The 258,884-nt window shown below is 50.7% G+C and overlaps 2 protein-coding genes, 2 long non-coding RNA genes and 1 pseudogene across 9 annotated transcripts; 3 read left to right on the top strand and 2 right to left on the bottom strand.

The window, feature by feature from the left end:
• Window positions 1-9,472: 9,472 nt before the first annotated feature.
• ECE1 (endothelin converting enzyme 1) lies at window positions 9,473-124,278 on the bottom strand. Of its 3 annotated transcripts, none has more exons than XM_086715931.1 (19): window positions 123,819-124,278; window positions 70,475-70,561; window positions 61,678-61,819; window positions 56,647-56,859; window positions 41,733-41,854; window positions 39,843-39,989; window positions 38,684-38,749; window positions 37,458-37,649; window positions 31,367-31,509; window positions 29,993-30,107; window positions 25,371-25,481; window positions 23,984-24,082; window positions 23,412-23,489; window positions 21,788-21,891; window positions 17,722-17,832; window positions 16,974-17,041; window positions 15,964-16,154; window positions 12,704-12,799; window positions 9,473-12,044 (listed from the first exon to the last, which is right to left on the bottom strand). In XM_086715931.1, exons 1-19 carry the CDS (start codon window positions 123,819-123,821, stop codon window positions 11,868-11,870), a joined length of 2,265 nt encoding a protein of 754 aa, XP_086572057.1. In that variant the 5' UTR covers window positions 123,822-124,278; the 3' UTR covers window positions 9,473-11,867. The 3 variants fall into 3 exon arrangements, with proteins under 3 accessions (XP_086572057.1, XP_086572058.1, XP_086572056.1); XM_086715932.1 differs by lacking the exon at window positions 123,819-124,278 and adding an exon at window positions 73,315-73,447; XM_086715930.1 differs by lacking the exon at window positions 123,819-124,278 and adding an exon at window positions 70,788-70,929.
• Window positions 45,679-51,115, top strand: LOC147577830 (uncharacterized). Its single transcript, XR_015254528.1, has 2 exons — window positions 45,679-45,786; window positions 50,905-51,115. It is a non-coding gene; the product is annotated as an uncharacterized LOC147577830 (long non-coding RNA).
• Window positions 124,279-124,583: 305 nt separating the features above from the next.
• Window positions 124,584-128,143, top strand: LOC147577831 (uncharacterized). Its single transcript, XR_015254529.1, has 2 exons — window positions 124,584-125,167; window positions 126,096-128,143. It is a non-coding gene; the product is annotated as an uncharacterized LOC147577831 (long non-coding RNA).
• A 53,127-nt stretch (window positions 128,144-181,270) lies between these two features.
• ALPL (alkaline phosphatase, biomineralization associated) lies at window positions 181,271-247,524 on the top strand. Of its 4 annotated transcripts, none has more exons than XM_086715983.1 (12): window positions 181,271-181,395; window positions 227,990-228,154; window positions 232,015-232,134; window positions 232,464-232,579; window positions 233,725-233,899; window positions 234,670-234,845; window positions 238,503-238,646; window positions 240,595-240,664; window positions 243,004-243,138; window positions 245,074-245,265; window positions 245,711-245,830; window positions 246,559-247,524. In XM_086715983.1, the coding sequence occupies exons 2-12, from the start codon at window positions 228,094-228,096 to the stop codon at window positions 246,822-246,824; spliced, it is 1,575 nt and encodes a 524-aa protein (XP_086572109.1). In that variant the 5' UTR covers window positions 181,271-181,395; window positions 227,990-228,093; the 3' UTR covers window positions 246,825-247,524. The 4 variants fall into 4 exon arrangements, with proteins under 4 accessions (XP_086572109.1, XP_086572110.1, XP_086572107.1 ...); XM_086715984.1 differs by lacking the exon at window positions 181,271-181,395 and adding an exon at window positions 189,547-189,701; XM_086715981.1 differs by lacking the exon at window positions 181,271-181,395 and adding an exon at window positions 216,491-216,600.
• On the bottom strand, window positions 198,076-198,328 carry LOC112848696 (ATP synthase F(0) complex subunit k, mitochondrial pseudogene; annotated as a pseudogene).
• Window positions 247,525-258,884: the final 11,360 nt, after the last annotated feature.

Here is a 258,884-nt window from a genome sequence, read left to right on the forward strand (position 1 = left end):
GTGAAGGATACGCGATGGATAAATAGAAGAAAGGAAGGGAGGGACGGGAGGGAGATCAGAGCAGCCTGGAATCTCAGGGCTAAAAGGCCTCCCGCTGAGTATCCAATCTAATCCAACCTGCTGTTTTCTTCTCTTGGGCAAACTGATGCTCAGAAAAGGGAAGGAATCTTGCTGAAAGCCACTTACTCCAGCCCCGTTCCTGGAGAATCAAGTAAGCAGTTACGGGACTGTGAATCCAGTTTCTAGCTCAATTATAAGCGTATGTTGAGCAATTATTATGTGCCAGCAACTCTACGAAGACTTAGCACAGTTTGCAACTGTGCAAGGGATGTACTAGTCTACCCATTTTAACAGAGATGGAAACTGGGGCTCCAGGAGATGAAGTCACTCGGCCAAGGTAGCGTGGCTACCTTGTGGTTGGAGTGGGAATTGACCCCAGATGGCGGTGGCTCAAACACCAGGTTCTGAGCCCCTACATTACACAGCCTGTCTCTGAATTCAGGGTCTGGGCCAAACCGGGGAGCAAAACAGGAAGTAGTGGCAAAAATTCTGTCCTTTCTTGCAGATTTGGAGGCTCTCGGGGAGGTGAAGGAACTTGCCTAAGTCAGGGAGCTGTGGGGAAGGGGCTAGAACTCACATTTTGGGGCTCCCAGTCCAGGTTTCCTTCAATTTACTCACTGCTTTTTCACAAAACACCCCCAGGACTGAAGGCTAGCTCCTGTTAGCCCCAGAGTCAGCCATCTAACTGGGTAAAGAGAAGGGTTCACCTCTGGCTATGGCGGCCCCAGTCCCAGGACAGAGTCGGGAGAGGCGGACCCAGGTCTGACTCCAAGCGTCTCTTTAGGGTTTTCCGCCCTCTGGTGGTCATATGTTGAAATTAGCAAGAAACCCCTAGCTTGAACTCCCTAGCAAACTCCCTCTGTAGAACGATTTTTCCTTCCAGGTGCTGGAAGGAAATGGAAATGGTACACAGGGTCCAGGTCCAGGCTCTCCGCTGCCCTGGATGTGCCATGTTCCTCTTTTTTTCTCTGCTTCCTGATTGGTCTCCCTGATTCCGCTCTGGCCTTCACACAATCCATTCTCCGCACAATCAGCAAAAACGCTTTTAAAAACCCAAAATTGATCATGCAACTCCCCTGTTTATACTCTCCAGTAGTTCCCATTGCTCTTAGGATAAAGCCCGATCCCCATTATGGCTGGAAGGACGCAGCCCAATGGCCAGGCTGTCCCTCTCTCTCTCTCTCTCTCTCTCTCTCTCTCTCTCTCTGCAGTGTTTGCATCCCTGATCTCCAGCCTCACTTGCTTACATATGTTCAAGCTTTTTCCTCTTTAATTGAATTCTTACAAATCTCAAAACCCATTTTGCAGGTGAAGGAAATGAGCCTCACAGTGGTTACTCAGCTTCTCCCAGGTGACAGGGATTTACTGCTGGGAGCCAAGATTAAACCCAGGCAGTTGGAGCTGGGGCTGACCTTTTCAGTTTGCAGCTTCTCTTCCCGCCATTGTCCCCATCCTACTCCCAAGCTTGACCTCCCCACCTTCCATCCCAGTCGTCTCTGCCTCTCCGCCTTTGCACAGGTGAGGAAGCAGAGATCCCGGCATCAGTCACCCTGTGTGTGTGTTTGCTGCTCTCCCCTTAAGCGCCCTTACATCACCATTACCTCACGGGAGCTGTGTGAGGTGGGCATCATCAGCCCCATTTCACAGGTGCAGAAACAGAGAAGTGATTTCCTTCAAATACACAGTATTTCAAATACACAATATTAGGCAAGTATGAAAGTAGAGGACCCCTGGGAGTTGCAGCCAAAACATGAGTTAGCACCCACCCCATCAGGCCTGGAGAAGGAGGGGGGTAGCTGCAGCTTCAGGGAAGGGGGTAAATCTCAGCCTCACCGGGACCCTTCCCCTCTATAGAACAAAAGTCTTAGGCTGCTAGGGACAGGCAGCAAACCCTTAACCCCAGGGCTCATGTGAAGGCCTGCTGCAGTAGGTGGGGGGAGGGAGGGAAAGGCAGGAAACCATCCTGTACCAGGATCCTACACCTATGCTATTACAGGATCACTGGGGAAGCCTCAGCCCTAAGACCAGGAATGCAGAGTTTGCCTAAGACTGAGGCTACACCAGGACAACAGACCATCCCCCTTCCCCCAGGCTAGTAAGCATCAGGTAATACACAACAGCAACCCAAGTGATGCGTGGAAAGCCCAGGGGTGGGGCAGGAGTGCTAATAAAAATCCCTCCAGCAGCCTAGCCCCCATCCTTTTTTTTTCTTTTCTTTTAAGTAAGCTCTCTGCCCAACAGTGGAGCTTGAACTTGTAACCTTGAGCTCAAGAGTCACATGTTCTACCTACTAAGCCAGCCAGGCGCCCCACTAACCCTATCCTAAGCCTGAGGTGATGCTAGAAGAATTGGAAGCCAGTGGAGCAATGAAGGTGACCATAGCAACAAGAAAGTCCAAACCAGCTCAACCTTTGACTAAACTGACTTAAGCTTCTATACTAATTGTCTAGCAGAAGATGTATTGCCCATTTAATGCAATAGCCATTAATTCTATTTAATTTAGTGTCTACTATCCTAACACAAAATGTCATTCAGTCAAAAATCATAACACACTAAAGAGCGAGGAAAAAACCATCCACCGTCAATAGACAAAGGAATCAACCAAGCCAGACTCAGAAATGATTCAGTTGTTGAAACAATTAGACAAAGGCTTAAAATTTTTTTTTCAATTTTTAAAATGTTTTATTTTTATTTTTGAGAGAGACAGCTTGAGCAGGGAAGGGGCAGAGAGAGGGGGACAGCAGTAAACCCAATGTGGGGCTCGAACCCATGAACTACGAGATCATGACCTGAGCTGAAGTCAGATAGATGCTCAACCACCTGAGCCACCCAGGTGTCCCTTTAAATTAAAAAAAAAAATTGGGGGGGGGGTAATATTTATTTATTTTTAAGAGAGAGAAAGAGCATGAGTGGAGGAGGAGCAGAGAGAGGGAGACACAGAATCCGAAGCAGACTTTCAGGCTCTGAGCTGTCAGCACATAGCCCGATGCAGGGCTCGAACCCATGAACTAAGAGATCATGCCCTGAGCCAAAGCCAGACGCTTAACCGACCAAGCCACCCAGGTGCCCCTAAAGATTTTCTTTTCAAGTAATCTCTACATCCAACATAGGGCTTGAACTCACAACACTGAGATCAAGAGTCATAAACTCCACTGATTGAGCCACCTGGACACCTGATGAGCTGATAGTTTTGAGTGGAGCCCAGAACATAAGAAGGCTCCTCTGCAACAGGTCTTAGGCTGTTTGGGCCGTGTGATCCAGCAGGTCCCACGGAGCTTTGAGTATTACTGGCAGATAGAAATGGTAGGTGCTTACAGCTGAATCCTAGCACAGACCCTTCGGATTTTGGAACTCAGCCCTTCCAACTTGAGTGGATATCTACACTTTTTTTGAGAAACAACTTTTGGCTTGCAACTGGGCACATGACCATGGGCCTCCACGTTACCACACAATCTGAGCTGCTCATCATGGATTGGGTATTGTCTGATCCCCCAAGCCAGAAAAGTGGGCGGTACACTCATTATCAAATTGGGCTTGTGTATTTGACACTGGGCTTGAGGAAAGCCCCGAAGATACAAGTAATTGTATGAGGAAGTGGCCCGAATACCCACAACCCTTACTCCCACTACATTACCTTCTCTCTCCAAGCCCACCCTTATGGCCTTCTGGAGTGCTGTTACAAGTTGGCTTTTGTCTTAGGTAGAGAGGATTGATGTGTCATTCCGTGCATAGATCTCCATCACTGTTGTATCTTCGTTGTGAAACGTGGCTTTTAGCATTACAACGTGTCTCTCTTTGTCTCACTAAATGTTTTATTTTGGTTGAATTCTGGTATCAGGGTTGCAGACCCTGCTTTCTTGCTTCCATTTGTCTCATAAATCTGTGCCCATCCCTTCACTCTTCCCTGTTTCTCTGTGTTTTGGTTGTGTCTCTTGTATAAACCATAGAACTGAGTTTTGCTTTTGAGTCTTTTTTTTTTTTTTTTTTTTTTTTTTTTTTTTGTAAGTCAGCTCTACGCCCAACGTGGGGCTTGAACTCAGGACCCTGAGATCAAGAGTTGTATGCTCCACTGATGGAGCCAGCCAGGTGCCCCTTTATGAGCCAATTTTAAAATAATTTTCAGGGGCGCCTGGCTGGCTCTGTTGTTAGAGCATTGGACTCCTGATCTCTGGGTTGTGAGTTCAGGTCCCATGTTGGGTGTACAGATTACTTAAAAATAAAATCTTTAAAACTAATAATAACAATTTTAATAAGTGAGTCAAGCCCATTCAGTTACTATTTTTTTAAGTTTTATTTATTTACGTACTCTACACCCAACATGGGGCTTGAACTCGTAACTCCAAAATCAAGAGTCACCTGCTCCACCAACTGAGCCAGCCAGGCGCCCCAAGTTTCTGTATTTGATTTAAGGTGTTTTCCCATATCTCCACCTGCTTGAGGATATTTAATTCAGTCTAGAGTATCATGTTACAGTTTTCTTTAGATTTTTTTTTTATTTTGGGAAGATAATTTTTATCAGTTTGAAATGCTCTGAATTTGTATTTCTTTTCTTTTTTCTTTTTTCTAAGACATTTTTTTTTTAAAAAAAGTAATCTCTACACCCAACATGGGGCTCAAACTTACAACCTTGAGATCAAGAGTCACATGCTCTATCGACTGAGCCAGCGAGGTGCCCCTATTTGTATCTTTTTAAAGATGGCTGTGCTTACCCAAAGTTATAAACACATCCTGCTATATTTTATCTAATACTTTTATGATTATATAAAAGCATATGCAGCTTAGGTTTCTAGTACATGTAGAATTTATTGCTGTGACGGTGTGTGAGAGTTGTGTGAGGGAAGTGAGGTCTAGATTCATTTTTTCCCAAGTGGATGTCCTAACATCCACTTGTTAGATGGCTCACCATTTCTCAGCTGATTTAAAGGGCTTCCTTTATCCTATACTAATACCCACATATACAGAGAATTGTTTCTGGCTCTCCCCAAAATTCCAGTCATTCCATTCCTCTATCTGTACACACCAGCAGTACACTTTATTATTTACTATAAGTTTATAACAGATACTGACAGGCCAGCTCCCTCATTGTTCTTTTTCAAAATGGTCTTGGCCATTGCACATTTTCTCCTCCGTGTGAGTTGGCTTATCACGTGCCATGAAAAATGATCTTGGAGTTTTGGTTGAGAGAATACTGAAATTATAGATTAACTTGTGGGAACGTCGACACCTTGCATTCCAGTGAACCTTTCCATTCATGACCAGGGTGTTCCCCTGTGTTTAATTCAGGTCTTCTTACATGTTCTTCAGTAAAAAGTCTTACAGTTTTCTCCATAAAGGCCTGGCCCATTTCAAATTGGGTTTATAATTGTCCTAGATTCCTTAAATTTTAGTGTCTTCTTCAGTCCCTCTGATGGGGTTTTGGGGTGGTGGTGGGGGGGTTCAGAGCTGACAGCCAAGAAGGAATCCTTGAAGATGTCTTTGGTGCAAAAAGGTGATTTTATTAAAGCACGGGGACAGGACCCGTGGGCAGAAAGAGCTGCATTGGGGTTATGAACAATGACTGATTATATACCTTCAGGTGGGGAGGGGTTTAAGGACAGCATAAGTCTCTAAGGAATTTTGGAAGCAAGGTTTCCAGGACCTTAAGGGGCTAGCTGTTGTTAGGAAAACATCATTTATTACTGTTTAGTAAAACCTCAGTCATGAGACCCTTCAGATATATATCAGGGGCCACATGCTTAGAGTATAATTGCCAACATATACTTGGGGACTAAAGATAAAGGGAGTTTGCAAAGGAATTTTTATGTGTTTAGGGACACTCACAGAATCCTGGGGCAGGATAATGTTAAGCCAAGATTCCCTTTTGCCCCTAGCAAGGTGTCATCATCGAGGCAACTGAGCTCCTAGAGGGAGGTCACTCTGCCTGTTTCAGGACTCTTCAGTGGGCTGTAGGCAGTAAGGGAATTTAATTTTTCATTTGCCTTTGTTTCCCATATCACCGTGGCAAGCGCCTAAACCCCCTTCCCTCTTGATGAGGGTGATATGAGGCCTCCAAGAAATGGCGTCTATAGATTTCTGGAGAATAGATTATGGATAAGATTGCCTTTTTCTTGCAGTTTACTAAGTTATCTGTAAACTGAAGGAGACTCCTGTCCTGCATGACTGTGATCTCTATCAGTCAACCATCTGCTTTCTTTCCTTTCCCCTGTTCTGGGGCAGCCAGGAGTATCTGAGGAATATCACACATATCTCACCTTGGGGGGAGGGGTGTTGTTAGCCTGTACTTTGCCCTCAGCTTGCCTTATGCTCCCTCATTACCTCCCTTCTGCAGTTCTTCAGCCCTCCCAGAGGGCCCCTGCTGAGCCTCTTTGCTCACACAATTACTCACGGCTAGAAGTCCCATAGTTTCAACTTGCTTTCTAGTGGCACCTGGTAAGTTTTTCATCTTTTCAACTGTAGGATAAACCCCTGTAGGGTCAGGCTGGGGTTTTAATTCCTGCTTGGGGGTGGGGGCTTGCACTGAGCTGAGAGGTAAGACCAGCTGCTACAAGGAAGGAAGGGGAGGAGCAAGGGGCCCCAGGGCTCAGAGGAGGAGAGAGGGAAGGGCCTATTCACTGGGTCACTGGGAAAAGGGGAGGAGCAGGAAGACAGCCCTCTGCAGGGAAAAATGGCATCTCTCTTTGGCACCTCAGTGTGTGTGCCTGTGTGTGTGTGTGTGTGTGTGTGTGTGTGTGTGGTCCCCAGGCCATCATTATTCCTTAGGAGCCTCTATTTTCCCAGGCAGCTCCTTGCCAGCAGCCTGAGTTCAGAACTCAGCTCTGCCCCCATTCCCCTCTGATCTGGGTGCTAAAGCACCTGTCTTAGGAAATTGCTGTAAGCATTCAAGGAGAGGATGTGCAAGGACACGGCACACGGCTTGATTCGCAGTAGGCACACATGTGGAAGCTTTAAGAAAAAATGCATATGTTCATTCATTCATTCATTCATTGGCAAGGGTGTATGGAGGACATTCGAATCTGAGGGACAGGCAGGGAAGGACAGGGGCTATTGAAGGTGCAGAAAGGAGGCTCAAGGTGGCAAGGGGGAGCTCTGGCGGGGGCAATTTGGGCAGAGCCCAGGTCCTAGGGCAAGTAAATGCAGTGAAGGGGAGTGATGTGATCTTTAAATAGGTTGCTCTCCTAAAGACAGTTGGAGGGGATAAGGCTGAGCTGTCCAGATGAGAGACACTGGGTTATGTATAAGCTCATGTACGCGTGGGGCAGGCACACACCTAGTGTGAATGTTGTGAGGGGTTCAAAGTGTATCACTGTCTCTCAAGCATCCGCACATCTCCCCAGTATTTGTGGGTCACATCAAAGAGAAGGCAGAGAAAAATGTCCATTTTACAGCTAGAGAAATAGAGTCTAAGACAAATGACTTATTCCTTTTTTTTTTTTTTTTTTCAACGTTCATTTATTTTTGGGACAGAGAGAGACAGAGCATGAACGGGGGAGGGGCAGAGAGAGAGGGAGACACAGAATCGGAAACAGGCTCCAGGCTCTGAGCCATCAGCCCAGAGCCCGACGCGGGGCTCGAACTCACGGACCGCGAGATCGTGACCTGGCTGAAGTCGGACGCTTAACCGACTGCGCCACCCAGGCGCCCCTGACTTATTCCTTTTAAAGCAAGTCAGGTTGAGGGGTTTTGCCCCTTGAATAGGTGCTTGCTCAGGTCATCGCTCTGTCCAGTTCAAAGTACGAGCACCAATTCTCCCCCTTCAGAATTGAAGGCTCAGCTGAAGTCTCTGCTCTCCAGCAAGTTTTCCCTAGTCACCCCAGCCCACTGGGCTTATTTCCTCTGGCATTAGTGTGTTGTGGGATGGCTCCCTTAATGATATATTATTTATGACTATTTGTCCGTTCAGCCATTCTTCCATTCATGCACTTATCCATCCATCCATCCATCCATCCATCCACCTACCCACCTATCCATATACCTATCTATGCATCCATCCATCACCCATTTCCCAACCATCCACCCACCCACCCACCCATTCCCCCATCCATCCATCCATCCATCCATCCATCCATCCACTTATCCATCCATCCACTTATCCACCCATCCACCTACCCACCCATACATCTACCTACCTACCCATCCATCCATCACCCATTCCCCTACCCACCCATCCATCCATCCATTCTCCTATCCATCCATCCACCCACCCACTCCTCCATCCATCCATCCATCCATCCATCATCTACCTGTGCACCCATCAATCCACTCACCCACATACTTACCCAACAGTCACCGAGCCCTACTCCATCACTGGTCTGTGTCAGGCACTGGGCTGCTGGAGATGGTACAGACACCTTCACAGCCTAGAGAACTGGAACCTCTGTGTTATGAGTTGAGTTGTGTCCCCTCAAATTTGTACGTTGAAGTTGTAACCCTCAGTTCCTCAGAATATGATCTTATAGGATCACTGCAGATGTAATTAGTTAAAATGAGGTTATCAGGGTGGGCCCTGATCTAATATGACTGGTGTCCTTATAAAAAGGGGGGGGGGGAGATTCAGACACATACCAGACGTGCACACAGGGAGAACACCATGTAAAGACGAAGGCAGAGATTGGTGATGCTTCTATAAGCCAAGGAGTGCCAAAGATGGCCAGCAAATTGCCAGAAGCTAGGCAAGAGGCCTGGAAGATTCTTCCTCCCATTCTTCAGAAGGATCAACTTTGTTGACCCCTTGATCTTGCACTCTAGCCTCCAGAACTGTGAGACAATAGATTTTTGTTGCAATAAGCCACCAAGTTTGTGGTACTCTGTTACGGCAGGCCCTGGCACTAATACATTCTGGTAGGAGAGTGAAGCCTGTGTGATCCTACCTGATCTGGACTGGAGCTCAGGAAGGGCTTCCTAGAAGAAGTTATGCTGAGCTGGGCATTGAAGGATGAGTAGGAGTGTATCAGGCAGAGAAGTCAGAGAACATTCTAGGGAGAAGGAAGAATGTATGCAAAACTCAGGAAGAGGCATGAGTATATGTCAGACACTTTTCCTTGAACTTCCCTGATTTCATCTACTGTCTGCCCTGCCAAGCATCTGAGGCCTGGAAACCCACTGCCGATACCCTTTGCTCCAAGATAACAGAAAATTCAATTTTTCTAGGATGCCCCTTGGGCACAGTGGGGACATGCATCATTGTCACTAGCAGGGAGTGCTCACATGATCATATTGATGGAGGAAGGACAGCCAGATGGGCACAGGCACTGAGTAACCTTCTGGCACTTGTCAGGGTCCAAGTCCTCTGCTCTGGGGAGGGGTGCAGCTGGCCCCCATGCACATGCGACAGTGGGCAGCTCTGTGCTGGCCAGGAGCCCTCCCATAGCCTCCAAGCACTGTCCTCGGAGGCCACACACTCAGTCACATGGCGCTCGGTACAAGTCGTTTATTTCAGTTACAATAGTGCCACACCGAAACTACAGTAGCACAAAACGTAAGAATACAAAAAATAGATTCCCAGCCCCAAACCCCACATCCAAGTAGCCGCAGAGAAGCCAGACCTATGGCTCCCGGGCCTCAGGGGAGGGGTCTCTCACGGGGCAGCTGTCCACCTCCTCAGCCTTGTTTTCAGCTCGGCAGGGACAGTGGGGGTGATCCCTTTGCTTCTGTCCCTGCTGGGCCTGAGCCCTCCTCCCCCTTGGCCCCTGCCTATTCCCAGGACACCCTGAAGAAATGAATGTAGTCTACATTCCCTCTGGCTGGACCCTCAGCCCTGGGACCCTTGCTTCTGGTTGGGAGGTCCCAGCCCAAGGTGAGGACAGACACCCCTGAGGACTGTGACCGCCCACGGGGAAGGCGGGAAGGCAGGACGAGGTGGGTAGAGGAGGTACCTGGAGGGCACTAGGGCTGGGAAATCCAAACTCTGTGTGGAAGCCCCCAACTCTAGCTCCTTCTCTGGCTCCTGACCTACGTCTCTGAAAAGTGACCAGGACTGCTGCTTGCGGGGACCAGGGGCCTCATCTGGACCCCACCCCACCTCAGTGCCGAGGCTGATCTGGCTGGCCCTCTTGGGCAGGGAGGATTCTAACTTCCAGGGCGAGGTGACGGGGCACGACCAGGCCGTGGGCTGCCGAGAAGGGAGAGCCAGGGTGAGCACTGGCTGCTCTGGCCTCAGTCACAGGTGCCTGCTTCCCCCAGAGAGAGCTCCTGCACCACAGTTTCAAGGAGGGAAGCCACTCCTGGTTCCCTGACCCCACAGGCTAGACTGATCACATTGGGGGAACCTTTTCCTCAGTCTGCCTTGGCTGAAAACATCTCCAGATGAGGAGTCCCTCTAGTTACAAGTATCGTCTCGATTCAACCCAAGGGGCTGAGGGTGGGATGGGGCTCAGGGCAAGTTCAGGAGTCCTTCAGATTCCTGACCTTGGTGCCACTGCCCTGTAGGCTAGAGCTCCCAGGGCGCCGTGAGGGGCAGCTCTGTGGGCACTGGGAGTAGGGGGTATGGCCTTGCATTATAGTCAGGACACTTGAAGGCTTCACTGAGGAAGCAAAGGGGCACCTGGTAGGGGGTTGTCTCCTTGGGGTAGAGCCTGGGCTGCAGCCTCATATAAGGCACTAGAGATGGAGGGAGGGCAGGCGGGGCTGCATGTGGTCCCTGGAGCCAAGCCCAGGCCAGGGGTGCAGGACGGAGCTCAGAGGGAGGATCTGGGCCCTGTGGGACAGGAGAGCGGTCTTCTCTTTTGTCCTTCCTCTGCAGAAACGGGTCAGCAAGGCAGACCCTGGAGTGGCCGGGCTGGGAGGGCTGCTGTAGACAGGGAACCAGACCCTGGGACACACATGCAGCGGCCAGAAGAGGGACAGAGAGGGGCTATCTACGGCACGGCAGAGAGGATCTGATGGAGGGCCAGGTCTTGCAGGCCTTCTGCTGTCCAGGCCCAGGGCATCAGGGTGCCCCAGGATGGGTTTGAAGGCCATGACCTGGCCTCATCCTGCTGCAGCCATCAATTCCCTGCTGCAACTTTGGGGATCAGACCGTCCTAGTTGGGGTTCCCACTGTTGGACTCTGGGGACAGAGGCAGGCAAGCTGCGAGGGGCGGTGCCCATGAGCTGGCCTCTGCCCCTTCCTGGCCTCCACACCTCTCCTCTCTACACCCTGCGACTGCAAAACCAGGTGACAGAGGCTGAAACTGTAAATGCCAAGGGATGGGCAGCTCTCTACTTGGGGACGTGCTCAGTGGCTGGGGATGACTGCTTCAGGCGACCTCACGGCGAGTGAGGAGGAGAGGGGTAAATCAGTGGGGCTTCCCTTATCCACAGGTTATTTAGAAAAACAGAATATAATAAATATACCAATCCTTTCATTAAAAAAAAAAAAAAAAGTGTTTTAAACTCATTATTTCCCTGAACATTTCCAGTGTATTCCACAATGTTTAAAAAATAGTTTCCCCAAAAATATATCTTTAAAGCATTTGACACAGTGGCATTTCTGGTGCTTCTGGCTCCGGATGTGGGCGGGGGGTTGCGTCCACTGCCCTTGTCAGCGTGGGGCCCAGGCCTGGTGAGCAACCAGCCTGATACCCAAATGCCCACTGGAGTTGACGCACATGTGCCTGGGATGCCAGGGTCTTCACAGGGGATCAAATCTCGGATTGTGTTGAGAACCCACATCGTAGGCTCAGTTCTGGCTGAAAACCCTCCAGTGCGGGGTAGGGGGGCCCTGGGTGGCCAGGGGGGCGGGGCAGTGCCCTGGACGCTGGATGGAGAGATGGCCTTGTTGGCCCCACCTGGGGGCTCATCCTCTGTCTCGGCTCGAGGTGCTCCCACCCTCACCAGACTTCGCACTTGTGATGAGGGTTCATGGGCGAGCCAGGGGGGCAGTGGAAGTGTTCTGAGAACTCCTTGGAGTTGGAGACGGAGCCAATGACCCGGAAGCGGGAGGGGCTGTGAGGATCGGTGATGAGGCCTTCGTGGGAGCTCTCGGGCGTGCGGACAGAGCACCAGACCTTTGTGAAGCAACAAAGGAGAAGCTGGGTCACTATGGGGCCCTGAGGCTGCCAGACTGCCCCCATTCACGGCAGTAGGGGGATGGGCCCCCGCCTGGTTCTGAGAGCCTGGGGAGTCAGCTGGGGCTGCCGAGTGTGTGGGGAAGAGACGCTGGGCTGGGATGTCCCCCATCCCAGCATCCTCTACTGCAGTTACCTGGGTCTGTCCTGGGCCTCTGCATTAGATTTCATCTGAACAAAGGGTTCTGCCCTAAAACCAGTCTGAAAACCTTGAACTGAGTCCACATCACTCACCTCCTGGGCAGAACAAAAAACTGTTTATGGCTCTGGGCACCAACAGAAGACTATACATTAATGCCAACTCAAGGGACATCCTGGGGCATTTTGAGTTTAGGAAACTTCTAGAACCCCTGAACCAGGAGGCCCTTAGCACTTACCTGTCCTCTCATCTACCTGATACTGGAGACCTTTTAATGGCATTCACTGGATTTCTCTAATGGCAGGAAGCTCACCTTACAAACTGGATGCCCGATGGACGGGCCAATGAACTAGGAGGTTATCAATTGAGGGGAACTTGCCTTTTGGCTCTCAGAGCTCTTGGAGCTTCAAGATGGCAGAATGTGCCTGCGTTTGGCGTTTTTTTCCTCTAACAAACTCACCTGTGCAAAGCCCAGGAAGAAGAGCTGGTTATTGGTGAGGCCCAGGGTGGGCAATGTCTGCTCAGCCCCGTTCTTCTCCACCCAGTTCTGGTAGGCCTGGGAGCAGAGAAAACAAAGCTCAGCGGCTCCCTCGACACAGGAGCAAACAGGGCGACAATGGAGGGCCAGTGCGGGAGATCCCGGGAAGCTCTACCCTGCTGGGGCGGGGACTCACACTGCGGAGTCTGGGCCTCGGCTCAGGCTAGAGGAGTGATCTTCACCCGCACCCATCCTGAAGGGGAGCGCCGTTCAACCCTAGGCTTAGATACCACCGACACGCCCACAGCTCTCAAGTGCCTCCTTCCAGCTCCAGCCTCTTCCCTGACTTGTTTATTCAACTGCTTCAGCTGGATTTCCACGATGCATCCCAGAGCTAACATGGCACAGCAGAATGAGAGGTTGTACACGCACACGCACACGCACGCGCATACACCTTCCCACCACAGTAAATGGTACCACCAACCGCCTAGTTACTCAGACTCCAGCCCCAGAGTTCTTTGAGCTTCTCTTTTTTTCTTTCTTCCTTTTGTTTTTTTTAAAGATTTTATTTTGGGGGCGCCTGGGTGGCTCCGTTGGTTGAGCATTCAACTCTTGATTTCAGCTCAAGTCACGATCTCACATTTCGTAGGACCGAGCCCCACGTCGGGCTCTGTGCTGACAGCATGGAACCTGCTTGGGATTCTTTCTCTCTCCCTCTCTTTCTGTGCTTCCCCTGCTCTCTCTCCCTCTCTCTCTCAGAATAAATAAATACATAATTTAAAAAAGATTTTATTAAAAAAATTTTTAATATTTATTCTTGAGAGAGAGACAGAGAGACAGAGCATGAGTGGGGGGAGGAGCAGAGAGAGAGGGAGACACAGACTCGGAAGGAGGCTCCAGGCTCTGAGCTGTCAGCACAGAGTCCAATGCGGGGCTCAAACTCACAAACTGCAAGATTATGACCTGAGCGAAAGTCGGACGCTTAACCGACTGAGCCAGGTGCCCCAGATTTTATCGTTAAGTAATCTCTACATTCAATGTGGGGCTCGAACTCACAACCCCGAGATCAAGTGTCACACACTCTTCTGACCGAGGGAGCCAGGCCTCCCGAGCTTCTCTTTCAATCATCCAAACAATCCAAATCTGACGACTTCTTACCCTTGTCATGGCTTTATCCCTTCTCTTGCCGGATAATCTCACAACAGCTTTCTAACTAGACTCCTTGCCTCGAGCTGGTCCAATTCCAATCCCCTCCTGACACAGCATCTTAAGCCATCCTCATAAAGCGGGGGTTGGCAAACTTTCCCGTGAAGTAAATAGCTTCAGTTTTGGAGGCCAAAGGGTCTAGTTGAAAGTACTCAGTTCTGGCGTTGTCAGTGTGAAAGCAGCTGCAGACAACGTGGAAGTGAACGGGCCTGGCTGTGTCCCCCTAAATTTTTTATTTACAAAAACAGGCTGAAAGCTGGATTTGGCCCACAGGGTGTAGGTTTGCTGACCCTTGTTTTAAAGGATAAACTAGATCGTGTCATTGTTCTTTTTAAAAATCGTGCGGGGGCGCCTGGGTGGCGCGGTCGGTTAAGCGTCCGACTTCAGCTCAGGTCACGATCTCGCGGTCCGTGAGTTCGAGCCCCGCGTCGGGCTCTGGGCTGACGGCTCAGAGCCTGGAGCCTGTTTCCGATTCTGTGTCTCCCTCTCTCTGTGCCCCTCCCCCGTTCACGCTCTGTCTCTCTCTGTCTCAAAAATAAATAAACGTTAAAAAAAAATTAAAAAAAAAAAAAAAAATCATGCGGCAGCTCCCATTGTACAGAACAAAACCCAAGCTCCTTAAGCCGTTGACCCAGACCTGGTGAGCTCTGGTCCCGATCACTCCTCCAACATCCCCTCCCTCCGCTCCACCCCTGCCTGTCTTCCTGTCTTTGACCACGCCGGGCTGTGTCCATTTGCACGTACTATTCTATTCCAGCTTTCCCTGCCTCTTCCTCGTCATTCAAGGTCTCAATTCCAATGTCATCCCCTCCAGAAGGCCTACCCTGACCACCCTCCCCCCTTATTTTTCACTACCTTGCCCTATTTTATATTCTTCATCTTATCAGTACTTGAAATTATCTTATTTGTTTACTTGTGTATTGGCTTTCTTCCCCCTCCCCTGCCCCACAAAATTGTGAGTTTTGTGAGAGCACGATTCCTGTCTGTCTTGGCACAAAATCTCCAGTGCCTAAGGCAGCCCATGGTGGGCAGAAGGTTTTCAGTACATTTTCACTGACTCCTGGACTTCAGGCAGGTTGCTGAGTGTTTCTGGGCTCAGTTTCCTCACCTGCAAAATGGGGGCTGTACTACCTAATGGTAAAACTGTGGGGGTACTGAGCAGAGTCTGGCACATAATAAGGCCTCAATAAATGGCACCTCATTTATTTATTTCTGCTCTTACTGTCACGGCGAGAAGGAGGCTCTGTATTGCTCTTTTGAGAGACATCTCCTTCTCTTCTCGTGGCCTCTGCTCTCTCTCCCTTCCAGTTCAGCTGACCTTTCGGAGTGTCACTCTGTGCCCAACTTTCTTTTTAAAAAAATTTTTTTAAACATTTATTTACTTTTGAGAGACAGAGAGAGACAGAGCGAAGCAGGAGAGGGGCAGAGATAGAGGGAGACACAGAATCTGAAGCAGGCTTCAGACTCCAAGCTGTCAGCTCAGAGCCCGACGTGGGGCTCAAACCCAGGAACTGCGAGATCATGACCTGAGCTGAAGTCGGACTCTTAACCGACTGAGCCACCCATATGCCCCTATCTGTATCAACGTTCTGCCACGCCAGCGATGTAGGGAGTAGGTGTTCACAGTCAAGCACACTGGGGCTCGAGGAGGCTAAGTGACTTACTCCAGAGCCAGGACTTGAACCCGGAACTGGCTCCATGACGGTGTCCCTTCCCTCCCCTTCCCTCCCGGGTCCACTGCTGTCTGAATTAGTGGTGGCTTTCCTGGAAAAGGTCGTCAGGTAGGTCCAGCCTAAGCCCTCTCCTATGTCTCCTAGTTGGGCCAGACTTAAGGCTGGAAAGCCCTCTGTGTGCCACGCTCTGCACTAGGGACTTCCACAAGCTTCTCCATCAGTTCTCGCCCATTTTGCAGACGGGGAAACAGCTCATGGAGTGGCTACAGTTTGCCCAAGCTGGTCTCTAATGACCCTTTACTGAGGAGACACCTGCACAGACCCAGACTTGGGCCGGGGCATGTGCGGGGGGTGAGCGCTTACCCGATAGGCCGCCTTGAGGCCCCCGTTGTCGGCGATGTTCTCCCCGAGGGTGTGCCGGCCGTTCACTGGCTCCCCGTTCACACTGTAGTTGCTGTACTGGCCGACCATGCACTCGGTCTGCTGCTTGAAAGCCTCCACGGACGAGTTCTTCCACCAGGGCCGAAGGTTCCCATCCTTGTCGTACTCTCGTCCTGTGGGTTCAGAAGGGAGCTTCAGGTCAAGGGGAAGGAGAGGCAGAGCTGGCACGCGTAGCTGCTAACGGAGCCTCTCCTCCCAGTGAGAAATGGCTCCACCCACCCACCTCCCTTCTACCCACCAGCACTGGGGAGATGGTGCCGGTCTGGGGGCCAGAGAAGCTGGGAGGATGAGCCAGGCGGGCTGGGTGGCAGGTGGCGGTGAGAGAATGGAGGAACGGGATGCAGGCCAAGGGTCAGCTTGTCCACAATTTCAGTGGAGCAGGAGTCATTGTCAAGGCTGGCGAAGAGCCTTGTTCCCTGAGCCCAGGAAGGGGTAAATGGAGTCAGCAGCACTGGGGTCACAGACAGGCCCCGGCCTCTAAAGTCCCGCCTCTTCCTTTTTGGCCTTGGAATCCCCAAGGCAGGAGGGAATGAGAATTCTGGACATTTTCTGATGAGGAGGCGAATGACTTCAACTCCTCTGCTGGCAGTGGGGCCAGAGAAGTCTCTGGAGTGGAGGAGAAATTGTGCTCCCTGAGGACTACTAACACCTACTCCTGAGTATGGGACACCTTCCAGGAACCCCCTGTGTCTGACACAGTCCCCACAATCACCCCATGAGGTCGGAATTGCCATGCCCGCTTCACAGACAAGGACGAGGAGGCCTGGAGAATGACAGGATTTGTTAAAGTTCATTCAGATGATGGGAGGCAGGGCCAGGACTGAACCCAGATCCATCTGCCTCCAGACTGTTGGAAGCGACGAGAGCAGAGCAGAAGCACTGGGGCCAGGAGTCAATGTGCCCGGTCTGAAGGGGGCCCCAGGGAGTCGTACCTTGATCATCAAAAGCATGAGTCAGCTCGTGGCCCACGACAACACCAATGCCACCAAAGTTTAAGGCCCTGGAGGGGAGGAAACAAGAGCGAGGGTGATGTCACAAGGGGACATGGCTTCCTGTATCTGGAGAAACAGCAGGGTCCTGTGGAGCTCTGCAGGGACATGGCTGCAGCTTGAACTTCCAGCCAGTCCGAGGCCACTGAGAGGCTGGGCAAGCGGGCTGTGGTCAGCCTGTGCCCAATGGGTGCCAAGCATTGTATGTGATGCTCCACAGAACGGCACTGTCCTCTTTGGTCCCCTCAAAAGGGTTCGGCATTAATGACCGATCTATGAATGAGCAACCACTTGGAATGGCTTGATCACATTGTCCACGGGCCACACAGTGAGCAAAGAGCAGACCTGGGATTCAAACTCAGGGCCCCATACCTTGTCTGTGTGAGACAGGGCCCTCACCCCTCCACCTCCCCGGCCGTGATGGCTCTAAGATACCATTGGAGGGGCATTCCCCTAGATGGAGCTCCTGACTCCATGACATGCCCCCAAATCCCCACTCTGCAAGGGCTTCTGGATCCTGGAGACCCCTGGAGGGAAGCACGGGGCGGGGTGGGGGGGGAGTGGATGTCCCAAGCTCCCCGGGCCAGTGGGACAAAGAGCACTCAGTGTGGCTGTGGGCCACAGGGCTGGGCCGGGCGTCCACTGAGGGGCAGGGGAAGGAGACGGGACGGGAGCACCCCAAGCATCCTACTTGGGTGAGGAGCGGGTGTAGAATGGCGCCTGCAGGATGCCGGCAGGAAACACGATCTCATTCTTGGTGGGCGAGTAGTAGGCGTTCACCATGGGCGGAGTCATGCTCCACCTGCAAGGACACACAGGTGGGGTCAGCCAGTCTGGAGGATATCAGGAGCCTTAACCCCGGCCCCAAGTGCACACAAGTACAAGGACATCCTTAGCATCACTGTTTTGGAGGGAAAAACCAGAAAAACCCCAAGTGTCTGCAGACAAGGGATTGGTGAAATCCGATGTCACACACACGGAGGAACAGTGAGCCTCTTACAAAGAGAGACAGGCCACGGCTGGGGGCCTGGGTGGCTCAGTCAGTTAAGTATCCAACTTCGGCTCGGATCATGATCTCACAGTCTGTAAGTTCAAGCCCTGTGTCGGGCTTTGTGCTGACAGCTCAGAGCCTGGAGCCTGCTTCGGATTCTGTCTCCCTCTCTCTCTGCCTCTCCCCTGCTCATGCTCTCAAAAACAAACATTAAAATTAAAAAAGAAAGGAAGGAAGGAAGGAAGGAAGGAAGGAAGGAAGGAAGGCAGGCCACTGCTGCAAAGCAGCTCTGAAAGTTTGGTCTGTGGACACTGGGAGGGGCCCTCAATTCCCTTGGGGGGGTGGTCTGCAAGGTCAAAACTATTTTCATGATAATGTTAAATCGTTATTTGCCTTTGTGACATGTTGACATTTGCAACAGTGGGTAAAGTTGCTGGAGCCTAAGTGTGACTCAAGACAGGGGCACCAGCTGCTCCAGTGGTCACCGTGCTCCTCACCAGGAAAAAAAGCCCCATTCCATTTGGGAACATTTTTCTTTCTTCCTTGCTCCTCTCTCTCTCTCCCTCTCTCTTTCTTTCTTTCAAGTTTATTTACTTATTTTGGGTGGGTGGGGAGGCAGAGAGGCAGAGAGAGAGAGAGAGAGAGAGAGATTGATTGAGAATCCCAAGCAGGCTCCACACTGTGAGTGCAGAGCCCAATGGGGGCTCGAACTCACGAACTGTGAGATCATGATCCGAGCTGAAATCAAGAGTCAATGGCTTAACTGAACTGAGCCATGCAGACGCCCCATTTAGGAACATCTTTTTTTCTTTTTTTAAATATTTACTTATTTTTGAGAGACAGAGAGGGAGAGAGAGAGAGCGCAAGCAGGGAAGGGGCAGAGAGAGAGAGGGAGACACAGTATTCAAAGCAGGCTCCAGGCTCTGAGCTGTCCACACAGAGCCTGATGCAGGGCTCAAACCCACGAACTGTGAGATCATGACCTGAGCTGAAGCCAGATGCTTAACTGACTGAGCCACCCAGGTGCCCCCCAGAGCATGCAACTCTTGATCTATGGGTTATGAGCTTGCTTACAAAAACAGAGCTTGGGTATAGAGCTTACTTACAAAAATAAAACCTAAAAAACTAAAAAAAAAAAAAAAAAAAAATTAAGTTTATTGATTTATTTTGAGAGAGAGAAATTGTGAGTTGGGGAGGGGCAGAGAGAGAGAGAGAGAGAGAGAGAGAGAAAGAGAGAGAGAGAATCCCAAGCAGGCTCCACACGATGAGCACGGAGCCTGATGAGGGGCCTGAATTCATGAACCGTTGAGATCATGACCTGATTCGAAGTCAGATGCTTAACCGATTGAGCCATCCAGGCGCCGCAGAATTTTTTAAAAATTAAAAAGAAACTTTGAAGTTTCAAGCAAAATTAATTACTTAATTAGTAAAATTACAAGAACTTGTATTAGTCCCTCCAAACTCGACAGCTTCCCAATACTTAAAGACTTTTCTCAGGAGGTCAACAGTGATATGAACAAATGTGGATTTGGGGGGAAGGTATGTAAAAGTCAGCGGGGCCATTGTTTCCCAAATGACCGATGTGTGATGTGACAAATTAGGGCTGGCTAAAAGATCCATTCAAAGTGCAAGACAGACTGATGGGTGTCAGTGTAACAGAGTAGGAAAAGTTCATGACTATGGGTTCAGGTTCCACAGTGCGATTAACCTTTAACAAATTATTACTTGCTGAGTTTTGGTGTAGTATCGACAAAGAGTGTGCACAAGTATCAGAAAGGACTACTAAAGCATTCTTGCCTTTCCCAGTTTCGTGTCTGCATGAAGCTAGGTTTTCTTTATATATTTCAAAACAAGATATTGCAATAGATTGAACACAGCGTCAGATAAAGAATCTAGCTGTCTTTTATTTAGCCAGATATCAAAGAAATAGGCAAAAAGTAAAATAATACCTTTTTCTCACTAAATATTTTGTAAGAAAATAGTTCCTTTTAATAACATTTATAATAAATTGATATAATCGCCATATAAAAATGACTCTTTGGGGTCCAATAATTTTTCAAGAGTGTAGAAGTGGGGCAGAGTGCCTGGCTGGTTCAGTGGGTGGAGCGTGCAACTCTTGATCTTGGGGTTGTGAGTTCAAGCCCTATGTTGGGTGCACAATTAGTTAAAAAAATAAAACCTAAAAAAAAATTTAAAAACAAAGAATGTAGAAGGGAACCTAGTGGTAGAAACATCTGTCCACTTGATAATTTTTCTGGTATTGGGGGGGGAAGTTCAGTAAGGAGTGGAGTGCTGGGGTGCCTGAGTCAGTTGGTTGTGTCCAACTCTTGGTTTCAGCTCAGGTCATGATCTGACGGTTTGTGAGTTCGAGTCCTGCATCAGGCTCTGTGCTGACAATGTGGAGTCGGCTTGGGATTCACTCTCTCCCTCCCTCTCTGCCCTCCCCCACTGAGGCGCTCTCTCTCTCTCTCTCTCAAAATAAATAAACTTAAAAAAAAAAAAGGAGCAGAGTGAGACAGGAAGGACGTTTTCTCCAAGAGCTTAGACAGTTCACTCTGTCTCCTCCAGGTAAGCGCCACAGAGATGTGTTGGTGGGTAACTGAAGCCATGGAAAGATACTGGGAAATTGAAAATTCATATTTTTTAAAAACACATGGTTACATGAACGGGCAGGAGGCAGAATTTAAATGACAAATTTTAAGTTAAATTAAAGACTTCAGATAAATTCGGAACCTTGTGGCAGTATCTGTGCCATAGTCTGGAGACAGAGGAAACAGAGATGTTCAAACCTCGGTTGGCCACGAGGGGGCACCAGAGGCAAAGAGAAGCTGCTTCCACCTTGGTTAAGATTTATTCTGCAAAATGTTTTCGGCGTGGAGGGAGCTTATTTTGAGAACTAGAGCTGCGTTGACAACAGAAGATTTTTCCAAGGAGACTGCTCAAAAAATGACAGATGCCAGAGCTCATTCCAGATTATTTTAAGGTTTGAGGTCCAGGCGAAAGCTGTATTTAAAAAAACTTCCCCAGGAGGGGCGCCTGGGTGGCTCAGTGGGTTGAACGTCCAACTCTTGGTTTCGGCTCAGGTTATGATCTCACAGTTCGTGAGTTAGAATACCATATTGGGCTCTCTGCTGTCAGCGCAGAGTCCCTTTGGGATCCTCTGTCTCCCTCTCTCTCTGCCCCTTCCACGTGCGTATGCGTAGTCTCCCTCTCACAAATAAACATAAAAAAAAAAAAAAACCTTCCTCAGGAAAACACACACACATACACACACACACACACACAACTTCCCCAGAGGGTCCTGATATGCAGTGAGGTTTGGGAACCACAGCTGTTGGGGGCCCGTCTGGAATCCTCCCTAACCGAGGGCCTCCTCTGGGCCAGACACTCCTGCGAAGTTCTCACACTTGACTGTCCATGGGCTCCTCCCATCTTATCTGCAGATAACAAGGCAAAGGCTCTAAACACTGAAGCTGTGGAACCAGGACGTGAGGCCGGGCCACTCAAGTCTAGAGGCCACTACTCTGCCAACAGGCTGGGCACCGGGGGCACACAGACCTGGGCCAGTCCCAGCTCCTGGCTGGGCACACTTCCTTGGTCCCTGGTCTCTGCATCTGAAAAGTGGGAAAACCACGGTACCCACTCCTCAGATGGCACTCAGGAGAGTCACGGTGGGCACGTGGTGCATGTGCGACAAAGGCAAGCTCAGCCCACAGCACCCTGTGTTCTGGGAGCTACTTCCTCCCAGCAAGGCCCAGGGACTCACTGGTCTCTGTTGGGAGCTTTCCTGAGCTGGTCAGCAGTGACCCTCCAAGAGAAGTTGAAAAACCGCATGGCATTCTCGAAGTAGAGGTCCGGAACTGCCGTGTACTGGACAAGAGGAAGCGAAATTACAAGATCAGAGCGTACCCAGGCCAGGAGGCCCCCCGGCTCCTCGAAAGGCAAACCCCTTCTTCTAAAACTGAGGAAGCTGAGACCCCACGAGGTTAAGGGATGGGTCCACAGGTCAGAGGATGGAATGGAGGGCTCGGGACTGCAGGCTTGGTGGCTTCCTGCCTTGGCCCTGACCCTGCTGGGGCCCGGCACCCTCCCCTCTCCCTTTCGAGGACACGGTAAGAACTTCACCAGGACCGCTCGATACCAAGCAGTATCACGGCCTGCAGCAGCGCCTGGGCCTTAGGCAGGAAATCCCTCCAGTGCTGTCCAATCCATGATGAGGGACATGTTCTATGCCCGCGTTATCCCGTATGGTAGATACCAGCCACATGTGGCTACTGAGCATTTCAAACGTGGCTAGTGTGACTTTTACATTTAATTAAATTTTAATGTATTTAGATTTTAATTAATTAAACAGTAGTGGCTTGTAGCTACCACTCTGGATAGCACATGAATCAAGCCGGGATCTGTCTCTGACATGTCAGGGTACAGGCATCACTGCACATTTTCCTTAGCACTCAGCCCAGCCTTTCAGCTCTTTTCAGGGGGCAAGGTTCTCCCTCAGATCGGCTCCAGGGCTTTCTGGCTTCTCGTCAGGGCTCTGGAAAGATGCTGGGGCCCTGGGGACAGGACTCTGATCCTGTGGGCTGTCCGCAAGAGCCTCTGGATCCTGTATTGTGACACCCTGGGGCATCTTAAATTATTCTGAAGGAAACACGCTGCAGAATGAGTCAGTCCCATATTCTCAGAAGTAGTTTTAATATTCTTGGGTTTTAAATAGAGCCATGATGAGAGGTTATTATAATTGCAAAAATGCCTGAATTCACAAATTTCAATCACAAAAAGATATAAAACTATCTTTCAGGGCAGAAATACAATCCATTTAAAGGAATGACCTGCCAAAAGTTCCAACTCCCAGGAATATATCAAGCACCCCTGTTGCCTCATTTAAGCTTAAATGTGCATTTGGGATTCATGCTTCCTCTTTCCCATTAGCATTTAAGGTCCAAATGAGGTCCAGGTTTTTCTGGGAAGGTGGGGGAGGCCCCTGGGGAGAGGAGGCAACTTGGGGGCCTGGGAAGGAAAAGGTGGTATGAGGGGCTCCCTGATATTTTAGGGGCATCAATTCTGTCTGTGCCTTCCAGGGTCTGCTCACCTCCATGATTCCCACTCATCCAATGGAGCTGCCCATGAAATGGAGTGTCTGGCAGGGCACGTGGCACCATTTGGCACGGAGGGCTGGGCACTGACTGACAGAGGCTCGGGGGAGGCGGGCCCAGGAGGGGAGGAGCAGAGAACCCATCCCCACACCTCCCACCACCGCATCTTGAGATGTCCTGACAGTCAAGGTGCCTCCAGCATCCCACCTGGACCCAGCCTGCCTCTGCTCGTCCCCAACTGCGGACCTCCAGGGGCATCTGGGAACGCAAGGGGGCAGGGTGGGAGCCACTCACGTCATTGAACACTTTGTCGAGCTCCTTGGGGTCCATGATGAAGTTGGGGTAGCCTATCATGTTGTAGATTGCGTCTGCCTAGACAGGAGAGATACGGCGGACACTGAGCGCTCAGCAGGGCTGGCTGGCCTCGGGCTCTGGACCAAAGGGACACGGGCAGGTCCTCCTGCTTGGGGTTTCCACATCTCTTTCTGGAAAGGTTCCTCTCTTGCCCGACTTCTACTTACCCTTTGGCCCTCTGCTTAAATGTCACGTCTCGAGGGAAGCCTCTGCTGGCTGTCCCCCGCTGGATTCTATCAAGTCCCTCCCTCTTCGTTAGACATGTCACATCTCCCTGCATTTTTCTCTCACGTGCTCAACACGGTCGGTTTTTACCCAGTTATTAATGCAATCATGTGGTCAAGGCTGTCCCTCCATCCTGCTGGACTGTTCAGCCCCTGAGGGCAGGACAGCATCCACGCCGGGCTTACTAGCTGGGACTGGTCTCCCTTCACGCACCCTCCTCCGTCCGTGGCTGTGGCCCCACGGGCGGGAAGCCTCAGCCATCCCTTCAGGCACCGGGCCAGCCTCACCTTCTCCTTGGCTGATCTCCGAGTGTCCTCATCCATCCACTTCAGTGTGTTCAGGCTTTCCTCAAATGCCTTCTTGATCTCTAGGATTATCTCGCTGGCCTGAGGAGAGAGAAGCTGACCAGTGAGGGCTGGGCACTGGACAGACACCCCAGGCAGAAGGGAGGCCCCGGGCCAGAGTCGAAACTCAGATCACAGCTCAAAACCTCAGGCTGTGAGTGCTGGGCGAAGAAGGGAGCCCCAGCCACTTCCCCAACCTTGTTCCTCAGAACACTGAAGTCCTGCAGGACAAGACTGGACCTCCATAAACAGAGCTCCATGGCCAAATATGCGTAGGACAAGCTTTGGGGAAGCTGGAAAAGTCTCTCCTCTGCAGGACTTTTCAGAACCTTTGGCGTATAACATGCACTGTGGTTCTTCTGGAGAGTGTAAAAGTCTTATTAGTCTTTCTCAGACTTACTGGCCCACAGGATTTCTTTACTGATGGAATGGGTTTTAAAATCTACAGAACCCGAGTTCTGAGAAGCAGTCTCAGCAATGCTGTGCTCAGGCTGGAGATGACCAGCTTCTCTTGAGGGCGATAATGTCACAGGCAGACCCGGAGGCCAAAGATGCTAGAGCGGGGGGAGGAAGTCGTGCAGCAGAAAGAGCAGAGGGGCTGACGGCTGACAGAACTAGACGAAGATTCTGTATCAGCTGCTCACAGGCGAGTCGAGTCGCCTAAGGAATGGGAGTCTCCCTTTGCTAACATCTGACTGCAGATAATATCTACATAATTAAAATCAGGAACAAAAACTGTAACAATAACATAATAATAATAATAATATAATAGCTATCACTCACTGAGCCCTTGTTTTGTGTGCGGTATTTCATTTTGTCTCCCACTTCCAAGTGGGATGGACAGCCCCACTTCCAAGTTAACGGTGAAGGGAGAAAAACTGTCCCAAGTCACCCCACCAGGAGGTGATGGATCCAGGATCTGGACTGGGGCCTGGCTGTCTTCACACACTTAGCCATGATGTTCCTCTGTGTGTCCAGAACAAACCCGTCACCCACAGGGTAAGAAAAATGTCACCCTCCAGGCCAGAGCTGCTCTGCCAACACCAGCTCGTTGGGCCCCTCATTCCCCTTGGAGGTAGAGGCAGAGATGGCGGGAATGGCCTTGTGGGGTTAAAGGGCAATACAGCTACAGTGCCTGCCACTCAATTATAGAGCTATCCCAAATAACTCCTGGCATTCAAGGCTTCAGAAAACAGGAACTTTGAGTTAAGGCTGGAGCCCTGGCCCGGAGTAGGAAAGGTCCAGAGCAGACAGAAGTGTGGGCTGTCAGGTTCACGAAGGGCTAGTGCAGGTGCGATGTCACAGCCTGCGTGCAAGACGAGGTACTCACTATGCTCTTGCTGTCCTCCGCAAAGGTCGCTTTGACAAACATAGGGCCCAGGGCGAAGCCCAAGTTGTTCTCTGTGTCGCTCACGCAGAACTTCCACCGGGGAAGACAGGTCTGGAAACACAAGGGACAGGGGTTACTTGGTCCTGTCCTTCTTCCCAACCCTTGTCCGTCCAGGAGGCAGCAGCGGCTGGGGCTGCTTCTTCCAGAACCTCCAGGAGACCTTTTCTGACGCAGTGGAAGTTATTTTAGGCACTAGATCAAGAGGCCACAGAATATTCCTCATTGCTGCCATCTATGATTTCCTGAATGCCAGGCTCTGTGTACAGCATGTCATAAATGGTATCTTAAGGAGCCATCAGAACGAACCTGGAAGGCAGGGATGTGGGCCTTGACAGATGAGGAAACAGACACAGAAACTCTGCAAGGGGAAGTCACCGGTCCAGGGTCCCACAGCGAGCGAGGGGTGTTACAGTGACAGAACTCTGACATGCCTGATCGCACGCCCCACCCCCCACCTGTACCTCGCCCTGCCCCCTGGGGGAGGCTAAGAATCCTGGTGGCAAAGACTTGAGAAATTACTGCGTCTATTCTTGTGCAACAGGAAAACCTTCCGAGAAGGCCAGACCCAACCCCATTTTCTTTTTTAATGTTTGTTTATTTTTTGAGAGAGAGACAGAGTATGAGTGGGGGAGAGGCAGAGAGAGAGGGAGACACAGAATCCAAAGCAGCTCCAGGCTCTGAGCTGTCAGCACAGAGCCAGATGCGGGGCTCAAGCCCACGAACTGTGAGATCATGACCTGACCCGAAGGTGGACGCTTAACTGGCTGGGCCACCCAGACGCTCCAGGACCCAACCCCATTTAAAGCCTCCTAGAGGAAGGACCAGCACAGTGATGCTGCAGAACGCAGATGCCTTGGTAGCCTGTGGTCTTGCCCACAAGCCTGCCAGCCCACCAGCCCACCAGCCCCCAGGGCACCTATGGGGAGCTGGAAATGGGTGGCCTTAGGCCGTAGCCCCACAGAGCTCAGGGGAAGCACACCCACGCTGGTTCGAGCCCCGCTTGCTCTCCTGCCCCACCAGCCTGCTGGCTGTGCATGGTCCCCGTGATCATGAGTGGTGGCCCTGCTCACCCTGCTCGTGTAAATCCCTTGTGTGGCCTCCTGACCCTGAAGAACAGGTGGTAACAACCACCAGGCTTGGGGCAGCCTGCTTCATGATAGTTTTCCAACTGAAAACAAGCAAATGCCCACCAACAGGCAGATGGATAAACAAAATGTGGTATTTTTATACAACACCACACTACTTGGCAACCGGAAGGAGTGTGACACACAATATGGATGCATTTCACAGCCATTAGCTGAGCAAAAGCAGCCAGACATGAAAGAGCCCACAGTGTGCAATTCCACCCACACCTGTCCACACCCACTTGGGGGACTGAAGGCACCTTCTGTTCCAAGGACACTGGATAAGTGGGTGACAGGAATGTTCTCTATCTCGATTGGGGTGCTGGTTACATGGGCGACTTCATTTGTCAAAACTCGCTACACTGTGTACTTCGTGTACCCCGTTCATTTTACGGTACGTAAATTCTACCTTAAAGAAATTTCTTCCAGGAAAGAAGGAAGAAGGGGAGGAAGTAAAAGGCATCTCAGCCTTCCACAAGTTGTGTGGCCCAAGTTCTTTTAAGCTTTCCCACCCATGTGTCCATTTAGATGCTGTGCCCTCCCACAGCTGGACATGGCTGTGCCCAGATCTGGCCGAGGCCACCCACGCAGAAGGTCAGGACTGGGGGGGAGGGAGACTCGAACTCCCAGGCTCCGTGGGGGCCCTAGGCCCTGATGGCTGAGTCAGGGGCTGAGTCTTACTGCCTTCTCAGGAGAGCTTTTGCATAAACCCATTCATTCATTCGCTCACTCATTCATTCACATGCCCAGTGCTCTCTGGGCAGTTCTTTTGCACCCTGAGAGCACTAGGTGCTTGGAACCTAGAGGCGAATCAGCCGTGAGCTCTGCCTTCAAGGGGCTCAATAGAAACGCCCAGAGCACCCAGGGGGAGAGTCAGACACATAATAACAGCAACAATGGCAGCAAGACTAGTGTGTGCCAGCTGAGTGTTTATCGGGTGTGGGCCACAGCTCATATAATCCTCATAATAACCCCACGAGGCAGGTTCTGTGCTCCTCTTTGCAGATAAAGTGCAGGGTGTGGAGTGCTTTAGCCTTTAGGACAGACTTTGTGGGAACACCTTTGTGTAATCCCAGACGGTGCCCTGGTCAGTAGGGCAGGGCAGGGATTAAGTATTCCTTTTTACATTTGGGAAGACTGAGTCTTCTGCTCCAATGAAGTGATTTGCCCAAGGCTGTATGGTTAGAAGAAGCATTTCAAACACAGATCTTCTGACCAAAGTTCTGGGCTGTTTCCGTATACCATGCATGGGGCATATCGTGACCCTGGCTCACAGCCTCCCACCTCTAGGGGCTCCCAGTTGCCCTGGCTTCTGGCAAAGCCTTTCTGGGCTCCACCAGCTCTTAGCATCCCACTGATTAGAGCAGCACTCTGCACTCTGAGACTCGCCCAGGGAAGCTCTCCCTGTGTATCTATGTATCTATCTACCTACCTACCTGCCTACCTACCTATCATGGTAAAATACACAGAAGATTTACCATTCCAGCTGCTTTAAGTGTATAGGTCAGTGGTGCTAAGCATATTCACATTGCTGTGCAACCAATCTCCAGAACTTTTCATCTTGCAAATGTGAAACTTCACACCCATTGAACAACTACCCATTGAACAACTCCCCATGCCCACCTCCCTGCCCCCAGCCCCTGGCAACCACCAGGAAGCTCAATTTTGACTTCTGGCTTCTGCAGAGCAGAGGCTGAGTGGAGCAGAGTTCGGGTGGGGGCTGTGGAATCAACTGTGCTAGGTTTGAGAACCCACTCGCCACTAATGAGCTGTGTGACTTTGAATCGTCCTTTCCCCTCATGGAGCCTCAGTTTCTTTATCTATAAAATGGGCTGATGATAATAGTTCCGAACACACAGAGCTGTTATAGGAACTTGGTGACATAATGCCTACAAAAGGCAACATCTAGTAATGATGTCTTTTATTATGATGATGATCATCGTTAGCATTAGCGAGTGGCTGAAAGTGCCAAGATGTCGCCGTCATCCAGAGCTGGGTTTGAATTGGAGTTTGGCTGCCTCCTTGCTGGGTGACTTGGGAAACCCTTCACCACCTAGAGCCTGTTTCCTCATCTGTACCCAGTGGGTAAGCAATGATGCAGGTACATGATCCCCACACAGAGGCATCTCTGTAACTACCATCCCCAGTCCTGGTCAGACCCTTCCTGAATAAAGTCCCGTGGGAAGCCAAGTGCTCCAGGGGACAGAGTCCATGTCTCGTCATGTCTGTGACCCAGGGCTCACCCAGGGCCGGTCCAAGGTAGGTACAGGTGGAGCAAGAAGGCGGGTCAGCTGAGCAAAGCAGCCAATCCTTCCCCTGGTCCTTCTCTGCAGGGCCACGTGGCTCTCATGGCTGAGGTCCTTTGGTGCCCTCAGAGGCCCCTCTTGTCAGGAGCAGGGCCTGTTCCCAGCCACCCTCTCCTTCCGTCCCCTTCCTGCCAGAGGTGGGTATATATGGGGAGGGTAAAGAAAAGGAGAACTCTTCCCAGGATGAACTCTAGGACCGGAGGCCAGCACCCACATCCCACCATTCTCTGCCAGCCCTTATCCGGCTCTGTCTACTACACTGGACTCTAGGAAGGGCCATGGGGCAGGGCGGCCGGAGCCAGTTCTGCTCGTCCCCTAGGGTCTTGCTAGCTGCTGTCCTGGGTGGCTGCACTGGGTAAGCTTAGCACCTCGCCCTCTATTGGTCTATGGCTGGGGCACCTCCCTGGGGCCATGACTTGGTGTGCGTCCCATCAGCACATATGAGGACCTCACGATGTGGGCTCTTGGGGCACAGATGCCACCTCACTTGTCTCTGTGTTCCCACAAGGGACTCATGTCCTATGAATACATGTCTGTGGGCTACATGAATGAGAGGGTGACCTCCTTGGGGAAAAAGTGGAAGTGTCTGGGAAACTTCCCACCTAGGGTGGGGCCCTGAGAAGGGGGGGAGTGAGGGTCCTGGAGCCCTGGGACCTCTGGAAGAATGGGCCCTCGGGGCCAGGGAGCACGACAGCAGTGAACACATGTGCGGACTTACCATGAACCAGGTGCTGCACCGAGTGTTTTATGTTTATGGAGAAGCAGCAGTATTACTGGAGGTCCCCTGTATAAAATGGGGATGATGATCACACCCACCTCATAGGGATATTAAGATCACTGGAGTTACAGGAAAGCGTTTATTATCACCAGCATCGAGAAGGAGTTGGAAGGAAGAAAACAGAAGCCACCTTTTGCCGTAAAGTAGCTAACTCTCTAAGATTCCTCTTTACCCTTTAAGATTGGATGTAATCATCTCCTTCTGGAAGCTTCTGTCCATCCCCAACTAGCTTAGATCCTCCCTCATGAGTTCCATGGCCCTAGAGGACACTAAGGTCACAAGAGCCTCCAACCCAGGGCCTGGCACACAGTAGGTACTCAGCACGTGCACAGGAATGCAGTCACAGAGGCTCACCTTCTTGGTCCCATACATGACTTCCATGAACTTCTCGTCGGCGTCCTGAAAGCGCTGATCAAGGAAGGAACTTGTCTTCTGCACCAGGTTCCAGATCATGTAGTTGTTGAGCAGGCTGGGGCAAGAGATCAGACCGCTCAGAAGGGTCCAGAGCTGAGAGCATCACAGCACTTCCCCCACTGACCTTTAGGGGGCGCTCAGAACCGGCCTTCGGCTAGCAGGCTCTTTCCCCGACCTGCCCCAGTCTGGCAGGTTACTGCTCACTTACTGGGAATGTCAGCTCTTCAAGGCAGAGCCTGGGTCCTCTTTTGAAAACCCCTCAGTGCCTAGGGAGGTGATTTGTACATCACACGTCCTCAATACACGCTTGTTGCATAGCTGCTTTTTGTCTGGAAGCCGTGGAAGAGCAGCATGGAGATGCCCCCTGGATGCTGTGTACTGCTGGGCTGGAGCAGGGAGGAGGCTGCCATGTCCCCAGCTTGGAGATGTCCTGGCCAGAGGACCAGCGTCAGGAAAGGGGCCTTAAGAATAGGAGGGGCAGGAAAGGAAGCCCTGGCCAGCTCCTCCATGGTCTGCGTGAAAGAGCTCACTGCCCCCTCCCTCAGGGCACAGAGAATCCTCTGTGGCTGTTGTCACCTTTGCAAAGAAGCCACCTTGGTACAAAGAGATGTTCACAACAGTGAGCATCTAGCCTCAAACTGGAACCAACCTAAATGTCTGACAATAGGGGAAGGGTTGAGTAAATAATCATATGTATACTTGGTGGAATACTGTGCAGCCGTGAAGAATGAGGTCCACAGAGAGTGCGGGATAACATGGGGAAAATGCTCTCGACAAAGGTCAAGAGAAAAGCAGATTACACATGTGGTCACAACAATGGGGAAAAAAGGAACCATGTATTAGAAAATTCACCTCTCTCTCCCTCACACACGTGCGCACACACACACCCCATAGAATCAACAGCAGTGTTTGGGTAAGTTTAAGTTTTTTCTATTTTTTCTGTAGTTTTCAAAAACCTCTCCAAAAAATCTTTAAAATGAAAAAAAATCAGAAGTATTAGCTACAAATATGAGCGAACATTCACCGAGCCCCATTCCAAGTCATACTCTCACCCGGTTCTGGGATCCCTACCAGGTAGGTGCTGTTTCCAGCCCCATTTTATGATGGGGAGCATGAACCAGGAGAGGGCGAGAAACTTGCCCAAGGGTACAGAGCTGGTGGGGGGAGGGGCTGGGATTTGAAGGGCTGCCTCTCCTCAGGGCCCACGCTCCTGAGTCAGTCTGTCACCCGCTGGCCACACCTATCTGGCGGGAGAAGAGGACAGCAGCAGCAGCGGGAGGGTGTGACCCCAAGGGCTGCCTGGCCGTCCCTTACCATTTGTCCGTGTTGTTGATGAGGGTGGAGACCTGCCCCAGGTACTCCTTGTCGTAGACAACAACAGGCTCGGACTCATTGATCTCCACGGGGTAGAAGATGGTGTTGAGAAAGGGCAGCCAGTTGATGGCTGGCGCCAAGGCCTGGAAGGGAAGAGACCGTGTGACTCTGGCTGGGCTGTTTCTCCTCCACGCCCAAGGCTCCAGGGTGCTCTTCCGAGGAAGGCGGCACCATGCCTCCGAAGAGCTGGGCACGGACAGCGCCCTGTGCAGATGTCGAACTGAGGTCTCTGGCTTTTGTCAGAGATGCTCTCGACAGAATTCTAAGGAGCCAAACACCAACTTCAACTTGAAACGGAGCTGGGACGGAATAAAGGGGACACAGTGACAGCAGCAGTAGCTACCATTCTGCAAGCCCCTCCTGTGCCAGGTACCACTGCAAACGACTCACACGTCTTCTCTCAGCGGGACCTCATGAGAGGCCTCGGTGGGAGGCGCCACTGTCCCCAGTGTATGGATGAAGAAACTGAGCCCAGACGGGCCTATAACGGAAAGCTGTGTAGCGTCCAGAGCCAAACCGCCTGGGTTCGTATTCCAGCTCTCTTACTTACTAGCTGTGTAACCTTGAGTAAGTGGATGAACCACTCTGTGCCTCGGGGTCTCGTCTGAAAAGGGATCTCCTCATCATAACAGAACTCACGCCATGGGGTTAGTGTAAGGATTAAACAGGTTAATGCTGTCTGTTCCATTCAACATGCACTTCCATAATACCAATTACTAGGTGATTAGGCTATACGACCGGTAAATTCGAGAATGATAGCAGTATAATGTGCAAATGCTTCGGGCCACAGGTGATTTTTCCTGGGCACGGGATCTGAAAAAATAAGCTTAGACTGACAACCTCCAGCAAGAAAGGAAAAGTCCCCCGCTCTGCTGATGCACAGGAGGCTGGCTGGTCAGCTCTATTTTATGATCATTTATTTTTTATTATTTATTTTTATTTTTTAGAGAGAGAGAGAGAGAGAGAGAGAGAGAGAGAGAGTGCATGAGCTGGGGAGAGAGGCCAGGGGGTGGGAGAGAGAGAGAGAGAGAGAGAATGAGAGAGAGAGAGAGACAATCCTAAGCAGGCTCCACCCTCAGCACAGAGCCCGACACGGGCCTCCACCTTGCAACCCTGGGATCATGACCTGAACCTAAACCAGGAGTCAGATGCTTGACCAACTGAGCCACCCAGGTGCCCGTAAGATCATTTAAAACGACGGCCGATGCCAGAGCTCCCTCTGCACTCCGGCTTCGAGTAACTCCCAGCTTCGAGCAGGTAGCCTGCTCTCAGCCCGCCTAGCGGCAGCAGCCCCACTGCACAGAGCCCATCTGCCTGCACGGTCTCTGTGTCCACAACAGCCTTCCTCCACTGCCCGCCAGGCAGCCTCCAGGCGTGCTGAGCTCTCTCCAGGTTCCAGTTATTGTTTTGGTTACAAACTTGCACAACTTCTGGGTTTAACTGTGGTCAAATACACAAACATAAAGTTTACCATCGAAACCATTTTTAAGCATGCAGTTCAGCGACATTAAGTACCGTCACCGTCCATCTCCAGATTCCATGTTGCAAAACTGAAACTCTGCACCTATTAAACAAGAATCCCCCCTAGTTCCCTCCCTACTGGGCCCCCAGTAACCATTATTCTACTTTTTGTCTCTATGAATTTGGCGGCTCCTGCTACCTCGTGTAAGTGGAACCATACAGTATTTGTCTCTGTGACTGGTTTGTTTCACTTAGCGTGATGTCTTTCAAGTGGCACAACTTTTGAATCTAATTGGAGTTGTTTATACAATTAATGAGAGCTTCATAAACTGCAGGGCCCTGGAACTCTCTAAGTCCTATTTCTCCCACACGACCTGTTGTTCTTACTTTTTCGCCCTGTAATTTTACAAGATGCAAACATATACTGTGTTATATGATATGTGTCAGTCACAGAGAATGGTAGCCAGCACTTAACAAGCACTCAATCGATATTAACTATCGTAATCATTCTCAAGGTCTCCCAAGCGTGGGCCTGGGCTTGAAGGATTATAAATTCTATTCTCTGTTCCCTTGCAAAAGGGCAGAACTGAAGACAAAGGCTGCAAGAGACACATTACAATCGGCCTTCATATGGTAAGATCGATCAATAATGTACAATGTAAAATCAATCTACAACATCAGATGAACCTATAACCTGTTGGTAACTACCTACGATACCCTCAGTGAGAAAGCAGTCGTAAAGCCCTCCCCTTAACAGATGCCGACTTTGCAGATGAGCTAAGGTGACCTTTCTGAGTTCACGTAGTTAGCTAGTGACTGTGCAGGTCTAAACTCTAGGCTCCCTCGTCTCTCTGGTTTCAAAGGGCAACTCAGCTCTTGGGGAATAAGGACCTCCGAGGACAGAAGAGGTCAGCTCCCACAGGCAGCGGTGTGCCAGCTCTTGGGGGGGCAGGGAGGCGATTCGTAGTGGCATCAGGACCTACCGCAAACTACCTGTGGTGGTTTTTGTCAGAGATGCTCTAGACAGGATTCCAAAGAGGCGTGCCCGGCGGGCTCCCGCACATCCCTGCCCACCCGACTCCAAGAGGAGACATGGATCAGAGTCCTCACCATGAACTTGTTCTGGGACCTCAAGCCGTTCTGTAGCTTTTCTCTAAAATGGGCCCCCCCCAACACAAATATAAATACAAATAAAATGGGGACAACATTCTGCACCCCCCCGCCCACCTCACCGTGGTTGGCTGCTCTGTACCTTGTGGGGATGGCCTGCTCTTTAAACCTGAGCTGCCTTTCCCCCTAGCTTGTCCATTAACTCTTTCTCTCTGGCAAGAATCCCCTAGGCAGGTAACCTCTGGGGCTTCTCTTTAACAATTTCTGTGGCTGCAAAACTGGGAGGTGTCCAGGTGAGACGGTCAAATAGGGCTCAACGCTTAGAGACACCTGCCTGCATGATCTGTTGGCAAAGACGCCTGGGAAATTCACCAGGTTTACAAAATGTCATGGTTTACACAATGAACGAGAGCTTCACAAACTGCAGGCGACTGGAACATTCTAATCAGGGTACAGACATCAGGTGGTGATAAATCCCTGTGCACTTGACACACGCCTGTTTCGTCAGGGAGAGCAGGTGTTCCATGCAGGCAAATTCCCATAACCCCAGATAAGGTGTGTGTTGAACAGAATTTTCACATTTTCAATCTTGCTTTAGTGAACGCCTAACTTAAACATGTGTGCCTAGATCTGTCTCCATAGAGATGGCTGTTTTAACTGACTGGGACATTCCACTTGTGACTCAAATCCTTTGGGGCACACCAGTCAGCTCTATTTTCCAAACCTGCAGCCAAAGAGTACTGCTGGTCACCAACCAGCCAGCTCAAGTAGGCTTGCAAAATAAGAGAGAAAAGGAAGATGCTATCAAACATGATCTCAGCTGGAGAATTTAGAGCAGAGGACAGGACTCATGCTCAAACAACTTTTTCTTGTTTTTAATTTTTAAGTTTATTTATTTTGAGAGAGACAGAGAGAGAGAGAGAGAGAGCGAGAGCGAGCAGGGGAGGGGCAGAGAGAGGGAGAGAGACAGAATCCCAAGAAGGCTTCATGCTTTTAGCGCAGAGCCCGGTGCGGGGCTCAAATTCATGCAACTGTGAGATCACAACCTGAGCTGAAACCAAGAGTCGGACGCTTAACCAACTGAGCCACCCAGGCACCCCTCAAACAACTTCTGATATGGAAGGTCTTAGAAAGGAATGAGAAGGGCCTCAGGCCCCCAGAGAAGGAACAGAAGGATGTCTGATTTGTGGCTCTGAATTCAGACTCTGATGGGGGCTGGCCTGGAACCACTCTATTCTGGTGGGGTTAGCCTGGACACATACTGTGAAGGCTGGCACACCTTTCCCTGAGTCACCTGGGGTATAGGAAGAAAACCAAATTTCCAGCTACCAGGGAATAGCAAGGCCTTCTCTGTCCAAGGCTGGAATAAATCAAATTGGTTTAGTGTTAGAGACGTGGGCTGGCATCATCAACAACAAAGGAATGACACGAATGACGATTACTACAGTACATTTGAATTGTGCACATGAGCTTACAAAATGAAATCTCATCCTTTGTCTCATCTCATCCTCTTAAGCCCTGTGGGCAGGCCAGGAAGAGATTCTTTTGGAGGATACTAGGTTTCAGGGGTCCAGGACTTAATTTTTAAATGCTAGACATAATTTTTTAATATGCACACATGCCCTGTTCCCCTGGGAGACACTCCAGAGTTTTCAACTTGTTCTCAAAGAACTCTGTGACTAAAGAACCAGTGCACCTTATGGGGACAGGGGCTGCCTCTCATTTGTCTCTTGTGTTCTGGAATAAAGCAGGTGTGAATGAGTGAGGAAGGAAACAAAGGCTCACGTGGGGGTCTTGTGACTTGCCCAAGGTCACACAGCTCCTAGTGGGGCTGGGCCAGAGCAGTCTTCTGACTCCAAGCCCAGGGCCTGTACCTCTGCTAAAGTCCTGCCCTACCTGGAGGGCTCTGCAGCAGCGGGGGAGGAAAAGCCTTTCCTGTCTTGCTCGAAGATCAGAGCAAAAGCAATGTTATAAGGTGCCCTGGGGTAGAGCCCGGAAGCCACGCTGGGGCAGATGTGCTCAGGGCTACTGTGTCTCCTCTGCTTCCCTGGAGGTGGTCGGTTGGCATTATGGCCACCGTGGGGGGCTGGGCTGCTGCTGGGGCCCTTCTTGCGTTGAGAAGTGGACAGCTGGAGCAAACCAAATCACACTGCACAGACAGCATCTCCGTTGACCTCCGGGCCTCAGAGTGGCAACACGGTGCCAGATGGTCCCCAACACAGGCTGCTGATGTCTGTAACAACCCACGCACACCACTCACCCCGATGCCAGCTCCTCCGGGGACCCGAAGGGCAGCTGGCACCCAGAAGAGACTCTCTCACCTTCATCCCAGCTTTGCCTGGGCTGTATCTCCACCTGGGACATCCTCTCCCACACATCCCACTCATCTTCCCTGACTTCCCCCTACTCGGGTCCTAGTGCCCTCCTTCTTTCACCCAGAGCACTCAGCAGTCTGGGACTGCTTCCTGGTTGGTGTTCCTCTCTACCCTGGAAGTACCTCCAGAGCAAGGCCCTGACGGTGGCCCTATACCTGTCAGAGCAAGGAATGGAGGGTGAAAAAGGGTAGGGACCGAGGTGTTCTTTCTGAAAGGAGAGCGCATGAGCCAACTCCAATGGGTGGGCGGGACCTGGCTGGTCAAGGTAGACAAGGAGGGAGGAGACATCTCGGTAGAACCCCTACACAGTGGCCTAGTCACCCTCCCCAGCGGAGAAGCAGGCCTCACTGAGCCTTCCTAGGCAATGGCAGGAAACAGGAAGACTGGCCAAGGCCACCTTGCTGATTCCTCTGCGACCCTGGGGACCTGGGATAAAGCCAGACGCCAACACACAGTGAACTGGGAAAACGGAACTGGCAGTCAACTCACCACCTGCAAGCCTCAAGGAGCCACCAGGGGGCAGCCTTCAGCAGAGGGGCCACTTGCTTTCCAATGGGTTACACCCGGTAACAGAGAGAAACCCCCTCTCACCTCCAGGAGGTTGCCAGGGATCGTGGTCAAGAACAGAGATGCCATGAGCCACGCGTGAGTCCAATGTCCAGCTCCCCTGGCACTTAGGGAGCCTCAGGGCCTTGAACATGTCACTTAACCTCCTGGCTTGGAAAAGGGAGAAGTGACTACAGAACCCACCTCTCAGGTCTATTGTTTGCTGTATATACACCAGGCTCGATGTGACTGGGGCTTGAGCATGGAAATGCCCAATCAGTGTGAGCTATTATCGTCATGACCACAGAGCCTCCCCAGGTAAATGCTGTTGTTACAGAAAAGCTATGTGGCCTTCAGCAGATAACTTAGCCTCTCTGAGCCTCAGTTTTCCCATCTGTGAACTGGGGCGACAACCATCCTTGCTCCTTAGGGTTGTTCTGGGGACCTGATGAAGTGGGTATAAAAGCTCCAGCCCAGCACCCTACGTCCTGAAGCCCTGCGCCTGCCCCGGGCTCCACGTCAACCGGAGCTCACGTTACCTGCAGTTCGGCAGCTGTCACTTTGTGGTAGATGAGCTCCTCGTCCCGGCGCTTCTCCTGGGGGATGGTGATGTTGGCCAGTGCCGTCTCAAAGTCCAGAATCTGTTGCATCTGGGGCCGGATGGTGGCCTCGTCCCCTCCACCCAGCAGCTTCCCCAGCTGGACCATGTAGTTCAGGTATCCCGTCAGCACCTGTGGGCCCAGCACCCGCAGTCTGTCAGTCGTGTCACCTGCTGCACGCTGGACACGGGTGGCGGGTGGGGCAGGGCCAGCCCAGTGCGGGAAGTCCGCAGACCGGCTGCCCACGGAACTCGGCACGAAGCCCTCAGGTGCTCGAGTGGGTGGGGGTCCCTGCTGTTCCCCACCCACACTCCCGCTCGGACGCCCATCATGGGAAAGCTACCCACAGACCAACCTTCAGTTCTTACAACACGCTTTTTCTGAGCTGCCCTCCTCTACCATGTCCCCAGATCCGAATTAGGTTCCCGTGTTTGACTTTCTCAGCTCACCCTTGAGCTATCACAATTTGTCATTATGCCTCCAACTGGGTGGTTAGTTCATTAACGTCTGCCTCCCCTGCTAGACTCTAAGCGGGGACCATGACTGTCTCAGTCCCCACTCTCCCCCCAGCATCAGGCACTTGGTAGGTGCACGCCCAATACAAGTGGGCAGGATGAATGGAGACACGATGAACCACAGACGAGGTTTCTCTGGGACATCATGAGAGGCATGGATTTTGGAGTTAGTAGGTCTGGATGTGAATCTCAGCCTCACCCCTATGTGACCTTGGGCGGGTCACTTAGCATCTCTGGGCCTTGTTCTCTCCTCTATAAAAGGCAAGGTAAAAATAATACCCACATGGCAGATGAGGTGAATGAAGTTCAGAGACGTTCTGTATCTGTGGGGTTACTGGGGGGGCGGGGGGAAGAGGTGAGTATATAAGAGGCTTAGCACCCACAGATGGCCATGGCCATTACTGCTGTCTTACTCTACAGTGGGGACAAAAGACACCTGTCCATCCCCTGCCTATTGTGCCCACGATGCCTGAATGGGAAACAGCTAGTCTGTTTCTGCCAGGGTCTATCTATCATCCATCAGATAACTGATTCCTCAGTGCAACTCCAGCTTCAAAGACCCACACAGGTGTGATGCGGAGGGGACACTGAGAGGGTAAAACGTCACAGGGTGTGGGCTGGGAGCCACTCTCTCTGAAGAAGCACACTCACCTTCTCGTTTTCAGTTTTGTTCAGGTAATAGTCCCTTGAGGGTAAGCCCAGGCCAGACTGGTCCACCTGGAGAGAAAGGCAGGAGTGACAGGGGGTCTCCTGTCGCACATACACACCGCCTGCTGTGGGGACAGCTGGCACATGGCAACACAGGACCGGCCTGGGTCCCAGCCAGAGCAGGAGCTGGTAGCGGAGGACCCCTCTGGGGTGGGGCCAGCCGGCGTGGGAACAGACACATGTCTGGCTGCATAGCTGCCCGGACACGGGGATTCTGGGCCCTTCCGAAGGGCTAGAGCCACCCTCCCTCTAAACACCTCTGAGGCTTGGCATGGCACTTCTACTTAATTAAACACTTCCCAAGACAGTGCAGTGGTTAAGACCCCTGTAGCCTTAGTCAAGTCACTGAACCTTTCTGGTCCTTAGGTTCTTCGCATGGAAAATAGGGGAAATAATGACTAGCCCTCAGAGCTGGAATGAGGACTCAAAGGAGAGAGCCAAGGGAGGACGTGCTGAGGGTCTGGCAGGTAGGGGAGGGTCAGTTCCTGACAGCAACTCTCGGAGCCTAGAGGAGGTGTTGTTACAATTCGTTTGATTGGGAAGGAAACTGCAGCTCAGAGCGGTTGAAGCACTTGCCCGAGGTCACATGCTGAGTGAGAGGCAGAACTGGATGGGAACTCGGCCTTCACGGCCCCCAGCCCGGGCTCCTCGCTTCCTCATCTGAGGGTGGGCAGATCAGGGCCGGGGCTTCCCTGGGGGTGCCGATACAAAGTTCAGGGCAGGCTCCGGCAGGAAGAGAGGGACTCCAAGCCATTCCAAGCAGAGCCACAAAGGGCGGAGGCTGAGGTGAGGGAACCGGGAGGGGGCTTTAGCTGTGTCCAGGAGTTGGCATCACTCTGGGGGCCCACGGTGACCGATCAGAACCCCGGAGACCCGTCTGTGCTGCACTGACCCCACCTACCCGAGGACGGCAGCCTGCTCTTTCGTGACTTGTTGTTGACAAAAATCTCACGGTTCAGAGTCTCCAGAAATAATCCAGGCCCAGAAACCAGAGGCCTGTCGCCCAGGGCAAGTCTGCCCTTACTCCGGCGCTTGCAAAACTCAGAACAGGTTAAATGCAAAACATGCCCATTCATCTTCCTGGGGACCCAGGCCAGCTCACCTGGATCACGTTGCTGTTGGAATTCTTGGAGTCGGCACTGACGTAGACAGAGAAGAAGGGAGACGTGCGGTAGTGGGAGGTGACCACCTGCAGGGTGTCCTGGAAGTTGTCCTTGTCCCAGGGACCTGTGATGTTCCAGCCCCCTAGCTGCGGGCAGAGAGAGGGAAGGGGGAGGTGAACAGGTGGCAGGAGACCCGGGTGTGAATTCTGCTCCTGCCACGGACTTGCTCTGTGACCCGGAGCAGTCATCTGACCTCTCTGAGCCTCAAGAGCAAATGAAAGGGATGGTCTTCGTCGAGTGTGTCTGACCAGCAACAGGAGATGCTGGGTGGAACGAGATTTGCCCTAAATGAGCGAGCAATGAATCCACGTGGCAGCTGCTCTCTTGGGGATGGGGATGGAAAGGAGACTTCTCCCACACCCTGTTCACTTTTTGAATACTGACTCATGTGGATTCAGTTGTGCACAAAATTCAATTGTGCCTACGGAAAAAAAAAGTCTCCGTATTTTTAAAAAGGTTGATAAAGCCATGGTCTCTAGTGTCTCTCAGAGCTTGGACTCTTTTTTTTTTTTTTTTTTAAGTTTACTTGTTTGTTTGTTTGTTTATTTATTTACTTATTTAGAGCATGAGAGAGAGGATCCCAGGTAGGCTCCACACTGTCAGTGCAGAGCCCGACGCAGGGCTCAAACTCATGAACCGTGAGACCATGACCTGAGCCGAGGTCAGATGCCTAACCGACTGAGCCACCCAGGTGCCCCTGGGAGTTTTGTTTTCAAGTAGGCTCTATACCCAACACAGGGCTCAAACTCACGACCCCGAGATCAAGAGTCGCATGCTCTACCAACTGAGCCATCCAGGTGCCCCGGAGATGGGATTTTGTAATCTCCTCGGTGTCTCTGGCTTGGCACACACTGGCATGTGGGACCAGTGCCAGAGGGGAGGACTGTCTGGTCTCCGGTGTCCACAGCTCCCCATCCTGCTGCAATGACTTCTCAGAGCCAAGCCAGGAGGCAGGGCCCTGAGGGAGAATGAGACAGCTGGGAAACATCCATGGCCACCCTCTGTGGGTGTCAGGCAGCCTAGCCAGTCATAGGCAGCCCCTGCAGAGTCCATCCAAGGCTGACTGGGAGGTGCCCAGCAAGAAAGAGTCCTCCCCTGTGAGAGAATGGGAGGCCTGGGGTAACTGGGGCCCTCCTCATGGGGGAGGAGAGGGTTCTTCTTCTTCTTTTTTTTTTTTAAAGAGAGACAAAGACAGTGGGGAGAGGGGCAGAGGGAGAGAATCTTAAGCAGGTTTCACGCTCAGCACGGAGCTGACAAGGCTTGAGCCCACTACCTGGGATCAGGACCCGAGCGGAAATCAAGAGTCAGACGCTCAACCAACTGAGCCACCCAGGTGCCCTGGGGCGGGGGGGAGGGGGTTCTGCTTCAGATCTGAGACTTTCAGTTGGTCCTTCTGGAACATACCCCTCTTCACAAAAACACACCCTCTGCGGAAAGGGAATCAACAAGGTAGAGAAATGCTTTTTCTATAAATACGGCCCCCATCCCACACACAGATGCAGAGAGGCATACATACGTGTGGCACACATCCACAACAGGTGCTGACGCGTACCCTGACACAAATACAGATATTCCCACCCACAGAGACGCATGCGTACACATGAGCACGTGCACACACACACACACACACACACACACACACTCACACACACACACACACTCAGACACACTCAGCCCCGACAGGTTCTACAGTCCAGCTGGGTGTGGTGGTTGGAGACGTGAGGTTGCCAGGCCCCAGTGGTACCTGAGAGCTGGGGTGGCAGCCAGAGGGGCGGAGGCAGGTGGCTCAGGCTGGAAGAGATCCATGAGAGCCTGCTCCAAGAACTCACCTTCTCAATCAGCTCCATCAGGGGCTTGGCCTTAAGCTCCTCGATCCTGGTTTCATTCATACATGCACGGTAGTATACTTGGGCCTTCCTTTCTGCCTCGCTCACACTGGCTGTGGAATTTTCTGGAATGACAAGAGATAGCAGTTTGCAACACGCCCTCAGTTGCTCAGTGGGTAGCACTGAGGGAGTCCTTCTCAGAGCCTCGGTGTTCTCAGCTATAAAAAGACCTAGGACTTCTCCCTGTCAGGTAGCCACAAAGACTCAGTCACAGCGGGTATATGACTGCCCCTGGGCAGATCCTGGGAAATGAGGTGCTTCCTAATTTTTGCTGAGTGCAAATAAGAAAAGCATACCATGTGTCTCCCTGTCTGCCAGGCAGGTTCGCAGACATGTCCCTAGGCTGGCAGCATGGGCCACCCAGGACACCCTGCTTTCCCTGCTGGCTAACACGTGGCCCAGACACCCCCGCCTGGTGTGTGGGACAGAGGCCTGTCTTGGTTTTCAGCCCAGATGACTTCTCTTAGGATAAAGCCTGGAGCTGAATGGAAGCTTCCAAGGCCTCATTCCCTAGGAGTTTCCTTCTCCCTTTCTCCCCTGAGGGTCCAGGCTGTTCATCAGATTTACAGTTCACACAGAGTGCTTTTGCCGTGTCTCTTCCTAACTCAACAGTCAGCACCTCTATCCTTACACCAGGACGCCTGGGAGACCTTGGTCCCCCTCTCCCTGTCCTCAGTGTCCCGGTCCAGGAGCCGCCTGCTGAGGGCCACACTCCTGTACGTGCACCAGCACAGGGCAGGGCCCTGTTTATACCCAGGGAAGGTGACCACATCCTGCTGTTCAGGTCGTGAAGGACCTACTACCTGCCAGAGCTCCCATGCCTGAGCCTTCATCTCAGAGCCCTGCTCCAGATAACGCCTGGGTCCCTGACCCCCTCAATTCTGTCTGTCCACTTTGCTGCCTCCCTGGGGAACCCCTTCCTCACTGCTCCACAGTCACCTTTCCTCATTTCTTTTTTTTTTTTAATGTTTATTTATTTTTGAGACAGAGAGAGAGCATGAATGGGGGAGGGCCAGAGAGATAGGGAGACACAGAATCCAAAGCAGGCTCCAGGCTCCGAGCTGTCAGCACAGAGCCCAACGCGGGGCTCGAACTCACGGATCACGGGATCATGACCTGAGCTGAAGTTGGACGCTCAACGACAGAGCCACCCAGGCGCCCCGTACCTTTCCTCATTTCAAATTCACTTCTCCTGGACCCAGAAACTCCTTCTCTTGCTTCCTTCAAAGATTCCCCCAAACCCCACCTCCTCCATGAAGACTTTTCTGGCAGAACCTTATCCACTCATCCACTAAATAGATGCTAGATGCTCACTCTGTGCTAGGTACTGCACAAGCTTCGGGGACACAAAAGACAATGTCCCCATCCCAGTGCTTCTTCCTTTCTAGTATGATGACACAGATAACAGACAAGAAAACACACGAAGAAAAACGTCCCCCTGGCCCTCCTGTATGGGACACTGTCAAAATCCTACACTCTTCAAGGCCTCTCCCAGAGGCCATCTTTCCTATGGAGCCTCTCCGGAGACGTTCTTTCGTGAAGGCCCCAACATGGAGCACCTATTGAGTGCCAGGCACTGGGCTTGGCTCCAGTTTTACAGACATGAATAAGACCCAGGTAGTCTCTGCCTCCAGGGAGTTCATGGTCTAGTAGTGAACACAGCCAAGCAAAGAAATGACCGGGAGACACGGAGGTGCTTTGGTTAATGCAAATGGCTATGGAGCCCAAAGAAAATTCACACCCTTTGGTGGGGTGAGGTGGGGTCAGGGGGACTCTAGCTCTAAGCCAGTTCTTTTATTTATTTTTTATTAAAAATGTTTTTTAGGGGCACCTGGGTGGCTCAGTCGGTTAAGCGTCCAACTTCAGCTCAGGTCATGATCTCACGGTTTGTGATTTTGAGCCCCACGTCAGGCTCTGTGCTGACAGCTCGGAGCCTGGAGCCTGCTTCGGATCCTGTGTCTCCTCTCTCTGCCCCTCCCCAACTTGTGCTCTGTCTCTCAAAAAATCAATAAGTGTAAAAAACAATAAAAAACTATTAAAAAAAATGTTTTTTAGTAGGCTCTACACCCACTGTGGGGCTCGAACTGACAACCCCTAGATCAGGTGTTGTATGCTCCACGGACTAAGCCAGCCAGGCTCCCTGAGCTGGTTCTTTTAAAGGTAAGAAGTTATTCACCAGGTAGAAATGAGGGGAAAGAGCCTTGGGTTTGGACGAAATTGGAGAGTTTGGGGAAACACGAGAGGCGCACAAGGGCATGCTATCTAGAGAAAAGGTATCCATTTGGAGTGGCCTGTGGTGCAAGGGGCACCCGTCAGCTCCTGACTTGACTTTCAGCGTGGGTCACTTTAGCTCTCCCAGCCCTGTTGCAAAAGCCCACCTGCCCTCCCCCCAATTCTTACCATAACCAGCACCACGGTTTTCTCTGGTCAGAGAGCATCAACCCCCATCTTGCTGAAGTCGGGGTGATGGCCCTGAAGAGGGCATGGGACCAGCCTGAGCTAGTCTGAAGGGAGATGCAGAGACAGAACCCTGAGAGAGACAGTGGTCCAGGGGCCTGAGTGACGAGGGGCTGTGGAGGGTCCACACAGCCCTGGAAGCCACAGCCTGCCATGCCGCTGAAGCCTAGAAACACCTGCGCGTCCCTATTCCCTTCTGGGGCACGAAAGGAAGCCTTCCAGAGGGGAGGGCAGAAATGGGGAGAGCTGGACCTCTCCCTGCTCCTCAGACTCAGGAAGCAGAACTTCAGGGAAAGCAAAAGGGGGGTTTCCAACCCCCCCCCCCCAGAAGCCTTGTTTCTATGACAATGCCTCCCAGCAGCTGGGCTGTTAGAAGGGAAAGCAAAAGAATCATCATTGCTTGCCAGAGCCCGAAAGTAGCGTCTCATCTTCCATATGTGGCTCTGGCCGTGACCCTGAAATGCCAGGGTCGGTGATGGGGGAGTGTGCTCTGTGTACTCTGGCCAATGAGAGGGCCTGGCATCTCCCTCCCCTGCTGCACCAAGGCCACTGAGATAAGAGGCCCAGAGAAAGGCTCCGGAGGAACAGCCTGGCTGTGCTCATTCTAGAGAGTTCCAGGTGCCCATCTTTCTCTGCATTATCGCTAGGCGGTCAGAATGTGTCCTTCAGGCACACACACCCTCCCGCTCTCCTTCGCTGAGAGGCTGCCCCTAATGAGTTCAAACTTCCTTCCTCTGAGCTCCACACCCTGGATCTCACATTCACTTGTTTTTTCACAAATGTTTATTGAGTTCCTATGGTTTGGTGGCTGCCGGACTCAGGGGAGAGTGCAGCAGACCATGCGGATACGCGTCTGTCCACAGAAGGCCTGTAGGCTGGTAGGTGAGACAGCAATGAGATGATCACAAAGCATCTGACTGCACGGAGGGCAAACGCTATGAGGACAGGAGGCCCTGAGAAAGGACGGCGGGGGAGGCCCCAGGGAACCCCTTGCCTGAACTCTGGGCTGAAGGCTGAGCTCAATGTGGCGGGGACACGGGGGCCTGTGCTTGGGCTGCTTCACCCACTAGTTTGTCCTACTTGTCCGTTTCCTCGCCTGAACTCAGAGGAGGGCACAGAGTAGCCCCCAGCAGTATTTGCTGGGAGAACGGAGCCCAGTGTCTGTCTGATGAGGAAGGATGCCATCTCTGGGCGCCGAGAGGGCGATGAGGTCAATGCCTGATGGAGACTGGCACGGGCAGGAAATGAGGCAGGTGTGGCAGGAAGGGCCAGGGGCACAGGCCTCACCAGGAATCGGCATTCACATCCCCTGTATTCCCACAGTGACACGGGCTGGGGCAGGAGCTCTGGGAGAAGGTCCAGCTCCTCCATGGCTCCCCCTGCCTCCCTCTGGTTCATGGAGCCCACTGGGACAACCCTGAGCACCCTCTCCCCTCTCCTCTCTTTCATCCTCTCCCGTGGGGCATCTATGACCTGGAAGGCACTGGGGAAACAGAGGTGAAGCAAGACGGCCAGGTGGCAGGCCACTGCAACAGACGAGGTAAGCGATGGTGCGGGCTTGGGCTGGGGCGACAGCAGAGAAGGGGCGAGAAGCAGTTGGAGTATGAGAGAAAGAGGAGTCTCAGATGCCACTGCATTTCCTTGACCTGAGCAAGGGGTCGAGGGATGGGGAGGGGGATAAGCAGTTCGGTTTCCAACATTTTTAGCTGGAGACGGTCTAGTAGACGCTGAGGTGGAACCCCGGGTGTGGACTTTATAGAGCTAGTGTCTTGAATGACTCTGAGTTCAAATATACTCTGGAGCACACAAATCCCTTAAAACTGCCTATAAGACCCTATGTCGTGCATTCTCAACAGGGACAATACTGCCCCCGAAGGGGGAGAGAATTAGCTCTTAGGGAGCAGAAATATCTTACGCTTTCACGTGTACATATAGTACGTAAACTGTAGGTAGTAGTATCTCTTCTATTCTTACTGGACTTCATGGACGAAATGGATAAATTCTTAGAAATACACAGCCTACCAAGACTGAATCATGATGAAACAGAAAATCTGAACAGACCAATTACTGGTAAGGAGATTGAATCGGTAATCAAAAACCTCTCAACAAACAAAAGTCTAGGACCAGACAGCTTCACCGGTGAGTTCTACCAAACATTCAACAAAGAATTAAGGGACCAATCTTTCTCAAACTTGCCCAAAAGACAGAAGAGATGACTCTTCCAAACTTACTTCACAAGGCCAGCATTACCCTGATACCCAAACTGAAGATGCCCCAAGAAAAGAAAATTATAGGCCAACATTCCTGATGAACATAGACGCAAAAATCCTCAACAAAATATGAGCAAACAGAATTCAATAAAACATTAAAAGGATCATACACCACAAGCAAGTCGCATTTATTCCAGGGATGCAAGGATGGTTCAATGTCCACAATGAAGGATAAAAATTGTATCATCTCAACAGATGCAGAAAAAGCATTTGACAAAATTCAATATCCATTTATGATAAAAACTGTCAACAAAGTATAGAGGGAATGTGCCTCCATGTAATAAAGGCCCACAGCTAACCTCATACCCACTGGTGAAAGCTTTTCCTCTGAGATCAGGTAAAGACTAGGATGCCCACTCTTGCCACTTCTATTCAACATAGCACTGAAAGCTGTAGTCAGAACAATTAGCTAAGAAAAAGAAATAAAAGGCATCTGAATTGGAAAGGAAGAAATACTTAAATCTATCAAGTTAAACACAAGTTATAAATCTTTTCCTCTGTGAATATGGTGAATGAGAGAATAAATGTCTTTTAATTTTGAAAAAAAAAGGGAATGGAAGAAGTAACACTGTTGCTATAATGCAGAGAACGTGATATTACATACAGAAAACCCTAAAGACTCCATCAAAAACCTGTCAGAACCAATAAACAAATCCAATAAAGTTGCAAGATACAACATCAATGCGCAAAAGTCTGTTATATTTCTTTTTTTCTTTTAAGTTTATTAGAGAGAGAGAGAGTGCAAGTGGAGGAGGGGCAGAGAGAGACAGGGAGACAGAGAATCCCAAGCAGGCACTGCATTATTAGTGCAGAGCCTGATTCAGGGCTCAAACTCATGAAGCATGAGATCATGACCTGAGCCAAAATCATCAGACGCTTAACCGAATGAGCTGCCCAGGTGTCCCTGTTGTATTTCTATACTACACTGATAATGAACTATCAAAAAGAGAAATTAAGAAAACAGTCCCATTTACAATTACATCAAAAAGAATAAAATATATAGGAATAAATTTAACCAAGAAGTTGAAAGAGCTGTATATTGAAAACAACAAGATATTGGTGAAAGAAATTGGAGAAGACGCTTAAATGGAAAGATATTCTGTGTTTATAGACTGGAAGAATTAATACTGTTATGCTGTCCATACTACCAGAAGCAATGTACAGATTCAATGCAATCCTTATCAGAATTGCAACGGCATTTTTTACAGAGACAGAACAAATAATCCTAAAATCTATATGGAACCATGAAAGACCCTGAATACCCAAAGTAATCTTTTTTTTTTTTTTTAAAGTAGGCTCCACATGGGGCTTGAAATCATGACCCTGAGATCAAGACCTGAGCTGAGATCAAGCGTTGGATGCTTAACCGACTGAGCCACCCAGGCTCCCCGAGAGTAATCTTAAGAAAGGAGAAAAAAGCTGGAGGCATCATGCTTCCTGATTTCCCTGATTAATGAAGACAGTATGGGCACAGCAGAGGAAACCATCCACAAAATGAAAAAGGCAACCTACTAAATGGGAGGAAATATGTACAAATCACACATCTGATAAGGGGCTTATATCCAAAATATATAAAAAACTCATACAATTCAACAGCAAAAAAAAAATTATTATCTTATTAAAAAATGGGCAGAAGAGGGGTGGCTGGGTGGCTCGGTTTGCTGAGCATCACACTCTTGGTTTTGGCTCACGGTTCATGATCTCACAGTCCGTGGGTTCGAGTCCTGTGTCAGGCTCTGTGCCTGGGATTCCCTCTCTCTCTCTGCCCCTCCCCTACTCATTTTCTTTCTCTCTCTCTCTCAAAAATAAATACATTTTAAAAAATGGACAGGAGACATAAATAGACATTATTCCAAAGAAGACATACAGATGGCCGACAGACACATGAAAAGGTGTTCAACATGACTCATCATCAGGAAATGCAAACCAAAACCACAAGGAGAGACCACCTCATACCTGTCAGAATGACTAGTATCGAAAAGACAAATAACAAGTATTGGTGAGGACGTGGAGAAAAGGAAACCCTCATGCACCGTTGGTGGGAATATAAATTGGTGCAGCCGCTGTGGAAAACAGTATGGAGGTTCCTCAAAAAATTAAAAATAGAACTACCCTATAATCCAGCGATTCTACTTCTGGATATGTACCCTAAGTCAGCAAAAACACTACCTCAAAAACATATGCACCCCACGTTCACTGCAGCATTATTTACAATAGTCAAGATATTGAGACAACCTAAGTGCCCACTGATGGATGAATGGATAAACAAAATGTGGTATACACACACATACACACACACACCAGGAATATTATTCATTCATAACAAAGAAGGAAATCTTGCCATTTGTGATGACATGGATGAAACTCAAGGATATTATGCTAAGTGAAGGAAGTTAGACAAAGACAAATTAAAAAAATATATTACATATAATATATATTTTAAAAACCAAGCTCGTAGATCTAGAGAACAGATAAGTGGTTGTCAGAGTTGGTGGGTGGGGTGATGGGAGAAATGCATGAGCTGTTTTAGTTTATCTCTTTAAAGAAATTGAACTAAAAAAAATAAAGCAGAAAAAATATTAAAAAAATTTTTTTGACATTTATTCATTTTTGAGAGACAGAGACAGAGCACAAGCAGGGGAGGGGCAGAGAGGAGAGACCCAGAATCCAAAGCAGGCTCCAGGCTCCAAGCTGTCAGCACAGAGCCCTACATGGGGCTCAAACTCACGAACTGTGAGATCATGACCTGAGCTGAAGTCGGACGCTTCCGGCAGAAAAAAACCTTTTAGGGAGGGGGCAATTGATGAAAAAAGGTTGAGAAACACTGCCCTTGATGGGGGTCTCCACCCCCTGGTCTGTCTCCAGCCCCTCTCCCTCTTGCTCCCAGATCCCTGCCCCAGGACCACTGTGCTCACTGTCCTGCCTGGAATAATCTTCTCCTCACATCCACATGGTCCATTCTCTCATGATTAATTCAAGTTTCGGTTCAAATGTCCCTATTCTGAAAGCCCATCCCTCCTTGACTGGTGTAGTGACAGTGGCCTCTTACCTTCATGGCCCTGCATCCTACGTGATTGGTTTCAAAGCCCTAATGCTTCACAACATTCCTTATTTACTTGTTTATTTGTTTACTGTTTACTGTCTTCCTTGCTGCAACATAAGTTCCATAAGAAAGGGCTGTCTTATTCCTTACACAATCCCTGCACCTAGTGATGTCTGGCACACAGCTGGTGTATAACATATTAACTGCTGAACAAAGGAATGAATGATGGAATATTCTGGGAGCTCTGCAAAGAAAGGTACCGATCACAACAGCCTGAGGGAGGAGGCTTTGGTTCAGAGTGAAATGAGCCACATTTAGTTTTCTCATGAGGAAAACCTTGGACTCCTCAGAGACATCCCTGCTTGCGCTTACTTTCCAGAAGAAGGTTCCATGGGAGCAGCCTAGCTGCTCAAAAGTATAGCTCCCAGGATGGAGATGGAGGCCATGTTTGAATATGGCGGCACTTCCAGGGCCCCCACGGTATGAAAATCATTTGGCAGCCCAGGGCCAGACAACAGGCCTCCCAATTGCCTGGGTACTTCCTTCCAGGGACCCTGAGTTCCAGAAACTCTGTCAGTCACTTCCCCAAAGTCTCAAAGAGGAAAGACAGCACACCATTTAATCGGCCCACTTCTTCCTCTGTAAGTTTTTATTGGAACACCCTCTCCCACACTGCTCCCAGGGAGGAAACTGATCTCCAGCAGCTGGGTGGGCTGCAGAGATGGGGGTTCCTGGGAATTCTGTGGTTCTGTGGTCCCTGTGCTGCAGAAAGACCATCTGGCCAGGAGCATGTGGGACTCCACATCAGGGCAAGATCTGCACTTGTTTTAGATAAAACCACAGACTCGGTTCAGGCCGTCACAGGCCCCCATCCTGTGAGCAGAAGTGGGGGAGCAGATAAACGAAGCATCTTTTTCTGCAGAAGAACAATAGTAAATGATGAGACCATTACCACGACTGGTATCTACTGCAGGCCAAGTCCTGGCCGAGCTCTACTCATCACCACGCTGACAGCCTGAGGTGATACTATCCCCCATTTCACGGGGAAAGAGAGTGAGGCCCAGGGGGAGGAAGGAACTTTTGTCTAGGGAGGCAAAGCTTATATGCGATGCGTTGGCATTTGAACCCAAGCATTCTTAAGCCATCCTGAGAAAACGAACTGCTTCCTCTCTGTGTGGGTGTGGCTGTGAGTGTGCATCTGGTCCTAACAGTTTCCACCAACGGGTGTTGTTACTATCACGCCCAATTTATAGGCAAGAGGTTGAGTAATGTGCCTGAGGTTCCACAAGCGAGTGGCTGAGGTCAGGGACGTGAGCTCTCTCTGCGTACCTTTCCTTTCCTCCAGGTTGGCAGCACCGAAGCAGTCCAGCCAACCTGGAGAAGCCCTGGACACCCACTCCTGTCCTCAGAACGTGAAAGACGGGCACGCTGCTGCAGATGGAGAGTGTGTTGGACACAGCTTGTCCACAGAGTTTCCAATACGCATGGGAAGATGCAACAAAGCTAGACAGCAGCTACCGGGAAAACGAACCAAAATAAAAGTGCAAGACATATCACAGGGCGACACGATTAACTGCCAAGTCACTGACATGGACAAATTTAATACTGATGGAATGATTCTGTCTCTATTTCTCAGGCAGACTGGCGCTGGGGTAGAAAGAAGGGAGACCACAAATTCCTTGTGGAGTATGGGTTGCTCAAATTATTACAAAAACCAGGCATTAATTTTGCATGCATTAATCTTATAAAATACGGTAAATATGACAGGCACATAGAGCACAATTGTAGCTCAAACTCAGAGAGGCCCTTTGGTAGCCACAGAAGGCCTGGCGGAGGAAGCAGGTTTTTGTTTTTTGTTTTTAAATGTTTTTATTTATTTTTGAGACAGAGAGAGACAGAGCATGAGCAGGGGAGGAGCAGAGAGAGAGGGAGACACAGACCGGGAAGCAGGCTCCAGGCTCTGAGCTGTTAGCACAGAGCCTGACGCGGGGCTCGAACTCACGGACCGTGAGATCATGTTCTGAGCCGAAGTTGGACGCCCAACCGACTGAGCTACCCGGGCGCCCTGGAGGAAGCAGGTTTGAGAAAAGTCCTGTAGGATTGGAAGGGGTGAGGCAGGTAGTCCATACGGCAGAATAATCTGCGTTAAGAGCACAAGCTGGAAAGCCTGGGGCAAGGCCCAGCCTAAGGGCGAGAGGTCTAGCTGCATCCTTCCCCTGATGAAGGGAGGCCATGCTCTTGCCTCCCCAAGGCCTACGAGGACAGCCCAAGCCGGCAACTTGGGTGGGTGGCAGAGTGTCTCTTGGGTGAGGCACCTCTGTCCCATGAAGCTGAGGTCAGCCCTCCCAGCCTGTGAGCTGCAAGGACATGTCACAGTGGCATCTGGCAGACTTCAGTCCACCTGCTACAGGTCTGCCTGGATATCCTCTGGGGGGGCCAGAGTGAATTCACTGTTCGGAGAAAGGAGTGGCTCGCCCAAGGTCAGCCTGGTCAGCTGACACAATACTCACCAGCACTCTGAATGCTCCTTCTCCTTCCAGAGGAGCCTGCCCTAGGCCAGCTTGGCCAGCCTGGGCACCCCCTGCACACTCCACTCCCCATCAGCTCCGGCCCCGCTCCTGAGGCCAGCTGGCTGACCCCTATGTCCTGCAGAAGCTGAAACCAGTCTGGCCTTGAGCCCAGGAATGCACTGGCCCATGTTATGCACTGGCCCATGTTTCCGCATTTTTTGTCACCCACTCACCTGCCTCCTGCCCCTTCGGGGGTTTCCAGGTGTCAAAATCCCAGATATCAAGGCCCACAGGTGAGGGGCCACTTCCAGACTAATTCCCAAGAGTGAGCCTGGCAGGAAGGGGACTCTAGGATATTCCTTCTGGTCATAAGCTTCTGTTCAGGAGGATTTGGGGGTGACCTCACCTGCTGTGTTCATCAGGCTTGGGCCAGGTCCCACCTAGACTGGAGAGCTTAATCAAGCTGCCACTGGGAAAAAGGAGGTTGGTGAATCGTGCTTCTAGGCTGCTCTGTGGCCTCTGCATGGTGAATCTGACTCAGGGGTGTCAGTAGAAAAAGAGTGCAAGTTTGAGGCCCCACAGCTCCGGGGCTAAATCTCACTACTTCCTAGGTATTTGTGAGTCTCATCTGTACAGTGGGTATATACATCCACAGCTTAAATAAAATAATACAAGTAAACAACCTAGCATGGTCATGGATATGCCTTGTACCTCTTTCCCTAATAACTAGGTCCACATCAGTGCCTCTAAAAGAAATAAAATAAGCAATAATGAGGTTTTCTTCAGCCACCGCACTAATCCTTACAACATTGCCATCAATGCTCTGAGTCAGTTCCCACCTTACAGACGAGGAGCCCAGTAGCTTCTCTGTGGTCGCACGGCTTGTCAGGGAGAGGTCTGGGCTGGCGCTCACTCAGGACACCGAGAAGGTGGTGCTGCTTTGGCGAGCACTTACTAGGTGCCAAGCTCTGTGCTAAGCACGCTGACCTAGCACATATAAGCCCATACTCATGGTAACCTTGGGTTAGATGGCATCATTACCCCCATTTTAGAGATAACGAAACTAAGCCGGAGAGGAGGCGGGTCACTTGTCCAAGGCCACACGAGTGATAAGCTAGCGTGTCAAGGCTGCCTGACTTCAAAACCCTGCAGTCTGGCCTCCTGATCCTACCAGACCCCGGCCGCAGGGTCAGGGGCTTGAACGCATGGTTCTGGCTGTTCCGTACCCAGCACAGCACAGCTCTCCACCTGCACCTTGACTCTCAGGGATAGGATGGATGTTAAGGCCAGAGCATGGGACTAGAGCCCACTCCTCATGGCCCCTGCCAGCTGGGGGGAGGGTCGGGGGATGGGGGATGGGGCATGGACTCAGTCCTGGCAAAGACCCAAGGTCCTCCTGATAAGGACTGGCAGGAGCATAGGCCGTGGCCACACAGGAGGGCCAGTCCTGGGCCTACACTGGAAAGTTAGAAGGCCTCTCTGCCTGTCTTCTCCGTCTCCTCTCGGTGCTAACTGCTCCCCAGGGCTGGAGCCCGTCTCCATCCAGGACCAGCAATGTATCCTCAGCAAAGTCCCTTAATGTCTCTGAACCTGTTTTCTTATCTATAAAAAGGGAACAAGAGTTCCTAAGTCCCAGGGAGGCTGTGAGGATGAAGAAGGCAATGGATATAAAGAACCTGGTACAGGGGCGCCTGGGTGGCTCAGTTGGTTAAGCGTCCCACTTCAGCTCAGGTCACGATCTCACAGTCTGTGAGTTCGAGCCCCGCGTCGGGCTCTGTGCTGATAGCTCAGAGCCAGGAGTCTGCTTCAGATTCTGTGTCTCCCTCTCTCTCTGCCCCTTCCCTGCTCATGCTCTGTCTCTGTCTCAAAAATAAATAAAAACATTAAAAAAAAAATTAAAAAAAAAAAAAGGACCTGGTACACAGCATGGCAAGCAGCAGACACTCAAACATCAGTTTCCTTCTCTCCTTCCTTCAGACCCTCAATGCCCCGCACTGCCAGCAAGATGGGCGGGAGTCATAGCCGCCCCTTATATCTGAAGGAGGTGGGGTGAGACGGTGGGGGGAAGGACACCTGGCCCCGATTCAGGCAAGTCCCAGCCATGCCACCTACTAGTCTGTCCTGTGGATGCCTCTGGACTTTAGTTTCCTCATCTATCAAGTGGGGTGAATGATACCTTCCCCGTTCCTACCTACAGGATCGAATAAGGCGACATCTACAAAAAGAGCTCTGTAAACTGTAAAGGACTGTGCAAAGGTCGAAGGTGAATCATAACTACAACACTAACATACACAGCAGCCGCCCCACTATGCCCGGCCTAGGCAATGAGCTTTATTTTTTTTTAGTTATATTTATTTATTTAGAGAGACTGCGTGTGGGTGTGAGAGTGGGGGAGGGGCAGAGAGAAAGGGAAAGAGAAAATCCCAAGCAGGCTCCGTGCTGTCGGCGGAGAGCCTGATGATGTGGGGCTCCCTCCCACAAACCACGAGATCATGAGCTGAGCCGAGATCAAGAGTCAGACGCTTAACCGACTGACACCCAGGTGCCCTGGCAACGCACTTTAAATACATTTTTCCCACTTTATTTTTGTAACCTGGAGGAGGCACGGTTCCCATTATACTGATGAGAGGAGAAGCCCTGAGAGAGAGGCCATGTCACTGACCTGGGATCACAGAATAAGTGGCAGAGGCAGGATTTGAACCCAGGTCCTGGTGACTAACGGAGAGGCCCTAGGCCATCTTGTTTCCTACTTGGACTATTCTCCTGCATTGGTTGTTGGTCTGTGCCAAGCCCTTGGCTGTCTTTAGGTGCTAGAGAAGGGACATCCTGAATTCTAATCTGGCTACCATAGACATATTTGCCTCTTAAGCAAATATGAACTTCTAGTTCTGAACTCAAAGGCGGTGTCCCCTTTCAGAGATACCTAGACAGCATATAGAGGGCGGGGGCTCTGCTGTCCCTGGCATACTGAGTTCCTTCAGCCCCACCTCCACACACTACCCTGCTCTGATCCTCAGGGAGACAAACTGCAAGTTGGACTGCAGAGGGGGCTGCCGAGGGGGGCCTGCCCAGGAGCCACAGCGGGCCAAGGAGACATGGTGGGTGGGCCTCACCCAGCAGCAAGGGCACTTCCTTCCACCCCCGGGGGCTGGCATAGGAAAGAAACGATAGGTCGCCTTAACCTGGTCTGCTTATTTTCACCATCATCAAAAAGGCACAATTGCCTGAGATTCGTAATTGTCAAGTTAGAATTTTTTCCTGTCTCATAGAAAGGTTTCTGTCCCCTTTGGGGTCTCTTCTTATATTTTACCTACTTTTGAGTACCTTGAAGGTATTTTTAAAAACTTAGTAAGTATCTGTTGAATCGGTGAATCTAGATTCTGTCACTGATGGCTTTTCATGATCTAGCCTCTCCCAGCACCCAGGACGGGGCTGGGTCAGCAGGAGAGGGATGGCAAAGGTCTCAGCTGCAGAGGGGTTCAAGTCAGGATCTATGTCGTGGTGGGTGTTGCGAATTCACGTGGGAGACGACCCCAATGGGCAGGTGTTAATTCAACAAACATTATCCAGGGTTAACCCTGCAAACAAGACGGGCGTGGGGCTCTAACCTAAGGATGAAACCACCAACACCAAGGTCAACTAGAGGTGTCCGAGGCCCAACAAGGTGCAAAGAGGAGAACTTCAGTTAGACGGTTATCGTGCAAACCCCACCACCACGAGGCCAAGGGACGGCCCTGCCTGCAATGCATAAACTCTCAGTTAAACTGTTCTAACTTTCATCTGCTCACAACCTTAAAGTCTGACCAAGTGTGTTCACCTTGGTTCCCTTGGCTCACAACTTTCAAAGCTCACAGCCAATTCCGGTCCAAACTAAGCCACAGCTTAAAGCCACAAAAGCAAGGGCCACAGCTACCAGTCCTCGCGAACCTACTATGCGCCGCACATACTGCACGAACCCTTTACACGTGTGCTGTATAGTTCTCAAAACTCCGAAGTTTGGGTATTATTAGCCCCATTAAAAAAAAATTTCTTTTGGGGGCACTTGGGTGGCTCAGTCAGGTAAGCACCGAGTCTTGATTTCAGCTCACAGTCATGAGATGAAGCCCCGCGTCCATGCTTAGGACTCTCTCTCTCTCTCTCTCTCAAAATAAAGAAATATTAAAAGAAATTCTTTTAGTTAAAGTATAGTCAACACACCATGTTACATTAGTCCCAGGTGTACAACACAGTGATTCGACAAGCCTACACACCGTGCTGTGTTCACGGCAAGAGGAGCTACTGTCTGTCCCCACACAAGGCTATTATGGTACCACTGACTACGTTCCCTGTGCTGTACCTTTCATCCCTCTGTATTAGCCCCGTTTTTATAGATGAAGGGACTGAGGCTCAGAGACAAGTAACTTACTCTGGACCACACAATGAGTGACGGGGCAGACATTTTAACCCGGCTTCATCGACTCCAAAGCCTCTGGTCTTCCCTTCCATCAAGCTCTTGCTCTAACCAGGCCTGGCCAGGTAGGTCCAGCCGACGGCTTCCCTCTGCAGCCCACGCACTGGCCTCCCTGCTGGGTGCTTACCGAGGAGGTGCTTGATGATGGCTTGGTTGTGTTCCCAGAGGTTGCTAAAAGTCCCCCAGCGTGAGTGGCCGTCAGGCACGGGGTTGGCTTTGATCCAGCCGCCACAGGCGTAGGTGAAGAAGTCCTGGCAGGGGTCCACCGTGGGGTCCATAGAACTCAAGATGGAGCTGGTCACAGAGACGCAGGCCTCACTTAGGCACACTGAGGGGGTTCCTGGCAGGGGTCAAGGATAAGAGGGCAGTGAAGGGCAGGGAGAAGGCTGTGGGAATATAGCGCAGGTGGCCTGGGGTGCCATGGCCCACCCCAGCCTTGACCAACTGGATTTGGAGCTGGATGGTCACTAGACTTCTAGAGACAAGTGATTTCAGTAGATTAACAATTTCCTGGCTTATAAAATAAGACTTTTTTTTAGCTCCCTTTTTAAAATGCTTTCTGCGGCTCGAAAAGTACCCAGAACAGAGGTGTTTCTCTTAATCAGTCCTTCCTTTCATAAATATTCATTGATTTTTTTATTATTCCCGGATGCTCAACAAGTTGATTCACTCATTCATGCAATCATTTATTCAACAAAATAATTACTGAGTTTCTTCCAGGGTCTTATTGAGTATGGTGTGACAGTGTGTGCGCAGGTGTGTGTGTGTGTGTGTGTGTGTGTGTGTGTGTGCATGTGCATGTGTGTGGTGAAGGATATAAAAGGCATAGTCTTTCCTTCAAGAGCTAATAATTTATCTGGGGATACAGACATTATACAAGAAAAGTTAAATCACGACAGGAGGAGAAATGTCTGTCATTTATTCTATAAACATAAACTGAGTATATTTGGTCCGTGACAACTGGGTGATACAGACAATATGGTGCCAGGACTTAAGATGAAGGAGAGCCTATTAGGAACAGAAAAAACTATGACAAATCTTTCCCACTGAGTACAAGGTGGGAGATTATCTCATTGACTCTCAAAGAAACAAAAACAAAACAAACCTAAGAGACCATTTTGCTCAAGGCCATTTTTATATACGAGGAAACTGAGGCACAGAGAAGTTAAGTACCTTGTTCAATAGCCAAAGTACCCCATCCTTTCTCTGTTCTGTCTCCTATAGGCCTGGAGGGGTGCTATCCCAGCAATGACAGGAGGCATCTGCCAGGTGCCTCCCTAAGGAGGGGTGGTAACCGGTGCAGGTGGGCCATGGGGAGGGCCACCAGATACTGTAAGTGCCCCCAGTGAATCAGCTGCCTCTGACCCGGCTCTCCTAGGACATGGGGCAGAGGCAGTGAGGGCTCATCGAAGGTCAGAGGCAAGAAGAGGGGCCGGACCCCTGCCTCAGCATTGGTCAGAGGGCTCCAGCAGAGGAACTAAACTGGGCAGCCTTAGCAGCCAGAGATCCAGCCTCATGACTAAGAACACAGGCCCAGCTGGATCATTCGTTGACATGCCACACGGGCAACAAGAGGGACTTTACACACGTGTGTTATCTCATTCAGGCCTCACTGCAGACAGGAGATACGGCTGTGACGCCCGGTTCAAAGAGAAGGAAACTGTGTGAATGAATGGAACGCGGTCATCCGGCTGAGGGGGAGAACCGAGGCTGAACCAGCTCTGTTCTGCTGCAGCAACTCCAAGGCCAGGTTCTCAGTTTTCCCTCACCGCCTCTTTGCCGGTCACATCAGGTCTGGGGCGGCCCTTCTCTCAAGTTCAGCATCCCTACCACACAGGGAGGAGTGTGGCAGGGCCGGGGCTGGAGGCTCTGAGACCTGGGTTAAATCCCAGCTTTCTGATTCTGGCTGAGACTTGTGCAGGTGACCTCATCTCCCTGAACCTCAGTTTCTCCACCTAGAAGCGAGGAAGCACAGTGGACCTGACTTCACTGTGATGATGGCCGCCTTCGTGGCTGGGCCCGATGTTCCCAGCCCAACCTTCAGAGAGCAGGAAAGGATACAGAGTCTGGCACCAGCCTGGCTGGGGTGGCCTGTGGGCTTTTTAATATCCGATGACAGTCACCAAGTCTGGTAGGGCTCACAGGAGCCACACGATAGCATAAAAATCAAGGTAACCTTATTGTGAGGTAATTACTTGTTTGGAGAGAACTATGCAACAATTACAAATTACCAGCACGTCAGGCAGGAAAACAGAGAAAGGAAGCGGCAGGAATATGGTGCCATTTAACTGTCTCTAGGTGAGACCATCTCAGTTCCAAGTCGCACGGCCCACTCCCCACGAAGGAAAATACATTTCCTAGAATCTTTAGGGTGGGTGGGGGAAGGGGAAGAGCGTTTCTGCGTAGTTTGAAAAAGCCTATTCACTATTATGATAGAACTTCATATTCGGGAAAGGAAAAGAATACCTATTGTTTTTATACAACAAACTACAGGAAGTGAAGCCTGACAAAATCTTGGCTTGTGGGAATGCCCAGAAGACAGATTGCAAGATGGTGATTCTTGGGGAACAAGACATGTCAGAATCTGCATGCCAGCGTGCGTGGGAGAGACGGTGGGGGGCGGGGGGTGGGGAGATCCCGGATGAATGGTTTTTGGGGTTATCATGAGAGGACTTGGGTTTAAACACAAAAGAAGAAACCAGTCTCCAGGAGTTACTCTGAGAGGCCTGAGTTCTTCACGAAAGCACCCAGTCTGCTAGGTACCAAGCTAGTGCTTAAGCAACAATCATTGGTTGTTTACCTGCTTAATGGTTTGTATATCTTTTCTCGCTATTCCTGACCCAGCGGGGGCTTAACACGTATTTGATCAATTAATTGTTTCCAGGCCCCCCCCACCATCTAACATCACGGTCAACACTTTCAAGGCTTCAGCTGTTGAGGAAAACCTTCCCAGACCCTCATTCTTTGCTGGGCCCCTTGGCTGGCTGCCTGGCTGTCCGCTCTCTGAGCACAGACTACGCTGTGTCATGACTGTCTCCCTGTCTCCCTCCCCAGCTGGAACGTGAGCTTGAGGGTAGGGCCAGCACCTTACTCACGTTCACATCGCCTTTGTTCGGCACGGTACTTGGTACCTAACAGCTGTCCGACATGTGTTTGTTGAATGAATGAATGAGTGAATGAAATGAGCTTTGTCCAGGACTTGGTCACCACCTGCAGAGGCGGAAAATATTTCTTCCTTTGAGGATGTGTGCGATCAGTCGAGAAAGCAGGAACAGCCCCAGATCTAGTTCACAGACACACCTGTCTGGGCAGTGCTGGGCCTCAACACCGAGTAAGACACTTAAGAATATTTTCTGGGAGAATTGGTGTGTGTTGTTGCCACTGTTTGTAAAGCACCTGCAAGTTTCTGGAAAGCGGGGTGCAGGGTGAGGGTAGACAAATATGTATGTAAGGGCCCAGACATAACTTTGAGATGGTCTTTCAGAATCATCAGAGAATGTGCTTCGACTAGCCTGATGTTTGCTCAGGTGTGGCCAATGCCAGCACCTGCTGACAGGCATGAGGTTACTGTCAATATCTGGGGTGGCCACTGCTTTCCCTGGTCGAGGCAGCCAATGAAGACACATCAGTTGGCTCAGGGCTCATGAGATCCCCCATCCAGGCCCACCTGGGGGGAGAGGTCCTTTCATCCCGGTCCAGACTGGGGACCCCCTCCTGCGGTCCTCAGGGGGCCCTGATACAGGCCGAAGCAAGACTGCTCCCTGTGGGCCCCACCTGGGATCCAGCCCTTGGTGGCTCCCTTCTAGTTTCTGGGAACTCCTGGGGCACTCTCAGAGAGCCTGATCGAGGGGGCTGAAAGGATGACTCGGATGAGGTCCTGCCCTCTCTCCAGGCCCTCAAACTCCTTCCCCCTCCTAGTCTAACATGGCCAGCCATGCAGGCTAGCAACTTCACAGTGGGGAAGGCCCAGAGAAGCCTGGAGTGAATGCTCCCAGATCCCATGAGGGGTCATAATCTCTCTGACGGGATGAGTAATCAGGTGACCAAGTAGGTGGGGTTGGACCCCGAGCAAAGCCCCCAGAGGCTGCTCAGATGGACCATCTGCCATCGGAAAGCTAGATGTTGGGGCATAAGGGTGTGAGAGACCCTGGAATCGGCAGGACTCCCATCCTTGTTTCTTATCTTGACTCCACCCTTTCCAGTTCCATAAGTGCTTACTGAGCATCAACTCTACATGAAGTACTTGACTAGATCCTCTCAGCCAAACACAGACGGCCAGCCTCAAACCTGACAGCAGGATCAGAGGGGCCCGATCATGCCGCTAAACAAGGTACGATACAGAAATGTGATAATAATGTGTACAAATGAAGTACACAGAGGGCGGCTGGGCCGTGACAGGACAGCTGTTCTGAGGGTTCTAACACGCACTGGGGTGCACCCCAATCACAAAGGCAGGTGGGGCGTGCCAGCCTCCAGTTGAAATCCGGCTGCCCTAGTCACTTCTGCACCAGCCATGTAACCTTGAGCAAGTCACTTTGTCTCACTGCCTCAGTTTCCTCAGGTGTAAAACGGGGCCCAAAGTAACCACACCTCAAAGGCTTGCTGTGAGGAGGAAATGAGATTATGTGTGTGAAGAAGAGGTGGGGTGTTGGGTCCACGGAAAGTATTAAGTAAACGGAAGCTATTGTTGCTATTTTGTTGGAACTAAGGATGATGGACAGTGCCAGACTGTGCATCTAATCAGCCCACATCCTAACAATAACAGCACTCAGAGCTCAGGTTAAAGAAGTCCTAATAGGCACCAGGTATGTGATAGACATTATCTCTAATCCTCAGAGCCAGCCCCAAATTGGACACCATTTTCCCCATTCACAGTAGAGAGGACACAGGCTCTGGGAGACTAAGTGACTTGTCCAAGGCCACACAGATGATGAACGGCTGGGCCAGTGTTTGGACTCACGTCCAAAACCTTTACACTACCCACGCTGTCCACCTCCCGTGTCTCAGTCCATCTCAGCACCGAGCCACCCAGACCCACTCTCTCCTTGGCCTTGAAGGCCAGTCCCGGCTTGAGCAGGGAAGCCCTCTTGCACAAGTGGCTGGACAGAGCCGAAGGCAGGAGTGAGTCAAGCCCACATCGAAACCCAGAGGCACCTACTTGTCTGGTATTGAATGCCCAGGGCTGCCAAGCAGGCCACCAGTCCGGCCGCCAGAAGTGCCACCAGCACCACCAGTCGCTTCTCCATCTGGGTCCGAGCAGCCCAGCATCTCTGGCCACTCCGGGGGCTGCGGAAGTTCACCTGCAGGGAAGGAGGCAGGAGGGGCGGGGAGGACGTGAGCCTGGGCCTCCCCCTCCCCAGGAGCAAGGGGCTCCTCAGCAGGCCTGGGCCCCGGGGAGCCATCAGGGCTGCCCTTGGCCTCAGGGGTGGTCCGGTTCCCACGGAATCAGTCCTAATCCAGGAAAGGAACAGCCACCCTGCTCAGCAGCTCGGATTAGCTCCTAAATGCTAGAGTCAAGCCGCTCAACCCAGCCGGACTTGTGTTTTTTGTGTTACCCGATACGGGTCGAAGAAAAAAAAAAAGAAGAGCTCTTCCCTGTTTCTCCAGCAAGGAGTTCAAAAAAGAACAGGATGTTTGGACTTGGCATCCAGTGAGCGTCCAGCTGGGCTCTTCTCAGAGCCCCCGCACCGGCAGGCCAGGATGACATAAGCACAGCTCGCACTTCCCAGGAGTGTGGACATCCTTAGCTCATTGCTCCGAGTCCCGTGAGGGCTGTGTTATTAGTTCTCCTTTACAGATGAGGAAACCGAAGTTCAGAGAGGGTGAGACCCCTGCCTCTCATCACACAGCTAAATGGGGAGAGATGGGGTTTGAACCCACGTCTGTTGATTCCAGAGCCCACCAGGGGATCAGGGACTCGAGTCTGGGAGGTGTCAGGGGAGATGCAACGGAGAGATAGCTCCACTGAGGCAGGCCCTCAAAGGGAGGAAAAAATGTCCCCGGCCTAACGATCTAGCTAAACAGGAAGGGAGGCACAATGAGAGGAAGTGGAGGGCGTGGCAGGGCCCTTAGGGCTGAGGAGAGACAAACTGGCCAACAGCACTCAGATCCCTCAGCCCAGGCCTTCACACCCCAGACCAGCTCGGGGGAGCCCCCCCCTCCATTCCAAGAGGTGCTTCCTGCAAAAGCCAGGGCCACAGGACAGGAGGCGTCCCCCAAAGGTGGGGCTCGGCTTAGTGACACGGCGGTGTGCCAACAGCTGAGCACCGGCTCAGGGCCATGTTGGAAATGCTGGGAGGAAGATAGACTCCCTCGCTTTCAGCTGCTCACAGTCCAGCAGGAAGGCAGATACAGAAACAGACTAGGGTGGGAAGGGGTGGGGGTGGGGGCGTCCAGTCAGGGAAGGCTTCCTGGAGATGCAGACGCTTGTGCTGGGTGTTGAGGAATAAGTAGGACTGGCTGGCTGATGGGGAAAGAATGGAGAGAGGGGGCAAGGCCTAGATCCTAAGGGGCACTACAAGCCCATTTAAAGAACGAAGACATCTTCTGGAGGGCTGGAATGACATGACTGGAGTTGCCCTTTGGAAACACCAAGGTGGAGGGAGTGAGGCTTGCTGGGGTGTGGGCACGCAGGCGGGGAGACCTGTAGTTGCCGGCGGGGGGGTGGGGGCGACGGGTGGGGACCTGCCAGGGGAGATGAGGAGACTCAGATTCTGACCTGCAAGTGCCTCCCTAAAAGCTCAGGGGGTGGCTGTCCCCGGGAGCCAAGTCACAGCCCTCAGGGAGCCTCACACTGGCACTTGGGGGTCTGAGGTTGGTCACCTTAGGGAAAGGCACCACGCGGCCTCATGCTCATCCCGGGTATTTTCTGGGCAGGAAATGACTGGGAACTGCTACACCAGAGAAAGGGGAACACAAGGACTTTATGTGGAGGACAAAAAAAAAATTATGTTCTGAAACCAACAAAAGGAACTTGGGGCCTAGTCATATTTCCGAGGAGGGCCAGGCGGCTCCCGATACCGAAACAGCTGTGTCAGGTGGAGGGAAGGGTGCCACCTCCTGAAACCCCTTTCTCAAGAATGGTTTCAAAAATGTGAGAAACGAGAGACGCCCGGGTGGCTCAGTCGGTTACACGTCCGACCTCGGTTCGGGTCATGATCTCGCGGTTTGTGGGTTCAAGCCCCGAGTCGGGCTCTGCGCTGACAGCTCGGAGCCTGGAGCCTGCTTCGGATTCTGTGTCTCCTTCTCTCTCTGTTCCTCCCCTGCTCTCTCTCTCTCTCTCTCTCTCAAAAATAAATACAGATTAAAAAAGATATTTAAAAAAAAATGTGAGAAACGAAGATTCTGACCAGGCTCCTGCTGTGAAGTGAAAACTGTGGGTCGGGAGGGCCTGGTGCAGTCAGCCTGGGACGCTGCTAAACGTGTTCCCAGCACTGGAAGGCTTATAAAGTGCTTTCTCCTCAGCATCAATTCTCGCACTGACTTTTCACCCCTCCTGCCACACTGGCCCTGGCCCGTCTCACCGTCTGCCTCCACCTGAGGCTTCTCAGCCTCCCGTACCATGGCCCAGCTCATGGGGCGAGGGGGTGAAAGGCAAAGAAGCAGGGAGGCCTTGGTTTAAGATGCACCCCTCTGCCTGGTGCCGGCTCTCGGAAGCCAGGGAGCACAGCCATCAGGCCTGGGGGAGCGGGCCGACTTACCATCTGCAGGGAGAGCAACACCTTGGTGTGAGGAATATGGTGAAAGGGAGGGAAGGAGGCAAGGAAGGGAGGGAAGAAGATGAAAGGAACAGAGAGAAGGAGAGAAGAGTCACAAAAGTAGCCAACACTTGAGTTCTTTCCCTGTGCCTGGCTTCGTGCTGATTCTGTTTGGTTGCTGGATGAGGCTACTCTCTTTTCACAGCATCCTTAAGAGAAGGTACTATAGTAGCAGCTCCAGAAGAAACACAGGAAGTAGGGGAGGAGAGAGAACCGTGAAAGAAACCTCTCTGTCTCCAGAACCCGCAGCCTCAGCCCCACGGCCGTACTGCCCCCGAGGAACATCAATAGAGCCGAGCCTCATTGTTTAGCATCAAGCAAACAGATGGTGCTCGATGCAAAAGTGAATCAAAATTAAGTCCGAATTAAATTATGAATGCAGTTCCAGGAAGAAATGGCAAACAGGAGTTGAAAATAGGATTTTTAACCTTTGTCATGTTCTTCGCTCAACTCACACTGAACTAGCTGAGGGCCTGCTGGTTTCTTGACAAGCCTCGTCTCTGAGGGCAGAAGGAATCCAGAGACACCCCTCTGGGGCAGAAGTCCCCCGGAGGCACCGCGCCCAGATCCAGGGGCCTCTCCAGGAGAAGCCGTCCAATTCCTGGAGCGGTGGACAGGGCCAGGCTGCGAGGCCCTTCTCTCTGAGCCCTGTGGTCCTCGCCCTGCCTCCTTCAGAACATCCAGCAAGTTGAGGTCACAGCAAGGGGAGGACACAAGCGGTTTCTCACATTCCTTTTGGAAATGAGGGCACGGAGCCGGTCTGCAGCGACTCGGAGGCTGGGGGGATTTGAGTCAGGCAGCCCACTCCGTCTCGGGAGAGGTGACTGGGAGTGGCCATCAGCCAAGGAGCAGAGCTGCCAAAGCCTGGAAGATGGTGCTGAAAATTACTTTAAATGCTCAGCTCATGGGTGGGCTTAATATCCTATTTATTGTCACGGTGAGGCAGAGAGAGAAAACCGAAGGAAAAGGATGCCTTCAAAAGAGACAGGTGGAGAGGGAGACAGAGGAGGAAGGAGACAGGCAAAGCCAGAGAAACAGAGAGAGAGAGAGAGAAAGAGATTGAGCTGTCCAGCCTAGGGGTTCCCAGGGTTTCCACAGCCAAGGGAACAAAGCCCTAATGAGGGATAAATATTCGGTTACAGAAGGGAGTGCTTGGCTCACCTAGGCTTACAGCAAGAACAAGTTCTGCAGGCAAGGACGGGACCTGACTGCCTGGGGCCCAGGAGACAAGCCAGCAGGAGAAGGGGAGGGGAGTGGGGCAAAGCCTGGTTTTCAGAGGAAGCAGGGGGTCAGGAAAAGAGGCAGAGGTTCTTCCTGAGCCACTGCCAGGTCCCCCAGCGACCTGGGCTGTGCAGAGAGGCAAACAGGAGTCAGTCCGGCCAAGGGTTTGGCAGGGAGCCCATCCCCGCTGCAGCCCAAGAGCCTGGCCACCCCACGAGGGCTGGCAGGGTGACCGGACTGCCTGCTTCCAGCCAGCCTCTCAGAGCAGACAGACCATGACCAGTGAAGTTTTTATATAGAGGACTTCCAGCTGAGGCCATGGAGGCCAGCCCAGAGCAAAACATAATGTCTTCTTGTCCTCCCACCTCTTCCCTGAGCCCTACCTGTCCCCTGCCTTCGTGCCAGACTCTCTTCCAATGACTGATAGTAGCTTATCAGTAGCACCCCGCAGTACCTGCTGTGGGGTGGAGGGCTCCTTCCATCTAGACAGGAACCAAAGTCTAGTTTTTAGGAGAAGCACGTTTCCAGCTCTCTTTTCTTCCCGGAAGGAACACCCAGCTACCAAAGGTGTGAGAAAAGGGGGGCGTCAAAGGTCCGCCTCGACTTTATCAAGACCCCTGCATGTATGTGTGTCTGTGTCGCTGGGCAGTCTCTGAACCTCCATCTCCTATCTTTAAAATGAGGAAGCCAGATGAGGTTCCAGGTCTGACCATCTCAAATTCTAGAAGAACTTGAAAGCCAGGAGTGTAAGGCCCAAATGGGGAGATGAGCCGAAATGACCTGCTGGTGAGCACAGAGGTCTTTATAAAGTACTGAGCGGGCTTGTGCCTGAAATCGCCCTCGAAGGACAGGCCTGTGTGTGGCAGGGAGAGAAAAACGAGAAAACCACCATTAAGAATTAAATACCTCAGCTTTCTCTTCTCTTGAAACAATTGATTTTTTACGAGCAACAGGATGGGTTTCACAGGCTTTGATAACAGTCACGGCCACCGGCTCTCCAGTTTAGGCTGCAGGTATCACTTTAGCTATTTCCCTTTGAGTCACTGAAATGGTGTGTGCTGGGCTGCTGGGGAGGCCAGGCAGCCGGCCCGAGCAGAGCAGAGGCTCCAGAGAGCAGGGTGGTTACCTTCAGGGCATCACTGAGATCTCACACCTGGTGAGTCACGACAATTCCGATAGCAACCCAGTCCATTTTCTGAGCACTATGCAAAATGCTTTCACTTACACTGCCTCATTCTAATCTTTGCAACAACTGTTGATAAATAATATTAACCCCATTTGACAAAAACAAAACAAAAAAAAAAAAAAAAACAAAAGCTGTTTCCATGAGTTGCTTTTAGGTCTCACAGCCCATAAGAGGCAAAGCTGAGGATCTGTCCTGGGGCCTATCCGGCTTTAAATTCGGCACTCAGTGGATCACAATTCACTGAGGCCTAAATGTGAGACAAAGGAAAAGAAAGACAGGTAGAACGGGGGTCCAGCTAAATTCAGTATTTGGTCAGCATATTCAGTGATGAAGGGGTCAAGTTTCATTCAAGGTTTTCATTTGTTAGTATTGGTATAGATTACTTTGGTATTCTAGAATAATGGGCTTCAAAGTTTCGAAAAATCAAGTAGCTTATTTTTATAGCTGCCCATCAAAGAGGGAGAGTTGGGGGTGGGGGGACAGGGGCCATTTTTTAAATCTTAAACTTGAAGGAGCCGTTGCATCTTTAGTCTCAGGGCATAGGAAATCATCCGAAAGGCTAAAGGGTGGTCGGTCGCCTGCAATGTTAAAGTTACCAGGCTTATCTTCCAACCTTACCAGATTGAGTAAATATATTTTTACCTACTGGTACCATGAGGCATTTTAGTTTTCAATGGCAGCATGTTTTGGAAGTTTTTAAACAACATAGAAAAATACTTATGAAGTGTCATTAAAAAAGCACAGTACAACATCGTGTACTCAGAGTGAGCTCAATTATGTTTAAAAATATATGCATGCAAATGTGGAAAACTAGAAGTAGTTATCTCCAAATGCTGGAATTACTGTTTCTTTTTAAGTCATATACATACATATATATATATATATATATATATATATATATATATGTATATATTATGTTAGACTATTTGTTTTTAAGACAAATACAAATACTATTATACAAAGACTATTACTGTTTCTTTTTAAGTCATATATATATATATATATATATATATATAAGCAGAAAATCTTAAAAACAAATAGTCTAACATATTATATATATATGTATATATATATATGTTAGACTATATATATAATATATAACATATATATATATATATAACATATATATAATATCTAACATAATATATAATATGTTAGACTATTTGTTTTTAAGATTTTCTGCTTAAGTAATCTCTATACCCGGTGTGGGACTTGAACTCACAGCCCTGACATCAAGAGTTGCATGCGGGGCGCCTGGGTGGCGCAGTCGGTTAAGCGTCCGACTTCAGCCAGGTCACGATCTCGCGGTCCGTGAGTTTGAGCCCCGCGTCAGGCTCTGGGCTGATGGCTCGGAGCCTGGAGCCTGTTTCCGATTCTGTGTCTCCCTCTCTCTGCCCCTCCCCCGTTCATGCTCTGTCTCTCTCTGTCCCAAAAATAAAAAAAAAAAAAAAAAAAAAAAAAAAAAAAAACGTTGAAAAGAAAACAGTTGCATGCTCCACCAACTGAGCCAGCCAGGCACCCCTACACTTGAATTTTGTTTGTTTGTTTGTTTTTTACAAATAAGCATGTAAAGTTTTTATATTGGGATGGGGGAAAACCCTAATGATTAAAAACAAAATTAATAGAGAACTCTGCTTTGTAAGTTGATCAAGTTCTTGATTCAAACATTGGCTAGTTCATACTTGCCTTGGGGAAGTCAAGGGGGTTCAAGAGAAGCCGGGTTGGGTACCCAAAGAAATGCCCCAAGTCCTTTCAACATTTTTGGCTTTTCCTGTATAAAAAGTAGACAATGTGCCCAGTTTGGCAGATTGGTGTAGGGACGGCAACACTGTACTCCATCCCACATGACAGCTCTATGACCACAGGAATGTCCCCAACCTCCACGAGACTCAGCTTCATCATCTGTAACATAGCCATGGGGCCCTTACCTCATATGTCATAAAAACAACAATAATCCTAGCAGGCCCCATAATAGGAATTACATTTACTTTGTCCAAATCCCATTTTACAGTTTCGTGATTAAGCAGCTCAGCCAAGACCATGAAACCCGGGACCCCAGCTTCCACTCTGCTAGGCAGCCTCGGGCAGATGAACATACTCTGTGACATGAAAAAGGCTCTACCTGTGGGGGCTACCTGTCCTAGTATGGTGATGACAACGCCACATATTATTTTGTGGTGAATTGTGAAATGTGTTTGTGCTGATATATTTAGAACCTTCTGGGCAATATGAGACTGAAAAGGTTGCTGATTAGATTCTGTTTTGATTTGTGAAGGGAAAAGTGCCTGCCACAGAAATTTAATTTCCTGCTGGATTTAGCCTCTCAAGAAGGGTCCCAGGGAAGAGGTTTTAGACAGACTGAGTTGATTTCTCACTCCCAGATTTCTAGCTCTTAGTGACTTAAGGCGAGTTGTATCCCCATTCAGAACCTGTTTCCTCATCTGTAAGTGGGAACAGTAATCCCCACATGTAGGTGGTCCTGAAAGTGAAGTGGGATGATGTAGGTAAGGGTGCCATATTCTAGCGGGCAGACCACTTGGAATCATGAGTTGGGATCTCCCTGGGCCTACTTAATTAACTGTAGGAAGGACTCCATCAATGCTGTTTCCCTTTATTGGTATTATTATTATTTTTTAAATCTTGAACATTATTATTATTTTTAAAAATTGTTAACATTTATTCATTTTTGAGAGACAGAGAGAGAGTATGAATGGGGAAAGGACAGAAAGAGGGAGACAGACTTCAGGCTCTGAGCTGTCAGCACAGAACCCAACGTGGGGCTCTAACTCAAGGACTGCAAGATCATGACCTGAGCTGAAGTCGAACGCTTAACCAGCTGAGCCACCTAGGCACCCCATTCCAACTTCTAAGAGGTGTGAGTTTGCATGCACCCTAAGTTTGCCCCTGGGTGAATTGTGATTTGGTAGCAGCTCAATGCGTGGCCCCAACACGCTCCCCAATTCCTCCCTTGGTTAACCTGGCAGAAATCCTCGGACTGAGATGCCCTGCTCCTCTCTGCGAGCTGGCTTCCTAGGAGTCGGATCAAGGTCCCCCTGGGTGTCCCTGACACTTCCAACTCGTTCCCATCCACCCGCCTGGGTCCAAACCTCACCGGGGCTGAGGTCCTGTTCAACACTACCCCAGCTCAGCCCTGCAGGGAGAGAAGAGCAGCCACAAGGTAGGGAGGTGGTGGGCAGGTTTGAGTCCCACAGGGGCAGACTGTGGGGAGGGGAGAAACTGGGTTTCGTGAGTGGGCTGCAAAGGGGAGGAAAGAGGAGGTAGAAGATGGGCTCCTCCCTGCAGGAAACGCAGGAAGTGAAGAATGGGGTCATGCCGACCAGAGAGGGTGACTAACCATCCTGGTTTGCGCAGGACTGAGGGGTTTCCAGGGACACAGGGCTTTCTGAGCCAAACCTGGGACAGTTTTAAACTCTGCCATTATTGGACTATGTGACCCTGGGCAAGTTCCTCGGCACTCGGGGGCTGCCTTTTGTGTGAAAGGTAATCGGTCCAGTTCAGTTCCATAGGGTGCTTCAACTCTGCCAAGGGGTGGAAGTCTCACTAGCAGGTGGCAGGAGGATTTAGGGGCAGCCAGGGCTGGGGAGGAGACACGGGTGGAGGGAGCCCAGCACCTCCGGACCACTTCTGCCCCAGAAAGTCCTCTTCCCCACGGAGCCCAGAGCTGCCAGGTTGGCACGGCCCCCTCCCGGGCTGGCAGGGATGGGGGCGGGGGCGACAGCAGCGCGCATGACCGGCTGCCTTGGGGGCTCGCAGCGGGCCAGGGCTCCTACCTGCAGGCCGTTCGGGTACACTTCGCCCTCGGACAGCGAGTCGACCAGGTCCTCCTCGTCCAGCGTGGCCCGCTTGTAGGTCGACATCTGCAAAGCCAAGTGCAGCACGGACTCCCTCAGCGCCTCCATGGCTCTCGCACGAATGGGGAGAATGGGGAAGCGGCCCGGCGCCACCGCGCGCCCCGCCCCGGCCGGCCGGGACACCGAGACCGGCCCAAGGACCGGCCTGCGGCGGGGGAGGGGGGTCCCGCCTCCCTCCGCCCCCTCCCCGCCCCCCTCCCCCCCATCCCGCTTATGCAACGCCGCGCCTCACCCCCAGCACCCACAGCGCCCGCAGCGCCCGCAGCGCTGCGGCCATCCGCTCCGCATCCTGCGCCCCGCGACGCTCGGTCCCCACCGCCAGGGAGCCCGGGCGACAGGCTGGCCGGGGCGGGCCGGGCTGCGGGGGCCCGGACGGCAACACGACACCTTGGTGGGCGGGGCCCGATCCGCGCGCGGTTCCCGGTTCCCTCCCTGGCCCCGCGGGGTGACCCGGGGTAGGTGGAGGTCCCCCACCGCCACCCCCTAGCAGGCAGGAAGAGGTCTCGGGGCAGCCCCTCCTCCTAGGAAACCTCAACTCTCCCTTCAGTAAAGTGGGTGGCGGATACGGGAGTCAAGTATGAGGAAAATGCCCCAAATTTGGATCACGACTGTCAACAGAGAGGTTCCACCCACCAGTGGCCCTTAGGTGCCTCAAGTAAGTCTCCCCATCAGAGATAGAAAGACGAGGGGGGGTGGGGGGAGGGAAAGAGGGGGAATAAAAAAGACAGGTGTCTCCCCTCTCATTTCCCCCTTCCTCTAGCTCAGGGGCCTTATAAGCCAGAGAATTTCAGAAAACTCCAGACTTTGGAAGTCACCAGGAAGGTGACCCAGCCACCCCTCCCTCCACCTTCCCTGTCAGCAGTCCAGAGACTCAAGCAGGTGCTCCCTCCCCAGTCCCTGTGACCTGGGCTGGAAAAGTGGGCTCTCTCGGGTGTGGGTGCACTCAGGTAGGGACTCCAGGGGCTCCGTGCCTCCCATCTCAGAGAAGTCTAGCCGGCAAGTTTCCCAAAGGACCCTCCACTCCCAGTGAGACCTGGAGTCCCCTGCATTTGTCCATTTTTCAGCTTTCCACAATGCACGTCTGTTGATTCCCATTATTTGGTTCTCACAGCCACACATATGTGCACAGAATCTGGGTGGCTGGGTGGCTCAGTTGGTAAGCGTCCGACTTCGGCTCAGGTCACGATCTCGCGGTTCATGAGTTCAAGCCCTGTGTCGGGCTCTGTGCTGACAGCTCGGAGCCTGGAGCCTGCTTCGGATTCTGTGTCTCCCTCTCTCTCTCTGCTCCCCACCCCCAACGCCCTCCCTCCCTGCTCATGTTCTGTCTCTCTCTCTCTCTCTCTCTCTCAAAAATGAATAAACATTAAAAAAAATTAAAAGGAAATTCTGATCTCGCTATGCCCTTGTTTGAAACTCTGCAAGGGCAGTCCCTTTACCAGTCCCCCACGGCCCCCGGGGCCACCCCTGACCCTCGTCTCATGCTGCTCCCCACCTCACTCACTAGGCCCCAACTTCTTTGGCCTTCACGCAGTTCCTCAGATTCTCAAGTTTCTCTCCTCTCCCAAGATCTTTACGGCTGCTGTTCCCTCTATCTGGAACATTCTTTACTCATCTCTACTCCTCCCATGACCAGTCCCTGCTTCAGACCTCAGCTAAAACTGCCACCTCGTCCAGTGTCCTAACCACTCTTAAGTAGCCCCTCAAATTCTCTTCCACGTACCCCTTTTTTTCCCTTTATAGTATTTACTGCAGCCCTGTTGTCATCAGCATCATTATTTTTTTTGCATCAATCCCTCCCTTCCCACCACAAGCATCATGAGCCTGGGACACTGTCTGGCACAGAGAATCCCCATCACCTCGCATACAGTAGATGCTCGATAGACAGTTCAAATCGATAGTAGAACAAGTACAGGGGAAGTGAAAATTACTCTGGGGCAGTGCCCTGAAGTTCCTGACAATCTAATTTTGCAACATCTAAGGATAAAGGGAACATATCTAATGGGCACAGGCCCTGGGGGGAGGCAGGGTGCATGGGAAGAATTTTAATTCTGGAATCTTCTGCCCTGCTCCCACTGGGTGGAGGAGTTCCCGTTACCCACTGGAGACAGAGAGAAAGGACTCCCGCGCTTCTTCACTTCACGCTAGATTACAGCTGGACTTTTTCTGAAACGAGGACACTCGGTCACATTAAGTAACGAGTGTCAACCGCCCAAGGAAAAGACCCTTGAAAAAGAAGTTCAATTCACCCCACGGCCGGGCACAGCAGCTAATGTTTCATCCATCATCTCATTTAAGCCTCTGGCCCTTCCCTCTGAGTATTACTGGCCCCTTGTACAGAGCCTGAAACTGAGGCTCAGGCAAGTAACTTGCCTGGGTGCAGAGAGGCAGTGGCTCCTCCTTCTTCTGTCTCATTTCAGAGACCACCCCTTCTGGGAAGCTCTCCTCACCACCCTCCAGACAAGGGAGCCTCTGGCCCCCTGCTCAGTGTCCCCCCCACCCCAGGCCCCCACCCCGTGCTTCCTTCTGTTGAAGCCCACAGCACTCTAAACGAGAGAACCTTGAAGCGGGGGCCAGGGCTCCTCAGGTCCCGTACCCCCCGGGGCCTAGGCCGCAGCCAGGGCCTCCGTGGGTGTTGGAGCGAAGGTAGGAGGCAAAGGAGGGAGGCTGGAAACCCATCCCAGGGGCCAAGGCCAGGCCACGGGGGCCAGCCGTCCCACTGCAGCCCGTTTGTGGATGGATGATGAACACAGCTCACATACCTCCCAAGCAGAAACCCGCTCAGATGGAGACTTGTTTATGTTCCAGTGCACAAAAGCTGAGGAGCCCCTCCTAAAACGCCTGCCTCAGACGTGGGAATGGCTTGGCTGGCTCGGTGAGGAGCACAGAGGCTCCAGTCAGTGAGTGAGTGACACTCCCAACAACAATGGCAGCCGTATGTTTGTCCCCACCCAGAGCCGGAAGGGGCCTTCCCTTCACGGTCTTGTTGGGTCCCCACAACTACCTGGAGCCTCAGCCTCGGCAGGTATCACTTCCATGTTATAGGAGAAGTGAGAGGCCAGAGGGAGCGGAGGCCCTGGGCAGGGAGAAAACAGCACCTGCTCTGTGCTGCACAAAAAATGCGCCTCTCCTGACCCCTAGATGCCCTGCTGGGGGCGGGGGCAGGGAACCATCACCTCCACTTTCCCAGTGAGAAGACTGAGGATTAGGGAGGAGGCGGGATGTGACAGTCCCCTCCCCAGCCGCCCAGGTGGCCCAGGTCGCCGGGCTGCAGAGTGAGATGCCTCAGCTCATGCTGCCGCCTCCAGGAACCCCAGCCTCACGGCTAGTAAGGCCCTGCACCTGGCCCTGTGCTCCTAGTCCTGTGCTCCCTGTGGAAGGGGGAGCTGCTCCTTCAGGTGGGGCCCTCACGGAGTGGAGTCCAGGCCCCGAGCCGGCAGGGTGGCCGTGCTTATTCTGTCTCATTGCAGGTGTCCCGCCCCACCCCATGAGCTTCCGGGAAAGGAGAACACAACTGCTTTGCAGGGAGTCTGCCTTGATCTGCTTTTCCTCACCGGGCCCCTCAGTGTTCACGAGAAGGGCTCGGTGGAGACCAAGTACGGAGGAGTGGGGACCACAGCTCGTCCCCAGGCCCGCAGCTGCACACAGAAGGTGATGAAAGCCAGAGGCGTGGGTGCTGGTGCCCCGCTCTGGAAACCCCACCCCGGGGTGAACAGAAACGAGGAATATTGGAGAACTCTCACGTTTCTGACAACAAAGGCCTCTGGCCCAGTGACACACGGGTGTGATCCTGCGTGCTGTGACTGCGTTAGTCACTCAGATGGTTCTGTGGTTGGTTTGCCCAAGGCGGGGAATCTTCAAGGAGACTTGGGAGTGTGTCAGAGGCAGGAAGAGCAGTCGCAAGTGACATTCCGAGGCCTGCGACTCCTTGGCCACACCCTCCAAGCTGTTTTTGTGTTGTTTCTAAGCCTTGGCTCCGTCAGTTCCTGCCTCGGGGGCTCATAATTGGCTGGGATCCGTGCTGTCCTTATATGTCATCTAATACACACTTGCACTGTGTGTTAGTTCAATACTGTTATTTAACAGACACAACCACAGAGTGGGTAAGAGCTCTAGATCTGCACCTGTGCTCTGGATTCCCAGTGACAGCCTCTCTGTGCCTCAGTCGCTCATCTGGAAAGTGGGGGTGATGATTGTAATCCCTCCCTCGCAGGACTGCTGTCATACATATTTAAGTGAGTTGACTTGGAGCGGGCTGGGCACACAGCATGTGCTCACTAAGTGTGAATTGCCCTTATTTACTTCTTCATTACTTATAAAACATGAGGGCTGCAAACTTTCCCTTGACCCCCACCACCGAAAGAACAAACGCTAAACTCCTCCCTCTCTAGGTCCATCCTCCGTATGCCCCTCAGGTGAGCGGTTGTCCCCTAACCCTGACCCAGCCCTGCAGGCGTTGACCACCCACAGGAGTCCATCGAGTCCTTGACGCAGGTCAGGCCTGTGCTGCAAGCTGAGGGGGCAGCTCCCGGTAGGACTTGGTCCCACCCCCGAGGGACCAGCAGCTGATATCTCCTCTCCCAAGACTGGGCCCCCTCCCAACCAGTGCTCTCCATCTCTGGTCAATCTCCTCTGACATCTGGTCCTCCCTGCCTCCTTCTCTGTGGTGTGCCCGCCACCCCCCCCCCCCCCCCCCACCAAGTGGCAACTGCACTGATGTTCAGGCCTTGTCTGGGCATCTCTATCCCTGGGATGGAGAGGACCTGGGGGAGTGGGCAACAATCATCTTACTACTTTCCATCCCCAGTACCTAGAACATAACCTGGTATATAGATAACCGGTTAAATTTTTTTTTAAGTTTATTTATTTTGAGAGAGAGAGAGAGAGAGAGAGAGAGGGAGCGAGCACGGGAGGGGCAGAGAGAGACGGAGAGAGAGAGAATCCCAAGCAGACATGGGGCTTGATTCCGCCAACTGTGAGGTCATGACCTGAGCTGAAATCAAGAGTCAGATGCTCAACCCTGAGCCACCCAGGCGCCCAGATAATTGGTTAATTTGTATCCTGGATTTTCACAAGGGCATAAGCATCTGTGACCGCAACAAAGAAGAAAGAGTAGAGTTTAGTTGCTTGATGACAATCAAGTAAAATCAAACAGAACAATTATGGGCACGAACAAGACAGTGAAAATAGGACTGTCCCTCCTGAAGACGATGCTACATGACGTTTATTACTATTGTATCATCTATTACACTGCTTGGTCTTTTACAGGAGAAATTTCCATATGATTAATCTCTTTTTAAATTTACCACAAAGTTCTTGAAGGAATGAACAGCTTCTTTGCTTTTTGATAATAGGAATCATAGCAATTGTCCCAGACCCTTTTTTGCCTTGGCTGCCAGGAAGCTGTCCGGCAAATCAGAAACTCAGCTATGGGTACTTTCCTGGTCTTTACGTTCAGCTTCTTCCTTGTCCACATTTTTCAGTCTGTTTTCTCTGCTCCTGGTTTTCCATTTCTATTGTATAGTATTTTATTGAATGAGTTTTAGTCATAATCCATCATGAATTCTTTGTGGAATAAAGTGAATTATAAACAACCTGATTCAGGAACACCCCTTCCCTCATCCATGCTGCGGGGAACACAGTTTCAAGAACTTTCTTCTTCTTCTTTTTTTTTTTTATAATTTTTTTTTTTTAATTTTTTTTTCAACGTTTATTTATTTTTGGGACAGAGAGAGACAGAGCATGAACGGGGGAGGGGCAGAGAGAGAGGGAGACACAGAATCGGAAACAGGCTCCAGGCTCCGAGCCATCAGCCCAGAGCCTGATGCGAGCCTGACGCGAGGCTCGAACTCACGGACCGCGAGATCGTGACCTGGCCGAAGTCGGATGCTTAACCGACTGCGCCACCCAGGCGCCCCTTTATAATTTTTAAAAATGTTTATTTATTTATTTTGAGAGAGAGCATGCATGCGAGTGGGGGAGGGGCAGAGAAAGAGGGAGAGAATGAATCCCAAGTGGGATCCACACCTCCTCAAAGAGCCCAATGTGGGGCTTGATCCCATGCACCATGAGATCATGACCCGAGCTGAAACCCAGAGTCAGATGCTTAACCGACTGAGCCACCCAGGCACCCCAAGGAACTTTTTCAACAGTGTGGGTGAGGCAGCCAACACAGACCTGGGCCCAATCCCAGGTTCCTGAGCTCATTTCCCCTTTTGGACCTCAGTTTCCTCATCTGTAAAAAAGGGTTGTTGTGAACTGCCTGGCATGTAAGCATCATATCCCATCCCCAAGTGAATTCACCTCATACCTGCTCCTCTTTATTTTTCTTTAATTTTTTTTTTTTTCAACGTTTATTTATTTTTGGGACAGAGAGAGACAGAGCATGAACGGGGGAGGGGCAGAGAGAGAGGGAGACACAGAATCGGAAACAGGCTCCAGGCTCTGAGCCATCAGCCCAGAGCCCGACGCGGGGCTCGAACTCACGGACGACCGCGAGATCGTGACCTGGCTGAAGTCGGACGCTTAACCGACTGCGCCACCCAGGCGCCCCTCCTCTTTATTTTTCTTCACCACTTTTCCATTTACTTCTGCCTTCGCCCATGTTTCTGATCGCAACCGTAGTTCAGCCAACACTGGCCCTACTTTAGCTGTGCTGCTGTAGTCAGGACAAAAATAACCAACTTCCTGCTGATCAAGGTTAACATCAGTGGTAAGTCCAGCGTGATAGTAGGCACTCTTGATACGTGGTGGGAGGGGTACTTTACCTCTGTGTCCTTCCTCCCCAGGGCATATTATTGCCAGTCTAATAAGGAGAAAAACATCAGACAAATACCAACTAAGAAACATTCTACAAAATACCTGACAGTACTCCTCAAAACCGTCAAGGTCAAGGCAGCTGTCAACAAACAAGGCAAGTCTGAGAAACTGTCACAGCCGAGAGGAGTTAAGGAGCCATGACTCCTGAATGTATTGGGGTGGGGATCCGAGAACAGAAAAGGGACATTAGTAAACGAGAGAAATCTGAATAAGGTACAGACTTCAGCTGGTAATAATGCATCAATATTGCAGTGTAAGGGAACTCTCTCAACCATTTTCTCAAAAATGCTATAAATCTAAACTGTTCTAAAATGAAATATTTTTCAAATGTTTATTTGTTTTTGAGAGAGAGAGAGAGAGATGCAGAGAGTGTGAGCACGGTAGAGGCAGAGAGAGAAGGAGAGAGAGAATCCCAAGCAGGCTCTGTGCTGTCAGCACAGAGCCTGAGGTGGGGCTTGAACTCTGAACTGTGAGATCATGACCTGAGCCGAAATCAAGAGTTGGGTGCCTAACTGACTGAGCCAGCCAGGTGCCCCAAAATGTTTATTTTTTTAAAAAACCACAACTGCTGCCCTCTAAAACAGAAAATGGAGTCATGGACATGGACACAAGCCCAGCACTGCCCAGTTCTCAAGGCTCTGTTATATCCTTATCTTATATGTATCTCATGAGCACCCTGCGGAATAAGCCCTGGGACCCCCATTTTACAGATGTAGAAACCGAGGCCAGAGAAAGGAAGCAGCTTGCCAGTTGGTGACAGAACTGGGACTTGAACCCAGATCTTCCTGACCCTCTCACGGCCTCTTCCTCTCTTCTTGGGCCACCTTCCTGGGGCCTGGCTCCCTAGGCTGACCTCCTTTGGAGACTACAGGCTGCCCTGGTTGTGTTCTGAGACAGAGGGATGATATAAGTGGCAGTGGAGGTTGGGGAAGGAGACTTCACTTGGTGCTGGAGGCCAGACATGGAAAGGTAGACAGGAGCTGGAGGCAGGGGAGGCCTACAGGTGCGACTCTGCAACAGACAGGAGGCCGAGGGTACAGAATGTACATGGGAGACCAAGGCTGCTCACCGCCTCCTCAGAGGAGGTAGCAGCCCTAACAGCCCATGAGTCAATCGCCCTGGTCTGGACCAGAGTCGCAGGCCGAGCTCCCCTAATGTGCTGGCAGAGGAGACGTGCCTACACATGTAGGGAGCTGGAAAACACTCTCCTACTTGGCCCCACGTTGACTCACCTGCCTGGGGGCCCTGGGAGGCACTCAGAATCTACCTGGTGCTGCCAACCAACCACCTGAGTGCTGCCGAGGAGGCTAGCCCACGCCCAAGCCCCAGAGCTGGCCGGTAACCTCCTCCCTCCTCCCTGACACGGGCCGCACATCACACTGCTGACCGAGGTACGTGGCCTCTCTCCACCCCTGCACGGGACAGCTTCCGTCTGTCACCTCTGCCCCTTTGGGGGTGGGGGGCTTGGGTCTGCCCCTCCTCCCCCTGGAAGCCTTCCCTGGTTGGCCCTTTAACTAGCTTGATCTCTGCTTATCACTCCCCCCAGTGTCTCCTCTCCCAGCTGGCTCCAAGCCGAACTTTCTAAACTAACTGATATGGTCCAGTCAGCCTCCTCCTTCACAGGTTGGCTCTCTGGAACTGGCAGAAAAAAAACAGAGGCCTTGGCCTGGCTTTCAACCTCCCCTCCCTGCTGGGGTCTGGCTCCTGGTTCCTTCTGGGCTTCTTTCTTACCAGTCCCCCTCACATACTCGAATCTCAGTAAAACATGTACGGTCAGTCCCCTAAACACACCGTGCTTCCTGCTGCCAGGCCTCTGCATAGCCACTGCCCTCTGCCTGCCAGGCCTCTCCTCTCTCTCATTCCCCCTTCCTCCCCACCAACTCTTCAGCTCACATGCATCTTCCTCCAGGCAGCCTTCTCGGACTTCACTGTGACCTCTCCTCTGTGCTCCCCAGCAGCACCCTGCACGACCTTCTAATATCTCATCCCAACATAGTGACTGGCAGCCAAGGGCAGCTGTGTGACCTTCACAAAGTCATGCCACTTCCTTTCTGTGGGTTTCTCGTCTATCAAGTGGAGATGATGATGGTACCTGCCCCATAGGGTCTTTATACATATCAACTCAAATGAGACACAGAAAGTCCTCCGTCCAGTGCTTGCAGAGAGGCAGCTCGGTAAACATGAGCGTGGGTGGTTGGTGGGTGGGTTCAGAAAGCCCTGAACCCCGTCATACTGAGAACGACAGAAGATGGGAAGGGAAGCAACAATTAGAAGGACCTATGACATGCCAGGTGCCGGGCCTGGCACTTGTTGGCACACAGTATGTCCTTGACTCTTCCCCACTGCACAGTGCAGAACAACTGTGACATGGGGAGGGAACACGCTCAGAGCCCTACACCTGGTAAATAACGAAGCTCAGATTGCAGCCCAGCTGTATCGATGCCCAGAGCTTATGGTTTCACCATGACAACACATAAGATGGCAGCCCCAACCTGCTCCATCCTTCCCGCCACAGGCCTCACCTCTCGGCTGGGTTAACGGGCCAGCTCACTCACTCCGATCTTCTCTAAGCACCAAGATCAAAACAGACCAGAACCTTGCAGCTGGCCCTAAGCTGCGCAGGGTGACCAGTCTGGGTAAGTCCCAAGCCGAGGAGACCCAGTGTGCCTGAACAATTTGCTGATCTCATCACATAAAGCTTAGGACAAAGTTAATCTGTCTCACTTAATGATATTTGTAATGATAATGACGGAGCTGTCTCATAATTAGGCTCAACCAGGAAGCAGCTCGTGCAAATGGCTGTAATTAGTATCTGTGTTACAGAGGTGGGTAGTGAGGGCAGGGAAGAGGGAGGGGGAAGAAGGTGGGGCTGGAAGTTTTGGGGACTCCTTGGATCCATGAACTGAGGGTGGTTGGGGCCCTCACAGTTGTGCCAGACCCCGTGCCAACCAACTCACGTGAATGATCCTGTTTAACATTCATGATAACAGGCCCCCATTCTCTGTGATGTGGCCCCCATTCTCCCTTTTCTAAAGCGAGGAAACAGGCTCAGAGAGGTCCATTCACTTGTCCAAGGTCACACAGCCAGGGAAGAACAGAGCCAAGGTTCACACAGGGCTGCTCATCTCCCCATCCGGCCCAGGTGGTGTTCTAGACAGAAGGCTTGGGTGTGGGCTGGGAGGCAGGAGATCTACATTCTGGCCCCAAGTCAGATGCTGACTTCCCCTCAGGACACAAACAGGGTGTGCCTGTCAAGCTGGGCATGGCTGAAAGCATGGACTTGGGAGCTGGGTTCCTTGGATTCTAATGTTGGGGGCAAACCACTTTGCCATCTGAACCTCAGTGTCCTCATCTGTGAAATGGAGACAAAAGTGTTGCCCTCAAAGGGGTGGGAGGGTTCAACAAGCTAAAAAACCTAGAACAGTGCCTGAATATTTTTATTACCTATGGGGAAAGCATGGACTTTGAAGTCAGTTTTTCCACCTGTAAAATGGGGAGGCAGTTTGCTAGATTAGAACGGTGGTTCACAAGCACATATATTTTTAACCCCATAGAGCCCTTTATTTTGAAGAGTTAACATTGCCAGGTTCCGGGGTGGCTCAGTCGGTGAGGCATTCGACTTGATTTTGGCTCAGGTCATGATCTCATGGTTCATGAGTTGGAGCCCTGCATCAGGCTCTGCGCTGACAGTGCGGAGCCTGCTTGGGATTCTCTCTCTCCCTCTCCCTCTCTGCTCCTCTCCCCATGTGCCCATGCACACAGGCACACTCTCTTTCTCTCTCAAAATGAAGAAATGAACTTAAAATAAATTAATTAAAAGGTTGCCATGGCAACCCAACCCAAACTACAAAAGAGATCTACGCGGAGTTGCCACTTACGTTCAATGATCCCCTATCTTGACCCCAAACTGGCTTCCTCAAGGGCTCCACGGGGTGGATTTTGAAAATCACTCATTTATATTTCTTTCTGAGAACTACTGGCTCTAAAGCTCTGAGATCGAAGATGATGTGGATACAGGAAGTGGTGGCCTGGGGCTCGGATGGTGTTTGCCCCGCGGGGTGGGCGCATGGGGGCTGTGGGGCAGGCTGGGCCGTGCCCACAGTGGAGCTCACAGGGACCTGCCGCCTGCCACCATTCAAGCCAATAGCTGTCTCCCCCAGTGGAGGCTGGGAGACAAGGGGAAGGGGCGCCTGAGTGGAGCATGTGACTCTTCAACTCTTGATCTCGGGGTTGTGAGTTTGAGCCCCACGTTCAGTGTAGAGATCACTTAAAAATAAAATCTTAAAAAAAAAGAAGAAGAAGGGAAACAGACCCACATTCCAGCCTAGCCATGTGGCCTCCAGCAGGTCACAGCACCTGTCTGGGCCTCACTGTCCTCAACTGGAAGACACGAAATGATAACACCATTCTCATCTGGTGACATCAGGCCAGAACTGAATCATGCGCATGTAAAGCCTTTGCAATTGTGAAAGACTGCCCCAAATTGACCCTTTTTGCTGATTTCTAGTAGATTATTTTCTCTTCCTAGGAGCACAGAGTCTGGAGCCAGACTGCACAGGGTCAAGTCTCAACTCCACCACGTACTGGCTGAGTCCCCAGGGTTCAGATACTGAGCCTGTTTCCCCCTGTGTAAAATGACAACATAAGGGCCTTAGCATAGTGCCTGACAAACAGCAAGTGCTCAGTAAGTGTTGGCAGCTCTTGAGTCTGAGGAATAACTAAAGACAAACTTGCTCGCTAGCGCCCTCATCCAGTGTAGACACAGCTGAAGAAGGGTGAGGGACTCCTGATCCTCTGAAGCACGCAGCTTCAGACGCAGCAGTTGGCAGGTTCTGGTTCTGTGCTCAAGCACGGATCAAGCTAGACTGGGGATTTGTCGGTCCTTTGACTTTAAAAGTCCAGTTCGACTCAATAGCTGTTTCCCAGCAGTTCCGTGGTACCTGTTTACTGAGTACCTAACATATGCCAGGCCCCCACCACAACCCTGTGTGGTGGGTAGCACTGTCCCCATTTGACAGATGAGGAAACTGAGGCTCAGAAAAGTGACGTGACCGCCCCAAGGCCAGGCTGCCCCTTCACAATGCACGGGATGTGGAGCCAGGCCCAGAGGTCTCCCCTGGTGTGGAGCCTGCCAGAAGGCTTGTGAAGGCCTGGGGTATCAGCCCATGTGACTTGCTGCTCTGGTGGGAGGTGGCATTCTCAGAGTGAGGACACCCAACCAGCACACGTCTTATGCAGGAAACCACCTTACCCAGAGGAGAACCAGCAGCCCGAGAGGCCGGGCCATGTCCCCTCCTCCGAGAGGTCCTCCTTAGCCAGTCCTGCCACCTCATCCCTGCTCTGGCCCATGGCCCACAGCCCTTTGCTGTGCACCAGAATGATGTGAAGCACCCTACATACATCACTCATTTACTCCTGCCAATGACTTTCTACCTCTCTGAGCCTGGCTTTCTCACTGGTAAAATGGGGGACATAAGATAAGAACACATACCTTGGGGTGCCTGGGTGGCTCAGTCGGTTAAGTGTCCGACTTTGGCTCAGGTCATGATCTCTCGGTTTGTGGGGTCGAGGCCCACGTCGGGCTCTCTGCTGTTAGGGCAGAGCCTGCTTTGGATTCTCTCTCCCTCTCTTGCTGCCCCTCCCCCACGTGTGTGTGTGTGTGTGTGTGTGTGTGTGTGTGTGTGTGCGCGCGCGCGCGCGCGCTCTCTCTCTCTCTGTCTCAGAAATAACCATTAAAAAGAAAAAGGATACATATCTCAAAGGTGGGTGTGAAGATCAAATTGGGAAAAAACAAACAAACAAAAACAATGGCAAATGCTTATTTATCACTTACTTCATGCCAGCCTGGTTCAGTGACACACACAACAGACAGGAGGGTCTGGCCTGTCCCTGCCCTTCCCGTCAAGCTTCTGGGACACTTGCCTGCCAGGGACCACAGACCCTCTTTCCCCACCACACACCAAGTCCTGAGGGATAGGACCAAACGGAGCACAAAGGGCACTGGAGTAGAAAGAAGCCAGTCCGGGTTTGGCTCCTGGCTGTGCCGTCTCTGGGCCCCAGGTTCCTCTTGTGCCCCCCGCCTCCCCAAGGTGGGAGGGGATGATACAAACGCAGCACTGTTTTGCCTGATGATTCTTATCTTCCTTCCCCAAGTGATAGGCTTGTCTGGACGATGATGTGCGGAAAGGAGGCCAGGGCGGGGGCGGGGCGGGGGGGCATGGGTGCACCGTCCAGGATGCTCCTGCCACCAGCTCCCCAGGGCGGCAGCAGCCTGGCCTGGCCGTAGGCTCCCCTGGCTGATTCTTCCCTTCTCCCCTGCACCCCCCCCCCCGCCAGCCTGGGCTCTCCCCCTGCCGGGTTCCTGCTACTTCTGCCCCCACTTGCCCAGCGCTCCCTGACAGCCTCATCAAGGGGCAGCCAGCCTTCTATCTTCCCAGCCCCGCCCCTGGCTGCTTTCCCGGCACTTCCTGAAATCGGGACTCCACCAACTGACAGCCAAGGTGTCTGAACTTGAAAACTGCCCGTGCCAGGGCAGTCCTGGCAGGCGGGGCCGAGGTGCACTCTCACTGCCTGTCCAGGGTGGCTAGCGACGCTGCACCCCAAGTGGTGTGCCCGCCCCTGGCGGCCTCTCCCCTGCACCCTGCCTCCCGAGGGGAATGTGGGTGGTGGTGAGGAGCGCAGACTTGGGAATCAGCCAGGGGTCAAAGCCCAGCCAAGTCCTCACTCTCTGTAACCCTGGGCAGGTCCCTTAATCCCTCCCTATGGTGCAGCTTACTCATCTGTAAAATGGATTTATTAATAAATTGTTAGGAGGGTTAGATGACTTAATAACATCAAGCACTTAGGAAAGGACCTCAAACAAAGGAATCACTTAACAAATATCAGCTATTACTATTACTAACATGCTGATTAGCCTGAGGCAGGACTCACAACACGGGAAGCCCACGGGTCTGGCCCACAGATGTGAATTATTCGGCCTGTGGTGCAGTACAAGGTTTTGAAATACCAACATTTAGGAGACTTTACATGAAAATCAGTATTTTCAGCTTTCCCCTGGAGCCGAGGAGTGGCTGCCCCCTTGGCACAGGCCACGAGTCCCCGGGACACCACAGCCCTCCCACCCCACCCCTTCCGGGCTCCTCTGCAATGTGGCCCGGGGTCAGCTGCCCCTTGTCATCATGCTAGTGCTCTGTTTTTTGTAACGAAGAGAAAGAGAAGAATTTCTTGTACCCTTGTCTTAGTCAAAAGTGGGAAAATACTGGGGTGCCTGGGTGGCTCACTCGATTAAGTGTCCGACTTGGGCTCAGGTCATGATCTCTCGGTTCATGAGTTCGAGCCCTGCTCTGCAGGCTCTGCACTGACAGCTCGGAGCCTGGAACCTGCTTCGGATTCTGTGTTTCCCTCTCTCTCTGTGTTTCCCCCGCCCTGCTGCTCGTACTCTGTCTTTCTCTCTCTCAAAAAAATAAATAAAATGTTAAAAATTAAAAAAAATAAAAAGGTGGGAAAATACCTTACATGAGGCTTAAACAGGGCAAAACAAATCTATGGTGACAGACGTTAGAATATAACAGTTGCCTCTGAGGACAGGACTTACTGGAAAGAGGCAGGAGGGAACTTTCTGGGGGAATGGAATGCTCTGGAAATGTCCCGTATCTCGAGCCCACTGTGTTTTCACGGGTGTCTACCTTTGTCAAAACTCATCAAACTGTTTGCTTCCGGTCTGTGCCTTTCACTCTATGAAACTTACGCCATGATAAGAAGAAAAAAGCGAAAATGGAAAGATGGGGCAGGAGGGTCTCATGTTTCAAAGCAAACGGTGAGTGATTCCTTTGTGGTGTAAAGAGAACACCTGTGAATTTAATAGACTGGCAAACGCCAAAGAAGACACAGCCTAAGGTGCCCCCAGGAAGACAAGTGGGTCCCCCTGCTCATATTTGAGCTGGAGACCTATGGTCTAAGGCCATGACTGATCTTCAAAGAACTGCACACAGACCCGTGACGTGCAACACAGAAGCCAGCAAGCCACATGCAGTACTGAAACTAAAGTCAATTAAAATAAAATTAAAGTAAAAAATTCAATTCCTCATTTGCACCAGCCACGTTTCTTTCTTTTTTCTTTTAATGTTTATTTATTTTTGAGAGGGAGAGAGACAGAGCATGAGCAGGGGAAGGGCAGAGACAGATGGAGACACAGAATCCGAAGCAGGCTCCAGGCTCCGAGCTGTCAGCACAGAGCCCGACGCGGGGCTCGAACTCGGGAGCGGTGAGGTCAGGATCTGAGCTGACCTTAAGCTGGACGCTTAACGGACTGAGCCACCCACGTGCCCCTGCACCAGCCACGTTTCAAGGGCTCAACAGCCATGCGTGGTTGATGGATGGCACAGACACGAAACACTTCCCTATCGCAGAAAGTTCTATTGAACAGCACTGGGGTATGCGCTAGTTACAAAGCTGCAGTAACTTCCAGATCACCCACCAGGGTGGGCACCGTGATCACAGCCTCACAGCAAACGACACAGAGTTAGGTGCTCAGTAAACATGAGTTGGATGAACGAATGAAGGCAGAAGAAGCAAACAGTGAGGCCCGGGTTTGAAACCCAGGACTCTGGTCCTTGACGACTGTGGGGCCTCCAGCAAATCTCCCCTGTGAGCCTTGGTGTTGTGTAGAGACGCTGCCACAACACTATCTCCCTCCCAGACCTGGACACGTAAAACCAGTGTCCTCACGGCCGCTCAGAGGACCAGGGGCCTGCGGGAGAACTGATGTGCCAGCAGGCCCATTCTGGAGTCTAGAACAGGTGGGAGGCGTGGGAGTGATGGGCGGGGCCGCTGGGGGTGTTTCTGTTTGTGAGAGTAGCTTTTGAACCTGGGGGAGGGGGTGGCAGTGATCAAGAAAACACGCTGGGCCCAACTCTGCGGGCTCAGGAGGGAGGGCTGCTGAGCATAAGGAAAAATCTACGTCAGCCCCCACGCCTGGCTGCCAGAACCTGAGCTGAGAAACAGCATCAGACACCCACCGACACTGCTGTGGTCACGGTGGCTGAGACAGGAGCTGCCTGGATCCCTAGAGAGACCCCACTATCCTCAGGGTGCGGACCCCTATCAGGGCGGGCCAGGATGGGGCCCACCATGGGTTCTGTTGGGAGCGGAGAGGGCTGGCTGGGCCCTGAGCAAGGTGCTGGCCGAGGTCCGTCTTCCCGGCGCCCATCTGTCCCCCTCTCCATCCACACGGGAGCTGCCAGAAGTGGGGGATGTCAGTGCCCATCCATCCGTTTGCTTATTCAGCAAATCTTTATTCAGCACCTACTGTGTGCCAGGGAATGAGCTCCGTGCTTCATGCACACCATTGAACAAGACAAAGTCCTTGTCAGGAGCGTGGATTTTAATTGGTGAGACCAATGCTGAACAATGTTGCCAAGAGTTATAATAACAGCGTCTAGCGTTTATTGAGTGCTTACTGTGTGCCAAGCTCTACAAGTGCTAATTTTTAATGCATTTCTTATTTCATCCTAACAAAAATAATAATATGTGTTATTAATGACCCCATTTTATAGGTGACGAAACTGAGGCACAGAGAGGTTATGGCCAAGATCGTGTGGCTCTAAGTGGTGGCACTTGAGATTTGAACACAGGCGATCCGACTCTAGAGTCCCTAACCCTACGCGGTATCCTGAATGCCTCACTGCAGAGGCAGTGACCGACTGCCTCACTGGGTCATAACGTACAGCAGGGTGGCGTGGTAGTGAACTCCTGGGGAGGGGTCAGGGAAGGCCTCTGTGAACAGGTGACATGTAGACTGAAAGCAGAATGACAGGTGTCAGCTGGGAGAAGGGCACTTCAGGCAGAGGGAACAGCAAGAGCAAAGCCCCAGAGACAGCACCAAGCATTGTGTGCACGGAGCAGAAACAAGGGCAGTGAGGTTGGAGGGAAGTGAGCCTTGTCCGAACCCCATCCCGTCCTATCCTACAGATGAACTAACCGAGGCCCCAAGAGGAAGCCCCCCGAGTAAGCTGAATCAGGGGTACGGCCAGGACCAGAAGCCAGGCCTCTGGACCCTCAGTCCAGCGCTCCTTCCAAAGCCCTGCATGCCTTCGCCACGAATGCTAAGGGCTGAGTAGTGAGGACCGAGCCTGCCTGGGCCTAGAATGGCCAAGGGCAGCTGACGGCCCGTGGCGTCCCTGCCTCCAGACCCTCTCCCTTCTAGGTCCGGGGTGTCAGCTCCTGGGCCACCTGCTGCTCAGGACTCCTGTCCACGTTTCCACAGCCAGGGTCGTGCGACGCTGGCTGCCGCGCTTTATCTCTCCTCATGGGGGTTCACTCCCCTTAATTCGCTTTTCTCTTCACAGCAACCCTGAGGGGTGGGAGTCAGGATCTCCATGTCATGGGTGGAAACACAGATTTTGAAGTGGGACACATCCAGCTTAGCTGTTCGGGAACTGTGACCCTGAGCCAGTCATGCCACCTCTTGGAGCCTCAGTTTCCCCTTCCACACCATGAAGATAGTAGCAGCTTCCTTGCAGCGTTGACAGGAGTGGCCACTGAGACACTGTGTGGAAAGTGTCACCTGCAGTGGCTGTTCAAACATAAAAGACGGCATTCAAACATCATCGTTTTGCCCACTGACATGAGGATGTTGGGAGCATGGGGGCACCTTTCGTTGCACCCCAGGAGCCATTCTGGTCACTGTCGCCACCAGCTCTGGGGCTCCAGTTCTAGAACAGAGTGTGGCATTCTTTGACCCACTGATGAAAACAACTTGGGGCTGGGAGCTCTGCCTCACTGGCCCAGCCCAGCCCTGCCTCGATGGTGGTGCCCGCTTTGGGGGGGGGGTGTGCCGTTCCAGACAGGAAATGGGAAGGGACAAGATAAGCCTTTGTGGGCCCAGGGGAAAGGCCCCCGCCCACTTGGGAGCCTGGGCCTGCCGTGAGCATCCTTGTGGGGCAGAGATGTGGGAGAAAGATCTTGGTTCAAAAGAGAGGAGGAGGCTGGCTCACTGGTTTCCCAAGACCCCAGTGGGTCACATCCCTTCTGGTTCCTCCCAGAGGGTTCAGAACGGGTGACCTCTAGAAATCTGCCCGCCCCACTCCCGCACAGAACCATCACCCAGCTCCTCCCACCCACACGGGAACCGCCACCCTTCCCCTGGAGCGCACCTTCCACTTCTCTAACTCCGGGCCTTTGCTTACGTGGTCTCCTCCACCTGGAGAACCCTGTTCCCTGCTCTAGTCACAGAGGCCTCATCTTTTTCTTTTGAGGCACAACCTAAATGGTGTTTCCTTGCCCCTGGCTGAAGTGCCTCCTTCCTTAGTGCTTTCCTTTTACAAGCATTTATGAAGGCTCTCAAGACTGACTGGCCTCCTCTCTCCCATATCCTGCCAGGGCCAGAAAGGGGGGCAGAATCAGAAGACTTAGTCCCCTTAGTCTCTGACCCCAGAGACCACTCGTGTAGGATTCCCAGGGGCTGCTGGGCTCCTCCCTTGGAGGAATGGAAAAACACTCTCACTGGGGAAAATTCCTTCTGTAAATTAGAGATAAGATGAGGAAAGGTGTCCTGTGGGAAGGGCCAGAAGACCTGAGCTCTGGTGTGTGTTCCAGAATCCCTAGGTCAGGGATGAGGCTGAAGAGGCAGGAGTGAGGCTGTCCAGAGCCTGTCACATGGATCTAGGAAATGCAGCTGTGCAACCCTGGGCAAGTCACTTAGACTCACTGAGCCCCAAACTCCTCGTTTGCAAAATGGGGTTGGTACTCCCTGCCTCCGTTAAATAGAAGGGGAGCCCTTGGCACGTGGGAGGTGCTTGAGCCTGAGGCAAGCGGGGGCCACGGACTGATGCTGACAATACCCAGGACTCCCCTTCCTGCCACCCAGGGCCTCCCCTGTCAGAAACGGCTTTAAAACTCTCCAGTACCTGGGCTGGAAGCCAGAGCTCCTTCATGTTATCGACCTCCTGCCGAGGGCTTAGCCAGACCCAGCTGGAGCCTGTCATTCACTGTTTCTGGAAACTGCAGGACAGGGAGTGCCCAGCAGGAGCCTGGCCCTAGCTCCTGGCTAGCTGGGACTGGAAATGGGCCAGGGGAGCACCCCACCGCCTGTGAGAGAATCCACAGGACCCTCCCGGCTTCCCCTGTTCATCATCCAGCTACACCGGGGCTCCCACGGGTTGGGCATGGGCATGTGTCGTCCCCACTGGGGCACAAGGCACAGAAGTTCCACAGAAAGAACTCTGGGCCGGAGTCAGGGGTGGTCACCCCTGCTCTGTGGTTAAGAAGATAAACTCTAGAGCTAAACTGCTTGGGTTCAAATTCTGGCTCCGTTGTTTACCCACGACACAACCTTGAGCAAGTTACTCAACCTCTCTGTGCCTCCATTTTCTCACCTGTAAATTGGGGAAATAACAGTACCTACCTCACTGGGTTGTTAGGAGGATGAAATTTGTTCTTTGTGAAGTGCTCACAATGGTGCCTGATACACAGTAGCGGACTGGTTAGCTGGATGGATGGATGGATGGATGGATGGATGGATGGGTGGATGGATGGATCAATGCATCCAAGCTCTGCACATGAGGCCCTTTAACATCTGCCCAGGCATCATCATCTGCCACCCCCTAGGCAGGTCATGATCACGTCTTTCCCCCAAGCCTCCTTTGCCTGGCAAAACCTTGCCACTGCTGTTTGTCTCCCAAAACCCCTTCAACACCTAGTTCAAATGTCACCTCCTCTGTGAAGCCTCCTTGGTCAAGACCCTCAGCCTTGTAAGTGACAGAAACCCAGAAAGAACTGGGTTTTGTATCAAAGCAAACAGCCTGACTTGCATGCCTGAAAGGGAGGGAGGCTCAGGCCTGAGACAGGAAGAGACCCAGGAGCTCAGAGGATGCTGGTGGGTTCTCTCCCCTCCCCCTCCTCCCCTTGGTGTGTTACCCTCATTCTCACCTCCTGAGTTGAGATTGGGCAGGCTCACCCGACCTCTTCTCTAGAGAAGAGAACCCTCTTCTAGAACCTCTCTTCTAGAGAACCCTCCTTTCTCCCTGTGTTGAAACACAGTCCTAGGGAACAAGTCTGATTGGCCAGGCCTGGCTCATGTGTCCTCCTGGTGAAGAAGCAAGAGGCAAGGCCCTATGATTGGCACTGACTACTCCCAAGGGGCTGCCGTTAGCAGGAGGAGAGGGAAGAGCAGCTAGACAGACACCATCTGTGTCCATGCCGTGGCCCTGGCACCCTGGCTCTGCAAATTCCTTCCCCTGTGCTCCCATGGCACCCTGCACACCCCCACCAGATCCCATCATACTGCCGGATGACCTGGGACTGGGTACGTGGCTGTCCCACCCGCTGGACCAGGCAGTCTTAAAGGGCCACGGCTCTAGTTACCCTGGCGTCCCGGCATTCAGCTCTGCCCCCTTGAAGGTAAATCGCTTTCAACAAATGAGGAAGATGAGGGTCATCTGGGTGGCTCAGTTGGTCGAGCATCCGACTTCAGCTCAGGTGGTCTGTGGGTTTGAGCCCCGCGTCGGACTCTGTGCTGACGGCTCAGAACCTGGAGCCTGCTTCGCATTCTGTGTCTCCCCCTCTCTCTGCCCCTAACCCGCTCACACTCTCTCTCTCAAAAATAAATAAACACTAAAAAAAAAAAAAAAAAAAAAAAGGAGGAAGAAAAGACACAAGGAGAAGAGGCAGTTGCCCACGGGGCCAACCAGGATCTTTTGATCCCACCGGGATCCTCTGCCTGCAATTGTCTAAATCACCTTTTTTTAAAAAAAGAAACCTCTGACAAGGACACTGGAACCCATCCCTCAGGAAGCTGGTGCACCCGTGGGAAAGGACTCCAGCTTTGCGGTGAGTTGGACCGATGTTCCAACCAGCTTCTGGCGAAGACACACGATACTATGGTCAAGCGGGTGGTTGTGAGGAGTAAGAGAACGTGGACAAAGTGTGCGGCGTGCGGTAGGGCCTGGAGGGATGGGGGCCACGGCTTTCAGAGTGGGGCTCCCTGCCCCTCTCAGGGCCACAGTGGGTCTGGCCGGCTGCCCGCCTGCAGGACCCAGAGGGTCACAAGCCCGGCAGCTCCCCTCACCGCACGTGCAGGGGCGTTCCGGGCGTCCACCCGCGCCTCCGTTCGGCAGGCCCATACCACACGGGCTTCTGGGGCAAGCCAGCATCGCCAGGTGGCGCGGCCCTTTCCCTGTACGTCGTCACCCTCACGGGGAGGCAGGACGGCATGGCAGCAGGAGAGTGGTGGACTCGGGACCCAGGAGGCCCGGGGTTCGGATCCCAGCTCTGCCTCCTCCTACATGTCTGACCTGGGCGAGTGGCACGACCACCCTGTGCCTCAGTTTATCAGGAGAAGGGGACACCAAGAACACCGCTCTCACGTGTGGCAGGAGAAAGAGCGAAAGCCCCTGAGGCACTCGGTACTGCTCTTTGCTGGATTCTGGCGCACATCCGTGGGGTGGGTGCCACCACTGGCTCCCATTCCGCAGATGATAAAACCGCAGAGCCAAGGCCAGACGCCAAGCCTGTCTGCCGCTGAACCCCCTGTTGTTTTCCCTCCGCCCCTCTGCCCCCCACTATTCCCTCCCGGACTCTGAAATCCTGTCTCAGCAGGAAGTGCTGGTCCCCACCTGCCACACTGCCCAGGCCTCGTGGGAGGGTGACGCCCCCACGCAGCCCCGGCCAATCAGGGTGGACTCTTGCCAAACCAGATGCTACCGAGCTGGCGTTGCCTCAGTGACCAGGAATGTCCGCCTCACAAAGCCCACCCCAGGCTCGGCCTCGCATCTGGTCCCCATTACCCCCCCTCACCACACATGTGTCGTGCTTGCCCGGGAGGCTGGGGGGAGCCTGGGAGGAAATGCCGAGCAGGGAGAGGAGGCCCGACTCCTGCTGACAGTGGGGGGAGCAGGGGCTGTACTGGCTCAAGAGGACACATGCTGCCCCATCTGCAGCCTTGGCCCAGAGTGGTCCCCAGGCGCAGAGCGGAGCCGAGGAGGGGGCGGAGAACCAGAGACAGGGACACGACAGGAAAGGGAGCGGAGGGGTGACTAAAGGGCGGGAAGGTGCAGGCCACGATTCCGCGGCACAAGCTCTCCCCCCATCTAGCAGTGGGAAGAGCAAAGGTTGTGGACCCCTGTGACTTACTGCTGTGTGATCCTGGGAGAGGGGCCTCACCTCTCTGAGCATGTTTCCTCATCTACCCAACGGGGATGCAAACCTACTCTGTGGGGCTGGCTGGTAAGAAATAAGGAGATAACTCACAAAAAGACAAAGGCACACAGGAATTCGAGTTCTACCACCTTCTAAGGGCACGGGCACAGCAGCGTTCTAGCTCCTGGAGAGGCAGTATGGGTGGCCAGAATGACCCCAGGGTTCAACCTGAGTGTGACCTGTGTCATGCAGGTGGCAGCAGTGAAGGCCCCGCTGCTGCGAACGAGTAATAGCAGCCACAGCAGCAGCCACGAACACCACTTCATGAGCAAGGACTTCATTCCAAGGTCCTGTGCCAACGACCACCCCGCATGACAGGCGAGACGTGGAGACACAGAGAGGTTAAGTAACCAGGCCCAGGCCACACAGCCGGCGAGAGGCCATCATTCAAACCCAGGTCTACCCAGCTCTTAGGCACCACAGGATCCTGCGGCACAGCGTGGGAATTCTGGCCCGGGAGGTGTCCCTGCCTGGAGCAGTCACCAGCACCCAGCGGCATTCCCAAACCCCCTCCTGGGCCCCCCGAACTCCTGGCTCTATAGTTATCCAGCCCAGCTCCTCCTCCTCCTCCTCCTCACCCTAGGGCTTGGCTCCTGGTCAGCCAGCCCAACTGCACAATTAACAATTGGGAACGTTTCTTCTCTTCCAGGGGAGAGAACAGCACAAGCCTTGGTGACAGGGATGCAGCGGGACCACCGCCAGGACCCTTGAGGTCTGTCCTTCATCCCTGCCAGGCTGGGGACACCCCTTTCCTGACCCAGTCCAGCCAGGAAATCAAGTGTGAGGCACCCCTCTCTGTCGTGTGTTCCTTTCCCATCTGACTCTTACCCTCCACCCCCATCAGGAAGACTTCTCGAATGCGCCAGCCCATAGTCTTTGCGTGCTCCTCTGACCCAGGCATCACTGATTCTCAATTTGTCTATTTAGTCAGCACCGGGCCTGCACCAACTCACAGGGTCATGTATCTCTATCAAACCGTAAGTAACCAGCATTTGTTTGTTTGTAAGACACCCTTCTCAACACCAAGTCTAATACAGGACATACAGAGGTTGCCTGACCCATAACTTACTTCTTAGCTTGGAGAACTCTTACTCACCCTTCAGAACCCAGACCAAATGTCATCTCCTTCATGAAGTCCTCCTCTGTGTCCTAAGCTGCCCCAACTGTGTGCACCTTTAGTGATCAGTATGTATCTCTAGTTGAAATACCACCCCCCCACCATACTGTAATTAATAACAACCTTGTGGGCACTGTGCTAAGGTTGTTATACTCAATTCTGAAGCTATCAATAGCTCTGCAAGAGAGAGCCACTATCCCTATTTAACAGATGGAGATGATAAAGCTCAGAGAGCTTGATAGACTTACCTAATGTCACACATATAGTAAGTGGCAAGCCCGGGATTTGAAGGCAGTTCTGCTCATGCTCCAGGCAGATCAGGCTGCCTCCTGCGTGATGGGGCTCTCCCACCACGTGCATCTGGATCCTAAGCCTAGCACGGTCCCAACCTTTGCAGTTCCCCCGTGGGTCGGCCCCAGACGTGAGGTGCCACTCACGACCAACCCCATGGTGGCATTCAGACCAAAGTGACAATCAGCTGGCCCTGCCTCACTCGACCAGCCTCCAGGATGACTTCGAAAGCCCTAAGCATTTGTATCCAGGTGACTAGGCATTAGAAGCAGCTCCTGTTTGCCCTGTATTCCTGGCCTCTGAGAATATGCTCTCTGTGTACATGGGCACCCCCAGGGGAGAACTAGGCTGGGGAAAGAGTACAGGCTCTGGAGTTGGCCAACTTGGGAACGGGCTGTGGCACTATGGGGATTCCACCTCTTCAAAGCCTTCGTCAGCTCGGCTGTGAAATGGAAGAAGCCCTCCTCACATCCTCAGAGCGAGCTGTTAAGATCATCACCACGTCTCACACTGGCCACACGTCCACTCATTCACTCGACAGATGGTGACTGCACACCTACTATGTGCCAGGCACTGTTCATGGTGCTGTTCACAGCAGCAAACGAAACAGAGTTCTTAAGAGGCCTTTAATTTTCAGAGCAGGGGGCCCTTCAGATTGTTGGTCAATTCTCTCAGCAAAGAGTCCTATGATATGGGGGACTTATCTGATCTTGTCCCACTCCTTAACATCAATAACCCATATACACCTTGGACACTCTCCTGTGGTCACCAAGAGACATGGACAAGGAAGCCCCACAGCATCGTCGAAATAGTGAACCAGAGGGGTGCCTGGGCGGCTCAGTCAGTGAAGTATCCAACTTCAGCTCAGGTCATGACCCCGCAGTTTGTGGGTTCGAGTCCCGCATCGGGCTCTGTGCTCACAGCGTCGAGCCTAGAGCCTGCTTTGGATTTTGTGTCTCCGTCTCTCTTCCCCTCCCCACTTGTGTGCTCTCTCTCTCTCTCGCTCTCTCTCTCTCAAAAATAGATAAATAAACATTAAAGAAAAAGAAAAGAAGTAGTGAGTGAGAAACAACCCCCACAGTTGTCTAGAGCAGCCCGGATAAGCCCTGGCAGGTGCACGCAGTGGAATACTACTCAGCACTGAACGCGAACTGCACACAACTCAAACACAGACAGAAGAGGGAAGAGCCAGCTGCAGAAGGAAACACAGCTTCCTGCCAACGATGCAAAGTTTTAAAGCACGTGAGCAATACTGTGTACCATTTGGAGAGGCAGAAGCATCCAGTCAAGGTAGCAAGGCAGTCATTCACAGAGGTAGTTTCTTCTAGAAGACAGGGTGGTAGGGAATGGGATCAGGTAGGCACATGTTGGGGGGTTAAACTGCATTTGGAATGTTTTATTTCTTTTTTTTTTTTAATTTTTTTTTTCAACGTTTATTTATTTTTGGGACAGAGAGAGACAGAGCATGAATGGGGGAGGGGCAGAGAGAGAGGGAGACACAGAATCGGAAACAGGCTCCAGGCTCCGAGCCATCAGCCCAGAGCCTGATGCGGGGCTCGAACTCCCGGACCGCGAGATCGTGACCTGGCTGAAGTCGGACGCTTAACCGACTGCGCCACCCAGGCGCCCCGGGAATGTTTTATTTCTTAAACTGGATGCTTGGTTCACCAATGTTTGTTTTTACTGAACGCTGTGCTTTTTATGTGTCTGAAATACTGTGTCACACACCAAAAGAAGGCATGGGGCTTTGGAGACAGGCAGACTGGGATTCAAAGCCAGACCAGTGCTTTGCTGTTATATGAGCTCAGTTTTCTCCTCTGTGAAGTGGGGATCGTAACAGCTCCCAGGACTCTTCTGAGAAGAGTTGTGTTTGTTGAGGTTGTGTTTGTAAAGGGCCTGTGCACAGTAGGGCGGCCTGGCACATGACAGCCGCTATTGTTCTTGCTGGCGGGGGTGGGGCTGGGGGGGAATCTCCTAAAATGAACAGGCAGAGAAGAAGCATCAGTCCACAGGCCTCCGACTGGGGGCGGGGGGCGGGGGGAGGGTTTACTTGTCTCGAGGCCAGAGCGGCCTTCAGTGATTCTTAACTGGTGACGCATCTGGGGCTCTGGGGATTGGCCAACCTTGATCCCTTGACCAGGATACGTCCAGTCACAGGCCTGGGCTGGCTGGACTCCCTCTAACTTCCCACTGTCTTCTCAGACTGTTCCTGGGCTTCTGGGGACCCCTCCCTTTTGTGAGCTGGGCAGGAAAGCTGGCCTCCTCCCTGCCCAGTCCTCCCCAGCCACTCCTGAGACCCCGCTCATCATTCTCAAGGAGGAGTCTTAGCCACCTTGTACCCAAATAAATCCTCTGGAGTAACTCTCACAGGTCCCAGGTATCAGCAGGTACGGCCCAGAGCACGGAGCCCAGGCGTCCGTCTCCTGGTTCAAATCCAGGCTCAGAATGTAACCTCAAACTCTAACCCGGGGCCGCCGTGCCACCTCCCTCTAAGAGAGGGGATGGAGGATACCTGCAGACAGGGTCTGCGTCCCAAAGGTGCAGCTCAAAGGCATCCGATGGCACATCCCAGGTGTCCAGACACATAGACATTTAAAGATTTATGTATTTAAACGATTCCTCCCGATTTTGGTACAACCTAAGATGGCAGTCCTGTTGGACTCCAAGATGAAGTAGGGTGAGGGGACACGTGTAGGGGGCAGGGCAGGACCTGGGCAGAAAGGGGCAGGAAGACAGGAGCAAGGATGCTTCACACAGGCCCTCAGGCACGCGAACCCAGTGAGGCTACCCTGCCGGCACACGTGAAAGAGTTTATCGTAGTTCCCGGGAGTCCAGGGACATTTCTGGGGCACAGCCCCAAGAGGGCAGCCAAAGGGGGTGGGGGCGAGTGGCTGTGACATTTTATTTCAGATTGTGATGCATCTGGGGAACACACTGACTTCATCCCCGCTGCATCCTAACCCGGTCCCACCCTCGTTAATAAAGAGCAGCCCGGGGGCGCCTGGGTGGCGCAGTCGGTTAAGCGTCCGACTTCAGCCAGGTCACGATCTCACGGTCCGTGGGTTCAAGCCCCGCGTCAGGCTCTGGGCTGATGGCTCAGAGCCTGGAGCCTGTTTCCGATTCTGTGTCTCCCTCTCTCTCTGCCCCTCCCCCGTTCATGCTCTGTCTCTCTCTGTCCCAAAAATAAATAAACGTTGATAAAGAGCAGCCCGGGGCGCCTGGGTGGCTCAGTCAGTTAAGTGTCCGACTTCAGCTCAGGTCATGATCTCACGGGTCGTGGGTTCGAGCCCTGTGTCGGGCTCTGTGCTGACAGCTCAGAGCCTGGAGCCTGCTTTGGATTCTGTGTCTCCCTCTCTCTCTGACCCTCCCCCGTTCATGCTCTGTCTCTCTCTGTCTCAAAATAAATATTTAAAAAAATTTAAAAAAAAAATAAAGAGCAGCCTGGACTAGGGGTATCCTCCCTGCAGATTTGGAGACTGAGACTCTGTTTCAGCCACTCAGTGAATCTTTGGGAGCCAATCTCTCCCTTCTGTGGGCTTCCATTTCTCCATTTGCAAAATGGATGGATGATATCTAAGTTCTCCCCAATCTATCAGACCTGCTCCGCATGCCTGCATAACCAGAACCGGCAAAATCCCCTTCCCTGGGTGATGTGGCCAGTCCCCCCATGGCCTCTTCCACCCGGCCAGTCCCACACACCATGATGTGCTCAAAAGTCAATGAAGGAGGTAATTACAGCTACCAGGTGGACGCGTCTCCGTGGGAAAGTAAATCAGGATCCTAACAGTGTGCGTGGAAAGCGTGCCCCCAGCAGAGGGGGCTGCACGGGGAATACTGCCCATGCTACGCTTTCACACCCCTTCTCCGCCCATCAGATTTTTCAGGCTTTGACGGAGCTGAGCCCATACAACTCCAGGGTCTCAGTTTCCTCATCAGCTAAGTAAAAATAATAAGACAGACCAAACAGGGCTGTTGTGAAGATGTGGTAAGATGTGTGTAAATGAGCCGGCACATACTAGGTGCTCAATAAATGCTGGCTGCATGCTGCCTCTCCATCTGTCCAGCAAGGTACCCCTGGCACCAGGCTGGCACCAGGAGACCCTGGATGCTGGTTCCCTGGCTTGCTCAGCCCCCCACCAGGCCAACAAGCAGTCCGGATGTTTACACTGGCCAGTCGGGGCCCCCTGCCTGCCTGGAACAGGCTGAATAAACACTCACAGTCACACGGCTCCTGCCTCCAGCTTCCCGCAGACCGCTTGCCTCCCAGGCTGGTCTTCATTCCTCAGGCCTCCACCCTACTCCAGATCCTCTGTTTATAGATTCTCCCCATGAATTGTGTTTGGGACTTGCTGCGTCCAGCTGCTACCTGGCAAGATCCCCCAAGCCAGTCCACAGCTGTCTCTAGAGCAGGGGCGAAGTGAGAGAACACTCAGGGAAGCTGTGTTGGCTCGGGCACGTCACCCGACTTCTCAGAGGCTCGGTTTCCTATAAAGTGGGGACAACAGGGACAGTGAAAATTAAACGGGGTAGTGTGAGGAAGGCACAAAGCACAGTGCCTGGCTCATGGAAGGTACTGAAAAACTAAGCTCTTAAAAAATGATTACTGGGGGTGCCTGGGTGGCTCAGTCGGTTAAGCGGCCGACTTCGGCTCAGGTCATGATCTCACGGTCCGTGAGTTCGAGCCCCGTGTCGGGCTCTGTGCTGACAGCTCAGAGCCTGGAGCCTGTTTCAGATTCTGTGTCTCCCTCTCTCTGACCCTCCCCCATTCATGCTCTGTCTCTCTCTGTCTCAAAAATAAATAAATGTTAAAAAAATTAAAAAAAAAAAAAAGAAAAGAAAAAAATGATTACTGTCTTACAGGTAATTCAGGAATTTAGCCAAAAAGTCAGTGGGCCCCAAGAGCACGTCTTAAAAATAAATAATAGGAAATTCCTGGCCAGATCATGCCAAGCACTTTCCATGCATGATCTCATCACGTCACACAGCAACACAGCAACCCTAGGAGATAGGGTGCATTATTAGTCCCATTTCTCAGGTGGAGAACTGAGGCTCAGAGAGGTTGAGTCACGTATACGGGGTCACACAGCCCCCTGGCAGCTGGAGGAAGTGTGTGCCTGACCCACAGCCTGTGCCCTTGACCTCCACACTCGCCCATGTCCCTGCAGGAACCTCACCGGTGTCTTCCCTCCACCCCTCCACCATTGTGGGGACGCTTCTTCTTGAGGTCCTAGCCTCCTCTAGGCCACGGGAGTAGTGGGAGCTGCCAGCAGCCCGGGGCTCAGCTGTGCTGCCACCACTACCCCAATGTCTGGGGCAGATCGCAGGCAACGTTCTTCTCCTGCCCTGGGTCAGAGGGCACAGGGGCCTGCTGCTGCTGTGGGCCTCCCGGTTTGGAGAAGAGGAAGAAGGCTTAGAGAAGCCCTCGGCGATGCATCACCTGTCCCGTGCCAGGTTCCAGCAGGCATTTTCATGACCATCCTGTGCAGGACGTATTATCCTCACTTTATAAAGGAGGAAACCAAGGTTCTGAGAGGTGATATCACTTGCCCGGTGGCGTCCCACAGCCGATCAGTGACAGCTGGGGACTCAAACCCAGGCCACTCTGACTCACCAGGCTGCCCCTGTCTCCCGAGAGAGATAAGACACGACACAAACAACCTAACACAAACCAGAAATCGATAAGGACCTTCAGGGAAGGCCAGATAACAGGCTGGGACATTTACAGAGAGGGGCTCGGCCTTCCTGGGGAAGTCTTTGTGTGAGTAACACAAGAGGAATCCCTCATGGGAGACACAAGTCCTGGGGGCGCCAGCAGCCCTGCCCACGAAGGGGGTCTGTTAGGGATCTACGCCTGGGCAGACAGGGCTGACCACGGGAGATATCCTTCCCTGTGGCCAGTCAGTGCCTTCAACAGTAATCAACACTTAATGAGCACCTACTGTATACTGGGCCAGGCACGGGGCTTATCTTATTCTGTTTTCCTAGAAATCACGTCACACGGGAAGCATTATCTTCATTTTAGAGAAAGAGAAACTGAGGCTTAGAGAGGGAAGGGCACTTCCTCAAGACCATTCTGCTCAAAAGGGGTAGATCCGCCTGATTCCCGAGTCCGAATGGAACAGAGCTGTGTCCCTGGCTAGCTCTCCTTGGTCTGGACCTGTGTCCCCGCCTCCCAGGGCACTTCCCCAGGCTCACTGACCACTGCCCCCACATGGGTCACCTGCGCAGCCGGACAACTTCTGAGATCGGTATGGTATCTCCATTTACAGATGAGGAAACCAAGGCTCAGAGTGAAGTCTCACGGTGGCTTCGAGTGAGATGGGCTGGGGGCAGGGGTATGTGGGGGTGAAACCGCAAGACCCCACACCCTCGCTGAGCTGAGAAATGCTCCCCTCTGTAAGGGTTAGGGACAGGTCAGTGCTGCCCACTTCTGGCCTCCTAACAGACGCTTCCTTTCCATGACTGCGGGCACCCTGTGGGGAATTCGGTGGTCCTCTGCCCGGCAGAAGCCAGGGGATCCTGGCGGCACGGATGCCATGGGAACACCAGAGGACGCTGTGAGGGCAGGCCAGTCAGCTTCTCTCACCAGGCCAGTGCACAAGGCAGGCCAAGGGCTCAAAGTGGGGCTATGCCAGGGACCTTCCTCCCATGCGCCCCATTCCAAGGCTCCAGACCTTGCGACAAAAATGACAGTGCGAACTGTCGGCACAGAAGACCGGGAGGTGGTGCTGTTGAGCCCTGGGAGTGAGGCTGGCCTAAACAGCTAGGTAGGCGAGGAGACGGTGAGCCAGCTAGAGACGGTGAGGAGAATCAGAGGAAGGACAGACAGAGGGACAGCCAGAGAACAGAGCCAGGAAGGACAAGGGGGCTCAGAGTCGGCCAACACTTCCTGAGCCTGCAGGCCATGGCTGGTGTCAAGCTAGCACTTCGGCACACCAGTGTTGTCACCTGAGCCTCTGCACTGTCCCACCCCACAGAAGATAAGGACGGCTCCCGAGACGGAGGGGAGTGAGGTCAGAGATGCAGGTGATGGGCCCAGGCCAGGGCACAAGGTCAGGGGTGAGAGAGGGACAGAGAAGAATGAGGGAACTGGGGTGCAAGCAAACACCACAGAGCTGTCTAGGTGGACGGGACAGTGGTGGACCCAAGACTTCAAGGTCCCCAGGGCCCAGGCCCAGGCCGAGGGTGTCAGGAATCCTCCCTCAACCACGGGCCAGTGGCTCCTCTTGCCAGCAGTCAGTCAGCGGGGCTCGTCTCTGTCCTTCTAAGCATCGTATAGAATGAAAAGAACACTGCTCTACAAGTCCTGAGTTCAAATCTCATCCCTGATACTCACTTGCTGTGTGACCTTTGGTAAAGCATCTGCCTTCTCTGGGCCTTTTCTTTAAGACAGAAGCACAAGTTCAAATCCTATTGCTAACGAGATGTGTGATCTTGGGCAAATCACTTAACCTGTCTCTGACCCTCGATTTCCTCGTCTGTAAAATGGGTCTATTAATGGTACCTATATCTGACAAGATTAAATGAAAGTATGTAGGTTAAGCACGTAGCCCATACGAAACCCTCAATATTAGCTGGTATTAAGGTTACCATACCTTTTATTGGATTATCAGCGGGCCTCAATCTGAGGCAGTTCTGCCCCTCTGAGGAGTTTCAGTATATACATGGCAGCATTTTTGGTTGTTAGATGACTGGGGAGTACGAGCATTTAATCCCAGGGGCCATAGTTGTTAAATTCCCGCAGTGTGTGCAACAGTTTTGCAAAATAACACAAACTGCTTCTCTCAAAATGCCAACGGCACCTGCATTATAAGAAACACTGGCTGCTGGGGCACCTGGGTGGCTCGGTCAGGTAAGCCTCCGACTTCAGCTCAGGTCATGATCGCGCAGTTCACGAGTTCGAGCCCCGCATAGGGTTCAGGGTGGTCAGCATGGAGCCTGCTTCAGATCCTCTGTCTGTCTCTCTCTCTCTCTCTGGGTCCCTCCCCGCTCATGCTCCCCTCTCTCTCTCAAAAATAAATTAACATTTAAAAAAAGTTTTTAAAAAAAGAAACACTGGTTGCTAATCCCAGTGTCCTTGATCTCCAACGATCTCCAAGTCCAACAGGAGGCAGTGCAGGATGGTGGGTCTCTGAGTTACACAGACCAGTTTTCAATCCATTTCTGCTACCAACAAGCTACGGGAACCTGGAGATATCACGTCATCTCTTTGGGCCTCAGTTTCCTCATCCGTGAAAAGCAGATACTGATTTGTGCCTTGTATGACTGCTTGTGGCTTAAACAGGGTAACAATGACAGAGCATCTACAGCAGGGTCCTTGGGAAATGTGGTCATTGCTAGCACAGAGCAAGCGGACAGGTGGCTGGGGCGGGGTGGACGCGTGAGTTATCAGAACCACCTTTCCACACCAGCTGGCTTTCCCATAGCTCACTGGTCCCTGCAGCACTCTGGGAGAAACAGGCCGTCGGGATCCCAGGGTCTTGTTGGTTAGAGCAGGAGGCAGGTCTGGTTGGGCTCCTGAGACGCACCTGGCTCCTGAGACAGGAGGGAAGAAGGGAAGAGCCAGGAAGAGCCCTGAGCAAAGAGGACAGCTGAGCTGTGAACAAGGGCCTTTTAATGACTGCCACAGCTTGCTTGTAAGTGGGGGTGGGTGGCAGAGGGAGGGCGGAGACCTGATATTTATCAGACCCTGGACTACGCACCATAACGGGGTAAAGTGCTTTCCGTGTCTGGCATTTCATCCACCCGACAACCCTGCAAAGTAGGTGGTGCTGCCCCCACTTTACAGACCAGGAGCCCGAAGCTCAGGCAGACGACACGATGTGTGTGGAGTCATACAGCTCGGATGCAGGGACAAAGTCACAGTTCTTCCTCTCTTCCTGTCTTTTCCTTCTATTTCCCACCATCCCTCTCTCTGTCTACACTCTCTCGCTGTCTGACCCCATTCAATGGTCCCTTATTGCTCCAAAATTAAAGATAAAACTACAAGCACCCCAGGCTCTGGCCTTGCCACCCTGTTGAGCCTCATTTCACAACATCTGCAGCCTCCCCACCCCAGGCCCCAGTGACTCTGCTTTTCTTTCGTCCTTTCTAATCCCTTAAGCCCCAGGGCCCTTGCACACACTGTTCCCTGTGCCTGGAGTGCTCCTCCCCTCCCACCTAATCAACCTCACCTCTCCTTCAGATCACAGTGAGTGTCACGTCTGCAGAGAAGCCCCCTCTGACCTTTACGAGGTCAAATCCCACCCCACCCCACCCCCAAGCGCCAGGACTTCAGGGCATTTGTCACTGCTGCAGTTTCATGCTTGTCTGAGATGATCTGATCAAGAGCTTACCTGCCCCCACGCCCTCCTCACAGGTATTTGTCAGGTGCCTACCACATGCCAGACACTGTCCAAGGTGCCACGGGGACAGTGGCGAACAAGCCAGGCAAGGTCTCTACACTCGTGGGGCTCACAGCCTGACGGCAGGAAACTGACAAAGAGGGCAAAGGGGTGGAGGTGGGAATGCTGAGCAGGCTGTGTGGGAGAAGTAGGGAGGACAGGCTGGGGGAAGGCCAGAGAAGAGGTAGAGAAACACGCAAGGCCCAGGCACGGAAACGGGTTTCGAACACCCCAGAATTCCCATGAAGGAGTCTGATTCGCTCCCAGAGTCATGGGGAGCAATGGAAGGGTTTGAAGCAGGGCAGTGGCCGGGCTAGCCATGTGTCTCAGAAAGATGGCTGAGGAGGAAAGCTTGGAGGGCCAGGCTGGAGGCCGGGAGGCCAGAAAGGAGGCTCTGACCTAATCCAGGCAAAGGGGGCCGACAGAGGCCAGCAAGGGTGAGGAGTGGGAGGAAGAGGAAGGGAGGGAAGCATGATGTTGAAAGAACTTGGTCAACTAAATGTCCTGTGATGCCCTGGATGGGATCCTGGAAGAGAGAAAGGACCTCGCTGTAAGAACCGGGGAAATCCAAGTAGAGTGTGATGTCCCCGTGCCGGTTGCCTAGCGCTGACAGATGCACTGTGGTCGAGTACACGTTCCCATTAGGGGAAACTGGGTGAGGGGTACACAAGAATTCTTATCATCTTTGCAACTTGTCTGTGCATCTGAAATCATTTCAAAATCAGATGCTTATTTAAGACAAAAACAGGGGCACCTGAGTGACTCAGTTGGTTAAGCATCCAACTTTGGCTCACGTCATGATCTCGCGGTTTGTGGGATCGAGCCCCATGTCAGGCTCTGTGCTGACAGCTTGGAGCCTAGAGCCTACTTCGATTCTGTGTCTCCTTTTCTCTCTGCACCACCCCCGTGCCCCCTGCTGGTGCTCTGTCTCTCTCTGTCTCAAAAGTAAAATTAAAACATTTTTAAATATTTTTAATAAAATAAAACAAAAGCCTGGGTGCCTCAGTCAGTTAAGTGTCCAACTCTTGATTTCTGCTCAGGTCTTAATCTCACAATTAGTGAGCTGGAGCCTCACATCAGGCTCTGAGCTGACAGTGAAGAGCCTGCTTGGGATTCCCTCTCTCTCTCTCTCTCTCTCTCTCTCTCTCTCTGCCCCTTCCCCACTCGCATGTGCGTGCTCTCTCTCAAAAACAAATATTTAAAAAATAGTAATTAAATAAAGAAAAGTTAAGCATGAAGCCTCAAGAGTGGATACGCTAACTTGGAGAGAAGGCAGAGGCAGGGGGACCGAATTATGGTAAGTGCTAGATTATGGTAAGTGCTAAGGAGAAAAATCAAGTGGGGGGCAGGGGAGGGGGGACGGAAAATGGGAAGGGTGGGCATTTTTCATTAGGGTGGCCCTCATGTCACCCTCAAGCGACATCTAAGTAAAGACTCAAAGGAAACACTTTGCAGGTGGTTTCTCATTTACTTTTCACAACTGTGGGTGGTATTTATTTGCCCTGTTTTACAGATGAGAAAGTGAGCCCTAAAGAGGTTAAACCAATTGACTTAAGGTCACCTAGAAAAGAATGGGGGCTCCCAGACCTACAACTGGACACGGGCCCCTCGGTTCCTCTCTGGGGAAGGTGGTTAGGAGCCCCACCGCCCCGCCCCGGGCCCTGGCAGACGTCACTAACTGATGGAACCCACCTCGGCTCACTCCTTTGCTGAAGCCAGATTTCCAAACCCTTCCAACAGCCGCTACTAATTAGTAGGGTGTTGCCGTACCTTCCCTCCATGTGCCTTCTTAACTCGATCAGGTTCGAGAGGGTAAGGGACAGAATGGGCCGCATGCCCCCCTGAGGGCACGGGGTGGGCAGAGGAAGGGGGAGAGGGGCCAGTGTTGGTCGACAGGAGGGTCCCTCCACCTGCTCAGCCCAGCACGGTTCTGTCCAGGATGACCTCGATGGCCGCGCAGATTCGGTTTAGTGACTTAACCGCGTCTGGCTGCCCCCTCCAACAGTCGCCCTGGGACCCCTCCATCCACGGTTACAGCACTCTTCGTAGCTGAGAAACAAATTTGGAGGGGACCAAGAGGAGGTCTCCCCACCCCCGAACCTTTCCCCCTTCTTTCCACATAAAGAGAAACATTTCAGGGTTGAAGCAGTGACTCACATTTCCCCAGAGACGGCCAGGCCTGGGCTGAGTCAGGCTGGAGGAACCCGAGGATCACTCATCAGCTTGCCCGCACTGCTGAGTGGCTCAGGGCCCCAGGAAGTCAGGGGACAAACGGAGGCGGAGGTGGCACACACAAATAGCCAGAGGATCTCCCAACCCGCCCTGGAGCATGTCACTGGGTGTCACCTGGCATTGCTCAAACGGACCTTGATGCAGAAGAAAACTCCTCTGGACCTTCCTGAATGAGCTTTACGGCTGACTCACCGCCACCTGGGGACAGCGGGTGAACGCGCAAACCACCAAAGAAGGGAAAAACGGTTCCCATTAAGAAATCTCTTCAGTGGATGGATCAGAGACCACCAGCGCAAATGCTCACTCGCATTTCGTTCTGGGTTTTATTCTTTAAAGAAGCACAACACAGCAGCTGGGGGTTGGAACTGACTGCAAAGGGTAATTTTAGATGTTAAATTCTACTTCTCCTTTAGCTGGCATTCAACACGCAGAGATGTGTCCCCAGGGACCACACGATTGGCTACAAGAAGGCTTGTCCTCCATCCTGAGCCCCTCTCTACTTCGGCCCCACGAAGCTGTGCCCTCCTCCGCTCATCCTTTGCTTGGCATCTGCCGAGGGCAGGCGTGCCAAGACGGACTTCCCCTCCGGGAGAGACAAGAGGCAAAAGTGTGTGAGTGGCTGGGAGGCAGCTCCAAATGTGCTTCCGGCTGCCTGCCTCCCCCGAGGGTACCAACTGCTCCCCTCCAGGGAGACTCCCAGATGGGGCTCCAGAGCAGCCTTCTGCTCGTCCTCCTTTGCCGGCCTCCTCTTGTCCCTCCCAGTGGCCTTCCTAGGCCATAAGCACACCCAGCCTCCACCCTGATATTGGATACTCCACAGGACCCTACAAGAAATTTTGGCTCTGGAGTCGGCCACGATACTGGGTCTGCCGCTTCTAAGCAGCATGGCCTTGTGGAGTCGCCTTGCCTCACCCAGCCTCAGCTTCCTCATCTGTTAAATGGGGACACAACAGGACCCACCTCTTGAGAGTCCATCCTAATGAAATGAAATGTGCTGCTCCCCCAGGGCCCTCAAAAGTTAATGCTCAGGGAACCATGGTTCCTATGTCCTGCTCCATGGAGCAGACAGGTCGGAGAACAATGAGAACAGGTGTTACAAAGAGTTATAAAGGGGTCCCGGTACTGTCCTCCTGATGTTGGCCAGAGGTTCAAGGAGATCCTGGCTTCTCCAGGAAGCCACTGGTGGCTCTTACACTAACCTACCTCATTTCCAAACCTGCTGCCCGTTTTACACTAGTGCCGTGATTTCCAGATCGAAGCTCCCTAATGTGGGAAGGGAACTTTCTTAGACTTGTCCTAAACCTGCCTCACCCTGACCCAGCAGGACCAGGGGGCTGAGCGGGTAGATCTGTTTTTCCTGCCCCTTCTCAGCCTTCATCCTTCTTCCACCCAACATTCTGAGCCAACAATAGCTACTTGCCAGGCTCAGTTGCCCCACAGAGCACTATTCCCTGAGCAAAAATACCCATGTGGGGGAGGGGGAGGAGGCTAAGGAGACGCCACAAAGCGAGGGCCTGGGGGGTGGGGTAGCAGGAGGAAGAGAGGGCATTTCTTGAGTGCCTACTGTGTGTCAGGGCGAGAAAGGGCCAGTCCCTGGGGAGATTCAGGAACCCAGAAGACTGTGGGTGTTGCGTCTCTAGGACAGCAGCGGACCCAGCCCCCAGAGATCAGGCCCAGGTCCAAGTTCCAGGGCAATGCTCAGGGAATAGGGTAAGGTGAGTGGGCTCCAGACCCTGATGAGAAAAAAAGGAGCCTGAACCCCAAAGAGATTCCAAATCCTAAGAAAAATGGGGGCTCAGAAACAGAGGGGATGAGTTTCATGACAGGGGAGTTATCTTGGATCCTGGATCCCTGGAGGGTTTAGACCACGGTGGGGCGGGAGGTACGGACGTGCAGAGCTGGAAAGTCATTTAATTGAACATCTCTGTGGTCTTATGTGCCAGACAAGGTTAACTAGGGGAAGAAAACAGAAATCTTAAAACGGCAGCCAGCAGCTTCCACTTTCAGAGGTTTGGATGAAAGGGTATCTGCTGGCCTCTGGGAAGACCCCACTGGGCAACGAGGCAGGCCCAGGCTTTGGCTCTGTGACTCCTTTCTCCCCATGGCAGGGCATCTCCTCCAAGCCTTGGAACACCCCACCCCACCCAGTGAGGGGCTGTTTGTACACAGTGGCTCCAGCCCCCGCCCAGCCCGGGTTCTGTGGGCTCCTTCAAAAGCCTGGGGAGGGCTTCAGTGCAGAGGTCACAGAGAAAGAATCTGGAGGTCAGAGCACCACCCCTCTCCCCTCCCCCAACAGAGGCTTCAAAGACAGAATCTGTGCGCACAAAGCATCCCCCTCCCTGGAAGCCACCAGAGTCTTTGGCGGGGGGGGGGGGACACGGAGAGGGGACACAGCCACCAGAAAGCCTGGAAGAACTTTGCTGAAGTAGCTGCCGGGAATCGGGGCCCTGAGTCAGAGTTTTCCTGGAAGGCCCTGGGTCAGTCAGGAGTTTTGATGCTGAGCTACGTGACCCTGACCCACGGCAGCTCACACACCTTTGTAGGCTCTGTTCCCACCTGTCAGAGCGGTGGGCTGGATCCCCGGCCCCACCCCAACCAATCGCCAAGCCCTGTCAATTCTACCCCTCATTGTCTCCATCTGCCTCTCTCTCTCTCTTACCGCTACTATCACCGGCCTAGGCTGAACCACTTCCGACCCCCACTTTTGCCCTCTCATCCCCAGCGGACAGCCAGAGTGAGTTTGATAAAAAGGCAAGTCAGATCCTGTCGCCTCCCTGCTGGCACCCCTTCCAGGCCCCGCTGAACCCTCCACCCTGCTGGTTATAAATGTTTGCCTTCTGTCCTTTTTCCAGCTCAAATGGGGTCTTTGGTGTCAAAGAAAATAAAAGCCTAAAATTTATTCATTTGAGAATACATACGCATACACACAGAGACTTCCACTGCTCTTGGGATGAGGTCTAAGTCTCTTACCTGGTTTGCACTGCTTGTGGGGCCCAGCCCCTGACTACCTCTCAGTTTACCTTGGGTCCCACTTGCTTTTGATTTCTACTCCAGCTACCATGAACGTGCTATAGAGGTCACCTACCTCAAGACCTTTGCACATGCTATTCCCTCGGCCTAGAATCTTTCTCTCCATCTTCTAACCTGGTTAGCTTATCCCATCCTTCAGATCTCTTCTCAAATATTTCTTCCTCACAGATGTCTTCCCTGATGCTGGTCCCCTGAGCCTCTGCCTTGGAGGGGCCCCTCTGATATAAACTCACATAGCATCCTGCTAATAATTAGAGATCCATGAGATTACCTAAGACCATGTCTGTGTGCTCACCATTCTCTACCTTATGCCTGCACATAACGGGTGTTCAATAAATGGTAGCTATTGTCACCATTAATCTTCCCATATTTACCTGGTGGGAGGAGCTAGATTCTGTGCTTCCAAGAATCTGTATGCGAGAGTCTGCGAAAGAGGCAGTGTGGGGGTTACTTTCGCAGCCTTGGCAGCTGAGGCATCTGGGTTATAATCCCAGCTCTGCTACTACAAACTGTCTTTGGGCAAGTCACCTAACTTCTCTGAGCCTCAGTTTCCTAATCTTGTTTGTTTGTTTAAGATCCTATTTTTAAATAATCTCCCCACCCAACATCAGGCTCAAACCCACAACCCCAAGATCAAGAGTCTCATGCTCAGTCAACTGAGCCAGCCAGGCTGATCCTGTTAATCTGAGGATTAAATTAAAACTTTGGACACTTTGGTTATAAATGTCTTCATTATGGGGTGCCCGGGGGGCTCAGTCGGTTGATCGTCCAACTTTGGCTCAGGTCCTGATCTCACGGTTAGTGAGTTCGAGCCCTGCATCGGGCTCACTGCTGTGCAGACCCCACTCTGGATCCTGTCTCCCTCTCTCTCTGCCCCATCCCCCCCCCACACACACACACTCTCTCTCTCTCTCTCTCTCAAAAATAAGTATTTTTTAAAAAATGTCTTCGGGGCGCCTGGGTGGCGCAGTCAGTTAAGCATCCGACTTCAGCCAGGTCACGATCTCGCGGTCCGTGAGTTCGAGCCCCGCGTCAGGCTCTGGGCTGATGGCTCGGAGCCTGGAGCCTGTTTCCGATTCTGTGTCTCCCTCTCTCTCTGCCCCTCCCCCGTTCATGCTCTGTCTCTCTCTGTCCCAAAAATAAATAAACGTTGAAAAAAAAAAAAATTTTAAAAAAATAAATAAATAAAAAATGTCTTCATTATGACTGGCAGAAATCTCTTTCAGGACACCCTGCCTCCTTTTGCATCAATTTCTGCCACCAAGCAATGTTCTGATGGCTGAAAGACAAAATAAAATGCCCAGGACAGCACGGAGTCCAGAGCAGACATTGTAAGACGTCAGGATTTCCAAAGTGTGATCTATGGCCCACCAGCATCAGAATCTGGGAGTGTGTCAGAAATGTAGGTCCCTACACTTCAAACTTACTGAATCAGAATGTCTGGGACAAGGGCAATGAAATTTGCATTAGCAATCAGAATCTCTGATGGTTTTCATGCATACTCGAGTTTGAGAAGCATGGCAACTAATGCAATCGTATCGCTGTTACCTGGAACCGGCAACTCCTGGGGGCCCTGCTTCTAAGCCCAGAGGTTATCTGTTATAACAGGGTTAAAGCTTCAGTCAGCAGAAAGGCACACGGTCTATCAGAAACTGGTATGCTTCCTAATGGCTGAAGCACAGGCCTTGGGCTTAGACAAATCACAGTATAAATTTTGGTCGTTCTACCTACTTGCTTAGCTGTGGGACCTCAGACATGTGGCCCAACCTCTCTGGGCTGCCTTCCTCACTTTTAAAATGGTGACAAACAACCTCGACCTGCCAAGGTTGTTGGGATAATCTGAGGAAGTGCCTTATGCAAAGTACATTTCAGGTGCCCAGTGGGAGGAAGAGGGGGGAGGGTGAAAAACAAAACAGGAAGTGCTTCACCACCTCCCCAAGCCTCCTGGGCTGCCGCAAGAGCACTGGTGGTGGAATCTGTGTCCTTCTCAGACACCACAATTCCTGGCTACCTAGAACAGGCAGAGACCCTCTCTGAAAGGTTGGTCAACCACCCAGTTCCTTTGCAGAAAAGGAGAGTCGGCCAGGTTTCCAAGGAACAGAAGCAGGGGTTGTCTGGGAAATGGCTAGATAGCTGCCCAGGGCCCATACTGAGGGACCTGGGGCCAGAAGGGTCACATCTCTCAGGGCCAGGCCTTGCAGAGCAGTGGAGGCAAGCAAGCCATGGTGAGTGAGAACACAGACTCTGAAGACAAGCTGTTTGGGTTTAAATTCTCGCTCTGCCAACTACTGGCTGCACCTGGCTGGCAAACCCCTGCTCACCCTTCGAGACCCAACTCAAGTGTCACCTCCCAGGGCCAACTTAGTCATCCACTTCTCCCGGCCCTCAAAGGCTCCTGCCCACACACCCAAATACTATTCAGGAATTTACCTGTTGACCTGTCTATCGTTCCCACAGGCCTGGGAGTTCCTTGAGGGCACCCTCACACCTGGCACAAAAGATGTGCTCAGCAAATGCTGATTCAATTTGAGTTCCAACTTTCTCAGCCTTCTGAGCTCCCTTCCTTTCCCCACGGAATGCCTCCTACTTGACTCCCTGTGCCTCTCCCCGATACAGGCTCTTCTATTTTTTTAGGGCTTTAACTTCCAGATCCCTTTCTCCCGGAGGTCTGACTCTGCTCGTCGCGGAGCTGACGCTTAAGGAAGGCTGTGCAGAAAGACCTAATAGTAATTTCTCCACCTGTGCTGACTGCAAGGCCTCCCGTGGAAGGTGAAATGCTCAGAGCCCAGGAGACTGCCTGGTCGGGCATAAGGGCTGTGGGGCAAAGTCAGTTATAGACGAAGCACTCTAGCACAGTGGCTAAGAATGGGCTGCGTGACCAGATTGTCTGGGGTTCGAATCTTGCTCTGCCACTTACTGACTCCGAGAGATACACTGCCTCTCTGTGCCTTCGTCTCACCCCCTATAAAATGAGGCTGATAATAAATACCTCACAGGGTTGCTACGAGGACTAAGTGAATTTGTCACATAAAACATTCAGCATCGTGCCTGGCACACAGCAAGTAACTCAATAAACACCATTATCGTCACATGATAGCTAAGCTATTAAACACTGCTGGCCGGAAAAGACTAAAGATTACTGAAGAACACCCTAATGTAGGCAGAAGTTAATATTACATCATTTCCGCCACGGGATCACCAGGTGTCGCTGGGCCCAGAAGGTCTCCCCTGAAGCAGCGGGCCCGGCCCCGTGCTGATCGTGGTCTAACGGGATCAGAGCCGTGTTGCCCGGTCTCACTCATGGACTGGGGCTCCCTAGGAAGAGCTGCGTCTGCACGTCCTCCCAGTGAAGGGTGACACAGAGCAGGGTTGTGGGGGATCTCCGCCAAGTAAACAAGCTCGCCATGTAACCTGAGTCCTTGACCGAGGCCCCGAGCACAGTCCTTCCAGGGAGGCCCATTTCACTGGTAAGGCAACTCCCCGTTGTCCATAACGCACACCCCTACACACCGCCCCAGATCCCTCCCGATCCCACCCTTGCCAGGCGCTAGGAATACAGAGCGGAAAAGGCAGGGGCACTACTAGAACTCCATCTAGGAATAAAACCAGGTAACATATACTAGGCACTTCCTGTATGGTAGGTCTGGATCCTACACTGCACAGGAATTACACTGCTTGTTTAAACAACTCTCTGAGTTTGGTACTATTATGGTTCCCATTTTCCTTAGGCAGAGACAAAGGCTAAAAATTAAGGACTTTGCTTGAGGTTCCTTGGGTAATTGGCAGAGCGGGGATTCAAACCTACGCAGGCTGGCCCCAGAGCTCAAGCTCTTGATCTGTGTCGACGCAGGGAGACGTGACAGGGTGGAAAACTGCATCCAAGGTGACTTACGCCCTGACAGAAGGCAGTCGGGGTGGGAAGTGACAGGGGCTGTGGGAGTGCATGACAGGTGGGTGGGGGGTGATCGAGAAAACATCTAAGGATAGCTGTGGAAAGAGGAATAGGCTTAATGGATTTGGGACATGTGTCAATGTTGCTCTGAGTGACACCCGCCTCTTTGAGTCGAGCACTGAGTATATGCACCACACGTGCTCCGATCGCATCGTCTCTCATTTCATGTCTGCCATCACCCAGGGAGGAAGTTGTGTCCCCCACTTCACAGGCGGGAAGCCCAAGGCTCAGAGAGAAAAACTCACCTGCTAAAAGGCCCTTTACAACAACTAAGTGGTGGGTGGATGCTGGGTTCAAGTTCAACTCAATCCCGTAGCCCCTGTTCTTAACCCTTAGGCTCCACCGTACAAACAGGAATCAGTGAGTGTGTGGTAGGGACCTGATGCAGAAGGTGGGAAGCCACGTGATGTTCCATCCTAGGCCTGCATTTAGTCTATGTCGGCTCCCTGTGCAGGCTGGAGGCAGACACAACAGCTCCAGCCTACCTAAGCCGTGTGTGTGTGTGTGTGTGTGTGTGTGTGTGTTGGGGTGGTGTTGGTAATTAAGAACCTTGTTAAAGGGTCCCCCAACTATATGGGGAAGTAAAATAAGCAAACAGCAGTGGGGTGGGGTGATGGTGGAATTTCCTCCCCTCCCCTGCTTAAGTGCATTCACCAGAACCAGAAATCAGGGCAAGAGAAGGCCACACACACCTGTTCTTCCCAGCACGTCACCAGGCTTAGAATGACAGAGCCACAACGGTGATAATGTTAATAATGGCTCCCCCTTACTGAGGACCTACTATGTGCACCATCCCAGGAGCTCTACATGAATCATTTCAACCAATCCATGAGAAAGGAGGTACTATTATCCCATTCCACGGGGCAGAAAACCGAGGCTCAGAGAGTCACTAGCTCAAGGTCACCCAGCTGGGACTAGAAACCACGTCTGTTGACTGTAAAACCCACATCTTAAACAGAAAGAGCACTGAATTAGGAGTCCAGGAGATGAAGATCTAAGTCCTGCTTCCAACTCCCTGTGTGGCCTCACGCAAATCTCCTCCCTGTTCCGTCCTGAGCCTTTGTCTCCCCAGGAGAGGTTGGTCCAGAAGGTGTCTCAGCCCTTCGGTGACCCTGCGAACTGCCACGCCCTCTCGCTCTCTCCCGCCCCCCCCCCCCCCCCCACTCTGGGAAGCCCAGCAGCAAGTGGAGCAGCCATGCAGAAAAAGATGAACTAGTGCCTTCTCATGGCTGCCTTATGATCCGAAGCAGCTGGAACACCCAGAACCACAAAGCCACAAGATTCCCTCGCGCCGGGCCGTGGGAGCGGGAGCCCAGAGGGCAGAGGGGCCGGGCATCCCCGGGGCAGCCACCACTTCCTCTGCCCTCACTTCTCGGCAGGGTGTGCGGAAGTGGGGGAGGCAGGCTCTGGCTCTGTGCCCTTCCGGCTCATTTCTCTGGGTCCCCGTGACCTGGGGTGGTGGGAATGTGGTCACTCTGGGAGAATCCCGAGATCTCACTCTGGAGGGCTAAGTTCAAGGGGAAGTTTTAAGACGAGAACCTCTGTTGGGTTCCAAAGGCGATTTTTGCCCACCATGCTCTGCGGCCAGAAGGTCCTGTGCCATCTGAGATACCCTGTCTCCCTCTCTCCATCCTTCTAAGTAGTTGCTAAAATCTCAGATCCTAGCGTAAGAGAAGTCTCCCCTTCAGGACAGGTCAAAGTACTAGGGTCCTGCTTCCCTTTTACCTGCCCCCCGCCTCCCTGCCTCACTCCTGCCCCCTGCGGTTCATCCGCACAGCAGCCAGAACCTTGCCAAAACCAGTCACTCTCTCTCTCTCTCTCTCTCTCTCTCTCTCTCACACACACACACACACACACACACACACCAGCTTGGAGCCCAGCACGTGCGCGCACACGCACACACACACACACACACACACACACACACACACAACCAGCTTGGAGCCCAGCAGTGGCTTCCCATCACTCTTAGAATGAAATGCCAACTCCTCCAGCCCCTGTCCCCACACCTGACAAGGCCCTCCATGCCCACCTTTTCCCACCCCTCTTCCCTTGCTCTCTCTGCCCAGCCACGTCAGCCTTCTTACTGCCCATAACATCCAAACCCCATGTCCCTGTCTCAGGCCCTTTGCACTGCTGTTTCTCTGTTCAGAGCTCTCCTCTCTCACATCTTTGCCCAGCTGCCCTCTCCTCATCCTTCAGGACTCGGCTTAATGTCACCTCCTTCCTTGCCCACCCATTTGAGGAGCTCCCTCCCCACCTCACAGCTAACTCTCCACCACATCACTCTGTTTTCTTTCCTTTCTCTGAAGTGATCTTTGTGGTTGGTTGGTTTGCTTGTGTAGTCTCTGGCTCCCTCACCTAGAATACCTCTCCTCAAGGGCAGGGATTTTACTGCCTCATCCACTTTGGTCCCTACAATGAGGTGGGACCTCATTTCATCCTTACAACTGTGCAGGTGAGGATGCTGGAGTTCAGAGTGGTGGACTGACTTGCCTAAGGTCACACAGGATGCAGACCCAGGTCTTCCTGATACCAAGGCCATTTCTGCAAAGCCTCTGTGGACAAGGCTTCCAGGGGCCCACTTTGGGGGGGGCTCTCACCCAGAGAGGACTTATTCACAGTGAGGCTCCTACCAAGGACAGCAAGAATGAAGGGCCTGCCTACTTCCTCAATGGTCCTTCTTTGGAGATATGGGGCAGCTGGGGCTCGCCAGTGGGGCAGGTACAATCCTGGAGATGAAGAAGCATGCCGTGAATGCCTCCCAAATAAAGGGAGCCCACTAGAAACTGGGGAGCTGGGGAAACCTTCAATCTACCCCATGTTGTGCAGAAGGGGAAACCTAGTACCAGGGCAGGGAAGGGATCTACCTGAGGTTACACAGCCTGGCAGAGCCTCACGGTCTGGGGTCTCCAAAGCCAGAGGCCCCTCCCTCCCCTGAGAAATGACAGGGGAAACCCAAAGCCCAGGTTCTAGGGAGAGAGCACTGCCAGGCCCTGAGGGCAGAGGAGGGCTGGCAGAATGGATCTGAACCACCTGGACAAAGAAAAGACTCACATTCCTTCCTTCTTTCAAAAAACATTCATCAAGAGTCTACTCTAGGCTAGATCTTGGGCCTGTCGGCAGAGGTGAACAGCACACTCAGAAACAGACACCTCCCCGGAGAACCACGTGGTGGATCCTATGACAGTGAAATACACACAGACCCTCTGACTCTGCAGGTCTCCTCCCAGGATCCAGCTGTGAGAAAGGAGTGTGTAGGTCCACCAAGAGAAAAACAGGAATGTCACAGCTGCCCAGACAGGAGTGTCATCCGAAGACGCATGTGTGCCTCTGCCCAGTGGGACACCGTGCAGCCTGAAAAGGAGCACATTCCGGCATGTGCGGCAACGTGGGCAAACTGAACACCATTCACTGTTATCGGAAGCTGAAGGAAACCAGACCCAAGAGTACATATTATGAGTTCATTCAGATAAAGTTCAAAACCAGGCAAAACTAGGGTGACATAAAGCAGATTAGCGGCCACCTGTCACAGAGAGGGATGGAAGGGAATATATGGGACCTCTCCGGGGAGGAGAAAATGTCCTATGTTTTGATCTAGGTCCTGGTTCTGCCGGTGTATACATTTTTTGGGGGGAGGGGGAGGGGGAGAGAGACAGAGAGCACAAGCAGGGGAGGAACAGAGGGAGGGGGTGAGGAGACAGAATCCGAAGCAGGCTCCATGCTGCCAGCACAGAGCCCAGTGTGGGGCTGGAACTCACGAACTTCGAGATTGTGACCCGAGCGGAAATCAAGAGTCCGATGCTTAACCAACTGAGCCACCCAGGTCCCCCTGCAGGCATATACATTTGTAAAAACTGAGCTGCACAAGATGTGTGCATCTTAAGAAATTATACCACAATTTAAAAAAATGCACAGTCTTGCCCTCGGGAAGCACACAGACCCGCGGAACAGGACTGGCATATCGTCCTCATGACCACGATCATGAAAGAGGCTGTGCTGGGACTGAGCTGGCTTCTTCCGAAACAGCGTGTGATTAACACTTCCAACCACTGTACAGAAGAGGTCCCACTATCTCCAGATCAGAGGTGAGGAAAACAAATCTCGGAGAGGTGACCGAGTGTCTGAAGTGACACAGCAAACGTGAGGGAGCAGTCTCCACCCCGCTGGTCTCCCTTCCCCACACCTTGAGGTTGCTGGTCCCAGGCACCCCCCATGCCCCTTCCTCTCCAGCTGAACACCGAACACCGCATGGGCACTGAACTTCTGTGAAATAGCTGCTTAGGAAATGCGTTCTTCCTCCGCCTTCCGCCTCCTCCACCCTCCCTCACCCCCTCACTGCCACATATCTCTGAGGTCATTTCAGCCCTGGACTTCTGCCCAATGAGAAGGAGCCCCAGAGGCCGGGCAGCTATGTGTTGGGGGCGAGGGGTGAGTGGTGGTGTGGACCAAGCGGCTTTCTCCGCTCCTGGGCTCCCCTGAACCGGCCTGCGGCCCCAGAGTGCCAGGAGGGCTTGCAGTCAGAGACCCCACCCTTGGCTCCAGTTCACGAGTGACGTAACCCTGTGTCTGGACTCAGAGAATCATGAAATGTTTATTTGGAATAACAGCCACCACCTCCATCGCCACCGCTTACTCAGTTCGTAGCCTGTGCCAAGAGCTTGAGCCTGTCTCGTGAAGCCTCACCGACGCCCCTCCAAAACAGGTACAGTTAGTTAGGATCTCATTGTACACACAAACTGGAACTCAGTGGGGTGCGGTGGCTTCCCGGGTCTCACGGGGAGGAAGTGACAGCACTGGGATTCAAACCCAGGTCTGCCCGGCCTTCAGCCCTGGGCTCTGAACCGGAGTGTGATGCTTGTAATCCTGCCCGTTATCACCGAAAATGCCCCCTGGGTAGGTCTGTTCCGGCCGCATCACTTTACAGATGGAAAGACTAAGGCCCAGGAAGGGAGAGCCCCCAGCTCAGGGCCACACAAAAAGTTGGTGGCAGGGCTTGGCCTGAAAGCTGCATGTCCACCCTTGGCCTGGCTTTCAGTGACCAGGGCCTTGGAGCAGGCCACGTGCACCTGGATGGGCAGCGTGTGGGAGGCAGGGAGGCCTGGTTCCCGGCGGAGGTAAATATTGACATGACTCTGTTTACACTGTAACCCTACTCCGCCTGGCGGCCGCCCCACACCCACCCCACACTCGCCCTGTCCTGTCCCGATCCGTCCTGCCCAGAGGGGAGGAGGCTTACGGGCCAGGAGCTGCTGCTCATATGCTCCTAGGGGCGAGTGGGCAGGGAGCCCGGGACATCTTCGGTCAGGGGGCTGCTGGAGACCTGGGCTGTGGCCCACAGGGCAATGCCAGGAGCTGAGGAGCTGAGGAGCTGGGGAGCTGGGGAGCTGGGGAGCTGGGGTCTGAGCTGGGAGTCACAGGGCTGAGTTTCCGTCCTAGCTCTGCCACTGACTGGCACTGGGACCCAAGAACAGTCCGTGAATGGGGAGGAAAGGGCTTCAGTGACTGTCAAGTGCTGTGCAAAGGTGAAAGATAAGTATCAACATTCCAGCCTGGCCACCGTCCAGCCCCAATCAGCTCCCACTGCCTCTGGCCACTGCCCAACAGCCCCATTCCCATCCCCAGGGGGGCTTTCCTAGGAGGGCAGTTTCTGAAGTGGGTGGCAACTTGGGACTGAAGCCAGAATCTTGAGGAATCAGAAGGCCGCTGCCTGGTTCCAGTCCCTAATTCCCTAAGTGATCTTTGAGTGTCAACTTCCACAGCTCTGTAATGGAGATAAACCTACTTCCTGGGGTTCACGTGAAGGTCGGAGAGGTTTACATTTAAGTGCCAGGCACACGGGAGATCCTCATCTTGCCCCTCGATCTTTCCACCTATAAAATGGGGAAGTTGCATCAGATGGTTACAACCAAGCACCCTACAGTTGTAAGATCTAGCAGCCAGGGCCCCCTCTCCGTCTCTGAGCCCCGAAGTTAGATCCTCCCTCAGCTAATTTCCTGGATAGTCTTCAGAAACTTGTTCCCCTGTTTACATCTCCCCCCAAGGAATCCCCCAACAGCTCTGTGGGGAGGAGAGAGTCATTCCCAGGCTTGTCAGTGAGCCAAGACAGGCCTGTGGATATTTCTGCCACCCCTGTCCTTGGGGCATCTGGGAAAAGGGCAGAATCCCCAGGCTCTAGACCCCTACTGACAGTGGGATTCAATCAACATTGGTTGTTCGTTAAACCGGGCCCAGACTAAAACTCTTTAAGGACAGGACAGCACCTCCTTATTTTCATCACTCTAAAACTTGGCTCCTAGGAAGCACTCCATTCCACTAACTGTTGCCAGAGGAAGCACAAATGCCACCTCTTCTGGGAAGCTTTCCCTGATACGTACTCATGGCCGGGGTGACTCTGCAGTTGTATCCCCAGGTTGGTAATGTCATGTTCTACCTTATTTTAGAGCCACTTGGGAACTTCGTCCTTCTCCTCTATTAGATCAAAGTTCCTTGAGGCCAGGAGCCCCACACATTATTTGCAGGAAAGGAGGTGGGGAGGACGGTCAATGTCCACGCGGAAAGGGGCTTTGTGCAACCTCTCTTCACCGCCCACTCTGGGCAGCGTGCTGGGGGTGTAGGTGGTGTGGAGGGGGCAGCAACTAGTGTCTAGACCACCACCAACTCTCCCAGGGCCACTCCAACTGGTTTTCCAGCTCCCAGCCTCACCACTCCTACCCCGAAGCAGCTTGTGTGACCATCTTAGAACACAACTCTGACGACATCACTCCCCTCGCTCTGAACTCAAGGGTGGCTCCCCACTGTCCTTAGGATCGAGCCCCAAACCTTTAACAAGACCCCACCTGCGTGCACCTGCCCCAGCCACCTCCCGAGCATCATCTTCTGAGCCCCCAGACAAATTAATTCCGGAACACACATTTTGTCTCATCTTGCACCTACGGCTCCCTCCGCCTGGAATGCTCTGCCAGGTGCCATTCATTCTTCAGGCCACAACTTTAATGCCATGTCCTCGAGGAGCCTTGTCTGATCCCCAGGTGAGGTTCGCTTATCTGCTCTACAGTACCCCGTGTGTCTCCTTGGAAACAGCAATTGCACTCCTAATTTCCTGCTCCTTATCTGCCTGCCTGTCTGCCACACTGTGGAAGAGAGACCTATCAGTCTCTTTCACCCTGACTGCAGCCCCGATGCCTGGTAATGTGCCAGGCGGACTTGTTTGGTGAACGAACGAATGAATGTGCTAGGGGTGCTCACCTAGCGAACTAAAAAAGGAAAAAAATGGAGCAGAAACACAAAAAGTCATAAACATTTGCTGATGGTTCCTCCCTGGCCGTAGACATCAAAGTGTGGACTTTAGCCAAGCGGGTTATGTCTTGGCCAATGCCCGAAACCTTCTGTCGAACCCACCCTGTAGCCCTCTCACTCCTCAAATCTTGTCGCTCCCCTGATGGGGTCTGGTCTCTCCAATTCTGCCTAGGAAACCATCTATTTATTCTTTAACAAAAATGAACAACGGGCCTGTCTACCAAAAATCTTAGCGACGTCAGGAAACCTGAGTAAGCCGGTTATGAGCGTAGATGCTGGCTGCACGTGGAAGGGTACCACCGGGCTCTGGGAAGCCAGTAGAGACTGGTTCAGGGGACATGTGGCTGGCCTAGCATCTTCAAATAGTAACACTTTACCTTAAGTTCTTAAGCATTCCACATAGTATCCTAGATTGTATCCTCATGATAATCCTGCTAAGAAAACAAATCTGCCCCACTTGGTAGGAAAGGAGGTGCAGAGAGGGGGAATAGTTGATCCAAGGTCATGCAGCAAGCTGGAGGTACATCCAGTGTTCAAACCTAGGCACTGGACCCTGTCCTCAACTCAGCCACTCACAGTAAAGATGATTCCCAACCCTCAGCCATGGCTTTATGCTCAGCCCCTAGGTTGGACTGTGAAGGAACATTCTCAAGAAGCCACAACAGCAGACTGGGAACACTGGGTTGAGTCTCTTTCTCCCCAACCTGTCTGCCTGGTAACGCTCTAAATATATAGGAGGTATGTTTGACCCTATCTTGCTGTGTGACTCTAGGCAATCTCCTTCACCTCTCTGTGCCTGCTGCTGGGTGGTATGAGACAACTGAAGACAGGAGATAGAAAAAGCCTTCTTAGAACCCTCAGGCTAAGCCTGCACTGAGGTCCACCTGAGGACTTTAAGAACTGCCCTGGGTGAGCAGCTGGAAACCATCGGGGAGATTCAGCCAGGACAAGAGGGAACAGCCCCACCCACCCGCCAAAGGAGCCCCATTTGGAACCTGGGGGCCAGGGGAAAGAAACTTGGCTACACTGGACGGGAGGGAATGCGGGGTTTGTTTAAAACTCATGGAGCAGGAGATCCAAGGAATAAACTCTTTAGCTGCCCTGAATCACCCCCACCTCAGGAATGAGCACAGGAACTAGTGTTCAGGGGAAACCAAATGACAGGGGCCAAAGAGGCCTGACGTCCGCCTCCAGCCCATCTCCCCCTCCCCCCACTGCCACCCAAACACCCCCCCCCACACACACACACGCGTGCGCATTGGGTCTACAATCCACTCCTCAGCCTAAGCCTTTAGCCATCTGGCCCCACCAACATCCCTTGACCACGTTCTCTCCTTCCTGGCTCTCATGCCCAGGTGCCAGGCAAGCCCCCTTCTGGCCTTTCCGAGAGAATTTCCTGTGTCTCACGCCCTGGTCCTCTGTTCACACAGGTTTCTCTACCTGGATGTTCTTTCCAATTCAGATGCCACTTGCTCAGTGAAGCTTTCTCTCATCTCTCCAGCCAGGAGGGGGCCCTCGCCTGGCATGATACCTCTGCCCCTCCTGAAGATATGCCACCTAGCATGAGGATCCTGGCAGACATTTACACAGTGGCAGAAGCTCCCCTAACAGTATTTGTGACAGTTGTTCCTCCTCCGCACAGGGCATATAGTAAGTGTTCAATGAATCTTCACTGAATGATGAACAAAGAAGTGATTCTTAAGTCTCACTGTCCCCTTCTTCTCCGGACAACATGATACACTGTAATCCTTCTTCCAGACTAACAAACAGATGTCACACACAACTTCCCAATTTGAGTTTAAGACTGTACGCCTGTTTCCGATTCTGTGTCTCCCTCTCTCTCTGCCCCTCCCCCGTTCATGCTCTGTCTCTCTCTGTCCCCAAAATAAAAAAAAAAATAAAAAAAAAAAAAAACGTTGAAAAAAAAAATTTAAAAAAAGGGGCGCCTGGGTGGCGCAGTCGGTTAGGCGTCCGACTTCAGCCAGGTCACGATCTCGCGGTCCGTGAGTTCGAGCCCCGCGTCAGGCTCTGGGCTGATGGCTCGGAGCCTGGAGCCTGTTTCCGATTCTGTGTCTCCCTCTCTCTCTGCCCCTCCCCCGTTCATGCTCTGTCTCTCTCTGTCCCCAAAATAAAAAAAAAAATAAAAAAAATAAAAAAAAACGTTGAAGACTGTACAAGAAAGGAAACGAAGCCGTATTTGAGCAAGCACTCCCGCTGTGTTATCTCACCAAATCCCCACTCCACCCCTGCAAGTAAGACTTTTCAACTCTTCTCACAGATGAGGAAACTGATAGTTAAAGGTGAGGGTTTGACTTGATCCAAGTCCCTGTGGGGAAGTGGAAGAGCCGGGCTCTGAACCTGAATCCGTTTGATGCTAAAACCTGGCAGGTTTCTTAGGTTGTAAGGCTCGGAAAAGTGTGTCCAAGGTGAAGTGCCCTCTCTTTCTTTGGTGGTTTCTAAGGAGGAAAAAATTCTCTTTCTGAGTAACGTAGGTCAGGGTGGGTTTGGAGGCGGAGCAAATGATATGACCTCAATGTCTCGCCCCCTTTAATTGCCTATGTGCTGAGACTTTAAATCAAGGGCCAGGCCATAGGGTGGCCTTAGGGTGCGAGCTCCCTGCCACTGGAACCATCCAAGTAGAGCATTCCAGGGGAGAGATTCCTGACCAAGGAGGTAGGTTGGATCCAAGATGGTCTCTAAGCCATAATTTCATTACTTCTGACTCTGAACAGGCAAGTGATGGCAAAGGGGGAGGCAGATGTTGGCAGGAAGAGGAGAGAGAGAGGAAGGGAAAGGGATGTTGTAAGGGGACTCCAGCTCTGGGCGGAGCAGAGGTTGGTTCTGGGGAATCACTGGGGGACTCTTCATGTCTACAGGGGTCCCATCTTGCCCCCACCTGGGCCCCTTCAGGCTTGGCAGCAGCATCACAGAGAAACAGAGGTGGCTGTACCGCTGGGACTGGCAGCCATCATCGCTGGCACATGCCCTCCTCAGGCCCTACATGGTGACTTGTACTCACTTCACAGGGCACAGAGCAGGACTAGGAGACAGAATCAGAAGGGCTTGCCCAGGGGAAAGAAAGCAAAGAGAAGTAGGTGGCCTCCGCCCCCAAGATGCAGAAGTGATCTAGGGAGGTCACCTCTCTAGGGAGGTGATTGGAAGGTCCATGCTTTTCCTTCCAGAGAAAACACCCCTCCCTAAAAGAGCTCCAAAAAGCCCAGCCTCAACCACATGAGTTTCTCTCTGGGGCTTCAGAAACCCCCATGAAATCTCCCAGCCATGTCCCTTCTCCTTGGTGTCGCTGACTAACCCCTTCAGCAACCCCTTCCTCCGAGGACCCATTACGGGGAGATGCTGGGGAGACCGGATCACTGAATGCAGGGTCCTCAAGTGTCCCCTGGTCTCTGACAGCCGCCAAACCAGCTGCCTCCATTCTCCACTCCCGTAGGCCATAGTGGGATAGACAGTCCCCGAGTGCCCTCGTCCGAACCCTCCGAATGCGCTGGGCTCGGCCACCCACGATGCCCCAAGCCGAGCCTCAGCACCAGACCGACCTCAACGTCCCGGGACACTCAGGTCCAATTGGATCCACCGGCTCCCTAACCAACCCCGACCCCGTTGCGGACCCTGCCGGAATGCCCGGGGTCTCCACGCCCAGCCAGGACTTCCGGACGCCCCAGACCCCAACTGCACCAAGTGTCCCCGTACCGAATCGGCCACCCCGAGCCCTCCAAACCCGGCTGGGGCCAGCCGCCCAGAAGCAAGCTCGGCGCGGCCCCCGACGGAACCGAGGCGGCGCCGCCCGGCCAGCCGAGCCCGGCCCGCGCGCCCCCCGACTCCTCGCCTCCCGGGCGAGAGCCGCAGCCGGCGCCCAGCCCCCCGCGAGCCCGGGCCGCGTCCCACCGCGGCGCCGCCGCCGGGGCCGTCCAGGCGGGGCGGGGCACTCACCATAGCTCGCGCGCTCCGCTCCTGCACCGCGCAGCTCCCCGGGCCGGATCCCAGCTCTCGGCTCCAGGCAGCGCTCCTCGGACGGCGCGGCTGGCTGGCCCCGGCCGCGCGCTCGGCTCCCCGCGGGCGAGCGCGGCTCCGGCGCCTAGACTCGGGGAGGCGGGCCCGCCGAGCGGCCAATGGCAGGACGCGGGGGCCGGGCCGCGCAGCCAATCACGCCCCGAGCCTGCCCTCGGCCCCGCCCCGCACAACCTCCTTAACCCCAGGCGCGCCGGGCAGGGAGCGCGGCTGCGTGGGGACCCCGCAGCCCGCGCGGGCGGAGTCTCGGGCTGCGGGGTGTGGGGTGCGGGGTGAGCCCTCGCTGAGCTAGCTTCGGGGGCAGGCGGAGCCCAGGGAGCGGCTCCGCTGCGGCGGGTGCTCGGCGCCAGGAGCCTCGGCGACCTTTGTCTCCTGCCTGGCGCCTGCTCGGGAGAGTGACCCAGGGCGCTGCAGCTGCGCGTGTATTTATGTGTTGTGCGTGTGTGTGTGTGTGTGTGTGTGTGTGTGTGTGTGTGTGTGCGCGCGCGCGCAAGAGGGGAGGAGGGGGAGAAGAGGACAGAGAAAAAGCGGGGGAGGCGTGGATCCCGCGTGCCTGTGTGTTTATTTGCGACCGAAAGGCAGAGACTGGCTATATTTGGGGTTTGTTACTTCAAGCTTGCGTGTGTGTGTGTGTGTGTGTGTGTGTGTGTGTGTGTGTGTGTGTGTGTGTGTGTGTTTAAGAGAGCAGGGCGAGAGAAGGAGTGGGAGGGAAGCAGCGAGGGGGACCGATGGCTCTCCATGCCTGTGCATTTTGGGCGTCCGGGGGAGAGACTGTCTCTACATGTGTGTTGTATAAGAGAGTGAGTGAAGGAGGAGGGAGCGGCAGGGTGTCTGTGTATTTGTATGATGTGTGACCTGTGCCTTATGGGCCTGTTGTACATGCATGTGATATGGTAGAAAGAGACTGTGTCCCTGTTACAGAGACCAAATCCCTGTGGTTTTGTGGTGTTGGGGGTGCATGTGTACATGTGCACACACAAGGAGGCTTGGCTGTGATTTGGTACACTGTGGATGTAGCCTAGTTTGTGGAAAGAGATAAAAACCTTGTGTGTGCAGCAAAAGTGTTTTGTTTGTGTGACTTTGTGATCACTTGTATTCATGTTGTGTTGAGAAAGAGAAACCAAGGTGTAAGGGGTGTAATGAGTGTATATTCTGGAGAGACAAAGCCCTCCTCGAGGAGATGGGGCTTGGGCTTTGAAGGAGGTAGAAGCCGTTCATAAGGCAAGGAGGAAAGACGTGCGGAATCTTGCCCACCAGCCGTGAGACTGGTGGTAAGGGCGTTGAATTGTCTGGGAACAGGTGGATTCTGGGAGAGAGGACATCTAGTGCCAGGAGGGAGGGTAAGAACAGGGGACAGCAACCCCTGCTCTGGAGCTGGCTCAGAATGACTGCGCGTGCAGAAGAGGGAAGGTCTAGGCACACGATGCCAGGATTTCTAGGGGACCATCTGTTCCTGGGCAGTGTGTGTGGCAACCCGGAGGGCAGGGAGGGGCTCTGTGGACGTAAATCTCCCCCCTTCCATTCAAGAGTACTCTGAATTCTTTCAGGTGGAGGGAAGGATGTAAGGAGTAGGGCCACCTGTCAAAATTCACGTAGCATGTTGAGTGCAGCAGACAGGAAGCATGGTAGAGAGGGGGGCGGGTTGGGCCTTGCCCAGGTCTCTGTCCCAGACACTCTCTCCACCCTGGAGGTTGGGTAACATACCATCAGCTGCCCAGGCCTGAGGTAGTTTCAGATTCCTGGCAATTCTTCAAGTATCTTCCTGGGAGGTGTAGCCTGAGGCCTGGATTTTGAGATCCAGGAAAACACAAAATTGGAACCCAGTTATCCTGAGTTATCCAACAATGTGATCGTGGGGGATTCCCTTCTCTTCTCTGGGCCTCAGTTTTCTCCTCTGTATTCCTGCCCACCTCCCTGTACTGACGTGAGGATTTAACAAGTTAATGTACACGCAAGTCCCTTGTAAACTACAAACCACTGGAAAATGCTAAGCATCGTTCCATTTATACAAAGTTCAGAAATAAGCAAAATGAATCTGTGCTGTGAGGAAGTCAGGCTACCTTTGGGGAGGGAATAACTGGAAAGGGAAAGCCAGGGACGCTTCTGAGTGCTGGTAAGGTCTCAGGAAAGAGGGGCTGGGTACGGGATGTGCTCAGTTTGTGAAGCCTCCTTAGAGTCTGTGTATTTTTCTTTCTACAGGCACACCTTGGAGACATTGCAGGTTTGGTTCAAAACCACCACCATGAAACAAATACCGCAGTAAAGCAAGTCAAATGAATTTTTTGGTTTCCTAGTACATTTAAAGTTATGTTTACACTATACTGTAGTCTGCTAAGTGTGCAAAAGGCATCATACCTAAAAAAAGAACCCAATGTACATACCTTAGTTAAAAGATACTCCATTGCTGGAAAATGCTAAACATTATGAGCTTTCGATGAGTCATAATCTGTTGCTGGTGGAGGGTCTTACCTCTACGCTGATGGTTGGTGACTGATCAGGATGGTGGGTGCTGAAGGCTGGGGTGGCTGTGGCAATTTCTGTTTTTGTCTTTTGTTGGTGGCAGTTTCTTAAAGTAAGACATCGGTGAAGATTGCCTTATTGATGGGCTCTTCCTTTCATGAACAGTTTCTCTGTAACATGTAATGCTGTTTGATAGTATTTTACCCACAGTAGAACTTCTTTCAAAATTGCAAGTCAATCCTCTCAAACCTGCCACTGCTTTATCAACCAAGTAATATTTATCTAATATTCTAAATCCATTGTTGTCTTTTCAACAATCTTCACAGCATCTTCCCCAGGAGTAGATTCCATCTCAAGAAACCGTTGCTCAAGAAATCTTTGCTCTTCCATAAGAAGCAAGTCCTCATCTGCTTGAGGTTCATCATGAGATGGCAGCCATCCAGTCCCCCTTTCAGGCTCCACTTCTAATTCTAGTTCTCTTGCTGTTTCCACCCCATCGGCAGCTGATCCCTCTGCTGACATCTTGAAACCCTCACGTCATCCGTGAGGGTGGGCATGAACTTCTTCCAAACTCCTGTGAATGTTGATATTTTGACCTCTTCCCATGAATCATGAATGGTCTCACTGGCATCTGGAATAGTGAATCCTTCCCAGACAGTTTTCAACTTACTTTGCCCAGATCCAAATAATTTGGATATCATTAAATAATCTTCAATATTAAATAAGTATATTAAATAGCATCAAATAATCTTACATACCAAGACCTTGATCCATGGGCTGCTGAAGGGATGATATATTAATTAGCAGGCACGAAAACAACTTTAATCTCGTTGTACATCTCCATCGGAGCTCTCGGGTGACCAGGTGCGTAGTCAGTGAGCAGGAATATCTTGAAATGAAGCTTTTTTTTTTTTTTTTCCTGAGCAGTAGGAATCAACAGTGGGCTTAAAATATCCAGCAAACCATCGTGAACAGATGTGCTGTCACCCAGTCTCTGTTGTTCCCTTTCTAGACTGCAGAGTAGATTTAGCATGACTCTTGAGGGACCTGGGATTTTCAAAGTGGTGCATAAGCAGAGGCTTCAACCTCAAGCCACCAGCTGCATTAGCCCCTGACAAGAGAGTCAGCCTGTCCTTTGAAGCTTGGAGACCCAGCATTGACTTCTCCTCTCCAGCTATGAGAATCCTACATGGCATCTTCTTCTAATATAAGGCTGTTTTATCTACATGGAAGTCTGTTATTCAGTGTAGCCACCTTTATCAATATCTCAGCTAGATCTAACTTGCGGCGGCTTCTACATCACCACTTGCTGCTTCATTTTGCGATGGAGATGTCTTCTTTCCTTAAATTGGCAGAACCAACCTCTGCCAGCTTTGGACTTTTCTCCTCCAGCCTCCTCCCCTCATTCAGCCTTCATAGAGCTGAAAAGAGTGAGGGCCTTGCTCTGGATTAGGCTCTGGCTTCAGGGCTTGTTGTGGCTGGTGTGGTCTTCTATCCAGGCCACTCAAACTTTCTTCTTCTCAGCAATAAGACTGTTTCACTTTCTTCTCATTTGTGCGTTCACTGGAGTAGCGCTTCTCATTTCCTTCAAGAATTTTTCCCTTGCATTCACGACTTGGCTAACCAGTGCAGGAAGCCTCGCTCTCAGCCTATCTCAGCTTTCAATATGCCTTCCTCACTGAGCTGAGTCATTTCTAGCTTTTGATGTAAAGTAAGAGACGTGTGACTCTTCCTTTCATTTGAACACTTAGAGACCACTGTAGGGTTATTAAATGGCCTAATTTCAATACTGTTATGCTTCAGTGAATAGGGAGACCCAGGGAGAGGGAGAGAGACAGGGGGGTGGCTGATAAGTGGAGCAGCCATAACACACACGACGCTTATTGATGAGGTTTGCTGTCATATATGGGCACGGTCCGTGGTGCCCCCAAACCATTACAATAAACATCAAAGACCAATGATCGCAGTTCACTATAACAGATATAATAATGAAAAATAATGAAACGTATAATTTGGGGTGCTGGCTGGCTCAGTCAGAAGAGCATGGGACTCTTGATCTTGGGGTCGTGATTTCGAGCCCCACATGGAGTAGAGATTACTGAAATAAATAAAACTTTAAAAATAATAATGAAAAAGTCACTAAAATGGGACACAGAGACACAAAGTGAACAAATACTGTTGGAAAATGGCACCCATAGACTTACTCGACACAGGGTTGCCACAAACCTTCAATTTGTAAAAAAATGCAATCTCTACAAAGCACAATAGGGGCGCCTGGGTGGCTTAGTTGGTTAAGTGTCCGACTTTGGCTTAGGTCATGAATGGTTCATGAGTTCAAGCCCTACATCAGGCTCTCTGCTATCAGCACAGAGCCAAAAATAAATAAACATTGGGGTGCCTGAGTGGCTCAGTCAGTTAAGCATCTGACTTTGGTTCTGGTCATGATCTCATGGTTCATGAGTTCAAGCCCCTCTCTGCTGTCAGTGCAGAGCCCGCTTTGGCTCCTCTGTCTCCCTCTCTCTGCCACCTCGCTCATGCAGCTCTCTCTTTCTCTCTCTCAAAAATAAAAAATTTAAAAATAAATTTAAAAAACAAGCACAGGGGCACCTGTGTGGCTCAGTCAGTTAAGCGTTCGACTTCAGCTCAGGTCATGATCTCACAGTTCGTGGTTTCGAGCCCTGTGTTGGGCTCTTGGCTGACAGCTCAGAGCCTGGAGCCTGCTCCAGATTCTGTGTCTCCCTCTCTTTCTGTTCCTCCCCCACTCATGCTCTCTCTCTCTCTCTCTCTCTCTCAAAAATAAACATTAAAAAAAATTTAAGCTATAAAAAAAAAAACACCCAAAGGGGGTATGCCTGTATATTTTATTCCAACAACATGTTCCAAAAACAAAAAAGAAAGGTCATGCATCCTGACCACATTTTCTTCACTCCTGCAATGGACATTCTGAAATGCTCTATCAGTGAGGCAGAAACCGGGTTGAGCAGTGGGGAAACAGCACAAACAAGATGTGATCCTGGCTGTGGGAAGAAACAGAGGAGAGTGGTCATGGCTTCCTCACTTCTGAAAGGAACATGTGGACAGCAGGGAGGAGCTTTGCCCAGATTCACTCCCTGGGCAGAACCAGGACTAGAAACAAAGCCTCCGATGCTGTGGCTGAGTCCTTTCTTTATTTTTATTTTTAAATTTCTTTTAAATGTGTTTATTTATTTTTGAGAGAGAGAGACAGACAGACAGACAGAGCATGAGTGGGGTAGGGGCAGAGAGAGAGAGGGAGACACAGAATCCGAAGCAGGCTCCAGGCTCCGAGCTGTCAGCACAGAGCCCGACACGGGGCTCGAACTCACAAACTGTGAGATTGTGACCTGAGCCAAAGTCGGACACTTAATCGACTGAGCCACCCAGGCGCCCCAGGACTCTCTTTTCTTAACAAAATTCCCCTGAGTCTTAACAAAATTCTACTGAGTCTCATTAGCTCTTATGGAGACATGTGTCCGTTCCTCTGCCAATCACTGTGGCCAACGGTTCTGACTAGCCAGACCACAGATAGCGAGGGCCCCAGAAGTACCTGGCATTTGAATCTGACTGTGGTTTCCAGCCAGCCCAACCTCAGGATTCACCAGGGTCCAAGAAAAATGCCCCAGAATTTGTGGAGAGGCTTGCATTTCACAGCCTTTCAATAAATGGTAATGATTACTATCGGTATTATTCTCTGCTTTGCCTGTGCCGTCATCTTGTACAGAACAGATGCCCAGTAATGTCTAGTATACATTTGGTGCCCAAAGAATCCTTAGCGGTTGACCAATTTCTTGTGGTTTTTCTTTTGGATTCATACCACGGACCAAGTCAGATAGAGTCTGGACAAACTGAACAGCCCACAGGCATGCAGACAGAATGAAACTCGTTATAAGGGCTCTTAAATTTTGATTTTATTTCTTCTTCCATTACTGAGGAGAATCTACAGTGTAGAACTCCCAGCAGAGAACACCAGACTCTCCAGGAACAGACTCCCTGACACTCACACACCAGCCTGTCAAAGAAAGTGGAGTCAGGAAGACATTGGAAGGAGCCCACTAGGATGCTGGCAGGGGAGGGGGCAGGTAGAGCTGGTCAGACCCAATTAGACTATTTCTTGACTCATCTAACCCCACAGAGAGGTCGCCTGGGGACCAGGATGTCCCAGCCTGACCCCTTCCCCATGGGCCACCGGCTACTCTAATTTAGTTGGGCAGTTTGAATTTCTGGAAGGAATTGGAGGTCCATTAAGACATCGCCAACAATGGCCTCTATTTATCAAGTGTGTGCCGGGCCTCCTACTGGGGATTTTCCATGATTTAAATATAGGACCAACAGAATGCATTTTGGATACTCCCGTTAACTCTGCGTTTGCTTTACTTTTTCTACTATTTCTCCCTTTGCCCTGATTTCCTTACATAATTCCAAAAATATAATAAATCTGTGTCTTCTCCGAGTTCAAACTTAATCAATACATGCTCATTGTAAAATAATGCAAACAATACAGAAACAAATACAACAGGAAAAAAATCCCCCATTCCCCACTCCTCTGATATGAACCACTGCTAACTCCTTGATGTGATTCTGCCTTGAGCTGTATTAACAGATGTTTGTCCAGTCTGTGAAAGGAAAAACATTATCCACCTGTTATAGCCTCCTCTCCCTCCCTTACTCTCAGGAAGGAAACTGTAGGTCAGGCAGCTGAGCCTGGCTTTATCCTGGGGATCTGGGGAACAGGTGGAGAGAGGGAAAGAAACAAGCTAGGACAGCCAGGGCAGAGGTGGCTGAGTTGGAAAAAGATAGGGAGAAGTTGGTGCAAGGGACCAACGATGTAAAACCAATGCAGACTGGGCTTTGAGAGAGGAGCTGAGGAATCAGAACACAGATTTGGGGGCCGCTGTCCTGTGTGCAGAGGGTGAGAGGGAAGGCTAGAAAAAGAAAGAGGGAGAGGAAAGCGAACTTCAGTAAGCTTTATTGAGATTATAAATGAGACCTACTTTAACATTTTCAAATGAATTGAATACATGTTTAAATTGCTTTTCCAAAAAAAAATATATATATATATATTGCTTTTCAAGATTTCTTTGGGAGGAGGACCTGGTGTTTCTAATTCAATAGGAGGCTGAGACTAGCCTCCAGGTGGTCCAGCTTTTCCCAGACTACTTTTTATAAACAAAAATTGAGATTACATAATAATAACGGCTAAAATGTATTGTCTACTTACTATATGCCAGGAACTGTGCTAAGGACTCTCTCATATGAATTTATTTAATTCTATAATAACTAATGGGGGTAGGTACTACTATTACCCCATTTTACAAACCAGGAATTTGAGGCTCAGAGTGGCGAAGCAACTTGCCTGGGGTCACACAGCCAGCAGGTGGGGATGCTGAAATGAGATACTTGTCAATTATTTTAATCTTCTGGTAAATGTCATTTTTTTATTTTTTTATTTGTTATCTATTTTTTTGCAAGCAGCTTCAAATCCCTTTCTGCTTGTGATCAGGTAGAGATGTACATAAACAAAGGCAGGCATACGCTGTCACGGGACCCACCCCCAATTCTTTGTGGGATCACCAGTATTTTCTCCATTAAGCACCCAAAGCTGAGTGGGACACGGCACTAATCCAGGGTGACACAATTTTCACGTTGTGTCTTGGGATTTGATGAACTGTGTTGGAGTCTCAGTCACCCAGGCACAAATTCACAGCCCCTGAGGGCTGGACCTGAACAAGAGGTGAAAAGTGATCTATTCCAGTCCCCTTTGCGGTTTCTGGATTTCCTTGGCAGGTCCCCCTCCCTGAGGTCACCTGGTCCAAGTCTGAACACCTCTGTGTATAGCGGACCCACTACTTTTGCAGAGCCCAGAGGGAAGCAGCTGAGAAAGTAGGCCAGGCTGGAGCAGCGAAGCAGAAGAAATGCCTGAGAATGAGCTGAGAAGAACCCAGGGAGACTGCCAGAGGGGACAGGAGTGCAGAGAGAGTGGAAAACCACATCCTCAAAGACCTTCCTTGCCGATAGCAGCACTTTGATAGCAGCCCCTTTCAGTTAAGGAAGAATGTATTTTTTTTTTTAAGGAACCAAGTCACCCCCAAACCAGACTACTATAATCTAATACATTTTCCTTTTTGCCTTGGCTACTAGGAAGCCCTTGGGTAGGTTGTATATTTACATAATTAACTAATTCCGTCCAGACACCTGATAAATTTCTCCCTCTCTCTTTCTAATGACTTTCCATCTCTCTTTTTAAATTGATTTTTTTTTTTACAACGTTTGCTTTAACACCCAAAGGCTACCTCTTTGCATTTTTGTAAATGGAGGAGATATTGGTTATAAACAAAAACAGTTTGTAATGTGAATGTGTTGGTTGACAGCTGGAGAGAGCCAGACAGTGGAGGACACAGGATAGGACGTCGGACTGGGTCACGGTGGGGGAAAGTGGGTCAGGTAGGAGGGAGAAGATGGCAGAACGGTGATCGGTCACATAGAGAAGAGGCGCTTGGTGCTAGAATATTTGACATGGTGGGAGGTCAGGGTGCTAGAGGGAGTAGCTGAGTGTGGAGGAAGGAGTGTGCAGGTCAGCAGGAAGGAGTTTTCTGGCAGTGGGAAGGGCCTGTGCAGAGACCCAGACATGGGAAGGGAGCAGGAACACAGGAAGAAGCTTCCGTGGTTGGAGCGTCTAGAACAGTGAGGACAGTGCTGAGCTGGGGCTGGGGAGAGCCAGGCCGGGCCTCGTCATTCGGTGAAGCGGCTTTCATCCTGAAGCCTGAATACTCACATTCTCAGGAACTGCCCTGGGGAGCTGGTCTCAGAGGCAAAGCGGAGCCTCGCAGCCCCAGGCCAGGGGCTGTATCCCGCCCCTGGGTGTCTGTGCTGGATGCAGCTACAACCTTAGGGCCAGGGGTGCAGGTGAGGGCAGGCAAAGGCTTTGACCCAGGTGCCCTTAAAGCAGACCAGGCTGCTCAGCTCTGCTGACTCCGTTGGGAACTCCCCAGGGGCTGCCCAGCCACTCAGAACCACGGAGGAAGACTCAGGGCTCCAACCAGGCCGGTGGGTGGGCCTGGACCCACAAAAAAGACCATCTGACTCGGGCTGGGGACCATGGGATGAGCTTCCACTCCGGAGTCAAACTCTCTGAATAGATTCTCATGTGAGAGTGGACCACACTGTCTACTTCTCTGAACTTCATCTGTAAAATGGGAGTGAGAGGGGCACCTGGGTGGCTCACTCAACAGTCAGTCGAGTGTCTGACTCTTGATTTCAGCTCAGGTCATGATCTCACAGTTCATGGGATTGAGCCTTGCGTCAGGCTCTATGCTGACAGCACGGAGCCTGCTTGGAATTCTCTCTCTCTGCCCCTCTCCTACTCTCAAAATAAATAATAAATAAATATTTAAAATGGGAGCGATATTACCTTCCCTGAAGGCATGTTTAGAAGTTTAAGTGAGTTGGGGTGCGTAGGTGGCTCAGTCGGTTGAGCGTCTGACTTCAGCTCAGGTCATGGTCTCACAGTTCGTGGGCTTGAGCCCCGTGTCAGGCTCTGTACTGACGGCCCGGAGCCTGGAGCCTGCTTCGGATTCTGGGTCTTCATCTTTCTCTGCCCCTCCCCTGATCGTGCTCTGCCTCTCTCTTGCAAGAATAAATAAAACATTTAAAAATTAAAAGCAAAACGAAGTTTGAATGAGTTAACAAAAGCAAAAGATTTAGCGTAAGATAGTTAATGAATGTTCATTCCTGAAGGGAAGAGGTCCCTGATGCAGCCACCCCTGGACCCCTGGACCTCACACCTGCCTTCCGTGTCTCGAGTCTGATTAGGGCTCTCACAGCCACCGGGTTACTGCTGATGCAGTGTCCCCTACTCTGTCTTGCCCTGTCTGTTCACTCTGTTGACTCCACTGGTCTCCCCTGTCTGACCCCAGCTCTGTAGCCCCAGAAGTGGGACCAGACTGGGGTTGGCGCTCAGTAACGTCTATCAGACTGTACTGAAGTTCTCCTCTGGTGGATGCAACCTGTTTAATGAGCATCTCCTCCTTGCCCATACCATCTTGTTTAGCCTTCACATATCCCCTATTTTCTTTTTTTTTTATTAATTTTTTAAATGTTTAATTATTCTTGAGAGAGAGAGAGAGACAAAGACAGAGAGAGAGCAGGGAGAGGGCAGAGAGAGGGAGACACAGAATCAGAAGCAGGCTCCAGGCTCTGATTTGTCAGCCCAGAGCCCGACGCGAGGCTCAAACCCACGAACTGCGAATCATGACTCCAGCTGAAGTCGGATGCTTAACCAACTGAGCCACCCAGGTGCCCCTACATAGCCCCTATTTTCATAGATGAAGATCCTGAGGGTCAGAGAGGTGAAGTGCCTTGCCCCACATCACACAGCCTGTAAGTGACAACCTAGGATGGAACCCACCTCTATGTGACTCCAAAGAGCCTGCTCTTAACTGTGGCTTTGTACATCCTCACTGTGGTTCCTCATGTGGAGGGCAGAATTCAGAGGCTCCAGCACCCGCTGCAAAAGGCCAGAGGACCCTGGGATGGGGACAGTCACCCAGAATCTCTGGGCATCGGTCTCCTAATCTATAAAATGAAGGGGCTAGATCAGTGATTCTCAACACTGGCAGCCTATTCAAATCGTCTGAGGAGCTTTAAAATGTACCAGAGCCTGGGCCTCACCTCGGGTCAGTTAACCCTGAATCTCTGAGTGGGTCCCGAAGTCTATAAAACTCCCACATGAAAAAATAAATAAATAAATAAATAAATAAATAAATAAATAAATAAATAAAACTCCCACATGGTTTGATTGCACGCTCTGGGCTGGGATCGCTGAACCAGCCTCTCTCCCTGAGGCCTATTTGGAACCCAGCAGATGTGGGTTCTAATCCCAGATCCACTCTTTCCCCTACACCATCTTCATCCGGCAAATGAGGAGAGCAAGGCTCAGTGAAGTCCAAAGTCATACAGCTAGGAAGTGGTACTGTGGGGCTTAGAACCCAGGTCTGCCCTCGGGAGCATCAGGTCCTGGACGAGCAGAAGAGGTGTGGGCGGGTCCACTTAGAGTCTGTGGCTCCCCTGGCAGCCTGGACTGCCCGAGCCTGGGTGGGGCCCGTCGGGGGGCATCCTACAACCACCGCTGCCCCATGACTCACGGCTTGGGGAGCAGGTGTTGGGGCAGCATAACGTCACCCATACCGCAGCCATCTGCTCACCCAGCACGTGCCCAGGCACCTCCAGTTCCCACTGTGCTCCACACCCAGGGCAGCAGCGGGCCGGTGTGGACAGACCGGGCGGCTTGTGTGTAACTGGGGGGTGCCGGCACTGGCCGCAAGAACACGCTGGCAGGGAAGCTGGTCCCAACTTAAGGCACAAGCAGACCCTGTTTTAAACACCTGCCCCATCACTCATGTGCACATGGTCTTTGCAGGTCAAGGCAACTTTGCAAGACACTGCAAGATATGTGTGTAAAAGCACAGCTCACAGACTTCTCAGTGGGGCTTTGGCCGTGCCGGTCCTCACCTGGAGCACCTTCCCCTTCACTCTTGCTTGCAGGCCTGAGTCCCCCTGTCAACCTTCACATGGGCCTTCTGGGGCCACCATCTCTCAGGAGGCTCCCCCTTCATTCTCTGTCACTATACCCCCTGTTCTTCTATTTGTCAGAATGTACCATTCTAGGGGCTCCTGGGTGGTTTAGTCGGTTTAGCCGAGCATCTGATTCTTGATTTCAGCTCAGGTCATGATTCCAGGGTCATGGGATTGAGCCCCATGTTGGATTTTATTGAGCACTTACTATGTGGCTGGTATTCTCTCTCTCCCCCTCTGCCCCTCTCCCCTGCTCACACTCTCTCTCTCTCTGTCTCTAAAATAAAAAATAAAGGGGCACCTGGGTGGCTCAATCGGTTAAGCATCCGACTTTGGCTCAGGTCATGATCTCATGGTTCATGAGTTCAAGCCCCACATCAGGCTCTGTGCTGATAGCATGGATCCTGCTTGGGATTCTCTCTCTCCCTCTCTCTCTCTCTCTCTCTGCTCCTCCTCCTCCTCTTCTCTCTCTCTCTCAAAAATAAAATAAATAAACATTAAAAATTTAATTTAATTTAAAAAAAAGAATGCATCACTCTATGCTTAGCTGTTGATGACTTACTGTTTGTCTCTACAGTTAGACTGTAAAGCCTAGAAAGGTAGGGATGACCGTGTCTTTCATGTTTTGTCCTGTCTCTTCATGAGGAGTCCCTTACTTACCGCAAAATTTACCCATTTTAAGGTTATAATGCAATGATTTTTAGTAAATTAACAGAGTTGTGTGAACATCACCTCGGTCCAGTTTTAGAACTTCTATCACCCTGCAAATTCCCTCATTTGCTTACGGTCCATCCCTGCTGTCACCCTCATCCCTGGGCCGTCACTGATATGCTTTCTGTCTCCCTGGGTTCTGCCTTTTCTGGAAATGGCACATCATCCAATACATGAGCTGGGTCTGGCCTCTTCGCATGAAGTCTCTGAGCTTTGTCCTGTTGTCGCGTGTCGATAGTTTGTTCCTTTTTATTGCCGGCTAGTATTCTGTGGATGTGGATTTTTTATCCATTCATTCACCTCTTTGACTTCTGGATGGACAGATACTTCATTTCCCTCGGGTGAAATGTACACACCTGTGGGCAGAGTTGCTGGGTTATACGCTAAGCGTATGTTCACCTTCTTCAGAGACTACCCGACTGTTTTCCCAAGTGGCCGTATCACTTTACATTCCCACCAGCAATGCATGAAGTGGCACCACGTCTTTTATTTACCAAAATATCCCCAGGATGTAGCCTGAGTACCTGCCACATAGTAAGTGCTCAATAAAATGAATAAAATAAATGTCGGCTGAATCAGCGTGTGGTTGGGCCCCTACTAGGAGCCCAACATTGTGCTACTCACAGCTCTTGGGAGGCTGTGTGAGGTACCCAGTGGCTGTCCTCCTCTGGGAATGACATTAAACTAGCAGAACACTGGATACCACAGCCAGATTGGTGGAACCCCCATCCTCATCCCCAAGAAGGACCCTTAAGAATGATGTCTTAAGACATCACAATGCCCTTGGCTCTCTGGAAGATGGTGGAGGAATGAACTCCACCCAGAACAGAGCTGCTCCGCGTTGTCCATAAAAGTCTGCTAAAGAGATCGTCCCAAACATAGATCCACATGGCACCTATGTTACAAATCTGTCTTGTACTTTAATGCCGGGGTAGAGCATCTTTTCCAGCTGAAATGGCCTTCATTCTTCAATCACGAATCAGAGACAATACATTGTTTTCTTTCTTGCCTTGGCAGAGAGGATGCTCCGAGCAACATCAGGTTGACTGTGAACTCCTGGAGGGCAGGTACCAGGGCCTGTTTGCTTCCATCTCCCTGGAGCCCAGCACAGCCCTATCTCAGGGTGCTTTCTCAGCAAATGTTTGCTGGGTAGAATGAAATGGAAAAACAGTAACTTGACTGAGAATATTTTTATCGGATATTTCCAGTGGTCCGTGTATTTTTTTTTAATAGTCTGTATGTGTGGTTTACTGTCGATGCTGTAAATGTTACTTGGTGGCGTATAAATTATGAAAGAATAATAGTGAAGAAAATAGTTTTTGGTATTAAAATGTTTACATCTGGAGGGCAAGATAAATCACACACAAATGGCTGCAGAGGAAATGAGGGTATGATGGGTGCCACAGGACTCATTAGGGGTTGTGGGAGTTCACTGGCCAGGAGCAGGGGCAGGAGAGGTTAGGGTATAACATCGGGCGAGATTTCCAGGGGCCAATGCTTTTAAGGACCTAAGCAGGCTAGAGTTGAGGGAAACAGGCCCTCTTACCCCCACAGGAGGTGGAAGGTAGTGGAAGGAACAGTTGGTTCAAGAATTCTCAAAAAGAAGGGGTCCCTGGGTGGCCCAGTAGGTTAAGCGTCCGACTTAGCTCAGGTCATGATCTTGCAGTTTGTGCGTTCAAGCCCTGCGTTGGGCTCTGTGCTCATAGTTCAGAGCCTGGAGTCTGCCTTGGATTCTGTGTCTCCCTCTCTGCCCCTCCCCTCCCCCATTCTCAAAAATAAGTAAACATAAAAAATTTTAAAAAAATTCTCAAAAAGAAAAAAGAGAGAGAGAAAAAAAAAAAGAATTCTCAGGGAAGCTGGTCTTGAAAACACATATCCCTTTGATCCAGAAGTTCTACCTTTAGGAATTTCTCCTACAGAAATAATTAAAAAATATGCACAAAAATGCAGCTGTAAAGATATTCCCTTGCAGAGTAGATTTTAATAGAAGCTAATTATGCCCATCATAATTATGCTGAGAAGGTTTTGGCAGAATCTCTTTAGCCATTAAAAATATATCGACACAGGATATTTATTGGAATGGAAAAGCGTTCATGATTTGTGGCTGAATTAAGCAAAAAGAAGGTTATGACATTGCATGTACCCAGCAACTCAGCAATTCTTTTTTTGGGTATTTATCCCAGAGAGATCTGTATTCCTTCCCATACACAAGAAGACTTGTAACCAGAATGTTCTGTAGCATGGTTTGCAAAAGTAATCATCAGTGGAGTAAGTAAAGAAACTGGTTGGCTCATCCCCCAGAACTGGGGATGGCAATATGAATGAACAAACTAGGGTGTCAGGGAGCAACACGAACACAACTCTAGAACATAATGCTATAAAGTCAGAGGCAAGTTGCAGAAGGAATGTAAGCAGAATTCTGCTGTTCATCGGAAGTAACAATATCCACAGTGTGCATGAGAATAAACCCCAAATGTGTGAGAGAGGCTGACTTGGGGTGGAGGGGGTACCTGGGAGGAATGGCAAAGGACCATCCAGGGGGCTTCAACCATATCTGTTAGGTGTTTTTTTTAAGCGGGGGGGGGGGGGGTGAAGTAAACATGCTAAAAATGTTAAGATTCGTCAAAACTCAGTTAATATAAATAAATACATGGGTAGGGGTGCCTGGCTGGCTCAGTGGATAGAGCACACGACTCTTGATCTCAGGGTTGTGAGTTTGAGCCCCATGTTAGGTGTAGAGGTTACTTGAAAATGAAATCTCTTTAGCGGCGCCTAGCTGGCTCAGTGGGTTAAGAGTCTGACTCTTGGTTTTGGCTCAGGTCATGATCTCATGGTTTGTGAGTTCGAGCCTTGCATCGGGGTCTGTGCTGGCAGCGTGGAGCCTGCTTGGGATTCTCTCTCCCTCTCTCTCTTCCCTTCCTCTGCTTGTGCCCTCTCTCTCTAAATAAATAAACATTAAAAACATATGCGGAGAACTAAAATTTAAAGAGTATTGTATGTATATAGCAAATAATCAGTGAATCACAAGAATTTCTGTGTGACAAGATCACAGATTATTTTTATTCTCCTATGTCTGTATTTTCTGATTTTCCTATAATGAACATGTATCACCTGTGCAATGGTTTAAAACCTTGAAGAAAGTAAGAGTCTAAGAACCTGCAGGCAGCTGTAGATGCCACTGTTGGTTCAGTAAGGAGCCAGTTGGATCCCACTGACTCTGAGCTCTGAACCAAGACCCAAATGGATAGGAAGCTCCAAAGATTCACAGTGAGAAACACGTGATGTTGGACTCTTGCTTCATTGTCTTCCCAGGACTCTACTTCTCACCCGTAGATACATGCCTGCCATACAGAACGCTCCTAGCTCTCCACGGGCCACCCACCTCAGACCTTCCCAGCTTGTTGCTCCGTGAAGCATGAAATATGCAAGGGCAGGGGGGCCGAATATAGATACATATGCAATTCACGTATATATGCACACGTCTGTAATCACAACCTCAGGAGGAACAGAAGGTACAACACCTGAGATTTGGCTTGCGTCGGGTGCCTACGTCTGAACGAATCACCGGGATCTCAGAAGGGCTTTCCCATGAGAAAAAAATGGTGGTGGTATTGTAACAAAAGGAAGAAAAGAAACTACTGTGTAGACTACAAATAATAAAAATGAAAATGAAAATGAAAAAATAATAGAAATAAAAATAATAAAAATATAACTCTCACAGTCCTTAATTAATTAATTAATTAATTAATTTTAAAAACTGCAGGGAGAGGTGCCTGGGTGGCTCAGTCGGTTAAGCGTCAGACTTCGGCTCAGGTCATGATCCCACCGCTTGCGAGTTCAAGCCCCGTGTCGGGCTCTGTGCTGACAGCTCGGAGCCTGGAGCCTGCTTCCCATTCTGTGCCTCCCTCTCTCTCTGCCCCTCCCCCACTCACACTCTGTCTCTCTCTCTCTCTCTCTTAAAAATAAAAATAAACATTAAAAAAAATTATTGAAGAGGGCATCTTTTGGGATGAGCACTGGGTGTTGTATGGAAACCAATTTGACAATAAGTTTCATATATTAAAAAAAATAAAATAAAAAAATAAAGTTTCCAGATCTGAAAAATAAATAAATAAATTAATTAATTAAATTAAAAAAAAAAAAAAACTGCAGGGAGGGCCTTCTGGGCAGAGACAAGAGTAGGGCCAAAGGCCGGCCGTGGAGAAGCTCCTAGCACATTTGGGTAGCAGGCAAGGGAGGGATGGGCAGAAGAGCCTCTGGAAGGCACGACCCGTACAACACGCGGGACTCACGTGGGACGTGGGGCCTCACCGTGGGCTCTCTGGCCCTTGGGAGCCTCAGGTATAGTCCCAGGAATCTGGCTCCAGTAGGAGTTTAGTGATAATGTAAAAACGAGCATAAGCATAGTGTGAGTCCCCCACGTGACCCAGGCCTCATGGCCCAGGGCCACCAGCCCTACTCCAGGCCCGTGTGGGGCTGTGCTCCGGGTCTGGTTTGTGCCAACAGCGCTACTTTAATTGTCTCAGGCTGATGAGGAAAGAAAGACACAGGCCTCAGCCTGGCCAGTTTATTTTCCAGCACCATGAGCTCAGCCCTCGGGCCTGGGACAATTCCAGGGGCCTAGGAGATCTTCAGACCCGAAAAATAAATTTTATTGACTCTAAAATAAGAACAGAAAGAACCAAAATCACACACACACACACACACACACACACACACACGCACACACACGCACACCCTGTTAACTGAAATAATTTCAATTGCAGAATTATAAAAATAAATTCCTTTTTATTATTTTTTTAAGTTTATTTATTTATTTGGGGGGAGGGACAGAGAGAGCGAGGGAGAAAGAATCCCAACCAGGCGGGGGCGCCTGGGTGGTTCAGTCAGTTAAACATCTGACTTGAGCTCAGGTCATGAGCTCACAGTTCGTGAGTTTGAGCCCCACGTTGGGCTCTCTGCTGTCAGCACAGAGCCTGCTTCAGATTCTCTGTCCTCCTCTCTCTCTGCCCCTCTGCCGCTTGCTCTCTCTCTGTCTCTCTCAAAATAAATAAACTTAAAAAAAAAAAAAAAAAGAATCCCAAGCAGGCTCTGTGCTGTTAGCATGGAACCCAAAGCAGGGTTCCATCCCATGAACCGTGAGATCATGCCCTGAACCAAAATCAAGATTTGGATGCCCAGCTGACTGAGCCACCCAGGTGCCCACAAAATAAATTCCTTCTTAAAAGAACAAAAAAAATTATATTTGTTGTGGAGTGTGGGTACATTTTAGTATGTTTGACAAGGGGTGCGGTAGAGCCTCCCAAGGTAAGAATGCCGGGGCCCGGGAAGGTCCTTAAAACAGTCCCAGTTAAAGCTTAAAACGTACAAGGACAGCACGCCCACAGCAAGGGAGGCCAATGATGAGCCCATGTGCTCACTTCCTGAGAGGTCTCCCCAGGCCCAAAGGGGAAAGAGGTGGCCAAATTGAGTCAGCCCACACAGCATTGTAGAAGCTCCAAAGTTAGAGTGCCTGGGTGGCTCAGTTAAGCATCTGATTCTTGATCTCAGCTCGAGGCTTGATCTCTGAACACAGACCAAAAAAAAAAAAAGTTTGTAGAAGCTCCAAAGTAAAAACAAAAGTGAACAAAAAGCCCAACGCACTAGCAGAGTCTGTAAAACCCTCCTAATTCCACGGGGTGATTTTGATTCCACGAAACATCATCATCCGGTACATGCTATGAATGGCGTTCATCTGAATGTTATGGGTTTTGCAGCTGTGTTTGTGATTCGTTTGTAACTTGGTTTCATGGCAGGAGTTTGTGTGTAGCTTTACGTTGTAAGGAACAGTGTGAGGAAAACGACTCCACTCCGTGTCTGGCGGGGAAGATCTTCTTCCTCTGGGAGAGCCTGCTCATATCTCACTCGAGTCTGGGAAACACGGGGAAGGGCACAGGCTGCGAGGGCTGGGTGAGCTGGTGGGAACACGACTTCGGGGAGATGAATGGGGCGTATGTCGGGTGACCAGCAGCAGTGAGAACAGAGCCGGAGTGAGGCTTGAATACCAGAGGCCGGGGGCAAGGGTCTTCTTTGAGATGACACAGTGCCGAGGCTGGGATCTGGAAAGCCACAGGACCTTGACAAAGACTGGCCACCACCCTGAAACTTCCTGCGGTGGGGAGTCCAGGGTCTCCAGGCTGAAGGCAGAAAATATGTCTGTCCTGGTCCCACGGGGTCCCCTGGGTCAAACCAGCACATGGAGGTCTGCACGTTCGGGGCCAGAAGGGAGAAGTGGTCTCTCCTTTCTTCATTCCTTGCATCCGATCCACGGTTAGTCATTTTGCTCTACCTCCGGAGGATGTCCAGACTCAGCCTCTCCTCCTCGCCTCCACCATCCTCCACCGGGACTGTGTCAGGGGGGTCTCACCGGTCCCCCTGCTCTGCCCTCGTCCCCCGAGAGCCTCTTCTCTACACAAAGAGGGGGATTTTTAGAGTCTAAATGCTCTGCTTTAGTGGCTTCTCGCCAAGTTCAGAATTAGGTTCAAACTCTTCATGGCAGCCTCCCAAGGCCTGCGTGACCCACCTCCACTCACCTCTGCCACCTCCTCTCCTCCCCTCTCCCTCGTGCTCACTTAGCTCCAGCCACAGTGTTCTTAATGTTCCCAGAAAACGCCAAACTCGTCAGGTTTCAGGATGTTTGCTCCTGCTGTCCCTGCACTTGGGATGCCCAGCCTCAGGGCTCAGTGGGGAGGCTCCTCCTTCCCTGATATTTCCTACCACCGATGTCACTGTCTCAGAGAGGCCCTTACGCTGATCCCCTAGAAGATGGAGGGGCCACCATTGCCCCTCCCCTGCCATCCATCAGTCTGTTTCCAATGTTCATAGCACTTACTGCTTCCTGAACTTGTCAACGTATTCATTACTCTTTCAAATTCAAATCTAAAGTGGATTTTGAGCCCCCGTGAGGGCAGGGCCATCTCTGTCCTGTTCGCCTGGCATACAGTAGGTGTTCGGTAAAAGTTGAGTGAACAATGAGGTATCCTTTCATACTGCTGGTATGGCTATAATAAAAAAAGTGAGGGTGTAGAGAAATGAGAGCTTTGATACATTGCTGGTGAGAGTGTGAAAAATGGTACAGTAGGAGTTTGTCAGTTCCTCAAAAAACTTTAACGTGGAGTTACCATATGATCCAGCAATTCCACTCCTAGGTACATGGGCGAGAGATATGAAAACATACGCCCGCATAAAACCTTGTTCACGAATGTTCATCGCAGCACCGTTCCTAATTGCCAAAGAGTGAAAACAGCCCAAATGTCTACCAGCTGACAAACATATAAATAAAATGTGGGATGCCATTACAATGCAATATTATTTAGCAACAAAAAGAAATGAAGTAATGATTCGTGCTATAACATGAACAAACCTCAAAAATATATAGTACTAAATACATGGAACCAGACAGGAAAGGCCACATATTACATGATTTCATTTATATGAAATGTCTAGAACAGGAAAATACATAGAGACAGACAGAAAGTAGATTAGTGGTTTCTAGGGTCTGGTGGGGTGTGATGGGGTGTGACTGCTAATGAGTATGTGGTCTCTTTGGGGATGCTGAAGTGCTCTGAAATTAGATAGTGGTGATGGTTGCACAACCTCGTGAATATACTAAGAACCACTGAATTGTTTTCTTTAAAAAGGTGGACTTTAGAATATGTGAATTATACCTCATTTAAAACAAATCTGTACACAAATTTTGATAGCAGCATTATTCATAATTGCCAAAAAGTAGGGGGAAAAACCAAATGTCCATTACCTGATGAAGCTACTTTAAAAGTTTATTGAGGGGCGCCTGGGTGGCTCAGTCAGTTGAGTGTCAGACTCTTGATTTCAACTCGAGTTGTGATCTCAGAGTTGTGGGATAGAGCCCTACGTTGGGCTCCATGCTGAATGTGAAGCCTGCCGAAGATTCTCTCTCTCTCTCTCAGATTATAAAATAAAAAAAAGTTTGGAGCACCTGGGTGGCTCAGTCAGTTGTCGGTTCAGTGTCCAACTTCAGCTCCGGCCATGGCTCAGGTCACGATCTCACAGTTCATGAGTTCAAGCACCTGATGACATTCTGTACTGTCAGAGGGGAGCCTGCTTCGGACCCTCTGTCCTCCTCTCTCTCTGTACCTCCCCCATTTGCGCGTTCTCTCTCTCAAAAATAAACATTAAAAAAAAAGTTTAGGGTCACCTGGGTGGCTCAGTCAGTTGAGCATCTGACTCTTGATTCCTCGGTCATGATCTAATGGTTCATGGGATCGAGCCCCACATCTGGCTCTGTGCCCACAGTGCAGAGCCTGCTTGGACTCTCGCCCTCCCTCTCTCTCTGCCCCTCCCCTGCTCACACTTTCTTTCTCAAAATAAATAAATAAACTTAAAAAAAATTTTTAACTAAAAATTTACAAAACGTTTATTGAATGAATGAATGATAAAGTTGAGGAGGAAGATATGGGAGGAAAATCAACTGAGAAACTCTTCCCTATGTCTGGACAGAGCTGATTCCCTAAGACACCCTCGCTGTGGAGCCCAGGGCACCTGTTAGTGCCCTTCTCTCCCCTCTTCTGCTTCTCACCTGCACCTCCTCTCCCCGCCCTCCAAGTCGGAGATTCTGGTGGAAAGAGGCCCTTGCTGGGCTGGCAAGGGAACGGGCTGAGACGGAGCACAGCTGCCCCCTGGTGGTGGCCTGACGGGAGCACTTGCGGCAGAGGGGACGGCCTTGGGAAAGGAGCCAGCATTAGCCCTCCAGGGAGGCCTCAGGGACAGGCTGGGGGTGGAAGAAACTTCCCAAATGCCCGGAGGCAGGGACTTCTATGGATGGCGCCTAGGACACTTTGCTAAGTTTCTGCGGCTGATATCAGGATTCATAATTATTACTGGACTTTTCTGTTTGTTTCCTCCTCCTCCCAAAGTGATGTGGGCACCAGGAGTGTGGGAATGTGTCTGCTGCTTCACTCTGCTTCCCCAGCTTCCAGCACGGTCCCTGGCACTTAGTAGGTACCCAACCAAAGTGCGCGTGCTGTAGTTTGTTGTAGCAGAAAGAACAGATGGAGAAGCCAGGCTGTGAATCCAGCATCTACCTTGTTCACCCAGGGACTTTGGGTACGGCACGAGACCTCAGTAGGGATGGTGGGGGGTGCCCTCTGCAGGGTCTACAGACCTGGGGTGAGATCCCAGAGCTCCACTGACTCGCTGGGTGACAGCAGGCAAGGCTCTTGACATTTCAGCCTTCTGCCGTACCCCCTTTAAAAATTGGGAGAGTAAAACTTTCACCTCTGCTCCTTTGACCCCTTTAATGAAGATGTACTCAGAACCTGCCGCATGTCAGGTGTTGTGTGCTAGTGCTGGGTTCACAGCAAACAAAGAGCCGTATCTGTCTCTGCTCTCAGGGAGCTTGTATTCCGGCGAATGGAGCCAACAACAGTCAATTATCACACATCTAACATATTCCAGATGGAGCCTGCAGGTTATAAAGCACAGGTAGCTGTAGGAGAGGACACAGGGAGACGGCACCCAGGATTAGGTCAGAGAAAGCTGCTCTGGAGAAGGACGTTCAAACTGAGACCCAAGGAAGGTGAGGCTTGGTGAGAAGAACGTTCCAGAGATGTGGGAAGGTATTCAGGAGAATAGCAGCTCCACCTCGCATCACAGGGAGTCACATGCAAGCCAGGGCTGTCCCGGCCCAGAGGGAAGGAAGGCAGGAGAGGTGGGCAAGGGGCCTGGTGGGCAACCTTCAAGATTTGGATTTCATCCTAAGTGCAACAAAAGGGCATAAAGTAAAGAAATGAAAATCATGGGCCACCTGGGTGGTTCAGTCAGTTAAGATTCCGACTCCTGATTTCAGCTCAGGTCGTGATCTCACAGTGATCTCTCGAGTTCAAGCCCCACATCGGGCTCTTCACTGACAGCACGGAGCCTGCTTCGGATTCTCTGTCTCCCTCTCTCTCTGGCTCCCTCTCTCTCCCACTGGCTCTCTCTCAAAAATAAATAAGCATTAAAAAAAAAAAAAAGCAAAAATGAAAATCATGCTTCCCCCACCCAATGCCTCACCCTCCCAGATCCAGTCAATATTGACTTAACTCTGGAGAAGAGACCAAGTTGAGTGAGACGGCAGTTTGGCAGTATGGCTCAATCATCTTTATCAGTGTACAAGACCACCCTGAGAATCAGCTTTCTGAAATAATCTAGAACATTTGCTAGGGCAGGCATAAGATTCTAACTGCTGCACAAAAGATATAACAAAGTGTTGGATCCTCCCTTTGTGGCAAAAAAATATAGAGGATTTGGTTCAATCAGTGGTTCCCAGCCCTGGTATGCCTGTCAGAATCTCCAGGGGAAAATTTTAAAGTAGCATTACCTTAGGGCGCCTGGGTGGCTCAGTTGGTTAAGCATCTGACCTCAGCTCAATTCATGATCTCACAGTCCGTGAGTTCAAGCCCTGCGTCAGGCTCTGTGCTGACAGCTCAGAGCCTGGAGCCTGCTTCGGATTCTGTGTCTCCCTCTCTCTCTGCCCCTCCCCCACTCACACTCTGTCTCTCAAAAAAAATAAATGTTTAAATAAATAGATAGATAGATAGATAGATAGATAGATAAAAGTAGCAATACCTGGGACCCACATCAGAATCTCCTGAGTGTAGAGTTTGAAATCTGTATCTTAACATGCTTCCCAGATGTTCTAATGCAGCAGGCCCACTGAGAGAAAATCTATGCTCTTGACATATAATGGGATATTTTGCCGAAAAAACAATATTACAGAAATATACCTTCTGAGGCCTATTGGTCATGTTTTATTGCTTAGGATAAAAAGTAGTTTGCAAAATAGTATAGGAGTATATCTTCCTTGTTTTGTTTTTGTATTCTCTGGTTTTCCACAACAAGCATTGATTGCTTTGGTAAAAGGCAATGAAATATAAGAAGGAATGGAAAGGAAAAAAAAGAAGGAGGAGGAGAAGGAATGGAAGCAAAGCCTTACAGGGCCGGAAATGTGATAACTCAGATACTTCTTGGTGTGATCATTGTGTGTTCAGGTGGAAAGATTGGATTTCACTCACTCTGTCCTTCAAAGGTTGTATTGACCCCCTCTATGCGCCCTGCCTGAATTAGGGGCTGGTGCGCAGGCACAGATGCGGTCTCACTGTAGTGGGCACAGAGTCAAGTCAAGAGACAGACATTAATCAAGTCATTGCGTGAATGAGCAGAATTACAGCCTAGACTAAATTTCTGGCAGGAAAGAAACATGGGTTTTTTTAGAGAGTTTACCATAAGACGACCTAGACTCCAGGGTCTCCAGGGTCATGTAGGATCTCACTGAGGAGGTGATCTCTGAGGTGAGATCTAAAGGGTGAAGAGTAGTTAACTAGGTGAAGGAGTGGAGGTGGAAAGGAGAGCAGTCCAGACAGAGCAGGAACAGCTATGCAAGGGCCCAGGGGTGGGAGGGAGTCCAGTGGATTTGAAGAACTGAAAAATAGGGCCAGAGTGCCAAGAAGTGTGTAAGTAGGGGCCCTAAGAGAGGCTGGGGAATTACCAGGGGCCAGAACATGTAGGCCTTGCAGGCTGTGTTAAGGTTTGGGGTCTTGGTCCAAAGAGCAATGGGAAGCCATCAGTGTTTCAAATGTGGGGATGTCATAATCAGATCTGCATTGTGACGTGACCACTCTGACTGCTGTGTGGCGAAGAGCCTGGAGGGGGTCCCTGGGACAACGCCGGGAGACCACACAGGATGGTTATGGTCATGTTTCTTCATAAAAGCCTAGGCCGGAGATGATGGTACCCGGAGTAGTGTTGGATAGAGGTTGATAGAATGGGTGGTATCTGGCGATGGACTGCATATTGAGGTGAGCGCGAGAGAGGTTTCCAGGATGACTCGCAGGCTGATGGTGGGAAGGATCCTTAGACAATCAGGTTGGGGGAGATTACGAGTTGGATTGGACAGGCTGGGTTTGAGGTATGCTTGAGACACCCAGGTGGAGATGCGGTACAAGTGGCTGGATGTACTGACCTGGGGTTCAGAGGAGGAGCTAGGTTAGAATGGGGTCCTCAGTCTTGGCATTGCTGACAGTTGAGGCTGGGTAATTGTCACGGGGGCTGTCGTGTTCACTGCGGGATGTTTAACAGCATCCCTGGCCTCTGCCCACTAGATGGCAGCACCTTCCCGAGCTGTGGCAACCCCACAGGTCTCCAGACGTTTCGCTGAAGGTCCCTTGGAGCACCCAGTCACCCGCGGTTGAGACACCCTTGGCTAGCGGTGTTCGGGAGTCATCAGCACCTACGGGGGTGTGGCCACGATTGCCCAGGGCGACAGTGTGAGACAGAAGAGGGTCCAGGACCCAGTGCTGAGGAGTGCCGGCGGCCACAGGCGCGGGGGCCAGGTCAGGAGGTGGGAAGAGGACCGCAAGGCAAAAAACTCTCAAGTGGGGGAGTGCTTCCAGAAGGAGCGTGTAGCCAACAGCGTCATGTGCCGCTGAGGGAGCGTGAGTGCCCTGAGCCTGAGCCGTGTCCACTGAGCTTGGTGACTTGGACAGTGTGGTGACCTCAGGTGCTTTGGTGGAGCTGAACCCAAATGGCCAGGCCACAGGAGATAGAGGAGGAAGCAGAGAAATGAGTGCAGTGAGAGCAGACAGCTCTTCCGGAACTGTTGCCAGGAGGAGAAATCGTGGGGAGAAACAGGAGGGTGGCTTGAGTTGAGGGCTGGGAGTGGGGGAGGTGGAGGTTGTTTGCAGGTACTTTTAAGACGAGAAAGACTTAAGCATGTCAGACATGCAGGGACAGTCTGGCTCAAAGGGCGGAATGTGCTGCACAGAGGCGATAATTAGATGAAGACAGGAAGGAATGGGACCAGGGGGCTGGGCCGACTGGCCAGTGGTGGGCGGTGGGAGGGGGAGCCAGGGAAGGCGGCAGGGGTGGGGAGTTTTGCCTATTTTGTGGGTGATGCGAGGGTCCCCAGCTGAGGGGGCAGGCCTGCAGGCTGTGTTTGTGGAAGGAGTGCTGAAGACGTGGGGCAAATGGAGAACCTTGATAGGGTGGATACCAGGTTGCGGAAAGTGGGAGAGAGGGTTTAAGGAGACATATTTAAAGAGCCAGTGCAGTTCTGGATCCTGAGGAAGAGGCAGGTTATGAGCTGCTCTCCTTGTTATCCATTGTCTGGGGTCCAAAACTGGCTCTACTCTTTAGTTCAGTGGCATACTGTCTCAGTGTCTTAGTTTCCAATCTGTAAAATGGGGATGATACCAGAACCTACCTCGTAAGTTTGTGGTGAAGATTCGATTAAAGTGTGTCGAGTTCCTACAACTTGGAAGAGCACCAGGGGTGACCCCATTGGCATCCCTGGGCCTGCAAAACCCAGCAGGTGTTACAACAGACTGACCAGCAAGGGGCAGCATGTCCACGCAGGAAAGCACTTGGAGCTTGCCTTTAGGTCAAGGCACCTAAGCCAGCAATGACGCAGGCCCAGGCTAGCATGGATCCCCATTTGGGTGGGGAAGAAGGTTAGAGTGTGGTGGGGTGCCCCAGCTCAGGTGGGATGGGGAGCAAGCAGTGTGAGGGCTCACAGGGTGTCTCTGGGAAGAGGAAGGACAGCTTTGTGGGCAGAAAGGAGCAATAGCCTTGATGCACCAAAAGGAAAACAGACGAATTCATACTAGCTGTTTTCCTGTGCCCAAAGCCAGACTATGCTGGGTGACCACGGATGTTCTGGGCAGAACAGGATGAAGAACCCAGTCTAAGAAGTAGCCTTGCTGGATATCTGGCTGGCTCGGTCGGTGAAGCATGTGACACTTGATCTCAAGGTTGTGGGTTTCAGCCCCACATGGGGTGTAAAGATTATTTAAAAATAACATCGAAGCAGAAGGAGGAAGGAGGAAGAGAAAGGAGGAAGAAGGAAGAAGGAAGAAGAAGAGGAGGAGGAGGAGGAGGAAGGAGGAAGAAGGAAGAAGAAGAGGAGGAGGAGGAGGAAGGAGGAAGAAGGAAGACGAAGAGGAGGAGGAGGAGGGGGAGGTGGGGGAGGAGGAGGAGGAGGAGGAGGAGGAGGAGGAGGGGGAAGAAAAGGAGGAAAAGGAGTTCGGCTGAGCCTGGGGACGGGAAGGGAACTATGCTGACTTGAAGAGGGCAGAGTTCAGCCTGGGATTTGGGCTGGGAGTTGGGGAGTGAAATGGCTGTTAGGGATTTGCAAGCTAGGAGTTAGAAAGCAGAGTGAGAACATGAGACAGAGAAGCCAGATTTGGGGGCCGGGGGCGGGGGGAGGGGTGGTGGTCTAACAGAGGAAGGATGGAGAGAGCCAATCAGACTCCGGGAGGCCCAGGGCCCCAGACACAACCTTCTGGCAGAGTCCCAGACCCAGTAGCCAGAGAGCCAGGCTGAGCAGGCCTCACCTGGCCTGAAGTCCTCCCCTGCCTTAATGAAGCCTCAGTAGAGCCAGGGAGGTCCTGGGTGGGGCCGCTGCCCTCCAGGCTTGATTCCCCTGCCAGGAAGTAGTAAGGCGGCCTCTTCTTTTTCCTGGTCCTTCTCCCAGGTCCCTTTGCTCCCCTGCCTGTTGTCACAGTGGACATACCACCCAGAGCCTATTCTCTCAGATATGGGGATCCATACCAGGGTGCAAACTCAGCCAAGGCTGGGATTATAAACAAGGCCAAGGCTACCCGCGTGGACCATGCTCCCACCCGGTTACTCCTCTTTACTGGATTCCATTTGTGCCTGGCCTAAAACCCTAGGAGGGTGCCTGAGAATGAGATGGCCTCAACTGTTTGGGACAGGGCAGTCCTCGGGGCTGCCTGATCCCATGCCCTCATTTTACAGGGGAAGAAACCAATGCACAAGATCACAGAGGCAAAGTCTTGTGGCAAAGCAGAGACTCAAACCTGAGACCCCAGTGTTCTTTGCCCTGATTGGTAGAGCTAAGAACAGATAGCCATGCAGTGGCTGCAGAACTCCTGCCTGACAGAGGAGCCCAGGCTGGGTGTCATCTCCAAGAGGGATCTTTTTCAGGACAGAGCATGTCCCTAGCCCCCTGTGTGATCTTTGTCAAATCCATCCCTCTCTCTGGGTATCAGAGCCTCAACTCTAAAGAAGGAGGATCGGAAGAAAGGTGGGGGACAACTGTTTAACACATTTTATTACGTGGTATAATCTTACTTTCAAAATTGGAAAAACGAACAAGAAAAGAAAATTACAGGTTCATTTTACCTATGAACATGAAGATACAAATCCTAAATAAAATACTGGCTGATTGAATCCTATTTTTTTTTTTTTTAAATCATGGCCAAACGGGGTTTACTAGAGAAAAGAAAGGAGAATTAACAATCAGAAAATTCATCCATTAGGGGCACCTGGGTGGCTCAGTGGGTCCAAATCTTGATTTCGACTCAGGTCATGACCTCTCGTTCATGAAATCAAGCCCCATGATGGGCCCTGAGCTGATAGCGTGGAGCCTGCCTGGGATTCTCTCTCTCCCTATCTCTCTCTGTCCCTCCCCCTGAGCCACCCAGTCACTCCTAGGGCAAATACAGTCTTAATGGACACACTTTAGGTGCCTCTAGGATCACTGACAACTCAAAGATACTCGGTATCACAGCTACTATTAATTTAGCCCTGGGGTTGTGGCTGAAATTACAAAGAAAAGGAAAAGAAGTGGGAGAACTGGAAGATAAGAGGTAAAACTGTCATTATGTACAGAGTATATAGTCATCTACAAAAAAAAAAATAATGCAATAATTACGCAAGAAAAGACTTACCTATAAGAATCCGTAGCATGTTTCCATGTCAGCAATAACCAACTGGAAAATATAAAGGAAAATAAAATACCTAAGTATCTATGGAATTTGCTTCTTCTTCCTTTTTCTTCTTTTCCCTTTCCTTCCCAAAAAATCCAGTCCTAGAGCCATTAGATGGGGCACAAGGTGACATCTGTGCAGAGGGGTGGCCTATTGTGGTCTTGGGGCCCAAGTGGGGCAAGGAGGATCCAGCATGGGGGAAGCTTGGCATGAGATGTCAGAGCCTGAGCATATATTCTCTTGCTCTGTCCACTGAGGGGGGCGGGGGGGGGGGGCAGTAATACTCCAGCAGCAATGAGCACTCCTAGTACTCAGATCTTGGCTTCTAAAGATCATTCTCCACTAGGGGCACCTGGGCAGCTCCATCGGTTAGGTGTCCAACTTCGGCTCAGGTCATGATCTCACAGTTGGTGAGTTCAAGCCCCATGTCGGACACTGTGCTGACAGCTCAGAGACTGGAGCCTGCTTCACATTCTGTGTCTCTCTCTTGCCCCTGACCCACTTATGCATGCTCTGTCTGTCTCTCTCTCTCTCTCCTCCCCAAAAATAAACATAAAAAAATATTTAAACATAGGGGCACCTGGGTGGCTCAGCCATGAGCCACCTGGGTGAGATCAGTGATGATCTCACGGGTTTGTGAGTGCGAGCTCTGCTTCAGGCTCTGCACGGACAGTGTGGAACCTGCTTGGAATTCTCTCTCTCTCTCTCTCTCTCTCTCACGTGTGCATGCGCTCCCTCTCTCTCTGCCCCTCCTGTGCTCTCTCTCTCTCTCTCAACATAAACTTAAAAAAATTTTTTTAAACATCTTTAAACATAAATAAATAAATATCATTCTCCACTAAAAGGAACCAGGTCTCCTTGGATGAATGACTGATTTCAGGATTGGGGCAAAGAAAGTAGAAAATAAACATAGCTCATGTTGTCATAAGAGAAAGCAAGGAAGTGCTCAGAGAATGATGGGACGTGCCAAACGGACATGTCCAACCTGGAAGGGCTCCCCCACAAAAATGAGACAATTGGAAAGCAAGATAAGTATTAGTGATACACTGAATAAAATAGAAAACCCATGACTCCATATTGCTACAACTAAATACATGAATAAATTGAAAGTTTGGTAAAAATAGAATATATATGGGCGCCTGGGTGGCTCAGTCGGTTAAGTGTCAGACTCAGTTTTGCTCAGGTCATGATCTCACAGTTTCATGGGTTCAAGCCCCGCATCAGGCTGTGTGCTGACAGTGCACAGCCTGCTTGAGATTCTCTCTCTCCCTCTCTCTCTCTGCCTCTCCCCTATTCATGCTCTGTCTCTCTCAAAATAAATAAACTTTAAAAAAGAATATATATTTTTTATTTAAAACTTTATTTATTTTGAGAGACAGAGATAGCATGAGTGGGGAGGGGCAGGAGGAGAGAGAGAGACAGAGAGAGAGAGAGAGAGAGAGAGAGAGAGAAAGAGACAGAGAGAGATCCTAAGCAGGCTCCAAGCTGCCAGTGCAGAGCTGGACTTGGGGCTTGAACTCACTAAACTATGAGATCGTTTCCTGAGCTGAAACCAAGAGTTGTATCCTTAACCAACTGAGCCACCCAGGTGTCCCGAGAATATTCATATACTTGAAAGAAAATTTTTTTAATGTTTATTTTTTATGTTTAAGAGAGAGAGAGCGAGTGAGCAGGGGAGGGGCAGAGAGAGACACACACACACACAGAATCCGAAGCAGTCTCCAGGCTCTGAACTGTCAGCATAGAGCCCAATGCGGGAGCTCGAACTCACGAACTGTGAGATCATGACCTCAGCTGAAGTTGGATACTCAACCAATTAAGCCACCCAGGAGCCCCTAGAATATTTATATACTTTTAAAGAACCACTCCACCAAATACTTTCAATTACAAAGGGAAAAAGAATAGCTTGCCAGTGGCAACACCTGGCAGATACAGCCTTAATCAGATGATCAAAGTAAACACCATTAGCAATGGGACAAATCGAAATTGTGTGCCATCTGATAGGATGCCATGGGAAGGATGCAGCATTGTTACTGTGATGTTCCTGCCAAAGATGCACAATCTGAATCTAATTGTGAGGAAATATCAGACAAACCTAAATTCAGGGACATTCTGTGAAATAATGTGAAAAAACAAACTTGTCTGTGCTCTCCAAAAGTATCAGGGTCATGTAAGTTAAAGAAAGACTGAGGAACTGTTCCAAACCAAAGGAAATTAAAAAGACATAAAAACCAAACACAAGGTGTGGTCTGAACACGTGATTCCTTTTGCCATGAAGAATGTTATTGAGGGGGGCACTTGGGTGGCTCAGTCGGTTGAGCACCCGACCCTTGATTTCAGCTCAGATCATGATCCCAGGGTTGTGGGATGGAGCCCCGCATTGGGCTTCAACCTGAGCATGGAGCCTGCTTAAGATCCTCTCTCTCTTTAACAAAAAAAGAAAGAAGCAAGCAAGCAAGCGAGGGAGGGGCACCTGGGAGGTGGCTCAGGTGGTTGAGCATCTGACTTCAGCTCAGGTCATGATTTCACGGTTCTTGAGTTCAAGCCCCACTGACAGCTAACAGCAGCTTCAGATCCTATTTCTCCCTCTCTTTGACCCACCCCCATTCTTGCTCTCTCTCTCTCACTCAAAAATAAATAAAACAGGGGAGCCTGGGTGGCTCAGTCGCTTAAGCATCTGACTTCAACTCGGGTCATGATCTCAGGGTTCATGAGTTTGAGCCCCACATTGGGATCTGTGCTGATAGCTCAGAGCCTGGAGTCTGCTTTGGTTTCTGTGTCTCCCTCTCTCTCTCTGCCCCTCCCCTGCTCGTGGGTTATCTTTCTCACTCTCAAAATTTCAAAAATTAATAAACATTAAAAGATAAGTTAAAAATAAATAAATCATTTAAAAAAAAGATTCTCTCTCTACCCCTTCCCCTCTTCCCTGCTTGTAGTCTCTCTAAAAAAAAAAAAAAAAAAAAAAAAAAGGGAGAGCGAGATTGAAGAGAGAGGCACCTGAGTGGTTCAGTCAGTAGAGCATCTGACTGTTGGTTTCAGCTCAGGTCATGATCTCACAGTTCATGGGTTTGAGCCCCACGTCTGGCTCTGCTTAGCCTATCAAAGCCTGGTTGGGATTCTCTGTCTCTCTCTTTCTGCCCTTCCCCATGCTTGTGCTGTCTCTGTCTCTCTCAAAATAAATAAATAAAACTTAAAAAAAAAATGTTACTAAGATTATTGTTGAAACTTGAATAAGGTCTCAGGATGAGATGGAGATGGTGGTAATGTATCAGTGTCAATTTCCCAATTTTGATAGTTACGTTGTGGCTACATGAGATTGTCTTTGTTTATAAATACTCAATATTAAGTATGTGGGAATGATGGGGCATCAGATTGGCAACCTCAAATAGTTTACAAAGAAAACCTCTTTGTATTTTTCTTGCAACTTTCCTGTATAATTTAAATTGTTTCTAAAATTTTTTAAACCTAAACTTGACATTAAAATATCGGGGCGCCTGGGTGGCGCAGTCGGTTAAGCGTCCGACTTCAGCCAGGTCACGATCTCACGGTCCGTGAGTTCGAGCCCCGCGTCGGGCTCTGGGCTGATGGCTCAGAGCCTGGAGCCTGTTTCCCATTCTGTGTCTCCCTCTCTCTCTGCCCCTCCCCCGTTCATGCTCTGTCTCTCTCTGTCCCAAAAATAAATAAACGTTGAAAAAAAATAAAAAATAAAAAATAAAAAAAATAAAATAAAATATCTAAAAGTTGGGGCACCTGGGTGGCTCAGTTGGTTAAGTGTCCAACTCTTGGTTCTGGCTCAAGTCATGATCTCTTGGTTCTTGGGTTCAAGCCCTGCTTCAGGTTCTGTGCTAACAATGTGGAGCCTGCTTGGGATTCTCTCTCTCTCCCTCTCCCTCTCTCTCTCTCTCTGCCCCTTCCTAACATGCATGTGCTCTCTCTCTCTCTCAAAATAAATAAACTTAAAAAAAATCCTTAATATCTAAAAATTAATTAAAAAAAATTTTTTTTAACATTTATTCATTTTTTGAGAGTGAGAGGCACAGAGCATGAGCAGGGGAGGGGCAGAGAGAGAGGGAGACACAGAATCCGAAGCAGGCTCCAGGCTCTGAGCTGTCAGCACAGGGCCCTACGCAGGGCTTGAACTCACAGACTGCGAGATCATGACCTGAGCTGAAGTCAGACGCTCAACCGACTGAGCCACCCAGGCACCCCTAAAAATTAATTTAAGGAATGGAAAAGATCCCTAGGGTGAAAGCTTTAAAATTCTATTAAAAAGGAGAGCACCTGGGTGGCTCAGTTGGTAGAACGTGCAACTCCTGGCCTTGGGGTTGTGTTCGAGCCCCACATTGGGTATAGAGATTACTTAAAGAAAGAAAGAAAGAAAGAAAGAAAGAAAGAAAGAAAGAAAGAAAGAACTTAAAAGAAAATTCTATCAAAGGACATAAAAGAAGACATAAATTGGTACCTAATTCCATTTAGGGAGACGTAACATCATAAAGTTACTGGATCCTCTCAAATTCATCTACAAATCCAGTACCATCCCAAGCAAAATTCTACATGGACTCTGTTTAGGAGAAAACAAATGAGATTATTCTAAATTATATAGGGAAGAATGAAGCCCAGAAAGAGTCAATCTGTAAAAAAAAAAAAAGGAACTAAATGGGAGAGCTTGTATTTCATCAGATATATAAATATAGAAAGATGGATACACAGATTATAGATATAAAGACAGATAATAGATGATAGAAAGGTAGGCAGGCAGGTAGGTAGATAGATCTGCTATAAAACAAGGGTAGCACTGGGAATGCAAACTGGTGCAGCCACTCTGGAAAACAGTGTGGAGGTTTTTCAAAAACTAAAAATAGAGCTACCCTGCAACCCAGCAATTGCACTACTAGGCATTTATCCATGTGACACAGGTGTGCTGTTTCGAAGGGACACATGCACCCCGATGTTTATAGCAGCACTATCGACAACAGCCAAAGTATGGAAAGAGTCCAAATGTCCATCGATGGATGAATGGATAAAGAAGATGTGGTATATACATACAATGGAGTACTACTCGGCAATCAAAAAGAATGAAATCTTGCCATTTGCAACTATGGGGATGGAACTGGAGGGCATTATGCTAAGTGAAATTAGTCAGAGAAAGACAAATATCCTATGACTTCACTCATATGAGGACTTTAAGAGACAAAACAGATGAACATAAGGGAAGGGAAACAAAAATAATATAAAAACGGAGGGGGACAAAACAGAAGAGACTCATAAATATGGAGAACAAACTGAGGGTTGCTGGAGGGGTTGTGGGAGGGGGGATGGGCTAAAGGGGTAAGGGGCACTAAGGAATCTACTGAAATCGTTGTTGCACTATATGCTAACTAATTGGGATGTAAATTTAAAAAAAAAAAATTTTTTTTTTCAACGTTTATTTATTTTTGGGACAGAGAGAGACAGAGCATGAACGGGGGAGGGGCAGAGAGAGAGGGAGACAAGAATCGGAAACAGGCTCCTGGCTCTGAGCCATCAGCCCAGAGCCCGACGCGGGGCTCGAACTCACGGACCGCGAGATCGTGACCTGGCTGAAGTCGGACGCTTAACCGACTGCGCCACCCAGGCGCCCCTGGGATGTAAATTAAAAAAAAAATAAAATAAAATAAAATAAAAAAAAACAACAAGGGTAGCACCATAAATCGAAGGAGGAAGGAGCACACTTTTTAGTAGATGGCATTGGGAAAACTGGCTCACTATATTGGAAACAATGAAACAAAACTGGCTTCATACCTTTACCCACCACAAATGTAGATTTCAGATGTATGGAAGCCCTAAATGTGAATATCTTTATGATCTAGAGATGGGAAAAGTATTTCTTAAATTAGACCCAAAACACAAGCCATAAGACAAGAAATACTGTATTTGATTATATCTAAGATTTTTGCTCAGTGAAGGACCATAAAAACAAAATTAACAGATAGGAAACTGGTAAGAGATTTTGCTATGTCTGAGGCTGACAATGGATGAATACTTAGACTGTACATGGAACTCCTGCAAATCAACAAGAAAAGGAACTAAAACATTGGGGAAAATGAGCAAAGGATATGAATAGGCAACTCACAGAAGGGAAATCCAAATGACTAACAAGATGTGAAGAGATGCTTAGATGCATACATAATCAGAGACACACAAAGTAAAGTATCAGTGAGATGCCATTTCACATCCATCAGGCTGGCAAAAACAACAGAGCTGGACAATGCCGAGCATTGGGGAAGACTTAGAGAAACACCCACCCTTGTGAATTGCAAGTGGGAACAGAGAACAATCAGGTAGTATGTAAGTGAAATTAAGCATGCATGTACCCCAATGACCCAATACTGAGTTGATATCTGTGTAGATGGAATAATGGTCCCAATTTTTCACCCCATGTCCTTGTCATAGCCTCAAGATGGGCAGAGAATTTCCCCAGCCCTTGATGTTGGGCTTGGCCATGTGAATTGCTTTGACCAATAATGTGTTAGCAAGTGAGACACATGTGGATGCATGAAAAAGACTTATGCATTTGAGCTTGTGCTTTTACACTTGTGCCATCACCATGGGAACACTGGAGTAGCCCCCTGCCCTTCCAGCCTAGGCTGGAGACGTGCCTGAGAATTAAATGAATATAAGAAGAAGAGAAAACACATGAAGAGCCATTGCTGCAACTCCATTTAGACACGTAGGGTCAACACTGCTTTGCCCACAGAACTCAGAACTTTGCACAGAGCCAGAACTCACTCTGGGATTTTCAGTTATGCAAACAAAAGGTCTCTGCTTAAGGCAATATGATTTTGGCTCTTCTGTCACTAAAACAGAGTCCAGATGAATTCATCTCCCTTTGCAGTATTTTAACTACAACCAAACTGAATTACTTATTATCCCTTAAATATTCAGCGTCTCTTTGCTCTCACTCAAATTCAATGTAACTAATATTTTTATGAGCATATATCATTTCAAAGATAGAAGTTTCTAGAAATAGATACTACCAAGAGCAACTGGCTGGCTCAGTCAGTGGAGCATGCAACTCTTGATCTTGGGGTTATGGGTTCGAGTCCCAGGTTGGGTGCAGAGATTACTTAAAAAAATAAATAGAAATAAGAACTTAAAAAAAAAAAAAGGTTCTACCTGGCACATGTTATGTCATGATCTAGCCTATGGTAGATATGACCTACTCAATTTTATTAATTCTTTCAAAGAACCAATTACCATTGTTGATTTGCATTTCTGCTCTTTACTATTATTTTCTTTAGTTGATTATTCTTAGATTTTTTTAATATTGGATATTGTTCTTTTTTTAACTTTATTTTTTAAATTTACATCCAAATTAGTTAGCATATAGTGCAACAATGATTTCAAGAGTAGATTCCTTAATGCCCCTTACCCATTTAGTCCATCCCCCCTCCCACAACCCTTCCAGTAACCCTCTGTTTGTTCTCCATATTTAAGAGTCTCTTATGTTTTGTCCCTCTCCCTGTTTTTATATTATTTTTGCTTCCTTTCCCTTATGTTCATCTGTTCTGTCTCTTAAAGTCCTCATATGAGTGAAGTCATAGGATATTTGTCTTTCTCTGACTGACTAATTTCGCTTAGCATGATACCCTCTAGTTCCATCCATGTAGTTGCAAATGGCAAGATTTCATTCTTTTTGATTGCTGGGTGGTAATACTCCATTATATATATACACCAAATCTTCTTTATCCATTCATCCATCAATAGACATTTGGGCTCTTTCCATACTTTGGCTATTGTTGATAGTGCTGCTATAAACATTGGGGTGCATGTGTCCCTTCAAAACAGCATAACTGTATCCCTTGGATAAATACCAAGTAGTGCAATTGCTGGGCTGTAGGGTAGTCTATTTTTAACTTTTTGAGGAACCTCCATACTGTTTTCCAGAGTGGCTGCACCAGCTTGCATTCCCACCAACAATGCAAAAGAGATCCTCTTACTCTGCATCCTTGCCAACATCTGTTGTTGCCTGAGTTGTTCATGTTAGCCATTCTGACAGGTGTGAGGTGGTATCTCATTGTGGTTTTGATTTGTATTTCCTTGACAGTGACTGATGTTGAGCATTTTTTCATGTGTCGGTTGGCCATCTGGAGGTCTTCTTTGGAGAAGTGTCTATTTATGTCTTTTGCCCATTTCTTCACTGGATTATTTGGTTTTGGGGTGTTGAGCTTGATAAGTTCTTTATAGATTTTAGATACTAACCTCTTATCTGATATGTCATTTGCAAACATCTTCTCCCATTCCGTTGTTTGCCTTTTAGCTTTGCTGATTGTTTCCTTCGCTGTGCAGAAGCTTTTTATTTTGATGAGGTCCCAGTAGTTCATTTTTGCTTTTGTCTCCCTTGCCTCTGGAGACCTGTTGAGTAAGAAGTTGCTGCGGCCAAGATCAAAGACGTTTTTGCCTGCTTTCTCCTCGAGGATTTTGATGGCTTCCTGTCTTACGTTTAGGTCTTTCATCCATTTTGAGTTTATTTTTGTGTCTGGTGTAAGAAAGTGGTCCATGTTCATTCTTCTGCATGTCGCTGTCCAGTTTTCCCAGCACCACTTGCTGAAGAGACTGTCTTTATTCCATTGGATATTATTTCCTACTTTGTCAAAGATTAGTTGGCCATTCATTTGTGGGTCCATTTCTGGGTTCTCTATTCTGCTCCATTGATCTGAGTGTCTGCTTTTGTGCCACTATTATTTTCTTTTTTCTGTGGGTTTGATTTGCTGTTTATTTCAGCCTCTTGAGATGGACACTTTAATCATTATTTTTCAAGCCTTTCTCCTTTTCTAGCATATACATTTTAAGGCTACAAATTTTCCCCTAACAGTTGTGTTAGCTACATCCCACAAGTTTTGGTATGTCATATCTTTTTTTTTCTTTTAAAGTTTTTTGTTTTTGTTTTCTTTTCAAGCAGGGGAGGGGCAGAGAGAGAGAGGGAGAGAGAGAATCCCAAGCAGGCTCCATGCTGTCAGCACAGAGCCCAAGGTGGCGCTTGAACTCATGAACTGTGAGATCATGACCTGAGCCGAAATCAAGAGTCGGACGCTTAACCAGCTGAGCCACCCAGGTGCCCCAGTATGTCATATCTTCATTATCATTTAGGTCAAATGTTTTTTTTTTTTTAATTTCCATTTTGACTTCTTCTTTGACCAGTGTAATGTTGAACTCCAGGCAATTGGGGATTTTCTATTTTTCTTTTGCTATTGATTATAATTTTGTTCCCTTTATGACTACAGAATATAGTCTGAATAATTCCAATCTTTTGAAATGTGTTATCTTTTTTTATAGCCCAGTTTATGGTTGATTTGGATAAATGTTGCATGCCTACTTGAAAATGCGTGAATTTTGAGTTCTCAGGCCAAATTTGTTTAGCAGACATCTCTAATTGATCATAGCCCTTCTAACATTATATCTCAGAGACAACGTCGGAATCCTTCTTGATGCAGGGCTCCAAGCAGTCACTGTCAATTGATAGGAATAGGCACTCCATATGGAACCTATTTCCTGCCTGTATAGTGTCGGGATTCGCGGCAAGGTGTCAGTGCTTGTCTTCAAATCCCAGCTCCTCCGCCTTCTAGCTGTGTGATCTCGGGCAAGTTGACCTAACCTCTTTGATTCTTAGAGTCTGGTCTGAAAAATGCTAATAGCTCCCTTGCTACCTGCAGCTGTGAAATGAAATGAGAATGAAGTGTTTCGCTCAGTGCAGATCATCTAGTAAACACCCTCTAGGCAGACATATCGGTGCCTGCCCAGATTCTAAACTCTTCCACCTTTCCAGCTGGGGTTCTGCTCACTCTTCAAGGCCCTGGTAGAATCAATCCCTCCTCTGGGAAGCTGTTGATACTGAGCCTCTGCTCATTCTTGTTTTGGCTGTCTGGCAACTAAATTCTGGTTCCTATTCTAGAGGAATCCCTTCCTTAGGAGTCATGGCAGGAGATGGAAATACCTCTCGTTTTAAAGGCAAAAATCTTTAGATGTGTGTTTTCCCAGCTTCCTTTGCAGATTGCGCATTGTCATGTGACACTGATTCTGCCAATCAGACATTCCTGCTTGGAATCCAAAGCAGAGACAGAAAGACAGTGCCCCATGGGTTGCAGCAGCAGCTGGGAGGAAATGGCCTTTGTCATCTGGTGTCCTTTGTGGATGAGGATTAACACTGCAGGCTGTGGCTTTGGGGCTGGGCTGTTACTCACCTGACCACTTCCATGGGTGATTTGGTGGTGAAGGGGTTCAAGACAGCCCATCTGCTCCTGAATGTGCCACTTTGGCAGTGGATTATTTAGAGCTGAAGGCACTTGAGACCCTGCAGGCTGAAAAGAAACTCGTCCCTCCTGCAGCCACATAGAAGAATCTAAATTGGGGGTCTTTCCTAGAATAAGGATTTTAACAAAGATAGATGTAATCTCAGTGACCCATCTGTATGGCACCGCAAACATCTAATTACCAAACATCTACTCTTCTCACTGCCCTGGAAAGGGCATTACCCTTTGAGCCGAGATCCCAGACCTCTACTCCCTTCTCCTTAGTTCAGAACGACAAGTATATCTCATTTCGCCTGTTTTTGGAATTTCCGTGTCTGTGTGGTTTCCCCGTACGTAGTCTATTCTTTCTCCTGTTAATCTGTTTCATGTCAATTTGATTCTTAGTCCAGCTGGAAGGGCTCTTGAAGGAGAACAGGAATTCTTGCTTCCCGACAGTGGCTTCTTGGCCCAAAGGTCTGTAAGCCTGGTTCTCCCACATACCAATACCCTGGAACAAACCCAACACCCTTCCAACAAGTTCCCTTGCTGCTTAAATCAACCAGAGTCAGTTTCTGTCATAACCAAGATCCCCTCTGCTAGGCCTTCCTTCCTCCTCCTTTTCTCTCACCTCTAAGGCTCCTGTGGCCCCAAGGGTTTCCCCACTCCCTGCAGCCAGGAAGGCCTGGCTTTGACCACAGCCATGTCATTTTATGCCCCTACAACAAGCTCAAAGTCCTCTATCCAAAACTCGATGGGCCAGAGGTCATTCAGAATTCAAAAACTTTCAGATTTTAGAAAGGTGATTTGGTGCTTATTCTGGGGCCAAATGCAGTAATCAACTACATTAATATGTTCATAATAAATGGCTTATCCCAGTAAAATTATAAATAGCTTGGTGTCAGTTCAGATTAGGTTTTTGCTATCAATGACTTTTGATTGCAAACTTACAAAAACACTTTGGAGTTTTCAGAGCTATATAAATTTCAGACTGCAGATTAAGGGATTGTAGATATGTAGAAAAAAAAACTTAAAAAACAAAAACTCTACCAACGAAACTTAAAGATCTAATTTGCTTTATTAAATGATTCATGAACCATGCAGCATCCTATCCGGCAAGTAGAAGAGTGCTCCAAGGAGTTTTACAAAATATAACTCTTTTGCAGGAAGCAAAGGGGCAAGAAAGTTGTAAGCAGAAGAAAAGAAAGGTTTATTCCAGCAAGATCACCTTCCCTTAGGAAAAAGAGCAGGAGGGGGTTACTTATCATGCAGATTACCTCTTCAGCCTTTGGGGAAAGGAGAGGGCCCAGGTGATAGATAACTTCAAGAGTGCTTATCAGAAAATTCCTGATTGATAGGTTAAGATTTATTTTTCAGGGGGAAGTTGAAAGTGCAATTAGGTTAAGTACTAAGCTCTGGTTTGGTGATTGGGCCTGGCCCAAGAGAAACCATTTGGGGTCTGTGGTTTTCTTTTCTTTTTTTTTTTTAACATTTATTTATTATTGAGAGACAGAGAAAGACAGAGCATGAGCAGGGGAGGGGCTAAGAGACGGGGAGACATAGAATCTGAAGCAGGCTCCAGGCTCCCGAGCTGTCAGCACAGAGCCCATCATGACCTGAGCCGATGTCTGACGCCCAGCCTACAGAGCCACCCAGGCTCCCCTGTGGTTTTAACAAAGCTTAATGGCCAGTATTAGCTGGCATTTATTAAATACCTACTGTGTGCCAGGAAATGTGCTGGCAATCCTCACCTCCATGCTATGAAGTAGGTGTGATTTTTATATCCATTTACAGCTGAGAAAACAGAGTCTTAAACATGAGCATAAGAGCAGAAACTATCTGACTTTGGGAAGAGATGTTATTTTATTTTAATGTTTTTATTTATTTTTGAGAGAGAGAGAAAAAGAGAGAGAGAGAGAGAGAGAGAGAGAGAGCACGAGCAGGGGAGGGGCAGAGAGAGTAGGAGACACAGAATCCGAAGCAGGCTCCAGGCTCTGAGCTGTCAGCACAAAGCCCGATGAGGGCTCGAACTTATGACCTGAGCCTAAGTCAGATGTTTAACGGACTGAGCCACCCAGGTGCCCCAAGAGATGTTATTTTAATGGATGAGAAAATGGGAGGCTCAGAGAGGTGAACTGATTTGCCCTGGGTCACAAAGCAAGAAATTCACAGGACAGAATCCAGAACCGTCCTGCAGTCTCCCTTTGAAAGAGAGCATTCAAGTGCCCCTAGGGGTCCAGTCCAGCCCATTTCTACTCCCCCCGCCTCCAATCTCCTCCCCCCACCTTGTCTCTCTCCTGTTACCTAGAGCCTCACCTCACCTTTGCCCTACTGTATCCCAAATCTGGTAACCCGGATTTGGCAGGCACAGGAAGGAAGTGCCAGCTTCCTACCCCTCCCAACCCCACAACTGCTCAAACAAAAGATAATGCAAATACCTTCTCAGGAACAACCAGGAGCAAATGTCTACGCTTCCCTGACCGACTGGTTATAAACATGCAAATGTCTGGGTCATTTCAGTTTATTGACTCCTGGGCTTGGCTATTTCTGGCCACTTTCTCCTTCACTACTCCCAAGCCCCACCCCCGATTTCCAATATCTTTTGAATCAGTGGTTCCCAGACTGGGGGTTTCACAAACCTGTGTGCCAGCAAAACAAAAGGAAACAGGGGGTGGATGTAGAATTGCCATTAAGGGCGTTAAAAACCACAATTCCTGGCAACCTAGCTCTACCCTTCCAGAAACTCGGGACATTTAACATCAGCATAGGGGCACACTTAACTTCACTGAAGAGTCACAACACTTGTTCTTTGTTCTTTGGTTGTTGCCGCTGACACAAAGAAGCCACAGTTGCCAGGATGGCTATCCTGGTCCCCCAGCAGATGGCTGACCATTTGACACTGGAAACTCCTCAAAATAAGAAGCTAGGCTGGTTAACCTGCAGTCTCAGCCAGCCCATCTTTCTTCACTCTAGAGCAATCCTAGCTGCCTATAATTATTGCTCGTTTTGTGCTAGGACCAAAGATAAGAGCCTTCCATAGGGCAAGAGGCAATTACTATTCTCAGCCTCATTTTACAAGTGACAGCAGGGATTTAAATGTGAGTCTTTCTAGCTCCCGAACCACTACCCTGTAATACCTCTCCGAGAAATGGGGATGAACAGGGGTACACAGAGCATCGCATACTATGCACATACCTCACTGTAGGGAGAGAGCAATCTGGGAACAAAGTGTTGAACAAGCAGAACAGACTGTTGGGAAAAGGATCTTGAAGCTGGATCTAGAAGTTGCCCAATGTAGGGCTGGAACTAAGAACCATGAGATCCTGACCTGAGCCAAAGTCAAGAGTCGGACACTTAACCCACTGAGCTGCCAAGGCGCACCTGCATTGGGAATTCTTTGCCATGTTATCATTACTATCCCTCTGTTGAAAGGAAGAATGATACAAGAAACTGTGGAGGCTGCTGTTAGGCTACGGGCTTGAGCAATGGAAACCTAAGTTAAAAGGGCCCACAGTGACCACCTAGCTGAATGCGAATAGGCTCCTTAGGTGACCCGCCTCAAGATATCTATAGGCCCTAGTTGATCAGTGGGCTACTGAAAACCAGGCACAGGTACCAAAAAAGGAAAATTCCAGATGTTACCGTACCTCCTCACTCCCCCCTTAACCGTGCTCCTCACCACTGCCTCCCAGCAGACAGTCTCTCCTTTGCTGTCCTGCCTGCACTGCCTTCTTGTGGTGTGTTCAATAAATTTCTATCGCCTCTGTTCCGCCTCAGGTGAATTCTTTCACCACCCACGCTGCTGGCTTCCATCTGATCCGGCTGCCCCATGGAAACCCCGATATATGTTTCACCACGTTTTACCATTTGCTAATATTATACCACATTTGCTTTATCTCCATACGTGTCAGCACTGGTCAGTAGGCATTTCTAGGATGATGGAAATGCTTCATTCCTACACCGTCCAATACAGTAGCCATTAGCCACATGTGGTTACTGAGCACTTAAAATGTGGTTAGTGTAACTGAGGAACCGAGTTCTTTATTTTTAATTAATGAAACTGTAAAGAGCTGCATGTGGCTAGTGGCTACCGCTTTGGATGGCACAGCTCTATGTGAACACGTTTTAATTTTTTTTTTTTAAGAGAGTGCGAGTAGGAGAGAGGGGCAGAGGGAGACAGAGAGAATCTTAAGCAGGCTCCACACTCCGAGTGAAGCCCGACAGGGGGCTCGATCCCACGACCCTGGGATCACGACCTGAGCCAAAATCGAGTTGGACACTCAACTGACTGAGACACCCAGGCGCCCCTTGTTGCAAATTGCTATATTATACACATGAAACTAATACAACACCGTATGCTAATTATACTGGAATTAAAATAAAAAACCTTTTTTCAATGTTTACTTATTTTTGAGAAAGAGAGAGCACAAGTGAGGTGGGGCAGAGAGATAGACACACACACAGACTCTGAAGCAGGCTCCAGGCTCTGAGCTGTCAGTGCAGAGCCAGAGGCAGGGCTTGAACTCAACAACTGTGAGATGATGACCTGAGCTAAAGTCAGAAGTTTAACACACTGAGCCACTCAGGTGTCCCTAAAATTAAAAACTTAATACAAAATAAATGGGGTACCTGGGTGGCTCCGTTGGTTAGGCAGCTGACTCTTGATTTGGCTCAGGTCATCTCACAGTCCAGGAGATCGAGCTCCACGTTAGGCCCTGCACTGACAGCATGGAGCCTGCTTGAGATTCTTTCTCTCTCTGTCCCTCCCCTGCTCATGTGTTCTCTCTCTCAAAATTATACAAATAAACTTAAAAAACAAGCTTAATGAAAAAGAAAAGAAGTTGCAGACATCATGACACTTAAATACTTAAGTTTATATAGCTTCAGAACAAGGACATTTTCCTATATAACTAGGGTACCAATTTCACACCTGAGAATTTTTTTATAACAAGTTTATTGAGATACAATTCACATACCATACAATTCACTCACTTCAAGTTCACAATTCAGTGTATTCACAGAGGTGTGAAACTGTAGGGGTCTAGGGCAGGCTGCCCCAAGATGAGCCATTCCGGCATAAAGATTATTTTGAGTTAAAAGTAATATCCCCCCCAAAGTAATAAAAACCCAGCAGATGCAGGAAAAGCTCTCTGCCTCCCCCTCAACTGCCTAAATTTATGTTGGAAAGGAGAGCCTGTACCAGGAAGAGAGCTATAAAAAGAGACTCCCTTTACCTAAGAAACTTATCTGCATAATAGAGAAACTTTTTCCAAACATCTCCCTTCACCTTCTTGCTAATGGTCTTCCTCCCCTTTGTATCCACAGCCCCCTACTCCTCTCCTTGGCTCACATAAAACTTCATGTTACCTCACTGTCTTTGGAATTTCTTATCTGTGTGGATTTCTTATTCTGTGTGTACTTGTGCCTGTTAAATTTTATTTTCTCCTATTAATCTGTCTCAGGTCAATTTGATTCTAAGTCCAGTTAGAAGGACGAAAGGGCAGAGGGAGGTCTTCCTCCCCGACAAAACTGTCACCACAATCAATTTTAGAACATTTTTATCACCCTAAAAAGAAACCTGTACTCATTAGCAGTGACTCCCCATCTCCTTCTCCAATCCCCAATTCCTCCCTCAACCCCAGCCCTAGGCAACTACCAACCTACTTTCTGTCCTTATGAATTTGCCTGTTTGGGACATCCATAAATGGAATTACACAGTATGTGGCCCTTTGTGACTGGCTTGTCTCACAAAACAGAACGTTCTTGAGGTCCATCCATGTTGTAGCAAGCCTCAGACCATCATTCCTTTTTACTATCACTAGTGAGGTAAAATTCATATAACGTGAAATTCGCCACTTGAACCCGTACAATCCAGTGGCTTCCAGTAAACTCACAATTGCTGGGCGACCAAAACTACTTTCTAGTTCCAGAACATTTTCATCACTCGCAAACCCACAAACCCATTAAGCAGCCCCACCCCGTTCCCCCACCCCACCCCAGCTCTAGGCAACCACTAATCTGCTGTCTCTGTGAGCCCTTTTTTACCTTTGTGGGTCATAGAAATGGTATCATGCAATATGTGGCTTTTATGCCTGCCTCTTTTTACTTACCATGTTCAGCATAATGTCTTCAAGTTTAATCCAGCTTGTAGAGTGTACCGGGACTTTGTTCTGTTATGGCTGAGTAATATTCCATTGCATAAATGTACCACATTTTGTTTATACATTCACGAGCTGGTGGACATTTGCACCGTTTCCACCCTTTGGCTATTGAGAATAATGGTGCGATGAACATGTGTGTAAGTTTTTGTTTGAACATCTGTTTTCGATTCTCTTGAATTACTCATCAGATCCTAATTCTATGCTTAACTTTTTGATAAACTGCCAAACTGTTTTCCAAGCAGCTGCACCATTTTGTATGTCCCACAAGCGATGTGTGAGGGTTCCAACTCTCTGCATCCTTACACTTGTTATTTTCTGTCTTTTTCTTGACAGCCATCCTGGTGGGTATGAAGTGGCACCTCATTGTGATTTTGATTTAAATTTCCCTAACGACTAATGATGCCGAGCACCATTTAATGTTACTGGCCCTGTATATCTTCTCTGGAGAAATGTCTATTTAGGGGTGCCTGGGTGGCTCAGTCGGTTAAGCACCCGACTCTAGCTTTCAGTTCAGGTCATGATCTCACGGCTTCGTGGGTTTGAGCCCTGCATTGGTCTCTGCGCTGGCAGTGTGGACAGAGCCTGCTTTGAATTCTCTTTCTCTCTGCCCCTCTTCCACTTGCGCTGTCTCTCTCTCAAAATAAAAAAAATAAACTTAAAAAAAAAGAAAGAAATGTTTATTTAAGCCCTTTGCCCATTTTTAAAATTGGGTTGTTTTCCTTTTTGTTGTTGCACAGTAAGTATTCTTTATACAGCATTCTGAATACTAGACCTCTATCAGATACATGATTTTCTCCCATTCTGTGGGTTGTCTTTTCACTTTCTTCATGGCATCCTTTGATGCCTAAAAGTTTTTCATGTTGATGAGGTCCAATTTATCTACTTTTTCTTTTGTTGCTTATACGTTTGGTATCATACCTAAGAATCTACTGCCAAATCAAGGTCATGAAGATTGACCCCTATGTTTTCTTCCAGGAATTTTATACCTTTAACTCTTACATTTGGGCCTTTGATCCATTTTCAGTTAATTTTTGTACATGATGTGAGGGAAGGATTCAACTTCATTCTTTTGCATGTAGATACCCAGTTTTCCCAGCACCATTTATTTGTTGAAAAGACTCTTCTTTCCCCTACTGAATGGTTCTGGCACTCTTGGAAAAAAAATCAGTTAACCATAAATTTATGGGTTTATTTCTGGACTCTCAGATCTATTCCACTGGTCTCTGTCAGTCCTTATGCCAATACCACACTGTCTTGAACAATGTAGTTCTGCAGTCGGTTTTGAAATCAAGACTTGAGTCTTCCAACTTTGTTCTTTTTCAAGATTGCTTTGGCTATTCTGGGTCCCTTGAGTTTCCATATACATTTTAGGATCAGCTTGTTGATTTCTGCAAAAATGGTTGGAATGTTTCTAGGAAATGCAATCTTTAGATCAATCTGGGGAGTTTTGCCACCTTATAAATATTAAGTCTTCCAAACCATGAACATGAGACGTTTTTCTATTTATTTAGGGGTTAATTTCTTTCAACAATGTTTCATAGTATTTATGTATGTATGCCATTTTTCTTTCTTTCTTTTAAATTTTTTATTTGAGAGAGAGAGAGAGAGAGAGAATGAACTGGGGAGAGGGGCAAAAGGAGAGTGAGAGTGAGAGTGAGAGAGAGAGAGAGAGAGAATCCCAAGCAGGCTCCACCCTTAGCATGGAGCCCAACATGGGGCTCAATCCCATGACCCTGGGGTCATGACCTGAGCTGAAACTGAGAGCTGGACACTAAACCGACTGAGCCACCCAGGCATCCCATTATTTTCTTTCTTAAGTTCTGTGCCCAACATGGGGCTTGAACCACAACCCTGAGATCAAGAGTCACATGTTCCGCCCACTGAGCCAACCAGGTGCCCCTGTTTTGTAGTTTTTAGTGTATAAGTCTTGCACTCCCTTGGTTAAATTTATCCCTAAGTATTTTATTCTTTTTGATGATAATGTAAATGGGATTATTTAATTAACTTCACTTTTGGATTATTTATTGCTTAGTGCATATAAATACTATTTATGTTTGTATAGTAGTATTTTATATTGTATTTTGTTTTTATCCTACAAAACTGTATCCTGCTAAACTTGCTTATTAGTTCTAATAGTTTTTTAGTGGATTCCTTAAGATTTTCTATATACAAGATCATGACATTTGAGAATAGAGATAGTTTTATTTCTTCCTTTCCAATCTGGATGCCTTTTATTTCTTTTTCTTGCCTAACTGCTCTACCCAGAACCCCCAGAACAATGTTGAATAGAAGTGGTGAGAGCAGACATCCTTGTCTTTTCCTGATCTTAGGAAGGAAAGCATCACCAATATACCAGCTGGGAGTTTTTCAGAGATGCCCTTTGTCAGACTGAGGAAAGTTCTCTTCTCATTAGTTTGTTGAGTGTTTTTCTCATGAAAGGATGTTAGATCTTTTGGACTGCTTTTTCTTTTTTGCATCCATTGAGATGATCCTGTAGTTTTGTTCCTTTATTGTATTGATATGGTAAATTGCATTGATTGGTTTTTGTATGTTAAACCAATCTTGAATTCCTGGGATAAGTCCCACTTAGTTATAACATATTCGGTTTGTATTTGGTTTGCTGTTTTCCTTGAGGATTTTTGCATTTACATTCACAAGGGATATTGGCTTTGTAGTTTTCTTATGTCTTCATCTGGCTTTGGTATCAGGGTTATACTAGTCTCAAAGAATGAACTGAGAAGAGTTCCCTCCTCTACTTTTCGGAAGTGTTTTAAAAAGACTGCTGTTAATTCTTCCTTAACCAGCTGATATAATTCACCAGTAAACCATCTAGTCCTGGGCTTTTCTATGTTGGCAATTTTTTGACTACTGGTTTATTCTCTTGTTATATGTCTATTCAGATTTTCTTTTTCTTCTCTTTTCTTTTTTTTCTTTTAACTTCAGTTTTGGGGGCGCCTGGGTGGCTCAGTTGGTTGGGTGACCAACTTCCACTCAGGTCATGATCTCGCAGTTTGTGAGTTAGAGCCCTGCGTCGGGCTCTGTGCTGACAGCTTGGAGCCTGGAGCCTGCTTTGGAATCTGTGTTTCCCTCTCTCTCTGCCCCTCCCCTGCTCTTGCTCTGTCTCTGTCTCAAAAATAAATAAAACATTAAAAAGAAATTTTTTTAAATTCAGTTTTGGTAGTTTGAGTCTTTTTGTTTTTGTTTTTAATTTTAATGTTTATTTTTGAGAGAGAGAGAGAGAGAGAGAGAAAAAGTGTGAGTGGGGGAGGGGCAGAGAGGAGGAGACAAAGAATCCAAAGCAGGCTCCAGGTTCTGAGCTCAGAGCTGTCAGCGCAGTCACCCAGATGCCCCAATCCTTTTTATCTTTGTAAAATACTCCCCACGTTAATTTCTGATTTTAATAATTTGAGTCTTCTCTTTTTTTTTTCTTGGTCCGTTTAGCTAACGGTTTGTCAACCTTTTCACAAAACGGATCTTCTTGGGGCGCCTGGGTGGCTCAGTTAGTTAAGCATCTGACTTCAGCTCAGGTCATGATCTCATGGTTCATGATGTTTGCAAGGTTCGTGAGTTCCAGCTGGATGCGGACAGCAGAGAGCCCTGTCAGTGCAGAACCTGCTTCAGATCCTATCCCTCTTTCTCTCTGTTTCTCCCTCACTCTCTATCAATAAGAAAGAAAGAAAGAAAGAAAGAAAGAAAGAAAGAAAGAAAGAAAGAAAGAAAGAAAGAAAGAAAGAAAGAGAAAGAAAGAAAGAAAGAAAGAAAGAAAGAAAGAAAGAAAGAAAGAAGGTAATTTTTTAAGTAAAAAAATTTTTTTAATTGAAATTAAAAAAAATTTTAAAAACATGTTGGTCTCAAAGAACCAAATTTTGGTTTCATTGATTCTTTCTATTGTTTTTTTTTCATCCTCTTTTTTCTTTCTTTTTTAATCTCCACTCTAATCATTTCCTTCTTTATACTTGCTTTGGAGTTAGCTTGTTCGTTTTTTCTAGTTCTTTAAGGTGGAATATTAGGTTATTGATTTGAGATCTTCTTTTTTCTTCTTCTTTTTTAGTGTAGGGATTTACAGCTATATACTTCCCTCTGAGCACTGCTTTTGCTACATTTTTATTGCCAAATAACATTCTACCAAGTGGATATGCCACATTTTATTTTTTTCAGACTGAGAATCTGTCTTTGAAAATTATTTATTCATACTCTTTGAAGAAAACGTTTAACCACATTTTATTCATTCCTTCATCAGTTGATGAACATTTGTGTTGTTTCCACTTTTTAGCTATTCTGAATATGCCCCTATGAACATTTATGTACAAGTATTTGTGTAGATATGTTTTCAATTCCTTTGGGTGTATAGCTAGGGGTGAATTGCTAGGTCATACGGTAACTCTACAGTTCTTTGACACTCAAGAATTTAACTTTGATACAATATCATTTACATATTCAAGTTTCCCTAGTTGTACCAAGAATGCCTTTTATAGCTGTTTTTGAAATGCAGGTAAAGTTACATATGGCGGAATTCGTACATCTTAGGTGTACATTTCAATGAACTGCAATAAATGTATACACCTGTGCTACCACCACCCCAAATATAAGCAAAGATACAGAACATATCTATTGCCCCTGAAAATTTCTTTTTCCAGCTACTCCCCCACCTCCCTCCATTTCTATTGTTATTATGGTGATGGCAGTTCTGGAGATGGTCATAAAGGGCTAATATTTATTTCAACTTCAGAATCTGCAAAACACACTCCCTTCACTTTCTTTTTGTTATTTATTTATTTATTTATTTATTTATTTATTTACTTACTTACTTACTTATTATACTAGAGAAAGAGAAAGCATGTGCAGGAGCAGGGAAGAAGGGTAGAGGGGCAGGAGGAAAGAGAATCTCAAGTAGGCTCCACACTGAACAATGCAGGGCTCGATCCCAAGACCCTGGGATCATGAACTGAGCCGAAATCAAGAGCTGAACGCTCAACTGACTGAGCCACCCAAGTGCCCCTAAAGATTGTTATTTTAAAGTAATCTCTACACCCAGCATGGGGCTTGAACTTGCAACCCTGAGATTGATCACATGCTCAACCCACTAAGCCAGTCAGGTGCCCCTCTCTTCACTTTTTAAGTTTTTATTTATTTATTTTGAGAGAGACAGAAACAGCATGAGTGGGGAGGGGCAGAGAAAGAGGGAGAGAAGAGAATCCCAAGTAGACTCCGCAGAACTTGATGCGGGGCTTGAACTCACAAAACCATAAGATCATGACCTGAACAGAAACCAAGAGTTGGACGCTTAACTGACTGAGCCACCCAGGCACCCCTCCCCTCCCTTCACTTTTTAACTTGGAGGCAGACTGTGGGAAGGGTGAGACCATGAACATTGATGCTAAAAAGACCCTGCTCTCATCCTAAGTCTACCATTTATTGCTGCGTACTATGGGTTGGTTACCTAAAATCTCTGAATTTGTTTTCTCAAATACAAAATATACCATTAGTGAAAACTAGTTAGAACAACGTATCTAAAGCACCTGGCACCACGTGGTCACCTACCAAACATTAATTCACTCTCCATTTCACCTTCTTTTTCCTTATTTAATTCTCAAAACAACCTTCATTCAATCAGTTATCTACTGGGTGTTAGGTGCTAAGCTCTGAGGAACAATGTGAATTAAAACAGCCACCATCCCTGCCTGCCTGAAGGTTCCAGTCAAGAGGGAAAGATGGAAGAGGAGTGTTAACTGAATAACCATACTGAAATTAGGAATATGAGCCCAGTTCTCTAAAAGGGTATAATGGGAACCTGAACTCTTTCAGGACTGTTAATCAGGGAGGACATTTGGAAGGAAGTGACTCTTTAGCTGGAAACTGAATAAATAGGAGAGAATAAGGCAAGGCTTTTGGGGAGTAAAGAGGGCTATCCAGGCAGAAAACACAGGATGTGCAAATGCCCAGTGGCAGGCGAAAGCATGGTGCATTCCAGGAACCAAAGGAAGGCTCAGATAGCTACAGCAGCAAGGAGCTAGGTGTAGCTAAGGTGGTGAGAGTGAGACTTTGCAAGGCCCAATCGGCCAAAGGAAGAAATCAGGTCATTAGCACGACAGCAAGGAGGAGCTATGGATGGCTTTTCAGCAGGGATGGAGATAGGAGCATAATGTGATCAGCTTTGCCCTTAGAATAGAAAGCAGGGTTATATCCTGAGACCACCGGGAGGCCTTGCAGTCATCCTGAGGAGGAACTGGTTGTCCTGAGTAGGATGGTGGGTGGGGTGATGGAGGGGAGTGGTCAGAATTTAGAAATATTTAGGCATTTATTGTGTAAATCAAACAGGAACCAGAGATGGTCTGGACACAGGGAGGAAGAGACAAGGAGGACATTCAAGTTTCTGGTGTGACCGCGGATGAAAGGCAATTCCAGTGAGATAGGAACTCCCAAAGGGGACCAGGATGAGGTGTTGGGGAGAAGCTGGGTACTGTCATCTCCACTGAGTTGAAGAAACTGAGGTTCTAGAAGGCAGAGAGACTGGTTATGGCCAGGCAGCTGGATGAGGTGGGCGGGGGGTGGGAGGGAGGTAGTGATGCAGTTCTGAGAACCTGCTGCTACTGAGGAAACTTCCAGCTGGTGTGTTTATGACAGGGAGTGGGGGTGGGTGTTAGAAATACTCTATTGCTTAAGATCTGGAAACATCCCTGTCTGGGCATTCTGGAAAGGATTTCAAACCTCATATGGAAGACAGAGCCAGCAAGAATGATGCCAAGAAATGGTTGTCCGAGAGCACAAAAATATTCTGGGCAGCAGTCACCCTGCTGACAGTGTGCAGTGCCTGGAATACAGTAAGTGCTCAGTAACCAGTGACTCTCTACTGAGGCCGGCCTGGCACCTGAAGGCTGGGGCCGTGGAAGTGATGCTTTACCCGCTCACTCTCATCTACCTCAGATTCAGGGATCATATTGGGAATAGTGGTCCCTTCCTCCACTGGGAAAACCTATGTGCCAGGACAAAAAGGAAAGGGAAAGCCAACTTTTTTGAATACCTGCTATGTGCCAGGGATGTGTTAGGCTTTTACAGCTATTGTGAGGATTTGAAAACTAGATTGACCTAAAGAGTAAATGAATTCCCATTTGAAGTTCAGACAGAGCAGTACTTTTGGTCAAGGACACACAGACTGCAAGTGGCCAAGGTGAGGTTCCAACGTGGCTGTCCAACCCCTCAGGCAAGACGGAAACTATGTATCAGACACAGAGATCAAGGTTGGTTCTCAAACCCCTCAGGCTTCAGGGATTTGAAAAAGTGAAACTGATGCTGCCATAATTGTCAAAGCTGGATGTCAAAGCACCCCTCCACCCAAGGACGGGGAGGGGATAAAATTCCAGAACTGGGAAAATAATTACATCCCACTCAAACCCTTGGCAATTTGCCCCCAAAGGTAATTAGCACTGAATGCTGGAAATAGGGAGAAAGCACACACTGGCCAGGGGCGTGGGGAGAAGCAAAAAATTATTGTTCCTTTAGAATTACAAATATCAACTGGCCAATTCAGGGATTGTGTTGGGGCCTTGGGCTCCCAGAGAAGAGATCTGCCTCACCCTGCCCTCCAGTCAGACTAGCCTGACTCAAATCCCTAGTCCCACCCTGCTTGTAAGACCCCCAGGACCCAGTAGCAGTTCAAGACAATGAAACTCTGCTCCATTCTTCTGCATAGGCTCCTCCACCCCTCACCTAACTAGACTTCCAAGGGAAGAGCTGGCCCTGGGGGCTGCTGTGGTCATAAAGGACATCCGTTCATTGCTCTCCCTCAGGGAACTCACAGTCTCATAGAACCTAGGGTAGGAAAGTATTTGGGGTGATACCAAAATGTGGTCTTAAGTAACCTCAAATCACATATTGAGAAAGCTTTCCTTTTCCAGTTTTACTTCAATCTGTCATCTATCAAGATCCCTTCCACATCTCCCTAACAGGTGCTCAAAGGCAACAGACTCAAGCTAGAACTCACTGAATCCATGGTCATGGCTACCTTCTATTTAGGGAAAATGAGATCGGTTTTCCATTTACAACAGAGATTTTAATTCTAAAATAAATCAGCTGCATTTAAAGCAAGGGAAAACGCATCTGCTGAAGAAGTATGCCAGGTGCTGACACGGCATGTCGTCATCTAGAGGGAAGCAGAAGAAAACACTGTTTCTAGCCAGTGCCACAGTCTCAAAACTATCCTACGGGATCCCTGTCCCACCTAGTTCCAAAATACCCTAGAGATTAAAGTGTCTGGAGTTCTCTCTTGTCCAGCAAGAGAGTGGACACAGAATTGAATACGAGAGAGGCTAATGTCCGGGAGGAGATGAGAGCCCCAAACAAGGGTTTTGTAGGGGTTTTGTCTCTGTATTTTTGAGCTCATAAGATATTACCCACGTGGTGAACGTGAAGAAAACAAGATCCTACACACGTGAGCATGGAGAAAACAATCAGACGGTAATCATTCACTGTGTAAGAAGGAAAGGGTCTAGGGGCTAAGTGGTGTTTGTGATCAAGGTACCTTGGTGCCAGATGGAAAGTAATTTCCTGCATGTGATATAACAAGTTACCCGTGGTCCCATTATAATACCTCGCTAGCTAAGCTCGGGTGCTTTCACCCCCACCCCGTGGTGGTGGCTTTCTGCCCTAAGCTTTTTACTAACCCATTTATGTAAGTAGAACCTATTTCCCCACATTAAAGGATTTTTCTTTTGGTCTAGGATCAACTGGCAAAGGACCAGCTTGGGATAAAAAAAAAATAATTGAAACGTTGTTATTGTTTTCTTTAGGGACTGTTTTCCTCCCTCCCACCCCTCCCCCTGGGAAAAAAATAATATAAACAAAACTGCCTTGTTTTGCAACTATGGTCTTAAGATATTTTAAGAGACAGTGATAAGAAAACAGACAAGTCCTTCCAATCAGAGACAGAAAGGTGATGGCTTGGGGCCACCACTCCCAAGGCTGGGGACCTGACTCCCAGCACCAGGACCCCACTTTAGACCTTTAGATGCCTAAGCGCTGTAGTGTCCCTTACCAAACTCTTCTTGTGAGATCAGAAGTATAAATAACATTAAACCACAAATATATACCTAACAGGTATGCCAAAATTAAAACTAGTTTATACCTCTGTATTTTAAGTTTACTGATTGCAAAGTTCTGAATAAGATTGTCAAAATGAACTTTTGTTCTTGGTTTTTGTTCGGATTTGGGGAGATTCCTTTATTTTCCTGGTGTCCTGGGCCTAACCACTGCTTGCTAAGGGAGGGTGGGTTGGGATGGGAGTATGACACAGCCCCGCCCAGGGACTACTGCTGCACCCAGGATTAGAATGTTGGTATGTCACCTGTCAGGGTCACTGCTGTCAGTCTGACCTCAGTCTTTTAGCCAGCCAGTCAGGAATTTGGGATTAGCTGGATTCTCAGCAAGCAATCAGAGTTTCCTCCATACACACCCTCTGTGTTGGGGACCTGGAGAGATCAGGAACCACAGGTGTAGAGAAAGGTCAAGATTAAGAAATAAAATAGACTTAGGGGCACCTGGCTGGCTCAGTCAGTACAGCATGTAACTCTGGATCTCAGGGCTGTGAGTTTGAGCCCCATGTTGGTGTAGGGATTACTTACAAATTTTAAATCTTAAAAAAAAAAAAGAAAAGAAAACAGCCTACCATTCATTACCATAATGCAGATCTCACAACTGATGAGATACCTCATTCCTAGTCTATCAGAGCAGGACAGGGCCCAAGATCATGCCTTGTTCAACCTTGTCATTTCACAAATACAGGAGTTAAGATTTCAGAGTTACTGGTGGCTCCTGAAAAGGAGGGACTTGGGGCATCTGGCTGGTTCAGCCAGCATAGCATGCAACTTTTTTTTTTTTTTTTAATGTTTATTGATTTTTGAGAGACAGAGACAGAGCACAAGCAGCGGAGGGGCAGAGAGAGAGGGAGACACAGAATCCGAAGCAGGCTCCAGGCTCTGAGCTGTCAGCACAGAGCCCGACGTGGGGCTAGAACCCATGAACTGTGAGATCATGACCTGAGCCGAAGTCGGATGCCCAACCGAGCCACCCAGGTGCCCCACAACTCAACTCTTGATCTTGGGGTCATGAGTTTCAAGCCCTGTGTTGCTCCTGGAGCCTACTTAAAGAAAAAAAAAAAAGAGGGACTAAGTAAGTACATGTATAATTTAATTATGGACAGGTCCTAGCACACAGTAGGTGCTAGGAAAACAAACAAAAACCAACCAACCAAACAAAAAAAACCTTCACTGAATCTGAATAAATCTTCATCGAAGATCTGCTGGAGGAAAGAAGAGGGAGGACGGGGGTCTAGGTTGAGCTTCTTAGGCATGGTGAGGAGCTAGGTAGAGCCACTCCCAGGCATTGTGACCCCCTCCCTCCCAGTGAATGGTTGTCTGGCGGGCAGTGGTTTCGGCATCAGCTTCTGCATATACATGCGGAAGCACCGATAGTAGTGGAAATAGTTTCCTGAAAGTCCTTACTCCAGTCCTGCTTTGCCGTGTCATGGCCGGCCCAACTCTGAGGTCCGGAGAAGGTCCCCCCACCCTATGGACCCTCCCCTGCTGCCCTCAGGAATGCAGTGCCCACGCTCTGGGGTGGGAAGCCATACTGTTCATTTCTACAGGCCATTTTGGGCAAGTTGCTTTCTGTCCCCTCCTTCCTGGGAAGATCAGGTGATACTGGGACAAGAAGAGTATTGTGGTGCGAACCAGCATTGAAGTATCCTTAAATGGCTGTGGTTCTGGTGCACGCTCTAGGCACACACATGGGCACATGCCTGCACATCCCCCACCGGCTTTGCCCAGGAGAAATAAGGGGGTGGGTTGGTTGTGCCTTCTCTCCCTGAAGAAACGCGGAAGTTGGATGATTTGTGGCTCATTTTAAGGAGAAATGGGGAAGTGAATTTTCCTGGGTAGGGCATTTTTGGTAACACAAAACAAAAATCGGGGTGAGAGGGAATTGTGAGGCTGGAACTGGAAATTCCAGGGATCTCCACGAGCCCGGGAGAGTAAGCTCTGCCAGGCCTCCTGCGCTGGAGGTGGGGACTGGAGAGTGGGAGCCTGGGGGACTCGCTCAGGGCATTGGGCAGTAGGTCGCTCTTACCTCAGTTTCTCCCTGAGTGACTGTGCTCTCCTCCTCCCTCCGCTGGCCTGCTCCACGTCCTGTTTCCACTCGGTTCCACAAGGCGCCCCGCCCCAGGAGAATCTGACGTTGCCTCTCTCTTGATCGACAACTGCCCTCCCCTCAGTTTCTTAGTTCGCATGGCCATGGGGTCAGCAGACCAGTCTAGGTTTGGGCTGAACCTGCAGTGTGTCCAGGTGTGTGTGTGCGTGTGCAGGGGTGTCCTGTGGTGGCTACTAAGAGCAATGGGTAGGGCGGTCGGGCCTCCCCCAGGAGGAGGGAAACTGCGAGCAGGCCCATTACGTAAGTCGGGATGAGAGCTCGGCCTCTCACTGCGAGAACCGAGCAGCAGCAACAGTGGCTTCCACGAGGAGGGAACTCATCATCCGGGTGTCCGGTCCCAGCGCTAAGCCGACTACTTCTTCGGGAGCTGCCATCTTGGCACTGTGTGACTCCACCCCCGCCCAGAGTTGATTGGCCCAGGAGTGGACATGTGACCCAACTGGGCCAATCCGAGTCTCTCCTCTGGCCACCCCAAAACTGCTATACCATGTGCACTTTGGTAGGCAGCCCTGGGGAGGCCCTGAGGCAAAGACTGGGAAGAGGGGTCAGGGGGTCTGCAGGGAGAGAAATGAAGCAGGTGCAAACTCAGAGACAGGAAGTGGTCTGGTTGGTGATTGATCAAATCCCTGCTTCTAATTTCTTCTGGAGGCCTGGCAGCCTCCCTGCCTTTGGCTCCTTTGGACAAACTTCCTTTTAATAAATTCCTCCTTGCAGCAGTGGTTTTCTATTACCTGCAACTAGACTCCTCATTACAGATATCTGATAAAATAATAGTAATAATCAGTAATAGCTCATATTTATTAAATGCTTATTAGGTATCATACACTCTTCCCAGGTGTTTATATAGTTTGTCTTCAACTTCTCAACAAAGCCATGTGGTGTGTATTAATATGCCCATTTCACAGCAGACGAAATTCAGGTCACACAGCTCACTTGCTCAGGGTCACATAGCCAGTGAAGCCAGGTCTGTCTGAATCCAGGTAGTCTGATTCAGAGTGGGCTGATCATCACTACAGCCTTTTAACTAGAAGCTGTTAGGAGGTAGGGACTCAGGCCTTCTGAGGCCATGTATCACATGCTTTTACTCCAGTGTCCTGCACCCATAACTCAAGCAGGGGGAGTTGGCAGCTGAAGTGAAGTGTTTGCCCTCTGCCCTACCCCCAACACCACCCCCACCCTTAGAGGTAGAGGAAGAGTCTGGAGTCCCTGGGTTTCCATGACACTGCACTTTGGGGTGGTAAAGATTAAACCCCGGGCGTTCCTCCCAATGCCCAGAGCCCTCTGGAACCACCAACGAGGAGGCTGGAAAGGAGACCGAACTGTCCCGGAGGTATGGCATGTGGTCAGTCTTACCTTCCAGGAACACTTGCTGGCACTTTGTAAAAGAGCGGCAGCGCACCCTTCCTCCCCCACTCAGAGACTGTGAAGCACCATGGTTAGGGGCTAGGAATTGTGTGCCAGCTGCCTGCTCTTGACTTGTTCTGCAAGCCTCTGTTTCATTGTCTGTAGAAGGGGATCATAATAACCCCCATCCAGAGGAGAAAGTGAAATAATGGCATCCAGAGGATTTAAAAACCTGGGAGGGATTGGGAACATGTGTACAAGTTACATGAGAAAAGCAGGGACCTGCAGTCTGTCTCCTATGATCCCATGCTTTTAGAGTTTTTGTTTTGTTCTCTTCTGTTTTTAAATCTGGAAAGATAAATACCGAGGTGTTAAATGGGATGTTTCTGTGTGATAAGATTACAGGGCATTTTCATTTATTTTTCCTTTTTGCATTTAAACTTTAAACTTTCTAGCATGAGCATAAATGAGCATATATTTTAAAACCTATCACACTTTGCACATATCAAATATTTTTATTATTTTTTACTTCTAAGTGCTTTGGCAAGTACAAAGTCATCCATAAATGCAAGAGTGTGAGTACTTGCCTGAGTCCTAAAGCCATTGTGTGTGGGGGTGCTTGTGAGCTGCCTCCCCAACACTCACTCCCGTCTTCCTTCAGAGCAGGCTGGGTGAGCTGAATCCCATTCCATCTCCACCAGCGGGCCTGGATTGGCTGGAATCAACCATTGTGGTGACTTTGTTAGGGAGTCCATGATGGACATTGGGTCAATCCTAAGATTTGTGTTTGTTTGGGTGAGGAAATAGATTTCTACTTTTTAAAAATATCTTAAAGGAGACTTCTGTAACTTGCTGACATTGGCCTGAGTGAGAGTGGGGCCAAGAAGGAGGAAGAGGAGCTGAGACATGGAAAAACAGAGCAAAACCAAGTCCTGATTACATCACTGCGCCACTGCGAAAAGCCTCTCTGAACGTAGACTTTTTGTTTTTGTTTGCCAGAGAATTCCCTTTATTTTCAAAACCAGTCTGAGAAGTTGTATTTTCTATGAGTTACAACTTCCTAGCTGATAGAGAAACTGGGACCAGAAGTGGGATGTTGTGAGTAATAGACCCAGAGCGTGTGGGGCTCAGGAGATAGGAGGGGCACAGGTGGACCCCAGGCTCCTGGCTGAGATGTTGGCAATTCTAAAGTAGAAGGTGAAGGAGTTGGTTGTGCTGTAGTCTGTTGAATCTTGGAATTCAAACCAGTGCCTATAAGGCTGCTCTTTAAGGAGACTTGTGGGAAAATCTCAGGATTTTGGAATAGGTGTTCATTTTTTGTCGTCATTGGTTAATTTCTGCAAGAGACAGGACTCCGTGGACATAGGCCTGTTTAAAAGGAGGGAAGGAAGTAGGAGGGCTTTGCTAAGAGAAGCCCTTTATACCCATGGTCTGCAATCCAAGTTGACGGTGAGTTCAGGATTCCTGTTGAAAAGCAGAATGTTCTACGTCAAGCTGTATTTGGTGTAAGCAGAGCCAGGAAGTAAAAGCCTTGGCAGGAGATAAAACTGAATACCCCTCAGGTCCCTCACAAGCATATCCTGTTAGGCATTCTTTGTCTGACAAAGATGCCCAACTCCTACTCTTTTGCTTTTGCTGGGAGTCAAGAGGCCAGTTAGTGGTACGTCTCCACCCCTGCCATGGCTTTGACATGTCAAGGTAGAGGTCATCGGTGAAAGCAAGGGCAGGGGGATGCACTGAACCCAAGGCCAGTCGTCGGGAGGTAGATATCCTCAGCCCATGTTCTGGAAACAAAGATGTGGCAGTCACATCTGGCTTGGGTTACTACTATATGTATTTGATTAAAAGCAAATAGATTAGACACCTACTAAGCCTTTATGAATATCACTAAAGTAAACCTCAACCTACCAATATCGGCCTGCCATTGTCCGCACCCCAAAGCATGCTCGGGTCCCTGACTGTGTCTAACAGGAAGTGAGGGGCCAAAGTGGTGCAACCTCCAGTGAGAACATGTCCGAGAACCATCTCAGATGTGTCCGTTGGAAGACAGGGAGGTGATAGATAGGCTGAGGCACAGGCAGGAGGATGGACAAATCTTCAAGGAAGATTTTATCAGAGATGATGAAAACCTGGTGTGTTAGGGCAGGATGGAGAGTGGAAAAGTTCTCTCCCCTGCCATCCTGGGTACAGCCAGCTTTTCTTCTACTTATTAGGGATGGCTTGTCTCCTGCCTCCATTCTGGAAATGCCACGGGACTGCTAAAGCCAGGCCTGCCTGAATCTGCTCTGGCCTCTGGAATCCAGCCCCCAGTAGATGGCCTTAGTCCTTCCTTTTGGCCTACGGGCTTCTCTAAGGCTGAGAATAGGAAGCAACATGCTCCCTTTCAGAGCTGGGAGCTCAGAGCTCAGAGCCTGCTCGCAAGCCCTTTTAGAAATAAAGGACAAAATGGGGACATTGTTCCCTGGACAATGGGGTTTCTCACAAGCGGGCTTCCCCTTTTGTGAGGAGGGCTCCCTTTAAGAGCAGCTGGGACTGGCCAGTTCTTAGGGTACTGAGCGCCAGCTGCAAAGCTGGCTGATGGGAGGGACCCGGACTGGGGATGGAGTTGTCCGTGTGAAGGGACGCCTTGGGGTAGTACTGCTTGAAAGATTGGACTAAGAGAAGATGGGGACTGGAGCAAGCGCTAGGCTTCAGATGGGATTCAGACAGGGGCTGGGGCAGGATTAGGGAGTAAACCTAGGCCTGGGGCCAAAGCCAAGGCTGGTGTGGTGTGAGGCTTGGAGGGTAGAACTGGTCTGGGAGGGCATGTCACACACAGCGCAAAAGCCCAGGCATGAGACATAGGCAACTCAGGTTCTCCGTTGACTGGTTGTCCTCAGACAGGCTCTCTCTTGCCTTTCATCTTTGTTCCAGTGTTATCTTCTTGGCCTTCAACACCCTATTTAATGCCACAACCTGCCCCCGGGAGGCACTCTTGTTCTTCCTTATAGCTCTTTATCCACATCCTTAACATTTCTTTTTTAAAAATGTTTATTTATTTTGAGGGAGGGGGAGGGGCAGAAGAGAGAGGAGAGGGAGACTCCCAAGTAGGCTCTGCGCTGCCAGCTTGGAGCCCAACGCAGAGGTTGAACTCACAAACATGAGATCATGACCTGAGCCAAGGTGAAGAGTCGGTCACTTAACCAACTGAGCTACCCGGGCACCCCCCCCCCCCCCCCCCCACTTAACATCGTCTAATGTACCATATAACTTAGATATTTATAATGTTTATTATCTGTCTTCCCTAACTAGAATGTCAACTCCATAAGGACAGAGATCTTTGTTTTATTCACTTGTGTCCCCAGTCCCTAGAAGAGTGCCTGGCACGGAGCAGTCATCCATCTGTTGGACGAATAAAATTGTTAAGCTTCTCTGAGCTGAGAGCTTCCTCCTTTGAAAAGCGAGGAGGACATTCATGACGCAGCCTCAGTGTTGCGGATTTAGTGGACATAGCGTTTTACACCCGCCCGGCAGGCACTTGTGCAAATGACAGCCTGTGTATGCCTGAGCTTCCTCACCTGTCAAGTGGGAATAAAAGTCCTACTCTGTAGGGTTGTTGTGAGGATCGGATAGGTTAACAGGTGCAAAGCACGTAGACCAGGGCCTGTGACGAAGTCAGTGTTCAGTAATGTTGGGCGTCATGTTGGTCGAACGGAACCGTCTTCTCCTTAGTCTTCCAGAGCCTTTCAGTTCATTGTTCTATGGAGCTGAAGGTGGGGCTGAAAGTGGTACCGGGACACAAGCGGCTGAAACTTTGGTTATGCCTGGGCTTGAGATGGAATGATCCTTTGTTTGTTTGTTTGTTTTTTTAATTTTTTTTTAACATTTATTTATTTATTTATTTATTTATTTTATTTTTTTTTTAATTTTTTTTTAACGTTTATTTATTTTTGAGACAGAGAGAGACAGAGCATGAACGGGGGAGGGGCAGAGAGAGACGGAGACACAGAATCAGAAGCAGGCTCCAGGCTCTGAGCCATCAGCCCAGAGCCCGATGTGGGGCTCGAACTCGCGGACCGCGAGATCGTGACCTGAGCTGAAGTCGGACGCTTAACCGACTGAGCCACCCAGGCGCCCCAACATTTATTTATTTTTGAGACAGAGAGAGACTGAGCATGAACGGGGGAGGGTCAGAGAGAGGGAGACACAGAATCCGAAACAGGCTCCGGGCTCTGAGCTGTCAGCACAGGGGCCCGATGCAGGGCTTGAACTCACGGACCGCGAGATCGTGACCTGAGCCGAAGTCGGCGCTCAACCGACTGAGCCACCCAGGCGCCCCTGGAATGATCCTTTGAATACAGGGGTCAGAATAGACAAAGCGTTTCCAGAGCCCAGCACCCTTAAATGTCAACCTAGAGGGGCTCCGGGATGGCTCAGTCCATTAAGCGCTGGACTCTTGGTTTTGGCTCAGGTCATGATCTGGTGGTTCGTGAGATCTAGCCCTGAGACGGGGTCTGCACCGGTGGTATGGAGCCTGCTTGGGGTTCTCTTTCTCCCCCTCTCTCTGCCCCTTCCCTGCTCGTGTGGTCTCTAAACAAACAAACAAACAAACAAACAAACAAACTTTTTAAAAAAAAGTTAAAAAAAATATCCACCTAGATTTCAGGCGGTCTTTCCCCAGCCCCAGGTCAGAGCCCACTCCTCACTGCCCCCCCTCCCCCCACCAACCCCTGGAAACAGACCTCAGAGTTTTGTCTCTTTTCTCTCTGTCCCTTCTCCTTCCTCTCTCTCCATCCAGGGCCTGAGCCACCAGTGCTCTCCATCTCAGCATTTCCCAGTGAAGGAGACTCCCCAAGGGGCAGTGGAAGTCAGAATTAGAACTCTGGACCTCCTGGCCTTCTCATCTCAAACCTGGCTTCTAAGGCCTGGTAAACTTCAGGCCTTGTTAAAAAGCAGGGGGCTCATCACATGCTCTTAATAAATATGGAGTAAACAGATGAGTAGAAAAAAGTAGAAGAAGCCCCAGCTTTGACCCTGACCTTTATTTTTTAATTAAAAAAAATTTTTTTAATGTTTATTTATTTTTGAGAGGGGCAGAGAGAGAGAGGAGGATAGAGGATCTGAAGTGGTCTCTGTGCTGACAGCAGACAGCCCGATGTAGGGTTCGAACTCACGAACCTTGAGGTCATGACCTAAGCCGAAGTTGGACACTTTAACCGACTGAGCCACCCAGGTACCTCAACCCTGACCTTTAAGTAAATAACATCTTTGGACTCCAGTTTCCTCATCTCTTGTGGGGACTATAAATGCCTGCCCTGTCCACCATATAAAAGTGTTGTGAGACTCGTTAAATCATTAGTTCTTTGGGCAAAGGGAACTTGGAGGTCAGGCAGTCCAAGTTGCTTACTTTTCCAATAAGGAAACAGAGCTCCAGAGACAGGGGATGTGTAGACGTAGAGAAACCTAATATAATGAATTGCTTTCTACCAGCCAAGTGGTCCCAGAATCCTGGACTCTCATCTGGATTTAGATATTGTCAGTCCATCCAGGCAGAGGGCATCTGAGCCTAGGCAGGGAAAGTGACTTTCTCAGCTCCCCCAGAAAGCTAGGGCAGAGCTGGAAGGTGGGGATCCTGGTTTCCCATCCAGGCCTCCTTCCTGCTTCACTGACAGCACTGGGAAGGGAGGTACCCAGAGAGCATGGGCAGCAGTGGCTGCTGGGTGCCCCCTGCCCCTACTTCAGTTGAATTTTCCTTGTGGGACAGAACCCAGGAGCAGGCTAGGAGAGGTAAGGCAGGAAGGAGGTGGGGTTGCCCAGGCAGTGGTTCCTCTCAGTGGACTCCCAAGGTGGGATAGTACCTTGGGGAAAATCACCCAGACACAGGGGCCCCAAGCTGGCCATGTGGTGCACCCAGAAGATCCTATCCCTCATAGCTTTGGAGAGATCAGAAGTCAGGGGTTGGTGCTGGGGACCCATGACAGGTGGAATAGAGTTCCCCCAACTTCTTGCTGGCTCAGCCTCCCAGCATCTGTCTACGCTGTGACAGGCAGACTTACCATGCCTGGGGATTTCCCCCTGGCTCACTGATGATGACACCATCTCAAGCCTCCTCCTATCCCTAAACCCTTGCTTGGAGTTTGTAAGCAATGACAGAGGCCTTCTTAGCTTCTGGTCAGTTCTGGATGTTTTCACCCATGATGTCTTATACAAACGTGTATTTCCTAAACTTCACTCATGTACCACATCCATGATTTTTGCTGTAATAACCTAAGCCATTAAATATATAAATAACGCTCCTGAAAAAGAAAAAGGGTGTGCTTGGCACCTGGGTGGCTCAGTCAGTTGAGAGTCCGGCTCTTGATTTTGGATTTTGGCTCAAGTCATGATCCCAGGGTTGTGGGATTGAGCCATGCATCAGGCTCTGAGCTGAGCATGGAGCCTGCTTGGGATTCATTCTCTCTTTCTCTCTCTCTCTCTCGCTCTCTCTCTCTCTCGCCACCCCTCTCCTCTGCTAAAGATACCTTGTATTACTCCTGTAAATGAAGAAACAATATCAATTGCTAAAAATACAGAAAGCAAAAACAAATGCAAAGACATTCTTGGTTTCTGGTGCCAGGTCCCACTTCTGGCTCCAGTCTTACTGGCAAGTCATGTACTCTTTCTGGGACTCTGTTTTCTCTTCTGTAAAATGGGATTGTTGGGAAATAATATATGCAAGATGCCTGGCCCTGAGCTGCCATGGAGCAGGTCAGAGAGTTCTGGGCTGGTATTGGGTTCTGCTGGTGCTAACACCATCTCCCCTCTGCTCTAGACTTGACCCCCTTCTCACCTTTAGGACAAGGTGGCTGCAGGAAGATTAGGGCTTAGATATTGAGGATGGCAGAGATCTGGGGGACCCAACGTCCGTGCCTTCAAATCTCCGACTGGCTTTTGTGGGTTAGAGGCACAGATTGCTCCAGGCAGCCCTAAAGGCCACCGAAAATACCCTTTTCTCGGGAGGCAGTCAGGTCTTTGTCGCTGAACGCATTCAGACATTGCTGGGAGACTTGGCAGAACATTGTCAGGAGAAATCAAACTCAGTCTGGTTCTCAGGGAAAGGAGGCAGATCCCCCCTGCTCATGGGGCTGGTCACTGGGGAGTAGGGACGAGGCCTATAGTGCTGGGATCTACTCCTGTCCACCCCCCTCACATTCATCTAGAATTTTAGAGTTTCCTGTGCACTTTTCAACTATTCTCTCATATGACTCTCCCAGCAAGTGGTGAGGGAAACCAGGGAATACAGTGGCTATGGAACAGGGTGATCCACAGGGGCCAAGTGACTTGTCCAAGGTCACCAGGGTGGAGTCTTGAACCCGGGATGTCTGACTCCTTTTCTTGGGAAGTGTGGTTCACTCCTCTGTCACCCAGGAGGCTAGTGGCTGGGAATCTGTCTGGGACAAGTCAGCATGGACCCTGGCTGGCCCTTTCCCTCTCAGGAGAAAAGAGGTAACAGCCCCTGTTTAGTGGAGGCTCCCTTCTGGAAGCCACCCCTCCTAGGTCACCCTCTGCTTCCTGTGGCCCTAGCCGAGGAGAGAACCCAAGGGCAGGGAAGAGAGCTAGCCGGATAGAGTGTTAGCCGTCTGGTCTGAATTGGAAAGGAGAGAGGGCAGCAGGGAGAGTCGGACAGACAGGTGGACAGAGACAGAGGACACGTGCATAAAGACGAATAGAGATATGGAGAGACCCGAAGAAAGGTAGACAGACACAGACAGACACACGGAGAAGGGCAGAAAGACAGAGGGCAGGAGAAAGACCCACAAGAGACACAGAACGAAGTTAGAACCAAAGATAAAGACAACTGGGCTACGCGCGCGCAGAGACTTGAATCCGCCAGACCTCGCAGAGAGGGAGGCAGAGAAGGCCCCGGCGGGAGGAGGACAGGGACCGAGAGAGCGGGGAGGGGAGGGGGCGGTGGAACAAGCCAGCAGCTGGGGCCCCCCCGCCGTCCCTCCCCCACGGGCGGAGGAACCCGACGGAGCTGGGGCGCCCCGTCTCCCGGCAGGGGGCGCCCTGGCCGCGCTGCCAGGTCAGCCAACACAACTCCGGCGGGGGGCGGGGCGGGGAGGACCCGGCCCGGGCTGGGGGAGGGGGCGGGGGCGGGCGCGGGGGAGGGCTGCCCTGGCCTCCCTCCCGGCCCCGCGGCCGCCTTTATAAGCCCGCGGGGGAGGTGGCCCCGGCAGCGTTGCGCTCCCGCCACTCCGGGCCCTCGGTCCCAGCGCACCGGCCCCACGTCACTTGTGCCAGGACAGACCTTCGCCCACGAACTGCGCTCAGGTAAGGACCCGATGCCATCCCCCGGCTCTCCGGGATCCCTGGGGACGTGGTCGACACGGGCCCCTCCCACATCCTCCCTTCGTCCGGGACCGGCGGCGAGAAGGGATAGAAATGTCAGAGCGCGGACCTCCGCGCCTGCACACCACCCAGGGCGGCCCGTTCGCGACCCTCAGCCACCTGTCCCGCTCCCGAACTCGTGCACATCCGAGGCTCTCGGCAGCGCGCTGGGCCAGGCTGGAGGTTGGACGTGGCGCCCACGGGGACCGCGAGCTAAGGGGACCGCGCTCGGGACGGCCGCTGCAGTTCTAGGGTCTCCTGCCTCCTAGGTCTCTGCCTGGGACCTACACCTGTCTTCGCGCCTCTCCCCGGTGTCCCGTGACCGAGCTGCCCTGATGATACCCATCTGGTGGGAGATCCAGAGACTCAGGCTGCCAACCCCAGCACCCTGCCTGGTGTCTTTAAATGCCGCCCACCTAGGAACCTCTAGATCACGCTCAGACGCTTGGGGAGGAGGCTAGCGTGCCCACGTGGGGTCCAAAGTAGTTTGGGGCAAAGCTGGAATGAGCAGAGGGAGGGAGGCTCTGGGGTCCCAGAGCCGCGTGGTGGCGGGGGAGGGGAGAGGGGACAACTGGCGTGTGAGTGTTTGCTGGGAGTTGGGGTGGCCACAGCAGCGGGGGGGGGGGGGGGGGGGGGGGCGGGGGGCAAAGCCCTGGACCCCTGGAAGCAGAGGGAGCCTACCCCTCACCTCTGGCTGCCCGCAGGTAAGTGGGTTGCCCAAGGCTGATTCCCATGCCCAGTTTAGGTTAAATGCATGGTCACAATGGCGGGGGAGGGAGCTGAGAAAAGCCCCATCATTGTCCCTTCTGACCCTTTTCTAACACATAATGGGGTTGGGGGAGGGGGGCCTTTACAAAGACCTCTGGGTGGAGGAGGAAAACGCTGGAGATCAAAAGAAGCTTCTGATTCTGAGGCCAGAAAGGGCTTTTAAGCCCTGGGGAAAACTTGTACAGGTGGGTAGGTTTCCCAAGGAGGCAAGGGTTGGCTCCTTGACTTAGTGAAGATGCCAGAGACTGCATTGAGGGCCTGATGTGTGCCAGGCCTGCCCCAGCCCTTCACGTGCACCATTTGGTTTACACATGGGGAGACTGAGGCTTACAGAAACTAAGCAAGTGAGGACACCAGGATTTGAACTCAGAGTTCCAAGGCTCCATCCCTTCCCACCCTCCAGACCTGCCTTCTCCAAATGTCCAGCCCTCCCCACCTGTGTTGTCCTCTCTCCACCCACTCTACTGCTCCCTGCCCCTGCCCATCTTGTCCCTCTGTCTCTTTTTTCCTTCCTGAACTTCCGTGCCTCTGAAGTCCCTAAGCAGCAGAGGTCCCTGGACACAGCTTCCCAACTTCCCAGCCCCTGGAGTGAGACAGGCTCTGTGTCCGTGTCACCCCCTGTAAAATGGGAGTATGTCTCTCTCCTAAGACTCTTGTGAGGAATAAAACTGAACTGAGGCCAGAAAACAATGCTATCTTTATTCAACAAATACTTATTAAGCTTTGTGCCAAGCCCTGTTCTAGGTGCTGGCAATGGAGCAGGAGAGAACAGACAAAAGCCCTCTTCGTGGAGCTGATATTCCGACATTCCCATAGAATCGCAATCAAGTAATTCACAAGAGAGAAGATGAAAATGCAGTAATACAGGGGCTCCTGGGTGACTCAGTTGGTTGAGCATCTGACTGGATTTCGGCTTAGGTCATGATCCCAGGGTTGTGGGTTTGAGCCCTGCCTCAGGTTCTGTGCTGAGTGTATAGTCTGCTTGGGATTCTCTGTCTCTCTGTCTCTGTCTCTCTCTCTCTCTCTCTCTCTCCCTCCCCCCTCCCCTCCCCCTCCCTCTGGCCCTCTCCCCCACTTTCTCTCTCTGTCTCTTTCTCTCAAATAAAAATAAAAATTAAAATGCAATAACATGTATAAAATTGATTGGCCAAGGAGCTCCTGGGTGCCTCAGTCGGTTCGGGGCCTAATTCTTTGGCTCAGATCATGATCTCACGGTTCGTGAGTTTGAGCCCCATATTGGCTTCTGTACTGACAGTTCAGAGCCTGCTTGGGATTCTCTCTTTCTCCCTTTGCTCCTCCCGTGTGCTCTTTCTCTCTCAAAATAAATAAAATAAACTTTAAAAAACGTTAAAAATTTTTTTTAAAGTTTTTTTTTGAGAGAGGCAGTGCGAGCACAGGAGGGTCAGAGAGGGAGACACAGGATCTGAAGTAGGCTCCAGGCTCTGAGCTGTCAGCACAGGGTCCGATGTGGGGCTCCACCCACGAGCCGTGAGATAATGACCTGAGCCGAAGTTGGATGCCCAACCAACTGAGCCCCCCAGGTGCCCCAAACTTAATTTTTTTTTAATTGGGGGCTCCTGGATGGCTCAGTTGGTTAAGCGTCTGACTTCAGCTCAGGTCCCAATCTTGTGGTCTGTGAGTTCGAGCCCCGTCGGGCTCTGTGCTGACAGCTCAGAGCCCGGAGCCTGCTTCAGATTCTGTGTCTCTGTCTCTCTCTGCCCCTCCCCCACTCACACTCTGTCTCTCTCTGTCTCTCAAAAATGAATAAATGTTAAACAAATTTAAAAAAATTGATTGGCCAACATTTTATTCTCTCTAACAGAAAAAGAAAAAGCAACTTAGCGGTGTGACCTGAGACAGGTACTGTCCCCTGCTGTGCTTCAGTGTCCTCCTTGAAGCTGAAGACATCAATAAACAGTACCTACTGTAATTTGAGGCATCTGAGTGGCTCAGTCAGTTAAGGGTCCCACTTGGGCTCAGATCTGGCTCAGATCATGATCTCACGGTTTGTGAATTTGAGCCCTGTATTGGGCTCTTTGCTGTCACTGCAGAGCTCTCTTTGGATCCTGTCTGCTCCCCTCTCTCTGCTCCTACCTACCCTGCTCGGGCGTGTGAGCTCTCTCTCTTTCTCTCTCAAAAATATTAAACAACAAACCAGTACCTACTGATGGTGAGGTCTATACATGATTAATGCATGCAAGGTGTTTAGCTAGTGCCTGTACTTAAAGAAAATATTGACTATGATCAGCTCTAATCTCAGCAAAAAATGCAACTCTGACCCTGGGTGTGAGGTTATGTCACTACCCCTGAACCCTGGCCACCCACCTTCGCCTCGGCTCAACCCATTCTCTGATTAGCTGCCCTATAGGATGGCATGATGCCCTCACTACCATCTGAGATACAGCCTTGCTCAGCAGCCTGGAGCTTTGTGCCGGGCACAGGTTTGGAGCTGTCATCATGCATTGCGCCCCGCCCTCTGCCTGTTCTTGTGCCTCGCTGTGTCCCAGCTTGGGACTGGGGTGAAACCAAGCTCAAGTCCTGCCTGTCCCTTGGCTTACTTATCTGACATTCCCTGCAAGCTAGATGCTGTCCTCGATTTACATATGAAGACACTGGTCTTAGAGAGAGGGAGGGATTTGTCTGAGGACACACAGATGTTACCTGGGAAGTGGGGGTGAGGGCCCAGGTGGCTAAAATTCCAAGCCTGGTGATCTCCATGTCGTACCCATCTCTGGGGATGGGGCCTTCCTAATCCAGGAGTAGGATCCAGCAGCACAGCCCAGAGTTCTCACCTTGAAATAGGTCCGACTGAAGTTATTAATACAAATCCCAGAGCTCCGAGAGAGCTTTGCGGAGAGAGTGAGCAAGCTGGGCTGAGGACCAGTGCTCAGAAATCTTCCTGCGTGGCCACAGGAATGCTGACTAAGCTTCCCAGGGCAACGTAGTCACAGGCAGGCTGGAGCTAGGCTAAGAAGCATGGCTTCCTTTTTTTTTTTTTTTCCTTCTAGAGGTATCCTGGCATTTAGAGGGCAGCTGGGGGCAGTAGATGAGAGGTTCATTCCCAGCAGTTCTTTGTGACCCTGAACGAATCATTTTCCCTCTCTGAATCTCAGATGAAGAAATCATCGGCAATGTGGGTTAGTAATATGTACTTTGCAGCTGCTATGAGCGGCCAGCAAGATCATAAATGGTTTTCCAACACTGGGCTAAGTGTTGGTGGCTTAGGAGTTCTATTCCCAGGGCATTTTCCTTCATCACTAGCAGATGGTCCATAAGGGCCAGAGGGAAGGCCCTGTTTAGGTTAAGAGGCCTAGAGAGCAGGGAAAATACTGGCTTTGGGGTTGGCATTTTGGCTTCCAGTCCTAGCTGTGTGACCTGAGGCAAGTCACTTGGCCTCTCTGAGTGTTGGGTTCACAGTCGGCCCTCAACAACTTTTATACAATGTTCACTGTCCAAAGAACATTTAAGAGTAGTCTCTACGTTTTCCACCTCCCCATCCCACCCCCCAACATTTCATAATTGCTCCCAGAAAAAGTTCCTGCTTAAAGTTTTCCATGCTGAAATTCTCAACCTCACTGTGGCATGAAATCAATTGTTTGCATTTAATTTGACTTCTCAAATTAAGGGGTAAAATTTGAGATGAGGGTAGGGGGTTGGGGGAGGAGAGAGGAACATGAAGTTAAACCAGATGTGTTTTTGTTTAACTGTCGGATGGTGGTTAAACTGCCTGAGTATTACCCTTGTTCATTGTGAATTCCAGTAACCAGGAGTTAGGTTTCACTAAAAATTGTAGTGTTCCTTCCCAGCTAATGTGGACTTGTCTTCCCCATTATTATTATTATTTTATATTCATCTGAGGCCACAAAGTACTGACCAGTGAGGATACCTCATAGATGCCTGGGATTTCAGAGCTGGAAGGTGTTTAGAAGCTGACGCAGTCAGCTGGCTGCTTTGCAGACCAGAGAGACTGAGGCCCAGAGAAGGGAGTGCATCTGTAGTGTATCTATTTTTTGAAAAGAATTGTTGAGGGAGGATGCAGGGGGTGTGGATTAGTAGAAAAAGATCCTCAACTCAGGAGAGCAGAGTTGATATGCTAACTACCAGTGTGACCTTGGGCAACTCACTTCCCCTCTCTGAGCCTCAGTTTCCTTATCTGTAAGCCAAGACGCCTGACTTCTCCAAGACTTGGAATGGGTCTAATTCAATCAATTGGCCTTCGAATATTTATGGCCCAGGTAATGGCAGGTCTGGCACAGGCTGCCCTCCAAAGGTGGCAGGGGACAGCTGTGGCAGCTTAGTGACTCCTACGGTGATTTAAAAACATTGATTGAGTAGTTGTTGTTGTTCAGCCAAGTGATTTCATTTTACTTCTCTTGAGATCAGATGTGGCCACACGGGCCCACATTCCTGCCTGGCCACTGTGGCTGGAGTGGATTAGCCGCTGCTCTGTCCATGTTACCACAGTCCTCACGACTGCCTTCTCCCTCACACCCACCTGCCTCACTGACATGACCTGCCTGCCTTGTGAGTTTGCAGTTTCTGAGCAAGGTGCTGTGAGGCCTTGGAAGGAGGGCTCAGATCTCATCTGAATGACTGCATGAGGCTTGGGCCAGCCCTCAGGAGGCTGGCAGTAGGAACGTGGGACATGTGGACATCCTTCTGTGGCTACACGTAGGGGTTTTCTTCCAGCTCTAGTGGTCCCCGGGGAGAATCTAAGGGCTCTAGAGGTCTAGGGGTGCCACCATCAGCCTGTCAGGACGCAGATAGCTGGGCCTGGGGCCTATCTCCTTGGGGACAGGCAGCCCTGGGTGCTCCAGGGTACAGATTAATGCAGCTCCCTCAGGAAGGGACTCCCTGGACAAGTACCAGCTCACCTAATGCTCCCAACAGCCCTGTGCTCTGGTGTCACTCCACAGACAAGAAACGCCATCTTGCGCTCTGAACCCATGACTCTGTTGTGTCCCCCTTTCCTTGGTGCCAAGACCCGGCCATGACGGGCAGGCACCATGGTGGCAGCACAGATCTCCAAGTCCACGTGACTGAGCTGGAGGGCAGTGTGGGAGGCCGAGAAGCCTCATGGTTAAATACAGGGGCTCTGGAGGCAGCTGCCTAGACGTGAGATTCTAGGTGTCCACAAGTGCTCTGGGGATACAAGACGAACAAGCGGGAGCCCTCGTTCCTGGGAGTAACCACGGGCCCCCTGGTCCTTGCCCTTTTGGAGGAGCTCAGAAATGTGCCCTGTGTGGGTTTGCATTTTGTGAGTGCCCGCTGGGTGCCTGTACCTTCAACATTATCTCTGATCCTCACCTCCCCACCTCCTGCTGCTTTGCTGTAAAGACTGAGGCTCAGAGGGTAGATATGTGGGAGTCAAACCCTTTCCCCCAGTACCTCTGACCCAGGGAAGGGAGGAGAGGAGGGGGGCTGGGAAGCTATTTCTGGGAGTAAGACTTCCACCCACCCTGTAGTGAGGCCCTGCCCCCAGGCATGTTTCATAGAAGTATCTTCATCCTCCCAGACCTCGTTTTGACTCGGGGATGAACTTCGCCAGGTCAGGTGCGCAAGCCTCTGGGCAAAGATCAGCAAACATTTAATGTTCTTTAAAAAAGTGTTTAGGTGGCTTTTATTTGAAAAGCCATAAATCTAATCTTTATTTTTTATTTTTATTTTTAAAGTTAATTAAAAAAAAATTTTTTTTAATGTTTATTTATTTTTGACAGAGAGACAGAGCATGAGCGGGGGAGGGGCAGAGAGAGAGGGAGACACAGAATCGGAAGCAGGCTCCAGGCTCCGAGCCGTCAGCACAGAGCCCGACGCGGGGCTCGAACTCACAGACTGCGAGATGATGACCTGAGCCGAAGTCAGACGCTCAGCCGACCGAGCCACCCAGGCACCCCTAAAGTTTATTTATTTTTGAGAAAGAGACAGAGCGCTAGTGGAGGAAGGGCAGAGAGAGAGAAGGAGAGACACAGAATCTGAAGCAGGCTGCAGGCTCCAAGCTGTCAACACAGAACCCGACTCAGGGCTCGAACTCACGAGCCATGAGATGATGACGTGAGTCGAAGTCAAGACACCCAACCAACTGAGCCACCCAGGCGCCCCCATAAATCCAGTCTTTAAAAAGGATCTACCATGTGACTTTTTGTTAAGTCAGCCTCTTGCCTTCTTTGGTCCACCTTTTCACTTTGTCTCTGAAACAGCGGGGTGGGTACCCTTTCAGATCCCAGGCCAAGTTTCCCGGGATTTCTGTCCTGTAATCCCCCAGGCCTCTTGTTGGCTGTCACCAAACTGTGTCAGGCTTAGCCTTTCTGAGTATCATTTGTTAATTTCTCCCTCCACCTGTCCCCACATTGACTTAATGGTCTCTTAACATACAGGAGTTAATAACTTACCCATCTGCCACCCTCCTGGGCAGAAAGTGCCTCAGTGGATTGAGTCTCCCTCTTCTCACCCATTCCTATTTAGCAGTGCAGTAACTGCTCTCTTTTCTCTGCCTCCTTAAGTGAGGTCCCCACTTACTTGCTAACATTGCCAGGCCAGAGGTGGCCCAGTGGCCGCACCTGGAACTGCTCATTTGGTGTGGCAACAGCCCTGTATGGCCAATGCTACATTACAAACGAGGAAACTGAGGCATGAAGTCAAGCACCTGGAAAGTGGGAAGCACACCCATTTGTCCCCTCCTGTTGCGGATCCGCCACTCGAGCTTGCTTCCTCCTCTGTGACACGGATGACAAAATCCATTTTCCTAGAAGGATCTGGTTCCTTATTTATTTTGAAATCATCAAACAGTAATTCATATTTCAGTTCAGTTAGGCAGATATCAAAGATGAACAGGCTTGCTCTCCAAACCCTTGCCCGCATCACCTGAATATTTTTGGTGTGAAAATGCTGGGTTTTTTTTTTTTCCCCTTTGACCTAATCCTTACAATTAACATTTAAGGGTTTACTCAGTGTCAGGACTGGAGCTAATCACTTTGAATGATATTATTGTATTTTTGTCCTCCTCCATTTTACAGAGGAGGAAACGGAAGCTCAGAGAAGCTAACTAACTTTTTCAAGGACACACAGCTGGAAGGCGGAATCACCAAATCCGGGTCTCAGGCTGTCCTGCCTAATCAGATAACCATCTGAATTCAAATCTTTGTGGTGGGATCCAAGCCCTTGGGGGACCTTGGTATCTACATTTGTTTGCACTGGAACCATCTGCCTCTGGGATTTGCTGGAGGTGGGGTTGAAGGCTGGGGGTTGGGGGGAGGGTGGATGAGAAGGAGGTGATGGCGCTGAGTGGAACCAAGCTTAGGTGGCCCTGTTTGGGCTTTTATTCTCTCAGACAATGGGTCTTGGGGCCTGGACACCCCCTCTTCTAGCCAAGAGGAAGGAAATGACAGTCCTGGCAGGAAGCATCCTCAGAAAGCCAGAGGACCCTGGGTGTGGATCCCAGCCCTGCCATTCAGGCTGTGTGACCTTAGGCAAGACCCTTTCCCTCTTGGCTTTCAGTTACCCCATCTGAAACACTAGCTTCTCCGGGCATAGGAACTTAGCAGATGAAGTACACTTCAAAATCTGTTTATGTTGCTTTCACAGCTGGTGTTTTTTTAGACCTTGACTTGAAGTATGAGACCATCAAAGCGATGCCTCCGTATGTGGCCAGTACACAATTCATTCTACCTGTGAGAGTGTAAGAGTTGAAATACTTTCTGATACCAGTGAGTTGGAATTGGGTATCAGTTTCTGGACCTGCCATGATTTCAATCTTGCAAAAGACACCAGTTCCGCTTGTTGTGTTCTTCAGCCTACCGCCTTAGGACTTTTCTAGTTCATGTGTGGCAAGCAGTTGGCTTTCATGCTGCTACTTGCTTACTTTACGCCCATGTCAGACATCACTAATCAACCACTGCTCTGTTTCCTTCCAACCTCAAGTACCTTCTAAACGCAGCGCTCCAGGCAGCCATTATCAACTAATTTGAGTTGGCAAATAAGACTGAAGGATGTCACAGAACCAAATTAGATTTAGTTATTGGGTGGAAGGTGGGGAAGGGACAGGCCCAGGGTGGCCTCCAGGTCACTGTCACCCTGCTCCTCCTCTGTATGGGAAAGCAGGAGGAACTCAGCTAGATTGGGCCAGAACTCACCTCTGGTGCAGGGTGAGGACCTTTCCAGGGCCATACAGTTGTGCCCCTGTTTAGTCCTCAAGGGGGCGGTGCTGGCTTCTAGAGCTGGTCACAGCCCAAGGTTTAAAAGTAAGAGTGGAAAGACAGAGGCTGGTTGCAGATTGTCCTAGAGAGTTAGGCTCACTCCTCCCCCACCCTATGTACTGGTATCAGTAGTAGGTAATAATGGTCATAATAAGAGTTGTTAACATTTTATGAATATTTATTATGCACCAAGCCATGCTGCTAACTGCTTTATATCTATTCACACTTTTAATCCCATTTCTCAAGTAAAGGAAATGACTCAGAGGTGAAGCAATTTGCCTGAGTTGCCCTGGCGAGTGACCTAGCAGAGGCTTGGTGAACTGGTGGGGCCGCTGAGATTTTAAGTCACAGCTGTGCAAGTCTGCAGCTGGCTCCCTCGCCGGCTCCGCGTGGGGACTTCCAGACTCCATACTTGCTCTTCCCCAGCTCACCATCCTCATTTCTCGTCTGTGACTGTGACCCTCCTTTACCTGTGCAGAGTGCTCTTCCTCATGCAACACCTCTGTTCCACATACTCCTGGGGGCAGCACAGCAAATGGCATCTCTGCTTTGACAGGTTAGAAAATTGGGTCTGGGGTCCAAAGGGAGGAAATGGTAATCCCTGCGCCAGGGGATTCCATGTTCTTTCTGCTTGTCCATTCATTCCTTTGTTTGTTTATTTATTTTTGAGAGAGAGAGAGAGCGCGAGAGCATGAGCAGGGGAGGGGCAGAGAGAGAGAGAATCCAAATCCCAAGCAGCCTCCATACCATCAGCACAAGTCTGACACGGGGCTTGACCTCACAAACTGAACTGTGAGATCATGACCTGAGCAGAAATCAAGCTTAAATGACTGAGCCACCCAGGTGACCCAGATTCAATGTTCTACCTGTTCCTTGGGACTTTCTGAACTGGTGACTGGGCAGGAGGTGGGAACTCAGGAGTGGTACAGCTGAGGTGGGGTGGGGTTTGATCCCCCATCCTGGATGTACCAGTCCTGGCTCCTGTTCTTTTTTTTCTTTAAGTTTTTTAAAAAGATTTTATTTATTTTCAAGTTTATTTATTTTGAGAGAGCACAAGCAGGAGTCAGGGAGAGGCAGACAGAGAGGATCCCACTAGCAGTGCTGAGCTTGAACCCACGAACTGTGAGAACATAACCTGAGCCAAAGTCAAGAGTCGGGAACCTTAGCCGACTGAGCCACCAAGGTGCCCCTTAAGATTTTATTTTTTAAGTAATCTCTACACTCAACAACGTGGGGCTCGATTGAACTCACAACCCCAATATCAAAAGTTCTCTACCAACTGAGCCAGCCAGGTGCCCCCTTAGCTCCTGTTTTAATCAGCCACACGACCCTGGATAAGTCACTTTGATACTCCCAACCTCAGTTTGTAGGCTCCTATCATACTTTTCCATTTTGAAAGCCCATTCTTTTCTTTATGCTTAAGTAAGCTCTACACCCAACATTGGGGCTTGAACCCACAACCTCGAGATCACAAACAAGTCACATGCTCCACCTACTGAGCCAGCCAGACGCCCCCTTAAAGCCCTTTCTTATTCATGAACTCATTGAATCCTTAAAACAGCCTGAAAAAAAATATTATCTTCCCAAAAGGGGAAGCTGAGGCTCAGGTCCAACCAGTGGCAACATCAGCCCTCAAACTCCGATTAGGATCCCAGACTAATGGGCTTTCCCCACATGTGTTCCCCAGCCTCTCTTCTCTTGGCCTTTGCACCTGCTGTCCTCTTCTTTGCAGCGCCCTCTTTGCCTGTGTTGTCTGTTGGTAGCATGGTTTTTTTTTCTAGATCTGGCTCAGAAATCTTGAGCTCTTTGTAATCCGGTCACCTGCGTAGTGTCTGCCTCTGAGTATGAGTTCCTAGAGGGTAAGAACCTCATCTGAATCCTTTGTGAAATCCAGTGTCTATCAACCCAGGTGTCTGTGTGCAGCAAATGCTTGATGTCCTTGGGTTAATGAAAGGCTGCTACACCCGGCAGGGTTTTCCCCAGCTCAGCTGCACTCGGTTCACCGTGGGGAAACCTGGGGAGGCTGTCCCACTGGGTTTGAACACCAGAGCCACCCCAGGACGAGCTCAGCTGCCCTTCCTACATACATCTCCATTGGTGTCCTCACATCTCCACCGGTGACACCAGCTCATAAGTCGTTTGTTAACGATTGGCAGCAGGACAAGCCAGTTTCCCTGTTGGCGGCTCAGGCCCTTGGTCGGGAATGGGTTCCCCCAACGATTACCACTGCCCCGTCTTTTTGTACATTTTGTTCACAGATGCACCCTCGGTGCCAAACAACCTTAATTTCTTTACTGATAACAGTAATGGCCATCATGTGCTGCATCTATATGAACCATGCTTCTTGGTGCATAGTAGACACTTAATATACATTTGGTGAATGAATGAGTATTTGCACATCATACACTAGGGCTGGGCCTAAACAGAGGTTTCCAGGAAGAGAAACCAAGCTGTCACCTCACCCCTGCCTGGGATAGTCCTGGCATGTGTCAGCACCCTGGTTGCCTGGAACTGCCCATGGTCAACAGCAACAGAAACTAGCACCTCTCCAGGTGAAGAAGGACCATGACTGCCCTGAAGGAGGTATTGCTGTGGTCTATAGTGCACAGAGGTAAAAATGAGGCTCAGTGTGGTTAAATAGCTTGCCCAGGGTTGCAGAGCTAGTAGGTGGGGGAGCTGGGATTTGGACTCAGAGCCTAGAGTCTTTCCCCTTTGCTTCTCAGTCTGCTGAGCAGGTTGGTTTTGGCTCCGGTGAGGGAGATAATGTCTGTCTGGGGATGTCTGGTCCAGAGTTCCAGACCTGGCTCCAAACAACCTTAATTTATTGAATAATAGTAAGCACCATCGTTCACTGAATCCCTACGTGTGGTATGCCCTTTTTCATCGGGTCCTCTTAGCCTCCCCACAGAGTAGCTACTGGAATCCCTGTTTTTAAAGGTGGAGAATAGAAGCACAAAAGAGGACTGAAGGTCATGTAGCTAGCTCATCAGTGGTTAAGCCAGAATTTGAACCTGGGCAGCCTGGCTCCAGAATATCAGTCCGTGATCATTTAATACTAGATAAATCTATGTAGGCCAGATGTGTAAACCCCTCTTGAACCTCATGGTTCTTCCAGAGCCAGACTCGGGGAGGAGGTGCAAGGCAGGAACAGACTACAGGACACTTCCTGGCCCCCTGAGCTGAGGAGTGCAGAGTTTATCTGTCCCTTGCGTGATTCCTGGGGGAAGGGAGAAATGGGGGCTGGGGTGGGGGGTGGGTGCAGTAGGGCAGTCCTTGTGTCTCCAGGACCAGGGTCAGGGGGAGGCCAGGGCAACCAGCCTGGCTGAAGCCACTCTTAACTCAGAGACCTCAGCGGGATATTGGCCCCAGCCTCAGTTCAGGGCTCTGGCCTCAGGCCTGACTCTCCTGGGTTTCTATCCCAGCCTTCCAATGTCTTCCTGGGGTGGGGAATCTCAGAGCGCTGGCTTATGTGAGGACTTTGCTCTGAAATTTCCTCCTTCAACACCAAATCCCTGGGCTGGCCTGCCTGTCCCACTTCCCCCTTTTGGAGGAAGTGGATCCTTTCCTCTTTTGGGTAGCTGTGTGATTTGAATAATTGAGTGTTTCCCAGCTGGCACCTGGCCATGGAGGGCTCAGCTCTGCAAGGCCTCTAGCTGGGGCTCTGAGGCAGGCCTGCCAACTTCCTCATCCAATCATGGTGGGCAGAATATAGGGAGAGTGCCTGTCTTGTTGGTTTGGCCAGGCCAGGCCCCAGATGATTCCTGGGAGAGGCAGTGCCGGCATCTGGCTGTGTCTCCTCATTTTCTGAAGTGGCTCCTGGTGGGGGAAGAAAGGGGCTGCCCCTGCTTCGGTGGCCTTTCTCATCAGCTCACCTGGGTGTCAACTTCTTAGCATGTGTCTGGGTGGAGAAAGGAGGAAGCAGAGTCAGGAAGGGGGAAAGATAAATGCAGAGGACAATATTCATTCATTTGCTCACTCATTTGACAAATATTCTCTTAGCCCAACTGCCTGCTAGGCCCAGGGCTGGGTGCTAGAATTCATTGATGAATCTGGTCTAGTTTTTGCCTTCAGGAAGCATCCAGTGTGTGAGGAGATAGTCATGTAAGGAGTCCCTACAGAGACCCATGAAAGAAAGTGTAGGAGCCATGGGACTGGAGGAGGCCACCTAACCAAGCCTTGGGCAGAATGACCACAAGGGATTTCTGGACGAGGTCCAGGTGGTATTAGATTTTTTTTTTTCCCCTCCAACAAATATTTACTGAGCATCATCTATAGGTAGGTGTGGTTCTAGGTGCTGGGATACAGCAGTGAACGCCACCAAAGTCCAGCTGGAGCTTCACTGTACTGGAAGAGACAGACGATGAAGTATTTATGTTAATTTCAGACAGCGGTGAGCACTGTGAAGGGTATGAACAGGGTTGTGAAATAGTGAGGAACTGGAGAGGAGCAGAGGCCTCTTCACTCCACGTGGGCAGGGAAGGAAAGGACACAAGAGGTGGTCTTTGACCTGAAGAAGGAGGAATGAGCCAAACATCTTCCTGGGGGAAGAGTGTTCCAGGCTGATGATTGGCCAGGGTAAAAGCTCTGAGGGGAGAAAGCAGGGCAGAGAAGTTGTGAGTGGTGCAGGGTGGGGGCCAGGAGGTGCTGTCAGAGAGGCGGGCAGGACCCAGAGACGGCAGACATCTGACCAGCTGTGGAAGAATAAGCGGGGCCTGCCAGGAGAAATAAAGGGTTGGGTGACCTCCTGTTTGCTGGATGGCCCCTTGAGAAATGTGAGTAGGAATGGCCTTTGGGACTTGACATTCCATCCCTCTCTAAGTACACGTGGTGTGGGGCAGTTGAGGCCCAGAGAGGGAAAGTGAGCCTCCTGAGGTCACAAAGGGAGGTGGTGGGACTAGATCTAGGTCCCATAGTCATTAACCAGTTTTTCTCCAACGTGCCCACACAGCCCCTCTGCATTCAGGTGGACATTAATTTTGCCAAGAAAGTTCCATACATTGCCTAGTCTGACAGAAAGGCGAGGCTCCAAGAGGAACAGGGACCTGGTTAAGAGTCATTCAGACCTCGGTTCCATATAACTGGCCATGACCAAGTGACTAAACCTCAGTTTACTCATAAAATGGGGACAGTATGGTTTCTAGCTCATAGACTGCTGAGGACACAGTGAGAGAATAGGTGTCGAGCACTTTCTATGGTGTTTGGCACAATGCAAATATGGGGAGCGCTTTTGTTTCCATTTTAAGTTATTGTATGGACCCTGGGGTCTTTTTCAATGGATTAATCATGATCCTCATCACTGGTCCACAATGGCTCTTTGTCTATTTTATTACTAAAAATAAATTAAAAACTCCTATGAACTGTCATCCACACTACCAGGACTAGGATATTATTGACAGTAATTTACATCTTCCTCCAGGCTCCTCCAGCTCTCTGCCATCACTTGTCTTCATGTGGGGTCACCACTCTCCTGAATCTAGGGTTTCTCATTCCCCCTCCTCTTTTTTTTTAAAGTAATCTCCATGCCCAATTTGGGATTGAACTCACCACCCTGAGATCAAGAGTCACATGCTGTACTGACAGAGCCAGCCAGATGCCCCAAACTTTGACTTTTTTGATTGTTATTTAAGATCACATATGTGTGTTTCATACACATGAGTCATACATAAATATATATATTTAACTTCATAAAAGTATCATACTTTATGTAATCTCCTTAGGCTTGTTTTCTCACTGAATCCTATGGCTGAAATTGATTCAATTGTTGCATGTAGTTGTATATATTGTTTTACTTTTGTATATATGATATATACCAGATAACTATTTCACAACATTTATTTATTTGATTTCTTGTTGGTGGCATTGGGTTACTTTCAGGTGTTTTTCTAGTGTGGAAAAAGTACCTATGAATATTCACATACACATTTTACAATGCATGCATATAGGAATTTTCTCTTGATATATACCTAGCCATGGATTGTTGGGTCATAGGGTATGTGAAAATTTGTTCAGCATTACAAGACAAGAACAAAATGGGTTGGGTCTGTTTGTACCCCTTCCAGTAACATATAAGAACTGTTCTGTGTCTCTGTAACACATGGTGTTGTCCGACTTACAGTTTTTTCCGATCCGATAAGAATAACAATTTCTCTTTGTAGACTTGATTTGCAATTCCCTGATTACCAGCAAAGTTGAGTGTGTAGAGTATGTATGAGTCCTCTTCTGGTGACGTCTTTTGTCCATTTTTCTTTCTTGTCCTTTTTTTGTCCTTTTCTTACTGATTTGTCATAGTTCTTCGTATTCTTGAGTCTAGTCATATTTTGGAAACAGAAATTCTAAAATTTAACAAAGGTCAATTTATCAATCTTTCTTTCTTTCTTTTAAATGTTTATTTATTTTGGAGAGAGAAAGAGACAGAGCGTGAGCAGTAAAGGCGAAGAGAGAGGGAGACACAGAATCTGAAGCAGGCTCCAGGCTCTGAGCTGTCAGTACAGAGCCCAATGGGGGGCTTGAATTCATGAACCCTGAGATCATGACCTGAGCTGAAATCAGATGCTTAACCACTGAGCCACCCAGGTGCCCCTCCTTTTTTTTTTAACAGACAATTTTATTTTATTTATTTTTAAGGTACAAAGTATTTTTTTTTTTTTTTTAAAGTAGCCTCCATGACTAGCATGGAGCCCAATGCAGGGCTTGAACTCACAACCGTGAGATCAAGACCTGAGCTGAGCTGAGATTAAGAGTCGGACGCTTATCTGAGCCATCCGGGAGCCCCATTGATAGTTTTCTTTTGTATTTTTAGATCTTCGTGCATTTGAACTTTTTTCTTAAAAAGTTCAGACAACCTTATTACACTGCCAGTACAATCTTAAATAAAAATGGTGATACTAGGTATCTTTGCCTTGTTTTTTTATTTTAGAAAGAATGTGCTAATATTCCCCTTTTAATATATATGTCTTGTAGATTTTTAAAAAATGTTTATTTTAAGAGAGAGAGACAGATAGAAAGTGAGCAGGGGAGGGGTAGAGAGAGGGAGACGGAGAATCCCAAGCAGGCTCCGCACTGTCAGCACAGAGCCCGATGTGGGGCTCGAATTCACAAACCGTGAGATTATGACCTGAGCTGAAATCAAGAGTCTGATGCTCAACTGATTGAGCCACCTACAAGGAGCCCCTTGTAGATTTTTTGTAAACTGATTTTGTTCAGGTTAAGGAAGCTCTCTTCTATTCACAACTTACTGAGAGCTTTTTGAAAATAATAATTAGTGTTGAATGGTATTAAATGCATTCAAAAAGTATCTTGAGATGATTAGATGGTTTTCTCCTGTAATCTGTTAATGAATTTAATTACATGTATAGATTTTCTAATAAACTATTCTTGCATCCTAGGAGAAACATAACATTCATTATGTATATATTGGTTATGGTCTGATAATCTCTTGCTTGGAATTATAAATAGACCTCTAATTTTCATTTTTATATTGTACTTTTTTGGCTTTGGTATTGCAATTATAATGTCCTCATAGAAGTAGATAGTAATGTTTTCTCTTTTGCTTTCTTCTGGAAAAAGTTTGGGTAAATTTGAGATGATTTGTTTCCTTAAGTCTGGTAGAACTGATCTGTAAAATCACCTTGGCCTGTTCTCTTTGTGGAAAGATTTTTACTTTCCTGCTTCAGTTTTTATTTATTTATTTATTTATTTAAATTTTTTTTTTTTTTTAATGTTTACTTTTGAGAGAGAGACAGAGTGTGAGCAGGGGAGGAGCAGAGAGAGAGGAAGACACAGAATCTGAAGCAGGCTCCAGGCTCCGTGCTGTCAGCACAGAGCCCGATGTGGGGCTCAAACCCACAAACCGTAAGATCATGACCTGAGCCAAAGTTGGACACTCAACCGACTGAGCCACCCGGGTGCCCCTGTTTCAGTTTTTAAATTTAGGTTTTTTATTTCTTCTTGAGTCAGTTTTGGTAAGTTATATCTTTAGGAATATATGTATTTAATCTACATTTTCAAATTTACTGGCATCAGGTTGCTTATAGCATTTTAAAAAATCGTATCCCCTTTTCTATAATAATTGTCTTATCTCTTTTATTGTATTTAAAAAAAATTTTTTCTTAATCTTTATTTTTGAGAGGGAGAGAGAGAGAGACAGAGCATGAGTGGGGGAAGGGCAGAGAGAGAGGGAGACACAGAATCCGAAACAGGCTCCAGGCTCTGAGCTGTCAGCACAGAGCCCGACGCGGGGCTGGAACTCACAAATTGCGAGATCATGACCTGAGCCGAAGTCAGACACTTAACCGACTGAGCCACTCAGGTGCCCCTCTTTTATTGTATTTTTAAAATTAATCTTGCCTCAAGTCCTTATTGCCACAAGGACATACTTGTGGCTTTGATCTTTTCAATTGAATCTTTGTTTTTTGTTTTGTTGATTTCTGTTCTTTATAATCTCCTTTTATTTTCTTTGGGTTGCTGTGTTTTCTAACTTCCTAAGTTGGACACTTAACTCGTTAATTTTTACCCTTTCTTTGCTGCATTCTATAATTTTTGGTGTATAAATGTTTCTGTGATCATTCAATTCTAAGTAATTTTAAATTTCTACCATGACTTTTCTTTGATCCAGTTTATTTAGAGATGTTTTTAATCTGAGTGTATGGGGAACTGTTTGTCCTTTTAAAAATATGACTTCTAAAAAACAAAAAACAAAAAACATGACTTCTAAATTGTACCATTGTCAGAGAATGTGGGCTATGTAAAAACCTGTCATTTAAAATGAGAGGCTTGCTTTATGGCCTGGTATGTGATCAATTTTTGAAATGTTTGAGTGTTTCTGAAAAGAATCTGTTTATGTACTTTTATTTCTGCCTGCCTGCATTTTTATTTCAATTTATCTTGCCTTTTCTTTTTTAATGTTTTATTACTTTAAAAAAATTGTCAGCTGTAGTTTTTCCCTACAAAGACCAGATTAACATCTTCTCATCTCTCTCCATCTCCCTCTTAAGCCCTCATATTCTTCACTGGCTTGTCCTTCAGCCCCTGTGACATCACATTAAAATTGTTTTTAAAAAATAAACTTTATTTGTTATTTGCTCAGCCTTCAGATATCTTTAGTTTTATCTGTTCACTTTGTTTCTATTAAGTGGTTACTTCCAAAAAAAATTGGGGGGTGGGGTGTCTTTTTGGACAAACCTGAGCCATGTAGTGTGGTTTTCATTAGCCTTTAGTATTTGAATGACAGTTTAGCTGGATATGAAATTCTTGATTCCAATTCTTTTCCTTTGGTACTTTAGTCAATTTAATTTGATTATTCCTTTGTAAGTAATCTGTTTTTCTCTAGACTTTAGAATGATTTTGTTGTCTTGATATTCACTATAATATTTCTTTTTTTTTTTTAAGTTTATTTATGTATTTTGAGAGAGAGAGAGAGAGAGAGAGAGAGAGAGAGCAAACAGGGGAGGAGCAGAGAGAGAGAGAATCCCAAGCAGACTCCATACTGTCAATGTGGAGCCCAACACAGGGCTCAAACCCAAACCATGAGATCATAACCTGAGCTGAAGTCAGACGCTTACCTGACTGAGACACCCAGGTACCCCTTCACTATAATATTTCTAAGAGTTCATTTTTCCTTCTCTGTCCTGTTTGGTATATTTGAGGCCCTTTCAAAGGGAGATCTTTCATCTTTCTTTAGTTCCAAGGTTATCTTCATTATTTCTTGAAATATCTCCTCCCTTGACTTATTTTCCTTTCCTGGGACTCCTGTTATCTAGATGTTGGCACTTAGATGTCCATCTCTCTTTTTGTTGATGCATAATTTCATACAATAAAATGCATAGATGTTAAGTGCACAATTCAGTGTGTTTTAACAAATATACATTACCTTGTAACCATGATCTCAAACCAAGATTTAAAAAGAGCAACATTTCCATCTCTCCAGCAAGTTCCTTCATGCCCCTTTCCAGTCCATTTTGCCTCCAAAATGCAATCATTGTTCTGATTTCTTTCACCATAGATTAGATTGGTCTTTTCCAGAGTTTCATATAGATGGATTACGCAGCATGTACCCTTTTATGTTCTGCTTCTTTCACTTGGCATAGTGTTTCTGAGATGCATCTATGTTTGTTGTATCCTTTGTTCACTCTTCTTGGCTGAGCAGTTTTCTGTTTTATCACTATACCACCATTGTTTATTCATTTGTTAATGAACATGTAAACTGTTTCCAGTTTGAGGTTATTATAAATAAAGCTATGAACACTTATGTATAAATCTTCATGTAGGCATATTTTCATTTCTTTTGAGCAATTACTTTGGGGTAGAATTGCTGGATCATGTGGTAAATGTATGTTTACCTTTATATGGAACTGCCAAACTCTTTTCCAACTTCACTGTACTACACTATATTCTCATGAACAATATATGAGACTTCCGGATTTTTCTACATTCTTGAGTGTTTAATTTTACAAGGCATACTTTCATTTGGTTTCAGTTGTTCTGGTGGGTGTGAAATGGGTTTAATTTTCATTGATAGCAATAATGTGGAACACCTTTCCATGAACTATTGGTTATTTGTTACGTTTTCTTTTTGAAGTGGCTAAGTCTTTTGCCCATTGTGTGTGGGAGGGGAGGGGCTGGTAATCATTTTATTCTCAACTTTAGTATTTTTAAATTTACTGGATGCAGTCTTGCAGTCGTGTGTACGATGCATGTTCTTTTCCATTATGTGTCTCCTGTATTCACTTTTTTTTTTAAGTTTATTTATTTATTTTGAGAGAGAGAGAATCCCAATCTGGCTCCTTCCTGTGCTGTGATGTCATAGTGTAGAACCCCACACAGGGCTCAGTCTCACAAACTGTGAGATCATGACCTGAGCCAAAGTCAAGACTTGGATGCTTAACTGACTGAGCCACCCAGGCGCCCCTATTCACTTTTTTAATGCTATCATTTTTTTTTTTTTTACTTCTTTTGCTTTTTTAATTTTCTTAACGTTTATTCTTTTTTTTTTTTTTTTGATAGCAAAAGACAGAGTGTGAGTGGGGGAGGGTCAGAGAGAGAGGGAGACAGAATCTGAAGCAGGCTCCAGGCTCCAAGCTGTCAGCACAGAGCCTGATGCAGGGCTTGAACTCATGGACCGTGAGATCATGATCTGAGCTGATGTCAGGCGCTTAACTGACTGAGCCACCCACGTTCCCTCCTTTTTTTTTCGTTTTTGTTTTTTTTTCAACGTTTATTTATTTTTGGGACAGAGAGAGACAGAGCATGAAGGGGGGAGGGGCAGAGAGAGAGGGAGACACAGAATCGGAAGCAGGCTCCAGGCTCTGAGCCATCAGCCCAGAGCCTGACGCGGGGCTCGAACTCACAGACCGCGAGATCGTGACCTGGCTGAAGTCGGACGCTTAACCGACTGCGCCACCCAGGCACCCCTTTTTTTGTTTTTTTTAATGCTTATTTATTTTTGAGAGAGAGGGAGAGGGAGGGAGGGAGCGCTCATGCATGTGCCTGTGAGAGGGGGAGGGGCTGAGAGAGACAGGGACAGAGGATCTGAAGCAGGCTCCACGCTGAAAGCAGCAAGCCTGCCCAACTGGAACCCACAAATCGTGAGTTCATGACCTGATCAAGTCAAGACTTGGACACTTAACCGACTGAGCCACCCAGGTGTCCCCTTAATAGTATCTTTTGATGGGCAGAAATTTTAACTATTGATGAAGTCCTGTTTATCAGTTTTTTTCTTTTTGAGGTTTCACCTTCCCCAAAGTCACAAAGATAGCCTCTTATGTTTGCTTCTAGAAGATTTGTGGTTCTGGCTTTTATAATTAGGTTTATGATCCATTTCAAATTAATGGAGTAAGGTTGGGGGTGGTGTTTTAACTTATTTATTTATTTATTTATTTATTTATTTATTTATTTATTTATAGTGCAAGTCGGGGGGGGGGGAGGGGAGAGAAAGAAAGAAAGAAAAGCAAGGAGGCTGATGAGGGACTCAAACTCATGAACTGGGAGATCATGACCCGAGCTGAAGTCCAACACTTAACCGACCAAGCTACTCAGGTGCCCTGATGTTTAACTTTTTAACTTAAGTTTTACCATCTTTTTCATATTTTCGGTTTCCTAAAGTTTCCTGGCCTCTTCTTGGAAGTGTTCCTCTATCTGGTATCCCAGTTCCCTATTTCTACTCTACCTATTACGTTTGTTATTTCGACAGGCTTTTCATGCAGAATATTTTTACTTGGGTCCTCTAATACTTTACTGTTTTTTTATATTGCGAATATCTCCCTTCTTTTCTGTGTTTCTAAGGCTTATTTAATTTTTAAAATGTTTATTTATTTTCGAGAGAGAGACAGAGAGTGAGTGGGGTTGGGGAAGAGAGAGAGGGAGACACAGAATCCGAAGCAGGCTCCAGGCTCTGAGCTGTCAGCACACAGCCCCATGCGGGGCTCGAACTCACAAACTGTGAGATCATGACCTGAGCTGAAGTCGGACACTTAACCGACTGAGCCACCCAGGCACCCCTCTAATTCTTATTTAAAATTCTCAGTCCATCTGTTGAATACAGCTGATTCCAGTGGTATCTTTAATCAGTTTGTTTTGAAGCCGTTGTGTTCCTTGGATTCCCTGTTCTTTAACCTGTGAGCTCATTTCTCGGGGGGCAGGGGAGGGGGGCTCAGCTATTCTGTCTGGTGCTGCGCACTGGGCTAAAAATCTAAGCCTGACCCTAGTCTCTGTCAGCACCAGTGAACCCAAGGAGATGACAGTTCTGGAGTGGAGACCCTCAGTCTGGCAGAGCCACTCCTCTCAACCAGGTAACCAACTCCACAGGACTGGGCTTCACTTCCAGCACTCCAGAAAGAAGCCGCCAGGGGAGGGGGCTGTCTGGTTAGGTCAGAACCCACCAGCCATGAGGAAGAGGGAACGGGTGGTAGAGGGACTGGAGGCCTGTCAGTTCCCTCTTGGTTCCTGCAATCCCACTTTGCCCGCTGTACCGCTGTGACTTTACTCCAGAAGACACTCATGCCACCTGCCTGGGCTGCCGACGTCCAAGTGAGAGCGCTGGCTTCGGTTGTTCTGGGGCACTGGGCTTGTTGGGGACGGGAGTGTATGCTGGGTAAGGCTTGATGCAAAGAGCCAAGAGCAGAACTCAAATCCGATTTTGTTTTCTATTCTAGTATTTTCTACCACCTTAAAGACTAGGCCCCGCTCCTTCTGGCTGTAGCACCAAGCCCCTACATACACCAATTTAAACAGAGCCCAATGCAGGGTTTGAACTCATGATCTGTGAGATCATGATCTGAGCTGAAGTCGGATGCTTAACCGACTGAGCCACCCAAGTGCCCCCAAAGTGGCAATATTTAATATGAAAAACTGGCCTCATCATCTGCCCTTGCCCCTTTGCACGCACCTCACAGCTCACTAGTCTCAAAAAAAAAAAAAAAAAGACATTCATGGCCCCCAGAACTTTGCATGGGCTATTTCCTCTGCTTTGACTGTCTTCCCTCCACTTCTGGAAAAATTCTGGTGCATACTTGAGACTCCTTCCCTGATGGTCCCTTATGGTCACTGTGATACTCAGTGATGGCATGGGAGTCTGGAGTTAGGAAACCTGGCTGCTTGTCCTGATTCTTCAATTCACCGGCTGTCAGTTTTGGGGAAGGTCACACTACCTCTTTAGGTTCCTGCTTGGGAAGAAAAAAATGAGTGTCAGGGTAGATCATTCCTTTTTTTAAAATTTTTAATTCTTTTTTGAGACAGGGAGAGGCAGATCATGAGCAGGGAAGGGGCAGAAAGAGAGGAAGACACAGAATCTGAAGCAGATTCAGATGTGGGGCTCGAACTCATGAACTATGAGATCATGACCTGAGCTGAACGAAGTCTGCCGCTTAACTGACTGAGCCACCCAGGAGCCCCTAGGGTAGATCATTACTAGACTCTCTTTCAGCTCTGACAAGCTGACACGGTGGTGAAGAGTGAAGGTCCTGGAGTGGGGCTGCCTATGATCCCTTCTGGGGTTAGCGCTTAGTGACTGTACTTCAATGCCTCCTTTGCTAACCTAGCATCATGGTTAAAAGTTTCTGCTTCAGAGTTGGACAGTTTGGGTTCCTAGTCCCAGCCCTACCACTGCTTGCTGTGTGATCATTGGCAAGTGACTTAACCTCTCTGTGCTTTTTTTTCTCTTCTGTAAAATGGGGTTGATACTAAGGGTGCCTACCTCAAAGTGTGAGAGCACAATGAATGCAGCTATTGTTATGCTGTTGGTGGTGGTTCACCATTATGCAAATCTCTATTCGGTTCAACAAATTCTTTGTTTGTGCCCTGCTAAATGTTTTCTAAATACGCTTTCTATTGGATTTTATCTCTTAACAGATACTCTCCATTGCATCTTATCTTTACAACAACCTTGCAAGATGGGGATGACTAACCTTGTTTGACAGATAAGGAACCTGCAGCCCCAGAGGCAAAGTCACTTTCAAAGCTGCACCGACAGGACTTAACCCTTGTCTACCTTCTCCATGGCCAAGATCTTTCCACTATGCTCCATGTTCAGAAAGATTAGTTGGGGGTTTTGGGGATTACCGGATAAAACCCAGATGGGAAAGCTCAGTGAGAAGCTCCCCCACCCCCCTACACATGTATTCCAGCTGTCTGCCTGCCCTTGGCCATTCACAAGCTGTCTTTTGTAGATTTCACGCAAATGTGGGTTTAGTGATGGGCCAGAAGTTAATTGAGGAGGCAGAACAAGGGTGGGTTGGACAATTAGGGGCTCCTATGACCTGGGATAGAGAGCCAGAGGGTCTCTGGGAAAGGGAGGGGTCCTCTTGGAGGACAGGAAATCAGCAAAGAGGCGGTCTGAGTTTCGACAAGCCCAGAGCTGAAGATGGAGGCAGATGTGGGCCTTGCCAAGACGCAGCTCCAGAGGGTGGCACTGGGGTTGAACCCTGACCTCTTTGTGCTCCTGCGGGTCTGGGCATGTGGCTTCACCTCTGAGAGCCCCAGTTGCGTCATCTGCAAGAGGGCTGCTAGTGCCATTTGGTAGAGTTAGGGGAGAGGGCATAGGGGAGCCCAGTAACCCCTGGTTAGATTAGCATATGCAGGTGGACCTGAGATTTAATCCTGAAGCTTCCTGAAGTTTCCTTATCCACAGTTTGGGAGTCTCCTGCTCAGCTGTGTGGGATTATTGCAAAGCCACGGGGTGAGGGGTGAGGAGTTCTGCGTGAGCCTTTCTCTGTCCTCTCTATTTAAAACTGCAAACTGCAAACACCATGTCCTCCTCCCCACCCCCCTCCTTTTCCTCCACCACGTGGTATCCTATTGACTTTATTTCTTCTTTGTTGTCTGCTGATGCCGGCAGCCCAGCCAGGATTTGGGTTGTTTGGTTCTGCATGTAGAACAGCCCCCAGCTATAGCAGGTGCTCAGTAAATAGCGGTCAACTGATTGATTGTTGGTTCGATAACAAGTAGGGAAGGGCCCTTGTGTATAGGGATGAGTCAGTATCAGTTGGATCTTGGAAATGTAGAGTAGAGGTCGGGACAGCTTGCTTGAGGTGTCCAGGGCTGCCTGGGAAAGCATTTGGGGCTTCAGGGCCTAGATTTCAGGGTGGTTCCTGGTCCCTCTCTGGCCACAGCCGGTGGGAGGTGAGTCTCGTAGGATAGTAAAGGTGTTGGGCCTGAGTACTGGGGCTTCTTGAAGAGCCAAGAGCCTCAGGCAAACAGGGAAGCCATGATACTTGGCTTTCTCTTTAGCCTTTTTTTTTTTTTATTGAATTTTTAAATTTTTGTATGTGATTTTTTTGTTTTGTTTTGTTTAAAGTAATCTCTATACCCAACGTGGGGCTTGAACTCACAATCCTGAGATCAAGAGTTGCTGGGGTGCCTGGGTTGCTCAGTTGGTTGAGCATCCAACTTATGCTCAGGTCGTGGTCTCGAGGTTTGTGAGTTTGAGCCCCTCATCGGGCTTTGTGCTGGCAGCTCGGAGCCTGAACCCTGCTTTGGATTCTGTGTCTCCCTCTCTCTCTGCCCCTCCCTTGCTCATACTCTCTCTCTCTCTGTCTCAAAACTAAATGAACATTAAAAAAATAAAAATAAAAGAGAGTTGCATGTTCTACCAACTGAGCCAGCCAGGTGCCCCACTTCTTTAACTTTTTAAACCACTCTGACTTCCCCTAAGCAGAACAGACTACCTCAAAGAAATGACAGCCCCCAATGCCAACACTGCACCGAAGGGCCTAGGAGAAAAAGCACTGGGCTTGGAGCCAGGCAGATCCCACAGCATGGCCTGGCCTTGCCCCTCTTTAGCAGAAGGATCTCGGGCAGGTCACTTCACCTCTCTGTGTTTCCTCTGTGAAATGGGTGTAGCAGGATCCCTCTGTACTCCGACCTCCTAGGGCTTTTGTGTAAAACCCAGTAAAAATGTGTATTATGACCAATCATCACTAGACTGAAGGTCCCACAAGGAAGATCTTGCACCTGCAGCCCCTAACACAGGGGCACTTGGAACGTGGTGATCCAAGAGCTAAAGTCCACTGACAACAACTTTTGGAAGGGGAGGGTCTCAGTCCTGCCTGTAGTAGGGTTGTTACGTCCTGTTCAAGGATCTCCCATGGTTCCAAGGGTTTATAGATTCCAAAAAGAAAACCTACCTTGTGTTCAGTTGGACTTTTATTTAGCCATGCATTTGAACTTTACTAACCCATCTTTAACTTGTTTGCAAGATTTTTCCTTTGGTGGGAACAGCTGGCTGAGTATGACACGATGCAGTTGCTTACATTATAAGGGGCTCAGAGAAACCGACTGAACTGGAGCTCTAAGGTCAGACTGTGTTCCAAGTAACAGTAAATCCAAGGCAAACAATAAGGGGTATTAATTGGCTCATGGAACCTGGATGTTCAGAAACGAGCTTCAGGCATGGCTGCATCCAGGGACTCAAGCAATGTTACCTAAGACTCCAAATTCTCTGCGTCTAGTTCACCTTCTAAGGAGTTGCTTCATCTTCAGGCTCCACACAGCCCTCCTCCCCACTGCCTCACCCTTACAACACACCATCCAGGCGGAGAGAGTCTTCCACTTTAAGCCAGTCAGGACCCACCTGCAGCTGCTGGGGGTGAGATCAATCTCATCCAAACCACATGGCCAAAAGGGGGAGGGTTGCCGTCCAAGGAAACTGGGACATTGTCAGGAAGGGGAAGTGGATTCTGGGTGGCCAAAGATTACAGCAAATATCCACGATCGTCATCAGAAGGAATGTGAAAAGCCAGAGGAACATCTGCAGAGCACTTTACAGTTTGCAAAGTTCCTCCCTTCCAAGAAGCTGATATTGGAGGCAGAATGGCATTTATTATCCCTGCTTCACAAATGAGGAAACAGCTCTTGAGTATTTGGCCAGGACACTGACTTGTACCCCCCTGGTCTGCCCCTGCCCGTCTCAGCCCCTCTGAGGAGTTATAAACCCAGAAAGGCTGACCTGGGAGGGAGGGGGCCCAGGGGGCGTGGGCCAGGGGCGGAGGCCTGACTTCAGGACCTGTGGTGGGGTGGCGAGGCAGTGGCCGGGCACATACACTGTGGGTATTCGACAGCACTCACAGCCAACACTCCAGTGCACACACAGACACGGGCAGAATGAGATCACGCGGCACACTGGTGCGGGGCTCCCCGTACCTAGCGGTGGCTGAGGCCTCCGCTGTGCCATCGGTGATGGAAGCTGCCCTGGCAGATGACCTGGATGGCGGTAGCAAGCTGGATGTGGAGCCAGCCAGGCCTGGCCCGGATCCCAGCTCTCCCACGCGGTTGCTGTGTGACCCTGGTCCTCCCGCCCATTTCCCGAGTCTCCGTTTTGTCTTCTGACCCAGGGCTGATAATTCCCACCTCCCAGGATCCTTGGAAGGCGGAACCCAAAGCTCCGGCACATAGTAGGTGCTCCATTAAGAGTCCTTCCCTTTCCGTCTCCGTAGCGTCCTGTTAATAGCTGTGTGACCTCGGCCAGGCACCTGAACTTCTCTGTACAGTGGGAGTAACGATCGCACACGCGAGAGTGCTGCTGTGAGGGTTAGGCGAGTCGGTGCATGCGAAGCGCTTAGAACCGGGCCTGACACGCTCACTGTACCTATTACTACCAGCTAACGTTTATTGTGTGTTTCATGGGCTGAGCCCTCGGTATTTATCTTCCGGTTTTTTGGTCGTGTGTTCTCATGCTTACAATCGCACAGTGACATCGGCACTCACTGCGATGACCTCCCTTGCACGAGTGAGGAAACTGAGGCCCAGAAAGGTGAAGTGACGTGCCCAAGGTCGTGAAACCAGTAAGCAGTGGGGACTCTGCCGAGCTGTGCGCCCTTGGGTGGGACCCTCGCTTCCGCCGGCCCAGGTTTCCTGTTGGGGTGGGGGGGGCGGTATCCCCGCCCTGATACCTCCTGGGGTCACCAGCAAATGCAATAGCAGCAGGAGCCGCCGCCTCCTGCTGCTGGAAGGTTCTCTGGGAATGTAAGGAACGCTGTTATCCAGCACCAGCTGCAGAGTGCTATCTCTGGGAACATCCGTGTCCTCCCTGCTCTGACGCGAGCAGGGTGATCGCGACCCCCCGCCCCCGCACATGCCACCCAGGGATGCTGCTTGTGTTGGCTGGCACCCAGCAGGCTACAAGTTCACCGCCTATCTCCCCAATCCGGAGTTGTCACGGCCTCTCTCAGGGCGCACGTGGGGCCTGTGGAATGGCGGCTTCCTCTCCTAGGGGAAGGCTGCCAAGGTGCGTGGGCCTAGAGGGGCGGGGAGCAGAGAGAGCCATGGTGCTCCAGTGACCTGCCTGAGGACCAGCTGGAATAGGAGGCTTCCAGGGGGAGGAGGCGTGCGTCTCGGGTGTCACCATGTATGACCCCGGGTAGATCCCCTCACCTGACCCCTCTTCTGTAAGTGGCGCTGAGGAACCCTCCTCCAGGGGCTGGGGTGACATGGGATGTAGTGAGCGTGTCCAATAGCAGCTGCATGCGGTCCATTCGTCCACAGACGCACAACGTCCATGCCGTAGCCGGAACAAACGTGGTTCATTTCCAGGCTCACCTGCTGCTTGGGAGTTTGGTTTTTACACTTGGCCCTGGAAGACAGAAACATCCACAGGGAGCGTTGAATACTGGCGGTGTGACCTCGGGCAAAGGACTTAACCTCTCTGTGTTTCTGTTCTGTCACCTGTAAAATGGTAATAATAGCACCTATGGGGTAGGTTGTTTTAGGGATTAAATGAGGCAATAGAGGTAAAATGTTTAGAACAATGGTTGGCACATAGTAAGGGCTATGAAAAGGTTTGCTATTATTTAAGGGTACAATGACAAAGTGCGAAACAAGGCCTTTTTTAGAATAGTCTCAGTTTGAATTGTTCTTTTCAATTGACACAAATCATTCATGTCTGGAATTCCAAGACATTGGCACCCACGCGAGGCCTCCCAGACTGCTTTGTGCTTCCAGTAATAGCCCCCAGATTGTAGCTGGTTACTGTGGAGACTTGTGCCTGCCGTTGGTGTGCTGTGTGACCCTGGGGAGCTCGTGTACCCTCTCTGTGCCTGCCTTTTCGTGTTGTCGATGATGAGAGCAAGGATGGACAGTCCTGTCTGTCTGTCTCCTGGAAGCAGAGGGGCTTCTGCTGCAGGAGTGCTGAGTGAAACACCCAAGTGCAGGGGGTGGCAAACACCTTAGAAACACACAGCACATGCTCCCCTCCCCCCACCCCCCTCAGCTTCCAGGCTCAGCCCAGAACAAGGTGGTCTGGGACAGAACGTAACTTCTCCGTGGGATGGTAGAAGCCCGTGTGCCCATAGAGGAGCCATCCCTGACCCTCCTGTGCCCAGGCGCCCCAGCCATCTGAGCTCCCGGGAATGGGTTTCTGGGCCCCGCCCCCCACTCCCCACCCTGCGAGCTGTCCTACCAGCTGAACCTTGACTGGCTCTAGTCTTCTGCCCACAGAGCCAGTGTGTGGCATGAAGACCATCCAGATGCCCCAGGGAGCCCCAGAAAAGCTTTGGCTGCAGAACCCAGGCCTTTGGGGCTTCTGATTCTGGCTCTGCTGTGTGGTCTTGGGCAAGCAGCAGACCGTGTGAGCTTCAGTGTCTTACTTAACCTGTAAGATGGGCTGGCATGTAAGCGGGCAGGGGACATGCAGGGTGTGCTCTTGACCCCGTGAGCTCAGCAGGCAGAGCCCGTTGTGGCTGGTCTGGGCTGCCCCTCCGCCCTCCTGTCAGGGGCACCCTCTGTCTGTGGTCACCTCAACCCCCACCGTCCTTCTGGCCTGGCTTTCCTCCCGCTCTGTCCGTGGAACCCTCCTGGCTGATCCTGGGGGTTCTCTCTTTCTCCCCTTCAAGCGGAAAAGAGCACGTTGCACTGCTTCTGGTGGGTTGTCTCTTCCCATGTGGAAACATGGAGCCCCTTGACCATGAGAACTGGAACCTCTACCCCTTGCCTTTAGTTAAATACCCACCTCCTGCCAAGTGGCGGTCCTGTGGGGCCTTCCAGGCAAGCAGGTCTGTGGGAAAGCCCTGGGGGCTAATGCCTGCCTGGCCAAGCTGAGCCAGCAGAGAAGGGTCTGTCCATTTTCTGCTCCAGGCGTTCACGGGCTCCTCTTACCCACCATCCTGCCCCCCCTTCCCCCATCCTAGCTGCAGGCTGATATTCACTGAACACTTACCATGCCCTGGGGTCTGTTTGAATCCTGTCCATCTATTAACTCACACAATCCTGACAGCAACCCTGTGGTTTCTGTTAGCCTCCCACTTTGCAGACACAGGCCGGGGGTCCGTGGCCCTTCGCTACTCTCCCTGGCTCAAGAGGGGCAGAGGCAGGATCTGAACCCTGTGGCCTGGCTGCACAGCTCGCTCTTTCTGCGGCTGAGCTGTCTTCAGCCGCTCACGCCTTGACCCCACCACCCTTCAAACCCACCTACCGACATTCCCTGGCCACCCAGCTGTGTGCCAGACTCTGCCGGCCACGGGGCGGCCACCATCAGCAGAGCTCACGCCACAGGAAGAAGCGACGACTGATGGCTCTCTAAGGCTCTGATAGAGGTGACCAAGGCCTTGAGCGCCCCAGGTTCCAGAAGCTTCAGGAAGAGTCAGAACTACCACATGGGCTGAGACGGGGGTGCAAGGCAGCTCTGTGGAAGGTGGAAGGATGATGGGAGGGATGCATGGAGTGGACAGCAGGGAACATTCTAGACCAGAGAACGCTGTGTACAGAGCTGCTGAGGCTGGAAGTGCTCAGGGGACAGCTGGTGTCTCAGCTGAGCCCTAAAGACGGCAATGGCTTGGCAGTGAGCAGGGTTGACACCGTGCCTCCCTGGGCACTCCCACATCTGCTTTTTGCCGGGAGAGAGTGCTGTCAGCAGCTGAGGTCTGAGCCTTGCCCTGTCCCTGGCATCTGGCCCTCCTCCTTCTGGGGAAGCCCCTCCTTGGGTCTGACCTGCAGCCCACTCTGACCACCACGCATTCCTTCCTGAGCCCTATACCCAGAGGCCGCTTCATGGCGGCCATAAATAACTTACGTCAGTGAATGAATAAAGTCCTGGCCAGCAAGGCTTGCCAGAAACGCCAGACTTGGCTGAGAGAGGGATTCTGTGTCCCCTCTCTCTGACCCTGCAGCTGAAATGTTCCTCCCTGGGCAGCTGCCTCAGCCCGGTTTGGAACTGTAGGCGGCCCCCAACCCCCATCCCAATCCCCAGCCTGCTGGGAGCTCAGGGAGCACTCAGCACTTCCTGCAGCCACAGCTCCCTCGCAGAGCCAGGAGGGCCCAGCTGACAGCCCAGAGGGCGCTGGCTCTGGCCTGTTCTGATTGTTCCCTGTGTGGGGGGAGTAGGAGCTGGGCAACCAGGGTAAGTCTTTTCTCTTTAGGCCTCAGTCTTCCCATCTGGGCAATGGGACACTGTGTAAAGGTGTATTTCCCAAACTAATCTGCTCACAGAATGACTCAGCACGTCTTGCCCTAGGAGATTCTGACTGAGTAGGTCTGGTGGGGGGGGGGGGCAGGGGAATGGGAATTTGGGGGTTGGTATGTATCTTTAATCTCCTTTTTAAAATTTGAATAAGTCACACCCTTTTCCTTCTGTACACTCCCTTCGCTCAAACCTCATCAGGTCCTCAGTACCTATAGCAATCCAGGCAGGGTGGGGGCTCCTGGCTCCAGGGTGGAGTTTTGCATATATGGGAACCTGCACGTTTAACTGCCTCCCAATCGTTGTAAAACACCCCCATCACTCATTCTTCCCAGTCTGTCTCTCCCCACCACCCCCCCAAACCACTTGGGAATAGGGCTTTTTCCGATTTGCCCCCAGGTGATTCCTGTGGCCTGGTAGGTTTGGGGAAATGTGCTCAAAGGACCCGCCACAGCCCAGACTTTCCAGGTCAGCGACTTCTAGTCTGGAGGCTCCCTAACGACAGATAACTGCCTTCTGGCCCAGCAGAGTAAGGCTAGGGAGCACAAGGTGATCCTCCTTGAGACTTGTATTGATTTGTGAGGCTGGTGGGTGGGGGAGCCTTAGAGCTGTCCCAGCCCTGGGAGCTGGGTGGGTCCGGAGGGTCTCTGGGTGAGCTGTGGTGGAGAGACCCCGCAGCAGGGGTGACCTCCGGGTAGGTCCTGTGAGGAGTCCCATGCAGGGCGTGGCTTAGCACCTTTCATCTGTGTGAGCCTGGATCATCACCACTGTCTGCCCCCCTCCCACATCCCAACACTGCCCAGGCCGCTCTTCCCACATTGGGGAGGGGGACAAATTATCCAGCTCAGGGTTGTTAATGAGGACTAAACTGAGGCCCCGAATGTCACACAGTGTCTGGTACGCTACAGGTGCTCTCCTAAAAGGGCAATGGGTGTCAGGGTCAAAGGTGCAGGGACTGACCCAACATCACACAGCGGGGGGAGGTGGGGCCGGGCCCAAACGTGCTGGCCATATGACAGCTGACCAAGTGACTGCACTGATGAGTCTTAGTTTCCCTGTCAACAGGGCCAACGAGCCAACCCTGCTTGTATCACTGGGGTGTTGTGAGGGTCTGACACGATTTGAGGTAAGGGCCTATTGAGAAAGACAAGGCTTTCATGGAGTGATACCACTGAATTTCCTGTGTTCGTGGTGAGCTTAGTGGCCTTTCTGGGACCAGAAAGAGGGGCCCTCTCTTGGCATGAGTGCTGACCTTGAGTGCTCTGTGCCATGACCGTGAGTGCTTTGTGCCATGACCTTGAGTGCTTTGTGCCATGACCTTGAGTGCTTTGTACCACGGGGTCTGAGGTGTCCCAGATGGCAGAAAGTGTAATCAGAAAAGGCCTGGTCTCACAGGCACACAGGCTGGTGTTCATCTGGGCTCTGGACGTGTCTCATGGCTTCGCTTCTCTAAGCCTCAGTTTCTTTCTTCTTCTTCTTTTTTTTTTTTTAATGTTTATTTTTGAGGGAGAGAGAATCTCAAGCAGGCTCTTCACTAGCTGTGAGATCATGGCCTGAGCCGATAGCAAGAGTGGATGCTCAACTGATTGGGACACACAGGCACTCCTGAGCCTCAGTTTCTGAATCTGTAAGATGGGAACTATCACTACCATCCTCACTTGATGAGATGTTGGGATGCAGGAGAAAGGGCGATGAATATGGAAAGGGGGGACTTTGGAAGCAGAAAGGGACCCTCCGGGCAGGCAGCATCTCAGCTACCTCCAGCCTGTGTGTGTGACAGGTGGCTTTGAGCCAGCCCCTGGCAGTGATTCACTGGAGCCTCCCTGCTGTCCTGCGGGGCTGCTGCTGTCCCAGTTCTGAGGCAGTGCAGGGCTTGGGGTTACAGGCCATGGAGGTTGGCAGATCTGGGTTCAAATCCCAACTCTGACGTCACGCCTCTGAGCTTCTGTTGCCTTCATTTGCAAGCAGCGTTGCTAGAGCCTCTCTTATGGGGTGAGGCACATAGTTGGCCCCCAATAAGAATAGTTCCTCTTAATCTGGACATCAGTTCACCCCTCTGGCTGATTCGGTGCAGTCTCATTCCTGGGCTTGTAAACGGGGGTGGAACAGCCACTGTTGCTGCTTCAGAGGAATAGCCAACCATGACCTGGGCCGGCCAGGCATCCCTTCCTTCTGTGCTTTTATCCCACAGGGTGACCGGCACAATGGCTGGTGCGTCGTAGTAAGTGCTTTTTCTACCCTGGCCAGTCAGGAATCTCCAAGATGACAGAGACCATATCTATCCTGTTCCCGCAATGAGTCCTTGGTACTTAGAACAGAGCCAGGTACACAGCAGGTGCTCACTAAATGTTTGGGAATGAAGAATGAATGAACAAAGTTGAACAGGCATCATGTGGGGAAGGCCTGGCTTGGGGGAGGGGAGCCTCACGGGCTGTGCCCCCCTTCCTGCTTCATCCCCCCTGGGCTAATCCCCAAAGATTAACCCCAGGGAACAAAGCCAGGTCACAGCCACTGACCCAGGGCTTTGGAGCGAGCATCCAAGGCTAGGGTGACCGGGTGTTTGCAGGGTACTGAGGCTGCCCTGTGGGGCCCTCTGTGCCTCAAGATGAGCCTTCTGTCCCCCACCCTGGACATGGTCCTCACGGCGGTCCTCAGCCTCCTCCTCCTGATACTGACATTAAGCCTGCTCTTTTTTTTCACCTGCCGCCTGGCCAGGCCCCTCAGGTAGGAGAACTCACCAGGGCCCAACTCCCCTGCCTCCAGATCTCCTGCCCTAAACTCATTTGTCTACTATTTGCTCTTGTGGAATAAAGGGCGGGCGGGCGCTGGTCTCTCTCCTTCTCCGTGTTGGGGAAACTGAGGCCCAGAAAGGCTGAGTCAGCCTGGGCTTGAATTGCACTTGGCCACGGATAGCTGAGATCCTTCGCTCAGTTTCCTAAACTGTCAAGCGGGCTAACCATACTTGCTGTGAGCAGTAAGTAACATCACAGATGTCAACAGTTAGCACAGTGTTCAGCACAACGTGTGTGCCCAAGGAATGGTAGTGATTTTTATCTGGCAATTGTCCTGGACCTTTTGAGACCTAGACGCCCAGGACTGGCTTTTTCCTGACTCCTAGGGGCTCCCATGTCCTCTGCCCCAGCTCAGTCCTTAGGGCCCAGGCCCCACCCCTCTGCTCTTTCTCCTGACCTGCCAAGTAGTTGCTCCTTCTCCGGGGCCCAGAGCCCAGTCAGGACTTCTGCATAATTGTCATGAATAATCAGGGCATGTAGCTGGGAGCCTGGCAGAGACAGTCCAGCTGGGAGGTGGGGGGCAGTGGGGCTGGCTCACCCTTGGAGGCTCCATTCTGAGCTCGTAGAGCATTGGCAGAGGGTGGTGGGCAGCTGGGGCCTCTGCGGCCCCAGACTGGGCCCCACGGAGTCCATCCCCAGGGCTGCGAGAGAGCAGACTTGGAGACTCAGGGTGGGGGCAAGAGCGGGAGCCAGCAGAGCAGATTCTGGCTTCTGAAGGCTTTAGATTCCAATCCCCTCTCCTTTTCGGGCAGAGGCAGTGGGAGAAGGCACCTGTCTGTCTCTAGGACAGGGGTCTAAAGACCACATCCCTGGGGTCAAAATTCCAGAGCATTCCAGCCTGAATCCTGAGGCTTTTCATTAAGTTAGCATTTACAGAGCTGCTTCTGTGTGCGTAGGGTTGGGGATTCAAAGATGTGGAGTGGTGTTTACTCTCACAGAGCATCAGGCTAGCAGGGAAGAGAAATAAGAATAATCATGCAGGCTGGATGAGCCCTGTAGATCTCCTGGAGCCACGCTTCACTTTTGTTTTTCCTTATTTTCTTGTTTGTATTGGATGGAGAGAGAATTAAGTCCTATTTCTCAGTGCATGGTGCACTATCATGAGCCTTGATTTTTTTCACAAAGGAGATCATGGCAAATAATAATAATAATAATAATAATAGTAATAATAAAGGAGATCATAGACCCCCTCTGTCCACTACATAGGTTATTAGTGAGAAATCATGGTGAAAGTCATTATAAACAGAAGTGCAGTACACAGGTCATTTTCATGTTGTCTGTGTTTATAGATTATTTATAGATCGTTTAGGTACGCTCTCAGAGAGTAGTGCTCTTATTTTATTGAAGTATAATATACATTCATACAGGAAAGTGTCCTCATCGGGGCGCCTGGGCGGCTCAGTCGGTTGAGCGTCCAACTTCCGCTCAGGTCATGATCTCGCGGTCTGTGGGTTTGAGCCCCGCGTCGGGCTCTGTGCTGACAGCTCAGAGCCTGGAGCCTGTTTCAGATTCTGTCTCTCCCTCTCTCTCTGCCCCTCCCCTGCTCATGCTCTGTCTCTCAATGATAAATAAATGTTAAAAAAAAAGAAAGTGTCCTTATCCATACATTGACAGCTTATCGGGTTTTCAGACAGAATGCACCCATGTAACTAGCTCTCAGATCAGTCGCAAGTCCTCTGTGCCCCCTTCGGTCTCCACAACCCCAAGTGTAACCTTTATCTTGTCTCCTAACACCTAGCTTTGTCTTCATACTTTATCATGACTTCTGTACTCTCGGATTGGCTTCCTTCATTCAACCGTCCCTTTGCAAGATGTTGTTGTATGGATTTGTCCATACTCACTGTTGTGTAGTTTTCCAGCCTGTGAACCCACACAACGTATTTATCCATCCTGCTGAAGATGGAACTATTCTGAGGCCGTTACAAGCAGGGCTGATATGAATGTTCCCATCGATGTCTTTTGGTGAACACGCGCGTGTGCGCGTGCGTGCGTGTGTGTGTGTGTATCTCTGTTGGAGATAAATGGGTTAGAGGGCATAGGTACAGTGTCAGAGAGAGACAGAGCATGAACGGGGGAGTTTTCTTTTTTTTAATGCTTATTTTTTTTGAGGGAGAGAGACAGAGCGCAAGTACGGGAGGGGCAGGAGAGAGAGAGAGAGAGGGAGACACAGAATCTGAAACAGGCAGAGCCCCACACGGGGCTCATACTCCAGAATGGCAGGATTGCGACCTAGGCTGAAGTCAGACGCTTAACTGCCTGAGCCACCCAGAAGCCCTGATGCTGCTTTTCCCAAGTGGCTGTACCCGTCTACGCTCCTCCAGCAGTGAATGGCCGCTCTAGGAATACCATCTCCTTGCCAACACTTGCATTTTCTGCACACACAAAGGAAGGATTTGGGGTTGATTCTTCCCTTCCCCCTGCCTCCCTCTTTAGAGCATTAGCTTTCAACTGATGTCAGTATTTACTGTGTCAAGCATTGGAGTATGAACAAACAAGGCAAAGTCCCTGCCTTTAGAGACTCCCAGTGTGGTGGCGGAGATGGACCAGAAAAGAGTTACTTTCAAAACAGGTACCGACATACAATGATTGATGTGGCCACTGGGATGAGTGGCCATCCTGAAGGCTTCCTGAAAGAAGGCGACTTTGGTTTTTAAGCCATTTGGAATAATATTATAATGTATTGATATTGTGTAATAATTTTTTTAAGTTTATTTTAAGAGAGAAAGTGAGCACACGTGAGTGGGGGAGGGGCAGAGAGAGAGAGAGAGAGAGAGAAGGAGAAAATCCCAACTCACAGCTCCATTTCACAAACCGTGAGATCATGACCTGAGGTGAAATCAAGAGTCGGACACTTAACCGACTGGGCCACCCAGGCGCCCCGATATTGTATATCAATTTACTAACATTTTTTTCTGATGTTAGGGTTTACTCTAGAAACACTTGAAAACAAAAGCAGAGTAAAAAGAAATCAGGGGGCTCCTGGGTGGCTCGGTCGCTTAAGCATCTGACTTTGGCTCAGGTCATGATCTCACAGTTAGTGAGTTCAAGCCCTGTATCTGGCTCTGTGCTGACAGCTCAGAGCCTGGAGCCTGCTTCAGATTCTATGTCTCCCTCTCTCTCTGCTCCTCCCCTGCTCACGCTCTGTCTTTCAAAAATAAAACATAAAAAATAAAAATAAAAAAAAAGAGAAATCAGAAATCGTCTGAAATTCCACCTCAGAGTTAAGTGCTGGTAGATGTCAGATGTAGAGTATTTCCTTTCAATTCCCTCCTGCCCCATCAAGCTGGGTTTTTAAGGGAGTCAGATGGATGTGGAAGAGGGGTGGTAAAAAGCACAGGGGTGCAAATGAATGGCACATTTGGTGACTGCTGGATGTTTTGTGGGTGCGATACCGGTGAGCCCTCACCTCTGGGCACTGAAATGCAGGGCGCACGTTTTAAAGATTGAATCAAGACCCCCTTTTCTAGGGGCAGAGTGGTTTCTTATCTAACGTGACACTCAACTGTACAATGTTGAGCATTGTTGCCATTTCCCACGACAAATGAAATGATCATTTTTATCTGGGTTTTGGTGGCAGTACTATTTTCCTGTGAAACTCTTGCCATTTAAAATTTCTCATCTTCCAGCAACATTTATGCACAACAGGGTTAGTACATTTCTCAGCTGCAATTGGGGTTATCCTTTGTGATCCTGACAGTATGACCACAGTTTAAAAACTTTCTTATGCCATTTCATACATGCTTATTTTAGGCAATTTGGAAAATTCAAAAAAATAATAATAAAGAGAAGAGTAAATAATCATTCATAGTCTTCCTGCCCATAAAAAACCACAGTTAATGTTTTGATGTATTTCCTTCTAGAGTGTGTGTGTGTGTGTAACAGTTTTTTAAAATTATAAAGGTAACATCTTTATTTGGGAAACGCAGAAAAGACAATGAAAAAGCAACCGAGCCATCTGAAATGTCACCACCCAGAAATGGGCACCTTCAGTAGCCAGTCTTCCTGTGTATCAGTTCTATTCCTTTTATATCTCTCACCATAAATGACAAGCTCTAGAAGAGAATGTGGCAAGTGTGGTTGTCTCTAACAAAGGGTGGACTCTGTTGTGTCTCCAGTGTGCTTGGGAAAGGTAATTCAAAGGCTAAAGACTGGTTCAGAACCAGGAGCAGGAGCATCCTTACCTGGGAGCTTGTTGGAACCGCACTCGATTCTGGGCGATGGCAGGTGGATACTGGGTCTATTTTAACAAACCCTCTAAGAGCCCAAAATGCATGCTGCGTTTTGGGAAGCATTATACAGAAAGACTGAACTCTGGTGGGTTCCAGGCTCCAGATGGACTGAGAGTGGGAGTTCACTTGGAAAATGGGGAAGGAACCATTTTGCTTCATGGAACTCGTGTATTATACTGCCACAACTGTATGTGCTTAAGCTTCCTGAGGGAGGGACCATTGGGGTTTACATCCTAGTGCCTAGCCCTGTGCCTGATTGGTGATAAGTACTCAACATATAATGAACGAATGAGTGAAAGTATGACTGGATGGACAAATGAATTCTGGAGCTGTGGCCCACATGTCTTTTTTTCCCCCCTTTAATTTCTAGGATCGGAACATCGGTTAGCATCTGACCACTGCCAGCCCATCCCCTCCCACCCACGTTGGTCATACCTCTGGGCCCGAGAGAGAAAGCAGGTCTTGGAGTGCACCATGATTTCTCCATTCTTGGTGCTGGCCATTGGCACCTGCCTTACCAACTCCTTAGTGCCAGGTACGATGGAGGACCCAGGCGGAAGGGTGGGGAAACCTGGTGCAGGTGGGATAGGATGAGGGCAGTGTCTGTGTTGAAGGTCATAGAACTGTCCAAGTTAACAGCTGCAGATAAATGTTCACAGAGCAGGAGCCCCCAGCTCTGCTACTGCACGTCCTAATGTTGGACGGGCCACTCTTTTTATATTATCCTCCTCTTCCTTAATTGGGGCATAAACTATTCCAAGTCTTGGGAGGCTAAGTCTGCTGTTGGTTTTGTCTATTTAACTCTCCCTCATGGTGATACGTTTCCTTGTGGTTGGTAATTTTTGCTGGTGAATTTGATAATTTCATTTTTTGTTGGTTATTGGAGACTAACCTACAAGTGTTTCTATGGTGCAGTGTTGTGTTTGATTCTTCAACTGATTCTGGACAAGTTTTTTCTAGACAAGTTAATTCCTCAGTTTTGAGTTCTTACACTATAACTTTGGACCCCCACTTAGACCGGGCTCAGATCTGGAGTGTTATCCACGTTTCCAAAGACTGGCCTTCTTTCCCCATCCCTTCCGTAGCTCCAAGTTAACATATGCACGTTACCAACCTAGACCTGTATCTGGTCGGACACCCCAGGGCCACTCAGCAGCAGCCCCAAGTGGAAGAAGGGAGCCCATCTTGGCTCAGGCCACTATGTGGGTAGAAGTCCCTGGTTGCCCTCCCAGAATCTTAGTTTCTCCATCTGCCGGGTGGAGACAGTAATTCCTCCTCCTTACATCTGTTATAAGAATCACACAGTATTGACGCACCTGGGTGGCTCAGTCAGTTGAGCGGCCGACTTCAGCTCAGGTCGTGATCTCACAGCTCGTGAGTTTGGGCCCCACATCAGGCTCTGTGCTGACAGCTCAGAGCCTGGAGCCTGCTTCGGATTCTGTGCCTCTCTCTCGCTCTGCCCCAACCCACTCGAATTCTGTCTCTATCTCTCAAAAATAAAAAAAATAAAAGAAAAAAGAATCACCCAGTATAGTCAGTGTCAGGCAGGGAGTGGGTTCTCTTAGGAAGAATATTTTCTTCTTTTTTTTAAATGTTTATTTTTGAGAGAGAGAGAGAGAGAGAGAGAGAGAGAGAGAGAGGGAGGGAGCAGGGGAGGGGCAGAGAGAGGGGGAGACACAGAATCCAAAGCAGGCTCCAGGCTCTGAGCTGTCAGCACAGAGCCCGACGTGGGCTCAAACTCACGAACCATGAGATCGTGACCTGAGCCAAAGTTGGACGCTTAACCAACTGAGCCACCCAGGCACCCCAAAAATATTTTCAACAGATGAGGAAATTAGGGTTCAGGGAAGGGACTGGCCTTCCTCGGGGAGAGAGTCAGGGCTAGGGATAGAACCTGAGCTGCTGGATCCCCAGGCCATCACCCCCTCTGTGGTCCCATGATGCCTTTCGGTGTGTATCCTTGGGGACCAGCGGTGGCTCTAGGACCAAGTCCCTGCTTTCTCAGCACTCATAGCCCACCTGGGTGAAAGGTGCATGAAACAGATGGATGAAAAGTGAAAAGATGAAAAAGCAACGAAATGAAAACTCTTCAAATATTCAGCAATTCAATCTTTTGTATTTGTTCCTTTTTAGACATTCCATTGGGTGTGTGATGGCATTAGCTTGTCCTCTCACTCTTTTTTAAGTATAGCTTAAAGTAAAGTGCACCAATTTAAAACGCATAGCTTGATGAGTTTTTACGTATTGTATGTCCTTGTAACCACCACCCAGATTAAGACAGAACATTTCCAGTCTTGGGACACTTAAGGGCCTTCCTGTGTGCTCCCCAAGCAACCCTACCCCCAAGCCAAAATGACACAGGCTCACTCCTGCCACCGTAGATGAGTTCTGCCTGTTTTAAACTTCATGTGAATGGAATTATACAGTACACATTGACAAGTACTTTTCATGTGGCATTATATTCTGAGCATTTGTGCATGTCATTTAATGTTCTCCAAAAACAATGGCCTTTTGATACTTGGTTGTCCAAAGCCATGATTGCTCAAGTCAGTCCCCTGACAATGAAGTTGGTTTGACATCCACTAAACCCTTCTCAGGTTCAGGCCCTAGGGTGGCTCTGGTGAAAAAGACTGAACAGTCTCTCAGTCCCCAGGGACCAACCACAGTGGGAAAACTGGCAAACTGGGATCAGAGCTTGAGTCAAGACGAAGGAATAAGTGCAGGGAGGCTGATGCCAGTCCAGCCCCTGGGGGTCTGCCAAGCTGTTGGGGAAGGGGGAGGGAGGGCCTGGTTATAGGAAAATCGAGACGGCAAGAAGTTCATCACCACCCAGATGGCACCCAAATGGCCGAAGAAGCTCCTTGACCAAAGCCTTGCCACTGTGGTATGCGTGGAGGGAGGCAGGAAGGAGATGGGAACCAGCGCTGAGCCAGTGGGATCCCTGATCAAAACCACTGGCTCAGGCATTTGTTGAGACGTCATCTCAGTCCTAAAACTGTCTATGCACTCCCGTTTTCCTGGGGGGCAGAAACTCAAATGGAGAGAACTTGCCTAAAGGTATACAGCTAGATAAAAGGGCCGAGGCTCTCCAGACTCCAGCTGGGGACTCCGCCTGTGGGGTCTGAAATGGGTGAGCTCAGCAGATACCTTCGGAAGAGGGGCAGCATTGGAGGCTGCCATGGTGAGGAGGTGGGCTTGGCTCCTGGGCCTCTGCTTGCAAGAGAAACAGATTCCAGGGGGCATCTGGGTGGCTCAGTCAGTTAAGCCTCAGACTCTTGGCTTTGGCTCAGGTCACGATCACATGGTTCCTGAGATTGAGCCCTATCTCGGGCTCTGCGCTGACAGCACGGAGCCTACTTGGGATTCTGCCTCCCTCTCTTTCTGCCCCTCCTTCTGCTTGCTCTCCACCTCTCTCTCAAAATAAACAAAAATAAACTTAAAAAGAAAAATAAAGGGTGGGGGGATTCCAGTTCTGGCCTGGAATTACTGGGGGTGGGGGCGGGGAATGTTGATCTCCTGTGGGTCAGGAAGTCAATTTCTCGAATCCAGCCCTCCTCGTGACCCTGGGAGGAATAGACAAAGAACCACATCTGACAGGGAAGGAAACGGAGACTCAGGGAGGTGACCTGGCCACACGGGGGTACTTGGCGTAGTTGTGGTTTCCACTGAAGTCTGTCGGGCACTACAGTTGCGTTCTTTCTGGACTACATGGGGGGCGGGGACGGGGGCGGGGAGAAGAGCATTCCTGGTTCCCAGTGTTTCTCAAGGTTAGGGACACAGAACAGGCTCTTTGCTAATTTATCCTAACAGGAATAAGATTGTGCGTGGCTACTTTAAATTTGATTCATTAAACAAAAGGCAAGTCCTGCTTTCCAGTACTGCTATCGATGCTGTTGGTAACTCAGGTTTCTGCTGACTTTAATGATTAAGCCAAGCAGAGTTGATCATTGATGGCTGGATACATCTGGGGACTCCTTCAGGTGAAAGTAGTTCTCTCGGACAGATTAAACATTACCCTCCCGATTGTGCTTGCACAGTTAATTCATTTGCTGCCTTAGCAGAATGTCTCTACTGGGTGGAAGGAAACAGCATGGGTTTTGGAGAGTGGAGCCAGAGCTGTGTGGCCTTGGGCAAGGTGGCTGGCATCTCTGGGCCTCGGTTTCTTCAGTCTGAGACATGGGGAGAAGGCCCAGCGTCCACAGGCTTGTTTGGAGGGTTGGCCTGGCAACTGTCGACAAGCCACCTGGTAGCCGTCTGAGACTGACGGCTGCTGCTTCCTCCCCCAAGTCCAGGCAGTCCTGCCCTCAGGCACGAGAAGTTGGGGGTCTGTAATGTCTGGGGATGGGAAGCTGCCCCCCATCCCTGCCGGATAACTCTGCCTCTCTGTCTATATAGAGAAAGAGAAAGACCCCAAGTACTGGAGGGACCAAGCTCAACAGACCCTGAAAAATGCCCTAAGGCTTCAGAAGCTCAACACCAACGTGGCTAAGAATGTCATCATGTTCCTGGGAGATGGTGAGGCCTGGGGGCCCGAAGGAGAGGGCTGGGTGGGGGCACCCAGGGAAGGGCCTGGGGAGCCAGGCTGTGTTGAAGAGGCTGGGGCCCTGGGAGGCATGTTTAAAGGGGATGGGGGTCCAGGCTGTGGACCCAAGAGGTCTGCTCTGCCAGGCGGTCCCTGAGGGTCTGGGGAGGGAAGGGAGAAAGGGGCCTCCTGGTCACATTTACAGAGCCGTGCTCCAGTGCCCACTGCCCAGCCAGGCCGGGCAAAACTAGAATTCTATAGGTGCCCGAGATGGAGAGGCGGGGAGCCCGAGAGACTGAGGCGCCCCCTTCCCCTGCCGCAGGGATGGGTGTTTCCACGGTGACGGCCGCCCGCATCCTCAAGGGTCAGCTCCACCACAATCCCGGGGAGGAGACCAGGCTGGAGATGGACAAGTTCCCTTACGTGGCCCTGTCCAAGGTGAGCTCCGGCCCCAAGCCCGCAGCACCGAGGAAGGGCAGGGGAATCCAGCCTGCGGCCTAGGCGGTCAGCCCTCCTGGGGTCTCCGTGGGCCCCCCTGTGAAATGGGCATGGCAGCAGCTGCTTCCCGAGACTTTATTTTGAGGGTTTTAGTCATTGATTTAAAAATCAATTGAAGTATGAAGCGCACAGAGGAGAGCGTGCATGCGCCAGCGTATAAACCGCACGTGTCCGTATGACCAGTGTCCAGGCTGCGACACTGAACATGACAGCCGCCGAGAGTCCCCCAGCTCTCCTCCAGTCCCTCGTTCCACCCCCCACCCGACGCCCACTGGCTTCCGACACCGCAGATGAGCTGCTCTGCTTTTGTCCTTGCTGTCGACGGAATCGCGCAGTTTATATGCTTCCGCGCCGGATCCGTTGTGTTCGTTCTCTCCCCAGGCGCCTCCGGAAGTGAATTAGATTTCTCCCTACGGCTCTTGCTGCTGGGGTCGTAGGGGCTGGTGCTGGTGGTGCTCTGTGATACTGATCCTCTGGACCCTCTGGGTCAGGCCCAGGGCTCACTGCTGGGGGAATGGCAGGGCCTGGAATGTTCTCCGTGGCTCTCAGGCTGGTGGGAAGGAAGACGGGCAAATAGTTTCAGGGTCTCAGCTAGAAGTCTGAATGGGGGAGGGGGGCTCTTCCCCATTTCCTCCGTTCTAGATCTTGCTTCTCTTCCCTTTTCCTTCCTTTTCCCCAGCCTCCCTCACCTCGCTTTTTCAAGAACTCAGCAGCCCTGTCGCCCCCTCCTTACCCCCCTCCCTGCCGCTCAGGGACTTACTTGCTTCCCCCTCCCCGTTGCTGGTTCCCATAGCCCCAGACCCTGAGGAAGGCCTGAGTGACCAGCCCCCACTCCTCTGCATGTTGGAGGGTTGTATTCACCCCTTCCTGCTGCCCTGGCTGCCAGGGCACAGGGAGTGGGGGCAGGAAGCTGGCAGCCAGGTGATGCTGTGGCTCTGGGGGACCTCTGCAGGTAGCAGGGCTCAGCCAAGGCCATAGGAGGCCTCTGTCTCCATCATGCCCCAGCCCCCACGGTGTGAGTGGGGGTGACGTGAAGGCCACCAGCAAGGCCCGGCCGACTCCTGCCCCTCCTTTCCCACCTGCAGACATACAACACAAACGCTCAGGTCCCGGACAGTGCAGGCACCGCCACTGCCTACTTATGTGGGGTCAAGGCCAACGAGGGCACCGTGGGGGTGAGCGCAGCCACCCAGCGAACCCAGTGCAACACAACTCAGGGGAACGAAGTCACCTCCGTCCTGCGCTGGGCCAAGGACTCTGGTGAGTGGGGGTAGTGGCAGGGAATGGGGCCCAGCTGTATTTGGGTCTCAGTCTGCCCCACTGTATAATGGGGAGAGGGCAGAGAAAGATGCTCTCCAGGGATCTTCCAGCTTTGATGTCTGGGCATCTGTGAGATATTCATGGGACCCCTTCCATGACAGGGTGGGCTAGTGGCTTAGGGGGTTACTCAGCTGTGGTTCTGGTCCCGGCTCATTTCCCTGAGTCTATTTATTTGACTATAAAACAGGCATGAAAACCTTGCCCCCTCATACATCTGGTGTGAGGAAAAGGTAAGGGACGTAGCCCGGTGGGAGTTCAGTGTCTACTTCTCCCTTCTTCTCCCTGGAAGCAGGGGAGGCCCTGGCCCGTGTCCCAGGAACTCTGGGGTCAGAGTATGAGGCTGACTGGGAAAGTGACAGAGCCACACCACCCGAGGGCCCCTAGGAGAGCCCCTGTGTTCTTGCAGGGGACCCAGGCAGGGTCCGTGGGGTGTGTGATGGAGGGGAGGATTCTGGCTCAGGTGCTCACAGCTTGAGGGCTCTCAAGAAGGGGAGGGCCACAGAGGCAGAGTGTCTGAGCTGTGCTGCCCAGATATTCAGAAGCCACCACTCCCCCTACCAACCCCTTCCTTCAGTACTGGTGGGGAGACTGAGGCCCAGGCAGTCTGTTGAACTGACGGGAAGCCAGTCTTTAGTCAGGAGAGGGAGGGAGAAGGCAGCTGGGACACCCCCATTCCCAGACAAAGCCAACTGTCCTCTCCCACACCCCAGGCAAATCTGTGGGCATTGTGACCACCACGAGAGTGAACCACGCCACCCCCAGTGCCGCCTACGCCCACTCTGCTGACCGCGACTGGTACTCAGACAACGAGATGCCCCCGGAGGCCCTGAGTCAGGGCTGCAAGGACATCGCCTACCAGCTCATGCACAACGTCAGGGACATCGAGGCGAGTGTGGGGGTGCAGCTCAATCGGGCACGGGCGGGCTTGTGAGGCCGGGCCTCTGGTGGGTCTCGGGCCTTGGGCCTCAGGCCTCTGCTGGCTCAGGAAAAGCAGCTCGGCCTGGCTCCCCACACACCTGGGAGGCTCCCAGCCCATTAGGGGATTTGCGGTTGGGGCAGGGAAGCGCTGGAAGCTTTCTCCGCGGTGGGGCCGAGGGATAAACCCTGATGTGGCTATACCACCACACCCCAAGAATCAGGCGCCCAGGGATTATTCTGTAAATTGGAATCTGGCGCTGCACCACCAGCCCCCCACCCCCACACGGGGAAGTAGGGGTGACACAGTGGGCATCTGAGGGGAGTACCTGCCCTGCACACTCACACGTGCACTGACAGGCACGTGTCCCACGCACTCAACTAGCGAACCCAGAGGAAGGGTGGTATGGGCCGTGGTTAGCACAAGCTCTCGTTTTTTAAACTCCCTGGCTTCAAATCCTTGCTAGCTGTGTGACCCTGGGTCAGTTACTTAACCTCTATACCCATTCCTTTTATGGCCCGTTTGTAAAACGTACCTAACTTGTAAGCCCATTGAGAGATCCAAATAAAATAATCCCTCAGAGTTGAGTAAGTCCTGACACCTAGTGAGGGCTCAGAAAGTGGTAGCCTTATGCACGAGCCACATACCCCTGCCCTGCAACATAGCTTCGGCAGACTGAGCAGGCTTAGGCGTGCAGGTGCACACCTACAGCCCAGATACTGCCCACGTGGTGCTCAGAGGGGTCCCTACTCTGTTCTTACATGAGAATGTCCAGCTGTTCTTTTTTTAGGCTCTTGTTACCCCACTGCTGGGGTCTGGTGAGGGGGCAAGGGGACTTTAGCTCCCTGAACCTAAAATGGGGTTTCGGCGAGACTCAAAGAAAGCCCCCGGGTCCCACCTACACCTCACCTGCTTCTACCACCACCAGACACCAGCCAGTTTGCACTGGCTCCCAGACCTGCCTCTGTCCCCCATGCAATGCTTCCCCCCAGCCTCCAAGGCCCTTCTACCCACCCATGACTTCCTTTTCCCAGGCGGTGGGTTGAGCACCCCATTTCAGGACCAACAGTCCCGTTGATCCCTCCTCGTGAGCCTGTATCTGTATCTGAGCCTCTGTCCTGGTTTTGCCTCCACCTGACGCGCATCCTGGGGCAAGCTGCTTCTCTTTCCTGAGCCTCAGTTTCCCCACCTGTGCAACAAGACTAGAGAGCCCCACCTGCCCCCTCCCGGGGCCGCTGGAGGCCGAGATGAGGTCATGGATGTGAGAACATTTGTTGTACAAGTGCAGGGTGTAATTACGGGGCTGCTCCTTGGGGAGATGTGCCAGGAACAGCCGGAGAGGGGGACAGGAGCTTAGGGAAGAGTTCTCCATGGGGTGAGGGTGGACGGGGGTCCTCAGGCCGCCGGGGCGTCAGCTGGGGCATGAGTGAAGAGGTGGGCCAGGGTGAAGACTGCCCTCCTTCCTCTCTCCTCTCGCCCTTTTCCCTCCCGTCCGCTCCTGCATCTCAACCTTCCCAAAGCCCCCCAGCCCCCCGGCTGCACATGAAACACAACTCCTGGTGTCCGCCCTGAAAATAAATATCTTTTGCTAAAAAAAAAAAAAGGAAAGAAAGAAAGAAAGACACAAACCCAAACCCCAAAGCCAAACAGCAAGTCTGTTATTTGGGAGTTTAATGAGCGTGTGAAGTCCCTGCTGGGGCTGGAAATGATGAGGCTCCAGGCAAGAAGATTGGGGGCTTCATTTTCCACTCTGAAAATGCCAAGGGGTCAGGTTCTGTGGGAACAGGGGTGGGGAGCCGGGGCCGGTGACCCGGGGTCCCCTCTCCTTCCCCTCGCAGCCTGCCCTGCCCCCAGAGCTCCTGGCTGGGGCTGGCAGTGAGGAACTCGCCTCTCTGGAAATACTCTGATATCCACTACTTCTGGTAACGAGAACACTGCCCACTGGGGCTGCACCCGGGTGCTGGGACTATATCGCATCACTGCATTTCCTTCCTTAGCAATCCTGTGGGTGGTTGTTACTTCCATTTTACAGATAAGGAAACCGAGGCTCAGAGAGGTGAAGTGACCGGCCCTTGGTCAGTAAGCAATAGAGTCAGAGTCAAACCCAAGTTGGACTTCCAAGCCCGTGCCCTTTCCAGCTCCCCGAGACCCAGGGTGGCCGCGGGTGCCATCCCCACCTCCACCGTCGGCCCGGACCCCTGGGTTCTGAGGAGGGAATGAAGCGGAAGGGCGAGAACAGTACTAGGAAATGCCAGGCCTGGGACAGTGGAGCTGAGGCCAGCCATGGCCGGGTTCTGCTCTCCCAAGGTGTCGAGGGGCGGCGGCCTGGCCTGGCGCCCGCGGTGACAGGAGGACACCGGTGTGGCGGTCACCGCAGGCGGCGGCTGTTGTGTTCTTGGCCCCATTTTAAAAATAGTCAGGACTTCAAACATGGACTCCCAAGGAAAACAAACAGTCCCGCGTCCGTCCGCCCGCGCACGCCAGCCGTGGTGAGTAAAATTAGCCTGGCGGGGACTACACAGACGTGAGCACCGGCCACTGTTTGCCCAGGCTTCCAGCTGGGCTGTCCCGAGACCTCCCTGGCAGAGGCCTCTCGCCTGTGGCATTCTGTCTCCCACAGGGGAGAGGAGGCTCTTGGAGGCCCTGTCCTCGGCCCTGCAGATGCACCAGGATCCCAGTGCTGGGGTCAGGGAAGCCTCATGATCAAATCCTGGCCGTGTCCCTTACTGTGTGGCCTTAGGGGAGAAAGATCACATTTCTGTTCCTCTTTCTTTAGTTGGAAAATGGGGACACAGGTTCCCCTGCAGCCTTGGTATGAAGTGGATTAAGATAATGTATCTGAAGGGGCACCTGAGTGGCTCAGTTGGTTAAGCGTCCGACTTCGGCTCGGATCATGATCTCGCGGTTCATGGGTTTGAGCCCGCGTCGGGCTCTGTGCTGACAGCTCGGAACCTGGAGCCTTGCTTCCGATTCTGTGTCTCCCTCTTTCTCTGCCCCTCCCCTGCTCACTCTGTGTCTCTCTCTCTCTCTCTCAAAAATAAACATTTTAAAAAGTTAAAAAAAAAAAAATGTACCTGGAGTGTTTAGTACCTGACATGCAGTTAGTCCTCTGTAGACATGTTATCTTATGCAAGTGGGAGCTGAGTCAGGCTTCTGGAAAACCAAGTAGGAGAAGTTACCAGTACCTCTAGTATTTCACCCAGAAGCCCCAAACCATGGTCTCAATAGACTCATGATTTCATCTCCCCGCTTGGAAAAGCAGAGGCTCAGGGCAGGCAGTGTGGACTGGAACCAAGACTCTCCAAGCTGGAGGGGCACCTGGGTGACTCTGTCGGTTAAGCGTCCGACTTCGGCTCGGGTCATGATCTCACAGTTTGTGGGTTCGAGCCCCGCATCAGGCTCTGTGCTGACATCTTGGAGCCTGGAGTCTGCTTCGGATTCTGTGCCTCCTTTTTCTCTCTGCCCCTCCCCCACTTGTGCTCTGTCTCTATCAAAAATAAATAAATGTAAAAAAATAAAAAAAGACTCTCTAAGCTGGAGAAGCATTCACACTATTCCCGGTGTCTTTAGGAGCCCAGCTCTTGAGGCTTGGAACCCTGGGGTACTGATGTTTCCTGTCCCCTTTAGGTGATCATGGGGGGTGGCCGGAAGTACATGTTCCCCAAGAATAGAACCGATGTGGAGTATGAGATGGACGAGAAGGCCAGGGGCACGAGGCTGGACGGCCTGAACCTCGTTGACATCTGGAAAAGCTTCAAACCGAGACACAAGGTAACCCATTGAGGGGCCAGGTGGCTGCAGGAATGGGGCTCTGGGGAACCTCTCTCTGAATCTCAGTTTGTTTCTTCCTCTGTAAGTGGGGGGTCATAATTCTTACCTTGAGGGGCTCCGATGATCTAACAGATACATGAATGGCACATAATACATGCTCAATTAATCCCTCCCTTCAGAGGAGGGCACCCAGGAGAACTAGGCAGTGAAGAGAGGGGGCCAGAGAGTCACCTGCATGGACATTGAGGCCGCTTGAGACCCTACTGTGTGTGGGACCCCTCGCCGGGCATGAATTCCAAGGGATGAATCAGATGGTCAAAGGAATGTGGATCTCTGTGTGCTTGGATGGCTGGAAGCCCAGGACCTACGGGAACCCAGAGGGGACAGACCACAGGGAGGGGCTGAGAAGCCTTGAGGAGGAGGAGGAGTAGAGGAGGAGGTGGCAGGAAGGGGAGGGTGTGAGCCACGGTGGGAGGTGGAAGCCGTCCATCTTGAGTTGGCTTTGGCCCTGGTGAGGGCACGTGCTGGGGACGGGAGGCTGGAGCGTTGGAAGGGCCTGAGCGCTGGCTCCCTGGAGTGGTTCTGGCGGCCGCTGGGCCTGGGGCAGCTGGGGTCTGGAAATGACTGTGGTCAGGGCTGAAGACAGTGGGGAGCAGCCTGGGAGCCACTTTGATGTCACTCTGGGGTTGGGTTTCTGAGGGTTCCAGGACTGGCCCCCAGGGAGGCCTTGTGGGATGGGGCTGGGCCAAGAGTGAGGTGGAGGCAGGGGCCTGGGGATGGCCCCCACAGGGTAGATGAGGGTGGGACTGAGCCGCTTTGAACCTTTTCTGTTCCTCTGAGTCAGCTCTGGCCGGGCCGAGCCCCTTCCTGGCCCAAGCCAGAAAGACACTGCCCCTCCCAGCCTCAGTTTCTTTGTGCGGGACATGGGGCTAGGATTTAGTCCTTCTGGCCTGGGCAGGTGCTTAACCCTGGAGCTCAATCTGGACTCCAAGAGGGAGAGACAGGACCCACACCAGTCAACGGACAGGGTGTCCCTGTGGGTTCCCAGGTAGGCCATACATACCTCGAAATTCATGCCTGAACAGTGGATGCTGAAGTCAGACTCCCAGTGGCTCTGTCATCTGTGACTCAGTATCCTTGTCTGCAAAATGGGAATAACAGTATCTCCCTCGTAGGGCTGACGTGAGACCTGAATGAGGTCACACAGGAGAACCAGCTCAGCAAAGCGGGGGTGGGGAACCCCACTTCCTCAGCCTTCCCGCCCTCCTTCCCTAACAGTCACTGAGGCTCCAAAACCACAGATCCCAATGCCATTGCCCAGAGAAGGCAAGGGGCTGTCCTGAGGATGCACAGCTGAGTCTTGGCGGTACTGTAGCCCCTGGCTCTGGTGCTGAGTGGTGACATCTCCAGTTAAGTCAGCCAGCCTCTTCCTGCGGCCTCTGTCCTGGGGAAGCAGCACTTCCTTTATCAGCCTCTTAGATGAGGTTGCTGGGGGAGACCTAGGGTTTTACTTCCTCCTTAGCTCTCCATAGCTTCTAGAACACACACAGCCCACACCCCTCAGTGGGTGCTCAAGGCCCCTGGTGACCTGCACCTTCCTCTTCTTGGCTCCATGATCCCTCCCTGCTATTTGAAACTCTCCTCCCTGACCCCAGGCTGATCGATGGCTTCTTGTCCTCCAGGGCCCCATTAGGACATCACCTGCGCCAGGAGGCCCTCCCTGATCCTGCCTCTGGGCCCACAGTGCCCCCTGGTCTCTCGGAATTCTCTTCCCTTGCATTAGAATTGCCTATATGTCATTTCTTGAAGGCAGAGATGGGAGGTCCTCAGGGAGGGGTTAGTAAATGACTGAAGGAAACAAATATGTGCCCCGGTCCCTGAGACCCACTGGGCTCTGTCCTCCCAACCCCCCAGCTCCCACGTGGCTGACACTGGCCTTTCCTCCTAGCACTCCCACTATGTCTGGAACCGCACCGAACTCCTGACCCTTGACCCCTACAGCGTGGACTACCTCTTGGGTAAGTGGAGGGTGTGGAGTAGGGGACACCCAGCTGGGTGCCCTGGGGCTGGGGCTGTGAGTCCAGCACCTGAGGGGCCAAGGTCCCAGCCCTCCCTCTACTTAGGGACCTTTGCTCCCAGGTCAAGGACCTGGGAGAGGTGAGGAAGGGGGTCTGGTTCATAGAACTGGGCCTGAAATCTGCTGGCTGTGCAAAGTGAACGGTTCCGTTGAGCACAAAGGAAAAGTAACGCTCAGGTAGGGGAAGGGACCTGTGGCATCTCACTCATCTCATTAACATCAGGGCCCAGGTAAATCCAAACCCCGGCTGGGGTAGGAGGCCTGGAGCCAGCCCTGCTGTGTGGCCAGGGCAGAAGCCGGCCGGGTCGTCTCTGCTGGTCTTGACTGGGGGATGTCCCCCGGGGAGTGGGGAGCCAGGGCCCTGGTGAGGTGGAATGAGGCCCTGAGCACCACCACGCCGACACCTGGGTCCCCTTTCCCACCTGGCTGCTGTGCCCAGTGAGTGGTGGCAAAATTTCCTACAAACCTTTTCCAAAGAGCATACCTCTAGGTCCTGGGTGTATCATTGGAGGTTATGGGCTCAAAGCTGGGCACCTGGGAGGATCCCCTAGACAGACCACACACACACACAGCCCTCTGCTTGCCTGGGTCACACAGCACACACCCTATAGCACACACAGGTGTGTAGAGTTATACATGTTCCCATGCAGCACAACAGGCCCACTCATGGATCTTAGAGCCAGAGTGCTGGGTTCAAATCCCACTCTACCACATATGAGCTCTGCAACCTTGAGCGGGTGGTTTCTCCTTTCAGCGCCTCAGTTTTCTCTTCTGTAGAGTAGGAATAATGTAAAATGAGGCTAATGATGGGGCCTACCTCAGGGCTGCCATGAGTACACGTGAGCCAATGCACTGTGTAAATTACTTGTTGGAGCGACTGGGTGGCTCGGTTGGTTGAGCAACCGACCGACTTTGGCTCAGATCATGATCTCGCCATTCTGGAGTTCGAGCCCCGCCTCGGGCTCCGTGCTGACAGCTCAGAGCCTGGAGCCTGTTTTGGATTCTGTGTCTCCCTCTCTCTCTGCCCCTCCTCCACTCATGCTCTGTCTGTCTGTCTGTCTGTCTCTCTCAAAAATAAACATTTAAAAAATAAATAAATAAATTACTTGTTACCGTGTAGTAAACGATCTCCAAACTTAACAGTTTAAAATACGAGTTAACATTATTACTTCACACAGTTTCTGGGGGTCAGGAATTTGGGAGCAGCTCCCATGGGTTGCAGTCTCCACTGGGTCTCCCTTGAGGTTGCAGTCATCCGAAGGCTTGACTGGGGCTGGGGCTTCCGTAATGGCTCACTCCTAAGGTTCGCAAGTTGGCGCAGGCTGTTGTCAGGAAGCTTCAGTTCCTCGCCACATGGAGCTCTCCATAGAGTTGCAGAAGTGTCCTTATAACATGGCAGCTGGCCTCCCTCAGAAGAGTATGCACGGCTAAGGCTGTAATATTTTATGCCCTGGCCTGGAAGTCACATACCATCATGTCTGCAGTATTCTGTTGGACACACAGGATAGTCTTGGTGTGGGAGGGGACACACAAGGGCGTGAATTCCAGAAGACGGGGACTATTGGGTGCCATCTTGGAGGCTGGCACCCATGTGCTTCCAAAGCACTTAGGACGGCCTGTGGCACACGGTGAGCATTCTGTCCATTAGAGCTCTTGCTTGACTGTGCCCCCACTCACAGAAGGGGTAAGGTGTTCTAAAAGAACATCTAGGACTAGAAATACCACCCCGGTACATGTGGAATCTTGTGACATGATCAAAGAATGGACCAGTCTTATTTCACAAGTGAGGAAACCAAGACGTGAGCCAAACCTTCTACCATTTTACCACACAGGACACTATACCCTTCACACCTGACCTGTAAATGACGCGTAGGTGCACACGCAATCTGCCCCCATTGAATCCATGCCCTCAGCCTGGGGGCTGTGGTGCCATGCCTGGAGGCCTTCAGGCTTGGGGCTGGGCTGATGGGCTTAAGTCCCAGATCTCCCACTTAGCAGCCGAAGATACCAAGCTACTGAGCACCGGTGCCTCAGTCTCCTTCTCTGTAAAATGGACTTCGGTGAGCCCTTCCCCATAGTGTGGCTGCAAAGGTAAAAGGAGGCATGTTCTCAAAGCACTGGGCACATTTGGGCCCACAGGAGCTTCTCCCTGCCCCCCTGCTTGCTCTCACCCCAAGCTGTATGCGCCCAACCTGCGTTCCCTGAGATAGCCCGGGCTCCTTCGGGGCCCTCCTTGCAGAGTCATGAGAACTCACCATCCATATCGTCCTGTGCCCTCAGGTCTCTTTGAGCCGGGGGACATGCAGTACGAGCTGAATAGGAACAGCACGACTGACCCGTCACTCTCTGAGATGGTGGAGATTGCCATCAAGATCCTGAGCAAGAACCCCAAAGGCTTCTTCTTGCTGGTGGAAGGTATGGCCCCAGGTTTGGCCTCAGGGCCACTTCCCGGGGAGCTTCCTGGGGTCGGGGGATGGGGTAGACAGCTGTCTACTTTTGGGGGGAAGGAGATTCCTTTTGGGGAAGATGGGGTACGCAGGGTGTTGAAGCCCCCAGCCCAGCAAGCCCTTCTCCTTTGGGCCTGAGGATGGCCCGTCAGGCTGACTAGTCCAAGAAGACTTCCCAGGAGCCTTCCCCCGAGGCCCCTGAGCTTCACTCCTTCCAAAAGACAAATTAGTAGGCCCTGATGGACCCCCCTGCATCTGAGCGGCTGCCTGGCTGGCCTCAAGGAACAGGCCCGGGGTCCTCGTCCACACACGCCCATCAGTCTGCGGGAACCCTCAGCTGGATGGTGCGTATCTGCCGTTCCTAGGCACGTGTGGGGCCAGCGTCAGATTCGTGAGTCCTGTGCCTGAAAGGAGACCCAGGGCAGGCCCTGGGATGTCCCGGGTCCCCCAGATTGGGACAGCCAGAACTTTGGGGATTGGCAGTGCTGCGTACCAACGTTCACAGGGTTTCCCAGCGCTGATGGGAAGCACTGGAGTCGGGCTTGTGTTCTTTGCTGCTGCGGCCTCTACCTGTACATTTCTGTAAAATGAGGCCAAAAATAGTCTTCGAAGTGTTATTAGCATCCATTGCGTTCAGAGACATAAAGTACTTGGAACAGGGCCCAGCAGAGAATAAATCTTCCGTGTTTCTATTATTACCATTATTATGATTACACAATAGCTAAGTCAATAACAATAGGAAGTGTGAGGAAGTGATAAAGTTTCCGGAATCTTCCAAAGTTCTAATAGCCATTGTCTTCTGTGGTTCCTGATGTTGCCTCACTGAACTCTAGAGGTACACACACACACACACACACACACACACACACACTTGCACATATACTCTCACCACACATATACACACACTCAGGCCCCTCTGCCTTCCAGAGGCCAGTGGCAGCCAAGCCGGCTTGGCCGCTTTCTCGCCAAACCCCAGGGTTCCCACTTAAGCATGGCAGGTCTCAGCCTGGCCTGAACAGGCCTCTGACGCCAAGGACCCAGCCAGGAACCAATGGTGGTGAGCACAGGCTCCCCTGGGAGCATTTCTCTTTGTGACTGCTCCCAGAGCCACAACAAAGGGAGGACCCACCCTGCCAGCCTGCCAGGCCAGAGTGGTGAGGCTCAGGCCAGTGGGAAGGGAGGGCGGCCAGGCCGCCCCGGCTCAGGACCCTCAGAGTTGGGAGTGTCCACTCAGGCATCCTTCTCCTGTTAGAGACAAGGAGGGGTCCCCTCAGGTCATGTAGCCCTGAGCCATGACCTTTAAAGCCAGGCTCAAAGCCAAGCATCTTGCGCTCATATAGGAGAGGCGGCACAGGATCCAGGCTTCAGAGGCCTTTATGAAGGCTTGCCACGGGCACTGAGAATGAGAGTCGTGCCTGAATTCAAATCCCGCTACGCCCACCTTGGTCGCGTCACTTCTGCCCCCAGGCCTCATTTGCTCCATCTGTAAATGGGGCCGGTTGTGCCCATTTCTGCCCAGGATTGTTGTTACGGGGAAATAAGACACCGGCTTGCTGTGCCTGGCACTCGGTAGGACCTCAGGCTTGCTGGTTCCCTTCTCTGTCTGTCTGAGGTCTCAGACTCCTTCAAGCAGCTGAAGATGCTGCCCTGAGAGCCCCATGGGGTCACAGACAGAGCACAAAGTTTTCAGTCAGGTGGATCTGGCTTTGCTCTCTCTGTGCATGAGCCCTTGGTCTACAGCCTACCTTCTCTGAGCCGCTGTAAAGGTTGAACGCCGCATAAAGTGCCTGGCGTGGTACACGGGGCCCATCAGAGAAAGGTTAATCCAGCAGTAGTGTGGTGGGGCCTGGGGGCACCGATCTTCCGTCCCCTTCACCCGAGCCCTCTGCCTCGGTGTCTCAAGGAGGCAGGATTGACCACGGGCATCATGAAGGCAAGGCCAAGCAGGCGCTGCATGAGGCAGTAGAAATGGACCAGGCGATTGGACGGGCAGGCGCCATGACGTCCGTGGAAGACACACTGACCATCGTCACTGCAGACCACTCCCATGTCTTCACTTTCGGCGGGTATACCCCCCGTGGCAACTCTATCTTTGGTAGGTGGGCCGCTGTTGGGGTGGACACGGGGCACTCCCAGGGCTGCCCGTCTGGGAGCAGGCGCAGGGTGGGAGAGCCAGCAAGCTCGGGGCCTGGCCCGTGTGGGATCCATGAGAATTGGGTAGGACAGAGAAGTTACGGATGGGTGGGGGGTGTAGGGTCAAGCGCATGCGTGGGTGGATGGGTGGCTACCTGTGTGATGGGTGGATAGAAGAATGAGAGGATGGATGGATGGACTGGTGAGGGCTGGGTGGATGGACAGACGGACAGGTGGAATACCAGATGAGGGGGATGTGGGCACAGTGAAAACCGAGGGGTGGTTAGTTGGAAGTAAGCCAGGTTTAGAAGGTGGCTCCATGGAGTAGTTCAAAGGGGACTTGAGGGTTGCCAGGCTGGGGCTTGGGGACTCCAACATGACTCCGGGGCCAATGCCTTTCTGTGCAGGTCTGGCCCCCATGGTGAGTGACACAGATAAGAAGCCCTTCACCTCCATCCTGTATGGCAATGGGCCTGGCTACAAGGTAGTAGGTGGTGAGCGAGAGAACGTCTCCATGGTGGACTACGGTGAGATTGTCACAGTCCAGAGCTGGGAGGGGACACGGTGCCCCTTGGGGATGGGCTTGGGAACCCTGCAGGCTCCCTGTAGGAGACCCCAAGGTCAGGGGTCTCCTAAGAGCCAGGACTTGAGTCAGAGCAATCCCAGTTCAAACCCCCTTGTACGATCGAGCAGCTCTGTGACCTTGGGCATGCAACGTGGTCTTCCCCAGCTTCCCTTTCCTCCTTAAAAGAATTCTAGCTCCCAAGGTTGTCTGAAGGACTAACTGGGTCTGAGGAGCTTCGTGTAGTGCCTGGCACATGCAGGTGCCTGCTGTGTTACACTACCATCTTTATGGGCTATATAATATTCCAAAATCTGAGCCTTCTCAGTGTATTCATCTGGTTCCCTCCTGTTGAATATTCATTTGCTCATGATGGCCCCAGTAGCCCATGGGGGTCTAACTGTGCAGCCAATGGTAGGAGGCTCTCCCGGGTTGACTGTTCCCTTCTAATTGAAACAGCCCAGCTGAGGTTGATTTTTCTCTTCTGGGGGTTGAGGGTACAGGCTTCTGTGTCAGAACGGACTCAGGCCCAAATCCCGTGGCCTTACACAAAATGACTTCCCGGCACTGAGCCTCGGTTTCCTCCTCTATGAAACGAGGGCATGTGAACCAGCCTGAAAGAGCGGGGGGGAAGTGGCTGCAGACTGCCAGTCCCCTGGCAGGCTCTCAGCAAGTGTTTCTTCTGGCCCACAGCTCACAACAACTACCAGGCGCAGTCTGCTGTGCCCCTGCGCCATGAGACCCACGGTGGGGAGGACGTGGCGGTCTTCGCCAAGGGTCCCATGGCGCACCTGCTACATGGCGTCCACGAGCAGAACTACATTCCCCACGTGATGGCTTACGCGGCCTGCATCGGTGCCAACCTTGACCACTGTGCCTCGGCCAGCTCGGCAGGTGGCCCTTCACCGGGTCCCCTGTTCCTCCTGCTGGCCCTGCCCTCCTTGGGCATCCTGTTCTGAGGGCCCGTGGCCCAGGCACCCACTAGCCTATGACAGATGGCCAGCCTCCCTCTCTCAGCACTGCCCACCACCTGGGAGCCCACACCTCAAGGGCTGGGGAGGCGGGGGGCCTTCACAGCCTCAACAGCTGCCAGAAAGAGGACCCAGGAAACCAAAGTCTGCTGCCCGCCTCGCTCCCCTCTGGAATCCTCCACTGGCACCAGACCCATTCCTGGCCTCCGGCCTCTGCTCCCTCCCTGCTGCCCCTTTGGCCAACAGAGTAGGTTTCTCTTGGGCAGGCAGAGAACACAGACTGCCGAAATTCTCAAAGCATCTTATTTTTCTAGCAAACATATTTCTCCAGGCCTGGAGGCCCCGAAGCTTCCATGGAACATTCCGGATCTGACCTTCCCACTCCCCTCCCCTCTTGGAACCACCAGGCCCCATCATGCTCATGTCCCTACCCGCAGGGGAGACCGAGTCCTTCCCTGCAGGATGGGGGTTTGCTCACTCATTCCGAGGCCGCCAGGGGCTCCCAGGAAGTAAACTGGGACTGGCCATCCAACCCCAGGGTGGCCGGACACTTCCCAGCTCTTAACACGCACGCCCACTCCTCTCTGAAGCGACACCCCTGTTTGGAATGGCAAATTTTTCTTTTTTTCTCTTTTTGGTGTTGGTTAAAAGGGAACACAAGACATTTAAATAAAACTTTCCAAACATTTCTGAGGACAGAACTGAGTCTTTGTGGTCAGTGAGGAAGAGAATGAAATAAGCTTGTTTCTCTGGGAAGAATTGGACTCCGGGCCCAGGAGGGCAGATGGAGTCCGGCGGGGAGGAAGGGGCGTCCTGCTGACCCAGGGGCTTCTTCACTCGTTACCTGCGTGACTTTGGACAAACTGCTTTGTATCTCTGTGTCTCCGTCTTCTTAGCTATAGAATGGGACGCAGTCCGGTCTGGGTTGCTATGAGAGAAAAGTATGCCTCTGGGCCCTGAAACTCACAGCAAGAAGGCCTTCAAGGGCCCTGTGACACTCTTGCCACACAGCTCCGACAGACAGAGCTCCGTGTCCTGGTCCAGTGGAGCCGTTCGTTCGTTTGTTCGTTCATTCATTCATCCAGTAAATCCAGTTGGCCCTTGAACAAGACAGGTTTAAATTGCATGGGTCCACTTACATGCAGATTTTTGGGGGATAAAGACAGGAAATGTATTTTCCTTAAGATTTTATTTTCTTTTTTTTAAAGATGATACTTTTTTTTTTTTATGTATTTATTTTGACAGAGAGAGAAAGAGAGAGGGGAAGGGGCAGGGAGAGAGGGAGACAGAGAATCCCAAATAGGCTCCATGCTGTCAGCGCAGAGCCTGATGTAGGACTCGATCTCACGAACTGTGAGATCATGACCTGAGCCGAAATTAAGAGTGGGATGCTCGACCGATTGAACCACCCAGGTGCCCCTCCTTATGTTTTTTTTTTTTTTTAAATAACATTTCTTTTTCTCTAGCTTACTTTATTGTAAGAATATAGTATACGGTGCATATGATATCAAATATGTCAATTGTTAACATATTTATTTTAACATAATACACACAACATAAATATGTTAACAGTTAATTGACCGTTTTATGTTATCAGTAAGGCTTCCAGTCTTTAGGAGGCTATTTGCTAATTTTGGGGAGGGGGTCACAAATTATACACGGATGTTTTACTGCACAGGGGGTTGGTGCCCCTAACGCTCATGTTCAAGGGTTAATTGTGTTGAGTAGGTGACAGGCACCAGACCAGGTCTTAGGAATTTTGTGGCAAACAACACAGACATGCTCCTTGCCTTCACAGAGCTTCAGCCTAGCTTGGCGATGGTGGTCTTTCCATTCCTGATTATCTGGCCTGAGAACTGGGCTCAGGATTGCACCTGATATTGGGTATACAGGGTTCTCCAAGTCTGCTCCTTGCCTCATTGGAATGATAGTCCCTATAAAGGTAATAATCATAATCGTTAACATTGAACACTTACCAGCTGACAAGCTCTGCTTGGTGATCTATATGGATTCAGTTCATTTGATCCTCACTAGGAAGTAGGCCCCTGTCATCCACATTTATAGATTAAGGAAGCCGAGGGTGCAAGGCGTGGTGTGATTGCTCAAGGTCCCCAGGTTGTGGGGCTGGGATTTGAATCCACGTACATCCGATTCCAAAACCCCTATACTTAATGACATCCTTTGTTTATAATACGTTTCCGACTTCCTGACAACATTCTAACGCAGCCAATACTAGTGACTCAACAGACACTAGTCAAATGTGAACTCAGAAAGATGAGAAACCACGTCAGAAGTGTGCCCTTCTTCAGGGGAGAAAATGCAATCAAGCTGATTTCTCTCTGAACTTTCTGGCAGTCCTGGCAGAAAGGGGAGTCCAGCCACGCCGATGCTGGGAGAGAAAATTAAAACTAAGGGGTGCTTGGGGGCCCCTGGGCAGCTCAGTCGGTTAAGCATCAGACTCTTGATTTCAGCTGAGGTCATGAACTCACAGTTTGTGGGTTCAAGCCCCACATCAGGCTCTGCACTGACAATGTGGAGCCTGTTTCAGATTCTCTCTCCTCTCTCTTTGTCCCTACTCCGCTTGCACTCTCTCTCTCTCAAAATAAATAAACTTAAAAAAAAAAAAAACTATGGGGCACTTGGGTGGCTCAGTCAGTTAAGCATCTACTCTTGATTTCAGCTCAGGTCATGATCTCTCAGTTCGTGGGTTCAAGCCCCATGTCGGGCTCTGTGCAGAATGTGGAGCCTGCTTGGGATTCTCTGTCTCCGTCTCTCTCTGTCCTTTCCCTTCCCTTTCTCTCTCTCTCTCTCCCTCTCTCTCTCAAATACATACACATTAAAAAAAATTAAAACTACATGCGTACATTCTTGCCAGGGCAAAAACACAACTACCACCTTCACAATTTATATGTTATCTCTACTATTATGTCCTAAACAGTTGTTTAAATCCACACGGGAGCTGTTGAGCTTTAAACGTTCCCCAGTACCACCTGAAGTCAGCTTACATGTCTCCAGGATGTGCAAGCCATACTTTGTGTCTTGGGTTGGGCTTTCCAAAGGCAGACCCTGAGAAAAGAATTTGTGCACCTGCGGTTTGTAAAAGGAACCCAGGAGGCACCAGGCGGAGAGTGGGGAAGTGGGACAGGAGAAGGAGGGAAGCTGATAAAAGGTAAGTTATGTAGCAGCTCGCCATCAGGGGCAACCAGGACTCAACCCCCGCCCCTGCCCCCCGCCCCGGGGCCACCAGGAGGCCCAGCAGAAGACACCCTCCATCCATCCTCCTGCCGGCAGGTGAGGGAGCTGTGGCGTTTACTCACCAACTCTCATCCTTCATTGGCCAAGGGCTGCTCCCGGAAAGATGACAGCTCGGCACTTCCAACCTGCCCGTGAAGGGCTGAGGGAAAGCCCCCGGGCACGTGCTGGGACATTAAATGCTCAGAGGACACAAACAGGGCACCAGTAGTATCTGTTTAACTTTGCGATACACGGAGGAGGCTAAAAAGCACGGACTGTGGGTCAGAGAGACGGGGGTGCCTGCCTCTGCTCCATTGCACTGTCGTTTCTATGAACGGGGCAAGTTCTTTCACTTTGCTGCTCTTCCATTCCTACACTGGAATGGCAGTCAGTACCCACAGCACAAGGGTTTCCAGAACAAAGAAAGGATGGCAAATCCACATGTATTCATCCAGATAACCCTGCCTTCTGTGAAAGATAAATCCGGAACTTAACCCAGGAAGAGTTTATTTCTATCTTAAACATCTGGTGCCTCTGGTCGGGCGCCTGGGACCCAGGCTCTTTCCACCTCGTAGTTCTGCCTCCTCCAAGTCCGGGATGCACCATCTCACTGGGACTACCGAGGTTCTGCGTGAGCAGCACATCGATGGGGGGGACCCTCTTTTTAGCCACTTCTTCCTGGAAGTGCCACACATCACCTCCACTCATGGTCCATTGGTAAGAAGTGGTCACATGACCACCCAGATGCAAAAAAGGCTGAGTAGTGACATCTTCAGCTTTGGAGCAGGTTTCCAACCTCAGCATTATTGACTCTCGGAGCTTATGCTCACTCACTCCCCAGACATCACTACATCCTCAGGGTGTTTGAAAACGTTGGGAGATTTCACATCACGTAATATTTGGACTTCTGGCTTTTTCGAGAAATTGGAAGGTCTGGCTGGCACGGCTGCACGTTTCTGCAGGGCAGTGGCTGATCTGAGCCGAGAGATGGCGGCCCATCCAGCGTGTGGCTCTCCTGTTTGCCACCGTCCCCAGCACTCAAGGAACTCACACTAAGCCCCTTTCGGCCAGGTGGAGACAGAGCTCGGGATCCTTGCCTGTGAACGGGCCGTGGTTCTGTCCTTGGAAAGCTCACATCTCACAAGATGGCCAGAAGCAATCCCAGTGCACAGGCGAAGCAAGGAGCTGTGGGGGCAGCTAACCAGCAGGGGGCACGGTGGGGCGGGCACTGAGGCAGAGAGGGCAGCAAGCAGGCTGGGGCCTGACGGGCCAAGGAGCACTGAGGCAGAACGTGGGGGTACGGAGAGGATTCCAGAGGAGACCTTGTGGGGACAGATGGGCAGGAAGGTCTCGAATGCCATTCCAAGAAGCTGGAGGTGAACGAAGACCCTGGGGAGCCATGGAAGGTTCTGGAGCCTGGGAGTGAGCCTCATTTTTGAAAGATCATCATGGCTGCCCAAAGAAACTGTGACGGTGGACCAGGCAGGAGAAGCTGGGCCCATGGAGAAGGGAAGGGGGAACACACCCCAAATATGTGCCTGAAAGTCCCAGCTCCTACCTGTCCAGAAGGCGGCTGGAGCAGCCGGTGAGTGAATAGTTCGTCAGCAAACTGCGCTGATATTGAGGGACGGAGGGAGCAGCACATCAACTGCAGTGAGGTTGACACCTTGCGGGCACATGTGTCACGTACACGCCCCCCACCATCCTGTGAGGTGGGCAATATCATCCCCATTTCGCAGATGAGAAGGGTGAGGCGTGGCAGAACACAGTGACCTGCTCAGGGCCCATGGCTTGTAAGTGACAGCTGCAAGTTGAACCTAGGTGTGCCTGACTCCCAGCCCGTGTCCCCTCCCTGGCCTCTGGGTGCTAATCCCTTCAAGGAAAACAAGCCAGGCCCCATCAGCCGCAGAAGCCCTTCGATGGGGGAGTAAGAGCCCCAAGCCAGCAGAGTTTATAATTAGCCTTGGTGGCTAACCCAAGACCTCCCACCAAGATCTAGCACCAGCCGATCGGGGGGTGGGGAGGGTGGGCTGGGGAGATTAAGTTCTTAGAAGAGGATTTGGGCTCCCGAGTCTCTGGGTGGCTCCCTGGGGCCTCCTTGTGCTGCCGCTGTGATCATGACTCCAGGCCATGGAGTCCTGCTCCTCAGCCATCTGCGCCGGCCTCAGGATGGGGAGGACACACATGCCCCACCAGCCAAGCGGGGAGCAGGCGCATTGGGGTCTGCCACCAGCCAGGGCCACGTGTCCCTCCTACCCGCGGGAACAGAGGCCTACGATCGTTGAGGTAGCGGGAACCCAAGCCAAGGCACGCGGGCGAACATTTCTACGGTGTCCCCAGAGCGCCAGGCACTGTTCCTGGTGCCTCACAGGGCACTTAGCCTATTTAGCCTCCCCACCACTCTCAGAGAGGGCAGGACTGTTTCTGTCTCCATTTTACAGAGGAAGAAACGGAAGCAGAGAGAAACTGGTCACTTTATGCAAAGTCACACACTACCGAGGGATGAAGGACGGGAAGCTGAGCGCCGTGGAGCCCGAGCGCGGGATTCAATCATGCCCAGACCTCCTCTGGGCATGGTGAGCAGCCAGGAGAGGTCGGGAGTGTCACTGCAAAGGTGGCAGGGGCGGGACATCACGGGCGGAGATCCTGGGCCCTTGTCCTGGTGGGGAATGCCCGTGGGCTGCCAGCAGAGCCTCTGTCCCCACCTGCCCCCGCCAGGGTGGCTGGCTCCAGAGCGTCAGAGGGCAGCCTGGGCTTGCACACCCTGGCTGAGGGCCCTGTGATTAGGCTCCTGCTCACTCAGCCCACCTGGTTGGGAAAGGATGGCAGCTGAGAGGCTGAGCCCTGAGGACCGTTGGCCGGGGCAGAGTGCAGGAGGGTCCTGAGGCAGGATCTGGAGGAGCGTGAGATGTGACCATTCACCCCGCTCCCTCCCACAGCCCCCGCGGCCGAGGCCTGAGGGGCTGCTGCCCGCTCCCCGGGCATGAGCAGATGCCATCCTAGCATCTTCCCTCATGGCAAGTTTTGGTGCTTCCTGGGGCGCAGGCCTCTCTCCACCGTCCCCCAGACCACGCTCAGGGCTGGAGGCCAGGGAGGAAGGCAGCCCAGAAAGGGTCAGACACCAACTTGAAGTCACACACTAAAATGGCTTAGACACAGAAGGTGACGTGGTCCAGTTTGTGCTTTGGAAAGATCACTCTGGCCACCGTGCAGAGGAAGGACCGGGAACACCAGGAGTAGACGCTGGAGGCAGTCTGGAGGCCTTGCTGTCGCTGGGGGTGGAGCTGGCTTGGGCCAGCTAAGTGTGGTGGTGGCGGGAAGCAGCTGGAGCCCAGACAAGTTTGGGAGTTAAAGCCAGCAGGGCTTGCTGAGGGACTGAATGTGGGGAGCAGAGGAAGTAGAGGAACCGGGGATGCCCCCTGAGCTTTTGGCCTGGGCACCTGGGAGGAGTGCATTTATGGACATGGGGGAAGAGATTTGGAGGGAAAATAGAGAAGTGGTTTGGGTCACGTTGGCTTAGAGATACCCGTTGGACTCGGGGGTGGACATGCCCATGGGTAGTTGGGAAGGATGAGTCTGGATTCAGTGGAGGAGCTCAGCTAGAGACACAAGGAAGAGGGTCGTGACGGTATTTAAAGCTGCAGGGCACAGAGAGAACGTGATGGGCCCGGGATCACAGCCAGCCAGTGGCCAGGATTTGAACCGGGGTCCGTCAGACTCCAAAACCCACAGGAGCCTTTTTCACTCCCGCAGGTGTTCACTTCTGGGATTCCTCCAAGGTGGGAGAGGGAGGAAGGGAGGTGGTGCCGGAAGCTTCTGAAAATAAATCCAGGAACAACTGAGATCCTTCCAGTCTGGGCTACCCACCCCCCAACTCCCGCCTACCCAGCCAGAGGAGCTCTTGTCAAACGTGGAGTCCTGTCCCCTTCCCATTGTACAGATGGAGAAACTGAGGCCCAGAGGCGGGCAGAGCTGGGATCTAGGTCTTCTGCCTGCCACCCTGTCTTCTCCACCAGCATCTAAGGTCGGCTCCTGTCTGAACCAGCTCAATGGTTGAGTGGAAGCCATCCAAAGGAGACAATCCCGAAGGGGATGGATGTTTCTCTTGGGGCCCTCAGATGGAACTGGGGCCTGGGGCCTTCCCTCCTGGGCTCCCCTCAAGGCAGTGTTTGCCCCATGCCTGCCTCTACCCCTTGTCCAGCCATCCCCAGCCTTCAGGAGCCCTCCGAGTCCCTGGCAGGGCAGCCTTGAGCCTGACTCCAAGCCTGGCTCCTGTCCCGCAGCCCAGATCGAGGCCCCTCCTGGCCCCTGCCCAGACCACCCAGCGCCAGGGCCTGGCAGACCCCAGTGGGGCTGGTGGGCAGTGCTCCCAGGTTGGCCAGCCGCGGTCTGGCTCCACCCGAGGGGCTGTGGCCTGGGAACCGCTAGCTGTCTCCTCAGGGAAGCGGCTGGGATCTCCAGAACAAACAGGGAAACCACAGGCCCCTGCCCCACCCGAGGAGAGGGGGGCTGCCTCTGGCCACGTCCACCGACACCCTGTTCTCCAGTCATGGCCAGTAGGGAAGAAGCAGAACGGCTGTGGTCACCTGTGGACGGAGAAGGCTGCGACCGGGGCTCTGGCCATGCTGGCTGCCCCTGCAGAGCCCCCCGCGAGGGAGGCTGGACTGAGCCGGGGCAGGGCGCATCTCAGCTTCAGGCTGAGAACAAAGCCCTGGAATCCAACAGATCTGGGTTCAAATCCGGACTCTGCCACATCCTAGCTGAGCAGCCTTGGGTAAGTGACTACACTTCTCTGTGCCTCAATGTCCTCTCTGAAAAGTGGTTTCAGTGGCCCCTGCCGCCTACAATTGTAGTGAGGTGACCCAGAGTCCTCTGGAGGGAAAGTGCCCGGCTCAGGGCATGACACACAGTAGGTCCTCGCGAGACATCAGTCCCTGACCCGTCACCGGCTCAGTGACAGCCAGAGTAATCTCAAGGGACTCCTGGGCCTGGCGGGGCAGGCTGGGACAACCTCCCTGATTCAGAGCAGCTGGGGGAGGGGAGCATCTGACTCCACTAAAAGCCGCAATTAGAGCCCAATTTAAAGAAACGCTGTGTTAGTTCTTCCCAGGGCAGATGTGATTATAGGCTCGGAGCTAAACCGTTACTAACAGGATGCCACACAGGTCCCTTCCCGGGCATGGAGGATGTCCAGCCCCACACCCTCGCCGTACAACTGGGGAAACCGAGGCCCAGGGCAGGAAGGGACAAGCTCCAGCTCACACGCAGGTTAGAGGGGGCCAGGCCCAAGCCCTGCCTTCCGACGGCCTCTCCAGGCTCTGTCCCCATCTCTTTGCTTTTCTCTGAAGGATTCATTGCTGCATCTAGAAGCCAGAGACACCTTGGAAGAGATGACATTTCTTGAAAAGGAGGGATGGGGGCTGAGGTGGCGGAAACCCCTGAGAGGAGGTGGGGCCTCAGGGTGACACTGGCCATGAAGCCAGGGCTTCGGGGCCAGTGACAGCTCCCTGCCCAGCCCAGAGGGACCTCGAAATGATACTGATGATAATTACAGTGATCATGAGGCCCCCCTTCCTGCGGCACCTACCGTGGGCAGGCATCAACTCCTGTCTTTAGTTACCCCGGGAGGGAGCTGCTGGCGTCGACCCCACCGCAGGGAGGGCAAAACCAAGGTCCTCAGTCTCTTGCCCAGGATCCACCGGGAGCCGGTGGCAAGTGCAGGCAGTGGAACAGGTGTTTGAGCCCAGCCAAATTGCTAAGGTCCTTTAGCGCCAGACCCGAAGTGAGTTCCTCTCAGCAAATGGTGACAGTGGGTGAGTCAGCGAATGAATGAATGAATGAGTGAGTGAATGAAAAGGCTACTTAAGGGACTCTGTTCCTGGGGAGGTGTGGGAGGGCATAGTCATCCCTCCAGGGAGACCCCTGAGATTGATAGTCCACGGGAAAATGCCCATTTCAGCTCTCCAGAAACACGAACTCACAATCCTCTGGGTCCCAGGAATCTCCCTGGCTGTCCCAGTGCCCTGCAGACGAGCCCTGCCAACACCCCTGCGGCCTGCCCCTCCACCTTAGTCCCAAGCAGCCCCCCAAGGCCAGAAGCCAAAAGTCACCCTGCCCTCATTCCCACCCCCCTCCACACTCTTGCCCAGGCTGAACTCCGAGTTGCAACTGGGGTCTGGGGCAGGGGTGTGATAGGGAAAAACTGGCCTCCTCTCTCCGTCTGCCCCTTCACTCTCTTCCTGCAGCGCACTTTGGGAGTCCCCAGGGTGGGGGCACTGCACTCACCAGTTAGCCTCAAGGAGCTTGGGAGGTAGGCTGCTGGAGCCCCCTGCTGGCCAAGCATCCCCATCCCCATGGGGGGGTGGGTTGGGAGGATTCTTCATTCAGCAAATATTTATGAAACCCCTACTATGTGCCGGGCCCTGGGTTAGGCACTGGGCTCAGCAGAGAACGTACACAGACCCTCCCTTTTGATGTCCATGGTTCCACTGAGGAGGTAACTGATGTCGGGGTCACGGCCTCCCAAGGACTGTCCCCACCCCCAGAGAACTGAAATCTCTCTGGGCAGGAGGTGTGCCCGCGCTGTGACACTGGGGTATGGTTGTGCTACCCCCACCAGGCTGGGGCTCCCACGGTCTGTGTATAAAACCTGTCATTCCTAAGAAACCTCTCCGCTCCCTCCAAGAGCCTCCCAGGATAGGGTTGCCAGACAAAATATAGGATGACCAGTTAAACTTGAATTTCAAATAAACAAGGAATGATTTTTTAGTATAAGTATGTCCCAAATATTGCATGAGGTGTACTTAAAACTAAAAATTATTTCTTGTTTATCTGAGATTCAAGTTTAACTGGGCTCCGTGTTTCTACTTGCTAAATCTGGCAATCCTACCCCTGGAGCTCATTCCTTCTGCTGGCACCTGGCCTGTCCAGATGGCCCATGTCGTGCCTGGACATGGCCCCCTGCCTGCCCAGTTATAGCTCCTGTCCGCCCCCAGGACTGCTGTCCTCCCCCACCGGGCCCTCAGCTCCCAGGTGGACACCCACTCCCACCTAGTACACAGAGTCCAGCCTATGGACTGTCAGGAATGCTGTCTGACCTCCTTCACGATGGGCCCCGAGAGAGGGGGACAGAGCCACCGCTGCAAAGAGGGACCTCGAGCGTCAGAGACAGGGAGAGGCAGAGATCCAGAGATAAAGGAACATAGTCAGCAATGGAGACAGTGGGAGAGAGCCAGAGAGCTTGAGTCCCCCCATCCAGTGCTGCTTCAGGGAGACCAGTGCAGGTGCCGGAGGGTCCTGAGAGCCCACGGGAGTTCTCCCTGAGTGGATCGGGACAGAGGCTGGGCTCCCGAGCCCCGACATTGGGCCTGGGACTCTGGGTCCTGGATGGGCAGGCCCTGGGAGGCAGCTTGGGGTCTCCCGCACTAACAGTCAGGGGTGGGAGTCCAGCCCCAGCCCCTGCCACTCTCCCCTCACCCTGCTTCCCAGGGGCAACACAGGGATATTCATGGCTTCCCAGAAGGGCCTATGGGGCAGCCAGAGTGGCTTTTAAAATTAGCCTCACTAACCAGATCTTGTTATTTCAGGAGACTCCGTCCCTGGCTGTCCCCTCGGCAGGGCGGGTACAGGGAGGGAGGGACCTCTACATTCCAGGGTCCCTGGCTAAGTACCCCCTGTGGCCTAAGCAGTAGAGAACATCCAGGTCCCCGTCCCCTGGCACTGGGCGGGCCTGAGCCTGCGGCCGTCTCCTTGGCAAAGTCGCCTCAGGGTTAACCATGAACGTCCAGGGACACCCCAGGGGACAGGGGAGGACCCCTCCTACTAGGCCAGGCACCCTAGAAGCCATGACAGTCTTTTCACAGCAATAGGTAAGGCTTTGTCCTCCTTTGACAGGCAACGAACCTGAGGCCTGGAGAGACAGGTACCAGCTCTGAGGCACGGGGGACGGGGACGGTAGGTCAGCCAGGTGCCCAAGTCCCTCCACGGGAGGCCTCTTGCCTCCTGCGTCTGGAGAAACCTCTGGCTGCCATTTCCACCACCAGAGCTATTTCTAAGTAGAGTCCAGTGCTTCCCGGAGCCCGGTGCCCCCCACCCAAGCCCTAATTCCAGCCTCGGGTCAGTGTCCTGGCTCGCCCTCCCCACCTCGGAGCCCAGAGTGAGCACGGAACTGGCGCAGGCACAAGAGAAACAGCGTTGGACACTTTGATCCCAGAGGCCGGATTCCTCCTCAGCCTCCCCTGGCCCCATCTTGGAGCCTGGAGAGGTGGGTGTGGGTTGGGGCCCAGCCTGAAAGCCAGCCCAGAGGCCTGCCCTTGCCACAGATGGGGGGCCGGCACAGACCGGGCAGACAGGGGGGCAAAGGCAAGGTCTGCTTCTGCCACGACAGCCCCCAGTGCTCTAGCCCTGCTGTGGGTCGGAGCTGCACGAGGGAGTAAGGGCCATGAGCAGGGGTGCCCAGACTCTTTTATAAAAGGATCGTCAGTCCCAGTAAAGCCTGGCGAACTGAGGCTCAAGGAAGCAACCCGCAATCGTATGTTCCCAAAGCCTCGTGTCCGGACGCCCGTGTCAGGCCCGACACCGATTACTCCATCGTCCACACAGAAAGCTGACCCCACATCCTCTGATGTGGGCTGTAGGTCTGGTTCCCATTCATGGCTAATCACGGCTCCCACTCCCAACACGCACACTATTTCTTAGAGCCTATCACGTGCCAGGGTGCACTTTTGAATCTTCACGTCAGGGTTTAGCGTTCCCACTGTACAGTTGAGGGAACTGAGGCCCACAGAGCCCAAATCATGTGCCCCAACTCACACG

This window comes from Puma concolor, chromosome C1 (genome assembly GCF_028749965.1).
Source record: "Puma concolor isolate L17-30 chromosome C1, mPumCon1.1.hap2, whole genome shotgun sequence".
NCBI classification, from domain to species: Eukaryota; Metazoa; Chordata; class Mammalia; order Carnivora; family Felidae; genus Puma; species Puma concolor.

Excerpts from the sequence above, each read along its gene's own strand:
- ECE1 (XM_086715930.1), bottom strand. The coding sequence starts at position 70,832 with ATGGCCGCAGCGCTGCGGGCGCTGCGGGCGCTGTGGGTGCTGGGG. Across the intron at positions 38,750-39,842 it reads CCAACAGCAACGTGATCCAG|GTGGACCAGTCTGGCCTGGG; the intron begins GTGAGCTGGCCT and ends CTTTCTCTCCAG. Across the intron at positions 37,650-38,683 it reads ACAAAACTGAAAACGAGAAG|GTGCTGACGGGATACCTGAA; the intron begins GTGAGTGTGCTT and ends CTGGGCCCACAG.
- ALPL (XM_086715983.1), top strand. The coding sequence starts at position 228,094 with ATGATTTCTCCATTCTTGGTGCTGGCCATTGGCACCTGCCTTACCAAC. Across the intron at positions 245,266-245,710 it reads CCGTGGCAACTCTATCTTTG|GTCTGGCCCCCATGGTGAGT; the intron begins GTAGGTGGGCCG and ends CTTTCTGTGCAG. Across the intron at positions 245,831-246,558 it reads CGTCTCCATGGTGGACTACG|CTCACAACAACTACCAGGCG; the intron begins GTGAGATTGTCA and ends TCTGGCCCACAG.